At 47.7% G+C, this 249,195-nt stretch overlaps 8 protein-coding genes, 1 long non-coding RNA gene, 1 other non-coding gene and 1 pseudogene across 66 annotated transcripts; 6 read left to right on the top strand and 5 right to left on the bottom strand.

Annotated features, from left to right (window-relative positions):
- Window positions 1-50,364: 50,364 nt before the first annotated feature.
- On the bottom strand, window positions 50,365-63,969 carry Gm32908. 7 transcript variants are annotated; one of them, XR_868145.2, is made up of 5 exons: window positions 63,570-63,969; window positions 55,943-56,020; window positions 55,488-55,549; window positions 54,204-55,284; window positions 50,478-50,601 (listed from the first exon to the last, which is right to left on the bottom strand). It is a non-coding gene; the product is annotated as a predicted gene, 32908 (long non-coding RNA). The 7 variants fall into 7 exon arrangements; XR_868148.2 differs by having other exon boundaries at window positions 54,204-54,364; window positions 55,136-55,284; window positions 55,488-56,020; XR_003955278.1 differs by adding an exon at window positions 53,109-53,185 and having other exon boundaries at window positions 50,365-50,601; window positions 54,204-56,020.
- Csf3r (colony stimulating factor 3 receptor (granulocyte)) lies at window positions 62,756-84,290 on the top strand. Of its 25 annotated transcripts, none has more exons than XM_011240421.3 (17): window positions 63,962-64,281; window positions 65,396-65,494; window positions 66,504-66,715; window positions 69,078-69,377; window positions 71,113-71,236; window positions 71,427-71,614; window positions 73,485-73,654; window positions 73,737-73,890; window positions 74,614-74,693; window positions 75,081-75,294; window positions 76,835-77,023; window positions 77,343-77,444; window positions 78,821-78,967; window positions 79,077-79,211; window positions 81,975-82,065; window positions 82,219-82,300; window positions 82,680-83,752. In XM_011240421.3, exons 3-17 carry the CDS (start codon window positions 66,652-66,654, stop codon window positions 83,151-83,153), a joined length of 2,514 nt encoding a protein of 837 aa, XP_011238723.1. In that variant the 5' UTR covers window positions 63,962-64,281; window positions 65,396-65,494; window positions 66,504-66,651; the 3' UTR covers window positions 83,154-83,752. The 25 variants fall into 25 exon arrangements, 24 of the variants coding, with proteins under 24 accessions (XP_006502772.1, XP_006502777.1, XP_030109019.1 ...); XM_011240422.3 differs by having other exon boundaries at window positions 63,962-64,110; XM_030253157.1 differs by having other exon boundaries at window positions 63,963-64,281; window positions 66,632-66,715.
- Window positions 84,291-86,242: 1,952 nt separating this feature from the next.
- On the top strand, window positions 86,243-94,851 carry Mrps15 (mitochondrial ribosomal protein S15). The gene is made up of 8 exons (NM_025544.2): window positions 86,243-86,514; window positions 86,749-86,793; window positions 87,950-88,028; window positions 89,795-89,843; window positions 90,640-90,724; window positions 92,815-92,873; window positions 94,276-94,467; window positions 94,695-94,851. Exons 1-8 carry the CDS (start codon window positions 86,385-86,387, stop codon window positions 94,830-94,832), a joined length of 777 nt encoding a protein of 258 aa, NP_079820.2. The 5' UTR covers window positions 86,243-86,384; the 3' UTR covers window positions 94,833-94,851.
- A 106-nt stretch (window positions 94,852-94,957) lies between these two features.
- Oscp1 (organic solute carrier partner 1) lies at window positions 94,958-131,510 on the top strand. Of its 4 annotated transcripts, XM_006503034.3 has the most exons (12): window positions 94,958-98,107; window positions 102,467-102,688; window positions 104,265-104,294; window positions 113,120-113,274; window positions 116,032-116,199; window positions 116,651-116,731; window positions 122,197-122,300; window positions 122,911-123,039; window positions 123,708-123,777; window positions 125,858-125,997; window positions 127,021-127,084; window positions 127,637-131,408. In XM_006503034.3, the coding sequence occupies exons 2-12, from the start codon at window positions 102,565-102,567 to the stop codon at window positions 127,751-127,753; spliced, it is 1,182 nt and encodes a 393-aa protein (XP_006503097.1). In that variant the 5' UTR covers window positions 94,958-98,107; window positions 102,467-102,564; the 3' UTR covers window positions 127,754-131,408. The 4 variants fall into 4 exon arrangements, 3 of the variants coding, with proteins under 3 accessions (XP_006503097.1, NP_001343375.1, NP_766289.2); NM_001356446.1 differs by lacking the exon at window positions 102,467-102,688 and having other exon boundaries at window positions 97,880-98,107; window positions 127,637-131,510; XR_003954925.1 differs by lacking the exons at window positions 102,467-102,688; window positions 104,265-104,294 and having other exon boundaries at window positions 122,727-123,039; window positions 127,637-127,982.
- Rpl28-ps3 (ribosomal protein L28, pseudogene 3) lies at window positions 109,142-109,631 on the bottom strand (annotated as a pseudogene).
- A 4,366-nt stretch (window positions 131,511-135,876) lies between the features above and the next one.
- Lsm10 (U7 snRNP-specific Sm-like protein LSM10) lies at window positions 135,877-137,899 on the top strand. Of its 4 annotated transcripts, none has more exons than XM_006502686.3 (2): window positions 135,877-135,953; window positions 137,144-137,899. In XM_006502686.3, the coding sequence occupies exon 2, from the start codon at window positions 137,168-137,170 to the stop codon at window positions 137,534-137,536; it is 369 nt and encodes a 122-aa protein (XP_006502749.1). In that variant the 5' UTR covers window positions 135,877-135,953; window positions 137,144-137,167; the 3' UTR covers window positions 137,537-137,899. The 4 variants fall into 4 exon arrangements, with proteins under 4 accessions (XP_006502749.1, NP_620046.1, NP_001156738.1 ...); NM_138721.2 differs by lacking the exon at window positions 135,877-135,953 and adding an exon at window positions 135,968-136,124; NM_001163266.1 differs by lacking the exon at window positions 135,877-135,953 and adding an exon at window positions 135,968-136,022.
- Window positions 137,900-143,256: 5,357 nt separating this feature from the next.
- Stk40 (serine/threonine kinase 40) lies at window positions 143,257-180,344 on the top strand. 5 transcript variants are annotated; one of them, XM_017320414.2, is made up of 13 exons: window positions 143,257-143,461; window positions 156,779-157,065; window positions 157,589-157,777; window positions 163,031-163,150; window positions 164,398-164,483; window positions 164,990-165,133; window positions 168,134-168,361; window positions 169,013-169,065; window positions 174,327-174,442; window positions 176,085-176,229; window positions 176,392-176,511; window positions 177,076-177,160; window positions 178,125-180,342. In XM_017320414.2, exons 4-13 carry the CDS (start codon window positions 163,039-163,041, stop codon window positions 178,341-178,343), a joined length of 1,308 nt encoding a protein of 435 aa, XP_017175903.1. In that variant the 5' UTR covers window positions 143,257-143,461; window positions 156,779-157,065; window positions 157,589-157,777; window positions 163,031-163,038; the 3' UTR covers window positions 178,344-180,342. The 5 variants fall into 5 exon arrangements, with proteins under 5 accessions (XP_017175903.1, XP_006503505.1, XP_006503504.1 ...); NM_001145827.1 differs by having other exon boundaries at window positions 143,272-143,461; window positions 157,589-157,655; window positions 178,125-180,344; XM_006503442.2 differs by lacking the exon at window positions 156,779-157,065.
- A 4,679-nt stretch (window positions 180,345-185,023) lies between these two features.
- Eva1b (eva-1 homolog B (C. elegans)) lies at window positions 185,024-189,190 on the top strand. 5 transcript variants are annotated; one of them, XM_006503040.4, is made up of 4 exons: window positions 185,044-185,408; window positions 186,647-187,946; window positions 188,199-188,360; window positions 188,551-189,190. In XM_006503040.4, exons 3-4 carry the CDS (start codon window positions 188,294-188,296, stop codon window positions 188,976-188,978), a joined length of 495 nt encoding a protein of 164 aa, XP_006503103.1. In that variant the 5' UTR covers window positions 185,044-185,408; window positions 186,647-187,946; window positions 188,199-188,293; the 3' UTR covers window positions 188,979-189,190. The 5 variants fall into 5 exon arrangements, with proteins under 5 accessions (XP_006503100.1, XP_006503099.1, XP_006503103.1 ...); XM_006503038.4 differs by having other exon boundaries at window positions 185,175-185,408; window positions 188,266-188,360; XM_006503037.4 differs by having other exon boundaries at window positions 185,024-185,408; window positions 188,199-189,190.
- Window positions 189,191-189,916: 726 nt separating this feature from the next.
- Window positions 189,917-202,833, bottom strand: Sh3d21 (SH3 domain containing 21). Of its 7 annotated transcripts, none has more exons than XM_030253709.1 (16): window positions 202,540-202,833; window positions 202,362-202,438; window positions 202,117-202,177; window positions 201,768-201,886; window positions 201,491-201,581; window positions 201,283-201,338; window positions 201,050-201,095; window positions 200,838-200,938; window positions 200,650-200,736; window positions 199,783-199,825; window positions 191,656-191,749; window positions 191,521-191,573; window positions 191,339-191,433; window positions 190,332-191,188; window positions 190,192-190,249; window positions 189,917-190,111 (listed from the first exon to the last, which is right to left on the bottom strand). In XM_030253709.1, exons 1-16 carry the CDS (start codon window positions 202,541-202,543, stop codon window positions 190,040-190,042), a joined length of 1,914 nt encoding a protein of 637 aa, XP_030109569.1. In that variant the 5' UTR covers window positions 202,544-202,833; the 3' UTR covers window positions 189,917-190,039. The 7 variants fall into 7 exon arrangements, with proteins under 7 accessions (XP_030109569.1, XP_030109568.1, XP_030109567.1 ...); XM_030253708.1 differs by having other exon boundaries at window positions 202,117-202,180; XM_030253707.1 differs by having other exon boundaries at window positions 202,281-202,438.
- A 563-nt stretch (window positions 202,834-203,396) lies between these two features.
- On the bottom strand, window positions 203,397-242,070 carry Thrap3 (thyroid hormone receptor associated protein 3). Of its 7 annotated transcripts, XR_003954926.1 has the most exons (13): window positions 241,885-242,061; window positions 233,632-233,719; window positions 225,750-225,903; window positions 219,227-220,129; window positions 217,177-217,872; window positions 215,499-215,671; window positions 214,651-214,762; window positions 212,759-212,843; window positions 212,452-212,644; window positions 211,009-211,196; window positions 206,785-206,980; window positions 206,246-206,389; window positions 203,397-204,932 (listed from the first exon to the last, which is right to left on the bottom strand). XR_003954926.1 is itself a non-coding variant. In NM_001356455.1 (12 exons), exons 3-12 carry the CDS (start codon window positions 225,884-225,886, stop codon window positions 204,711-204,713), a joined length of 2,856 nt encoding a protein of 951 aa, NP_001343384.1. In that variant the 5' UTR covers window positions 225,887-225,903; window positions 233,632-233,719; window positions 241,885-242,025; the 3' UTR covers window positions 203,397-204,710. The 7 variants fall into 7 exon arrangements, 5 of the variants coding, with proteins under 5 accessions (NP_001343384.1, NP_001343385.1, XP_030109312.1 ...); XR_003954927.1 differs by lacking the exon at window positions 233,632-233,719 and having other exon boundaries at window positions 241,885-242,070; NM_001356455.1 differs by lacking the exon at window positions 212,452-212,644 and having other exon boundaries at window positions 241,885-242,025.
- On the bottom strand, window positions 240,490-240,592 carry Gm25323. Its single transcript, XR_003955446.1, has one exon. It is a non-coding gene; the product is annotated as a U6 spliceosomal RNA (small nuclear RNA).
- Window positions 242,071-249,195: the final 7,125 nt, after the last annotated feature.

Here is a 249,195-nt window from a genome sequence, read left to right on the forward strand (position 1 = left end):
TTAAAGAATCAGGTTCTTGTCATACCATTCTCAGCTCTCCTCTGATGGACCAAAGGGTCTTGGGGCCCGGGCTAGACGAGGGATGGAACTCACCTCTCTGGTGTGGCCCCACCTCCCAGAATAGGAACAGCTCTTCCTCCCTCCTAACAGTGCCAGGGAGCTGCAGATCCTGCTCTCTAATTAGACCTGTCGCCAGCCGGAATCACTCCCAGGCTGGGCTGGGGAGGTCATTAGCTGGAGATGGATAAGTGCTAAGCCAGCCCCACTCTGGAGATTTACAAGGCACGGGCGAGGGAGGATTTATAAGGTTTGTTAAATTTCTAATTGAGTTTAGAGTGCTATGCCACAGTCCCGGTGACCAAGCTGCACAGGCGAGAATTAAAACAAGTGCCCCTATCCCTCACACTGTAAGAGGACTGTGGCCTCTGCCTCACCTGGCTGCACAGACAGAGGCTGCCCAAAGATGGTGTGGTCCAGCAGGCAACCCCAAACCTGCCCCTCAACAAGTTCTGTCAGTTCCTAGGCCTGACCACAGTCTGCAGGGTCTGCCTGGGCAGACTGGCTTGATTTCTTAGATTTGTTGTTTGTTCATTGGGGGTCAGAGTGTAGGTGGGGGTATGTCCGTGTTGGTGCAGTAACATAGGGTTACATGTGCCTGTGACTGTATGAGGTAATGGTTCACCTCTGATCAGCTGAGGTAGCAGCCGCCCTGCAGGGGGTTTTGATGTTGTAGTTTGGAGGGGGAAGTGTATTTGTTCTGGTGTGTGTGTGTGTGTGTGTGTGTGTGTGTGTGTGTGTGGTGTGTGTGTGTGTGTGTGTGTGTGTGTGTGTGTGTTGAGATGGCACCCTCTCATTGGTTGATGTGAGGCTGGTCAGTTAAGCTAAGCCGCTGGCCAGTGAACCCCAGGGATCCCCATGTCTCCACCTCCCTGGTGCTGAGATTTAAAAAGCTTGCCAAAGCACCTGGCTTTTTACTCGGTGTCTGGGGCTCAAACTCTGGTCCTCGTGGCTGTATACAATTTGCCCACTGAGGCATCTCCCCAGCCTCTCACTCATCGTTTCCAATAGTCAATATAGGCGTGTAATTCATAATTCACACAAAAGCGTACCCAGAGAAAAATCTCTCTTCCCCCTGTGACTCTTAGCCACCACCCTGTCCCCCTCACTGGCAAACAAAACAAAACAGCAGCAACAACAACAACAAAAACCCAGAGTTTAAGCAGGAGGAACTAAAGTTCCACTTAGGTGTCTGAGGATGGGGGTGACAAGCAGCCCACCGCCCTATCACTCCCTCGCTCAGAAGTGCCCACATGGCTTCTCCCACTGCCAAGTGCAATACAGAGCCTTTCTGGAAACACGCTGGCCATGGGCCTTCCTTCTAATAACTGACAGCATTAGCCATCAGAAACCAGGAACACGGCTGACTTCAGAGGGGTTAAAAATGCTCTAGAACAGTGGTTCTCAACCTCCCTAACGCTGCAACCTTTCAATAGCTCCTGGTATTATGGTAACCCCCAACAAAATTGTTTTCATTGCTACTTCATAACGGCAATTCTTCTGCTGTTGTGAATAAATGTGAAATCTGAATAAATGTGAAAGGGTCTTTAGAAGGTCACGATTATAAATATCTGTGAAAGGGTCTTTAGAGCCCCAGGGGTCGTGACCCCTAGATTGAGAACCATTTCTAGAGGACGCAAAACAAGCGGGTGGTTGGATGGAGTCGGGTATCGACACTTAAGACTTCTCTGGGAGGGAGCACCTGACCTGCCGCCTGAATTGCCAACTGTATGAAGAACGGCAGGGACAGTGTTGTTGGAGGGAACAGCAAAGCAAAGGCTCTGGGGCTGCAGTTGGGTAAAAGAGCATAACTGGAAAGAGACCGGTTCCGAGGCCATGGGCACACTCAGAACAGGAGGTTCATTGGGACCAAACACACCCACAGCTGAGATGTGACCTTGGGTGAAGGGTTTTCCTGGGTCTAAGAGGACCCAGCTCTAGAACACTAGGAATGTCCTTATCTTGTCCAAGGTAAGGTTTGGAGTCTAGCACACAGAAGAAGTCATGGAACATTTAGAACAGTCCTCACCCTAATGGACCCGCACTTTCCTTTATGTGGGAAAACAACGGTGGGAAATCCCCCCAGGGCTGTCTCTAAGTGGGGAACCATGGAAAAGGAGCAACAGGAATTGAAACCTGTACCACCTGCATCCGACAGCTTCGGAAAGCCCCGATCCATAGTGTGGGCATCGGGCGCCCTCTGGTGGTGACAGTGCCAATCCAAAGCCTAGAGCTATCAATCATCCTTGTATCCAGACCTGGCCCTCTCCAGCATTATAAATGGGCAGAATGGACAGTACCCACTAAGGATGCCACCTGAGGGGTCACATGTCTGGTTCAGGGTCACACAAGAAGTGGATTTACCTAATGCCCAAAAATATCTATTCATATGTTTGCTCTGTTTCATTAAGCACCTACTGTATACCAACATTGTTCTAGAAACAAGCAACCCAACCCTAACCAAGTCTCTGCCCTCGAGGAAGTCCCCCTCTACTAACGGCAGAGCCTAGACAGTGGTTAATGGCTTCAGTCCCTCCATGGGCTCATATTTAGACCATTTGGTCCCCAGATGGAGGTACTATTATTCCGGAGGATTCTGTATACTTGGAAACTGGACCAAGCTGAAGTAGGTCATAGGAAGCAGGTCTTTGAAGATATCTTGTCCTTGGTCCTTTTGTGCCTCCTGCTCTAACTGTAAGTGTACAGAGTTCCCTATCAGGCATCCTCCAGAGAACCGGGCAGCATGTGTGTTCAGTAAAATGGCCAAGGCCAGGACATAACCACCCAAAAGAAAGGGGACAGTGTGAGCCATCATTTCCATCCCAGAATCACCCCTGCTTACTGCAACTAGAAAGCCTAATTCACACGCTATGGGCAGATCGCCTGGAGTCCTGCCTGAACAGCAAGAAATAAAAGGTCCTAAATGCCCATCTCTGGCCTCACCTAACAAGTCTTAGAAGTACAACCTAAAAGAACAACAAACAGATGAGACAATTATTACATAAATAACCAGGTAATCAATAATTATATTAAATGTAAATGACCCAACACCCACAGTTAAAAAGGCAGAGACAGTCAGGTGGGTTTTTAAAATAAAAATAGAAACACAAGACTTGAGATGAGGTTTACCAGTTATGAGTACTTTCTGCTCTTGCAGAGGACCAAGAATTGGTTCTCAGTACCCACATGGCTGCCCATGACCAGGTATAACTCCAGTTCCAGGGTACTGGACACTCTAATTGGATCTCAGAAGGCCCCTTCATGCACAGATGCATATAATAAACTCCGGCTGGCACACCCAAATATTCAAAATAAAAGTAAATAAATCTTTTTTTTTAAAGCAAGTCTCAACTACCTGTTGTTTCAAAAGAAATACTAAGCTATGCATGGTGGTGCTTACTCTTAATCCTAGCACTCAAGAGACAGAGGGGGAGGTTCTCTGTTGGTTTGAGGCCAGACTGGTCTACATAGCTAGTTCCAGGACAGCTGAGACTAAACAGAACCTGTCTCAAAAAATAAGTATATTAAATATAAAGATAAAGTAGGTTAAGAATAGAGGAATGTGAAGGATGTGGCAGCTCACACCTTTAATCCCAGCACTTCGGAGACAGAGGTAAGTGAGTTCAAAACCAACCTGGTCTACATAGAGAGCACAGGCCAGCCAGGGCTGCAGAGTAAGATCCTGGGCTCAAAAAAAAAAAACTTAAGAATAGAAGAATGTAAAAAGGCATATCTTCCTACCACTAAGTAAGCAAAAACTGAGCCAGGTATGAGCTTGGGTCGTGGAAGCGGGAGACTCTAAAGTTCAAGGTCAGCCTGAGAGACATGAGACCCTGTCTCAAAAAACAACTTTTTAATGAAAAGAGAAGCCTGAGTAACTACATTGACAACAGACAAAATATATTTCAGATCATACCAATATTGCTGATCATAATGACCATGGGCCAATTAATCAGGAAAACACAGCAATTCAAACTGCTTATGCATCTCATCACGAGTTTCAAAATACATGATGCAAAAAATAGAATAGCAACAACAACAACAAAAAAACCAGACAGATCCACAATTATAGCTGGCAATCTCAATATCCATCGCTCAATAACTGATAAAACAGGCAGGCAGAAAAATCACTAAAGAGTCAGAAGATTTAAGCAACACTATAAACAGCATGCTCTAATTGATGTTTTCAGAACACACCATTCAACATCAGAATGCATATTCTTTTCAAGTATGCATGGGAAATTTTAAAGGATCATGGGCTAGGAAGATGGTTTTGTCTGCAAAGTGCTTGCTGCATGAACATGAGGACCTGAGTTCAAATCCCTGGCACCTACATCAAAAGCCAAGCTGGGTAGTTCCCAACTATAATCTCAGCTGTTGGTGAATGGAAACAGGGGGATTCCTCGGCTTTAGTGGCCAGCCAATCTAGTCAAGTCAGTGAGCTTTAGGTTCAGTGCCAGACCCTGTAAGGAGGAAAGATGGCCTGGTAGGCAAAGCACTTGCAATGCAAGGCTGATGACCTGAGTTCCCCAGAACCCAGGTTAAAAACCAGACACAGTGGTGCATGCAGGTACAATTCTGCACACCCTATGAGGAGATAAGGGCAGAGACGGGAGAATCCGTGCAAGCTCCAAGGCCAGCCAGCCTGACATAGGCAGCAGGCAACAAGAGAGGTCATGTTCCAAAGTAGAAGGCAAGGATCAACAGACAAGGTTGTCCTCTGACATGGGTATATGCTGTATGACATGTGTGTGCCTACTCACAGAGAGAGACAGACACACAGAGAGACAGAGGGAGAGAGAGAGGCAGAGACAGAGAGAGACAGAGAATACCTTTAATAACCTGTAAGTCAGTAACTGAAAGGAGAAACCACAAAGTATTTTGAGGAGAATGAAAACTAGGAAACGAGGCTGGATCAATGCCTTAGCCACAAGACACCTCTTGATCCTGCAGAGGACCTGAGTTTGGGTCTCAGCCACTCACATCATAGCTCACAACTGACGGCAATTCCAGCTCCACGGGACCTATGATAGCTAAGCTTCGTCGTCTGCTACACCTGGAATCAACTAAACCCAAACTGCGGGGCACTCTAGAATGAGATTTTCTTAATCAGATTATTTGCAGAAAGAAGACCCACCCTAAATCTGCGTCACATCTCCTGGTGGCGGCCTTCGCGAAAGGACATGGGAGAAGGATGCGTCGCTTCCTGTCTGCTGCCCCCACTCTCACTGCCAAGTTTGTGTATCTTGTTGCTGTGGCTGGCGGGAAATCCAATTTCTTCAGGATTTCAGTGCACACTGAAGACCAGAAGCTCTCCAGGATTCCTCCCAGTCTCCAGCATGAGAAGGACTGCTGGGATACCCAGCCTCCTGGACAGAGCTAATACTGGATTCTCCGTCTTTCCATCATTGAGACACTCGTCGTTGGACAACCTTAAGTCAGTCTAATAAACCTCCTCTCAGTTAATATTTATGTTCATCCTATCGGTTGTTTCTTAAATTTGGTTCCCAGACTCCGAGACCACGCCCATCCAATACTCTAACAAGGCCACACCTCCTAACCCTTCCGTCTCCTTCAAACCGCCACACTTATGTGTGTGCAAGGTCAGAACCTTGAATGAAAGCACCTGAGACCCTCTCCTGGCCTTCAGAGGCACCACCACACATGGCCACATACACACACAGCAACACCCACGCATATACTTAACTTGAAAAACAAACCTTTTGTTTTGTTTGATTTTATGCATATGAGTGTTTTGCCTGCATGTATATATGTATACCACATGCTTGCCTGGTGTCTAAGGCAGTCAGAAGAAGGAATCAATTCCTTAAAAATGAGTTACAGACCGTTGTGAGCTGCCATATGGGTGCTAGGAATTGAACCCAGGTCCTCTGGAAGTAGCAGCAGGTACTCTTAACCACTGAGCCATCTCTCCAGCCCCCTTGTGGTTTTTTTTTTTTTTTTTTCTTGTAGCTCCTGGCTGTCCTGGAACTTGCTCTGTAGACCAGGCTGACCTCAAACTCACAGAAATCCAACTGCTTCTGCCTCCGGAGTGCTGGGATTAAAGGTGTGCACTACCATGCCAGGCTCAGAAAAATAAGTCTTTTTTTTTTTTTTTTTTTTTTTTTTTTTTTTGGTTTTTTGGTTTTTCGAGACAGGGTTTCTCTGTGTAGCCCTGGCTGTCCTGGAACTCACTCTGTAGACCAGGCTGGCCTCGAACTCAGAAATCCGCCGGCCTCTACCTCCCGAGTGCTGGGATTAAAGGCGTGTGCCACCACCGCCTGGCAAATAAGTCTTAAAAAAAGAAAGAAACCGCATTTAATTGGAGGCTGGTTTCACAGTTTCAGAAAGTTAGTCCGTCATCATCATGGTGGGGAACATGGTTGCGCTGAATGGACAGATGGATGAACAGACAGATGGACAGACAGACAGACTGGGCTGGCCTGGGCTTTTGAAACTTCAAAGCCCATTCTCTGTAATAATACCTCCTCTAAGACCACACCCCCTCCAATACTCCAACAAGACCACACCTCTTAATCTTTCCCAACCTTTGACTAGCTAAGCATTCAAATCTATGAGCCTATGGTGGCCAGTCTCATTCAAACCACCACGCATGCGCATGCTTGAGGTCAGAGGACAACTCTGAGGAGTCAGTTCTCTCCTTCCACCTTGGATGGCAGAATCTCTCTATTCTGCCCTTCACACTCCCGGCCGGCTAGCCGGCCCACCAGCTTCCAGGCCATTTTTCCTGCTCTCGCCTCCCATCTTACATTCTGCTCTTAAGGAGGAACTCAAGTTCAGTTCCCAGTATCCACATCAGGCAGCTCATGACTGCCTAGAACTCTGGTTCCAGGGAATCTGCTGCCTTCTGGATCGCACAGGGCCCAGCACTCACGAGCACAGACCCATACACAAACACACATACACACAGACATAATTAAAAAATAACTTTCAAAAAGAGCACTGGGGTTATAGAGTACTACATCCAACTTTACATGTGGATTCCAGGGACTCAAACCCAGGTCAGTAGAGGAAGCAGGAAGCACCTTTACCCACTGAGCCAATCCCCTGCCAAGAGTCCACAGACACTCAAGAAGAGTATCTATTTAGCCAGCTGAATCTGAGGTAACAACAACCTTCTCAAAAGATAACTCCAGAATCAGATGGCTTCCCTGGGGACTTTTAGCAAACACATAAGCAAAGTGTGCGATTGTGAAATCTATATTAGATTAGGCCTCGGATCCCATTTTCTGGCCCACGGTTCCTAAAGCATTTTGAACCTCTGGAATAACAAGTCTTTTTGTGTACTGTCTTAGTTCATTGGGATGGCTATAACAAAATACCTTAGACTGGGTAATTTATACATGAAAGAATTATATTTTGTGAAATTCTGGAGGCAGGCAGATTGGATGTCTGGAAGGGCTCCAGGGATGGTGGCTCGTGGCTATGCATCTTCATGTGACTGGAGGAACAGAAGGGACCAGGCAGCGCTGTCTGCTTCCTGTATACGGGTACTAACCTCAGGGGTGAGGGCAGAGCCCTCATGCTTATCACTGCCCTGGATGCCCCGCCTTTTAATACCATGTCTTAAGCTGTAGATCTCAACAGATGAACTGGAGTGGGGGTGGGGATCCCAGCATTTGGGCCATAACATATGCTGAGACGGCTGGCAGCTGATGACCCTACATAACTTCAGGAAGGAGGAAAGGCTGGCCTCTCTCCCCCACAGGAAAAAAAAACAAGATATGGCCTTCATCCTTGTCTCCCCAGAAAAAAATAGAGGGACTGAAAGTAAGAATTCAGTACAGAATGTCCAGCGATTTCCACAGTCACACCAGGGTAAGGGAGATTCCATTAAAACCTGAAGGGCAGGGTCTTGGGTGTTCTGGATTGCTGAACTCAGGGCAATGTCTGGAGGGGGACACTCCTAGGGAGGGTATGAAAGTCCCATGCTCCTTCCCCACAGTCATACCTGTCCCGACCTATCTGACTGTGTAACATACCTGAACAACTCAATAGCCACGAATCACGTTTCCCTGAGTTCTGTGATCCACATTCGCAAATTAATTAAACTGGAGGAAGGAATTTTGGTACACACAGCCAGCAAAGTTGGATCCAGAGGCCATAACCTAGGGTGCCAACCCAAAGGCTGGGCTGTCCTTTATGCACCCCTGTTCCTACTCTCAGGGACTTCTACCTCACCAGATCCTCCTAGGTCACTGCCATCCTGGATAGCCTTGTGGGTCACCTTGTGATCCTAGAGGTCTCTAGTTCTCACTTGCTTTTGTTCTAATGGGACAGTGTTCCATGGCAGGGCCACCAGGCCCTGGCAGCTGCAGACTCAATGACTACAAGTCTGAGCACGAAACCAGAAGTCAGTCTTCCAGGTCCCAGGGACCTCTAGGAGTCCCATGGGGATAAACTGGGGATAGGGATGCCCCCAAGGGATGTTAGTGGAGTGGTTAGAAGTCTATCTGAGGACACTACTCTGAACCTAGGCTTCCTCCTTCACAAGATGTAAGATGCTAAGTAAGTCACTTCACCTAAGACGTTTTAAAAAAAAAACAGGGTCTCACATTATAGCTAAGGATGGCTTTGAACTTCTGTTCTCCTGTCTCTGCCTCCCATGTGCTTAGATTACAGTTCTGCACCATCATCCCAAGTTTCCATGGTGCTAGAGATCAAACCCAGGGCTTCAGACTCTGTGCTTATAGGCACTCTACCAACTGAGCCGTATCCTCAGCCTCACTTTACCCCCCCACCCCTGCCAGCCTCAGTTTCTTACTCTGTGCGATAGTGTTTAATTCAGAGAATCGCCCTGGGATTGAATGACAGGAAGATGCTTCACCTAACACCTGGCCACAGTGAGCACGGTCCACAGGGGCCCCACCTCATCTATGAACTGAGCCAAGAGGAACCTAGGAATTCTCTGAGCCAGGCAGAACTGGACACTTGAGATCCAGGGCAAAACAGTCATCTCTCCAGCCTCTGCTCGGGTAAGGGCTTCCGCCTAAAACCTCTCTGCTGTCTGCTAACACCTCACTGATGCTTTGATTGCGCTGAGAGCTCCAGCCCAGCTGTTGAGCCTCTCTACCAGCTGGGGCTTAGCTCAGTTCCTCCAAGCTAAGAAATAAGCAAGGACCCGGGGGGGGGGGGGTGTGGAGCGGAGCCCGCCTTTATCTTCCTCCAGAGATGTATATAATTCAGCAGCAAAGAATGCTCAGCTCCCCCCCCCTCGCCCTCAGGCGGGTCACATGACCTCCTCCTAGTGACTTAAGGTGGGTCACCTGGCCTCTAGGCCTCAGTTTGAGGGTTTACAAAGCCAGGTCAGAAATGGTCATTTCTGCTACTTAGTTAATGGACATAAGGTGGGTGTGTTGCTCTCTGGTACGATAAGACATCAAAGTGTTTGCTCTTCTTATTCTCGTTGTTTCCATTTCCCCCAGTACATGGCCAAGTACACAGAAGGTCTCGGAACATATTTATTGAATGAGCAAATATACGGGCGGGTTCATTAATGAACACACCAGCCTTTAATGTGCCTAGTTCACTGGTCACAATGGCTTTGGGTTTGGTGTACCTGGTGGGTGCCAGGTGCACTGTGACATGTGATCTAACTTAGCAGGTTCACTTGTCCAAGATGGCAGCCATTTCTTTCCCTCCCGTTTCATTTTTAATTGTACACATCATATAAAAAAAAAAAGTCACTGAAGAAAAAAAATCAGTAGGAGGAGGCAAAATAAAAAACAATCGATGTAAAAATCACCTATAATTCCACACTCTGAAATTACCATTGTTAAGCATTTGCTGACAGTCAGCCAGACTGTCTTCATGCAAATTTTTTAACAAAGATGGGCTCACATTATGCATACATTGCACCGCAATGGAGTGTGACTCTCTCCATGTCAATAAATATGTATCACAGGCGGCGGCGACTATTCCATTGTAGAGCAGAATCACAATTTATTTAACCAATTTGCTGTTGGGGGCTATTTAGGCTGATCCAATTTCTCACCATTTTCTGTGATGAATATCCTCCTTATCCAGACAACTTCTTGAACTTGTCCAATTATTTCCCTAGGATAAATCTCTAGAAGTGGAATTTCTGAGTCAAAGACAATACACTTATTTAGGGCTTCTCATCTATGCATATGGCCATGTCGTCTCCCGGGATGGCTGTACCAATTTATACTCCCACTCTTGGCACAGGCGATGTGGACCACAAATACGGAAGGTATGGGAAATACATCAGGAAGATGACATTCATCAGGAAAGGCTAGGCCATGCCACAGTAACAAATTAACCCCCAAATCTCAGTGGCATAACACAGAGAAAATTTATGTCTGGTCCAAGTGGCAGATTCAGTCTGGCTCAGGAGAGTCCCTGCCTCGAAGAGTGAACTGAAGGACACAAGCTTCGGAGAGACCGGCCCAAGGACCCAAGGACGGCTGTCTTTTACAGAGCCTGGGAACCAAGGCTTCCCCAGAAGGATTTAAGGGGTTAGCACCCTGGATTTTTGTGTTTTTTGTTTTTTGTTTTTTGTTTTGTGTGTGTGTGTGTGTGTGTGTGTGTGTGTGTGTGTGTGTGTGCAGACCAGAGATGTCTTCCTAAATCATTGTACACTTTATTTATTTATTTATTTTTTTATAGATGAGGTCTTACTGTGCAGCCCTGGCTCGCCTAGCACTTGCTATGTAGACCAAGCTGGCCTTGAACCTGCCTCTGCCTCTAGGTTAAAAGTGTGTGCCATCATGATCAGTCACTTTATTTTTTTGAGATGAGATTGTTCTTTGGACCTAGAGCTTCCTGAGTCAGCTAGACTCTCTGTTCAGCAAGCTCCAGGGGTCCCCCTGCCTCTGTCCCCACAGTGCAGGGACCACAAGCACATATGTCCTCACCCACCTTTTTACATGGATTCTGGGGATTTAAACACCCAGGTCCTGGTGTTTATGTGGCAAGCTTTCTACTGATGAAGCCGTCTCCCTGGGCCACTGGCAGGTTCACGTTCAATGACTTGGTATAGAAGCAGTATTTCCTTGGCTGGAATGGTCAAGTAGCCTTTCTAGCTGCACATGAGATGGGTGGTGTGACCTTCCACATGTCCAGGGAGAAAGGAGACATCTGATACGAGTACACAGCAATGATGTCTGCTACAAATAGAAAGCATTAGAAAGCACAGAGAGTTGTCTTTGGGCAAGAGAAATGGGAACTGAACCCTGTTGAATGTGTGCCCGATTTCCCCCATCACTCACTCTGATTTTGTGAGAAAGAGTTATTTTGCCTCCACATACTGAAGATAGTCAGGGAGGCCAGACCATGGATGGGGAGGTAGACTAGAGACAGCTCTTCTCTGACGCACAAGGAAGCTCATCTCCATTGCTTACCTTGAGCCACAGGATCCCCAAAAGGCAGGGTGCCTAGTCACCTGAAAGGTTCTGAGTGGCCCAGAGATGGGGTCCACGAGAAATCCTGACCCCTGCTGCCCTCTCCGCTGTCTTTGCTTTGTCAGCACTCACGAAGTCAGCCCACCCCACTGGTCAGGGACATAGAGCAACCCATGGCCGCCTAGGCAGATGAGGCTGGTATTAAGGAGATGGCTGGGTTATTAAAGTGCCTGCTGAGCGGCCATGCAGGCCTGAGTTCAGGTCTGCAGCACTCACATACAAAGCCAGCTGGGGTGGCACCTGTCTCTAACCCCAGGCCAGAGGCTTACTGTCCTCAGTTCCAGCATCCTGGAGGCCAAGGAGACACACACTCCACCTTGTCAAATCCAGAACATGCTGGGGATAGAAGAGACCAAAGGTCCTCCACAGGGATACAGAGGCAGTTCAAGTGGCCCGTGTAGATCATCTCTTAAGACAAACCAATTCCAGCATGATCACAACTTATACTGCCCAGTGGGAAAAGCTTTCTAAATGAGGCGTTAATTTTTCCACAGCAGTGGGCTGGACCAGGGAGGAGGAGGGGCCTCCACTCCTGGGCAGGGACTAGAGGAAAGTGTCTGCCGACATCTAGGAGCCCCAACTAAAGGAGACAGTCATGCCTTCTTCATTCCTGCAGCTCAGAATCAGCACTGGGACTGGGTTGGTGGGAGGTCTGAAAATAAGGCACCAGATATTCCCGCAGAGGCCGTCGGTGCCCAGAGGAGGCCGTCACTAAGCATCCAAACTCCGGGGAGGGATAAGAAGTACACTCTGTGAGACCCAGACTGTAAGGCCTCTGAGAGGTGACCCCAGCTCTTGTTCTGACTCCTGTTTGCAATTTTCGAGTGATTCGGCCCCAGCAGGGCTAACTCTGAATACACAAATAACAGAGCTTCTAACACCAAACCCATAAAGTGTGGCATAAAGGAGAGGGCAAAGAAGAGCTTTAGCCACTATCTGGTGAAGTGTCCTGTGTATGGTCGGCTTGTGGGGTTGGCACAGGTGGCCACAGCAGGCCTATGGCCGGAAGAAAAATACCCTAGTTTTATCCCCCAGGGGAAGGTTAAATAAAATCCATAACAATGCAGGCTGCTGTGGTCGAGAAATCACGATTGATTTCAAGCACACTGTCCGGGTGGAGACCATTAGGAAGGGCCTCGCAGGAGTCCCAGAGGGCCACGGTCCTTGTGCTCCAAGGGCCTTCTGCCAGGGTCAGTCACTGGCTGCATTCAGTGTTTTTGACACCCCCATGGGTTTTCTGAGAGGATTATGGGGGAAATGGCCTATAAGGGCACCCTAGGGAGCTTTGTGGGGAGGCTTGCTACTGTTTGCTTTTTATTCCTATTGTTGTAATAACACCATGATCAAAAGCAACTCAAGGAGAAAAGGATTTATCTGACTTGCACTTCCATCATGGAGAAAAGTCAAGGCAAGAACCCGGAGCCAGAGACTGAAGTAGAGTCCGTGGAGGGGCACCGCACACTGGCTTGTTCCCTATGGCTTGCTTATTAGTCAAGAAAATGCCCCCCAAACTCTCGACTGCAGGCAATCTAAAGGAGCCATTTCTCAATTGAGGTTCTTTTTCTCCCAGAGGACTCCCAGCTTGTATCAAGTCGACAAAAACCTAACCAGCCCAAAAGGAAACCTAATCCACCATGATTTGGGAAGGAAAGGGGGTCACCTTGTCCCATGAATATACCACTCCCTGACAGTGCTCTGTGATGAAGGCCCGGAAGACAGCTCAGACCCTACAAGTTGGAAGTCCATCCCACAGAGCTGCCCCTCCCCCCACTTCAGATTCCTATTGCAGTCTCCTGGTTGTAGCCTCTGCCTCTGATCTGCCAGCTATAAATCAGGGTTTCCACGACCCCTTCCTAAGGTTTGATTAATTTACTAGACCAGCTCCCGGAACTCGGGGAAATACTTGATTTAGGTTTACCCATTTATCACCAAGGATATTACGGAAGTTACAGAGGAACAGCCAGACGGACGACATGCACGAAGTGGAGGATGGGGTGAAGAGCATCCAATCCCTCCCACCTGTACCCCACGCAGGGCCTCGGGGGCTTTGGGGTGCTACGGAGAATTCACCATATGGACATTATTGATTAACTCATTGGCCTGAGCGATTAGCTCACCCTTTGCCCTTCTCTTCTCCCCGAAGACCCTAGGCATGGCACCAACCCTCCAGTCACATCGTTGGTTGCCCTGGTAACCAATCACCACTCTGAAGCTGTCCAAGAGGGACACAGAGCACCGGGCATGTCATTACCACACAAATAGACATTTATCACTTAGGAGATACCAAGGAATCTAAGAACTCTCTCTCAGGAAATGAGGGGAAGACCAAATATATACTTCAGAGGGGGCACAACAAGAAAAACTCTGCCATCCCCAGGGTAGGGGAGCCACATCCAGTCAGAAGACCTAAGGGAAACAAAAGATGGCTCTGCAGGTAAAGGTTCTTTCCTGCCACCTTGACGACGTGAGTTCGATTCCCAGGACCAGCATAGTAGAAGGAAAAAGAAGTCTCCTGTACAATTTGTCCTCTGCCCACACTTGTGCCATAGCATGATCTACCTACACATGTGTGTAAACACACAAAAAGAAACAAATGGACGAGAGCTGCTTTCTCCCATGTTCTCCTTAGGGTTTTACTGCTGTGAGGAGACGCCATGGCCACAGCAACTCTTACTAAAGGAGAACCTGAATTGGGAGCTGGCTTACAGTTTGGAGGGTTTAGTCCATTATCATCATAGTGGGAAGCATGGTGGCATGTGGGCAACCATGGTACTAGAGGAGCCCAAGAGTTCTACATCTAGATCTGCAGGAGGCAGGACGGGAACTGGTTTAAGCTTCTCAGACCTCAAAGCCCCACCTCCTAGTGATGCACTGCCTCCAGTGAAGCCACACCTACTCCAAGGCCACACCTCCCAATAGTGCCACTCCCTATGAACTTCTGAATGACATTTTTATTCCACACATCCCATAAAGACAAGCCTCGGTCTGGGATATTGATTTTGGAGCCATCAGCTCTGATGGGAACATTGGCTTCTGGGTCTTAAACATACCAGATTTGGGATTAGCTGGTGATGAGATTTCTTAGTCTCTAGACCTATGAGAACCAAGTATTTATACTACATCACTATGCGTAGACACTCTGTCCTGATACAAAATGCAACAGCTACAGAACCAAAAAAAAAAAAAAAAAAATCAGAGAGGACATGATGGGGGAGAGTAATATATTGTGTGAAAATTTTTAAAAGAAAAAAATTAATGAAGATGCAAAGTTTTAAAAAAAATTCAGGGCTATACAGAGAAACCCTGTCTTGAAAAAACAAAAAACAAAAAACAAAAAAAACAAAAAAACAAAAAAAGCCGGGTATGGTGGTGCACGCCTTTAATCCCAGCACTTGGGAGGCAGAGGCAGGTGGAGGGCAGGCAGGCCTGGAATGTAGTAGGGTGAATAGGAGTTCTCCTCAGTCTAGGAGAACTAAGGGATAGCCTTAACCCTGAAGCCTGCAGGAACTGGGCCCTGGGCTATTTACCCCTTCTTACCCCTCTGATGGACCAGTTCCTTAGGTGTCAGGAGCCAACTTCACACCCTCTCTGGCCTTCTCCTCGCCACTCCCACCCACCCTGCCTTAATGAAGTTCCCAGCTGACACCTTCTAATTCCCCAGTGATTAACTTCTAGTGGATTAAGAACAGGACAGCTATTTAATTAACACACATGTCTGAAATTACTCAGGACTCATTACAGTTCTATGATTGACTTGTTAATGGGCAAGAATTCAATTATGTGCCTGGCTGTGAACTCCTGGCCAGGGTATGCCAGAGCAGCCTAAGAGACTAACACTCAATCCTGGAGGGGCCTGGTGGCTCCAGTTTGAGGAAGGACACAGCCTGGGATGAAGGGGGTGGGGTCTGGTGTGAGGGAGGAGACAATCCTATCCTTGAATATCCCTGCAGGAGACATGCCTTGACCCCAGGGGAACCCTAGTCAGAGGAGAAGAGGCCCAGGGCTGGATCTTGAGAGACACTGTTCTGGGGAAGAACAGGCTCTCTCACATGCCCTCTTGCTCTCTCTCTCGCTCTCTCTAGCTTGTTCTCTCTCTCTCTCTCTCTCTCTCTCTCTCTCTCTCTCTCTCTCTGTGTGTGTGTGTGTGTGTGTGCGCACGCACAATGCACACATGCATATATGTGTATGTGTCTCACTCTGTGTCTCTCAGTATCTGTCTTTGTGTCCCTGCCTCCCTCTCCCTCTCCCTCTCCCTCTCCCCCTCTCTCTTTCTCTCTCTGTGTATGTATGTGTGTGTTTCTCTGTCTCTCTGTCACTCTGGGAAGCTTCTGTCTGGGACAGACCCAGATCACCAGTCTCAAAGGGGGGAGTGGGGAGGGCTACCTCCAGACTGGGGCAATCTGGTCTGCAGCATCTTACCAGCAGATTCCCTGGGCCAGATGGGGCAAAAGGCCAGAACTGTCGGGTGGGGAGGAGCCTCTGTCAGTGGGGTCCTTGCTGTGTAAAGCATGACCTAGGTTCAGCTCTCCAGAGCCCATGGGAACCATGGAGGTATGTCGCTCCAGAGCGGAGGAAAGGAAGCCAGAATCAGGCAGGTCCTTGGAGCTCACTGGCCAGTCAGTCTGACTGAACCAGTGAGCTCCAGCTTCAGTAAGAGATCTCGTCTCAAAATACGCAGTGGACAACAATAGAGGAAGACACCAACAGCAAACACTGGCTGGGGGCTGGGGAAGCTGACTCTCTTACAGAGAACTAGAGAGACAGATCCATAGCAGGGCAGGGGCATGTCTGGGGACTATCTGACTCAGAAAACAGGGACAAACAGGAGAGAGAACAGAGTGGTCCCACCATCTCGCTCCTTCAGGCCTCTGCCCCCCACCTGCCATCTCCTAGGTCCCTGACTATACTCATTATGCTGGAGCCCCTGAGGCAGGCCTAGGATCTGCAGCTACCCATGACCCTCACCTCAACAGGGACTGGCATGCACTGGACACAGGAGACAAAGTGACTGGGGGAGTGGTGAGGAAAGATGGCCCGGAAGGAGCAGTCTCCATCCTCTGAAGTCACAGAAGTACCTCTCCAATATGCGGGGTCTCTCTCCCATCACCTCATGGATTCTTCTCACTTTAGAGAAATGGACAGGACATCCAGAGAGGCTAGGAAGCTAGCCCAAGAACACACAGCAGTAAGGGATAGAATGTGGTGGTCTGACCTCTGAGCCTGGACCCCTTCAATATGACCCTTTACCACATTGCCCCCCCTTGCCAACCACACCCCCCACCTCCACACCATGGCCCTGAAAGGCAGACACCACCCCAGGCCAAGGAAGTATTGGCATTAAAGGCTGCTGAGAAGAGCGAGTTAACTTTTTTCAGTGGTGTAGCTACTAGTAAGTTACCCATCCCTGCCGTAGTTAAACTCTGTGGGTAATTTTTTTCTGAAAAATCATGAATGTAGGAGAGGGTCATGTTAGGAGACGGGCTCCAGAGGGAGAAGACTGTGAGAAAGGACAACAAATGGCAAGTATGATGAACATATACTGTATGCGTGTATGAGACTGTCAATGAAGAGTCGTTAGAAATTAAATTTAAAAAAAAAAAAACTTTCCTCAAAAGTGTGCAAGGGAAATTCTGAAAGGAGGGGAGTGACAACAAATGGGACGACAGCCTTGGAGCCCAGCGAGGCAAACGCTCAATCATGAGGCCGGGAGCTCTGTGCCAACCAGGCTCAGCAGAAGGAAGAGTGGCTATGCAGGGGCGGAGCTAGGGGCGGAGCTAGGGGCGGAGCTGGCAGAACTCTGCAGGGAACCAATCCAGTGTCATAAAACCAGCAGCAGCTGGGGAAACTCAGAGGCTGCCCCCAGGCTGGGCTCAGCCTCCTACACCCGTGGGCTCGGCCTCAGGCATGGTACTTCACCCTTCCTGAAACCCTTTCCTCTGTGGATCTGAGCCTGCTACCAGTCCATTCCTTAGGAGGTTCCTGGGTGGCATAAACCCTGTCACAGGGTCTATCCCAGGCCAGGGCAAGAAGAGCACTGTTTCATGCTTGCTAGCATTGGCAGGAAAAAAGGAACCCCACCAGAGCAGCCAGTCATGGCTCAGAGTGGCTCAGCTCACATGGTGGTACACACCTGAAAAACTAGCAGGAGGCAGAGGCAGAGGGATAGATAGCCACAAGTTTGAATTAGACTAGTCTGGGCTACTATGACCCTATGTCACATATATATGTGTGTGTGTATACATAAATTCATATATATACACAAATATATATGTATATGTGTATACATAAATTCATATATACATATATACATATGCATATATACACACATATACGTGTATATATACATATATACACAAATATATATATATATATATATATATAATACATGCATACACAAAACATTTCACCTACTGCATCCACAGGCACAAGCTTCCTGAGAGAGTGAGCACCAAACCCTGCCTCACAGAGCCTCCCAGGTGCTTCCATTTCTGTGGGTGGGGCAAGACTCTCATAGCCCGTGGAAACTGTTGATTAAATGGTTCATGAGCACCACCATTGAAAATGTGGCAAATGTGTGTGAAGATGGTATTTGATGATGATGGGATGTCATACAGCTCAGTGGGCCCACAGAAGAGCGTCTGGTGACACCCAAAACTTCAGACAGTGGGCTTAGACCAAGAAGTTTGAGTAAACTAAAAGGGGTAGGTAAATGGCTGTACTTGAAAAGTGTGAGAAATGGAGTCTACACAGGCAGCTAAGCAAACAGCCTGAGAGAGAGACAGAGAACAAGACAGACAGACAGTCAAAAGAGCCCTATTGTATCTATTTTTTAATGATTTATTATTTTGTATTTCTGTGTGCATGCATGTGTGTGTGTGTGTGTGTGTGTGTGCGTGTGTGTGCGCGCGCGCATGTGTGTGTGCTCCTGTGCATGCATAAGTGCAGGAATATGAAGAGGCCAGAAGAGGGGGGTCAGGTCCCCTGAAGCTGGAGGGACAGGTGGTCGTGAGCCACCTGACATGGGTCCTGAGAGCCAAACTCCTCAAGAGGAGTCAGCAAGGCTCTCAACCCCTGAGCCACCTCCCCAGTCCCCAATCTAGCAATATCTTAAAATAACTTTATAAAACACAAACTATCTGCAGATAAACACATAGGGAATTAATGACTTTTTTTTTTCCTCTGTGGGGAGGGGAACTAGAAGACGGAGATGCGGGAAGGAAATTTCTCACTGAATAATACCTCTTTATGATTTTTTAATTTTGAACCCAGTGAATGCATTGCCTATTCAAAGATTAAATTAACGAATGCTGGTGCTGGTTGGCACTGGTTGCCGAGCGATGGCTTCTCTTCATTTCTCTGTTTTCCTGTGTTGCCTGAAGTTTTTAATGGGCATGTATTACATTTTCCAATCAAGAAAAATAATAACACTATTAACATTTTCTTTCAATGTCTGCCTTGTTTGTATAATGCCGAAGAGCTGGCCGGGCCCCTACCTATCACTGAGTTAAAGTCTCCGTGGCTTTGTAGACCAAGAGAAACCACTCTGAGATGAGAACAGGATTGTTTGGGGGTGGGGGGTACTGCAGAGGGTGCACAGGAGGATGGAGGGTAGAATGCACCTGCAGCTCAGAACAGCGGCCAGAGAGTGCTTCCTGCTCCGTGAGGGGTGAGCTTCCCATCGGGAGAGGTATGCAAGCACATTCTAGCTAATGCTTGCACTTGAGGAGTTCCGGCACTGTGACCAAGTTCATCACCTCCAGCACTGACCACAGCTTCCCAGTCCCATCAGTGTTAAAAATCCGCCCAGTTCCCTGGCTGGCTGGATCACTCTTCATACAGGTACAGCACAGGGGACTCGTCTTAAAGAAGCGACTCTTGCTAATATCAAATAACAGATGACCATCTAAAGAGTTTATTGAGCACTTAGTGTGTGCCGAGCTCTGGCTTGAGCATGGCCCATAGATTAATGGACTTAATTTCAGGCCCATTCTATAAGGCAGGTACAGTTAATTTTTTCTGTCTCGTTTTATACATAAGGAAACTGAGGCAGGGTAAAGGCATGGTGTGTCTTCCATGTTCAGCCTTCAGAACTTCAAGGGAAACAAGACTGGGTAGTTGAAGCTGCATGCCTGGGGCAGCCACAGGAAATGCAACTGGCCACCGGGGTTTGGTTCAGTACCTGTTATCCTCCATCAACTATAAAGGAGTGTGTGGGGACAGAACAGGACTTGTGCCAGAATGCACATGTGCACACATGGGCACTGTCTTAGTTAGGGCTTCACTGCTGTGAACAGATACAAGGCAACTCTTACTTTTTTTTTTTTTTTGAAGATTTTTTTTTTTTTTTTTTTTTTTTTTTGGTTTTTTGGTTTTTCGAGACAGGGTTTCTCTGTATAGCCCTGGCTGTCCTGGGACTCACTCTGTAGACCAGGCTGGCCTCGAACTCAGAAATCCACCTGCCTCTGCCTCCCAAGTGCTGGGATTAAAAGTGTGTGCCACCACGCCCGACTACAAGGCAACTCTTTTTTTTTTTTTTTTTTTTGATTTTTCGAGACAGGGTTTCTCTGTGTAGCCCTGGCTGTCCTGGCACTCACTTTGTAGACCAGGCTGGCTTCGAACTCAGAAATCTGCCTGCCTCTGCCTCCCGAGTGCTGGGATTAAAGGTGTGCGCCACCACGCCTGGCTTACAAGGCAACTCTTATAAAGGACAACATTTAATTGGGGCTGGCTTACAGGTTCAGAGATTCAGTCCATTTTCATCAATGATGAATGACAGGATGGCATCCAGGCAGACATGGTGCAGGAGAAACTGAGAATTCTTTTTTTTTTAAGGTTTTATTTATTTAATGTATATGAGTACATTATAGCTGTCTTCAGACACACCAGAAGGGGGCATCCGATCCCATAACAGATGGTTGTGAGCCACCATATGGTTGCTGGGAATTGAACCCCAAACCTCTGGAAGAGCAACCAATGCTCTTAACCACTGAGCCATCTCTCCAGCCCAGGAGCTGAGAGTTGTACATCTTGTTTCAAAGGCAAATAGGACAAGACTGGCTTCCAGACAGCTAGGACAAGGGTCTTAAAGGCCATACCCATAGCAACACACCTACTCCATCAAGGCCACACCTTGTCACTCACTGGGCCGAGCAATATTCAAACCACCACAGGCATTTCACACCCTCTTGGGTACCTGTTGGAAAGCATGAACTGGCTTGAGTTACATGTGTGAGCACAGATTTGGCAGTGTGGTGGTGCATATACACACTCAGGTGGGTGGGGCTGTCAATATACAGGAATGTGTCCCTTCATCCCAGCAGTGAAACAGAAAGAAACTGTGCACATGGGCTGGTGAGATGGCTCAGTGGGTAAGAGCACTGACTGCTCTTTCAAAGGTCCTGAGTTCAAATCCCAGCAACCACATGGTGGCTCACAACCACCTCTGACGCCCTCTTCTGGTGCTTCTGAAGTCAGGTACAGTGTACTTATATATAATAATAAATAAATCTTTGGGCCGGAGCAGTCAGGGGCTGAGAGAGCGAAGTTGACCGAAGCGAGCAGGGTTGACCAGATCCAGCAGAGGTTCTAAAAATTCAATTCTCAGTGTACTCACATACATAAAATAAATAAATAAATCTTAAAAAAAAATGACCATTTAGCCTTGTCAAGTTGCTGGTGGAGAGGTAAGAAAGAGAGAGAGAGAGAGAGAGAGAGAGAGAAAGAAAGAAAGAAAGAAGAGAGAGAGAAAGAGAGAGAGAGGGAGAGAGAGAGAAAGAAAGAAAGAAAGAAAGAAAGAAAGAAAGAAAGAAAGAAAGAAAGAAAAGAAGGAAGAAAGAAAGAGAGAAAATGTGTACACAGATACATCCTCAGTGGCCTCTCTCTCTCTCTCCCGGGCGACCAGACCAGCTCAGTGTGAAAAGCATGAAGGCAGCCCCTGTGAGGTGCCCAGGGTAAGCGTGCCTTTGTTAGCCTGGCACCTAGTAGACCACTCGTTAGATATTTCAATTCTGCAAATGAGAAAGCAGGCAAAAGGGATCTGTTCAGTGTCACATACAACAATAGAATCCGAGCTCAGAGGACGTGGCCAGGGCCAGCCCTCTGCCCTCTGCCATTGTCAAGTAAAATGTGTAGGAAGTTGACAGTTTGAGCTGTGCTAAGCCAAACAGACCAAATCAAACTGGAGTTCCCTGTGCTAATGTTTCAGCCACCAGGAGAGTGGGAGACACCCGCCAATCCTCCAAACAGGTCAAGAAGTGTGTTAGCGAGCACCTGTTCCTGCCTCTGTTGGGCCCTCTCTACGCAGAATGCACCCTCAGCCCTGACAAACGAGGGCTACCTGGCTCTGAAAGAGAAGCCAGCAAGTCCTTGCAGCAAGAACCACGTCCAGGGTTTCCAGGCTTGTAATCTCACGCAGCCCACCAAAGTTCAAGGCCAGCCTGGGCAAGTTATGGAGACCCTGTCTCAAAATACATCTTTAAGGGTAAAGAAGCCAGGAGACATAGCTCAGAGATAGAGTGCTTGCCTAGGCGCAGGGATGGGGTTCAATTCCCATATCAGGAGAGAGACAGACAGAGACAGACCAAAGAGAGGTATTAAAGTTGTGATTTTTGTCATTTGACAATATATAAATAACTTGATACACATAGGGTCCTTCATACACAATCACAACTGTCTACCATATAAATATTTATGGCATATAAATATTTCGCACACACACACAAAGAGGCACCCATAACACGTGTCCATTATACATAGACAGTCATCACATATATATGTACAGATATTGAGGACCACATATACATGACAATTACACATTGGCATCCACTGCATGCACACATACACGTGTGATATGCACTCACAGATGCACATATCCATAACATACATGGAGAGATTTCTGTCGTGTATATCACAGACACCTGCACATAACAACATGCCAAATCATTTTTAGGAAACAGTGGGACTTCCTACTTATGAAAACCCTGCAAAGCAGGTGCCCTTCTTACCCTAGAGTCATGGAAACCAAGGTGCAGAGGGGTGAAGTTCCCCTCTCTGTTAGAACAGAAGCCTGTGCTATGGGCCCTGAGCACCCGGCCTCTCTCATGTACCTTCATTCCAGCTATCATGTGTGCACCACTGAGGTGTGTAATTAGTCACCATACAATGGTCTGATACGAAAATGAAATTACCAGTGACCTGGGCGTGGGCAGCTGCTTTCCCGCAGGAATGGTTTTGAACAATTCAATGATCAGATGTCTGCTCTGCGTCTTTCCTTTGTTCTGATTAAATTGGCCTGAATATACGCTTTTGTTATGCTGAGCCTCTAGTCAGGAGCTAATTTTTATGCCTCATCTGTAAACAGGAATATGTCTGTGAAAGGTGAAAGAGCCAGGCCTCGTAGGATCCATCAAGAGGTAAGAGATTTTCAAATTGGCCTCAGGACTCCCAGGAGTCAACTGGTGGCCCACTTGGAAGATTCGAGGACGAGCTAAGAGTCTTCAGAAAGGAGACCGAAAAGCATAAGAGCAGTTGTTTCCCTGCAAGCCAGGACTCCATGCTGAGCTTGATGTCTGGTAGAGGTTGTCTACACATAACATAGCAGGCCTCCACCCCACCTCCACCCCAGAGCTTAGGAAGACAAGGGTCTCCCTGGCCTGTATCCCTGTCCATAGCCTTCCAGAACAATCTGCCGGCTGAGTAGCCTCTGCCCTTGCCTCTGCTGTGACCCACAGGATGCTAGAAGCCCTGGCTATGAACCAATAGATCCTGGGACTGTAATATGTTTACAGAACAGATTCCAGGCACTTGCTTGGTTGCTGGGTGCCGCTGAGAACCACCCACCGGGTTCATGGTCTTTCAGGCTCTGCAGAGGCTCTTCTTGGCCCGTGGCTGTAAGACTGGGCTTGGTCCTGACTCGGAGACACACACTAGCACTGGAAGCCCTCAGAAGTGTATCAGAGGATTGAGGAAACCCAGCCTGAGGGAAAGGAAGAAAAGAGAGGCTCTGCCCCCATCACCTCCCCTCCCAGACATCCTCTGTGATCTTTGAAGACCACCACTCCTCTGGATAAGGGAAAAAAAGAGATGAAACAAATAAACCAAAGCTTTCAAAATCCCAATCCATCCATGGCCTCACCTTGGATCAGGCCTTATTAGTCTGTCTAGTCTCTCTGTCCGAGGCACACACTCTGCCTTGGTCATGGCAGCCTGATCGACTGAAGGCAAACTTGAGAGAACAGGCCTCTTCAGGCTAAACGGGTTTGCAGAGGCTCCCAGCAAAGCCTCTTTGTGAGGTTAAATAAACAGGCATTCTCTTCCAGTTCCAGCATCGTGTGGCCAGAGCCTCAACAGCATTCTGGCTTCAGGATCCTCTGTGACTGAGGTCACAATTAGAAGGAAAACGAGTCCCTAAGGCCTCAGCTCACGTGTTCTCCACTGTACAGCCTCCACACACACCAGTAGCCATACAACCACAGAAAACTTCATGAGTGAACACCCACAACCCCATGCTGGGTTGTAGGGATGGAAGGAACTCAGGTTTGCCGGAGTTCCAGGGAACATTTGACAGTGCTCTGTGGGAATCCCATCTATGCATATAGGAAGCCCATTCAGAGAGGGGGGTACAGCTCAGGAACTGCAGTTAAAGGAGGACATGACCCTCTCCCTAGGAAGCCTGGTCTCAGGGAATCCTGATCTTTAGAGGCCCAGTCTAAGTTTATGAAGAGAAGCTAGGGACTCACCATGCAGAAGTGAGTAAATAAGACAACCCTGCAGGGAGGGGGACTGAGTGGTCATCTCTGCCCTTCACCTCTCAAACGAGCTATGGCTGGGCCTCCAGAGTCTCCCAGAATGAGCAGCATCAGCCCCAGGGCACTCACTAGGGAGTGCCAGGCAGAGCTGTCACTCAGCACGGCTGCTCCCCGGGGAACATTTTACAACTTCACCTATTCCGTGTCGCCTGCTTGATGGAGCATCCACAGCAATTCCAGGACTATATTTCATTGTCACATTTATTTGCAAGGGGTGTCAGTCAGGCCCCGGAAGTCAGCTGCCCTGCTGCTCCGTGCCTTTTGTCTCCCAAACAGGCACACACACACACACACACACACACACACACACACAGACACACACACACACAAGAACCCACATTCAGGTACACCTCAGTGTACATGGAAGACACCCAGAAACACATAATCATGTACATGCCAAACCTGTAGCCCGTGTTTGGGGGTCACCACATTGCTAACTCAAGAAGCGTTGCCCACTTACCGTTACATACACTTGCCATTTATAAGCAAAAGCCAATGTCTCTCATTCACACAGGCAGCAAGGCCGGATGATGCACACTTACAGAGTCAGAATCCTAAAGCAAGGATGCTGGAGACCCACCCTCCCTGCCTCTTGGTGCCCCTAAAGATCAGGAATAGGTGTGTTGAGATGCATGGGGTCCTCTCAAAAGCCTCACTATGAGCGCGCGCGCACATACACACACACACACACAGACACACACAGACACACACAGACACACACACAGACACACACACACAGACACACACACACAGACACACACAGACACACACACAGACACACACACACACAGACAGACACACACACACACAGACACACACAGACACACACAGACACACACACACACACCCCAGCAGGAGCTTCTCCAGCTGCCGAGCTGAAGCTAGCCCATTAGCACTAATTACCACACTTGTTGGGAAAGGAGTTTAATTAACTCTCTGCTGGGGCTCGATGGGGGAACCAGGGCCCTGGGCCTCTTCTTTTTTTTCCTTCCTTCATGTAGCTTTTTGGGTATGGGAGAAGGATCTCTGGAGACTCAGATCTGGAAGATATGGATACATGCTGTACACATTCAGATATGTACAGCATGTTCACAGACATGCTCAGAAACAGCCCAACAGACGTGTGATTCCATGCTCTAAAACAGATGAGAAATCACAGATATAGACAGCTAGGCAGATAGATGATGGATGGACAGACAGATAGAAAGGGATGGTGACAAATGGATGATGGGTGGGTGGATGTAAGCGGGTAGACATAGCTGATGGGTGAATGAGCAAACAGTCACAATGGCTCAGGGAACATGCCCACTGCATTCCTGCCAGCCCACACAGGGGCATGACTAGAACCATCCAAATCTCCCCCCCATCCCATGTGCATATTCTCTCTCCTCTCCCTCCCCTTCCTCTCTTGAAGATGAAGGAGGCCAGGCATGGTGGCGCACGCCTTTAATCCCAGCACTTGAAAGGCAGAGGCAGGTGGATTTCTGAGTTCAAGGCCAGCCTGGTCTACAGAGTGAGTTCCAGGACAACCAAGGCTACATACACAGAGAAACCCTGTCTTGAAAAACTAAAAAGAGAAGGAGGAGGAGGAGGAGGTGAAAAGCCCTTGGAGGGCATAGAAGACCTAATGATGAAGCCCCCACAGCCTTTGACTATTACCATATGTGGTGGTTTGAATGTGCTTGGCCGAGGGTTGGCACTATTAGGAGGTGTGACCTTATTGGAGTGGGTGTGGCTTTGTTGGGGGAAGTGTGTTACTGTGGGGGTAGGCTTTGAGTCCCTTCCCTGAGATGCCTGAAAGACAGTCTTCTCCTGGCTGTCTTTGGATCAAGATGTAGAACTCTTGGTTCTTCCAGCACCATGTCTGCCTGCATGCTGCCATGCTTCCTGCCATGATGATAATGGACAGAACCTCTGAAACTGTAAGCCAGCTCCAATTAAATGTTGTCCTTTATAAGAGTTGCCTTGGTCATGGTATCTCTTCACAGCAATGACAACCCTAACTAAGACACCATGATACCAAGGTGAGTACTGCTTCTTCTGGGGGACAATCTGGAGGTCCTGGAAATATGAGGAAAAGCTGTACCCCAGAAAGAAGTAGATTTCCCTTCCCCTTCCTAACGCCACCCTGTCTTTCATGGACACACACCATAACTCAACTCCACTTTCCCGTAGTGCAGTTGCTTACCTTTAAAAACATTTTTTTTTAAGAAGCAGAGCCCCAAGGCTGAGAGGAAAGTCCCCAGAGGGTGCCTGGAGGGCCACAACCTGGCAGGCAGCCAGCTGTGTGCCAAGAAGAGCTGGCCAGGCACCAAGCTGGAGTTTTAAAATGAGGAGAGCCACTTTCCTGGGACCCTGGGCCCCAAACAATGATATATATTTTCAATTTTCTCAAAGATTATATATTTTTTTCCTCCAGACGTTCATCCTGTGCTTTTTGCCCAGTATAAACTGAAAAATAATAGAATCCAGATGGGAACGAGATACTCATTCGTCCTGAACAGACGGTGGTGCCAGTGTGAGCCCCAGCTCCAGGGTGGGTAGCTGCAGAATGAGGGCTGAGTTGGAGCAGGGTTGGGGGTGGAAGCACAGGACATTGAAGCCCACTGTGGCTTCCTCACAGCCTGGTGGCATGGGGGAAGCCTGGTCAATGCAAAGGCACAGGGTCTCATCTCCCAAGGTGACCTTGACAGACACACTCCCCTCTTGCAGTGGTCACCTGGAAATTGAGGAGATTCACTGCAAGGGAGGATGAGAGTTAATTCAGAATAGTGAGGCAGGTGAGAGGGGCTGTCGGTCAAAACTGCCTCCTCAGCCTGACCTCAACCCTGAGCCGAGCCTAGCGATGGCTTTGGTAGCGTTAACCTCAGTGAGCCTCCTGGATCCCACCTACGCACCCAGCACACTCAGATTTCAGCACCAGAACCCTGCCTGACTTAGGAAGACGTCCAAGATAGTATTTTGATTTCAAAAGACCCTTAAGGAAGATAAACACAGGTTCTCAGTCCCCTCTTTTAGGACCCGCTCCTTTGGGAAGTGCTTTCAAATGTCTAACTCCACTCCACTTTCCTGTAATGTAGTTACATTTAAAAAAAAAAAAAAAGTTAACTTTGTGCATGCTGATGTATCTGAGTGTGGGTTTTTGCCCATGAGTGCAACATTCAAGAAGGCCAGAGAGTTTTGGATTCTCCTGGAGCCAGAGTTAAAGAGGCAGCTGAGAGCCACCTGATGTGAGTGCAGGGAACCAAACTCAGATCCTATGCGCCAGCAGTAGACAACGTGCTCTGAACCACTGAGCAGGTCTCCGCCCCTATAGTTCCTTGCTGTCATTGGTGCTCTGTAAAATTAAAGCACTAGCTGACAGTGCTGTCAATCAAGTTCTTGCCCCCCGAAGCACGATTCCCAGAACCCAACTGAAACAGCCAGCCAGGCACAGGGGTTCATGTTCGGACTCCCACGGCCAAGGAAAGCAGTTAGCCAGGAAAATTAGGCTGGTGGATGCTTTCAAGAGTGAAGGCTGATGCTGCCAAGCCTGCCTGATAAACCGAGTTCCATCTTCTGGATCCACATGGTGGAGGAAGAGTACCAACTATTACAAGCTATCTTCTTTCCTCCAGAGACCCTCAAAAAACAGGGTGATAGAGGAGAGGAAGGACAAGGGTGGGGGGGAACCCGGAGATGGGGACAGTGATCAGGATGTAAAGTGAATTAAAAAACTAAACCAAGGTGAGCAGGCACCTAAGACGTGACACCTAAGATCCACCTCTGCCTTCCACACCCATGGCAGCACAGACGTTCAAACACATGCACACACAAGCACACACATACACAACACTTGGTAGACCATAACTGTCATTTTCCAGAGCTCAAAAATCTTTCCCAATGTTCCTTTCATGGACAGAAAGGTCCCCAGGAAGTAAAAGGACACTGGAGTCTGGGGTTCAAGAACAATTTGTGTCAGTTCCTGGTTATGTGACCTTAAGCAACTTACCTAACTTCTCAAAGCCCCATCTCTCCAGAACTCATAACACAGCACTGCCTGCCTCTGGAGTCACTGTGTGGAAACAGAAGCCCTAGTTAAAATGAGATAATCCCCACAGATGCCAGGAGTGTCCGGACCTTCAGGACCACACAACAGCTCTGAGCATCCCCCACACCCCAGCTCCAGCATCCCTGCCAAAGGTTAGACTTTATCTGCCAGGAGCAGGAGAAGGATGATCTGGAGAGAGAGCAGAGTAATTGGTGGTAATCCCGCAGCCGCTCACAGCCTCACTCCCGCTGCGGGGACGCTGTGGCCTCATCATCCGTCATTAGCCAGAGCTCTTCTGGCCGCTCAATTGCAGAACATGATTTTAATAACCCTGGCAGGAGGGGACCAATTCTTCTTTTGTCACTTAACTCTGATTCTGTTAGAGAGAGACAAGGACGTGAAAGAGAGAAAGACGGGCTGACAGAGCGGCAGAGGCAGGTGTAGTAAAAGGGGTGTAGGTAGGGGCAGAGTTGGGAAGGCCAGGCACGGAGAAAGGAGAAGGCAGCAGGAAGAGGATTGGTGGAGCTTGGGAAAGGCAGGGCCAGGAAGAAGTAGGATGGGAACCAGAGGCCAAGATGGGCTCCAATCTCAGGGTGGAATGGGCACGGGTCCCGCTTTGGGTCCCACTTTATTTTTTCATACTGACCTTCCCTTGTAATGCACACATTCCCATCAGGTCAGCCCCAGTTGCCATCCGGGACTGTCATTTTTGACACAGGTGGACAATGTACCCCAAAAGCGTCTCAACCTTAAGATCGTTGGTCCCAGAGCAGCAATTTGTCCAGTATGTGATTCAGGCAGAGGCTAAGAACAAAGCTAGGTGTGTAGTTTTCCCGACCTTGGTAGTCACCCCACAAGATTTTACCCTGGCTTTGGCACACCACCTCCTGCCATGGGTCCCTATTTTGTAGGGTTCTTTGGTAGACAGGGGATCTGACTGCTGTATCCACCAACAGGCACAGTACATAGAAAGAGCTCGAGACTAAAGTGCCCAGGACACAGAGAACAGCCCAAGCAGCTAGCTGGGTGGTTTCTCAGGATAGCAAGCAGCTGAGACAAAAGGCATACTGTGAACTGGCCCTCAGTAAAGTCTCTCACACACAAACACACACACACACACACACACACACACGCGCACACACACACAAACACACACACACACACACACACACACACACACACACACACACACACACACACACACACACACACACACACGGAAAAGGATTCTCAATGACTACAGTTATTGGACCCACCCCAGACAGTAAGTAGACCAAGCCCCAAGCAAGAACAGAGCTAAGCCCTGCAAAACTGGGACTGCAGCGCCACCTGCTGGCCACCAGTGGAGAGCACCAAGAAACCGGCTTGGTAAGGAAGATGGGTCAACCCTCAAAAAGACCAGTTCGGAGGTCTCTCAAAGAAAGCATCAAATTAGGACTCAGGATGCTCTCTCTGCCTCAGGGGGCCAACGAGATCTCCTTCAAGTGACAAGTCACAGCAAAACAAAAATTATCTCCCTGCTTCAATTCAAGTCTCAGATGTTTTATGTAGATTTAGATAAGGAAGGGACCACCCAGTTCTTGACATAAGGGAGCCCCTATCTGACCAGACTCAGCGTTAGAGGCAGGATGGAAAATTGAGAGTGGTGTGAAGTGTGCATCTGGGATCAGGCAAACACAGATCTGCAGATGAGGGAGCCTGGGTGCTGATGGGCTGGCTATGCAGGAATGGGGACCTCATCATGACTGTCATGAACATAAGACTCTGCTCTCCCAAGGGCCAAACCCATGGCCGGATTTATATGACTATAAATATCATCATGTCTCTGTTTTCCCCATCTGTGCAATGGGTATGACAGATTGAGGGCTGTGCCTTGGGCTCAAGGCTTGTAGCCTACAGTGCTGTCCCTGGTTTTTGCTTGTTCATAGTCAGGAGGAAGCTAAGTTGCCCTGAGAACTTCTATAATTCCTCTTTCCCAGAAAGGACAAGCCAGCCCAGCAGTGAGCACAGATCCTGGGCTCAGAATGGAGGAGGCATGGGAAGTGTGTGTTATCCATCAGAGACAAGGCTTGAACATGGGTGGGAACATCTGACCAGCCTTGCCTGCCAAGGACCAGCCTCGGCTCGGTCGAGGTTCTGAGAGAAAGGGTGTCTGAGAGTGGCAAAAACAAGACTCAAAGTCAAATTGTGGGTCTAAGCCGGCAGCCTATGTTGTGCTAAGATGGCTTTCCAGGCTCTGTGTGTATGTGTGTGTGTGTGTGTGTGTGTGTGTGTCTGTCTGTCTGTCTGTCTGTCTGTCTGTCCTCAGTTCTGCTCTGCTCTTTTTCTTGTTATTCTAAAAGCTCTAACAGCTAGCTTTCTGTTCAAGACAGCTCTCTCTGCTAGTAAAAATTCTAAAAGCTCTCTGGATAGCTCATGAGTTTTCAGACCAATGTCAGAAAAGTGGCTATAAAAAAAATTCTTGCTCTTCTGACCAAGTCAGAAATCCTGTGTTAGAAAAATTCTAGAGTTAGTTCTTGGGTTTTCCAATTAAAATCAGAAAAATAAAAAATAAAAAATCCAACCTCTAAAGAGCTGTGTTCACTCTTCAGGTCGCCGTCTCTGGATTGCTCCTAGAAACATTCCAGAAGAGCTGTGCCTGCTCTCTAAGTAATTCTCAGGATTTCTGACCAAGAAATCCTGCTAGAAAAAAATTCTAAGCCGGGCAGTGGTGGCACACACCTTTAATTCCAGCACTTGGGAGGCAGAGGCAGGCAGATTTCTGAGTTTGAGGCCAGCCTGGTCTACAAAGTGAGTTCCAGGACAGCCAGGGCTGCACAGAGAAACCCTGTCTCGAAAAACAAAAAAACAAAATAAAACAAACAAACAAAAAAGAAAAAGAAAAAATTCTAAAAGAGTCATGTTTGCTCTCCATGGATTTTCTGACTAAAATCAGAAATCCTGTTAGAAAGTCTTGAAGAGCTGTGTTTAATCTCAAGAGCTCTCCAAACAGGTCAGCTCTCACTAGGGAAAAAAAAAAACTTTAAAAAATAACTGCTAGCTCATCTCCTGCAGACCAAAAGGCAAGGTTTTTTGTTTGGTTGGTTGGTTTTTTTGTTGTTGTTGTTGTTTTGGGTTTTTTTTTTTTTTTTGGTTTTTCAAGACAGGGTTTCTCTGTATAGCCCTGGCTGTCCTGGAACTCACTTTGTAGACCAGCTGGCCTCGAACTCAGAAATCCACCTGCCTCTGCCTCCCGAGTGCTGGGATTAAAGGTGTGTGCCACCACACCCGGCATCAGTCATTTATTTCAAGTTCCCTCTTGGCCATCCCCATGAATCAGCATTCCATGACCCTAAGAGAGCTGGGTGGGACTCCACCCTGGGGTTCTGCCCTGGCCAGAACCTAAGTTTGCACTGTCCTAGGCTGACCTTGAACTCAGGAATCTGCCTGCCTTTGTATCTGCCTGCCTTTGTATCTCTCTGACAAGCTGGCTCATAGTGCAGGTGCCTCTGTTCCTTTAGATCTGTGAAGCTTTATACAATTCATATTGCATCCTTATATTTTTGCATAGCCTTAAGGGCTGTCCTGAAGGTCCCAGTGTTTTACCATTGTGCTGAGACATTAGCCACACCTTCGCCTCCCAGACTCATTAATGTTAACAAGGAGGACAATCCTCAGGGGAAGACGAAAATATGTACATTATTATACAAACAAGCCTTATGCCCACACCTAATTTGTGTGCAGCACCAGGAGAAATGACCCAAGCCTTTAGGAGAAGCCCAGAGGTCATGAGTGCATCCCAGACATTAGATACTGAGTTTTTTACACAGCTGGAGTTTGGTTTTTGCTTTTGACTGTGACTGTGCCCTGGCTGGATATTTTAAAGGAACTGAAGTTTTAATGTGTTTGAATTTGTACAGACTATGAGAGTTTTTAAGTTATTTATGTTTTTAATGTGAGATCTTGGGGGTGAGTAAGAAAAGAAACATGTCATTCTGTCCCTACCAAGGCCATGCCAGGCTGGCACTAGCCTCTAGTCAGGAAGCTGAAGCTTATAGCTTCTGGATGAGTGAGTCCTGGCCTCTGGGAATGACCATGACCAAGGCACGTGAGGAAGGCTGTCCCAGGATTGCAAGTGCTGTCAGGAGCAGCCTGAAGCCAAGCACTTGGCCAGCTGTGACCTTTATCCTTAGACTCCCAATGCTAGCCAGACCTCACCATCACAGACTGGACCCGAGTGCCAAGGATAAGCCACCAGCTTCTTCCTTGAGACAGGCTCCACTAGGGTCTCCCCCTACACACTGCTTTGGAACTATGGCAGCTTAAAGGGGACATAAGGCATCCCACAGCCTGCTGACTCTTTCTCTGAGCTGGCCCTGTCCCTGCCTCTCCTTGTCAAACCTCTGAACCAAAGTACTCTACAGCAGGGGTGTTCCCTCGGAAAGTTCCCAGGGCAGGTGGCTAGGGAGGAGGCTCAGCTGATGAAGTACTTGCAATCATGACAACCTTAGTCCAACCCCTAGAAAGGACCTTAGTTCGAGCCTCAGAACCCACATATTAAAAAATAACTAGATAAATTGAATGGTTCTACTGATTCTGAAATATTAGTTTCTGTTACTGGAATATATTTGTTAACATTTTGTTTAAGCCCCGTCCCACAGTTACCTGGCAACACTGACTCCCTATAAAAGGGAGATGCTTGCCCCCTCCTCTCTCTCTCTTGCTCTCTTGCCTTCCTGCTTTGCTCTGTCCTCTCATCCCTTACCCCCTCTCTCCGCATGCTCATGACTTCTCTACTTTCCTCCTCCTCCTCCTCCTCCTCCCTCCTCCTCCTCCTCCTCCTCCTCCTCCTCCTTCTCCTCCTTCTCCTCCTCCTCCTCCTCCTCCTCCTCCTCCTCCTCCTCCTCCTCCTCTTCTTCTTCTTCTTCTTCTTCTTCTTCTTCTTCTTCTTCTTCTTCTTCTTCTTCTTCTTCTCTCTCTCTCTCTCTCTCTCTCTCTCTCTCTCTCTCTCTCTCTCCCTCCCCCCCTACCCTCTCAACTCCCCTCTCTACTATTCTGTGGCTGGTCCCTCAGGGGGAAGGGATGCCTCAGCATGGGCCCTCGGAGGCACCCCCTCGCCCCCACACACACACCTGATTACACATTCACCAAACATACTCTTCTCTCCATATCATTTTATCAACACAGCAATGTTCATATTTTTACATTGCACTGCTGATGCCTTGAATCATACAGGAGCTGTGTTCCAGAAGCAGTCACAGCTGTACTTCCTGTTGGCAGCTGAGCTTAGTTGTCTAAGAATCTCCCAGGTGGTACTGGTTTTGAAGGCATGAAGGAGTCATGGAGAGCAGCTGAGGCTTGGTGCTATGCCGCAGGGCTGGAGTCTCTGAAGAAATCCCAGGAGAGGCTTTTGGTAAAAGTTCAGTCCAGCTACAGCAGAAGACCCCAGCATTTTGGAGATGCCAGTATCATGGGATGACCACCAAGGACAGCAGCAGGTATAGCATGGAGCCAACCTAAGCCTAGGACACAATCTGTGTGCAGCACCAGGCGGCAAAGGAGAAATGACCCAAGCCTTTAGGAGAAGCCCAGAGGTCATGAGTGCATCCCAGACATTAGATACTGAGTTTTTTACACAGCTGGAGTTTGGTTTTTGCTTTTGACTGTGACTGTGCCCTGGCTGGATATTTTAAAGGAACTGAAGTTTTAATGTGTTTGAATTTGTACAGACTATGAGAGTTTTTAAGTTACTTATGTTTTTAATGTGAGATCTTGGGGGTGAATAAGAAAAGAAAGGTTGTGGCTTCTTAGTGATGTGTTTGTGTGCCAGGTTGACCAAGGGTCAGTTGTGCTATCTTAGTTTTATGTCAACTTGATGCAAGCTAGAGTCACAGGAGAAGAGGGAGCCACAAGTGAGAAAAGAATGCCTCCATAAGACTGGGCTGTAAGCCGGGCGTGGTGGCACACGCCTTTAATCCCAGCACTCGGGAGGCAGAGGCAGGTGGATCTCTGAGTTCGAGGCCAGCCTGGTCTACAAAGTGAGTTCCAGGACAGCCAGGGCTATACAGAGAAACCCTGTCTCGAAAAACCAAAAAAAAAAAAAAAAAAAAAAAAAAAAAAAAAAAAAAAGACTGGGCTGTAGACATTTTCTTAATCAGTGGTTAATTAATAAGTGATGTGAGAGAGCCCAGCCCATTGTGGGTGGGGCCACCCCTGGGCAGGTAGTACGGGGTTCTATTAAAAAAAAAAAAAAGCCAGCTGAGCAAGCTATGGGGAGCAAGCCAGCACCACTCCCTGCCCTCAACCTCCTGCTCCTGCCTCCAGGTTCCTGCCCTGTTTGAGTTCCTGTCCTGACTTCCTTCAGTGAACCGTGATGTGGAAGTATAAATCAAATAAACCCATCCCTCCCCAACTTGCTTTTGGTCAGGGTGTTTCATCACAGCAAAAGAAACCCTAATTAAGACAGAAATTGTTACCAACATAGTTGGCGTTAATGTGACAGACCTGACCATGTCTTTTCGTAGGGGGAGGATGTGGTAGGACTTTGGAAATTTGGACTAGAAAAGCCATTGATTGTCAAACACTCAGTAAGGATGTTCTGTAGAAGCCTGGAAGACAACAATGTTGAGAGCAGTGCAGACAATGGAGGTTTGGCTTGTGATGTTTCAGAGAGCAGCGAAAACTTCTCTCAGCCATCTGAGTTAAAAATCCATGGTTCTGAGCCAGGCGGTGGTGGCACACGCCTTTAATCCCAGCACTTGGTAGGCAGAGGTAGGCGGATTTCTGAGTTCGAGGCCAACCTGGTCTACAGAGTGAGTTCCAGGACAGTCAGGGCTACACGGAGAAACCCTGTCTCAAAAAACAAAACAAAACAGATAAAAACAACAACAACAACAACAACAACAACAAAGAAATCTCAAAAACACAAGGTGGACAGCTCCTAAGGAATGAAATCTGAGATTCTCCTTTGGCCTCCACATACATGTTCATCTTCACATACATAAATACACACACACACACGTACCTCCATGGAATGTGGTCACCAGTCTTACCCTTCCTTGGTGCCAGGGATCATGCTATTTCTTCTTCCCATGAGGCAGAATCTCTGTCCGAATGTCGCATCCAGTTGATTTCCAAGTATGTTTAACCTTGTCTTTTAATTTAAGTTCCTGAGTATCTAGGTATATACACCTCTCCATATCACATGTTTTTGATACAAGGTCTCATAGAACCCAGGCTGTCCTTAAACTCACTAGATAGTTGTCTTAGTCAGGGTTTCTATTCCTGCACAAACATCATGACCAAGAAGCAAGTTGGGGAGGAAAGGGTTTATTCAGCTTACACTTCCATGTTGCTGTTCATCACTAAAGGAAGTCAGGACTGGAACTCAAGCAGGTTAGGGAGCAGGAGCTGATGCAGAGGCCATGGAGGGATGTTCCTTACTGGCTTGCTCAGCCTGCTTTCTTATAGAACCCAAGACTACCAGCCCAGGGATGACACCACCCACAAGGAGTCTCCCCACTTGATCACTAATTGAGAAAATGCCCCACAGCTGGACCTCATGGAGGCATTTCCTCAACTAAAGTTCCTCTCTCTGTGATAACTGCAGCCTGTGTCAAGTTGACACAAAACCAGCCAGTACAGTAGTCAAGGGTGACCTTGAAGGGTTGAGCCTGCTTTGCACCTTCTCAGGGTTGGCACTATAGGCCTACAGCCCTTTCTTTCATTTTGGTGAGCCTGGCTGCTCTTCCAACAGATGCACCCCGCTCCAGCACCAGGGACAGCTCCGAGTCCTCCGAGGTCCCGGCACACACCACTTCCCCCTTAACCACCAGAACCCAGCAGCTCTGCTATGTTTTAAGTTCCCACAGAGAACCACACAGTTTTGGGGTGTAAGGACTTTGCTAAGTGGGGTGATCATCCCCTGCCAGAGAACAGAAAAAAATCCCAACAAGGCACTTGGGACCTGAGACTGGGTGGTTTTGTTTTGTTTTTGTTTTGTTTTGTTTTGTTTTGTTTTGTTTTTTTCTCATCTCGGGCACTGGTACGGTGCTCCACGTGGTAGGAATATCCCACTGCAAAATCACTCCAGTTCAGAACACCAGCCTCAGGACCTGACCCAGCCCCCTTCTCCTTACCAGCTTCTCTGAGTTTCTTTCTGTGCATATCAAAGCCCCCAGTCCCTGCAGATCCCCTCCTAGACTCTAAAGCCAGAGGCTGACCCCGAAGGCTACAGGTACCAAGTTCCTGGCCTTATAAGAAGCACTGGCAAGAGATTGGAAGATGGGAGGAAAAAATAAGCCACGGACATACTTGGCCTCGCTCCCACCTGGGCAGCACCTCTGATGACCATAGTGCCCAGTTCTCACTGCCAACCCTTGCTTGTCAGCACCCCAATGGGGCTGACACAGTCACAGGCCCCTGGAACCCCCTCCCTTGTCTTTCTTGCCTACAGGTACTGATTCCTGAGCTACTGGCTCCAGGCCTTGGGTTTGTCTCCTTGCTTCCTGATGGCTTCTCAGCCTGTGCCAAGGACCAACCTCGGCTTGGAGAGGGTTCTGAGAGAAGAGGTATCTGGGAGCGGTGAAAACAAACGACTCAAAGTCAAATCGTGTTTCCACGCTGCTGGCAGACTATGCTCTGCTCCAGACGGCCTTCCACCCTGCTTTCTCTCTCTTCTGCTTCCTTTTCCTCTGATACCCTTTCTCTGGAGATCTTCAAACCTCTCTCTCTCTCTCTCTCTCTCTCTCTCTCTCTCTCTCTCGATAGCTCATCTCCTGAAGCTCATGACCCCCCCCACCCCATCTTTTATTTTATATACCAATTCAGTCATTTTCTTCAAGTTTCCTTTTGATTATCCTATGAATCAGCATCTCATGACCCCAGCCCTTAATAATTAGGGAACCGCAAGCACACATTTTTCCTTTAACATTGCAAAAGAATTCAGAGATCTGCCAGCCTGAGTTAAGCACAGACAATAAACTAGCTGGGTGGGATCCTGCCCTGAAATTACCATTTCTACCACACCTGGACCTAAATTCGCTCTGTCCCAAGCTGACCTTGAACTCAGGAATCTGCCTGCATTTGTATCTGCCTGTCTTTGTATCTTCCTGACAAGCTGGCTCAGTGTAGCTGCCTCTGTTCTTTTAGATCTGTGAAGGCCCTTATGCAATTCATATTGCATCCTTATATTTTTGCATAGTTGAGAAGTTATATTTTTTCAAACTCATGTTTTTGGAGTTCTTTCCCACAGCCTTAAGGGCTATCCTGAAGGTTATCATTTTGCTGACACATAGCCATCCCTTGGCCTCCCGAACCCATGCAGTCTCTGATTGTCATGGAGTCATTAACATTAACAAGGACATTCCTTAAAGGAGGAATGTGAAAATATGTACATTATTATACAAACAAGCCTTATGCCCTCAGTAGCCATGGATCCTTGTGGAGGGCACACCTGCTGGCCCTGTCCCAGGGGCAGGAACCATGTCATTCGGTCCCCATCAAGGCCAGGCCAGACCCAGCAAGCCACAGAAGCCAATACTCTGCATCAAATTCGCTCTGTTAACACATTCTGGTTTGCATTTCCCTTCCGGTCCTTCCTTCTACAGGGCTGATCTACACAGAATCCTGACAATATGTCTCACAAAAGTGCTTAGGGGATAACTGAAAGGATCATCAGGAAAGCCCACCCGTCCCTTACATCATGCACACACACTTACTTGCATTGTGCAAGCACATCTTCCTTGATACCTAGAACCCCCGCCTTAGAAACAAACAGGGTCTTAGCCCCCTCGGTGGGAAAAGGATATGTTTTCACTTCTTCCTAAACACATGATGAGCACACACACACTTACGCACATGCATACACTCACGCATGCATGCACGGGCACACATGTGCACTCGGAAAATGCTCTCCCCCTTGGCACTAGAGGTGAAAGCCCAGCTCCCTGACCCCCTCCATAAACATTGCCTCTCCTGTCAGACTGAGTGGGCCAAAGAGAACTTGTCCAGTCCCTTAACAGGATTCTGTTCTCAGCTAAAGTCCCCCCAAGGTAATCACTGTCCCCTGAAAGAGAGCCGCTGAGCCCTTCACAGGCCTGGCTTGCTTCTTCTGGCCATCCTGCCTGGGCTGGAAGAAGTGGATCTTTTTTTGTTTGCTTTTTGTCTTGCTTGGCTTTTTGTTTTATGAGGCAGGGTTCCCCTGTGTAGCTCTGGTTGTCCTGGAACTCTTTCCGTAGACCAACCAGGCTGTCCTTGAACTCAGAAATCTGCCTGCTTCTGTCTCCTGAGTACTAGGACCAATGGTATATACCACCACATCTGGTTTATTTTTTAATTTTTTAATTACACTCCCTCATTTTTATGTGTACGTATGTCAGTACATGCACATATGTCAGGGGCATTCACCATGGCACATATGTGGCGCTCTAACTCAGTGGTCAGGCTCAGCAACAGAAGTTACCTGCTGTATTGCCACACTGGCCCCCTCCATGTGAGCTTTTTTGGTTTGCTGGTCTTTTTTTTTTTTTTTTTTTTTGTTTTGTTTTTTGGTTTTTGGTTTTTCAAGACAGGGTTTCTCTGTATAGCCCTGAGTGTCCTGGAACTCACTCTGTAGACCAGACTGGCCTCGAACTCAGAAATCCGCCTGCCTCTGCCTCTGCCTCTGGGATTAAAGGCGTGCACCACCACTTCCCGGCTTGGTCTTTTCTTATTCTAGGGTCTACTACTGGCCTGCAGAGCAAGCTACCAGGAGCGAGTACTATCTCTTCCAAGTTCCCTCTGTGGGAAATTCTACCCAGAGGTCTGAGGATGTGGCACAAGAAATCCTGAGGTGAGAAAGAGTGGCATTATCAAGTGGACCACAGCCAGCAGGCACGTATGTACCTTGTAACCTCTCTCTGGCTTGAGCTGTGATAAGCTGTGACTAGCTCTTTAGAACTCTCCAGGGATAGCACACTGTATCATGGAATGCCAGGCTGAAATAAACCCTTCCTCCCAGAAGTTGCTTTTTGTTAAGTCGTTTAATCACAGCGACAGAAATGAAAATGAAACAACCCAGCTGCTGTTCCTCCCTGCTGGTCGGTAAGGACCAGGTAACCCACCTCCACCCCACAAATACCCTCCCACTAAAGAGGCCCATTCACCCTGGGGGCCATTGCAGAGGCCCTGAGACAAGCCCAGCAGATCAGTGGCCACGGCCTCATTCCTGAACCACTGCTTTTTTTTTTTTAGTTTTTTTTTTTCTTCAGTTTCCTGTGGCCCATGCTGACCTCCAATTTACTCACTGCGTAGCTGCGGACAGCCTTAAACTTCTGAGCTCGCTGCCTCTCGTCCTGGGAGCTGGGACTACAAGCTTCCAGCACCACACCCAGCATTCCGGGCTTCTTTTGACAAATAGGAATGCCCCAAAATAACAGCATATAAGTCTAAAACAGCGGTTCTCAACCTGTGGGTCTCTACCCGCACAGGGGTCACATATCAGATATCCTGACCACCAGATATTTACATTGTGATTCAGAACAGTAGAAAATGTACAGTTATGAAGTAGCAACAAAATAATTTTATGGTGGGGAGGTCACCCCAACCATGAGGAGCTTAATTAAAGAGTGAGTAATAACATTAGGAAGGTTGAGACCCACTGGTCTAAACTAACTATACCCCCAGGCTGCCTTCTGTAAATGAAACCACTGAGACTCTAACCACTGCGGTTCTGGTCCTATCTGAGTGGAACCCATATGTAAAGGTCCCGTTTCTTTAGTAATCAGCCTCCCCAGGGGACCCTCCCTCCAGCTGTTCTCTTCCACCTTATACTCATGACTCAGCCATTGGCAGGGTGGCTGTGTGTGGAGATTCAGAGGCCATCTTCTGGTGCCATCTGTGCACTGTCACCACACAGCCAGTCCAGTGTGTATGTGTGTGGCGGGGGGGGGGGGTGTTAAACACCAGCCTGCCCCTATTTAAGCCAAATCCTGTAGCCTGAAGGGCTCGGGCACACACCCTGCAACCTCTGGAGCATAGTTAAGAAGAAACCATGCTGTAGCTAGCTAGCTCTTCCACGATCTTTGTTCTGTCCTTGGCTATGTTGACTAAATAACAGGTTCCCAGCAATTGGGAGGCAGAGGCCGGGGATTTCTGAGGTTGAGGCCAGCCTGGTCTACAGAGCTAGTTCCAGGACTGCCCAGGTTACACAAAGAAACCCCCTGTCTTGAGTGGGGGGGGGGGAGCAAACAAAAAAAACTTGATGTGAAATTTTATGCGAGCCCTAAGAACTCACGAAAGTCCCACACTTTGTCCCGAGAGGCGTCTCAGGTTCCCCCCACCCCCCATCATCCATCTCACAGGGGGGGGTCTCTTCCCCTCGCCCTCTCTTTCTCACTTCTTTTTTAGATGTATTCGTACTCTTTTTACTTATATGTATGTGTCTGCCCGTGTGAATGCCACATGTGTGCAGGGCCCACAGAGGCCAGAAGAGGGCACTGGGTCCAATCTATTTACAGACAGTTGCAGAGCTTTTCTCCACGTTACAATGGAAAGCCTCTCCTTCCCTTTGAGACCCCAGTGTGTTTGCACCTCACACACTGCACCACTTTCTGTCTGATGCTCTTCCTCCGTGGAGAGGGTCGATCAAGGCCTCGAGGCCCATTCTACAATAAGCCTTTCCCGAGAGGGGATTGTGTGGCAGCCTCCTTCTCCCTGCCTGGTCACTACTTTTTTATCATCCTTTCTGTTATGGTATTTGACAGGGAGGGGCTAGATGCCTGTTAGCCTGGCCCTACCCAGGAGCTTGTAGACCTTGCCACACCTCACCTCAGCATCCCTGCCCCCACACCCACTGCCACCCCACCCCCACCCTCCAGGCAGAACCAACCCCACCCACAGCTATCCCATCTGTTTTTGCCTCCATCAGGTTCCCCTCTGGGCACAGAAGCCTGGAAGCACCACCAATGGCTTGGGCTAGGAGAGGGTGGGGACAGTTCCCCTGTCTCTCACTAGCACAGCTGGTGGCTGGCAGGGCAGTACCCAAGTGACTCATGTGACTTTATGAGAAGTGCATTGGGCTGTTGGCTTCATAAACCAGCCCAGGACTCTGTCTCATGGCATGCCAGGAAAAACAAACAACAAACCGCCCGCAACGATGACACCCCTATAAAATGTCACTCATAAAGTTGCACCGTTCTTTCAGAGGGGCTGGTGAAGACACACATCAGAGACATCACTCCTCCAACTTTCTGCCATCCAGACCAGACAAGATCATTAAAGGTGGACTGATACAGATCCTCCCTTATCCCCCCCAACTGAGGCCCAGAACCCCTGAGCGGGGACCAGGCGCTCTTGTCTACCTGTCCCTTCCAATGCTTGTCCCTTGACTCCCTCAGTGGTGCCTTTCATCATGAAGGAGATTTTTAGTTCGGAGATCCAACCTAACTGATTTCCTTGACGGTCCTTGAGTTCTCAACCTTGTTCAGAAAGGATGTCCCTGTTCCTAAGGACATCTTCCTTTTGGGAAGTGTCACTTGGAGTGCAGAGAAGGGGCTGGAACTCTGCCTGGAGTGTGGAGGCCACCAAGGCATGGGTCTGGCAGCCGCTCTCCCAGGATTTTCTGGAGGCTGCCGGAACCTCTCAGGGACTAGAGATGATGTTTTCTTTCTTCTTTTAGAGATGAAGTCTTACTCCTTAGCCCTGCCTGGCCTGGAACTCACTATGTAGATCAGGCTGGCCTTGAATTCATACAGAACAGCCTGCCTCTGCCTCCCAAATGCTGGGATTAATGACAAGTGACAATTGTTGTTTTTTTTCTGCAGCAAAATGGCTGGGTGCTTTTCTTTTCTGGACCTACAGTTTCCTCAGTAAGCTTAGGGTCTCTAATTCTCCTGTGTTACATGCCCAGCTCACACACCCCACCCCACCCCACATCACAAGACCCTCTTCACTCAGGTCCACTCTTACACATAACTCTTTTTTTCATCTGTCCATGTCCCTTCTGGGAACACACAGCCTCACCCAGTGCCCAGTGAGGACTCCTATTATTTTGTTCCCCACATGTCACCTGTTGAAATTGTCTGCTTCCTCAGTACCTGGGCCCCATCCACAGGGACACCCAGTGGCCTGCTTCACTTCTCCAAGCAAGCCTTGCATGGGCCCACTAGCCTGAGCAGCAGTCAGCTGGTCTCCTGGACCCTCATCTGTCCTTACTTAGGCTCTTTTTTTTTTAATTGGGTATTTATTTCATTTACATTTCCAAGGCTATCCCAAAAGTCCCCCACACGCTCCCCCACCCACTCCCCTACCCACACACTCCCACTTCTTGGCCCTGGCATTTCCCTGTACTGAGGCATATAAAGTTTGCACGACCAATGGGCCTCTCTTTCCACTGATGGCTGACTAGGCCATCTTCTAATATATATGCAGCTAGAGACACGAGCTCCGGGGAGTACTGGTTAGTTAATATTGTTGTTCCACCTATAGGGTTGCAGATCCCTTCACCTCCTTGGGTGCTTTCTCTAGCTCCTCCATTGGGGGCCCTGTGATCCATCCAATAGCTGACTGTGAGCATCCACTTCTGTACTTAGGCTCTTGAGAACTGGCAACAGTACAGAGCCATTACAAAGCACTGGGAACGGCCAGCACTCAAATCTCTGCTCATTCCAACTGCCATCCCGTGAGCCCCAGCCAGGAGCCCCAGTGAGGGCATCTCCTTCAGAGTTCCAGCTCTCCCTCCCCTCTGTATGCCCCGTGCCAAGAGCTATGGACTCCTTTCTCCTTCCTGTAACACATTTCTGATTGACTCCCTGCCTCCCTGTCCCCAAAGCGGTGCTTTTAGGTCACTCCGCACAGAAGCCTTCTCCATCTCTGCCCTCCTTCAAGTTCCTGTGAACTTAATTTACATATGTACTAAGGGGGGCCCACAGCTGGGACCAGGGTCTTAACCCGTCAGCTCCCCAGTAGGGACATCACTATACCCTTGCTCAGGAGCCCTGAGGCAGTGACAGCAAAGCTGGGTTTGGGCTGAGGATGCTCGCCGCAGCACCCCTTGTGGCTTCCATGGACCACAAAGTTGTTACAGATTTAGAACTTGCAATCATTTAACTCCCGCCCTCCCCCCAACCCCCACAAAGGCCATGAGATGGCTTGACCACAAGACAGATTAATTCTGTCAGCAGATTCATGATACTGAAGAGAAAAAATGACACTCCTAAGTGTTCCCTGTAGATACTGTAGGGTTGGACATTCGGCTTTGAGCTTGCTGGAAGGCAGGATGAAAAGGAAAACAGTGAATTTCCCAGATTTCTTACTACCAGAAAGGGGAAGCTAATTAGTTCCTCCGAAGTGACAGATACTTCCAGGAACTTATTTGCATGGGTGACTTAATAAAGTCTTCTAAAGAACTGGATAGCAAGCCGGGGATGCAGTCAAGAATCAGCAAAGGGGATGGAGAGATGGCTCAGCGGTTAAGAGCACTAACTGCTCTTCCAAAGGTCCTGAGTTCAATTCCCAGCAACCACCTGGTGACTCACAACCATCTGTAATGAGATCTGATGCCCTCTTCTGGTGTGTCTGAAGACAGCTACAGTGTACTTACATATAATAAATAAATCTTAAAAAAAAAAAAAGAATCAGCAAAGACAGGAGGTTCTGGAGGGAGTATGTGTCTTGCCTGTGGCTCAAGAAACCTGAAATTCCAGATGTCTCAGTTCAGCTGGATCTTGTCTTTGTTTTTGTTCTGGTTTTTTTTTTTTTTTTCTTTTGAAAGGTCTTAGATTTGTGGCTCATGGGGACATCAAGGCAGATTGTCCTTTGGAGAAGAGATTAAGTCCCCATGGTTGGACGTTCTGAGGAGACCTCGGGTCACATGGCAGAGTGGGGCAAGACTCCAGGCCTTGTGGTTGATGAGTAGCAGGTAGTAGTTGTTTACAGGAAGGCTGTGTCTGATTCCCAGGTGACAGGGGGAGGGGAGAGAAGGTATGGGGAGGACTTCATGCGTTTTCAGGAAGAAGTGTGTGACCTTGAGTGTGGGAGAAGCAAGGGGCCCCTGTTTAGTCAATATCCATTCCAGAAAACCACTGACAGCTTAGATTCTGGTACCCAGAAGCCTTTGTGGAGAACCAGCTATGAGGAAGCTAAGAGACACAGGTGTGACAAACACAGTTGTTTATCTGGGGTTGGTTTGTTTGTTATATGTATGCTTTGGCTTGGATTTTCAGAAACTGGATCTCAATGGAATCCTCCTGCTTCAGTCTCCCTAATGCTGGTATTATAAGCTACCTAGCCTAGTCAGACTTCTGGTTCAGTGAAAGATTCTGCCTCATGGCAATGAGGCAGAGACAGAGGACACACCCAGAGTCCTGCCCTGGGCTCTGAAAACTCATTTGGAGGCTCATATCTACACACACAAACATACATACACATACACACACACACACACACACACACACACACACACACCATGCTGCAAACAAAGAAATAGGTCAAATGGCACATTTGGAACAACAGGTAAAGCAAAAGGAATGATGAAATGATCCAAGTCTGCGGTTATAGCTCAGCGGACTAATGCTTGCCTAGCATGTATGGGAGGCTCTGTATTAGATTCTCAATACAGAGAGAGAGAGAGAGAGAGAGAGAGAGAGAGAGAGAGAGGAAGGAACATAGGAAGGTAGAAAGTCCCAGAAAGAGACTAGAGAAAGAACGGGGGGGGGGGGGGTGATTTGAAGACACAACAGCTGAGAACTTTCCAGAACTAATACAAAGAAATACAAAGACATCTGGGAGTACCCAGCACCAACAAGGTCCATAAAGGAAACACACATGGTCACACTGGTGAGGCTGCACGGATCTCTGCAGCCCAGCAGCAGGGTGTCAACCTCCAGCCGCAGGCCTCCAGAAGAGCAGCAGAGGCAGCCAGAGTGCCCGTATTCCAGCCAGAGTAGCAATGTTTCTGGGTTAAAATCCCTCTTCAAAAGAAAGAAAAAGAAAAGAAAACCAAACAGCAAATCTTTATAAATGGAACCTTTGGAGAACATACCAGAAGAGAATGGAAAATCTTCCCAGAAGGAAGTAGTAGTGGTTCACGCCTTTAATCCCAGCACTTGGGAGGCAGAGGCAGGCAGATTTCTGAGTTTGAGGCCAGCCTGGTCTACAGAGTGAGTTCCAGGACATCCAGGACTACACAGAGGAACCCTGTCTCAAAAAACCAAAGAACCAAAACAAAACAAAAAAAGATATATCTAAACCTGTACAAATATACAAGGTTAGAGTAACTGTGGGGACAGAGAGAACTAGAATATTGAAAGAAATACAATCAGGACAATCTGCAGCAGAGTCAGGTGTAACTTCTAATCACCGAGGACCATATTTCCCAGGCAAATCCTGGGACCAGCAAGGTGGCTTGGCAGAAAAGCATTTGCCCCACCAGCCTGACACCCTGAGTTCTGCCTTCATGATGGAACCTAGAGTGGAAAGAGCCAGCTCCCCAAATGCTCCCTTAATACATACGCTGCAACGTGCACACACACATGCCTCATACACACATAATAAAAGTAAAAACCATTTTTAAATGCAATCACTAGAAGTACAGACTTCGGTACATGCATTCCTAACCAGCAAGGGGAGTAGGAGAGAGAAGCCAGAGAAAATTAACAAATGCAATAAATCCAGCCAGGGGAAGAACAAGAGAGGAGAGAGAGCACGCACGGGGGAGAGGAAAATGAGGTAATAAAAGCAAGTCAGAGTACATCAATAACCACACGCCACATAAAAATTCTAAACGTGCCCTTTAAAAGACGTGTTGTCGGATAGGATTTTAAAGTTCAGCTCTTCTCTGTGTTCTCCTAACACATAAAGAGACAGGTTGGAGACCATCCGAATACCAAGCAAAAGAGTGCTGGGACCAGGCCTGGCTACACAGGCCTATCATCCCAGCACTTGGGTGGCAGAGGCAGGAGAGTTCAAGGCCAGCCTGGTCTACATAGTGAGTTTCAGGCCAGCCAAGATTATATAGTAATCCTGTCTCAATAAATCTTAAAAATAAACATAAAGAAAGAAAAAAGAAAAGAAAAACAAAACAAAAAGGCAATGGTGGGTTTCCTCTTAGATGCTTACCTCTCTATGATTTTCCATGGCCAAGCAGCCAGCGTGTTAGTCAGGGGCATCCAACCACATACCTCTCAAAGCTTGATGGAAGCCTAGAGAATAGCATCACAGAGTAAACATTCCAGCAAGCACTGTGTTCCCCCCATCCCTCCCCACATCCCACTCCACCTCTTACTTGCCTTAGGGATGGAATCCAGGACAGCCCCGAATTCTTCTTAAATTAGTCAGTCACGTACTAGATAAGCTATCAAGCAAGGCTCACTCCACAGGCCCTGCTCCCTCAGCACAGGGCTTTTTAAATTAGGCCTCTCTAAGAGGAAGACCAATGTAAATCCACACACCTGTGGATGTTAAAGCGTTCCTCAAAGTAATTCATAAATCAAAGAAGAAATCATAATGGAAATCTTTACCTAAAGATGACAATGAGGGGTAAGCAAAATGGCCCAGGAGGTAAAGGCATTTGTCACCAGTTCTAAAGAGCTGTGCTTAATACCAGAGCCACCTGGTAGAAGAAGAGAACCAACTCCCTGTGTTGTCTTCAGACCTCTGTGCATGTGCCACACATGAACACAAACACACACACACCCCTAAATGTTTATGTAATTTAATTTTTTTCCATTTCCTCTTTAAATAAAAAAAAAATTTAATGACAATGAGAAAAGTGTCAAGTCAGCCCTTGTGGCACACACCTTTAATCCCAGCACTCAGAAGGCAGAGACAGGCAGATCTTTATGACTTCAAGGCCAGCTGAGTCTATATATCTCCAGTTTAAGGGCAGCCAAGACTACATAATAGAAATAACCTGTCTCAAAAATAAATAAATTAAATTTTAAAATGAAACAAAACAAAACAAAAAACTGCCCATAGGTGGAAATTTCAAAAGATGATCAGAGTTGGGGTAGCGCATAGCTGTAGCACTGTTGGGGTACGGTGTTTGCCGGGCATGCCCTGCATAAATCAGGTTTCATAGCACACACCAGTAATCCCAGCACTCAAGAGGTGGAGGCACAGAGCTGCAGGATTCAAAATGCAGGTCATCCTGAGCTACATGAAACCCAGTGTCCAGCAGCAACAAATGGATCACCTTGTATTAAGTAGACAGCCTGACAGTGGCCAGCATGGAGATAGACATCTGTCATCCCAGCCCTCAGGAGGACAGAGAGTTCGGGGCCAGCCTGGGTTATGTAGTGAGACGAGGTTGGGGGCAAGAGTCGCACTGGTTACCAGCAGAGTCTAAAGCGGGTAGGCAAGAAGAGAGTAGAGAAAAGCTTGGAGGTAAGACAAGAAGAGAACAGAGAGGGCAGGATTAAGCTCTGGTGCTCTGACATAGCAGGGTGACTGTAATTAACAATGATCTATAGTCTATTTTAAAATAGCTGGAAGGGAGGACTTTGAACTGCTCCCAACACAAAGAAACAACAAGCTCTAAAGAGATGGATATGCTAATTAGCCTGATATGGTCATTACACATTCTATACATGTATCAAAATATCACTCTCTACCCATAAATATGTAAAATTGTAGCCAATTAAAATTAAATTAAAAACAGAGAAAGCACCAAAGTAGTGCATTTAACAAAACACAGAGCCTTGAAAGTTCAACCAAAAAATTAATAAGCTAAGCCCTCAACTTAAGGAGTTTACGTTTCTTAAAAATAGAATAAGCCCAAAGGAAGTAATAAGCAAGCTAAGAAGAGAAAAATTATTAAATCAAAGCAAAAAAAAAAAGGCAATATGAAAAATAAAATCCACAAGGTCAAAAATTGGTCCCTCACAAAAGACGAACCTCTGGCAAAATTGATGAAAAACTAATGGGAAACTCTTATTAAAAATAAAGAGGGGACTTAAGATCAGAAGAGATGAGAAAGATGGAACGTGAGACAGTGACCAGCTCAGTCTAGCTCACACAGGCTCATCCAGGCCCAGCCCAGTGCCCCAGGACAGCGTAACTCTGACTCCATTAGGAAAGCGCAGACCATAAGAAGGAGAAATCTGAGCCACAGGGCCCAAACTGAGGAGCAGTTTGAAGCCAGTGCCCACGTGATGAACGTCCGAGAACAGGTGAGGTGTCTTCTCCTGCACCCCAACTACCCTAGATGCTGGGGGCTGAATCCAAGGTCTGGAGAATGTTAGACAAGGTTATGTTCAGCCCTGTTTGTCACTTTTTGAGACAGGGTCTCTCTAAGTTGTTCATGCTGGCCTTGAACTCACAATCTTAAAGTCTCAGTCTCCTGAGTAGTAAGGACTACAGCCTGGTTTCACAAGGCCTTACCAGAATGCTTTAATATTTTGAATCCGTAAATGAACTTGTCTCACTTACGGACTCAATGAGAAAGACTGCATACTCCTTCTCTTTTCTGGTTTTTTTATATTTTTTTCCTTATAACAAATTGACAATTTATAATCATAAGCGTTTATGGAGTGCAAAGCGATGTTATGTTTTGGGAACACAATCAAGCTAATTAGCATATTTGTCACTTCAAATTGTGGTGAGAGCATTTGAAATTTGCTCTCTTAGCTATTTTGAAATGTGCAATACACTATTATTAAGTGTCTTTTCAATAAATACAGAAATATTTGATATGATTTAACACTTGTGGTTTTTTTTAATCATGAATGGAAAATTAAGAGAAAAAACTTAACGATAAAAGATTATGTCTTCTCAAAACCTCTAGAAGATTTGGATTTTTTTTTTAATTTCGTTTATTTCTAATCTCTGTCTGTCTGTCTGTCCATCTGGCTGCATGTGTCTATGTCTGCTTGTCTCTGTTTGGGTACCAATGTATTACAATAAGCATGCAGGGGTAAAAGGATAGGTAGCTTGTGGAGTTGGTTCTCCTTCCATCACGTGGCTTGGACGGCAAGTCCCTTCACCTGCCTGAGCCATTTCTCCCGCCCTAGCTTTTTGCTTTTCCAGCTTGTTTTTACATGTCAGATGGGTAAGGTAGCAACATAGTGTCAAGGTGTAAAGAGACAGGGGTGTATGTCACACAATGCTGTGAACATGAAGCCTCTGATCTTTTCTAAGACGTAAGCTTATTGCTTTTAACTATATGTACATGTGTGCATCTGTGTGCACATGAGTCCAGGTGGCCACAGAAGCCAGAGCCTGTCAGATCTGGAGCTGGAGTTAGAGACTGGGAGCAGACAAACATGGGTGCTGGGAACCACATTCTGGCCCTCTGCGGGCAGCAAGGTCTTAGCCACTGACCCATCTCTCCTGCCCAAAGTCTTCAGTTCTTAGTGAGATCTCAGTATTCTCGTTATAGTGGTGAAAAGACAAAGATCTTCTCCACCATCGCTCCTCTCCAAAGCCAGATCCACAATCCCAGCCAGCAAAGATAGACGAGAGAAAGAAGGAAACATAAAGACGGAAAGATGATGATACTTACAGATTTTATGTTTGCATAGCACACCCAAGAGCTACGTGTAAAATAGGAGAAAAAGACATTTACTCAAGTTGCTACCTTTTAAGGAAACATTTAATTCTGGTATGATGGCTGTCTGCAATCCCAGAACTCAGAATGTTAAGGTAGAATTGCCATTGCCTAGAGGTTTTGGTTTTCTGGTTTGTTGTTGTTGTTGCTGCTGCTGCTGCTGTTGTTGTTTTTATTTTGTACACATGTGTGTTTTCCTTACATGTATGGCTGTGTACCACATCCATGAAGTGCTTCCAGAGGCTAGAAGAAGCTGTCAGAGCCCTGGGACTGGAGTTACAGATGGTTGTGAGGTACCATGTGGGTGCTGGGGGTGGAACTCAGATCCTCTGTAAGAGCAGTGAGTACTTCTAACCTCTGATCCATTGGTTCAGTCATGATTGCCAAGAGTTTAAGTCCAAGCCGGGATGAATCGTGAGTTCTAGGTCAGCCTCAAGTACAGAGTAAGATACTGCCTTGGGGGGAGGGTGTGATGAGGGGGCTCTAAGGGCTTCTATTGCTATGAGAAAGAAACATGACCAAAGCAGCTTGGGGAGGAAAGGGTTTATTCATCTTACACTTCCACATCATAGCCATTCACTGAAGAAAGTCAGGACAGAAACTCTCAAAAAGTCAGGTCGAGGCTGGGGTGATGGCTCAGCACTTGCAGTTATGAGCACTTGCTGCTCTTCCAGAGGATCTGGGTTCAATTCCCAGCACCCACATGGAAGTTCACAACTGGTTATAACTCCAGATCTCAGGGAACTGACGCCTTCTTCTGGCCTGCTCAAGGTACACAGACATACATGTAGACAAAATACTTATACCTGTAAAATAAAATAACTAAGAAATAAAAATAAATTTTAAAAATGTAGATGGCTCCTGAGAAATGACACCCCAGCTTGTCCTTCGGCACCCATATGCACACATGCACACCACACACACACACCACACACAGGAAACATACATAAATACTTGAATGAAATGGTAGGTTGAAGGCCTGGAGAGATGGCTCAGTGGTTAAGAGTACTGGCTGCTCTTCCAGAGGTCCTGAGTTCAATTCCCACCAACCACATGGTGGCTCACAACCATCTGTAATGGGATCTAATGCTCTCTTCTGGTGTGTCTGAAGATAGGGACAGTGTATACTCCCATACATAAAATAAATAAATAAATCTTTTAAAAATAAAGAAAATGTAGACTTGATAATTAGATATATTGAGCTTCTCTAAACTGATAGTCAATGAGACTCCAATCAAAATTGCAGCAGAATTTCTATGGGTCTTAGCAAGCAAACTCTAAAATACCTTGGAAGAGCAAAGACACATAAGTAGACACCACTGGAAAAGGGAGGAACGGAATCGGAGGGAATCTTCCCTACCAGATATCCCAACAGAGAAAAGTGAAGGCATTGGGGTGGATGGCACACATACGATGGTGTCATGGACCCCTGGAGCAGAATGGAGGTCTCAGAGCAACATGAAGACTTCTGGTCTCTGCAAGCATCCATGTGGTACACAGACATAAATGCTGGCAAAAACCCATGTTCATAAAATAAAATGGAGAAAGAGAGAGAGAGAGAGAGGGAGAGAGTTAGTTCAAGACCAGGCCGCCAGACCCTTCTGAACTGATAGCAAGACCCTTGAACCATCTGCTTCCACCAAAACAATAACAACAACAAATTGCAAAGGGCAATGACAAAAAAATTGGCTAAAACTAATAGATACACATTGGACTGTACAGAGGAGGGAGATGGGTAAGCTTTGTCAAGATGTTACAGATGGAATCATAACTTATAAATCAGGGCAGCCTCCAGTCTACAAATGGCATCACACTGACAGAGAGCAACAGGGAAGACATCAGTCTGTTAGTGTCGGGTTTCTTCACCCTACTTTACAAAGGTTAAAGAGACGTCCTTTTAAACGTTTTTTTTTTTTTCATAAAACAGTTGTGTTGCAGCCGGGCGTGGTGGCGCACGCCTTTAATCCCAGCACTTGGGAGGCAGGGGCAGGCGAATTTCTGAGTTTGAGGCAGCCTGGTCTACAAAGTGAGTTCCAGGACAGCCAGGGCTACACAGAGAAACCCTGTCTCGAAAAACCAAAAAAAAAAAAAAAAAAGAAAAGAAAAACAGTTGTGTTGCAATATAATTCACATATTATACAATTTATCCAACTAAAGCATTCCATGGGTGTCCACAGAGCTGTTCAAATATTTCAGTGCATTCTCGACTCCCCCAAAAGAGATTCCAGGGGGCAACAAGGTGACTCGGGGAGCAAAAGCACTTAGTGCACAAGCATGACAACCTAAGACTGTCCCAGAGGGCTGGTGAGATGGCTCAGTGGGTAAGAGCACCCGACTGCTCTTCCGAAGGTCCGGAGTTCAAATCCCAGCAACCACATAGAGGCTCACAACCATCTGTAACAAGATCTGACACCCTCTTCTGGAGTGTCTGAAGACAGCTACAGTATACTTACATATAATAAATAAATAAATCTTAAAAAAAAAAAAAAGACTGTCCCAGAGACAGAGGAGAGGAGGGAGGGGAGGGGACAGGGGAGAGGAGGGGAGAGGAAGGGACAGGGGAGAGGAGGGGAAGGGAGAGAGAGAGAGAGAGAGAGAGAGAGAGATCCCATTGATAATTGTTCCTATTTTCTTCTCAGTCCCTACACCCTAGCCAGACCCAATCATTTATCTATTATCTTCTTGCTTATTCTAGTCCCTCACCTCGTGTGTGTTTGTCTGTGTGTGTGTGTATGTTTGTGTGTGTGTGTGTGTGTGTGTGTGTGTGTGTGCTCGTGCCCCTGTATGTGTGCGTGCCTGTTAAGGATTAATCTCCCCCCCAACCTCTTGTACACTGGGCAAGCACTCACTGATTTAAACTACATCTCTAGCTCCATTCTGTATATTTTTAATGTTTTTTCTTCCATCCACCAACAGTGAGATCAGGTTCAGTGAGAGGCTCTGGCTCTAGGGAATACAGTAGAAAATGACAGAGGAGGATACCCAGCACCCAGGTCTGGCCTCCTCATGTGTGTACGTAAATGCGCAAATATACACCCATGTTTGCATGTGTATATATACACACACACACACACCACATAAAAAAATAGGTAAGTGCTGGAGATGACTCAGATGGTCTTGTAGAGAACCTGGGTTCAGTTCCCAGCGCCCACATCAGGTGGCTGACAATCACCTGTAACTCCAGTTCCAGAGAACCCAACACCACATCATCTCACCACGAAGCTGAGAATCAGGAGGAACACCAACCATATTTCTGATTCCTGTCATACCTTGAGCTTGGGAGACGGTTTCTGAGGGTAGCAGGGCAGTGGCAGAGTGTCCTTAGGGATGGGAGATACTTGGAGGTCTGAGGAAGAGACTGACAGTATAACACGGTTGCAGATGGGTGAAAGTTTGCTTGTCAGCCTGCAGTCTGAGTCACATATTAGACTTGAGCTCAGGAGCTGATGATAGTGTGGAAAAATACTGGGTGGAAGGGTGCATAGAAAATGAATGCATACAAGGGTGGATGGATGGGTGGATGGATGGATGGATGGATGGATGGATGGATGGATGGATGGATGGGTGGATGGGTGGATGGATGGATGGGTGGATGGGTGGATGGATGGACGGATGGGTGGGTGGGTGGATGGATGGATGGATGGATGGATGGATGGATGGATGGGTGGATGGATGGATGGATGGATGGATGGGTGGATGGGTGGATGGATGGATGGGTGGATGGATGAGAGGTTGAGTGGATGAATGAGCTAGCGGGTAGATGGGTGAAAGGTGAATAGATGAATATGTGGATAGATGTGATGGATAGACAGGTGGTGGATAGAAAAATAGATGGCTAAGACATGAATGGGAACAGGAGAAAGAAGTAAACCGTGAGTGTCATGAGGAAGTCAATGAATGGATTAAATAAACTGGGCATTCCAGAAAGCATGGGAAACAGCACAGACGGCCAGATGGCTACAGCTACTAGAGATCACAAACCCAGCCTTGGCCCAGCAGTCTGAGCAACTCCAAAGAAGAACACTACAACCACAAGATTCCAAGTCACAGACAGCCCTTCTGCCCTGTGCCTCCCAGCCTGTCCGTGGACAAGAGTCTGACCCTGTACTCCCTGGGTCCTGACTACAGGGGCAGAGGACCAAGAGCTAATGAACTAGCTGCTCCTAGGTACAGAAGCCCTCTTCCTTCAGGATCCTGTTCAGACAGGGAAGCAGGGAGTCTGCAGATCGAGACAATGACCCAGAAGCTCCATTCCACTTCACCTCTCTCTGCTCTTCAGCCCAGTTATTTGGCTTCTGGCCCCTCCTCCTGGTAAGATTTTTAGGAGAAGAGATAGACAGATACACCCATCTTCTCACTGTTACCTGAGCAGCTCAGAGCAGTGGAGCCTAGGATAGCTGCCTGGTTAGGAGGAGTTGGCAGTCTCTGGACAAATGGATCTCGATGCTTCCTCCAAAGAAGTTCATGATGGGCAGATGCAGCCTGGCCTGGGGGGTCATGTACCTTCACTTAAGGGACAGGATTCCTGCAAGTCAGATACAAATCTGAACAAGTATGTGTCTCAGCCTCTGATTTCCACACCAGTAGCCACCAACACAGCCTTCCCCAGCAAAACAATAGCAGCCAGGTCCTAAGATGCAGAGCTAAGTCCCCTATGGGCAGCAGACCACAGTCAGGGGACATGAGAAAGAGAGAAAGTTAGAATTCTACTTTCTTCCCCAAGGAAACCCAGGGACAGCTGGTAGAGCATCTTCTCAGCCTGTGATCCTATAATCGCCTCAACAACATTTAGAGGCAAATAAGTCCCGGTTCACTCATTGCTTGCCCCGGAGTGGCCATCAAAATCCTTGTCTATCTGAGTGCCAGGGAGACAGGAGAATATGGTGCTGACTACTGCAAAGGGAACAAGGCGACCCTACACCTCTGTAACTGGATGGCCGTTGGTACATCAGCCTCTTGTGGACACCTGCTCCATGCCAGGCTCCAAAGGGTGCAAGAGTCACAGGTCTATCCCTGCCTTCACAGGTACCTTGACAGCCCAGTGGAACAGCATCCAACCAAGCCATGAGAGCTGATGCTGATGCTGAGTTTGGAGACCTCGGTAGATGTAGAAATTAGAGGAAAGGTGTTCCAGGCAGAGGGAAGATACAGAAAAGACCTGGAGCTATAGAAAGGCCACATGAGACTCTAATGGGATGGTGAATGGCTCAAAGTGTTGGGCAAACTGACAGGAAGAACCCAGGGAAGAAGCTCCAGGGCTTAGAGGTGGGGTCCCAAAGGCCACTTGGAACTTTACCTGTGGGCAGTAATCCAGAGACAAGCAAGCCAGAAGCCATCACAGCCATCCAGATACCTGATGGACAGTGTCTGTTTTCCTTTCCTGCTGCTGTGATAAAGAACTCCAACCAAAGCAACTTGCGGGAAGTGGGGTCTACGCTTCCATCACTGAGGGAAGTTGAGGCAGGAACCATGGAAGAACTCTGTTGCTGACTCTTTCCCTGACTCGCCAACTTCCTCCCAGCTAGCTTCCTTAAACAGCCCAGGACCACCAGCCCAGGAAATGGTGCCAATCATAATGACCCTCCTACATCAATTAAGACAATTCCCACCCCCCACCCCCACACACACAGCCATGCTCATAGACCAACCTGATAGATTACTCAACTGAGACTCCTTTGGTGATGGAGGGGTGGGAGGGAGTGGTTTTTGTCTGTATGGAGTTGACAGTTAAAGTTAACTGGGACAGACTGAGCTCCTGAGGAACCTTGAGGCTGCAGAGAAGGAACCCACCAGCAGGTATGCCTGGCCAGATATGCAGGTGAGGGGCAGAGGGGCTTCAGATGCGCCACTCAACAGAACAGGAAGTAGATTTTCAAAAGAAAATGCAAAGGAACTCAGGTTGGGGTGGGGGGTTGGAGTGTCTGAGAAGCTAAAAGGCATGAATGGGAGCCCAGGAAGCAGGACCGCAAGTTCTGATTAAGGTTATACAGAGTCAAGGTTGTACCTAATCCAGGATGCAGGGCTTTACACACGCATGCGAGCGCAGGCCTTTGCTCCCGAGGTCCCTCCACTCCGCACACCCTTCTCTCCTTTCAAATCCTACCTGCCCCTCAGTTCCCAGCTAGAGTCCAATTCCACTCCAGAACCAGAGTCAAGTTCCAGCGTCAGGAGTCAGGTGGGTCTGGAAGAGAGGTGAGGGTGTGGCCTGATTAGAGCCCCAGCTTCTAGTTGTGTGACATAAGCAGGTCATTTGATCCCCTCTGGATCTGTTTCCTCCCCTCTCAGAGGCAAAGCAGGAAAGATTGTTGAACTTGGGAAATCCGCTATCTTGAAACAGCCTTAAGAGAACTTCAGAGATGGCTCAAGGCATTAAGATCATTTGCTGCAGGCTGGAGAGATGGCTCACTGGCTAAGGGTACTGACTGCTCTTCCAGAGGTCCTGAGTTCAATGCCCAGCAACCACATGGTGGCTCACAAACATCTGTAATGGGATTCAATGCCCTCTCGGGATTCAATGCCCTCTCCTGGTGTGTCAGAGGATGGTTACAGTGTACTCATATACATAAAATAAATAATTTTAAAAAAAAATCACTTGCTGCTCTTACAGAGGACAGAATTCCATCCCTTGTCTGTCGGTGGCTCACAACTGCCTGAACTCCAGCTCTCTAGGTCCTGAAGGCGTCCTCTGGCATATAGGACATTCACATGCAAGCTTTTTAAAAATTTTTTAAAAAAGAGGGTGGGGGGGGCTGGAGAAATGGCTCAGAGGTTAAGAGCACTGACTGCTCTTCCAGAGGTCCTGAGTTCAATTCCCAGCAACCACATAGTGGCTCATAACCATCTGTAGTAGAGATCTGATGCCCTCTTCTGGTGTGTCAGTGACAGTGTACTCACATACAGGAAATAAATAAATAAATCTTTAAAAATCCAAAAAAGATATAGATACAGATATTTTTTAAGAGCAATCCTGTGGATGCCTTGAGTATGTAAATGAGAGGAAGTTTACAATGAAATGCTGGAGGCATTGCCTCTGAGCCTGGAAATAAGAAAAGATAAACTATGGAGTTCTGCATAGAAAGATGCTGTTTGTTGGAGTGGTTGGTGGTGGTGGTGGTTTTCTGAGACAGTCTCCCTACACAGCCCAGGATGGCCTGGAACTCTGGAGCACTGAGAAGATAAACATGTCCAAAACACCCAGCTTAGATGCTGGTTCTGAGTTGACAACGCTGGCACTTTTGTAAACACACTGCCCACACAAGCTGGGTAGTCTCCAGTAAACACCTGTTTGCACAATCATGGTCACACACAGGGGATGTGCTTGCACAATGACCTGCTTGCACAATCTCAGCCGACTGCTATATTCTACCCCAAGCAAGCCCTGGGAGAGCAGCGTAGCCTCCACTTCTGCACACTCAAGCTGCCTGGCTGACCTGCAATGCCCGCCCAAGCCCCAGTGGACTCAGCAGCTCCCTGATCCACAAAGCAGTCCCCCTTGGTCCAGGTCTTGGTGTCCCAGGCTTTTGAGAGCAGGGCATTGCTGAGAAGGGGTGGAGGGGGTTCCAACCCACAGAGGCTTCCTTTGATGGAGGAAGAACAGGAACAAGAGGAGGAAGTACCTTACAGCAGATGCCTGATGCAGGTGAAGGAGCGATGTCTCACTGTTCCTCATAGTTAAATACTCCTTAAGCGTTTGCCTGGTACCTCACTCTGCTTCATGAGCCTTACTTCTAACATTTCACTCGAGGGTCTTGTGAGGCAGATACTGTGACTCCTATCTTTAAGATGTCAAAATAGCCTGGGAATGTGGCTCAGTGGCTGGAGCAGTTGCGCTAGGCAAAGTCCTGGGTTGGAGCCCAACACATGATAGACTGGGTATGGTGGCACATGTTTGCAATCTCAACACTTGGGAAGTGGAGGCACGAGGTCCAGGAGTTCAATACACTGATAAGATAGTTACTACATAAGAGAGTTAAATGTCAGCCTGGACCACAAGAGACATCAAAAACAAAAAAGCAGGAGCAGGAGGGAGAGATGTCTCAGCAGTTAAGAGCCCTGCTGATTTTCCTGAGAACACAGGTTTGGTTCCCAGCATCTATACAGTGGCTCAAAACTACCTGTAGCTCCAGTTCTATGGGATCTGACACTTCTCTGTCACCCAAGAGTACCAGACATGCACACATTACACACACACACACACACACACACACACACACACAGACACACAGACACACAGGCACACACACATATATATTCACCCAAATACATAAAACAAAACCAAAAGTTTCTTTAAAATGGGGGAAGGGCAAGAGAGGCAGTGTAGCAATTAAGAGCAGTCGCTTCTCCTGCAGAGGACCCAGATTCGATCCCAAGCACCCACATCAGATAGATCACATCTACCTGTAAGCCCCATTCCAGGAGATCTCTATGCTACCTGCTGGCCTCTACAGGCAGCTGTGTGCATGTGGTTGCACATGCACACACTCAGACACACACACAGATTTTTTTAAAAAAATCTTAAAAACAAAACAAAATATGACAAAACCGGGACTCAGAGACCTTAAATAACTTGCCTAGGTCACATGAGAAGTGACAAAAGCAAGAAGTGTGACTCCTTAGCCCGTGCTCTCAGCCTCTCTACTCTCTTAATTCTTGCCCAGAAAAGTGCTTCCGCAAACCCAACTTTCATTTCCTCACGGCTAATTTTCATTTCAGCCGAGACAGTTCCATCTTCTAGTCTAACCAATGAGATCACAGAAATGGTCCTCTAAACTATCAAAATGGGCAAGGGAGGGTGGGGGGAGAAAGCAGTGTTCCTGAATGCCTACTATGTGCTGGCAACCCTGCCGAACAGTGGTTAAATTTCTTTTTGTTGTTGTTCTGTGTTGTTCCCGGCGTGGGTGGGTGTGTTCGTGTTGACGTTTTTTTGTGTTTGTTTACTTTTGAGACAAGGTCTGGATTGGTAGCCCAGGCTGGCCTGGAACTTGAGGTTTAGTAAGACCTCGAGTCTCCTGAGTGTCAAGTCTGCACCATGGCAGGCTCCAACATTGCATTTCAGAGAGTTCTTATCATCTTCCCTTGGGGAGAGCCACTATGCCTGTGGCAGATGGGAAAGCAGCAGCTGGAGTTAGCCATGTCCCTAGGATTCTGCAGCCTGAAGGGAAAGAGTGATCTCTGGAGCTTCGCACTGTGCTGATCTGGGAGCAGAGGCCAGGGTGTAGTTTCTGTCCCCACAGACTTCAGAGTTTAGTGGAAGAAGCAGAGAGTACCTGTCCACTACTACAAGATGGATGAGGACACCCGATGCAGCTGGAAGCCTAGATCAGGAAGGGATGGCAGAGAGATGACAGGGGCTCACCTGTCTGGCAAGAACAGAAGCACAGAAGTGTCACAGAGCCTAGGCAGGCTGGAAAACACAGCCATTCATCATGGACAGAGCAGGAGGCAAGCAGAAATGGAGGCCTACACCGCGGTAGAGGAGGTGGGCATCTTGCTAGAACCCCTAAGGTAGGGAGGGGTTCTCAACCTGTGGGTCAAGAGCGCTTTGGCAAACCTCTGTCCCCAAAAATACTAACATTATGAGTTCATTACAGTAGCAAAATGACAGTTATGAAGTAGCAATGAAATAATTTTATGGTTGAGGGTCACCACAAGGTGAGGAACTGGATCAAAGGGCCGCAGCCTTGGGAAGGTTGAGAACCACTGTTTCAAGAGGTTGGGAGGCCAGACTTCTGAGGTTTGGCAAAGGGGAAGACACGAATCAGAATGGGAGTAGGGAGGAGACAGATTAAAAGTCTGTCAAGGTCAGAGGTGTAATCACCCCCCAGCCCCAGCCCCAAGAAGGAGAGGCTTGGAAGGCACGAGGGCCTTAGGCTCTCAGATAAGTACAGGGCATCCGGGAATGTTAGACAGGCAGGGTTGTATAACCTGTGTTCTACCCAGAAGGCTGGGAATGGAGGTGGTTTATGGGCTAGTGACCTTTGCATTATCTGTGTGACTGAGATCACACCAGACCCTCACACAGACCCTTAAGATGTCACATGGAATGAAATCTATAGAACTCATCTTTATGGACTGATGTTCTGTGCAAAAAACTTCAATGTAGCCATGCCTTAAGCTTTATTGGTGCACACAAGATAGAGATAGATATGACCTGGAAACTTTTTCCAAATTGTGCTGCCCTTAAAGATGCCTAAAATAATTTTAAACTCTTGAAGTTTGAACATACACCAGCTACTGGCTCTCAGTAATGTTGAGCCCGACTTCATTCTTGCCTCTTATGGAGAATCAACGCTATGCTGGTTGTGGTGTTTTGCAGAGACCCCACCTGGAGTGGGAGGGAATTGTGATCAAATTCCAAGACAAGCCTATGGGAATTGGGACAGTTTTGACAAGAGAGCCTGCCTTCATTCAGTCTTTCAAGAACTCAGTAAGCATGGGCTGTAGACTCACACCTGCAAGTGGCAGACACTGGGACTACAGTGGTGTGCTGACTTGGTTTTGGTTTGATTTGTATGTTTTTCTTTATGGTCTTTTAAGAATCATTTCTCTTATGAGTATATTTCACCTGCATGTATGTATACATACCACACACACGCTTGGTGCCCAAGGAGGCCAGAAAAGGACATCAGATCCCCTGGAACTGGAGTTACAGACAGTTGTGAGTTGCTATATGGGAAGTGTACCTGGGTTCTCTGAAAGAGTACTGAGTGCTCTTACCGGAGTCATCTCTGGAGCCCTGTGTATTTGTTTTAAGACATGGTCTCCATCTGTAACCCTGACGGAACTAGAACTCACTATGAATGAAACTCAGACTGGCCCCAGTCTCCTGGTTATTGTCCTGTTTCAGCCAGTGCTAGGATTACAGGGAGGGGCCACCACAATCTTCTGCTACCTTGAACAGAAGAGGCAAATGTTTTCCCCTGTAGAGGTTCAATTCCAGCAGAGGCAGGGAAAATAAACATTGGAGCGAGGAAGTGGATAGAAGAGACAAAATAGGGAGTGAAGGATAAGGTCTGGTACTCAGAAGATTTCAGTAAGAGGGTGATATCTGAGCAAAGACCTGCAAAGGGGAGGGAGTGACCCCACATTTCTCCCTCTTTTGCGGGGAGAGTCCAGGCCAAAGAAGCAGCAAGCACAAAGGCCCTGGGGTGGTAAAGAGTCTGGCCAACTCATCAAACAAGGAGAACAGAGAAGCTAGAAAAAAACAGTACAAGGCAGTAAGGGTGGCAGAAGAGGATCTCAGAAGGCCAAGGAAGGCAGCCAGATGATCAGCCTTTCACTTAGGCTCCAAGTGAGATGGGAGCCATCAGGGAGTATGGGGCAGAAGGCACCAGGACATTGATCATTCCAACATGTGATCGCAACAATACTCAGACAAGGAGGAGCCATGCTGAATTTTCCTGTGAACATCCATGTGCCCAGGATGCTGAGTATATTGTGAAGGAAGAGTCATGGGCTTAACATGGTGCAGGTATCCGTGTGCTGGTACCTAACCTTTATCAGGTGGTGAACTGTATATAACTGTGAGTAGTTGAATCCTCAGAAAAGTATCTGTAGGTAATTGCAAGAGAATCGTGGGCATGAACAATAAAAAAACCCTCCAACTGTAGAGAACATTCCATGTCTCTGAACCATTGTAATCCCTACTGTCTCAAAACACAAAGTAGAGGGGCCCAAGCATGGTAGCACCAGTCTTTAAACCTAGCACTTGGGAGGCAGAGGCAGGTAGACTTCCTATTACTTTGAGGCCAACCCGGTCTACATACATCGTGAGTTCCATAGAGAGACCCTGTCTAAAACACACACACACACTCAGACTCCCTGATACACACACAAGAAAGATATTTAGGGAAAGAAATGAGACACACCTTAGAGAATGGGTAGGAGTAGCAGCTCACTTAGCTGTCTCTAGCTGTACTACTTAGTGTCTACTTAACACAACCTACAGTAAAGCGAGGAAACCTCAATTAATGAATTACCCAAATCAGATCGTCTTGATTGATGTAGAAGTTTCCAGCAAAATGTAGACAGTTCAATCCTTGGGCAGGAGGTACCGTATTATATAAGAAAGCTAACTGAGCACGAGCCAGTGCGCAACCCAGTAAGCATTCCCCCATGGTTCCTGCCTCTGCTCCTACTTTGAGTTCCTGCCCTAACTTCTCTCAAAGCTGAACCGTGACCTGGAAGTGTGAGCTGAAAACCCTTTCCCCTCTCAAAAGGCTTTTGGTCATATCTTTTACTACAGCAACAGAAAGCTATCTAGAACAGATAATTATGTACTCGGTGCCATAATATGTTAAAAGTATTCATTTGCCTTTGATATTCATAGAAGTTTACAGTTAAGAGATTTGAGGTAGGGGAGCAGGGCGGGGGAGGGAGGGTATAGGGGACTTTTAGGATAACATTTGAAATGTAAATGAAGAAAATATCTAATAAAAACAAAGAGATTTGAGGTTGTTGTTGTTGTTTTGAGACAGGGTTTCTCTATATAGCCCTGGAACCTACTTTGTAGACCAGGCTGGCCTTGAACTCTTGAGATCCACCTGCCTCTGCCTCCCAAGGGCTGGGACTAAAGGCGTGTACCACCACACCTGGCTGACTTGTGAGCCTTTCAAAGGGTTAAAATTTTTTAAGCATTCAAGGACTTTTAAAAGCAGACCCAGTACACTGGGATATAACCGTGAGATTTGGGGCAAAGGGGTGGAAGGCTATATGGTCTTTAAAGTGACCTGTTTGTGTACCATTGACAAAGGATTGATCCTGGTGCTTGATTTTAAATGTCAACTTGCCACGATTTAGAATCGCCCAAGCAGCAATTCTCAGTTGAGGAATTATCTTGACTCCCTTAATGGATGTGGGAAGACCCACCCCAGAGATGGGCGGCGCCTTCTGGTGGCAGCCCAGATCAAAAGCAGGACATGGAAGAAGGAAGCCTTTTTCCCTGACCTTCCCCTCTGCTGCTAGTAGTCTACCCTGCTGCTGCCACCCCACTTGATTCCTTTGCTCAAGTCAAAATCAGCTTTCGACATGGACTGAGGACCAGATACCCTCCAGGTCTTCAGTACCACCTTGGGAGTGCCAAGGCACCAAAGGATTTCCCAGGTGGGTTCTCAGTGCTCCTACTTCCTCTGTATTGCATAAGCTAATTTGATAAATTCATGTGTGTGCGTATATGTGTTCGTATATATGTGTGTGTGTGCGCGCGCGCGCGCACGCGCGTGCGTGTGCACGCGTATACACTCATTAAGTGGACTCTGTTCCTCTAGAGCAGAGGTTCTCAACAGGGGTCACCTAAGATCATTAGAAAACACAGATATATATTATGATTCATACCAGGAAAAAATTACAGTTATGAATTAGCAAGGAAAATAATTTTACAGTTGGGGGGTCACCACAACATGAGGAATTGCATTACAGGGTCATAGCACTAGGAAGGTTGAGAACCGCTGCTCTAGAGAACCCTGACTAATATACCAATATATACTATTTTGATGATTTTCAAACTTAGAACAATTTTTCCCCTCTCTTTTGTGATAGATGAACTTACAGGGTGGGCCTTTTGAAAGGGGTTACAACCTGAGAAGATAAAACCAGGAACCCCTAGGATTGTACAAAGCGGTGAGGGCAGGGACCATGGACTAGGGAGGCCAGGGGTGGGAGGGTCTATTGAGAGTCCTGGAAAATGGCAGGTTTTCAGCTAACAAGGGAAGAAAACCTGAAGTAAACGTTACCTGTCCTGGAATCTTGATTCTTCCCGGGCAGAGGCTTCAGCCAGACTCAGTGAGAAGAGAGTCTCCTCCACCCCAGCCCTCATTAATTTTCCACGCTATTTTGTCCTGCTTCGTTTTGAAATAAACACTTGAAGACCCCAGCCCTCCCTTGGCCCTGTCTTGTCTCGGGTGCTCTGCTGAGCCTCAAAGCGAGGAGCTCAGGAAATCCGGAGAGAAGGGAGGGTGGCCACGGGCCAGGTTGCTACAATGCCCAGCCCTCTAAGACCCCTGAGGCAGGAAGGTCCCTAGCTCACCAGTTTCCCTCAACCTCCTTCCTGAGAGGAAGGGGCTGTCTATGTCCCCCACCCCAAGGGTGAAGGCTCAGCCAAACGCAGCAGGGAAGCCAGGAAGGTGTCGCAATTCTGGGTCCCCCCCACCCCCCGCCTGTCATTAACGACGGGGCTAGAAAGAGAAGTTTCGGGAACTTGCCCCAAGAGGAGAGGAGACGAGAGAGAAGAGAGAGCACAAGCGTGGGGGCTGGGCACAGCGCCCTAGCCCCAGTGTAAGTAGGGGGAGGGCGGGGAGCCCTGGAGACCTCAGACCATTCCCCAACCCTGCTAGGGCCACATCAGGGGGCCCAAGACAGGATCCTTGGGGAAATGGGAGTCTCTCTGTGTGTATAGCATCAGGGAGGTCAGACAGCTGGATCTCTGGGAACAGGAGCTGAGCTCAGGTATGAAGAATCCCACCCAGAGTCCCTATCCTTCAGACAGGCTTACTCCCTGCTTTCAGCCATTTGGCCTGCTTCTTCTCAGCAAGAACAGCTGTCTCAGAGTCTCTGGGCCTCTGTTTCCTCTCCCGGTTCCCTTAGCCTCTTAACTTTAAACAGTTGATGCAAGACTTGCCTGAGATAGCTTTCTCTGTCGGCCTCTCCACTTCTCTCTGCATCGCTCCAGCCTGCTCATCGTTGTTGTTGATGATGATGTTGTATGCAGCTCTCATGCAGACAAGGTTTATCATCTTGTCGGCAGATAAGAACCTTGAACTTCTTCTGATCCTCCTGTATCACAAATGCTGGTCTGTAGGCCTCCACCACCATGCCTGATACTTAATGTGGTACTGGGGATCAAGCCTTGGTCTTTGTGCCTGCTAGACAAGTGTTCAACCAACTAAGCTCTATCCCCAGCCCTGGTTGCTTTATATTTTTGAGATAGGTTTCGCTAAGTTGCCAAAATGAGATTTGAATGTCTTCTATAGCACAGGCTGGCCTTGATCTTGTAACACACTTGCCCCCACTTCCAGAATAACTGGTCTCAACCCCCTGCCACTGGGCTAGGCTCTACCTCTGTCTATTCTCTATGTATCTCTTTTCCCCAGCTTGTCTATTCACCCATCTATGATGCATTGATCCTTTATCTCTGCCACACCTGGGGATCTCGCTCCCATAGTTTATTCTCAACATCCTCTTCGTCCCCGTCTTCCCACAGACAGAATTTCAAAAGAATAGGACAGGAGAAGGGAGCCCAGAGGGAAGGTTGGCAACAATGAGCAAAAGGAAAAGGTAGAGAGGATGCTGTAGCAGCCTGACTTACGGCATCAGCTGTGTCCGTGGGCACAGTGGACACAGCGAGCAGCTGCAGAGCCCAGCACATGGCCAGAGTGGTGGGAAGAGCCTGAGAGGCTTGGAGCTAGAAGTAGACCTGGTGGCTATGCCAGGAGGCTATTGGTTCCTTTGGCTGATTTCCTGCTTTTAGGGCTCATACAGATAGCCCACTGCTTCTGAGAGCTTGTTCCTTGGGCACTGTGCCAAGAGCTTTCATCTTAACTGTCTCGCTTCATCGTTATAGCATTGCTGAGACATGAGTGGTATTGTTAAGCCCCTTTTTCCTAAATGGAGAAACTGAGACTCAGAATGGTGAAGTAACTCATCCAAGTTCACCAGGCAGGTGAGTGTTGGAACCAGAGTCAGAACTGGGCTCCCAGCCTCTTTGTACACTTCTTCCCTAGACAATGAGACATAGGCTCCAGCAGGCCCAAGCTCCTACTCAACTGGGGCCACCCTCAAGGCTTCCATAGGAAACTGTTCTGATGTTAAACATGCCAGCCCCATGCAATCTAGAGAGGAGGCCTGGTCTCCTCTGTTCTGTTTTCTGCTCTTGACATAAGCCTGTGGGAAGGATACAGTGGTACCAGGTATGAACTAGGCCTACTACAACCACAAATGAGTGGAGAACCAGCATCCTGAGCCCTGGGGGCTAAGTCTTTCCCACTCAGTGTGTACATATGTACATGTGTGTGTGCATGTGGATGCAGGAGATGATCAAACTGGTATGTTGATGTGAGGTTATTGTCTGAGGTTTCCATTGCTAGGATAGAACACCCTAGCCAAAAGCAACTTGGAAAAAGGGTTATTTCACCATACACTTCCAGGCAACAGTCCATCACTGAAGAAAGTCAGGGCAGGAATTTGAGACAGAAACTAATGCAGATGCCATTGAAGAGTGCTGCTACTGGCTTGGTCCCCATGGTTTGCTTAGCCTAACTTCTTGTAGCACTGGGACCACCCGTCCAGGGATGACACTACCCACAATGATCTGGCCCCTCCCACATCCAGCATTCATCAGGAAAATGTACCTACCACAGGCTTGCCCACAAGCAAATCTGGTAGAGGTATTTTCTCAACTGAAGTTTCCTCTTCCCAAATGATGCTAGCTTGTATTACGTTGACACACAACTAGCCAGCACAGTTACAAAACAAAGATTGGTAAACAGAGATATGGGGGGGGGGCGCAAGAGGGAAGAAAAGCTTGCGCCCCCTCCTAGCTCCATCCTATCCCTGCTCTTTCTAGGAGACAGATTTGACCTTGGCAGTGTGTTGCACACATGGACATTTCCTTGATACCCTGGTGAGGGGAAAGCCATTGATTTGAACCATTTCATGTCTTTCTCTTAAAGGCAGTACAGGCCAGTGTCACCCCATGTTGCAAGCACTGAGACTCAGGGGTCAGGTATCCTGCCCAGATACTGGCAGAGCAAGGCTCTGGCTGCAAATCCTGTTCTTAACCATCTCTCACTGCCTCCAGGTAAGCTTCAAGCTGGCAAAATGGTAGGGCTGGGAGCCTGCACCCTGACTGGAGTTACCCTGATCTTCTTGCTACTCCCCAGAAGTAAGTCAGGGGCCGGGGAGGACAATTATAAGGGAGGCATCGGTCCCCCCAAGCTGCTGTGTGCCAGACCCTGGGAGTGTGGCAGTGAACACAGCAGCCAAAGCCTCTCCATCACAGAGCTTCGAGGTAGCAGAGCAGTTATGACTCTCATTACAAAGGGATGTCAGAAATCCAGGAAACAGTCTGGTTCACTGGGATGCCCATATGCTAAGCTGGTGAGAGAGGGCCTAAAGGGCACCATGAAGAGGAGGCAGCAGGGCGAAGAGCCACAGATGGGAGAGAAGCATATTGTTTCTCCAGGAATAGACTAGGTGTCTGCAAGCAGAAACCATGGTCAGAGCTGAAACAGTGAGTGAGGCCAGGAGCTACACGAGGGGTCTGGAACTCTATCCTAACCTTGGCTGCCTGTACTGACCCGACAGCTACTGTTCTTCACAATTGTGTTAGAATGTCTGATTCTTTTAGCCAGGTGGAGGTGGGGCAAGCCTTTAGTCCCAACATTTGGGAAGCAAAGGCAGACGGATCTCTATGAGTTCTAGGCTAGCCTGACCTACAAAGTGTGTTCTAGGACAGCCAAAGAGTCAAAGAGAAAACCTGTCTTAAATAAATGAAACAAAATAAAAAAAATAAATAAGGAAAAGGAGCCTGATGCTGACTCGCCATAGACAAGCACCGAGAATTATTATCAGCAGTCAGGGCCTTGATAATGCCAGCCACCTAGCCAGGGGAGGCTGGAATATGGCGGAGATGTGACAACAGCCCACAGAACTGAGGAAGTTCCTTAGGGGGGGGGGGTGTCTGGGTTTAGCAGATTAGTGGTAGTTCTGGCTAGGAGATAAGGCTAAAAGTAGGAAGCTAACCTACTATCCTGCCCTATATTAGGGCCTCCTGTTACATGTTAGGATCCTTGCAGCTTTGTGGAGGTACTAGGTAGGATTAAGGCATGACTGGACCATCCCACAGGGACTTTGGGATCTAACTGGTAGGAACTGTTTTGTTTAGTTTCTTTCTTTCTTCTTCTCCTTTTCTTTTCTTTTTTCTTTGGTTTTTTGTTTGTTTGTGTGTTTGTTTGTTTTGTTTTTTGTTTGTTTGTTTGTTTGTTTTTTTGAGACAGGGTTTCTCTGTATAGCCCTGGCTGTCCTGGAACTCACTCTGTAGACCAGGCTGGCCTTGAACTCAGAAATCCATCTGCCTCTGCCTCCCAAGTGCTGGGATTAAAGGCGCGCGCCACCACGCCCGGCTTTTGTTTGGTTTCTTAATCTCCATTCACAGATGAAAGAAGAAAGGCACCTGGGGTCTCAGTTACCTATATCAGGATCACTAACAATGAGTAAGACGCAGTCTAGCCCATGTGTCCAGGCCTACCCACCACCCCAGCCTGCCTTTCTTTACAGATAGTCACCTTCAAAAATCACACAATAGAGGCACAATCACAAAGGGCATTTTTTTCCTTTAACATTTATTTATCCATTTAATGTATATGAATACACTATTGCTCTCTTCAGACACATCAGATCGCATTACAGATGGTTGTGGACCACCATGTGGTTGCTGGGAATTGAACTCAGGACTGCTGGGTAGTGGTGGTGCATGCCTTTAATCCCAGCACTTGGGAGGTAGAGGCAGGCAGATTTCTGAGTTCGAGGCCAGCCTGGTCTACAGAGTGAGTTCCAGGACAGCCAGGACTAAACAGAGAAATTCTGTCTTGAAAAAACAAAAAACAAAAAAAACCTCAGGACTTCTGGAAGAACAGTCAGTGCAACTAACCCAGCCCACACAGAGGGCTCTGACCAACAGATCTGAACCTGACAAAGATTGCTGTGGCCTTGGGGGTTCTTATCACTATGACTGTGGTTTTCGCTACCCAGTCCCTCTGTAGTGGGGAAGTGGAGCTGGCTAGGAGGGATAGACTATTCCTAACTGCATTCTGGGAGGGGATTGGATGCAAAGGTTCACACAGTGGGGAGTATTCACATCACAGGAAGGATGTTTACACGGTGGGGAGCATTTATACCACAGGGCATTCACACCATGGGGCACACTCACAGGATAGGAAATGTTCATATCCCGGGGAGTGTTCACACCTGGGGGTGGAAGGTGTTCACACCTTAGAGAGTGTTCACACTGTAGAAAGTGACAAAGTCGAAAGCTGCTTTGCTCTGCTGAGCCCATGGATAACCATTTATGGGCACAAGGTTGTCTTTGTCTCTCACTATAGTACATCTCACACAGCCCCCAGGTCCTGATGGGAGGGTAAACAGACATGGGAGGGTAAACAGACATAAGAGGGCTATGAGGCTGGGAATCCAAAGGTCTTGACCTGGCGAAAGAGTCCTCCAGGGCCCACCCTCTACCAATTCAGGTCTGGAGAGCTGTGGACACATCGAGATTTCACCCCCTGTTGTCCGCCTGGGGGACCCTGTCCTGGCCTCTTGCACCATCAGCCCAAACTGCAGCAAACTGGACCAACAGGCAAAGATCTTATGGAGACTGCAAGATGAGCCCATCCAACCTGGGGACAGACAGCATCATCTGCCTGATGGGACCCAAGAGTCCCTCATCACTCTGCCTCACTTGAACTACACCCAGGCCTTCCTCTTCTGCTTAGTGCCATGGGAAGACAGCGTCCAACTCCTGGATCAAGCTGAGCTTCACGCAGGCTGTAAGTCCCTCCAGCCATCTACCCATCTGCTTCCAATGCCCCTCTGCCAAAACCAGGGAGAGCTAAGACCTCGCTCAAGTAGCCCTTTGTGAGTACGACAGAAGGTGTGGTTCTTTCTATCATTCTATAATTCTCTAATAAAGAAGCTGACATCTGGCAAGGGCAAGTGACCTATTGAAGGCCATACCCACAGGGGTTCTTGTAGAGCCAACCACCTGTCTATTTGGCTGTTTAGCAAGCTCAGGTTCTTGGCCATAAGAGGGGCTTACTTCCAGCTCCTCCTCAGTCGGGTCCCAGCTTTCTTTCCAAATTGAGCAGGATGGAGTCTGTGCCAAGCTGAGATATAAAGAACAAATAATAACCAAGGCATGATACCACCTCTCTACTCCGAGCTGAGGTTTGCAAGCCGGGTTTCTCTAACAACCCTGGCTGGTCTTGATTCAGACTTCTGTCTGCCTCTGCCTCTCGAATGTTAGAATTAAAGGTGTGCAGGTGTGCACCACCACCGACTGTCAAATGCACACCCCCATCCTGCCGCCCAGGATCTCTATGATCTTTGAGAGTTCCAGCGCAGCTAGGACTACATAGTAAGACCTTGTCTACCCCATTCCCTCAAAAAGAAATGGGTGCCAGGGTTGAGGATGTAGCCCTGTAGTAAAACACATACTCATCAAGAGCAAGGTTCTGGGTTCTAATCCACACTAAGCAATGAGAGAGCCAGGCATGGAGTCACACTTCTGTGGTCTTGGTGCTACTTGGAAACTGAGACAGGAGGATGGTGAATTAGGAAGTAGCACAGACGGTATCACGAGTCCTGTCTCCAGCAGTGATGGGGAAGCTGCCACCTGCGTGAACACAGTTGGGAGCTGCCTATAGAGAGGAAGTCACTTAGCCCCTGTATGTGCTGCTTTTCTGTTGCTATGACACAACACCAGGACTAGGAAAACTTATAAAAAGACAGCCTTTAATTGGCCTTATGTTCCAGACAGTTCACAACGGTGGAGCAAAAGCTCGGTGACAGAAGCAGCTGAGAGTTTACATCTTGAAGAGCAAGCAGGAGACAGAGGACTAATTGGAGATAGGACAAATCTTTTGGAACCTCAAAGCTCACCCTCAGTGGCACAATACCTCCTCCAACAAGGCTTCCAAAACAGTTCCGCTATCTGGGAACTAAGTATTCAAACATGAGCCTTTGGGGGTCCATTCTCAATGAAACCACCACAGAAGTCTAGGAGAGCCATGTGGTATCACACATCTTTAATCCCAGCACTCAGGAGGCAGAGGCATGTGGATCTCTTAGTTTGAGGCTAGCAGGCTGGTCTTCAGAGATGAGTTTCAGATTAGTCAGGACCACAGAGAAACACTGTCTGGGAAGAAAAAGAAGGAGGAGGAGGAGGAGGAGGAGGAGGAGGAGGAGGAGGGAAAAACCTAGGAGAGAGAAATTTATTAGCATTACCTCCTCTTTACAGATAAAGAAACTGAGGCAGAGAGCAGTTCAGTCACTTAAGGATAAAATGGCTAATGAATGACTGACTAAACCATAATAAAACTCAGGCTGTACTGTCACCGACAAAGGGGCCACCAGGGTGCTAAGGGTCTGGGATGTCTGCTCCTCACAGGTCCACACTACAGAAGGAACAGTCCACCAAGGAAGTAAGGCCACAAGTACACACACACACACACACACTCACACACACCCCGAGAGGGCTCCTAACATTCTTTTCACCCTATCCAGATCCCCCTGCCAGCCCCTCAAACCTATCCTGCCTCATGCACCTCACCACCAACAGCCTGGTCTGCCAGTGGGAGCCAGGTCCTGAGACCCACCTGCCCACCAGCTTCATCCTAAAGAGCTTCAGGTATGTAGGATCTCCATGGCAGCCCCTTCCTCCAGGTCCCGGTTTGGGACACAAGTCCCTATAGGGGTGAGGAGATATGATGAGGTGTGGGGTGGGGCTGGGGAGGGTGGAGGGCAGAGAAAGAGAGAGAAGATAGAGAAGATCCTTGCCTTCTTCCTCTGCTTGGCACCAAAGCCCAGCCTGTTGGCAGGAGCCGCGCCGACTGTCAGTACCAAGGGGACACCATCCCGGATTGTGTGGCAAAGAAGAGGCAGAACAACTGCTCCATCCCCCGAAAAAACTTGCTCCTGTACCAGTATATGGCCATCTGGGTGCAAGCAGAGAATATGCTAGGGTCCAGCGAGTCCCCAAAGCTGTGCCTCGACCCCATGGATGTTGGTGAGTGACACTGGGTATGTGAAAATGGAGAAGTCCCCAAATTAGAAGACCCAGAGGTACATAAAGAGGAAATACAGACCTAGGCACAGACAGAGAGATTTTGGAAGACCTGGAGAGAGGCAGAAAAGAGAGAAATGAGGACCAGAGGCTATGGACATGTTCGTTCTTTTATCTTTTTTTTTTCCTTTTTTCTTTTTGGTTTTTCGAGACAGGGTTTCTCTTTTAGCTCTGGCTGTCCTGGAGCTCACTTTGTACACCAGGCTGGCCTCGAACTCAGAAATCCGCCTGCCTCTGCTTCCCGAGTGCTGGGATTAAAGGCATGCGCCACCATGCCCGGCTGTCTTTTATCTTATTTATTCATTGGCTTTTTTAAAGATTTATTTATTCATTTACATTATTTATTTATTTATTTATTTATTTATTTATTTATTTATTTATTCATGTACATGAGTACACTGTCCCTGTCTTCAGACACACCAGAAGAGGGCATCAGATCCTGTTACAGATGTTTGTGAGCCACCATGTGGTTGTTGGGAATTGAACTCAGGGCCTCTGGAAGAGCAAGCAGCCAGTGCTCTTAACCTCTGAGCCATCTCTCTAGCATGAGTTGCTGGGAATTGAACTCAAGACCTCTGGAAGAGCAATTTGTGCTCTTAACCACTGAGCCATCTCTCTAGCCCTATTCATTGGTTTTTCAAGACAAGGTTTCTCTGTGTAGCCCTGGCTGTCCTGGAAATTGCTGTGTAGACCTGGCTGACTTCAAAACGTGTCACCACCACCTGCCTCATCTTATTTATTTATTTATTTACTTACTTATAGGGTCAATGCACACATATATACACATATGGAGGCCAGAGGATCTTTCTGGAGCCATTCTCTCCCCTGCCTTGAAGGCAGTGTCTCTCTTGTCTCTGATGCTGCCCTTGGCTCCAGGCAATATGACCTGGAAGCCTCAGAGTGCTTTTCCTGTCTCCACCTCCCAGTTTGTTGCAATACTGATGGTATTACAGATAGACACAATTATATTGGGCTTTAAAAAAAAGATTTATTTATTTTATTTATGTGAGTACACTGTAGCTGTCTTCAGACACACCAGAAGAGGGCATCAGATCCCATTACAGATGGTTGTGAGCCACCATGTGGTTGGTGGGAATTGAACTCAGGACCTCTGGAAGAGCAAACAGCCAGTGCTCTTAACCACTAAGCCATCTCTCCAGTTTTTTCTTTTTTAAAATGTACATTAGTGTTTTGCCTGCATGTATGTCTGAGTAAGAGTGTCTGATCCCCTGGATCAGGAGTTACAGACGGCTGTGAACTGCCATGTGGTTGCTGGGAATTGAACCTAGGTCCTCCGGAAGAGCAGTGTTCTTAACCACTGAGTCATCTCTCCAACCCTGCATTGGGCTTTTTGGTGCTGTCAGGCTTGCATCACTAGCTAGCTCTTTTTACCCAATGATCCATCACCCCAGGTTTCAGCTTATTCCTTAACGTGCCCCCACCTCATGCAAAGCTGTGGAGGTCCTAAAGATAGACAGGGCATTGGAATAAGCCTCAAAGGCCCCACCCTCGGAATATTAAAACAATTTAGGTGGCAAAATAAATAAAATACAGTATCGGGTAATTTTAAGACATTGACAGCTAACTAGACGGTTGGGGGAGCTGAGGGAGCAAGATATCCCTGGATATCTGGAAAGAAAACAATGTAAGCAAATGTAACAACCAGTTAGAGGTAACAACCTAGTAAGAAATACTGACACTGGTACCCAAGCACAGCTAGAGATCATGGCAGCAGAGAAATGGAGACTGAAGGAAAGGGGAGCTAAGCCAGAGCCCTCTCCATCGGAAAGTTTGACAACCCCACCTCCTGCAGTGAAATTGGAGCCTCCCATGCTGCAGGCCCTGGACATTGGCCCTGATGTAGTCTCTCACCAGCCTGGCTGCCTGTGGCTGAGCTGGAAGCCATGGAAGCCCAGTGAGTACATGGAACAGGAGTGTGAACTTCGCTACCAGCCACAGCTCAAAGGAGCCAACTGGACTCTGGTGAGGCCGAGAACAACCTAGAGATGGAGGTGGGGGATGGAGAGAGGGCTAGTTGGATTTAGTGTCACCTCCCACACACCAGGTGTTCCACCTGCCTTCCAGCAAGGACCAGTTTGAGCTCTGCGGGCTCCATCAGGCCCCAGTCTACACCCTACAGATGCGATGCATTCGCTCATCTCTGCCTGGATTCTGGAGCCCCTGGAGCCCCGGCCTGCAGCTGAGGCCTACCATGAAGGGTGAGAAGCCAGGAGAAGCCTTCAGAGCTCAGTTCAGGACCCAACCCCTCTGCCCTCCATCAAAACCCTCTCATCTTGGGGCTGGAGAGATAGCTCATTGGTTAAGAGCACTGACTGCTCTTCTAGAGGTCCTGAGTTCAAGTCCCAGCAACCACATGATGGCTCACAACCATCTGTAATGGGATCCGATGACCTCTTCTGGTGTGTCTGAAGACAGCTACAGTGTATTCATAGAAATTTAAAACAAAAAAAAAAAAAGGCTCAAGAAAGTAAATGTCCTAATTTTTAAAAAGATTTATTCAGGGGCTGGTGAGATGGCTCAGCGATTAAGAGCACTGACTGATCTTCCAGAGGTCCTGAGTTCAATTCCCAGCAACCACATGGTGGCTCAAAACCATCTATAATGGGATCTGAAATGGTGTGTCTAAAGACAGCTACAGTGTACTCATATACATAAAATAAGTAAATCTTTGGGAAAAAAAGATTTATTTATTTATTTTGTGTATATGACACACTAAAAGAGGGCATCAGATCACATTGTAGATGGTTGTGAGCTACCATGTGGCTGCTGGGAATTGAACTCAGGACCTCTGGAAGATCAGTCAGTGCTCTTAACCATTGAGCCATCTTTCCAGCCCCAAATAGTCATACTTTAAAAAAAAAAAACCCACAAAACCCTCTCATCCTGTCTATCCATCTACATCCTCCCACATCCATCTACAGCCCCCACCATCAGACTGGACACGTGGTGTCAGAAGAAGCAACTAGATCCAGGGACAGTGAGTGTGCAGCTGTTCTGGAAGGTGACTCTCTGAAACCCTCTCCAACCCTCCTAACAGAGTCCCCAATATAGTGCTCAAAAACTGCAGTGTGCCTGGGAGGCAATTTGCAAGCCCTTTACACATACCACAGAAGCTGGGTAGTGGCCTTGGGGAGAGACTGCAATGCAGGGTTCTGGGGTCACCTGTACCCCAAAGGGTCCACTTAGAGAATAGTTCCGCAAGTGTCACGTGTGCTGTCTGGCTTCTTCCTTCTTTCTCTCCTAGTTCTTGCCACAGGGGAAGAGGGGGAGGGGAGGAAGGACTTAGGGCCCAGTTCTTATGGCTGGTCCATGCCTCTCAGGTACTGACTAATTCACACCACAGTGAACTAGACAACCCCCTCACCGTGTTCTTCCTCACCCACCGCAGCCAACGCCCCTGCAGGAAGACAGTGGACAGATCCAGGGCTACCTGCTGTCCTGGAGTTCCCCAGATCATCAAGGGCAGGACATACACCTTTGCAACACCACGCAGCTCAGCTGTATCTTCCTCCTGCCCTCAGAGGCCCAGAACGTGACCCTTGTGGCCTACAACAAAGCAGGGACCTCTTCACCTACTACAGTGGTTTTCCTGGAGAACGAAGGTAAAGGGGGCTGGCAGCTGAGCAGCAGAGAGCAGTGTGGGAATTTTGAGGTTGGACTGACTATGTGCCTACCTGTCTAGTCAACCACTTGTTAAGAGAGTGGCCTGGACAGGTGACTTTCTTTCCTGGCCCCTGTCACCTGCAGGTGTATGCACTGACATTGCCTCTGAGGGCAGTAAACTTTGAGCCAACTTTGTTTTGTTTTGGTTTGTTTTGTTTGTTTTGTTTTGTTTTGTTTTCGAGACAGGGTTTCTCTGAATAGCCCTGGCTGTCCTGGAACTCACTCTGTAGACCAGGCTGGCCTCGAACTCAGAAATCCGCCTGAATCTGCCTCCCAAGTGCTGGGATTAAAGGCGTGTGCCACCATGCCCGGCATTTGAGCCAACTTTTAAATTATTATTCTTGCTAGCCAGAACTAGGTTAATCTGGGAGAATATACATACCTGCATATACATGTTGTACATATGGATGGATGGATGGATGGATGGATGGATGGATGGATGGATGGATGATAAAGTATGATTCCCGCTTACAAGTTGTATGTATAAATATAGCAGCTGGCAGACAACCTCAAATGTCATTCTTAGGGTGCTGTGCACTTTTTTTGGAGACAGGATTTCCCATCAGTCTGAAATTCACTGATTAGAATCTCCGTCAGGGTTCTACCTGCCTCTACCTTCCCTGTGCTGGGGTTATAAATGCCACATGCCTGTTTCCTTTGCTGTTGTTTCCATATGGAAACTGGGGACCAAATTCACTGCTTGCCTTATAAGCACTTTACCAATTAAATGATCTCTCCAGCCCTGAGCTTTGAGCTTTGTTTAAAATTTGATCATGTATTTTATGTATATAAGTGCCCTGTCTTCTTGTAAGAAGGAGGAATCAGATCCCATTACAGATGGTTGTGAACCACCATGTGGTTGCTGGGACTTGAACTCAGGACCTCTGGAAGAGCAGCCAGTGTTCTTAACCTCTGAGCCATCTCTCCAGCCCCTGAGCTGTGTGATCTTAAGTAAGCCTCTCTTGTTTCCCATTTTTTACTCATTGATAAAATGGAGACAACTAGTCAGGCGTGGTGGTGCACGCCTTTAATCTCAGCACTCGGGAGGCAGAGGCAGGTGGATTTCTGAGTTCGAGGCCAGCCTGGTCTACAAAGTGAGTTCCAGGACAGCCAGGGCTACACAGAGAAACCCTGTCTCAAAAAAACCAAAAAAAAAAAAAAAAAAAAAAAAGGAGACAACTATAGAAGCTCCCTGGTATGACTGTTGAAGAACTCGGTGAATCACATATATTAAGCTAAATGGTGCCAGGCTCTGTGCTAGGCTTGTTCTGCGCACCTTCCTTTAACACACAAGCCTCTACAAAGCGGGAATTTTTTTGTTGTCACTTTCCCTTTACAGATGTGGAGCTTGGTGATCAGGTATTGACATACCCTGGATCACAGGTCTGTTGGCAGCAAAGGCAAGGTTTGGATCCAAGTGTCTGCTACTGAGGCCTGCGTACTTTTCGTCTTCACTCCTATTCCCTGCTTTACCTCCAGGTCCAGCTGTGACCGGACTCCATGCCATGGCCCAAGACCTTAACACCATCTGGGTAGACTGGGAAGCCCCCAGCCTTCTGCCTCAGGGCTATCTCATTGAGTGGGAAATGAGTTCTCCCAGCTACAATAACAGCTATAAGTCCTGGATGATAGAACCTAACGGGAACATCACTGGAATTCTGTTAAAGGGTGAGGTGGGCCTGGGGCAAAGGAATGGGCTGAGGGATAAGAAGAAGGAACAGAGGGAGGGGTGCATGTCTAGAGGTAGCTTGGAACCTCCCTATAGAGGCAGCCTCCCCAGCCTTTTCTGAAACCTTACCTGGGGAAAGTTCTTCCTCCCCTCTAGTTCTCTGTTCCACGTTCCCTGTGTGACTTCCATCAAATGCGCTAAAAGAGATCTCTGAGCTTAGCCCCAAGGTCAAAATCAGGCCTTGCAGAAATGGGAGTCTGAGGCTGGGTAGCAGAGGTTAGCTCCCACCCTTAGTGCTGTCCCATTTTCTCTCTGCAGACAACATAAATCCCTTTCAGCTCTACAGAATTACAGTGGCTCCCCTGTACCCAGGCATCGTGGGACCTCCTGTAAATGTCTACACCTTCGCTGGAGAGAGAGGTTTGTCTACCCACAGTGTTCCCAAAATCCTCTCCTCTCTCCCTATCTGGGCTCTAGCAATGGGGAGTATGGGAATAAACACACTCTTTTACTTCTGGCCTCTGAGTCGGGTGTTTTCCATCATGGCTCACAGTGGACTCCCCAAAGCTGGGCAGAAGGTGGGGTAGAAGACAGGGAGCTGTGAACTGGAGAAAATCGGGGTTGGAGTCAGTTTCACAGAATCAATCCATAGCCCCAACAGAAATCCAGGGTCACATCTGAAAGAATTGAACCAAGTATTCAGAGGGTGAGTGGCTGAAACCAGACACCAAGTCGGATAAAACCAGATGTGGCAAAAATCAGACAGCAGCTAGAACTGGATTCAAACCCAGGCTCTGCCTCTGGGAGCCATAAACTGAATTCACATGACATCCTGGTGGGGTCTACCTCTGACCCTAGCAACTCTGATGAGGTAGCATTGTGATTTGGGGAACAGCCTGAGCCATGTGAGATTCGCCCCCCCCCAAACAGAGTACCCTCTTAGAAGGGATATCTATCTATCTATCTATCTATCTATCTATCTATCTATCTATCTATCTATCTATCTATCTATCTATCTATCTATCGATACCTATCTCTTCCCCACTCACCCCCCATTTGCTTTTGGTTTGGGGTTTTGTGTTTGATTTTTGTTGGTTTTGCCGTTGCTTTAATTCAATTATTATTATGTGTGTGTGTGATGTGTGTGAATGGACACACACATGCCAGAGTGCCTGTGGAGGTCAGAGGACAGCTCTGTACACTCAGTTCTCTCAGTCCACCTTTGTGTGGTGTGCTAGTTTTCATTATCAGTGTGACAGAACCTCGAGTCACCTGGTCTAGGGAACCTCGTTTGAGCAATTGCCCACATCATATTTATTGGCCTGTGATTACTTTTATGAGAAATCATCATAATTGATTGATAGCTGATGTGGGAGGGCCCAACCCACTACAGGAAGTGCCACCTCCACTTAGGAGGCAGATATGGCTAGATGAGCGAGTCAAAGAGCTGGTCAGTGTTAGCAGCATTCCTCCTCCGTGGGTTCCACTTCCATTTCTCCTTGAATGTACTCTCTGACCTCCCTCAACAAGGAGTTAAGACTTTGGTCCTGGTCTAATCACAGCAACAGAGAAGCAAAGAGCATGGTTTTAGACCATAGCCCGGGCTGGCCTCAAGTACACAGCAATCCTCCTGCCTCAATCTTCAGCGTGCTAGGATTAAAGACATGTACAAGCACACTCATCTCCTTGAGTTCTTACCTCTCGTCCATCTAGAGAATGTCCCAGATCCTGAGTCCAGTCAGGCTCACTTGCCCTGATTATATCAGCCCTTTCACCTCCTCTCTCTCTCTCCACAGCTCCTCCTCATGCTCCAGCGCTGCATCTAAAGCATGTTGGCACAACCTGGGCACAGCTGGAGTGGGTACCTGAGGCCCCTAGGCTGGGGATGATACCCCTCACCCACTACACCATCTTCTGGGCCGATGCTGGGGACCACTCCTTCTGTGAGTCGATCCTTAGCTCCCCACAAGCCCAGGAATCCTAGAAGGGGTGTTCCTCGGCACATACAGAGGTGTGTTAGCATCCCAAGCTGACCATATGCTCCACCCACAGCCGTCACCCTGAACATCTCCCTCCATGACTTTGTCCTGAAGCACCTGGAGCCCGCCAGTTTGTATCATGTCTACCTCATGGCCACCAGTCGGGCAGGGTCCACCAACAGTACAGGCCTTACCCTGAGGACCCTAGGTAAGAGGCCGGGACAGTGTTCGCTGTTGGGAGGGTGCCCCACTTTGTCTCTCAAAAAGTCCCGACTTTAAGCTGGGCAGTGGTGGCAGAGACAGGCGAAGTTCTGAGTTCGAGGCCAGCCTGGTCTACAGAGTGAGTTCCAGGACAGCCAGGACTGATTTTGCCAGGTGTGGTGGCACACATCTTTAATCTCAACACTGAGGACACAGAGGCAGGTAGAGCTCTGTGAGTATACAGTTGTTCGGATCTACATAGTTTCAGGCCAACCAGGGCTCTCTCAAGGCGATAAGTAAATATTCCAGGACAGCTAGGGCTATACAGAGAAACTCTGTCTCGAAAAACCAAAAAAGAGCAAGAAGAAGAAGAAGAAGAAGAAGAAGAAGAAGAAGAAGAAGAAGAAGAAGAAGAAGAAGAAGAAAAGTAAATAAAAAGAAATCCCAATTTTTAAAGAGAGGAGAGATTATATATATATATATATATATATATGTTTGTTTGTTGATGTTGTTGTTGTTGTTGTTAATTTAAAAAGTTAAAAATCATGCAGGGCAGCAGTGACGCATGCCTCTGATCCCAGGCCTCAGGAGGCAGAGGCCCGAAGATCTCTGAGTTCAAGGCCAGCCTGGTCTACAGAGTGAGCTCCAGGACAGCCAGGGTTACACAGAGAAACCCTGTCTCAAAGAAAACAAAAAAAGAAGTCTTAATTTTGAGAACAATAGGAAGCTACCTTTGGACCTGCTAATCTGAGAGGAGACCAGGGCCTGTTCAAGAACACTCTTCTGTGAGAGGAGACCCAGCCCTACCCACCTGACTTACACACACTACTGCCCAGGGCTCTTTAACCCTTTTAAAATACATATATTTATTTATTTCATGTATGTGAGTACACTGTCACTGTCTTCAGGCACACTAGAAGGTAGCATCGGATGCCCATTACAGATGGTTGTGAGCCACCATGTGGTTGCTGGGAATTGAACTGATGACCTCTGGAAGAGCAGCCAGTGTTCCTCACCACTGAGCTCTCTCTCCCGCCCTAACCTCTCCACTTTTTTTGTTGTTGTTTTTTCCAGACAGGGTTTCTCTGTATAGCCCTGGCTGTCCTGAAACTCACTTTTAGACCAGGCTGGCCTCGAACTCAGAAATCTGCCTGCCTCCCGAGTGCTGGGATTAAAGGTGTGCGCCACCACGCCTGGCCAGTCCCTTTTTTTTTTACACAAGAAATTTTTACATAATTCTGGGCATGTATGCATGTAAAACATAACCAGATCAAACACTTAACTGATAACAAACCATGCATTTATTTTGAAACGATTCCTTGATCAGCATATAAATTATCTTTATTATAGACTAAGCAAGCCCACATACTAATCACATGGATGTTCTTGCTTCTTTTTACCCAGATAATTAACTGTTGGCTAAATGTTGGATACTGCAGGGCAAAGAGCATCTTAGCCACCTTCAGCATTTTTCAGAGCTAACCAATTTTTTGATCTTTGCAGTCATCAATGCTGAGGACACATTGCATAAAAAAGTAATCATTTTAACATGATTCAATCAGAAGATACACTAATTCAATGTCTGCATGCTGAGGATTGATGGCAGGAAAATGTTAAGTCTTTGGTTTAGCGGGAGGTAGTAGCGCACGCCTTTAATCCCAGCACTCAGGGGGCAGAGGCAGGCGGATCCAGTCAACCTGGTCTATAAACTGAGTTTCAGGACAGCCAGGGCTACACAGAGAAACCCTGTCTGGAAAAGCCAAACCAAACCAAACAAAAACAAAACAATAGTCTTAGCTTTGCTTTCCATGATTAAAACATACGTTCCTGCAATGGCAAGACCCTCTGAATTTACAGTAAACACACTGAGATTACAGTAGTCTTGAATCTGAGCCAAGGTGTTTCGGGCAGTGCTTGGTGATGTTGTGTGACGTGATGGTGTATGCACAGTGCAAGCAAAGTGTGTGTGTGCAAACCAAGTGCACACGGATTAGAACCAAGGCTGCAGTGAACTTGTGTGATGTAACACAGGTGAAGTATGTTGGAAGATTCATTATGTGTATGTGTTGGGGTTTTTAAAAAATTATCTAATATTTATATTTCATGTGTTTTGCCTGTATGTATGTCTGTGTGAGGGTGTTAGATCCTCTGGAGCCAGAGTCACAGACAGGTGTGAGCTGTCATGTGGGTGCTGGGAATTGAACCCGGGTCCTCTGGAAGAGCAGCCAGTGCTCTTAACCACTGAGCCATCTCTCCAGCCTCCAAACCTTCCATTCCCCCCCACCCCTATGGTTTTAAAGACAGGGTATCTCTGTGTAACAGTTCTAGCTGCCCTGGAACTCACTCTGTAGACAAGGCTGGCCTCGAACTCACAGAAATCTACCTGCTTCTGCCTCCCAAGTGCAAGTATGTGCCACGACTGCTTGGCTGTTTTGTTTTGTTTTTAATTACCTTTTAGATGTTATTCTTGTTTTTTTGTTTTGTTTTGTTTTTTGTTTTTTCGAGGCAGGGTTTCTCTGTATAGCCCTGGCTGTCCTGGAACTCACTCTGTAGACCAGGCTGGCCTCGAACTCAGAAATCCGCCTGCCTCTGCCTCCTGAGTGCTGGGACTAAAGGCGTGCGCCACCACGCCCGGCTTTAGATGTTATTCTTTAGGAACCTTTCAACCTGCCAACATTTGACTCTCTCCACATTCAGCACCACTGAGTTCATGACCCACAGTGGAAAAGCCACACCCTAAACTCTTCTTGCTTTCTGTCTCTCACCCCAGATCCATCTGACTTAAACATTTTCCTGGGCATACTTTGCTTAGTACTCTTGTCCACTACCTGTGTAGTGACCTGGCTCTGCTGCAAACGCAGGTGAGTGGCTTCCTTTTACCCATGGGTGCGGAAGTCCCTTCCTGCCTTCCCAGACTTCCGGGCCCCAATCTGGGAGGTCTGTCCTAACATCTCTTCCCCTCTTCAGCTGCCAGATGGCAAGCTGACCCAAACTTCACTTGTCTCCTTCTGCAGAGGAAAGACTTCCTTCTGGTCAGATGTGCCAGACCCAGCCCACAGTAGCCTGAGCTCCTGGTTGCCCACCATCATGACAGAGGTAATCATGAGGCAGAGAGGTGTATAAACTGTGACTGGCAGACAAGGCAGCGTCATTAAAGGAACACACACCTGAGCCCCACTTCCAACCAGACACACACACACATTCTGCTTTGGAGAGATGTAGGCCTGAGTTTGACTCTCCAAGATTGGTCACCTCACTACACAATGGATGCGTGGGTGGCAGAGGGTGGGTTGGGCTGGGGGTCATGTGTCAGGGACATGGTAGGAATGGACAGCTGCCAGGCAAGTATGTCCCTTTGTGCTCTGCCACATAGCAACAAGGGAGATGCCATAACTACCTCATCTCTGGAAGGAACGATGTGTGGAGCAGACATGTGAGACAAACCATGCCGTATTGTGTATATCCCTGTGTTCAGGAAACCTTCCAGTTACCCAGCTTCTGGGACTCCAGCGTGCCATCAATCACCAAGATCACTGAACTGGAGGAAGACAAGAAACCGACCCACTGGGATTCCGAAAGCTCTGGGAATGGTAGCCTTCCAGCCCTGGTTCAGGCCTATGTGCTCCAAGGAGATCCAAGAGAAATTTCCAACCAGTCCCAGCCTCCCTCTCGCACTGGTGACCAGGTCCTCTATGGTCAGGTGCTTGAGAGCCCCACCAGCCCAGGAGTAATGCAGTACATTCGCTCTGACTCCACTCAGCCCCTCTTGGGGGGCCCCACCCCTAGCCCTAAATCTTATGAAAACATCTGGTTCCATTCAAGACCCCAGGAGACCTTTGTGCCCCAACCTCCAAACCAGGAAGATGACTGTGTCTTTGGGCCTCCATTTGATTTTCCCCTCTTTCAGGGGCTCCAGGTCCATGGAGTTGAAGAACAAGGGGGTTTCTAGAACTTTGGGGGTCCTTGTATCTTGAAGACCCTGCCCTATTCAGAGGAGAAGAGCCCTCCGCTGAAATCTACTGGCCCTGAGAGAAGCAGAAAGGCCCAGTGTGTCTCTGTCTCTGGCCCCTAGCACCTCTCCTCTACTCTGAGCTTCTCAGGCTATACCCTGAGGTCACCCACTCTCACACTCTAAGGTTCAGATAGATACTGCTTACAGCCCAATGGTCACCATTCGTCTTTCATATAATTTCAGTCCATTGAACTGATTGTAGGTTTTGAGTTGGGGCTGGTATTTTCAGAAATTCTGGCTGGACGTGGTGGTACATGCCTAGCATCCCAACATCTGGGAGGAAGATGCAGGAAGATTGCAAGTTCCAGGCCAGCCTGGGCTAGCCTACATAGTGAGATCCAATCTCAAAAATTATGCTGGGTGTGGTGGTGCATGCCTTTAATCCCAGCACTCGGGAGGCAGAGGCAGGTAGATTTCTGAGTTCGAGGCCAGCCTGGTCTACAAAGTGAGTTCCAGGACAGCCAGGGCTATACAGAGAAACCCTGTCTTGAAAAAAAAAATTAAGCAAAAGCTGAATAAATAAAGTTTTTTTTATGACATGTACTTGTTTTGTGGGGAGTGGGGATTCAGAGGCAGAGGTCAGAAGACACCTACCTTGTGGGAATTAACTCTGGTCTCCAGCATGTGGATCTTGAGAAGTGGACTCAAAGCTTAGTGACAAGCACCGCGTTACCCATGGAGGCATCTTATTGGTCCCAGAAAAGAATCTCTTGAGCATAGCTTAAGTGTCTTCTACCCTTGTTTGTTTTTTGTCTCTGCTTGCTTGTTTTTCTTTTTATGTATTATAAATAAGTACAATGTTGCTGTCTTCAGACACACCAGAAGAGGGCATCAGATCTCAATACTGGTGGTTGTGAACCACCATGTGGTTGCTGGGATTTGAATTTAGGACCTTTGGAAGAGCAGTCAGTGCTCCTACCCGCTGAGCCATCTCTTCAGTCCAGTTTATTTGTTTTTCAAGACAGGGTTTCTCTGTGTAACAGCCCAACCTATCCTGGAACTTACTCTATAGATCAGGCTGGCCTCAAGATCCACCTGCCTCTGCCTTAAATGCTGGGAATAAAGGTGTGCACCACCACCAGGAAGTGGCTTTCACTTTCAGGGCCCAACAGTCAAGAAGGTATTTCTCAGAATCATTTATCTCCTCCCTTCCTTCCTTCCTTCCTTCCTTCCTTCCTTCCTTCCTTCATCGGTCAGATTTTATTTTATTTTACATGTCTGAGTGTTTTGCTTGCGTGCATATCTGTGCCTCACCTGTATGTCTGTTATCACGGAGGCTGGAAGAGGGCTATCCTGGAACTCACTTTGTAGACCAGGCTGGCCTCGAACTCAGAAATCTGCCTGCCTCTGCTTCCCGAGTACTGGGACTAAAGGCGTGCGCCACCACCACCTGGCTAACCTGGAGCTCCTGGATTCAGCTATCCAAGGAGCCAATGAGCTCCAGGGATCACCTACTCAACTTCCCCGAGCCCCTGTACTGTACACGCAGCTGCTGGGATCTGAACTTGGATGTTTATGCTTACACAGTGGGCACTCTACCAACTGAACCATCTCCCCTGCCCCTCCCCTTTTTGAGACAGGGTCTTATGTAGCCCAGTCTGGGCTCAAACCAGCTATGCAACCAAGGATGACCTCGAACAACTTTTAATCCTCTTGCCTTCCATTCCAAAGTCCTGGGGTCACAGGCATATGCCACTACACCCAGTTTTTACGTACCACTGGGAATCCAACCCAGGACTGTGCATTCTAGGCAGGGACTCTGCTAACCAAACCACATCTTCAGTTGCCTAATGTCATTTGAGTTTCATGTAACCACATTTGTCAGGATTATTCCCTGTGCTAATGGAGACCTTTCCACAAAAGCCTTGCCTGTCTTGGGTCTACTTTCCCCGGCCCTGATCTCAGGCTTGGGATGGTGTGTTCTTTCCTTGCCCCTCTCTTTACCCTCCCCACTACTTTTCCTTTATATTTGCCCTTGCATCCCTCATTTCAGTTTTACCACAGCTGAGTACCGAATACTGACTATTTAAACATGTGTTTTGTATACAGCTGCTTCGGTCTATAGGCTGAACAATGTAAAAGACATTGCTACCAATCTCATTTGATGTTTTGAGAACACTGCAGCCCATAAAGGTAGACTTTGCCCACAGGGTCTCATAGTAATGGCTCAGTACCCTACCAAAAACTCTATCCTTAGTCACTGAGATACAAGCCAACGAAAGAAGGCTAGAACCTGAGGGTTCTTACAGGGCCCCGGTGTCTGGAGGAGGGCCAAGAAAGAATATTAGCCTCTGGAGAAGGTAAGGAGAGTCCCACAGAAGCCCTAAAATAACTAGGACCTAAGACAATGGTTCTCTTTTTTTTTTTTAATTAAAGATTTATTTTATTTTATGTATATGAGTACACTGTAGCTGAACAGATGGTTGTGAGTCTTTTTTTTTTTTTAGATTTATTTATTGTTATATGTAAGTACACTGTAGCTGTCTTCAGACACTCCAGAACAGGGCATCAGATCCCATTACAGGTGGTTATGAGCCACCATGTGGTTGCTGGGATTTGAACTCAGGACCTTAGGAAGAGCAGTCAGTGCTCTTAACCGCTGAGCCATTTCTCCAGCCCCAGGCAATGGTTCTCAACCTTCCTAATGCAGAGATACTTTAATACAGTTCTTCATGTTGTGAAGACCTCTAATAAAATTATTTCCGTTGCTAGTTCATAACTGCAATTTTGCTACTATTATGAATTGTGATATAAATATCTGATATGCAAGATATCTGATGTGTGACCCCTATGAATAGGTCGCTCAACAACCTTCACCCCCCATGTGTCTTGACCAACAGGTTGAGAACTGAGGACCAGGTCAGGAACATAAGGAATTTAGAAAGTGATTAGGCCGGATGCAAGGTCAATAGGTGACATTATAGCGTTCACACAGTGCTCCGGGCCTGTAAGCGTAGAAACAGGCCCGCCCACCAGGCCAAATTCCTGGGCTCCGCCCCAGCTCCCTGACAATCCGGAACCGATCCATTCGCTCAGCCCTCGGCAGCTCTTGTCGCGCTCTCACCTCGATTGGTCGAGCCCGAACCGTCATGGCTGCGCCCATGTAACCTGGATCCACCGCGGAGCGGGCAGTGGCGGTGCGGGCCCCCCGTCGAGTCGGGAGTCAACATGCTGCGGGCCGCGTGGCGTGCGCTGAGCTCTGTTCGTGCCCAGGCGGTGACACGGGCCCCAGTCCCTGCGCTGAGGGGCGGAAGTAGCGCCAGTCTGCTCTCTGCGCGCTGTGGCCTGCAGCCTCCGAGTGAGCCGCCGAGCTGGGTCCCAAGGGACTGGGCGAAGATGGAGGAGACCAGGCACCCGGAGACCCGAGAAAGGCAGTGACAGGATGAGAAAGAGGGTGATGGCTAGGGAAGGGGTGATGAGGAGGGAGATAGGGAAGTGAGGCGGTAGTTAGGTGCAGGTGCCTACAGTTCGTGGGAGAAGGGACATGAGGGGCTGTGTATGGCAGAGTCTCAGCCCTTTCTATTCTGCGTAGGTCTACTGCGCGCCGCGCGAGCATACGCCGCCGTCCAGAAACCAGGTACGAGGACTTGGGTTGTTGAGACTTGAGGCCGCCTGGAAGGCTTGGGGTGGACAAGGGAACAGAGGTGGCGCGCAAAGGGACAGGCCAAGACCCCCCCACATTCATTGTTTAGGGGTGCACGAGAAGGTAGAAGTAAGAGCTTTCGCGTGAAAGCACTCACTCATTTGACAATACAGATCACCAAAAGCTCCGCCTCGTTGTGTGCATCCCTACTGTGTCAGATGAGAGTGAGGTCGAAGCCCGAGGTCCAACCCAGTCCAGCTTGGCTGGACCCAATGAGTGTGTGGCTGGCAACACTAGCAAGAGTTACAATTCTAGGAATGTAACACTTTTTATCTGCTATTCTGAGAGGAAGGATGAAGTTTCCCATCCTAAGTTAGCATGCCTTAGGGCCCTCTAACAAACACATACTATTTGAGGCAAGTTTGCTTTTTTTGTGAACCAGCGCTGAAATGAGTGTCAAAGGATCCATTGGAACACAGTTAATAGGATTCAATCATGGCAGCGGTATGAAAAGCACCCTTAACCCCGTGCACAATAAACTGTGATATCATAGTCTTTATTGCTTCTAGTGTCCTTTGCATAGTGGCAGGACAGAGTCTGGCTTGAGAGGATAGATTATCTTGGTTGCGCTGGACTGGGTTGGACTACAGGCTTCAACCTCACTTCCAGTGACATAGTAGGAATGCACACACAGAAGCCGAGCTTTTAGTGATGCGAACTGGCTATTGACATTCCCTTAAAGCTAGCAGCACTTCCTCTCACCCTGTACTTCATTCATGTGGTCAACCAGCAAGCTTTGTTAAAGTGCTACTTCTAGACTAGACTATGGACTAGGCTGGGGAATCGAGGAGTTAAAGAGAAGCCAAACTCACTCCTGTCCACGGGAGAACCGATCCCAGTGAGGAATCTGATAACTGTAGAGCCAAGTCGGTTTGTGTTGCAGGCACAGTGGATGTCTTGAGAAAGGCCCCTTGTTTGCAGCATGCAACATGCAGGTGCCCACAAGGCTTGCAAAAGAGAAACTGAGCTAACCTAGTTTGAGACCCTTAAACCCTTAGGTACTTGCCACAGATTCGGGGAGTGAGTGAGAGGGATGGAGCCTGGGAGGATGGGAGTTCACGCTGAGTATTTTCTATCCTGTATTTGACAGTCCAACCCAAGCAGGACGATGAACCACCCTCCTCTGCGTTCATCAAAGAATACAAGGACATCATCCCCAACATAGAGAAGTAAGTGGAAAGCAACGTGCTTGTGGGTACAGGCGTTCCTGGGAGGATAGACAGGGAGTAGAAAAGGGGTGACCTAAAGACTTGGCCTGTTGTACTTGAAACTGGATTCTGTGGAGCCCTGGATGTGAGCACTGATGAGGGCCGCAGGTCTGATGGGCTCAGGTGGCCAGCTGGGCACCCGCTGCTCACAGAGCTCAGCTCGCCTTTTGTTTCTGGTACTCTGAGTGAAGACCTCACACTAACAGAGGCCAAAGAACTAACATGCTCTGCTGGTCTTGGTAGAAATCTCTCTTCTCAGGCTGGAGAGATGGCTCAGCAGTTAAGAGCACTGACTGCTCTTCCAGAGGTCCCGAGTTCAATTCCCAGCAACCACATGGTGGCTCACAAACATCTGTAATGGGATCCGATGCCCTCTTCTGGAGTGTCTGAAGACAGTGACAGTGTACTTATATACATAAAATAAATAAAATTAAAAAAAAAAGAAATCTCTCTTCTCTTGACTTCACAAAAGCTTTGTAAGAGAAGAAATTGTGTCCTGTTTGTATAAATGCTTTGTGTTATACAACTAAAAGACAGAGCTAGGACTAGAATCCAGAACTGACAGACACCAAAACCAGAGTCCCTCTGCTTAGCCCCTCTACAGTGGACTGGCTCCATCCTTCCTTACTGTGCAATCTGGCTGTGTCTATCTGAGGTGGAAATCCTTCCTTTGCCTTCCCTGAGACGAAACCAGGACATTCGAGCCAACAACCCCAGTTGTCTGGCTGTCTTCAACCCAACAGACCAGAGCTGCATTTCTTGTAGAAGTCACTGTCATTTGTTCTTGCACCTCAAATGTTCTTTACAATTTATTTTTACTTATGTTCATGTGTGTATCAGCGTGTGTATATGTGCCCATATGTGTGAGTGCCCACAGGGGTCAGAATAAGGCATTGGAGTCCCTGGCACTGGAATCACAGGATATAGGCCAACTGCTATGGGTGCTGGGAGCCAAACTCTGGCCCTCTGCAAGAACAAGTGTGCTGAACCACTGAACTATTTTTGCAGTCCCTACCTTTTCTTTAATTTGTATTTATTACAATGCATGTGTGCATGACTGGGGGAGGCGGGTGCCTAAGAAGCCCACATGTGTAATGTCAGTTCTCCTTTACAGCTTTATGGTTCCCATGGTCAGACTCACACAGAAAGCACCTTTATATATCTGACCACCATCCTTCTTCATTTTCTGGCTTTTGTTTCAATTTCTTTTTAGATCTATTTATGTGTATGTTTGGCTCACGTATATGTCTGTGCACAACGTAAAGGCCTGGTGCTTATAGTGGTCTGGGGAGGTCATTGGGTACCCAGGAACTGGAGTTCTGGATGGTTATAAGCCACTTGTGGGGGCTGGAAACTTGGGTCCTCTGCAAGAACAGTGCTCTTAACTTCTGAGCCTCTCTCCAGCAGCCGCAGCACCCCCCTTAAGATAAGTCTCAGTCTGCCATTTTTCCCTTTGAAACTGCTGTGAAACAGCATAGACAGGCTAGATGGCTCAGTAGTTACGAGTGTTGCTGCTCATCTGGAGAACACAGTTTTGTTCCCATACCAGACAGCTCAAAAATCACCTATAACCCAGAGCTCCAAAGGGTCGTAACCCTCTTCTGGCCTTCACAGGCACCTTCGTGCCCATGAATATAATCTAACACACATACAAACACACAAACTCTCATAGAAAAAACCATGGCTCCCCCTTCCCATACTCGTCTCATTACTCTGGTTTTTTGCAGGGTTGATGATGTTGTGAAAAGAATCTTGTCTTTGGAAATGGCCAGCAGGGTGAGTGAGAACCCGTACCACCCTAAGTCTTCTCCCTGGGAACTCCATCCCTATATCCCTCCATCTCTCCATCCCTCCATCCCAGGCTTCCCCAGTCACAGCATTTATCCCACAGCCATTCTCTATCCAAACCAAGCACCACGAAGAGAGTTGTGTTCCTCCCTTGTGCCTCTGACATCTGATAAACGGTTGGTGCACGGTAAAGATGGTGTCTTAGGTTTTTTTTGGTTTTGTTTTGCTGTGAAGAGGCAAACCAAGGAAACTCTTAGGAAAGAAAGCATTTACTTTGGAGGCTTATTTCCAATTTCAGAGGTTTAGTCCAGTGCAGGTCTATGGCATGGTGCAGGCATGGCAGCATGCAGGCAGACACTGGAGCAGTAGCTGAGAACTACACCATGACCCATAGGCAGAGAGACACTAGGACTGGCTTGGGCTTTTGAAAGTTCAAAGCCCACCCTAGTGATATATGTCCTCCAACAAGGCCATGCCTTCTAACCCTGATGGTCAGGCATTCAAATATTAAGAACCTGTAAGGGGCCATTCTCATTCAATCCACCACAGATGCATACATGGATGAGTGAGCGAGCACATCTTCAGGACATTCAACCAACAAACTAGTTACTTAACCTTAGTTCTAGCCTTGGGCTCATGAGGCTACGGAGGGCCATGTGGTTGGCCAAGGCTCTAGTGAATACAGTAAGCCCTGGCCTAGATGCTGTAACTGTAGCCTCCCAGTCAGGTTAGTCTTTAGAGGTTTTTCCCCATTCAGATTTCCCCCAATTTCTGTCTCCAACAGAAAGAGAAGTTAAAAATCAAGCAAGAACAATTGATGAACAAGATTGTGGAAAACCCTGAGGATTCCAGAACCTTGGAAGCTCAAAGTTGGTCCAGGGGCCCTTGGTAGTGGGGGTGCACAGGAGTCTGCTAGCTGGTACCTAGCCTAGGCTCTTGATGTGGCTTGGGAAGGGGAGAAGCATGCTGGGACTCTGGATCCCAAGTCCAGTGATGCTAGAGTTAACAGCTGAGTCCTGCCCATTGCTCTGTGTGAGGGCAAACAGGTCATCTGTCTTCTCTGGAGTCTCTGCTTCCAGAGCAGAGTCTAAAGATGGAGCTGTCTGGGGACAGGGCTGAAGTTCTGTGTTCTACTTTGTGGTGAGATTGAGACGTTAGAGAATGCATACATACTTTGGAAACAAAGATTAGGCTACTAGCAGCGAGACTCACGTCTGTGGAGGCTGTCACGCCCACGAGCAGGGACCATTTCCAGGTTCCTGTTTTGGTTTCCAGCTGGAGTTGGCAGTAGCCCTCATTAGATGTGAGTGACAGCCTGCAGCCTGCCTCTTGAGTAGAACCAAGAAGTTGCAGGGGAGTGACTTGGTGGCCTATGCGGTGTCTGCAGGGTTTCTTCCCAGCTGCCTTCGGCCTGCATTACAGCTGGTATTACCTCCTGTCTTGGAGCCTCAGTCCCTTTTTTTTACAACTTTGCTAATGTGTGAGTGTTTTGCCTGCGGGTATGTCTGTACACTATGCCTAGTGCCAGCAGAAGTCAGAAAAGGGCTTCGGATCCCGTGAACTGGAATTACAGACAGTTGTGAGCCACCATCTGCTTGGACTGGAACTTGGGACCTCCTGAAGAGCATCTTAATTCTGTGGCATCTCTCCAGTCATATAAATGAGACGTTTTAATTCTGAAACCTTAATGGAAACACAGAGAAAAAAAAAAGAGTAAAATTTTGAGAGTTGGCTTTTATTATTATTACTGTGTGTGGAAGGATATGACCTGTGAGTGCATGTATACGTGTGCCACACAGGACAATTTTAGATGTCCTTCTGTCCTTCCACCATGGATTCCAGGGATTGTACTCAGGTGTCACATTTGTGCCACAGTACCTGTACCCACTGAGCACCCCTGAGTCCTCTTGACAGTTTTAGGTTTTATTTCAATGATTAGCTGGGACCTCTAGTACAACAGTGACTATTAACCATGACAGCATGCTAGTGTTCCTGAATTTAATACTCCTGCAAGTGTGTTCAACCTGAGGCCTGCAGGCTGCATGTGCCCCAGGGAAGCCATGAATGCAGCCCAGCTCAACACAAAATCATAAGCTTAGTTAAAACAGGAGGAGGTGTTTTGTTTTGTTTTGTTTGGTTGGTTGGTTGGTTGGCTTTGTTGTTTTTAGGGTGTTTGTTTCCTTTTAGACCAGTGGTTCTCAACCTTCCTAATACTGCAACCCTTTAATACGGTTCTTCATATTGTAGTGACCCCCAACCATACAATTATTTTGTTGCTACTTCATAGGTGTAATTTTGCTACTGTTATGAATTTTAATGCAAATATGATATGAGACCTCCAAAAGGATTTCGACCCACAGAGTTGAGAGCCACTGTTTTAGATACTGTGTCACTATGTAACTCCAGCTGGCCTGAAAACTTGCCATGTCAACACCACACAAAGATATACCTGCCTGGGTCTCCATTATTTTTGTAACTGAAGTGCATGGCTCTCAGACATGAGCTTTGTAGATGAAAGCATTGTATCGCAAGGTCAAAAAACAGAACTACAGTGGTGGCCATTGAGGGTGCTGCTCCACAGCCAAGCCCAGGTCACACACCCATAATTCTAGTAAAGGAAGAAAGGCAAGCTGGTTACAAGTCTGGGCTACATAGCACGTTTAAGGTCAACCACCTTCTCCCCCCCCCCCCCCCCCAACGCACATTCACACACAATGCTATTTGCTATGGTAGATAATGGCCTTTATGGATTCAACTATTTCCTTTTCTTGAGCTTGCTTTTCTAGTAGAAAGATGATCCACAGATTTTCTTTGAGAATTTGCAATTCAGAGTGCTGTAGGATTAGAGCTATACAAAAGCATCGCTGATTGTTACTCCTTTGGTTCTGAAATACGAGGTGGGTCTGGGCCCTCCCTTCCTCTATGCCCAGCTCTCATCCTCTGCGGTTTGTGGTTTCAGTCATTGCCTTGACTGTCAGGATCCGCAATTATGAAGAACACATGCAGAAACATCGAAAGGTAAGCCCCGGGCTTCGCTCAAAGCTAAACCACATAGCAAGGATGGAGGCAGGGAGTAAAGGACTCCTGGTCCTAAGAAGCTAGTGACTGTGACACCAGAGAGGTCACACCCTCAACCCTAGTAAGGAAAACACTCCCCTCCTGCCTCTAGAGAGACAAAAGGAGCCTTACAGACTCCGCTGGGAGTTTTCTGTGGTCAAGAAAAAAAAACTGTAGAGCATGGTCACTGCCTGGGACATAGTGGGTGCTTAGTAAACAGTTTTTAAATGCATGGATAATAGCTCTGCCACTTCTACCTAAAGTCATGGTGACTTTGGGAAGCCTATTGGTCTGAGCCCATGTTTTTCAACATCTGTAGAGTGGGACTTCTGCCACAGAAGTGCAAGGATTACAAGAATTGATACTAGCAGTCAGTGTGGTACACAGCCCATCTCTAGGCTCTTAGCCGGTGTCTCTCATAACCTTTAGAACCGCTTCTTTCGAATCTTTCAGAGCAGCAATCTCACCATGGAGTGTCCTCAAGGACACTGTTAGGGAGTGACGCCTGACACATCTTGGCAGTCTTGCCCAGGGCCCGTATACCATTGTGTCATTGCTCAGCTGAGCATCACAGAGCTGCTAGAAATAGGAAATTGCTGGTGTTTTGGTCCCTGTGCCGAGAAGGCTGGTTTTGAACTCTCCATCCTTTCGCTTCAGCTGACTGAAGCTAAATTATAGGGTATGTGCCATCAGACCCAACCACTAGTGGGGTGGTTGTTGTTGTTGTTTCAATAAGTATGCAGTTGTGAAGACAGACTGATGTAGCCTTGAGTGCTTCCATGAGCTGGTTGAACATGCTCTTTTTGAAATTAGTTTTGGTCATTTGAGATGTAGAATCCCAGCTCCATTGCAGAGCCCCTCAGGGAGCAGGACCTGGAACAGAGGATAGGGTTCTCTTTCTTCCTACTCAAGCTGAGTCTCCTGAGTGCTGGAGAAGCTCAGTGGATGCATGCTACAGGGAGACTGAGATTTGGAGTCAGAGCAGGCCGTAGACGCAGATTTAAGGCGTGCCCTCAGGGTCCACAGTCTAAAGACCTGTGGCAGGCAAATAAGTTCTCTAAACCTGTTTTCCTGTCTGTAAACTGTGAACAATGACAATAGCTCCTGCAGAATTGTAGTAATGTTTACATCAGATTGTAGGGGCATTTCAATTAATTGATGAGATGACCATATTTTCATTAATGGGAAGAAATGCTAATACTTAAATACTGAAATTAGGAGTAAGTATAATGGCTTAAGCCTGTCATCCCAGCAAGCAGGAAGCTAAGACAGGAGAATTGCCATGTGTTTGAGGCCAGCCTGGGTTACAAAGTGAGTCCTTGTCTCAAAACAATGACTGATACTAATACAGCCTCTCCTATAGGACAAAGCCCACAAACGCCATCTGCTGATGAGCATCGACCGGAGGAAAAAGTTGCTCAAAATCCTCCGTCAGACCAACTATGATGTCTTCGAAAAGACATGCAAGGAGCTAGGGGTGGAATATACCTTACCCCCTCTGCATTTCCAAAAGGTTCACCGCCGCTTCCTGGCCAAGAAGGCTCTGTGCATTCGGGTACGAAGTCATACAGTTGGTTGCTTTGATCAGCCTCCCTGAACTGAGGTACAAAGAGTAGGAGAGAGAAGCAGTCTGCTTCTGACCAAGGCCTAGAACTGGCTCAGGTCACCAACACATGCAGAAAAAAATAGGGTTTCCACTGAGATAGTTCCCACCGACCTGCTCCAGATCCAAGGTCTTACATAAAATTACAAAGTCTTTTCTTACCCCCTTTCAACCACCAGGTTTACCAGGAGGTGCAAAAGCTGAAGAAGCAAAAAAGGGCCTTAAAAGCTGCTGCAGCTGCTGCCAAAAAAGAAAAAAATGAGGGGGTGCCAGAGAACCCTTCAAATGCCGTACCAGAGAAGACCCAAGTGAACTAATAAAGTCTGTTCCCGTGAAGAATGATGGAAGATGGCCTTCTTTTTAACCTGAGCAAGAGGAGTTTATTTTTAATTTTGCTCTGGGATCTTGGAGGCAGAGTCCCTGCCATCACCCCAGAGGACGCAGTCATAGAAACAAATACATGGTGTTTCAGAGTGGTAATGCCGGTGGCCGTAGCTGTCTACTGGACGGTCCTAAAGGATGAGGAGTTCACTGGCCAAGAGAAACGGCATTTAGGCAGAAGAACTGCAAGTTAAAAGGGAAAGAAATCTAAAGGCTGACAGGAACAGTGAGACTCAAACACTGTAACTTTGGAGTTAGGGCTTCAGTCTGTGAATGGGACTCAGGTATAAAAACATTCAGTTTGCCGGGCAGTGGTGGCGCACGCCTTTAATCCCAACACTTGGGAAGCAGAGGCAGGCGAATTTCTGAGTTCAAGGCCAGCCTGGTCTACAAAGTGAGTTCCAGGACAGCCAGGACTATACAGAGAAACCCTGTCTGGAAAAACAAAACAAAACAAAAAAACATTCAGCTTGCCAGCCAGTGGTGATGCACGCCTTTAAACCCAGCACTCAGGAAGCAGAGGCAGGCAGATCTCTTGAGTTTGAACCCAGCCTAGTATACAGAGTGAATTCCAGGACAACCAAGGTTACACAGAGAAACCCTGTCTTGAAAAACCAAAAAAAGAAAAAAAGAAGGGAATGCCACCAAGAGAAAGATGTGTTAATGTGCTACCTAAGAGCAGTTGAGAGATGAGGGATGAGGGCTGAACCAGCGCAGTTTGGGAGCTGTTGAGGTACCTGAGGCCCTGGGTGTGTGGTTGCCTATGGATACTGAGCCCTGGTGTTTGAATGACTAGTTCCAGTACTTGGGAGAGACATTATCATTTCAAGGCTATCTTGAGTTGCATGGCTACTTTGAGGCCAGTCTAGACTACATGAAACCCTTTCTCCAAAAGTTTAATCGCCAAGAGAAGATATGTAATAAAAAAAAAAAAAAAAAATGGGCCATGTGAGGATGGGAAAATTGAGATCATCTCTGAGATGGAGGAGGAGGTGAGTGGATAGAATCAGAAGTGAAGCTGGACTGTTTGGTTATCACCTCCAGGAACACTGAGGGAGGCCTTAATGAGATGGAGACCTGTGTAGAGGTCCTGTGCTACAGGACCAGGCACCAGCCTTGGGAGAGAACGCCACAGCAGTGGATCAGGCCTGCAGGGAAGGCACTCTTAAATGCAGCCATGGGCACTTCAATATTGCCTGATACTTAAATCCTTTATTCCTCAAGCCGGCTGCCTTTCTATTTTTTTGTAGGGGAGGAGGGGAAGGTAAGGGGGTTCCAGACTGTCCTGGAACTCTGTAGACCAGACTGGCCTTGAGTTTAAAAATCCACCTGCCTCTGCCTTCCAAGTGCTGAGATTAAAGGTTTTTGCGGCCACTGTCCTATTTTCTATTGAAAACAGGCTTACGAAACATAGACAACTTGTCCAATTTTGAAAGCTGACTAGTGTTCAAACCTAGCTCTCTCTGGTTTTGGATTTTTGTTTTTAAAGATTTATTCATTTATTATATGTAAGTACACTGTAGCTGTCTTCAGACACTCCAGAAGAGGGCGCCAGATCTCGTTACGGATGGGTGTGAGCTACCATGTGGTTGCTGGGAATTGAACTCAGGACCTTCGGAAGAGCAGTCAGTGATCTTAACCGCTGAGCCATCTCTCCAGCCTGATTTTTGTTGGTTTTAAAGACAGGGACCCAGTCCTGACTGTCCTAGAACTTGCTATGTAGACCAGGCTGGACTCTGCTTACAAAGTGCTGGGATCAAAGGCAAGTGCAGCCACACCTTGCTGCTCTGTCTTGACCCTATCCAGTCTGACAGTACACAGAGGCAAACTCTGAAAGGGACCGTGTTCTGCCAAAACTTGAGATAGTGTTGGAAGCTGGGCAGATAACAAAATGCATAAGGCCCACCAGAAGATAAAGATGTTTATTACAGGTGGGGCTGAGGTGTTAAGCTCATGTGCCGGGTCACAGCACTCCCAGAGCCTGAAGCAGGTGGATCTCCGAGTTTGAAGCCAGCCTGGTCTACAGAGCAAGTTCCAGGACAGCCAGGACAACACAGAGAAACCCTGTTTCAAAACAAAACAAAAAGGTTCAAGTTGTACTAGACAATTTTAAAAAGTTTGGCTCTTGGGAGGAAAGAAAAACGACTAGAAGGTGTGACGTGGAGGATGCCACAAGCAGGAAGGAAGACATTGAAGGAATGAGCTGTGTTTTGTAAGCGGCGCCTTTTGAAATTTAGTCCAACAGCATCAGAGCAGTGACACAGAGGAACGTAGGAATGCAGAAAGGGGAATTAAGGAATGCGAGGATTCTACAAGGAAAAGGAGGAAGTGGCTGATTATTAAAGGAGGTGGATGTAGGTTCCAAAGCTCAAGTCTCAAGATTGCTGTGGCTGGAGAGAGAAGTGCTTAGCAGAAACACTGATGACGAATCGTCTGAAAAGGTCCAGCCGTAGGTGAAGAAACGCGAGGGTGCTACTTAAGTTGCTAGGAGGGCCGGGCTGGGTTGCCTCACTGAGTAGTAAATCCGGCGTAACATCGCTTCCAGGAGGGGTTAGAAAGGAGACAAATGATATAACTAATCGAGATGAGGGATTATAATAACTCAGAATGCCTTCGTGGCGCTTGCCATGACCTCACTGGTTCCTCTGCACGTCCCTGGGAGATAGTTCACAAATCTGCCCGCAGCACAGCAGGCCATGGCGGACCGGGACGCTAGACGACTCTAGGCGAACGACTCCGAAGACGCTGGGGTTGATTTTCCTAGTTTCCGGTGCGATGGCTGGGCCACGGCAGATACGCGCGGCTGGCTGGAACGCTCCCGGCGACACCAAAGCTAAACTGGAAAACTCAAAACCAGCGCTCCCGGGAGGCCAAAGGTGCGCGCCTCCGTTTGAACCAATCCCCTGAAGCGATCTTTGTCACTTAACCCAATAAGCGCCGGTCTTCGGCCACCTCCTATCAATCCACCATGTGATTGGTTCGCCTTTCTGTTCCCGGCGTTGCCCCAGCAACCGGGCTATGGACGCGTAGGGGCCTCCAGGCTGCTAAATCACAAACCCTGGGGTTCTTCCTTCATCTACCCTGCGGGTTTCCGGCACTATGTCGGTTCGGACTCTGCCGCTGCTCTTTTTGAACTTGGGCGGGGAGATGCTTTACGTCCTAGACCAGCGACTGAGGGCCCAGAACATCCCCGGAGACAAGGCCCGCAAAGGTAAGTAACGCCCCCGCAGCCTTGATCTGTTCCCTTCCTCACCGCACTAAATGTCCCTATACAGAACCGCAGCCTAGCACCAGCCCCCCTCCAACCTCCGTCCTGATACCCAGGCCGACCGGCACCTGACCCCCTTCCCCTCATCCCAATAGCCAAACCGATGCCTCTGCGCACTTCTCTTTGACAGCCGGGTATCTTTCTCAAAAGACGCAGAGCCCATGCAGTTGGAAGCCCTCCGGAGTCAAATTAATTCTCCAAAAGAGCATTTCCCCACAGAGAAGCCTAATACATTGGACATACTTACAGTGCCTGAGCCCTCGATTTCCCAGTCTCTGGAAATCTGTCTATTTCCAAAAGTAGTTACAGTTGACAAGATACTTTTGGCAGGTATAACCATCCGTTAACCCCCACAAAACAGATGGGGACGCCCGCGTCTCTGTCCTCCTACGTAAGCAGAAGCCTGGTCATGCTCATTTCAGAAGCCATTTCTAGAAATGTAGGGCCCCAAAATAATATAGATAAGAACGAAAACATGCTTCTTGATTTTGCAAGTGTTGGAAGGGGTTGCAATTGTGAAAATACTTTTGGAAGGCTTATAAAATGCAAAATTATGCCATGTGTAGTGCAGAGAGAAACGACCACCCAAAACACGCTGCCAGTCTATCTTACTTCTCAGCAAACAACTTTGTTCACCAAATTTGCTGGGCTATTGTATTTGTAGGCAGAGGAGTAAACATTTATCTAAAGGACAACTGAACACTAATGAAAGCTCGATTTCCTCCCAACAGCTTATGTCCCCTCCATTGATGTTAAACAGGCACATTCAGATGGTGTGTCTGATTTTGTGTAAGTGCATACGTAAACAGACAAGAGAACCCTCTGGACCACTCCCTTCCATTCATTCCCAGCCTTGCTACCAGGGGCTTTACAAAATGCAAATATGTCTAGTGGGGCTTTATAAAATGCAAATATGTCTAGTATGTCTCTCCTCAAAATTGCCGACAACCTTCCACTCCTGTCTAAATGGAGACCAAGTCCTAGGCAGAACACGTTGGGGCCCTCCGATTAGGACACTGTCTTAGTCAGGGTTTCTATTCCTGCACAAACATCATGACCAAGAAGCAAGTTGGGGAGGAAAGGGTTTATTCGGCTTACACTTCCATGCTGCTGTTCATCACCAAAGGAAGTCAGGACTGGAACTCAAGCAGGTCAGGAAGCAGGAGCTGATGCAGAGGTCATGGAGGGATGTTCTTTACTGGCTTGCCTTCCCTGGCTTGCTCAGCCTGCTCTCTTATAGAACTCAAGACTACCAGCCCAGAGATGGTCCCACCCACAAGGGGCCTTTCCCCTTGATCACTAATTGAGAAAATGCCTTAGAGTTGGATCTCATGGAGGCATTTCCTCAACTGAAGCTCCTTTCTCTGTGATAACTCCAGCTGTGTCAAGTTGACACAAAACTAGCCAGTACAGACACTTTGAGTCCCAATCACACCAAAGTGTGTGTAGATCTTTAACCTGTGTCCTTCATGACTCCGTCCTTTCCCCGACCTCCTGAAGAGTCTCGTCCCTCAGGAGCCTCCCTCCTTCCTCAGAAGGACCTGCTTCTGTTCTCACTGTGTCCTCCCGTGCTTCTCTTACCTTACCACATGGCTGGCAGATCGATGCTCAACTGTTTGCCTGTGTCTCCCCACTTGTTTGTCTTACACATGTTTGTACTTCAGCATCTAGCACTCGACTCGCAGATGAGAATAAATCAGTGCTCACTACAGGGTTGAGGAGCAACCTGCCGGTGTTGTTATACGCCATTGTGTTCCTTCCTCGGGAGGCTTGTTTCTTGCTGCCTGTGTGATGCGATTTCACTCAGGCTAATAGCCCTAGTGGAGGGGCAGGCTCGATTTCTCTAGATAGTCCGCATCTTGGAGGACAGTGTAAATTAGCAATTTACATTATTAACGTGGCCTTTGAAGGCATACAAGTCTAGATCCCACATGTAGCTAGCTGCGGGATCTTCAAGTGTGATGACCTCTGTAAGCTTGTTTCTCTATAAAATGATGATAATAATACACACCTGAGAGCGAAGCTATAATGTGCATTTCATGTTCACACAATTAGTAGTTGGTGTTGCCTTTCAAGAGGAGGTCTGAGCCAGGCGTGGTGGCGCACGCCTTTAATCCCAGCACTCGGGAGGCAGAAGCAGACGGATTTCTGAGTTCGAGGCCAGCCTGGTCTACAGAGTGAGTTCCAGGACAGCCAGCGCTATACAGAGAAGCCCTGTCTCAAAAAAAAAATAATAATACAACATATACATGCTATCTTTTCTTACATAAAACCCACTATTGTAGCAAAGGCTGGCCTTGAACTCTGATCCCCCTGTTCCCATCCCCTCAGCGTTGGTACCCCAGTTGTGTTAAGAGTGATGGTCTTTTCTGGTTTATTTATGGAGTCTCAGCCATCTTTAGTGATTCATTTTCATCCACTCACTCATTCCGCAGTGTATGGCCGATGTCACACCATGTGAGATTCTGGGGAGAACCAGGTTGAGCCTGTCTGTCCCTGGAAGTGGGTTACTGATGAGTGCGATCCATAACTGATTCTAAAACTCAAGACCCATCACCATAATGACAACAATACAATACTTGTTTTTGCTTTATTGAAACAAGGCTCACACTGTAGCTGTTCCAACAGTCCTCTCGCCTCAGCCTCCCAAGTGCTGAGGTTGTAGGCACGAGCCACCACTCTATGGAAACAGTTTTTCAATTGTATCAATACTTCATTTAAATGCCTTAATGGCTGGGCAGTGGTGACGCAAGCCTTTAATCCCAACACTCAAGAGGCAGAGGCAGGTGGATCTCTGTGAGTTCGAGGCCAGCCTGGTCTACAGAGTGAGTTCCAGGACAGCCAGGGCTACACAGAGAAACCCTGTCTTGAAAAAAACAAAACGAACAAAAACAAAAAGAAAAGGGAAAAAAAAAACCAACCATGATGCCTAGGGCTTTTCTTCCATATAGATAACACCACCATCCAGTTTTACAAGAAAAACCAAAGTCGCTTTGCTCAGCTTTGCAGAGCTGGTTGGAGGAGCAAGTGACTTGACACTCCTGGCCTTGAGACCCCAGAGCTCCCATTCCTAATCGGCATGTCCGTTAAGTGCTGCTGCACAGGGCTGCCTCATCTGCAGGGGCTGTATGGGAATCTTGTGGGGGTTGTTAGGAAAGGGGAAGCTTTCAAATACACGCGCGCGCGCACACACACACGCACACGCACACGCACATGTACATGCATGTGTGTATATCCACCTAGCTTCTAAAAGAAATGAAATGGGCTGGAGAGATGGCTCAGTGGTTAAGAGCACTGACTGCTCTTCCAGAGGTCCTGAGTTCAAATCCCAGCAACCACATGGTGGCTCACAACCATCTGTAATGAGATCTGATGCCCTCTTCTGGTGTGTCTAAAGACAGCTAAGGTACTCATATATAATAAATAAATAAATCTTAAAAAAAAAAAAAGAAATTAAATAGTTGGCCAGTGGAGCCTTGTAGAAGAGAAAGAAAGCAAGACAGCATAAAATTTAAAAGTTAAGCGCTTGTCTATTCTGGTATTTGGTCTGGCTGCAGGAGCTGGAGCCAATACCATTAGGTCAGATGTCTGTACACAGGCCTGTAAAAGCCCAGACATGGTAAATTAGTCCTCGTGGATGCTCTGGAGGAAACCGTATTTCTTGGAGCCGTTTTCATTATCTTAGACAACTAATTGGTCTCCCAGAGGCCATCCCTGTTCCCAAAAGTCCAGCTCAGACATTGCCGTTTCTCCCACAATGCAGCCAGAGTTTAGTGTTGAACCCTTAATGGGGCGGCTTGTGAGAGTTGCATACTAAACGTTGTCCCACATTTTAAGCAATAGGATGGGCCATAGAAGCCACCTCTGCCTCACTTCTGTCCTCATAAAACCCTGTTACATTTGTTCCTCATTACGGGAGAGGAACCTGAGACACACAGCACGTGACTGTGAAGTGACCTTTCTGGGTTTTGTTTGTTTTGTTTGTTCACTTGTTTTTTGTTTTATTTTGTTTTCCTGAAATGTGTAGTGCTGAAGGACTAAACAGCAGTGGAGTTCTGTTCTGGTTCAAATGGAACAGCCTGCCCTAGAACCCCTGGGCCTACATCCCATGCAAAGTATAACAAGCTAGATTGTCACAAACAAGTCATCTGGAGAATAATAAGTTGGGGCTGGGGATACCTAGCCTGGCATTTTAAAGAGGAAAGTAGGGGAGGAACCTGCAGCTCGCTAGAGCTCTCTGCTGGCACTGGGTACCATTGCTGACTGAGTGACCTGCTGTTTTCCATTCTGTTTTATCCACAGCAGACCAAGGAGGGTCAGACACACCTTCAAGAGGATAAAAACTCCCCATCTCTAAATAACTGCAAGCCTGTAATGCTAATACCACAGAGAAACAGCAGATGTTGATACAGCCACCCCCCTCCAAAAAAAAAAAAAAAAAAAACCAAATAACTGCTTTAGAAAGGCCAGCCAAGACCTGCTTCTCCATTTACTTCCTCTCCAAAAGCGTACGACTTGTCCACGGTACCCCCCAGTCCTGGGGACTGGATTTTAAAAGCCTCATGCACAGGAGGCAAGAGCTCTGCCTTTGGGTTACCTCCTCATCCGGCCAGATTTAGAGCTAGCATCTCACTAGGTTGCCTTGAATTCACTCTGTAGGCCCAGTTAGATCTGAAACTTTTAACCCTGCCTGAGCGTTCTGTGTAGCTAGAATTACAGTCCTGTGCCACAAGGCCCAGATATCCCTGTGAGGAGAGAGACAGAGACAGAGAGAGGCAGAGAGACAGAGAGACAGAGGGAGATGGCTTCCAGGGGAATTTGACCTTGCAGTGGTACCCACTAGACTCAAAAGAGCTGGGTGTTGTTGTTGTTGTTGTTGTTGTTTTGGTTTTTTGAGACAGGGTTTCTCTGTGTAGCCCTGGCTGTCCTGGAACTCACTCTGTAGACCAGGCTGGCCTCGAACTCAGAAATCCACCTGCCTCTGCCTCCCGAGTGCTGGGATTAAAGGCATTCGCCACCACGCCTGGCTAAAAGAGCTGTTTTTATTGTATGTTGAGGCTATGCCAGTGTTTGGTGAAGACATGCATAATTTCAGTGTACTTCAGAGATCATTTCCAGATAATATAGTGCCAAGTGTTGCCCCAAATGCCATCGGTTGCGAGATGTTTTCCACATGCAGATATGTATAGCACTCTCCATTGGCAGAGCTAGGAGAGAGGAAGTGGAGGGAGCCGGTACTGAATCACTGAAGGGAAGAAATTGGTCTTCAGGGCTCAGGAGAGAGATCAGTGGTACAACACTTGCCTGCCAAAAAGCATAGGGCCCAGTTTTGGGGCTGGGGCAGGCGGGGAGTCAGACTGTACAAAAGAAAACTCCTTTTTTTCTCTGTTCTTGGAAAGCTAATGTTAAAAGCGTGCACAATATGCATATATATATATATATGTGTGTGTGTGTGTGTGTTTATATACATATATTTTTTTGAGACAGTGTCTGACTGTGTAGACTAGGCTGGCCTGGAACTCACAGAGATCTGCCTATCTCTGCCACCCAAGTAATGGGATTAAAGATATGTGCCAGCACACCTGGCATAATATATGTTCTTTTTTTTTAAGATTTATTTATTTATTATATGTAAGTCTCTGTAGCTGTCTTCAGACTCACCAAAAGAGGGCATCAGATCCCATTACAGATGGTTGTGAGCCACCATGTGGTTGCTGAAATTTGAACTCAGGACCTTCGGAAGAGCAGTCAGTGCTCTTAACCACTGAGCCATCTCTCCAGCCCCCATAATGAATGCCCTTATGGTGTGGGAGAACATAACTTGTGGAGCCTTCTAAGAGGAGCCACAGGTAGCTAGTTCTCCCAAGCTTCCTCCCTCATTTGCTAATTTTTTTCATTAGTCATTTATCTAGTTTTTACCACTCTTAGATTTTTTTTAAGCTTCCTGTTGAAGGTGGAGTGTGCACATAAGCCATTTATTTCAAATATAAAAGAGAAAATTCGATAGGCCAGTTAACTGGATGTAGTGTGTGTAAAGCCTCCATGCGACTAATGCTCTTGCTTCATGAACTGGTGTTTTCTTTTTGTATGCTTCATATAGATGAATGGACAGAGGTGGACAGAAAACGAGGTACGCCATTTCTGGGCTGCATGCGTTCAGTCTGCATTCACAGGTTCACTCGGTCGGTTGTCAGTGGGTTTTTAAGCAGGACCACTTTAAGTATCGCTAGTAAGAAATAGGTGTGAGGTTCTTTAGCTAAGGCATTGAGTTTACTTTGGAATCCTTTCTCCAAAGGAATAAACACATTGTGTAAGATGAAAACCTAGCAGGCTCTGGCCAAGGGGCCACACTGCATGTGAAAGGCTCCCCACAACTCCCACCCTGGGCCCAGCACCATCCTTTTTGATGGTGTGTTCCAAGCTTTCAGGGACAGCTGGGGCAGAAGCTCCCATCCTCAGTACTGTGGCAGTCCTAAAACACCATGTATACTGTGATGTAACAGAGGAGCCTGCTGCGGTCTGCGTGGCCCTCCAGAGCTGTTCCCCTTCGCACACAGTTACTGTTGAGCAACTGAGCAGGATGGAAGCATGTGGCTGCATGGCTGCCAGGAGCGTGGGCAGAAGGCATGGGCCATGCATGCACTGTTGCCTCATGTCAAGTCTGGTTTCCCCCTCACCCACAGCCAGCTGCAGACCCGGAAAGGTTGAGGCTTGCTCAGAACAAGACCTCAGCTTCTCCTGCTCGCAGTATGTCCTGGGTGCCTGGGAATGGTTTCCACCCGTCATTGCCAACCTGAGTATTTTCAATTCTCTTATCACACAAGATATGCCAGTTATGTATATCTATTATACATAAAGCATAATGAGGCCAGATATGATCATGGCGCATTATGTACATGTGTGAAAACGTCATAACAAAATTAATTATTGTCAGAATTAATATATGCTATTAATTTTGGGGGGTTTTGTGCATAAAATATGTGTATATTTAAAATATGAGGGCTGGAGAGATGGCTCAGCGGTTAAGAGCACTGACTGCTCTTCCAGAGGTCCTGAGTTCAATTCCCAGTAACCACATGGTGGCTCACAACCATCTGTAATGGGATCTGATGCCCTCTTCCAGTGTGTCTGAAGATAGCTATAGTGTATTCATATAAATAAGTAAAATAAATAAATCTTTAAAAGATAAATAAATAAAATAAAATGTGAAAGGCCCACTAAAAGCGTTTCAGTGTCTCTGATTTTGAATTTAAAGGTCTAGGCTTGTTTTCTTTTATTATTGAAAGAGAGTTCATAGTATAATTACATAAACTTGACATTATTATGGCAGATAATGTTTTTGACTTTGTAAATACTTCCATAATTGTAATGACATTTACTTAGAATGTGATATTATAGAAAACAAAACAGCTATAAAATCAATTTAAAACAAATAACACCAGGATAAGGAGAGAAGAAGAATTTGGAACAGGATAAGCAGAGCCAAATAGGGTCAAGTATCTATGTAGCAAATTTTGATAAATGGATCTAAATATGACGTGTTAATGGATTATAATACTCAGAATTCATATGTGTATATCATATTCATGTATATATGTGTACACACACACACACATACATGTGGTAGCACACATCTTTATCTTACCACTTAGGAGGCAGGGGCAGACAGACCTATAGGTTTGAAGCCAGTCTGGCCTACATAGTTTCAGGCTAGTCACGGCTACATAGTGAGATGCTATCCTGCTATCCCTGAAGAAAAACAAAGCCACTGATAGGTCGAATAGGTAAAGGCACTTGCTACCAAACCTGGCAAGCTGTGTTTGATCTCTGGGACCCACGTGGTGGGAGAGAACTGATCCTAGCAAGTTGTCCTCTGATCTCTGTACACACAGACACACACACACACACACACACACACACACACACACACACTAAATAATTAAACATAATTAGACTGGCTGTGGTGGTGCACTTTATAGATTTATTTTTATCTGTATGAGTGTTTTCCCTGGGTGACTATGTGTGTACCATATTCATGCTGGTGCTGCTAGAGGTCAAAAGAGGGCATTTGGTCCTCAGGAGCTTAAGTACCAGATGGCTGTGAGCCACCAAGTAAGTGCTGAGAACTGAACCCTCATCCTCGGCAAGAACAGCCAGTGCTCTTACCCTCTGAAGCATCTCTCCAGCCTCTAGGGCATACTTTTAACACTAAAACTAGAGAGGCAGAGCCAGGCAGATGTCTAAGGGTTCAAAACCAACCTGGTCTACATAGTGAGTTCCAGATTAGCCAGGGCTACATACTCTGTCTCAAATAAATAATGCTTTAAAAAATAATAATAATAAAATGAGTCAGGGCCCTTTCTAATTTCAGCCCCATCATTAGCAGCTTGGATTTTAAACTCTCTGAGATTAATTCTCCCTCTTCAGTGGGATGTGGGGATGAGGATAATTCAGAGTTGTCTTGGACCTTAAATGAGGCAATTCACGTAGAGTCCTAAGCCCAGTGTCTTGGAATAGGGTAGAGATTCAAAGCATTGTAATTGCAGAACACTCCCTGACTTCTCTCGTGTAACCCTGGCTCCATCGTGTGTGATTCCACAAACAAGTGGTTTTGGAGCAGGGGTAATTGATAGAAACTGAATTGCTTTCATCAAGATAATTATTTCATCAGCCTAGGTTCAGAGAAGCCCAACTGACGTGCCGGGCTGCCTTTATGGTATTTCACAACCATCTTTTGACACTTCTCTTGAGCAATTTTTGGCCCATCCTTTGACGCCTGGCAGAGTTTCAGGTGTGAAGTGTGGATCTCGAGGGCTCTTCATGTGTGTAATTAGATCTCTGGAGCTTATTTTCACATAAGTATTCAAAAATAATCAAAGACGCTGACTTTGTCGTCTGTCTGATGATTACCCAGTTACCAGCCCTTCTGATGTCCCCATGAAAGACCCCTCCCCTCCTGTCTTCGTCCTCCTCGTGACCAGTCCCACTCCATGCTGCCTCGTGGAAAGAAGGCAAAGCTCGTCTGAGTGCCAAAAACGAATGCCAAGGTGGAAGCCTGGTCCTGGCAGGGAAGGGAGATTCTAGCTGGAGACGCGTGGGCCCCTCCCTTCAGCTGTCAGAGTGTTGACACTGACAGTGGGCTCCAGAGCACTCAGATTTCCCAAAGTCCTGATCTGTGCAGAGGAGAAAGACTAAACAGCCCTGGCATCAGCTGAAGGAGGAACTTACCTTAGAGGAGATCTCATACAGTTCTGGCCATTTACCTCACAGCTAAATTAGCATATGAACATGATGGCCTTTGTTTCTTCTCAACTATAAAATTGTGATGTTGCAGAGGAGACAAGGGAAAATAGACCTTTTCTCCCCAGTGTAGGCAAACTATAAATAAATTCATTTTCTGTTACCAAGTCAAATTTCCTCATTTTTGTATTTTAAAAAGATGGGGAAATCCAAGTGCCTGGTAACAAAGGCAGCCCAGGGGTCTGACCAACCCTAGTGCACAAATGTGACCGTGTGCAGTGCGCATCTCAGGACGTGGCTCCTTCCTCTGTGTCCCTGAGGCGTTCATCTTGGTGTCTGGTATACTGCACACCTGCCTGTGCCAAGAGCTACACAGAGAGAACTGAGAAGGGAAAGATGTCTGTCTCCACACGCTCATGGAGAGTGAATGGGGACAAGGTGTAGGGCCCAGCCATGAAACTTCCATTTCTTCTCTGAGGGCTCATGTGTGCCCTGCTGTGCCCACTGGGACAGACCTCACTACCCTCGGTTCTCAGAAGGTGAACATCGCTTAGGTCTGATGTAGGAGCCATGGTGATGCATAGCTGTGGCAAATCCCTGGGGAAAAGCTTCATTTTTTGTTTTGTTTGGTTTTGTTTTTCCTTTGCCCAAGTCAGTAACAATTGCCTTGGGGTTTTCTCACCAATTTATTTGAGGCTAAGCTATTCTCCTGGATCCTGAGTGAGCTCCAAGACCCTAGAGAAATGACTCTGCTCTTTGTAAGCTTTAACCCAGTCGCAGCACACAAGGAATGGTTTAACGTGATTCCTTCCTCCCTGGCCTACATCAACTCTTCCCTTTTTCTTTTCTGAGGACCCTGTGGCTTTTCATTCGTATCTGTTCCTTGCAGATTCTGTACTTTATATAAAGGCTGTGGTGAGGAAAAAAAAGTTAGAAAACTCAATCTATTGCAGATCCTTGCTTTATCTGTCCGAAGCAAACCCAGGAGGATTCCTGTATCTCTGAGCATCCCCTGTGAAGGGAGGGTTATCTGGCCATGCTGAGCTGGAGCTCTCAGATTCGAGGGCACCTGCATTGGCTGTGAGTCTAATTCCCCCTGTCTGTGGAGCAGGAGAGAGTCGATCCAGGGTAAAAGCCAAAGGTCAAGCATGAATTTAGTGATTCTACAGGAGTCTGGCTATGTGTGTTTGTGGCTTACTTTTCCATTGCTGTGGTAAGGCACCATGACCAAGGCAGCTTATAAAAGAGAGTGTTAAATTGGGCTTATGGCTTCAGAGGGTCAGAGGCCATGATGGCCAATGAAGAAACAGCTGGGGCTACATCCTGCTCAAGAAGGACAAGGCTCGATGGGGGATGGGGACAGAATAGCGTGAGCCTCTGAAATTTCAAAGCCTGAACTGGGTGGCACAGCTCCTCCAGTAAGGCCACGCCCGTTCAGCTTTCCCAAACAGTTCCACCTGGAGACCAAGTATTCAAACATGTGAGCCTTGGGGCCATTCTCATTCAAACCACCACAGTCACCCCTCTCCTCAATCCTATATCAAGTACCAGCTAAGTGTAGTTGTATTTGCCTCCAGTCCAACACTCTGAAGGTTGGACTGGAGTATTAGAAGGCAAGGAATATTAGAAGTTCAAGGCCAGAGGGGCAGTGATGGCGCACACCTTTAATCCCAGCACTTGGGAGGCAGAGGCAGGCAGATTTCTTTTTTTTTTTTTTTTTTTTTTTTTTTTTTTTTTGGAAGTCAGTGGACTCTTTATTGCTTCCGGGGTGTGGGGCTCAGGAGCTCTTGGTGGGGCGGGTCCGTTTCCTCTTCACCACCACAGGCTTCTGGCTTCGAAGGATGGCACTGGCCCTGCGGATGGCCGCCATACGCAGATCAGGGCAGTACTTGTTCTTTCGGATCATGTGTCTGATGCTGCTGAGGGTAGCCCGAGCATTTTTGTTGATGGTGGTCCTCACATAAGAAGTGGCAGGTTTTCGCTGACCGGATCTGCGTTTCATAACTACCACGACCCCTTTGCCATCGGCCGCCGGCTCCACTCCGACGGTCTTGCGGTGAATTAGCCCGTTGTAGCGGAAGGAGTTTCGGGCTTTCAGATTATTTGGCTCCGTGCTGTACGTCTGCTTATTCCTCTTGATCAAGAAACTGGAGCAGTTCCGGACGACCATCCACTGCAGATGCGCGGACATGGCGGCGGCTCCTCTCCCTATGGCGGCCGGAGACGGGGACAGGCAGATTTCTGAGTCTGGCCATCCTGATCTACAGAGTGAGTTCCAGAACAGCCAGGGCTACACAGAGAAACCCTGCCTCGAAAAAAACACAAACAAACAAAACAAAACAAAAAACAAAAAGGAGAAGAAGGAGGAGGAGGAGGAAAGAAGAAGAAGAGGAGGAGGAGGAGGAAGTTGTTGTTGTTCAAGGCCATCCTTGGCTAAAGGCCTTAATCCTAGACCAGCATGGACTAAATGGGGCTCTGCCTTTTAAAAATAAATAAGATTTAAGTACAGCCCTCAGCTTTCCTTTCCTCTATAAAATGTTTTTTTAAATACTACTAATAAATATTCCCTCTCTTTGTTACCTTCTTTCTTTAAAAGTTTACTCAGAGCTAGACACCCAGCACCTCCATGGCATTTAGCAAAGGGAGGTGGAGTTTCCAGATGGAAATATTCTGAAATAATCACTTGTGCCAGACAGTAATGGTGCACACATTTAGTCCCAGCACCCGGGCAGATCAGAGGCAGGCAGATCTCTGAGTTCAAGGCCAGCCTGGTCTTCAGAGCAAGTTCCAGAATGGCCAAGGCTACACAGAGAAACCTGGTCCCTAAAAACAACAAAATGAAGCAAAATATGAAGAAAAAGAAGAGAAGGAAGAGGAGGAAGAGGAGAAGAAGAAATAAACACTTGTATTAAGAATTCATTTTAAGGGCTGGCAAGATGGCTCAGCAGGTAAAAGCACTGCCTGCTCTTCCAGAGGTCCTGAGTTAAATCCCAGCAACCACATGGTGGCTCACAACCATCTGTAATGAGATCTGACTCCCTCTTCTGGAGTGTCTGAAGTCAGTTACAGTGCACTTATGTATAATAATAAATAAATCTTTGGGCCAGAGCAAGCAAGTGAGCAGAGGTGACCTGAGCAAGCAGAGATCCTAAAAAATTCAATTCCCAACAACCACATGGTGGCTCACAACCATCTGTAATGAGATCTGATGCTCTCTTCTGGAGTGTCTAAAGAGAGCTACAGTGTACTCATAAATAAAATAAGTAAATATTTTTTAAAAGTAAAAAAAAAAAATTAAAAAGGAGAAGAATCTGGAGGGCTAGAGCTATGGCTCGGCGTTTAGAGCATGCACTGCTGTCACAGAGGACTCAACTTCAGTCCCCAGCACCCATGTCAGGTGGCTTACAAACACCTTTAACTCCATCTCCAGGCAGGTGGATCCCTCTGACCTCTGACCCCTCTGGCCTCTAGCCTCTGAAGGCACCTGTTCATACACACACACAGACACACACATGTATATTTTTTTTTTAAAACCATTTTAAAGAAGACTCTTGGCCAGCAGATAGCTCAGCAGGTAAAGGCACCCCTGCCAGCAAACCTGTCAACCCGAGTTCAGTCCCTACAACAATAGGCATGAGGTGGCAGGAGAGAAGCAATGTCCCCAACTTGTCCTCCGACCTCCACACATGCACCTTCCCACCCCACCCCACCCCTCCCCACAACAACAATGTAAAAACCATGCAGAAAAGTCTGTGTATATCTGTACCCACAGGTGTTCTAATACCAACGCCCCCCCCCCCCACCATGCCTTCACTCGTGTACTTAGCTGAGTCATTGCAACTCTCTGTGAGAGCAAAGCTGAGGCCGCCGCGGTGGTCTGTGCAAGTCCTACACTCTCAACAGGCAGGAGTTTCACTGTCCCACAAGATGGGGTCCTCTGCTGTGAAATCAATAGCATAGGTCAAAGAGCGGTTAGCGCACGCTGACAGGGAGCAAAGTGAACGGCGTGTTTTGTAGAAGCATTCGGGACGCTGTCGTTGCTAACCAGTGGGCAGCGTGTCCATTTCTACAAAATGTGTGTTACGAAAATAAATCACCATTGTTTGTCTGACGTGTGAAGTTTAATTTGAAGTGAAAATGTTTAGACTGCTTAAAAGAGAAATAGCACCCACCGCGCACACGTATGCGCACGCACACACATACACATGCACAAATAATGAGGTAGAGTGTATGTTGTAAAAGGGCCAGTGAGATGGTTCAGTGGATGAAAGGCTTGTTATGCCGCCTGCCAACCCGAGTTTGATGCCCACGAGCCATGGAAAGGTTGGAAGGAAAGAAACAGCACCACGAAGACTTCCTCTCCCGTCCACACACCACACGGCACCTCACGCACACTCCTACTCAAACTAATAATGAAATTCATCTATTTATTTTATCTTTACTTTTATTTTTATTTCTGGTTTTTTTTTTTTTTTTTTGGTTTTTTTTTTCAGACAGGGTCTCATCATATAACACTGACTGGCCTGAAAGTCACTCTACAGACCAGGCTGGCCTCAACCTTAAAGAGACCTGCCTCTGCCTCTTAAGTACTGGGATTAAAAGCCAGCCTTGAATATTTTTCTAACAATGTGTGTGCTGTTTTTCTTTTCTTTTCTTTTCTTTTTTAAGGATGTGCTCTAACTTATAATCTTTATAGGTTGGTAACCGTCTTTTTATTTATTTATTTTTATTTAATTTTTTATTTTATTTTATTTTATTTTATTTTTGTTTTTCAAGACAGGGTTTCTCTGTGTAGCCCTGGCTGTCCTGGAACTCACTCTGTAGACCAGGCTGGCCTCGAACTCAGAAATCTGCCTGCCTCTGCCTCCCGGGTGCTGGGATTAAAGGTGTGCACCACCACTGCCCAGCATTTTTATTTATTTTTTAATAGAAAAATTTTAAATATCTTTATTTTGTACTTCTGAGTGTTTCGCCTGCATATATGTCTGTGCGTATATCACATGCATGCCTGGCACCCTCGGAGATCAGAAGAGAGCTGCAGATACCGTAGAACTGGAGTGAGCCACCATGCAGTTGCTGGGAACTGCAAAAGCAGTAAATGCTCCTGACAGCTGAGCCATCTCGCCACCCCACAGTCTTTTTCTTCTGTTGTTTTTGCTTTGCCTTGCTTTGCTTTGCTTTGCTTTGCTTTGCTTTGCTTTGCTTTGCTTTGCTTTGCTTTGCTTTGCTTTGCGACAGGGTTTCTTGGTAGTCTTGGCTGGCATCTGTAGACCAGGCTGGCCTCAAACTCAAGAAGAGATCTGTCTGCCTTTGCCTCTGCCTCTGCCTCCTGAGTGCTGGGATTAATTTAAAGGTGTGCGCCACCACTGCCCGGCAAAGCAGTACTTTTTTTTTTTTTTAAGATTTTTCTTTGTGAAGGCGATGGGTGCTATTTCTCTTTTACGCTGACTGTAAAGTGGTGTGTAACATGGAAAGCATAGCCTTCTTGAATGTTGTCGCTGTGGACACTGCCCTGAGCGTCATACAGCACTCCTGAGCCCTGTTTCCTGCTGGGCACCTGGGCTTCTTTCTAAGGGGCTGATTTCAGCAAGCACTCCATATCTCAGCCCTGTGTACGCCTAGCTCCCATTCATGAGGACAGACATCACCCCAGACAAGGCTCTTCCGGCCCCTTCCTCACTCATCTGCATTCTGCATTCTCCCCTGTCTCTGCAGTTCTGAACGACATCATTTCAACCATGTTCAACAGGAAGTTCATGGACGAACTGTTCAAACCCCAGGAGCTGTACTCCAAGAAGGCCTTGCGGACTGTGTATGACCGCCTGGCTCATGCCTCCATCATGCGACTGAACCAGGCCAGCATGGATAAGGTGAGCAGGCCGCCACCTGGTCAGCTCGGCTGCTGCTGGAGCACCTGTCGTGGATGCCCCTAGATGGGATCAAACTGGGTGCCGTATGCAATGGTGTCTTGGGGAAAGAAGCAAGAGTAAATACGAGCTGCAGTCAGGTGGCGAGGAGCTCAGGAGGCGTCCGTACCCAACCTCTCTGTTGTGTCTCACCTGCCCAAAGGCAACCCTGCTGCTGTTCATATCCTATTTACAGCCCTGAACATGTGCCACCCGGGTTCAAGTACTCAACCCCCACCCCAGACTTTACCTCTTGGGGGGACGGTAAGAGAAGGCAGTTAGGAAAACCAGTATGACCCGAGCACAGTGCACATGTATGCAAATGTCACAGTGAAACCCTTTAATATAAGCAATAAATATACCTTAATACTTAGGTTTTAGCTATGCCATGGTAGCCCACACCCTTGATGCACTTAGGAGGCAGAGGCAGAGGCAGATGAATCTCTGGGAGTCTGAGGCCAGCCTGGTTTACAGAGTGAGTTCCAGGACAGCCAAGACTACACAGAGAAACTTTGTCTCAAAAAACACATCATCATCTTCATCATCATAATGTTATAAAAGGAAAAACTTTAAACTACCTCATTACAATAAATCTCAGTTCTGCCATGAGAAAACCAGGCATTTTAAGGCATATTTTTATATATTCAGCCTTTCCTTATATGAACATATCTATGTCTTTGGAAAACAAATTATTAGAGCACTCTTCTGTTTTTGTATGAGTGTTTTGCGTATATGTTTGTGCGTCATGTGTGCAGTGGCTGTAGAGGCCAGAAGAGGGCATCTCAACCCTTGAAGCAGGACTTAGAGATGGTTGTGGGTGCTGGGGACCAAACCTAGGTCCTCTGCAAGAGCGGCAAGTGTTCCTAACCACTGAGGCGGCCCCCGCAGCACTCTGATTTTTTTTTAAAAGAATCATTCCACATAACTGAACAGAAGAGGACGTACAAAACTATTCAGAGGAATTATGAACCATTTACGTAGCTACCTGCCCCCCAGGAGGGAGACGCTGAGGGCAGAAGGAGATGCCCTCCTGCCAGAGTGTGCCATGGGAGTGAAGGAGACGACATTAGCTTCTGGTGCAGATACTTCTCAGCAGGTGGCCAGGAGTCCCGGGGGATGCTGACATTTCATTTCCTGCATGCTGTGAAGAAAATGGCACATCACCTGTGGTCTTCCTCCCCAAAGCCCATAGTCCCAGTCTAACCACAAGAAAAATGTGAGACACATAGGATTGGCGTGCTGCAGAATGCAAACCAGAGCACCAGTATTTGGAACCATCAAGGTGGGGCTCAGCGGCTCAGCGCACTTTTTGCTTTTTCAGAGGTCTAGAGCTCTGTTTTTCAGTACTGGGTGGGTTAGCTCATGATGGCTGTAGCTCCAGCTCGTGGATATCAGACACCCTCTTCAGCTTCCACTTTATCTGCACACACACACACTCATGCATACACATGAACACACATAAATGAAACTCAGTGTAAAATCAAATGTCAGTGTGACCCACCGAGGAGAGTCAGCTAAACCATCACAGCCAAGAGGAACCCAGAAGAGCCTGGCAGTCCAGCATCCTGTTTGTTCTGGAGGGGATCCTGCAGCACAGTGGGGCCTTAGGGTTGGGGGAAAGGCTTAGTCACCATGCTTGACTTGCAGACACAAGAGCATGAGTTCGATCCTCAGAACCAAATGCTGGTCATGGCGCCACACATTCACAAGCCTGGCACTGGGAGACAGAGGCAGGAAGATGTCTGGTGCTTGCTAGGTAGCCAGCCGAGCCCAACTGGTGAGGTCCAGGCCAATGAAAGACCCTGTCTCAAAAGAGGTAGATGGCAGTCCTAAGGATGACACTGGGGGCTGACCTCTTGCCTCCGCAAGCACACACCTACACATAAAAATCTAGGGGATTGGGGAGAGACTAAACTAATGAGATTGCTCTTTTAGATGGGGTCTTATATAGCTCAGGCTGGTCTCCAGCTCACTGTGAAGCTAAAGATGATCTTGAACTTGTGATCCTCCTGTCTCCACTTCCCAAATGGTGACCTGCACAACCACACCTGGGCCTGTGCTAGGAATCCAACTCAGAGAGCTTCCTGCTTGCTAGGAAAGTTCCAACTGAGCCGACCCCAGGCCCCAAGTTCATGGACACTCCAGAAAATTATTAAGTTAGACTTGAATAATGATAATGACTTTTCCACTTGCTCCACTATGTGAACTTTGTTTTAAAAGTCATGAAGACTTAATACTAGATAGTGAGTACACAGTATCAGCACATATGTGTTGCTAGTACTAGAGGCCTGTGGGAGACACACCAGCTTTCACCGAGCCCTTACCGTAGCCTGTTGTTTCCTTTGGAAGTTATCTTATCCCCGAGTCCATCTTCTCACTACCAAGTGGGCAGGCTGAGGAAGGGGATCAGGATTCCAGATCCTCCCAGGTCCCGTACTTAGTCTAGACTGCACAGCAGCCAACTCGGTTTCATGTGTGTCCCCTCAGGAAGACAGGATGACCAGAGACCACCGTTGGCCCAGGGACCTCCTGACTACCCCTGTGGTCTTAGATGAGTTACCAGCATCGCCCCTCGAATCCTCAAAAATGCTCTGGCTTTAGGGACAACGCATGTGGCCACCTGAGCTGGGTGACAAGCCCGTGGCTGCTTTTCCTGCAATGGCTCTGCTCAGCTTCTGGTCTGCTTTTATGACCCCATCTATTCTGTGTGTGGGTTGACAGCTCTACGACCTGATGACCATGGCTTTCAAATATCAAGTGCTGCTGTGTCCACGCCCCAAGGACGTGTTGCTGGTCACTTTCAACCACTTAGACGCCATCAAGGGTTTTGTCCAAGACTCTCCCACCGTCATACATCAGGTGGACGAGACCTTCCGGCAGCTGTCAGAAGTAAGTCCCCCTCCATCTCCCAGCCACAACCCTTGTTCTCCGGCAGATTCAACTAAGACCCAGCAGATTCTATGCTTGCAAGGACAGGGTCAAAACTTGCCACTCTTCTAGAACATTCTAAAATCCCACAGCTGCCTATTTTGTAGTTACCATGGCGGTTATCACCTTATGCTCTCTGCTGTAGCCTTTGTGGGGGGAAAACACCAACAAAGAGCTCTCTTTCCTCACGTCTGAAAGGGTGTTGGGGGTGCATGTCTGCTCAGTTGTGGAGAATAGGACCCCCCCTCCGGCCTGTGGGGAAGGTGGCATCCCAGAGTCTGTCTCACTTGGGAGGGAGGGTACTGACACTCTTGCTGCCAAGGTCCCTGCACCCCTGAGCACTCCACCCCTGCCTGTCCCCACATCTCAGCCCATGGTGGAAGCACAATGCTCCCTTCTCTCTGCTTTGCAGGTGTATGGGAAGCTCTCTGAAGGGGAGTTCCAGCTGATCCGGCAGACACTGCTCAACTTCTTCCAAGACCTGCATATCCGAGTAAGTGCCTGGAACCCCCACCCCTAGCCCCACCCCCGACCCCGGTGACTGATGCCCTGACCATCAGTCAGTCATCTGAGCAGACCAGGAACAAGATTTTGCCCAGCGGTGATGCTCGCCATACTTGGAACCTGTGACTGTGAGAGGTCACATGATCGATTTAAGCCATCCCCACCCCCACCCCCAGCTCCATTGAGCTTCTTTGAAATGTGGGCTCATCCTTTGCTTCTACAGAAGAGCTGTGTTGTCAGGGCACTGTGTGGCTATGAAGTTTTTCTCAAGCTTACATCCTCAGTGTCCCAGCATCAGACACTGCCACATGGCTGCCCTCCTGCTCCATGTGACACTCCCCTAACCTGGCTTTCCCACTTTCCTGTCAACCTTTCCTCCACCTATCTCTGAGCCTTCCTGCCCCTCGCCTTCACCCACCCACCTGCTTGCTGAAATGCATATGACTAGGCCCATTGAGCCTATTATTCCATGTCTGCCACTAGACTATTGCCGGAGAGCCAAGTTTCCCTACTGGTTTCTGTTGAAGACACTTCCTTTCCACCGCTCACTTGGCTCAGAACCTATGTTGATCGCAGTGATTCTCCAGTCTTGATCTGTCCAGCTGTTTCTAAAGTGCACGTAGAGTTTGGATCTTCTTTTCTCTCTCAGCTGCTGACACATTAGCTCTTCCAGTTTCTGGGACCCTGACCAAGTCCCTATGTATGCTAAGCAAGTTCCCTGCCCCTGAGCTAATCCTTACCCTGCATGCAGTTCTCACTGGCTGTTGTCCCATAAATACCCCTCTCTCATTGTGTCGTGCCCATGCCTAACAGTTCTACACCCTAACTTTAAAAAATATACTTCCAAAGCCGGGCAGTGGTGGCACAAACCTTTAATCCCAGTACTTGGGAGGCAGAGGCAGGTGGATTTCTGAGTTCAAGGCCAGCCTGGTTTACAGAGTTAGTTCCAGGACAGCCAAAGTCATATAGAGAAACTCTGTCTCAAAAAACAAAAACAAAAACAAACAAGCAAACAAAAAAACACTTCCAAATTTGTGTGGGTCTGGGCAACTCTCCCAGATGGGTCTTTGTCCTGTCCTAAAGCTGGGTCACCAGAGGTGGAAGGATGGTGCGCTACCACAGACCAGCTGTATCCCCAGTGCTAGACAGTTCAGCTGCACACTGAGCCTGTGCTCTTGACTCTGACCTCCTTCACCTGGGAAGTGGAAATGGCAGTCTGTAGTTTGGAGTTCACTGGAAGAACCCAGTGAACAAACATATGTAATGTATGTGTGTGCTCATATATGATTGGTATAGAACACTTCTACAAAGTATATGCAAGAAAGTGGTCATGGGGCTACCTCCTGGGAGTCAGGATTATGGGGGAGAAGCAGGGCAGAGGGACACAGCCCCAGCTCCGAGTCAAGAAGAGGACCAGAACCTCACTAGGTGTGGTTTGTGCCTGAGTGTATTTCCCTTCCAAGGGCAGGAGCGACAAATAGATTTCAGCTCTAATGCCAATTTTATTTTTAATGCTAATAAATAATTTCATTGTATTTGCTGTGGATGGAGCAAGAACAATATGAATATAGACAAAGATCTCTAATGTTCATGCTTGAAAATATAAAATTATGAAAGTAAAAGCAAGATTAAGTTGTGCAGCCGATTTAAAAATCAATTTGAACATAATGAAAATTCCACTCAGTGGTATTACCAGGAAGGTGCATATTTAGGCATATTTTATAGATTATTGTAATATTAGCAGCCATATTGATCTCTCAGTTTTGAGGAGATAAAATTCATTGTAGTGAAAAGGCATGCTAATGATAATTCTGTAGTAAAATCACTGAAATGTATTATGCCACTAAATATATTGGGCTCTCGTTGCTAAATGGGCAGACAAGGAAACATCAAGATCATGGCTAGTCCTGGTAGTACATGCCGTACCCTTCCTCCCAGGAGGTAGAGGCAAGAGGGATGGGAGTTCAAGGTCATCCTTAGCTATAGCCCCCCCACCCCCACCCCGGGAGGGGAGGGGAGGGCTGCAGAGGGTGGTGGTGATGAATCACACAGCTTAGCATTGCTTTGCCAGGGATCTGCACAGCTGGGCTGGCTTCCATGTCTGGTCGGCAGTGTTGTGATTGCCTAGACAAATTTTCTGTTTTCAAAATAGTCTTGATAGTTGTTAGATTTGTTAGCAAAACCAACTAAATCAAGAAAACACAGATCTGCATCAAGGACTCTTGCTTTTTTCTTTCTTTTTTTTTTTTAACCAAAGGAAATACAAAACTGCATGCATGTCCAGTACCAAGCTTGCTTGCTTTCTCCTTCTCCTTCTCCTTCTCCTTCTCCTTCTCCTTCTCCTTCTCCTTCTCCTTCTCCTTCTCCTTCTCCTTCTCCTTCTCCTTCTCCTTCTCCTTCTCCTTCTCCTCCTCCTCCTCCTCCTCCTCCTCCTCCTCCTCCTCCTTCTTCTTCTTCTTTTAAGATTTATTTATTAGATATAAGTACACTGTAGCTGTCTTCATTCAGACACACCACAAGAGGGCATCAGATCTCATTATGGATGGTTGTAAGCCATCATGTGGTTGCTGGGATTTGAACTCACAACCTTCAAAAGAGCAGTCGGCGCTCTTAACCACTGAGCCACCTCTCCATGCCCCCCAAGCTTTCTTTCTTTTTTTTTTTTTTAAAGATTTATTTATTTATTATATGTCAGTACACTGTAGCTGTCTTCAGGCACTCCAGAAGAGGGCATCAGATCTTGTTACAGATGGTTGTGAGCCACCATGTGGTTGCTGGGATTTGAACTCTGGACCTTTGGAAGAGCAGTCGGGTGCTCTTACCCACTGAGCCATCTCACCAGCCCCCCAAGCTTTCTTTATTATGAAACTGCATGGGGCACCATGACCTGCTCCTGGGGCCCTGGACAGAGGCTACACTAAAACCAGTTCCATTTAGGTTCCTCGGGAGTCAGTTACAACCATCTCGGCCCACCATCCTCTTCAGCTACATATCAAACTCAAGACTTGACTTCCCAGAGATTTACCCACCTCTGCCTTCTAAACACTATGATTAAAGGCTGCACCACCGCGGCCAGCCTTCCATCTTGTTTTCTGAGATAGGGATTCCCGCTGGGACCTGGGGCTTGCCAATTAGACTAAACTGGGCTGCTAGCAAGCCCTAGGGAGCTGCTTGTCTTCATCTGGGGTTAAAGGCATGTATAAATTTAGGCCATTGGTCAGCATCTGTTTGTCCTGAGTATCTCCTTGAAGGGACAGGGCCCTGTGGCAGCAGTTGCAGGTGGGACTCTGAGCACCCTCCTCTCACAGTGACACCAACCACATCTGCTTCTCTCTCTCTCTCTCTCTCTCTCTCTCTCTCTCTCTCTCTGCCCTTCACCCCAAGACAGATTTTCAGCAGACCCATGAAGAAAAGGGGGTGGGGGCAAAGGACACTGGCTCCGTGGCTGCCAGGTCTGGTGGGAGGTTTCAGCACTTGCATGTTGGAAACGCAGGAGTCAGAAATGCGCCTGCAGCTGGATGTGATCTGGTAGGCAGCAGGGCCACAAGGATTTCAAGGAAGGCTCATGGTTGCTGAAGAGCCCAGGAGTCTTTACCACTGGGATGGAGAGTGGGCTCAGAACAGATAAGGAAAGCAAGAGATAGCGGTTAGCAGTGAGGGGAAGCAGGCAGGGTGGAGAGGACGGCCAGGTACAAAGAGCTCAGTACACTGGCACCACCTGGCACTCAAAGAGATAAAGGAAGGTGACTGATGGTGACTCAGATTGGTGGCCTGGTAGTGGTGCTCACTGAAACTGCAGATTATGAAGGACGAGGGAGTCAGGGCAAGGCAAAGGCAGACATTTTTCTGAGTGGGGTGAGTTAGAGGAGCATTCAGTGGGCCAGCTTTTTCCTTTCTGCTAAATTCCTATTCCTTCATCATAGAATCTGAAAGTGAAGAATTCCTTAAAGGTCATTTACCCACCTCTGACCAAGCCAGTTTACCCGTTCCCCTCAGAACATGACTTGTGCCTGCGCATCGCCACTGCTGAAGTGTCATACCCAACAACCGGCTCGGACAGCAGTCCAGCCCCCACGTTTCCTCCTGACCCGTCATTGTTCTCTTTTGTGAGCCGCTGTCCTCAAGAATACTATGTGGAATGTCTTGCTTTGTAATGTATCTTAGTGATTTTTCTGTTGCTGGCAACAGAAAAGGCAACTTATAAAAGAAAGCCTTTAATTGGGCTTACTTATGGCAGAGTAAAGGAACAGCTGGAAGCTCACATCTTGATCCATGATCACAAGGTCCAGTGTGAGTGAATGAATGAACTCTGGGAATCACACTAGTCTTTTGAAACCTCAAAGCTTCCCCCAAGGACACAGCTTCACCAACAAGGCCACACCTCAACTAACAAGGCCACACCTCCTCTAACAAGGCCACACCTCCTCTAGCAAGACCACACCTCCTCTAACAAGGCCACACCTCCTAATTCTTTCCAAACAGTTCCTCCAACTGGGAACCAAATATTCAAACATGAGACTAGGTGCATTCTCATTCAGACCACCACCATGTGGTGCTTTCACACGAATGCTTAGGTTCTGTGTCCAAATAGGCCCCCCTTTTTATTTTCTAACTCTAGAGTGTGGACTCAGGGCTCAGGCATGTTCAGTAAGCCTCTAAACTAAGCTGTTGCCCCAGTCCTCCAAGTAGTCTAGCAAAGAGTATTAGCAACCATTTATTGAGCACATACTATGTGGAGACTCTGCCTGTCCCCATCCTTGATGCCAGGGCCTTACACACGCTCAGTTGTGTTCCAGTGATGACTTGGCTTCCCAGTTCTTGTTTTTGTAAAAATTCCTCATCTTTAAAATAGGGAAACATTGTTTTCTTGGAGAGTCAGGGATGGAGTTTGAAAGTGATTCAAGCCGGGCGTGGTGGCACACGCCTTTAATCCCAGCACTTGGGAGGCAGAGGCAGGCAGATTTCTGAGTTCGAGGCCAGCCTGTCTACAGAGCGAGTTCCAGGACAGCCAGGACTACACAGAGAAACCCTGTCTCGAAAAAACAAACAAAAAAAAACAAACAAAAAAAAAAGATTCTATTGTATAGAGCTGAAGAAGTGGCTTAGCAGTCAGGAGCACCTAGTTTGGGTAGCTCAGCTCCAGGGACCCAGTGCCTCCTTCTGGCCTCCACAAGCACCCACATAAATATGTGTGTGCGCACGCACGCGCACACACACACACACACACACACACACACACAAAGTCATCATGTGGATGAAGCCACCCTAACTCTGCCAGTCTCTTGTGGTGTGTCCCTCTCTGTGGGTTGTGCACACACTGTGTTCCTGGTACCTGAGCTTCACTAAGTAGCATTCACAAATACACTGCTTACTAGTTCATCCTCAGAAGATTTGTGGCCATGAAAATGTACCAGAAACATGACACCAAATATATATATATATTTTTTTTTCTAGGTGTCCACATTTCTAAAGGACAAAGTTCAGAACTCTAATGGTCGCTTTGTGTTGCCAGTGTCGGGGCCTGTTCCCTGGGGAACTGAAGTTCCTGGAGTCATTAGGTAAGTCCTCTGTGATAACTGGCCAGCAGTTTTTGAGGTGCTAAGAACAGTGTGTGCCCACCCCACAGAGGTACCAGGAACACAAGCGTGTGCCCACCCCGCAGACCGCAGCACCGCCGAGCCTCTCTCGGGCCCTGATTATCTGTCCCTTCTTCTGTAAGGCTCAGCTGTATGGAGGTCAAAGATCTAATCACCACTTTGCCACTTGGCGGGAGGATACTGGGGCAAGCCAGCCAGTTTCCAGGTTCATTTCCTCATCAGTTAAGAGACCACCGTGAGAACACATGACCGCACTCTGCTGTGCTTACATGGCTCTGTGACTGCCCAACAGACAAGCCTGTCTTTATCTTTGTGGTTGTGAGCCTAGCCTTTAATGGCTGAGCCACCTCTCCAGCCCTGTCATATCTTTTGTTTGGTTGGTTTCAGGGGCCCTGGGACCCATGGTCTTGCGCATGCTGAGCAGGTGTGCTGAGCTTCACTTCCAACCTAGGGCCTTTCTCTCAAAAGAGGGACTAAATTCCTTTTTGTCCTGCTGTGGGCAAATGATAAGTTGGCCTGGAGACTGCCCCAACCTAGAGAAGACCCCATCATGTCACACTGTGCATTTCAGAGTGTTCAGTGTCAAAGGCAAAGAGGTGAAGAAGATGAAATTCCGGCATGGCGGAGACTATGTTGCTGCCCAGAAGGAAGGTTCTTTTGAGCTTTATGGAGACCGAGTCTTGAAACTGGGAACTAACATGTAAGCAAACCCTCCACAGAGTGAACTTGAGTACACAGAGGTCACTCCATTTTTAAAAAGTTCTCTGAGAAACCCCCACTGACTCTACTGAGGATGTGACTCGACTAAGAGGGCGCTTGCCTAGCAGGCACGAAGCCCTGGGTCCCTAGCCTTTCATGGTGCAAGCCTACACTCCCAGCATCAGGGATGTGGAGGCAGGAGGATGAACAGTTCATCAAGGTCTTCCTGGGCTTCATGGTGAGTTTGAGGCCAGCCTAGAGTACAAGAGAGCCTGCCGGGGAGGAAACAAAACCCGTGGATCACTGGAGTCATTTCCCCAGACAGAATGCACGTCGGAGCCGTGACGTGACATTCAAGCGCTAAGGCTCCCTGGCAAAAGATACAGAATCTTAAGTAACCGTGGAGGAGAAGTAGCCAGTGTCCCTTTGCTGCGGAGGGCCACACCACCTCCCTGTGATACTTTCTGTGTCCGCAGTGCTGTTCCTTCTGGGGCCTTTTCTCAGGGAAGAAGCAAACTGGGAGCTTCTTTTCCCAACTCAGTTGTGTTCTGAACTCACAGCATCTTTCTGGCTGCCTTTTACTATCTGAGAATAATAGCAGTGTGCCCACCAATTAGGAGGGAGTCAGCGACCTGGCTGGGTCACAGCACTGTTTTCTGTTGGTGCCAGGTACAGTGCGAGTCGTCCTGTGGAAACCCACATGTCTGCAACATCCAAGAACGCAGCCTCCAGGGCACAGGTGAGCTGCTGCTCTCTCCCTCTCCTCCTTGATTCTTTCCCCACACTGCCCCGGGGCGGGGCGGGGCGGGGCTTTGGCTTTCAAAGCTAGTTAACTTTCCCCTCAGCCTTACATGTACCCAGATTTCTAACTGTGGCTTTGCTCAGAGCTTTCCAGTGATCTGACTAATTAGGTAATATGGGGACTGGTTCATTACAATTAAATAGGAGCCAAATACCAGGACATGGCAAATAGCTTTGTAACAGAGCCGAGAGGCCTGTGGCTGCTGGATCCAACATGCATGCAGATACATGCATGCAGATGAAAATGTCAAAGCATCCCTTGTCAAAAGTGCTTCCTGGTCGTCAGGACCTTCTACCTTCCTTTAAAATGAGGTTTTCATCCCTCTGAGTTCCGTATGCGCAAACTCTGGGACAAACCATGGACTGTTCAGTTATTGAGTGTTCATGGAACCAAGTCCCAAGGTGTTGGGTACCAGCTTGGCGTCGATGTGGTCCCACCCCGAAGAGGCTTTTGGTTCTCTGGGAAGGACAATGGTAGAAACGAACAGCGAGATGGAAAGACACTGACAGCTTACGCCAGAAGACCGTGCGCTCTGTCCTCTGGGGTGGGAGCAGGGGGCAAGGGAACACAATGGTTTTCAGGGGCAGCGGCACGGAAATAGGGCTCCGGAGTAAGCAAGACACCGCATAGCAGGGGAGGAGAAGTGGGTGCCAGCCGTGGTGGTGGGATGAGCACAGGCAAAACAAGGAAAACAGTATCCTTTCTGGAGCGGCAGCGAGTCTCCACATAGCTCCATCTTCTCGCCGCAGAAGCAGGCGGCAGAGGCTTTACTGGACAGGACGACACCGGGGCCTGATTAGAGAAGGTTGTAACTCCTTTTTTGTTTGTTTGGTTGGTTGGTTGGTTTGGTTTGGTTTGGTTTAATTTGGGTTGGGTTTTTTGGTTTTTCAAGACAGAATTTCTCTGAGTAACTCCTGGAACTCTCTCTGTAGACCAGACTAGCCTCAAACTCACAGAGATCCACCTGCCTCTGCACCCCACCCCACCTCCAGCGCTGGGATTGAAGGCATGCGCCACCATTGAGCTCCATTTTCTCCTTTTTCATTTTTTTAAGATTTATTTATTTTATAAATGTGAATACACTGTAGCTGTCTTCAGCCACACCAGAAGAGGGCATCGGATCCCATTACAGATGGTTGTGAGCCACCATGTGGTTGGTGGGAATTGAACTCAGGACCTCTGGAAGAGGTCCTCTTAAACACTGAGCCATCTCTTCAGGCCTCCATTTTGTTTTTTGGGGTTTGTTGTTGTTTTTTTTTTTTTTTTAGTTTTGGTTTTTGGTTTTTGGTTTTTCGAGACAGGGTTTCTCTGTATAGCCCTGGCTGTCCTGGAACTCACTTTGTAGACCAGGCTGGCCTTGAACTCAGAAATTCACCTGCCTCTGCCTCCTGAGTGCTGGGATTAAAGGCATGCCCCACCACGCCCGGCTTCCATTTTGTTCTTTATGCGGTAGTCAGGGGACTTTGTTTCAAGCAAGACAGAAATAAGAGAGTGTGTTTTCAGTAACTGACAGTAGTGAATTGACAGTAGTGAAGAGTAGAGCCCAGATCCACGTAAGAAGGTAAAGTCTAGAAAGGGTGGTGAGAGAGGAACGGCCTACTGTGTTCCTGGATGTCACCACCAGAGGGCAGTATGGGAGTTCCTCCAGAATGGTACCCACTGAGCTGCAGGCCTGACAGGAGCCGCCTGGCAGAGGGAACTGGACCTGACTGAAGAGGAAGCAGGGCCCTTCTCTCCTCCCGAGGAGGAAGATAGTCTGAGAAGTGTGGTCCCTGGGGCATTCCACTAAGCTTCAGAGTTGAAAGTCTGTGGTTTGCTTCTTTGCTGGAGTCCCACTGCTGCTGAGCTTGCTTTATTATTCCGGCTAAGCTTGCTTTCTGTGCATTAGTTGTACCCAGAAATAATTTAAGCTGTTATTATTTTTGCTTTGTTGTATAATTCTTCCCTGCGTCTCTGGGGTCTTGGCAGGAAATGTGTTTGCCCTGTGTGGCTACAAATCACACCGTTGTTTCTACAGGAAAACATTGTTCCAAACCCTCTTGCCAAAGAAGAGCTGAATTTCTTGGCCAGGCTAATGGGAGGGATGGAGATCAAGAAGCCGAGTGGCCCTGAACCAGGATTCCGACTGAATCTGTTTACGACCGATGAGGAAGAGGAGTATGCGTTAAGCCTGCTTGTCTGTCTGTCTGTCTTTCTTTTCTCTTTTTTCCTTTGTCTTTTTTTTTTTTTTTTTTTTTTTGGACAGGGTTTCATATAACCCAGATGGCCTCAAATTCACTATGTAGCCTTAAAGTCCTGATCCTCCTGCCTCTGCTTCCGAGGTGCTGGGATTACAGGTGTGTGCCTCCGCACTCCATTTATATGAGATCAAATCCAGGGCTTTTGTGTATGTTGGGTCTAGTACCCCACAAACCAAGACAGTTCCCCAGTCCTAAACCCGTTCTTTAAAGATATATAATGCATTCTTGTCCCTGTGGCTTAGATGGAGTGTAAATACACATATAAACCCCTACGTGGGATAAGAACACAGACACGACAACTGCAGACCAATACACACAAGCACAGATGCAAAAGTCACCAGTGACCAGCAATCCATGCTGCCCTGAATACAGACTCCCTGGGGCTTCCTGAAGTCACTCCCCCAAAAGCTCTAAAAGGAAGCTAAACAAGAAGTGTTAGGATGTGTTAGGAGATGACTGGACTGAGCTGGCAAGATGGCTCATCAGTTAAAGGCCCTAAGACCAGGACCTGCATTCCAGCTCCGGGACAGAGGGAGAACCGACGCTCACAGGTCATCCCCGACTCCCACGTGCCTGCCATGGCACGCGGGCACACACTCATGAACACACACAGATATGGAGTGTAGGACCCCCAGCTGTCCCCAAGTCATTTAAACTGACGGACCACAGATGTCTTAGTGGAGGCTGATTTGCACTCTGGATTGGAGGGGCCTCCATGTGACCTGGGCCTCAGAACTTGCTGAGAGAAGAGAGGGAGAGTGTTGGCAGATAAGCAAAAACATGTGACTTTCTGAAATATAAGGATGGGGGGGGGGTGTGAAAGGGCAGAAGGAGACACAGAGAAAACAGGTGTCCATGTTCTCATGAGGTGGCTCACCGTACTAGGAAGAGGAATCATGAACCGTGTAACCTTAGGCCTGTCTCTTCCTGCCTCCTGTAGACACGCAGCACTGTCCAGGCCGGAGGAGTTGTCCTATGAAGTCATCAGCATACAGGCTACACAGGTATGTGAGGGGCCTCACGGGCTCTGGACCTATCCTCCTCAGCACTATCCTCCTTGGAAAACTTTTGCTCTTCAAGCATGGAGATGGCTCAGTGGTTAAGAGCAGTGCTCAGCACCCATATGGTGGCTCACAACCATCTGTAACTGCAGTTACAGGGGATCTGTGGGCACTAGACATACAGATGATGCACACACATACATGAAGATAAAACACTCATACACAGAAAATAAAAAGAAACCTTCATGAAAATTGGGCAGTGGTGGTGCACGCCTTTACTTCTATTTTACTTGGGAAGCAGAAGCAGGCAGCTATTTGAGTTCAAGGCCAGCCTGATCTACAGAGCAAGTTCCAGAACAGCCAGGGCTACACTGAGAAACCTGTCTCAAAAAACAAACAAACAAACAAAACAAGCCAAAAGATCATCAAAAGCACCCTATTCTGTTTTTCCCAAAGCTGAACCCTTGATGGCATGATAATTTAAGTACTTCCTGCCCCAGAAAGGACACGCCCCTGCAGACGTCTCCTTTTCTCCTCTCTCCACACTTCCCACAGGACCAGCAACGGAATGAGGAGTTGGCCCGGATCATGGGTGAGTTTGAGATCACAGAGCAGCTGGAGCAGAACACCAGTAAGGGAGACGACTTGCTGGCCATGATGGACAGGTTATAGATGCAGATGGGCACGCCCTAGCCCTCCCTCAAGAGACTGCCTTAGACCACCCTGGACACGGATGGCTGGGGATCTCATGTGCCCCTGCTGGATTCCAACCAAGGCCTGCACCTTCTAGTCCATTTTTAAGTCAGAAAAAAACTGTGACGACCTCTCGGAGAGCATCCATTTCTGAAGCCACACACATTTCTGTATTTTCAGCAAAATATATTCTTGCTCTTAACCCAGACCTTCCCCATTATTCTCAACTCAATGATGACTATGGGCGCCTCCTGGGCCATTGCGGGTTTTCCACAGCGTCTTTCCTGCAGGGACCAGCGTCCTATGCGTGCCTGTAAGGACAAAAGAGCAACACCTGAAAACACAGGAGGGGGATCCAGGCCATTCTGGCTGCATAACAAGATAGATCTTTTAAAAAACCAAAACCAAAACAAAACAAAAAAAAGTTTGGGGACTCGGGGAGTAAATGCACTAGCCATGTACACTTGGTGACAGAAATTCGATTCCTAGAACCTACATGTCAAAAACCTGCTTTGGGGACTAAAGAAATGGCTCAGTGGTTAAGAGCACTGGCTGTTCTATCAGAGGACCTGGGTTCAATTCCTGGCACCCACATGGTGGCTCACAACCATCTTTAATGGGTTCTTTTATTGTTGTCATTGTTTTGTTTGTTTTGTTTTTCAAGACAGGGTTTCTCTGTGTAACTCAGGCTAGCCTCAAACTCAGAGATCCACCTGCTTCTGCCTCCCAAAGGGCTAGGATTAAGGCGTGCGCCGCCACCGCCTGGCTGTAACGGGTTCTGATGCTCTCCCCCGGCATTCAGGCATACATTCAGACAGTGGATTCATACATAAAATGCATAGATACATACATGAATAAAGTGTTGTGGCAAAGTGATGAGCACACATCCGTAATCTTAGCACTTCTACTGAAAGGAAAACTGTCTGGAACCTTGCAGGCCAGCTCACCTGAGGATTGCAGTATAGCCACAGAAACCAGAGCCTCAGGAACCAACTCAAGTTTGAGATCAGCCTAAGCTATAGGAGACCCTCTCTCTCAAAAGAACAAAGAAAGAAAGGAAGGAAGGAAGGAAGGAAGGAAGGAAGGAAGGAAAGAAAGAAAGAAAGAAAGAAAGAAAGAAAGAAAGAAAGAAAGAAAGAAAACAAATAAACAAACCTGGGGCTATGGCTCAGTGAACAATGTCCAGCAGAGGAATGAAGACCCAAGTTCAGGTCCCAGAACATACAAGAAGCCAGATGCTATGGCACATGTTTGTAACCTCAGGATCCTACAGGGAGATTTGAAACAGAGATAAGAGAATCCCTAGAAGCTCCCAGGCCAGCTAGCCAGGCATCGTTCACACCAGCAAACCAGTGATCCTGTCTCCTGTCTCAAGAACACCTTCCACATATGTGCTATGGCACACACGTATCCACACTTACTACACACACACACACACGAGAGAGAGAGAGAGAGAGAGAGAGAGATTCAAAGATTAAATTTAATCTAAGAAAATTAGTAAAAATTCTGAGGAGAGTTCTGTTCAGCTTGCTTTACAGGTAAGTTTGAAATCAGAGTAAAGGGCAGTCACTTCAGTGTGTAACTAGTGTCAACTTGATGCTAGCTTGAGTCACTTAGAGACCAGAGCCTCAGTTGAGAAAGTGCCTCCTTAAAATCAGGCTGTAGGCAAGCCTGTAGGGCATTTTCTTAATTAGTGATTGATGGGGAGGGCCCAGCCCATTGTGGGTGGGGCCATCCCTGGGCTGGTGGTCTTGGGTTTTATAAGAGCAGGACAGGAAGCAGCACCCCACCACAGCCTCTGCATCAGCTTCTGCCTCCAGGTTCTCTGGCTCTGTTTGAGTTCCTGTCTTTTGATGATGAACAGTGACAATAAGCCAAACGAACCGTTTCCTCCCCAACTTGTTTCAGTCATGGTGTTTCCTCACAGTAGAAACCCTAAGACAGTTTGTCATGGCTCAGTTTAGAAGGCCTCCAACCCTCTCCCCTAACACATTGGGCGTCGTCACCTCCGAGAGGCAGGGTAACCCAGGCAAGGACAAGACAGGCTTGAGAGGCCCAGGGAGAGCACCTGGGGGTCAGATGTTTGTTCTTCCAAGCATGTTCTCCTCCGAGTCTACCTTTATCACCAAAGGCATCCGTTTGCTGTTACATCTGTATCCTGTACCATCAAACACCAGGCAGGGCCTTAGGCTGGGTGCCTAGGAGGTGTATGTGATGTGCCTCCCCCAGGGACTCACATGAACTGCCTCAGGTCAGGGCTGCCTGAGATAGTTCAGAAAAGGCCAGGAGGCCTGTCCTACATGCTCCCTCCTGGGACCAGTAACCTTGTGTACCCTCAGGGCCAGCCAACTGTCAGAGGTCAGAGTCCATTCCTATGAGAGAAATATCTGAATGGCACAGGTGGCAGAGAACCACAACTGATTAAGGCCACTGTGTGAAACGGGGTCAGCTTGAAGGACCACTGAGGTCACACCCCATAGGAAGTGTGAAGATATGGTTTTGGAATTCGAGATCAGGGAACCTGCCCTTTGGCCTTTGACACAAGGCATAGTTTCAATCCTGAAAGGTAAGTCATCAGATAAATTCGCTATCTCTCACCCATCGAAGAAATCCCTTAACCACCAGGTATGTCCAACCTTTTGAAATTGCCACAAAGTTCAACAACTGCACAATTGAGGGTTTGTTTGTTTTTTGGTTTTTTTTTTTTTTAATCATGATTTAGCTGGGCAGAGGGCCATACACCTTTAATCCCAGTACTCAGGATGCAGAGGCCATGAGGCCTGAGGCCTGAGGATCTCTGAGTTCGAGGCCAACCTGGTCTACAGAGTGAGTTCTAGGATAGCCAGGGCCACACAGAGAAACCCTGTCTTGAAAATAAATAAATAAATAAATCCAACAACATCCTCCCCCCAACCAAAACAACAAAAAATATGCTCTTGTTTGTTTTGAGGCAATTCATTAAGACAGGAAATGGGGCATACACTGGCTGGGCCTCTGGAAGAGCAATCAGTGCTCTTAACCACTGAGCCATCTCTCTAGCCCTTTGCTTTTGTTTTTGTGTTTGTTTGTTTGTTTGGGTTTTTTTGTTTGTTTGTTTTTTTGAGACAGGGTCTCACTATGTAGCTCTGACTGTCCTGGTACTTACTATGTGACCATGCTGGCCTGGAACTCACAGTGATCCGCCTGCTTCTGCCTCTCAAGTACTAGGAATAAAGGTGTGTGCTACCGAGAGCAGCTAAATTTACAACTCTGTGTTGGGCTGCATTTATGGCTATTCTGAGTCACAAGTATCCCCTGGGCTGCAGGCTAGACCCACCTGTTTCTGCTGGAAAAGAAACTTCAACTGCCTTAAATTGCCTGCTACAAATATACCACGTGAACTCTGTTTAGCCTCCAAGCTATCTGGCCCACAGCTGGGGACTGACTGGGGAAAGGGAGGGGAAGGTTCTGTGATGCTCCATACTGTCACAGACGTAGACTTCACTGTCATCTGGGACTGGATCTAGGAGATGGGCCACCCTTGCCCAGAAACCACGGCCTCCTCCCTCCACTCGCCCTGCAGAGATGCGAACTATCTGAAACATACCTGTCCTCCTCTGTAAATAAACAAGAGATACACATCTGTGCTGATGAAGCAATCTCTGAGTTTCATGCTTCTAGGCCTGCACAAATATTGAGAAAAACAAGTTTATTTGCATGGGAGTCAGAAAGGGAATAATAAAAAAGAAAATAGCAACCAGTGTGTGAGTCGGTGATCTGTCAAAGTGCGTGAGTCGGTGATCTGTCAAAGTGCGTGAATCCCCAGGCTCTGCTCTCAACCCTGTGGAAAGAAAACAAACAAACAAACAAAAAAACTCTACCTAAAATTTTGACTAAGTAATATCTGAGTTTCCATTTAGAATCAAACCAAAGGGTTTGTAATATAGTTTAGCAGGTAAAGGTGACACACACATACACACATACAGGACCTAAATTGAATCTATAGAATGTATGTAAAAGTGGAAGGAGATAACCCACTCCACAAAGTTATCCTCTGCCTTCTACACGTGCATATAAATAAATAAAGACACAAGGGTCTCATACAATGCCCAGCATGGTTGGAACTGGGATGCTGTGCTCTGGTCCCATCTCTGCCCCAAATTCACCATATTATCTCCGGCCAGCTACCCACATCAAGCACCGGTACCCTTGATTGTAAGAAACAGGGAGACCTAGTTCACTGGTTCCAACTCAGCTGGCCCAAGTGAATGTGCTAAATCTCTGGGTTCCAGGCATTGCCCCAGGCAAGACACGGGGAACTAGGGTGTCCTCCCCACAGCCCTGTATCCTGCTTCTCCTGTCCTTCCAGGTCTTTTATGACCATGGCCTCCTCTGAATTAAACTACACAGGTTGAAGAGAGGACTCGGTAGTTTAGAATACGGCTGCTTCCAGAGTATCCAGGTCCGATTCCCAGAACCTACATGTTGCTTTACAACTGTTTGTAACATCTGTAACTCCAGAGTCATTCAGGGCTTGCTTCTGGCCTTCACAGGCACCAGGCACACAGACAAACAAACATGTAGGCAAAACACCTATGTACATTAAATAAAAAGTAAATAAAACTGCTCATCTCTTATTTTTAGAGTTAGAGGCACTAGAGGTAAATAAGGAAACAGCAAACAAACAAAAAAGCACTTCAATAGTTGCTCAAAGACTGCTGGAGTAAGAACCGGGCAGTGATGGCGCATGCCCTTAATCCCAGCACTTGGGAGGCAGAGGCAGGTGGATTTCTGAGTTCGAGGCCAGCCTGGTCTACAGAGGGAGTTCCAGGACAGCCAGGGCCATGCAGAGAAACCCTGTCCCGAAAAGGTGAAATCAGGAGGGTCAGAAATTCAAGACTAGGTTCTAGAGAGATGGCTCAACTGGTAAGAGAACATCCTACTCTTGCAAGAGACCAGTTCCCAGTACCCATGTCGGGCAGCTCACAATCACCTCTAACTCCAGCTCTAAGGGATCCAACGCCCTCTTCTGGCCTCCAAGGGCACCTGCACTTAAATGTGCAGCCCCCTCCCCTTCCCCCCAGCACACAAGTTTTTAAAAATGGGGGTACTGGAAGCAGGGTCTTATTTTATTACCCTTGAATGGCCTAGAACTCAGACAACTATTTTTTCACCTGTTCTTCATGCAACTGTGGTTTGCAGAATGACACAACAGCACTAAAAACAAAAGAGCCAACAGGCAAGGTATAGGGACAGGGACGCAGACCTATAATCCCAGTACTTGGGGTCAGAAACAAAAGGATCTAGAACTTAGAGACTGCCTGGGTTACATGAGACCCTGTCTCAAAAGAGAAATGGCAGGGAGCAGGGTAGCAAGGGTTGGGGCAAGACAGTTCAGCACTGGATGGATGCTCTCCCAGACGACAGAGGTTTGGTTCCCAGCATCCACATAGTGGCTTATAACCATCTGTAACTCCAGTTTCAGGGGACCTGACACCTCTGGCCTCCTCAGGTACTCTACAAGCATGGTGCACTACACTTACTCAGGTACACACACACACACACACACACACACACACACTTAAAGGAATTAATATAAAAGGGAGATAAGAGGGGGAAGGAGGTACAAATGGGAAGGAGAAAAGAACTTCGTGATTACTGAAGGTACCCAACTTAAGGAGTAAAAAATCAGGGCAGCAAGCACAAAAATGAGAAAATCTACTTTTGGTAAGGTCTAGGTGAATGTGTCTCCTGGTGACCTCTGAGTACCAATTGGACATGAAGATATGCCACAGAGATACATAGAGAAAGGGCAGTGTGAGATGTGTGCCAGGCATGGGACAAAGTGGCAGAGCAGGCTACAGGCAGGCAGGCACTATGGCCAGGGAAACCTGGTGAGGTTCTGTCACCAAAGGTGACTCAGCTTAGCGGTCTACTCCCAGGAAGTTTGGGGTGGACAACACTGACCTAGATTCTGATGGAAATAGTTGTCTGTGGTTAGTTGTTGTTTTGTTTTGTTTTGTTTTTAAACTAAAACTTGGAATCCAAACTGGTTGAAATCACTAGTCCTTCCCCTGGGCCTGTGCAAGTGTCTAGTGGGTGACCTTTGGATTAGGACCAAACTTAAAACAAGAAAACTCTGGAATGTTCTAAGCAAATGTCCTGTGATGATCTGTGAAGTTTGATTACCCTGTACATATCACAAATCATCTCACTTCTTTTTTTCCCCAGTTGCCTTCCCTACAGGGCAAGCCATCCTGTGTGGAGAAGGCAGGTTTGATAGTGGGGGAGGGGATCTGTCTTATATTTGGGAACCCCATGAATAAGCTTTATCCTCCTCTCAAAACTCATTAAGTTGGGCAGTAGTGGTACATGCCTTTAATCCCATCACTTGGGAGGCAGAGGCAGGTGGATTTCTGAGTTTGAGGCCAGCCTGGTCTACAGAGTGAGTTCCAGGACAGCCAAGGCTACACAGAGAAACCTTGTCTTGAAAAACCAAAAACCAACCAACCAAACAAACAAACAAAAAACTCATTATTTTGGTGGTTGGCTTAACGAACAGTGAGCAAAGCAGGCTTTAGTAACAATCTGACCAGATAGAAGTATGACCTATGCACAGCGTCTCAGTATTTGGAAGGCAGAAGGCAGAGGATCAGGCTCAAGGTCCTTCAGGGCATAGTGAATTCAAAACAGAATGGGCTACAGGAGACCCAACTACAAAACAAAAATCAAACATAAGCATTTTAAAAAGTGTTACGCCGGGCATGGCACGCCTTTAATCCCAGCACTCGGGAGGCAGAGGCAGGTGGATTTCTGAGACAGGGTTTCTCTGTATAGCCCTGGCTGTCCTGGAACTCACTTTGTAGACCAGGCTGGCCTCGAACTCAGAAATCCACCTGCCTCTGCCTCCCAAGTGCTGGGATTAAAGGCGTGGGCCACCATGCACTGCTTGATTTTTTTTGTTTGTTTGTTTGTTTCTTTTGGTTTTGGTTTTTCGAGACAGGGTTTCTCTGTGTAGTCCTGACTGTCCTGGAACTCACTCTGTAGACCAGGCTGGCCTTGAACTCAGAAATCTGCCTGTCACTGCCTCCCACGTGCTGGGGTTAAAGGCATGTGCCACCACTGCCCGGCTCGATTTTATTTATTTATTTATTTATTTATTTATTTTTGTTTTTTTGAGGCAGAGTTTCTCTGTGTAGCCCTGGCTGTCCTGGAACTCACTGTGTAGAACAGGCTGGCCTCAAACTCAGAAATCCGCCTGCCTCTGCCTCCCGAGTGCTGGGATTAAAGGCGTGGGCCACCATGCCCTGCTCAATTTTATTTTTAATTGTTAATTAGTTACAAGCAGTTGTGAGCTGGGAACCAAATGTAGGTCTTCTGCAATAGTATGCGGACTTAATTGCTAAAGTTTAGCAGTTAAATCTTCTCTCCATAGCCCTGTGTTTTCCTCTTTGAGACAAGGTAGCTATGTAGGCCTTGCTGTCCTTGAACTCTCTCCATAGACCAGGCTGTCCTCCAACTGAGATCCACCTGCCTCTGTCTCTGGAGTTGCTGGAATTAAGGAGTTTGCCACCACGTTTGGGCCACATTTCCGTAATTTTTTTTTTTTTTTAAAGATTTATTTATTTATTACATGTAAGTACACTGTAGCTGTCTTCAGACACACCAGAAGAGGGCGTCAGATCTCGTTACAGATGGTTGTGAGCCACCATGTGGTTGCTGGGATTTGAACTCTGGACCTTCCGAAGAGCAGTCGGGTGCTCTTACCCACTGAGCCATCTAACCAGCCCCTCATTTCCGTAATTTTAATCAGATGAAGGAATTAAGGAGTTTGCCACCACGTTTGGGCCACATTTCCGTAATTTTAATCAGATGAAGGACGTTGTGTTTTTCTTTCTTTCTTTCTTTCTTTCTTTCTTTCTTTCTTTCTTTCTTTCTTTCTTTCTTTCTTTCTTTCTTTCTTTCTTTATTTATTTATTTATTTATTTAACAGAAGCTCTCTCCCACTTAACGCCATGAGCTCAGCAGGACATTAGGGAGACACAGCTCCAAGCCGGAGCCTACAAAGGTGGGAAACTAGACAGAGAAGAGAATTGGGCGTGTGGCGCGCGGCCTCCTGGGACTTGTAGTCCGCATCCTGCGAGGCGCATGCTCTGATGCTCTGGGTCTTCCGCGGTTGCCATGGCTTCTCTGAGCCTCGGTGGGTGGTGCCCCTAGACACGGGCGGGTTTTGGAGGCGTAGCGCGCGGAAGGCGGAAGGCATCACGCGGTGGGTAGGGCAGTCGAGAGTGGGGACTAGGGCGCGCTGGGACCCGTCCTCTTCCCCTGGCGCACTGGCTGCGGACTTTTCTTCCCAAACCCCTTACGCGCGGTGAGGAGAGGGGCGCACTCGGCACCCGGCTTTCCCGGGTGGGACTAATGAGCTTGACCGCTAGTGGCAAATCCCAGGCCTCCGGTCCTGGAAGCAGCAGAGTCTGGGCCTGCCTGAAGGTCTCAAAGACTATCCTTTTGGATTTTGTTTTAAGACAGAGTGTAGTTCTGTATGCCAGACTGGTCTGTAACTCGGAGATCCACCTGCCTCGGCCTCCTGAGTGCTGGGTTTAAATGCATGCATCTTGGCTAGGTTTGGCTTGTTTTGTCTTGAAACATTCCACTATCCAGGTTGACTTGGAGCTCACGATGTAGTTTAGGCCGGTTTGGCATTTGAGGTGCTCCTACTGCTTCAGACTTTAAAGTGATGGTATTATAAGTGTGCGCCATCATGCTTGGCTAGATTACATAGTAACAAGCGCCTGGCAGAAGGACATACATAAACTACAATTTGCAGTAGTCGTTCTCAAACTGACTGGCACATTAAAATTCTGGGGGGCTTTTTGTTTAAAAAAAAAGTATAAACTGAGCATAGTGGCACACACCTTTAATCCCAACACTGGAGAGGCAGAGGCAGGAGGATCTCGATGAGTTTAAGGCCAGCCTGGTCTACATAGAGAGTTCAGGACAGCCAGGGCTACATAGAGAAACCCTGTCTCAAAATAATGTAAAAATAGGATACCTTGCAGGATGTGGTAACACACATCCTGAATCCCCAGCACTTGTGAGGAAGAGACAGGTGGATCTCTGTGAGTTCCAGGCCACACTTGTTTACATTTTAAGTTCCAGGCTACTCAGGAAGATATAGGAAGACCCTGTCTTTAAAAACAACAACAACAAAACAATCTGGGCCTGTCCTCTCCAGGCAAATGAATCTAGATCTCTGGGATGTGTGGGACGTGAAAGCCAGGCAAAGGTTTCCCCGGGTGTATCCAGTGCAGGGAGGCATCTGGACCACTAGTGTGGAGTTTCAGGGCTTGGTAAAGGTGAGTGACTCTATCTGTGTGCTCCTGCCCACAGTGAGCAGCCAGCCAATGTGGAACAATGGCACTGAGCCACTCGGTGAAGGAGCGAACTATTTCTGAGAACAGCCTGATCATCCTGTTGCAGGGCCTCCAAGGCCAAATAACCACTGTGGACCTTCGGGATGAGAGTGTGGCCCGAGGACGCATTGACAACGTGGATGCTTTCATGAATATCCGCCTGGCCAATGTCACCTATACCGACCGCTGGGGACATCAGGTTGAGTTGGATGACCTTTTTGTGACCGGTCGTAACGTCCGATACGTCCATATCCCAGATGGTGTGGACATCACTGCTACTATTGAGCAGCAGCTGCAGATCATCCACCGTGTGCGCAACTTTGGTGGCAAGGGTCAAGGTCGTCGAGAGTTCCCCTCCAAAAGGCCATGAGACTGTGTCCTCGTTAAAGTTCCAGCACCACCTCAGGGACCTCCGGTGTTCTGAGCCAACTCCCGGCCATCCTTCCCCACCAGTAACAGACATGTCACAGCGGCCTTTCGTAGGGTTCCAGTTTTCAGACACACCCTGGGACCCAGAATTCCTTCTGCTGGTGGCCTTGGGGTAGGTGACAATCCCTCTTTTGGATCATTTGTATCTCAAATCTCCATTCACTGATTGGACCCCGTCCATCAAGGAGTCGTCAACTCTGGCTGTGAGGAGTACTGCGAGTGTTTGGAGTGAATCACCTCTAACGTCCCGTTTCTTTTTGGCATTTGTTTCTTTTTCTCATAAAACCAAACTTGGATACACACACGTCTGTGCCTGATGCCCTGCCTGGTATATACTGGGCTTTTGGCTCCTGTGTAGGAGCAGAGTGCAGGTCTCAAGTTGCGGGGGTTACACCAGGATTTACTTGGTCTAGAATGTGGCCCTGTTTCCCAGATTATCATGAGGAAATCTAATGGAAAGTGGTCTTTCCGTTGAGAGTCCTTGAGACTCTCTTCTTACTACTGTGTACTAAAGCTAAGAGTCTGGAGACCCCCGTCCCTTCCCTCAGGCTGGAGAGTTCAGCTAACAGGATATCAATCTCAGCCAGCCCTCGTGCTTCACATGGATAATCCTGGCTTCCAGGAGGCACAGGTACAGGGATCAGCCTCTGCTACGGGTGAAACCCTTCGTCAAAAAACCAAAACAGAGCAGTTGCAGTGGTGCACACAGTAGGATTTACTGAAGGAGGCGGAGGCAGGAGGATCATGAGTTTGAGGCCAGTCTGCGTTACGTGCTTTAGTCAAACGGTGGTGGAGAACATCTCTGATCTCTGCGCTCAGGAGGCAGAGGCAAGTGGGATCTATATGGGATTGAGGCCAGGCAGGTTTACAGAGTGAGTTCCAGGACAGAGGAACTCTGTCTCCAAAACAGAGGAAATAAAATGGTCTGAGGAAGTCCAGCGAAGATGCTGCACCTCACTGTGCTCAATTCTTTTCCGTGCGTATGAGTGTTCTGCCTACATGTGTGTGCAGGCACCATCTGTATACATGGTATCTTCAGAGGTCAGAAGAATGCATTGGTTCCTCTGGAACTGGAATTACAGAGAGTAGTGATCCAGCATGTAGGGGCTTGGAATTGAGTCTGGGTCCTGTGCAAGTACAACCAATGCTCTTCATGCAGAGCTGTCTCTCCAGCCCAGGGTTGGATTTGATTTTGTTTTGCTTTCTTTCCCTTTAAAGACAGTTTCACTGTGTAGCCCTGACTGCCTAGGAATCCATGTGGACCAGACTGGTCTCACTGCTTCTGCCTCTGAAGTGCTGGGCTTAAAGATAAGCTCCACCACACCCAGCAGTGTTAGGGTTTTGTTTGTTAGTTGGTTTTTTTTTTTTTAATATTTTTTTTATTACGTATTTTCCTCAATTACATTTCTGTTTGTTAGTTTTTGAGACAAGGCCTCCTGCGTCCCAGCCTGGCCTTGAACTCATGATCTTCCTACTTCCGCCTCCCAAGTGCTGGTATTGCAGGAGTGTGCCACTGCAGCCCACTTAGGTTTATCAGGTTCTTTTCTGCTCTTTAGGTCCTCCTAGGACCAGGTAGTTCTTGGATCTTAGATTAATTAGGCCAAATCTACCCACAGCTCCAGAGCTCTCGATCTCTGGAGGGTCTTGTTGCCTCGGAGAGGGAAGTGTGCTAGCTCCTGTCTCCTGGCAGTCCCTGCGTCCCAGCTGGAACACACATACATACAAACACACACACACACACACACACACACACACACACACACACACACACGCATGCACTCACGCACTCGAGTGCGTCTCATGCTCCCACATCCAGCTTTTCCATGGTTTTCTAAATTTGTTTCTACATAGGCATTCTTTCCATTTCTTCCTGAAGGTTGGGCTTTTGGAATTCAGAAACTAAAAATAGTCTCTGCATGCTGTTGTGTCTTCTGTTCCCTGAGGTAACAAATGGAGGGTGACTTAGCTGTGAACAAGAGGGGCCCAGGAGCTCCGGGGATAAGATGGCAGTGTGTTTCAAGATGGTACTGGAGTCTAGACTGTCATGGCATTTGCCCAAGCTTTCACATCCACCCTCCTTGTCGCTCCAGCCAAAGTGTCCGGGGGGGAGGGTCCCATTGATGGTAGAACCCCCAAGAGCTGAGTGCTCGAGCAGCGCTATCCATACCCATCTCTCATTCCTGGAGAGAAGAGGTTTTTTTTTTGGGGGGGGGGGGTGCAATCAATGTTTGAAGGAAGGAGACCACTGAAGTTTAGAATGCTGAATGGACATAAATATGTTGACTCATGCCAGAAACATGCAAGGGACAAGAGTATGCCCTCGTCTCAGCATGGCTGAGCAGGTGGGACTTAAACAGTCCAGTGAACTCTAGTCTGGCATCCCTGGCCAAAGGGTAGGCAGAGGTAACAAGGGTCCTCGACGTTCTCATTAGCATTCCAGGAAGACCCAGAGATAGTACATTTTGGATGAGAGCAGCTTAGATTCTGCAAGGGCATAGAAGTATACCAACAGCAAGGTAAGCATTCTAGGTCGCTAGTTCTGGTCATAAGCTTAATGGCTGTTAGCTAAGGTTGGAAGTAATCAGCTGGGCATGGTGGCCCATGCCTTTGGTCCTCAGAGGCAGGGGCAGGTGGATCTTCTTGAGTTCCAAGGCCAGCCTGCAGAATTGTAGGTCTGCCTATAGAGTGAGTTCTAGGCCAGGGATACATAGCAAGACCCAGTCTCCAAAGGTGGGAGGGCATGGCATGACGTTTGTTGGGAAAATGGTATTTAAAGGAAAACAAAACAAACAGTTTTTAAATGTCTCTCCAGAAAGGGAGGGGACTCCTCCCCAGCCAGTGGTTGAGTTAAATGGGAACTGCTGGGCAGCGTAATGGTGGTCAGAAGTCAACGATTGCTGTTGTGCCCTGTGTTGGGAGCTTGGTAAACCCCACGAAGGGGCAGAGCTGCAGGCTTATCCTATGTATGTGTATTAACAGCTTCATCAGACAGAGTTTGTAAACGTGATGGGCTCAAGGTGAACAACTGGGAATCTGAAGTTAGGCTTCCCTGCTACCAGAGCCCATCTCAACCCTGGCACTTTTATTTTGTTTCTTTGGTTTGTTTGTTTGTTTGTTTGTTTGGAGACAGGGTTTCTCTGTGTAGCCCTGGCTGTCCTGAAACTCAGTTTGTAGACCAGGCTGGCCTCGAACTCAGAAATCTGCTTGCCTCTGCCTCCCAAGGGTTGGGATTAAAGGTGCGTGCCACCACTACCCGGCTTGTGTTTGTTTTTTAACATGTGGTCTCATGCAGTCCAAGCTGGCCTTCAATTTGCTGTGAAAGAAGGAAGGAAGAGTGCCTTCACCTCCCAAGATACTGGGATTACATGTCGGGTTTATTGTAATACTAGGGTTGGGACTCAGTGAGTCACACACGCTAAGGCCAGCATTGTACCATCTGGGCTACTTCTCTAGCCACTGGGACTCTCTTCTGTTTCCCAGTACTCCTGGCATCCATTCTATTGCTCACCCCCAGTGTGAGTTGGACACTCAGAACCTGATACACCGCTGGATGTGGTGGTGCAGTCTATAATCCAGGCTGCTGGGGAAGTGGAGGTAGGTTACAGGTTCAAATCCAGATAGTACTATAGAGACTAGAGAGCCAGCCTGAGCAACTTATTGAAACTCTGTCTCAAAAACAAAAGCAGTGGAGATACAGCTCAGTGGTGAAATACCTTCTACCACAGAAGAGGCCATAGGTTCAGTCCCAGGTACCAAAAAAAAAAAAAAGCAAAACCAACACCAAACCTTGCCATACTCAGGCCTTGAAGCTTGGACGCAAAGAAGCCAAAACCCAGCTGCTAAGTAGGGTTGGGGTTCTGTAGTCTGAAGAAGCTCCTGGGGGTGAGGTCTCCCCTCCTTCTGTGATAGTCCAATCTGCCTATCTCTTTTCAAGAAGCCATCTTGAGCTGTTGTGACAGGTGTCATTTTGTTATGGCAGCACCATCTGCCAGTGAGCCAGAGTTGGAGAGCCAGCAGGAGACTGTCACCACCCATGTATGTCCCAGAGATCCATGAGTTGGTGTCCTGATGACAGTTTTTTTTTTTTTTTAATCTCCTCTGGCTGGCACTTTCTCCTCCTCTGCTTTGTTAAAACTTCTATATTTTGAGTCAGCTGAGAGCCTACCAGGAGTTGGAATGGTGGTGTCAGCGCCCAGTGATTCATCTTACTGGTAATTAGTGAACTGGAAAACCCAAGATTCATCCCTGTCAAAGGCAGGGCTTCCGGAATCCTTTTTCTCCTCACTTTGTCAGAGAGAGGAGCAAAGTGGGCCGGCCTTCTGGATGCCTGCCTTTGAGTCACGTGCCTCCTAGAGGTTCCCCGACTGAGACCAGTGGGCATCTATAGGGTGTGGTTAGCTGGATGTGAAACTCCTTGGGTCCTCCCATGGTTGGTGTAATGTGTTATCCCCACTTGGGCAGCCAGGATTTACACTGAATTACCTAGTTTGTAAGTGATACAATGGGGATTCAAGCTCTAGCCTTTTTGGAACCCACGAAACTTTCTTCAAACCACAGCCCAGCCATTATTAGCTGGGTGTCACGGCAGAGGTTACCCTCTCTCTCTGAGTGCTACCTTCTGCATTTGTTAACAGGTCTCTAAAAGTGCCTCATTTTGCATAAGACAGGGCCTTAGGAGCTGGTATCATTACTAGTTATTCAGCATTATCTGCAGCTGAATGGCCACCAAGCCAATCAAAGACATTAAGAAAGGATTCAGGCTGGGACTTCATTATGAAGACCAGCCTTCGGTGTCCTAGCAGGGCTTAGTCGTGTCCACGTGTGTCTACACGTGGATCCAGAATGACCCAGGGGAGGGAAGAGTGTCATCAAGTACACTTGTTAACTCTGAGACAAAGGAGTGGGACTATGGCCGCTGGTACTGCTGCCACCGAGCCCTTCTGGCCGCTTCTACACGGCAGTGGACGGAAGCCAGGATTTTCGAGGGCCCCCAGTGAGTCACCAGACTGATGCAATCCCTTTAAAGGGCTCATCTGCTGGTGCAAGAAGCTGATTCATGGAGGGCGTGGCTGCTGAAGGAGGAGAAAGGACGGAAACTGGCAGGAGGGAGTGAGGTAGACAGCCGGCTGAAGTCGTTCATTGGAACTCTTCACTGCAATCTCCCTGGACAAGACTCTAGGGATGTCCAAGATGAACTTGGCCATCTTTGGGGTTTCTGAAGGGCCTAAAGTGAAATGAATTGTGACAGTAGCGACAGCCAATTCTTGACTTCTCTTGTACCCAACTTCAGCACTTTCCCACACAAATTTCCAGAAGCCGAGAAATGGGGAGCAAAGAAAGACTACTTTTCTAAAGAATGCAGTGCAGTTGGCGGGTTTTGCAACCACTTAGAGACGTCCCCAACCCCAGCAAGGAGAGCATAAGTCGGTGAGGTTCTGCAGAGCCAAGGCGGACCGGCGCCTCTGTCCCAGTCCCACTGTAGATGTAGATTAGCGGTAAGTACCGCCCCCTGACTGTCCAATCACTTTACAGATTTCGACCCAGACTCCACCCAGAACCAATTGGCGATCTTATCTGGGCTTCCTGCCTGAAGGCTTCCGCCCATCCTGAAGATGGCGCACCAACCCCAAACTCAGGCGAGGGGGCGGGAGGCGGGGCCGAGAGCCTATGCGTCACTTCCGTTGTCAGGTGGCGGCGCCGCAGCCATGGAGGGAGGCGGCGGCGGCAGCTCTGGCGGCTGCGCTGGGAGGCGGCGGTGAGCGGCTCCCACGCCCCCGGCCCGGCCCCGGCCCCCGGGACGGAGCGCCGAGCAGCCCCGACTCTGGGCTGCGGACTATGGGCAAGGAGCGCTGATTCCCCGGGAAAGGTGAGTTCGGGGTCCCGGGACGCGGAGCCGGGTGGGGGCTGCGTGCTGGCGGGGCGGGCCACCGTGGCGGAGGGACCCCGGTGACAGCCCGAAGCTGACCGGCGCGACCAGAACGGCTATAGTGAATTCCCCCTCCGCCACTGGAGGTCTGTCCTTCCCGGCAGCGGGGGCGTCGGCTGCCGGGAGCCTCGGTCTTTTGCCGCAGCCCTGGGAAATGGGCACTGCTCGCCTTGCCCAGACCCACTCAACCAGTCATCGAAGCAGCCGGCGTTTGGCCCGCTCTAGTTTTTCTCCCAGAGAGACCCGCTCCTCCTCTCCATGCTTCTCTCCTGACCTAGAGAGTGACTTGAAAGTTAGAACGAGTCCCCAAGGAGAGCCAGCCAAGGTTTTCCTCCTGGAGCCCTCACCCGTTGGCACCAACACCATCGCTGCTGGGGAATTTTCACATCCTGGGCGGCGTTCAGGTGCGAGTCACAGCAACCTGCTTGCCAGATCCACGTTGGGCCGGTCTTCACCGTGGGAGAGCTTGCTGTGGTCAGTGTTTCACCTGCCATCCTGGTCAGGCCCGCCCATTCCTACGATGCTTGGCCCCACCTTTCAATCTTGGGTAGGAGCTTTCGGATTCCCGGTGGCTTCTCCGTCCACCCCCACTCCCCCAGGTTGTTGGCAGAAGGAAGAGCTGACAGCCACCTTCGGTGGCAGGATAGACTTTGCTCTGTTTTAAGTCACTGGAGGAAACCGGTTGGCTTTGCTGGTTTTGAGAATCATTGAGGAAGAGGGTAGTCACGCTGGGCTGGGCGCCTTTCCCTCTCGGCTGAGTAGTTTTGCATGAGATAAGGAAGAGCAAAATCCTATAGCCCTTATTTATAAACAACGTTGTGAGTTCCTCCTTAAAGGCCCTGTTATTTGATTGTGGATTAGACTATCTCTGCCAGAGATAGTCCCCATTCATTCATTCATTCATTCATTCATTTTTCTCATAACAAAAGGGCCCTGCCTGTAGAGCCTAGTGCTGTGTAGTATTCGTAGGCTTTGGAGGCTCACTCCTTAAAGCCTGGGATTAAAAGTGTGTGTCAACCTTGCTCTGGACTCCTTAAATTCAGATTCTGGTGCCGCTGCTTTCTGGTTGCCCGACCTTGGGTCATTTGTATTCGTCCTCATTTGCAAACCACTGGCCATGGTAAAAAGAGTCATTATGGAGAGTTGCGCTAACACCTAATAAAGAGGTTCTTATCCGAACTAGTTCACTGTCCAGCTAGAGGAAACTGACCTGCAAGCAGATAGGTGAAATGTGATCTACAAAAGCAACAGAAACTGAATGCTGAGGGAGCCCAGTGGGGAAGCTGCTAGCTCAGTCTGGGAAGCCTGAGCAGTAGTGACAGGAGGATAGTGACTGGAAGGACAGAAAGGGGGAGGGAGGCTTAGTCATGTAAAATGGGAGATGCTATTTGGAGAGAAGTACAGAGAGTCAGAGAGAGACAACCTTAGCTGTGTCAGTAGAGTGGTATGGAAGCCGACAGGGCACAAAGTAAAGCAATATAAGTTAATAAAAAAAAATGAACATCTCATGGATCATTTGGAACTTTGTGTCTAGTGCACAAGAGGCCAGTAAGCTTTTAGCTGAGGAGTGACAGGACTAGATCTGTATCTTAGATCGCATTCTCTGTGAGGAGTTGAGGAGGGTGAGAGAGCTAGACACTTCGTCAGAGACCATCACATGCTTCCAAGAAGAGAGTATAGACCTACTGGACCTGTGCTGAGAAGGCACCGTGTGGTCAGTGCTAGGTGGACAACCCCTTCAAGTGCTCCCCAAAGTGCTCTTCTCTCTCTGAGATCTCAGGTTGTTTAAGCTGCTGGCAATGGCAAGGTAGGACTTTCCTCCCAGATGTAAGGGGGGTTTCATTTTCTCTCCTGTGCCTTTAACGGAGAAGACAGTAGTTTGAAGCGGTTAAGAGCTTTTTTGGCTCAAACAGGTCTACTTCTAATCCCTGCTCAGCTAGCCAGATTTCTCACTGTAAAAAGACACAGTAGGACTTCTTCCGCAATAGGGCTGTCGTGAGGATCAAGACAGATGTTACAGAGTTAGGACTCAGCGTTCAGTGTGCAGTAGACGCTTGGTGAATGGTAGTTTTCGTGGCAAATGGCTAGAGAGCTTCTGGGACCCACTTGAAGCAATTGACAGGAGCTAGTAGAGCTGTGTCCCACGGAGCTGTTTGTTCTGAGGGGTCCCGAGAGCACGCTGCAGTTTATGTATTCTATCTGAAAAGAGAATGGGGCTTCCCCAGGCTGGACAGCGTCACTGCAGATGTGTCTCTCCCCTAAAGCCTTCTCTAGGAGCAGAAGCAGAGCTAGCCCTGGTAGTGTCGGGAGGCAGAGCAGACAGACCTCCATGAGTTCTAGTTCATGCTGGTCTATGTAGTGAGTTCTAGAACAGCTAAGGCTACATAAAGAGACCCTGTCTTAACCCTGCCCCAGCCCCCAGAAAAGCAGAACTACTGAGAAATAATATTGTTCGGCCTTGTGAGACAGGGTCTCTCTTTGTAGACCAGGGTGATTTCAAATTTGTGTCTGGGCTTACAGATTTGTGCCTCCACACTGGGCTGAGAAGTAGCATTTAAAGCATGAACTGGAGGGAATGTATGTCGTGTTCTCTGGAGTCCCCACTGATGAGCCTGCTCTGGAACCTGAGTTAGCCTCAGCAGGGAGGGTCACGCTGATGAACGTGTGCTCCACCATGCTTATGTGTGTGGTGGCTCAAGGTAGAGACTCTCTGCAGTACACCTGTGAATTTCCACGTGGGACTGCCACATGCTAGGGGCAGGGGCAAGGAAGAGGAGAGAGGGACAGGCACCCCAATCCATTAGCACGTGCACAGGTATTGGGGAGTCTTTCCCAGAAGTCTGTGCAGCATGAAGTACAGATCAAGGGAACAGAAGAAATGACCTTCCCGGGGATGAGGAATGGAGAGGGTTAGAGCGCTCTTAAGACTTTGAGGAGTTCTGGGGTTTTGTGAAGCACTCTAGGCCCCTAGGTAGAAGTGGTGGTGGGGGTGTGTGTGCACGCGCTCTCTCTCATGGTTTTGGTGCCACAGGGGTTCCATCACAGAATATAACAGGACTTGGCTGCAGGATATGCGGGAGAGAGAAACTAGAGAGAGAAGCGGGCACTCAGTGAAGATGTTTGAGCGTTGGTACTCTGTGGTGATGGATGCCTGCGTGCTGGAAATACCTGCATCTTCCAAAGAGCAGTCGGTGCTCTTAACCACTGAGCCATCTCTCCAGCCCCCTTTTTTTTTTCTTACTTATTTTTTGTTTGTGTATGCGTGAGGCTGCGTGAGTTTATGTGCCCTAGAGCTTGAGTTACAGGTGGTTACGAGCTTTCTGATGCGGGTTCTGTGAACTGAACCCAGGTTCTCCAAGGGCAGTAAGTGTTCTTAGCCACTAGGCCATTTCTCCAAACCCTGATTTTCCTCATACATAGAGTTTAGACCACCCCTAAGTACCTGAGGGAACAAATGCCTAGAAGAGAGCTATTGCCTCAAAGCTGGTTCTTTGACGAAGTCCTGCCCTAATAGCCCAGGTTGTCCTCAGAGTTCCTGCATAGACCAGGCTGACCTTGAACTCACCACCCTCCTTTCTCAGCCTCCTGAAGGCCAAGCCTTCATAGCTACCCCCAGCAAATAGCTACTCATGAGAGAACAGGGAGAGCAGCCCATCTTTCTTGCTCTCCGACCTGAGGCAGATAAGGGGATAAGTGGGTGGGTGGGAATGTGGACTCTAGGGGCTTAGCTCTATATTGGTCTGATGTTTTCAAGAAAACCCCACTGTCAGGAAACAGTGCCCCCTCTAAATATGCATGCGGACTGCCACCTACCCTACAGGAGGGCGTTTGCTGCCCAAGGGTCCAGAATGAAGGGAGTGGGCTGTCACAGGAGTGGGGACTGGAGAGAACAGGATTGACCTGCTAGTTATCTGCCTGTACGACTGGGCACAGTTGGTATTGGTCTGATGAGGTGTGTTAGAGGGATAGCAGTGCTTTTAGGGAGAGGATTTCCGACCTTTGAGTGACTTGGACCAACATACCCTGGGACTTTGGACCCCATGGCTGGCACTTTCCAGGTCTGGCCAGAAAAGCCCTGCTACTTTTGCAGTAAGTTTGGTGCTGGCAGCATCCCAGGCTACGGGTGCATCATGGGCAAGGGGCGTGTTTTCTCCTGGAAAAAATAGGAAGGAAATTAAGAACAACAAAAGGTTTCAAACCAGCAGAGGTTCCCTGTTGATTACCATGGACACTGCACTGGATGGCCCTCTGTGGGGTAGGGCTTACTCTGCTTTACAGGACAGCTTGTCGGGGATCAGAGGGATTAAGGAGCCTGCTCTGTTAAACAGCCAGTGATGATGGGACTGGGACTTTCCACATCCGGCTCTCTGTGACTCTGGAGCCCATGCTACCCCTTCCTCCATCCGGGCCAGGCGCTGGCCCCAGGGAGCCCAGTCCCCAGAATCTTGGAGTCAAGAGCTATAGGGCTGGAAGGGACCTTGATGAGGCAGAAGCAATCCTTCCCTTGGCTGAGGAATAGAACTGCCACTGCCTGGAGGCAAGGTCTTCTCTTCTCCCCGTGGGGAGTACATAGAAACATTTTAAACCATGTTAGCCACAGTCAGACCTGGCTTCAGAAGCCAGTTCTGTCACATGCTGGCCAGATGACCTTGAACAAAATCATTCTGACCCCAGTGTCCTCTGCTGTTAAAGGAGGATAACTGTTCCTGCACTGAGGCTGAAATAGGTTACTGTGATACCAAGTGTCGCTTAGTGCCTGTCATAGTCAGGTTCCAGTGCTGTCTCATTAGTGATCTGTGAATATCCCTAAAGTGACAGCTCATGCCTGCCTTCAGTCCAATGGATACCAGGTGGCAAACAGGAAGCTCTTTATAGACTTGTTTGCAAGCTGTCTGAGGGAGATTGTACTTCCCAGGACTATTGACCTTGACCCTTCCTTCCTTAGCTCCTGGGACCCCCTTGCCTTAGCAGACAGCGCCATAAGACTGGGGCAGTAAGCTTCCACCTGCCACCAGAGTACACCTTCTCAAGAAGCAAAATTATCATTATAATAACTATAGGGAATAACCAAAGAATGCAAAAGAATATGAATAAGAAATACAAGAGCCCTCCCTCTCTCTGGATTCTTCTCAAAACTCCCTGTGCACATTGAAGGGTGTTAATTTCTTTAACCAAAATAGGTTCATATGCACATGCAGTATTGCAGGGTGCTTGTTTTTCTCAAGATGGGATTTCTTTGTGTAGCCCTGGCTGTCCTGGAACTTTCTCTGTAGACCTGGCTAGCCTTGAACTCAGAGATCTGCCTGCCACTGCCTTCCAAGTGCTGGAACTAAAGATATGCAGGCTTGGTGGTGGTGGTGGTGTTTTTGATAGGGTCTCATCAAGTCCAAACCAGTCTGGAAATCAATGAAGTTGACCTAGAACTTGTGAATCTCCTACCTCAGCCTCTAAGTACCGGGATTACAGGAATATGCCTCGATGCCCAGTTTCTGTGGTGTTGGGAGGTAGGCAAGTGCTCTCCCAGCTGAGCTACATCTTAAGCCCAAAGTTGTGAAATTTAACTTTGTATGGCTCTGATCCAAATGGCCTTGCGTGTAGGATGACGCAGTGCTTCTTTTTAAAGCCGTTGCAGACAATGTAAGGGAAAGTTGCATGTCTGTGTGCTCAGCTTGAGCTTTCCCGTGCCACTCTGAAAACCTGGGCTAGACACTGGCCTGGTTCCTCTCATGCATGTTGGTTCTGAGGACAGTCCCTCGGGGTGCACCATACTTGGGGGCAGTGCCACCACCACCCCCATCTCCAGGTGAGGAAGCTATGAGCCCAGAAACAGGTGTCCAGGTCACAAAGTAGACAGAAAGGTGGCTCTTAGGCACAGCCAGCCCTTCTTTGATCTCTTGTTGCTTTCTCTTTGCCTGATTTCAGCTATTTTGGGTGACAGTACTTGAACTCCATATGGGACCCTGTGGCAGCCGTGTCATTGGGCTGAGTCAACCCCACAGAGCAGTAACTGATATTTTGAGCTGAAGGGCCCCTGAGTCACATGCTAGGATCTTCCTTGCTGTGAGTTTCTTTTCTAGCCAGTGAGCTAGAGCGGACTGGTATGACAAGGGAGAGCTGTCAGTAACTTGCGCCAATATCCCTTCTTCACAAGGCCCCTTGCAGATCCAAGACCCATCACAAATGTCAACCAAGCCAGTGTGCTTGGCTGCTTTTCTGGATGGGAGATACCAGGCCAGCACAGCTCGAGAAAGAGCTATTAAGATTGTCCCCTCCTCTGACACCCACACGGCCTGACAGATTATTGTTGTCACGTCAGCTGCTTCCGGAGGCAGGGAGGAGGGGGTCAGCTGGTGACAGGACTGTCGACAATACCCTAGATCCCATTCTGGTGGCTTCTAAGAGTGACTGCTGGGGAAATGCCCTCAGGAGCAGCCAGCCCACTTGAGCACTCCCAGGGACTGGTGATGCTCTGGCTTTTTTCTAAAACTGCTCCGAGCCTACCCCGACCAGCACTTCAGTCTTCTAGTGGAGCCCATGGGGGAACTCCTGAAGGCTGTAAGTGGTGATTACACAATCTCCTCATATGGGGCTAATTTGTAAAGCCTGCCTCCTGGAGGAGACAAGAGCTGGATCCCCAGGCTGCAGAGTGGGCTTTTAGGTCCCTTCTGCGTCCAGCTGCAGTGCTCAGCATGACCAAGTGCTGCTGGGGACAGGCTGCCTAATGGCAGTGGATGTACTTTGGGGGAGCTGTGTAGGCCCTTTGCCAGCACCCCTCCCACTTCCCCCTGGCTGAGTCACTTCCTTTCTGGCTGCCGCAGGTATTCTCCCACAGGCCCAGAGCAGAGCCGCCTCAGTGGGTGAGGCTCGCTCTGTGTAGCCCTCACTAGTAACCCCCAGGCAGTACAGTGCAGCCAGCGTGGGGAGAATGAGGCAGTGGTATATTTTCCTAACAAACTGGAGCTGTGTGTATCCTCTTGCATTTACAGAGTGAGCAGAAGCGGCACTGTTGGGGAATAGTGAAGATGACAGCACAGGCATGAGTCTTTGTCACCAGGGAATCCTGGCTGGAGTCAAAGGATTACTAATCCATCTCCCCAGCCCCCCAGCCTCCATCCGGAGCACAAAGCAAGGGCTTCCGGTCGGTCGGTCGTTCCTTTGAGAGCAGGGGAGGACTCACTCCCCTTTCAGCCACACCTGTCATGCCATTCAGGTTTAAAGGGATAGCCCTGATGTCTGTCTCAGTCCAGTCAGGAGAAGAGAGCTGCCAGCTCCAAGTTCTGGTTTCTCTGTCCTGAAACAGACATTGGCTCTGCAGGTATAGTTTCTTGATAGGGCGCTTGTCTCTATGCTTAAGGCCCTGGGTTCTATCGCCAGCATTCTAACAAACAAAAATAGACGAATGAGAAAGTTATTAAAAAGAGGGGGCTGGAGAGATGGCTCAGTGGTTAAGAGCCCTGACTGCTCTTCCAGAGGTCCTGAGTTCAAATACCAGCAACCACATGATAGCTCACAACCATCTGCAATGGGATCTGATGCCCTCTTCTGGTGTGTCTGAAAACAGTTACAGCGTACTCATATACATAAAATAAGTAAATAAATTAAAAAAGAAAAATTAAAAAGAACCCAGGCAGGGCATGGTATTGAATCACTGTAATCCTAGCACTTGAAAGGCAGAGGCACAGGAGACTCACACATTCAAGGTCAGCATGGTCTGCATTCTGAATAAGACCCTGCATTTAGGGGGAGGAGGAAAAAGCCCTAAAAATGGATCCTAGTAATTAGCCCTTCAGGTACAAGCTGAAAATTCACGTGTCTGGAGAGATTATCTACCAGGTCACCTATACACACAACAGGGGCATTTGTCTTTCTTCTGCTAGCCCCAGGATAACAAGCTGATCTTTTGGACATCCTATGAAGGAAATGTTACCACTCCCCTTTTCAAAATGAGGAAACTGAGGCCCACAAAGGATTGACTGGGTTAACAGAGCAAGAGAAAGATGGAAGCTAAGGCCTGAACCCTGGTTTGCACAACCCCATGTTGGTCCTGCTCTCCTGTCTGATATTTGGGTGACTGCCCGTGGTTTGAAACCCTTGTTCCTGGGCTGTGAGTTCCTCTTGCTTTCTTGAGTATAGAGAGCAGATCTGTAGGGAGGCTGGCTATCTCAGGTGTGTGGAGACAGTTACAGAAACAACAAGCTTATGCAGATTTAGCATGAGAAAACATGTATTCCTGCCTCAACGTTTGAGTTAGTGACTTTAGGAGTCTCACTAATTTTTTCTAGGAAATATGCATGCTCCTATGTGTGTCAGGGAAGATCAGTTAGAATTATGTATTTGCAGCTGTTTTGTAAACTATAAAGCTGTAAGCAGGGCTGGAGAGATGGCTCAGTGGTTAAGAGCACCGACTGCTCTTGCAAAGGTCCTGAGTTCAAATCCCAGCAATTACATGGTGGCTCACAACCAAGCAACAATAATGAGATCTGACTCCCTCTTCTGGTGCATCTGAAGACAGCTACAGTGTACTTAGATATAATAATAATAAAGAAAAATTTTTAAAAAGCTGTAAGCAAAAGTCACTTAGAGATAATGTAAGAATGTAGAGCTCGCATGTGGATTCTGAGAGGTCTTGCATCTCTTACACAGGTTAGTCTGTCCCTTCCTCATTGTGGGGTTCTATACAGAAATGGGTTTGGTTCCATGATTGGGATGTCTTTCTGCTATTTAAACAACCCAGTGTAGACCATGTCCTGCCTCATGCATTTCTGACATGGGCCTTTGTTTCTTTTAGAGTAGCCCAGCTAGCTTTGACCCACAGTGATCCTCTTGTCTCAGCCTCACTAGTACTGAGGCATTTCTTTTTGTGTCTTTTCCTTTGGTGGGGGAAGGAGTAGGGGATTGTGGGGCAGCTCTCACGATGTAACCCAGGCTGGGCTCAGACTGCCTTCCTGACTCTACTTCCTGATGCTGGGATTATAGGCATGTGCCACTGCACAGTATGCCAGGGGATTTTTTTTTTTTCTGGTTAACCTGCCCAATACCAGCAGAGTTTTTGTGTCTGTTGCCCTGAGCTAGTAGACACTTCCTAGTCTGTCTGGCTCTGTTCTCATCTCAGTCCATTTCAGTCCCAGCCTGGCAGAGGGCACGATTCACCCGTGAAGAATAACACTTGTGCCTCCATACCCAGCTGTCTATCCCCTGCCCTGACACTGGCCTCCGTGCCTCGTAGATGCATGGCCTATTTTCTCTTGGCTTTTTGGCAGGCACAGGCTAGGCTCAGCTAGCAGAGTCAGACTTGCTCTCTGGGAGCCCACAGCCTGGGCTGGGGTGATGGTAAACAAACCAATAGTCACAGCCCAGTGGGAGGGTGCAGAGGTATGCTCTGGTGTTCTGGGTGGTAGAGAAGGCCACCTAGCCCTGGTAAATGGCTGGGAGTATCTGTTTTTTAGGTTTTTTTTTTTTTCGAGACAGGGTTTCTCTGTGTATCCCTGGCTGTCCTGGAACTCACTCTGTAGACCAGGCTGGCCTCAAATTCAGAAATCCACCTGCCTCTGCCTCCCGAGTGCTGGGATTAAAGGTGTGCACCACCACTGCCCCGCTTCGAGTATCTGTTGTAAGTGACAAGACACTTCAATGAGGACGGTGAGACGACAGGGAGGCCAGAGAGAAGAAGGGTAAGGTGAGACTGTTCATGGCACATACAGCTGCCATGACTCATGGGCTACATTTAGTGTCATATAAGGGCAGTAAGGTGGAGGAGGTAGCAGGTCTGGCAGCCTTACTGGAGAGCTTGGGTTTCTTCCTGAAAACTGGGAGACTTGCAGGACCTCTGCAGTAGATAGCTGCTGCTGCCGCCGCCCAATGGACTGTGTCTGTCCAGCCTGTTACCCAGTTAGCAGAGGCAGTGGCTTGTGTTTGATGGAGTGGTTCCTGCATCCTTTTTATCAGCCCGAAGGAGAGCAGTGGCTCACTGCTCTGCCCTTGGTGCAGAGAAGTGCCTAGGATGCGTTGCAGAAAGGCGCCACCAGGTGGTGGACCTGAAGATTACAGAACCCTCACCCCACCCCCCTCCTCCCACCCCCCCTCATTTCTTAGCCATATAAGACTAAATCAGTTCGTGACAAGCTGACTCTGCCCAGCAAGAATGAGGCTTCAGGTTCCCCTGCTGCAGTTATATACTCAAATCGGCCCCTTTAAACTTGTGAACTGAACCTTTAGGAGTTAGTCCAGCAGGTAGGACTTTGTCCTGTGTCTCTGAGAATACAATGCCAAACATCATGGTTGTTGTTCACTCCTAAACACTTGTATAACCCATATACTTTTCACTCCAGGAAGTGTAACTGAGGCTGGAGAGACGCTCAGTGGTTAAGAGCACTGGCTGCTCTTCCAGAGGACCTGAGCTTGGGTCCCAGCTCCCACATCACAACTGCCTAAAGTTCACTTCTAGGGTATCCAGTGCCCTCACACTCATGCATATGAGTAAAAAATGTAAATAAACATTAGGGAGAAAGTGTAGATGACACTACCATTGTCATATATTTATACATGCATACACATGCGCAAGCACACACACAGTGCGGGTATCTTTCTTCTTTGCTGGCTGCCTCTGTCCTTCATTGCCCCTTGCTGGTGCCTTCATTGCCTTTACTTGCTTTTACCTTGCTGTTTGTTGAGACTAGGTCTCACTGTGTAGACTTACCTAGGCCAGAAGTCAATCATGTAGACCACACTGACCACAAACTCACAGAGATCCACCTGCTTCTGTCTCCTGAGTGCTGGGATTAAAGGTGTGGGCCACCACCAAAGACTCACTTTGTGGCACATATTGGTCCAGAACTCACTTGTTAGCTGCAAACTCAGAACAGTCCTCCTGCCCCAGCCGTCCCTGTCATGCTGAGACTGCAGTCATGAACTACCATACCTAGTCAGTGTAGCCCCTTCTCTCTCTCTCTCTCTCTCTCTCTCTCTCTCTGTCTCTCTCTCTCTGACTCTCTCGCTCTCTTGCTTTCTCGCTCTCTCTCGCTCTCTCTTATCACCAGTCTGTCTTTGAACCTACTGTGTAGCCAAGGATGAGCTAGGATTGCTGATCTTGAAGTGCTTGTCTTTCCCTCCCAACCCCCTAGGTCCTGTGGTCACAGTTCTGTGCCTCCTCACCCAGTCTCAGCTTTTCTGTAACTCACACTGATGCTTTTGAAGCATACAGATCCATTTTGTTGAAAGGACCTCACCCCAGGGTTGTCCCAGTTTGGATTCACTTTGCACATTTTAGCTAAGGAAAAGTATCCTCTTTAATGCATCTTTGCAAAATGTGCCACACAGGGAAGCCCACGGCGCTCGCTCGCTCTGTTGTCAGCAACAGTAACGCCTGCCCTTTGGGTCAGACAGTAGCCTGCTCTTCTCCAGTTGGGGTGAATTTCACTGACCTTTGGATTGCTGCGTTGTTTTGAGGAAAGCGTGTGTCCAGAACTAGCCCCGCAGAGGCTTTCAGTGGAAAGGAAGGTTCAGAGCCCAGCGTGCATGCTTCCCCAGCCCTGCCCCAAAGGGCCTTAGGCTGGAGGTGCCACATCTTCAATTCTGGCTCTCCCCTAACCCCCACACTACCCCAACTGGAATGGCATGGTAGAACTGTCAGAGATGGCTTCATCACCTTGGTCAGCCCTTACTGTGTGCACCTCAAGCAGAGTAGTGCCAGCTAGTGTGCCAGTCCTAGTCTGCAGAATATAGTGTCTGCTCTCTGAAGGACCAGCACGCACAATTATGTGATGATGTTCTGTGCCTCCGCTCAAAAAAACAGGTGTTCCCGTTGACCCCCCTTCCCCCCAACAGCTGTGCCCAGCCTTCTCCAGCACACACCTGGCTCTCCTTTGTTCTGCCCAGCTGCCCAGGCTCTGCCCTTCTCCTGCTGAGCTAGAGGGCTACGCTCAGGCTAGCCACCAGTCCTCAGACCTATATATAATCTTAAGGCAGTGGATTGGACATCCCTCGAGCCTAGGTACCCTCCCACTTCTTCCTGTTCTCTCTAGCTCTCAGTCCAGTGACTGTCCCTTTTCCCTTGGACAGGAGAAAAATCTATGCTCAAGCTTTTGTTTGTCCTCACCCTGTGGCCCTGGCTGGCTGAGAACTTACTGTGTAGACGGGGCTGAACTCAATCTCACAGAGGTCCCTTTGTTGGGACTCTGTTGTAACTATGCACACACCCAACTGTAGGCAGGTTTCTAAGCACAATTTATCAAATGCTTGTACTATCTCAACAAGTTCTCTGCTAAACCTTTTGTGTGAGTTATCCCTCATAACTCATAGACAGCTATGGAAATGTGGAAGGTGTTATTCTCTGTAGATGTAGATGGAAAAAGAACCTTGCCCACAGCTTGTCACCAGTGACAGTGCTGGGATCACGTCTGCATTTGACCTACTCCAAACTCTTTGGTTGCCAACATATGGGACTGGGCTGGGCATGAGACAGCTGAAACTAGAGTCCTTTTGACCGAGATACATTATTATATCCAAGATGCTCTTGGTACCCTTGGGCAGTGATTCTTTTTTTTTTTTTCTCTCCCTTGGAGAATCCAGAGCAGGTCCAGACTCCTAACCGATGCATGGCAAATGAGATGCAGGGTGGGGGCAGGTTGGTCTTCTGCCCTCATTTCCAGGGCCAGGTGAGGAAGGTAGAGGTATAGCATCCCTGCCTTCAGTAGAAAATGCCAAAGGTGAAGACTGGAAGATACTAGGCTGCACGAATCAGGAGCATATATTCTTACTGCTTTTTTTGTTTGTTTGTTTTGGTTTGTTTTGGTTTCTGGAGACAGGGTTTCTTTGTGTAGCCTTGGCTGTCCTGGAACTCACTTTGTAGACCAGGCTGGCCTTGAACTCAGAAATCCACCTGTCCCTGCCTCCCAAGTGCTGGGATTAAAGGCTTCGGCCACCACGTCCGGCTTTTTTTTTTTTTTTTTTTAAACGCCCGGCTTTCTTACTGCTTTTTGACAGCCAGGAACCTAAGGGTTAAGAGTGGACCTGCTGACAGGGACAGCTTGCATATGAAATTGTTGGCTGATGTGACTTGGCAGAATGAACATAGTTGTTTGGCTACTAGTGGGCACTGGCAGCTGCTGACAAACATGGCTCCCAGCTGCTATGTTCACAGGCACACATACAAACATGTATGTATTCCCACAGTAAGTCATCCACTGCCCGGGACTATGGTTTGTTTCCCCGCCAGGAGGATTGGCCTTGTATTCTTTTACTCACTGTGTTGGTTTGCAGCATCATCCAACTCTTCAGACACCCAGAAGCCGCTTCAAGAAGCCTTGGCCCAGGCTGGGAGGTCTCTGTAATCCTGGTACCCCAGAGGCTGGGACAAGGAGATTGTTTTAATTCGGGAGTTCAAGACCAGCCTGGGCAACATGGAAAGATTCCCATCTCAAACAAGAAAAGTTGAGGAACTTGCGTGTGGATGTCTTCTGTCCATATGCAGGCCCGTGGCTGCACTTCAGACTCACTGAGGCAGGGAATGCCCTTGCCCTGAACTCTCATTGCCTGGTAGCGTTCAGGTGAGCTGATGCTTTAGCATGGGCAGCCCCTGTCCCAGTGGTTCTCAGCCCGTGGGGTTCAGACAGCCTTCCACAGGGGTCACATGAGACCATCTGCATATCAGTTATTCACATTCCAATTCATAACGGTAGCAAAATTGCAGTTATGACATAGAAACACAATAATTTTATGGTTGGGGCCGCCACAATAGGAGGAACTGTATTAAAGGGGCGAGCACAGCATCTGGCCTGCTGGTAGCTGCCTCAGACCTCATGATGCCTTCTCACGCTGAGGCCCCTAGGCCCAGCAAAGCCCACAGAGCCCCTGCTTTCAGAATTCCCATTCTGGTTAGAGTCTTCGATTGGTGGGCTGCTTGGCTGTGTTCTTTTCCAGTGCCATCCTCTCAGGCATCCCACAACCCCATTTCGTCACACCGAACTTTTGTTGAGATCTAAGTCAGTGTGGCGCCAACTTGCAAGGACAGAACATGGGGAAAGTTGAAAAATTCAAAGCTCTACAGACTTCAAAGCTGACATTGTTTAGTTCCAGAGCCGCTGAGACTTCAGCCTGGGAGACATGAAGCCGTATCTGAGAGGAGCCTCGACCCAGGGTGAGGACAGCTGTTTGGGAGGGCTTTGCCCGAGTCCTTTTGGAGCCATGGCAGCCAGTACTGTTCTGCAGCACCACAGGTGCAGGGTCCCTCAGACAGGCCTCTCTGTGGACCATTTAGAGGTGTGTTTGGAGCATCCCTGTCAGGATACTTGAGGGCAGGGTGGAGCCACTCTATGCGTCTACCATCTGCAGGAACAGGGGCAGGGGGGGTGTCTGTCTCTGAAAACCTCATCCTCCAGTTTTTCCTGTCTGTCTCTTCACTGTGATTTCCTTTGCTTCAGTCAACTCTGGGTTAGGAAGGAAGGCAGTCAGGGTACCTCTTCCCCTCCAGCATCTTTTCCTATCCCTGCCCATCTGCTTCCATCCTTCTGTCTGCGGTGTCTTGGAGCTGTTCCCATGACATTTGCTTGAGTAGAATCCTGAGTGGGGTAGGAGGGGTCAGGCTGAGCCCACTCATTTTCTGGGTCCCAGCTGCTCCCGCAAACAGGCGTCTAGACTGTGTAGGCGAAGAAGCAGCACCTACACAGATGTGATTTGCCTGCCTGGTTGCTGCTCTCCAGGGAACTGTGGAGAAAAGAAGAGGCTCAGCACTCCAGAGGAGGAGACCAGGATTAGAGTGAAGTGACAGCAGCTACTGCCAGACTGCTGGCCCTGGCAAGAAAACCAACTGGAGAGAATGTGTCTGTTGGTACTATGTGTTGGGCCAGGCACCAAGGTGCAGTAGTTCATATGTGTATATAAGATTCTTTTTCTAGTGGTGGAGACTGTCATTAAACAGAGACACACAAACAAATACATTATTACAAAATGTGGGAAGTACATGGAGGAAACCACAGGACACAATGTGAGACTAGGTGAGAGCCATTGGCAGGAGCTGCCAAGCTTGGCTTCTTTCTCTGAGGAAATTTGTGTACAGTAGAGGTACCCAGGAGTTAGCCAGGCTGGCGTGGTGCTGCTGTCTGACTCTTTGGGGTGTATCTAAAGCTATTCCATTCCTCTCTGCTGTGACTCTGCCTCCAAATCTAACCATGGCTGCCTCTGCATCTGGGGACTGTTGGTTGTTAAGAGAAGCCCCTAGTGACAGGACTGTGACCCTGTTACAGCATGAGAAAGCTTTCCAGGATAGCGGCAGAGGCGAAAGGAAAAGACACATATTTTACTAGATAACAATTTAAGCAGAAACACTTTTATTTGGGTTTTTTTTTCGGGTTTTTTTTTTTTTTTTTTTTTGGTTTTTCGAGACAGGGTTTCTCTGTGTAGCCCTGGCTGTCCTGGAACTCACTTTGTAGACCAGGCTGGCCTCGAACTCAGAAATCCGCCTGCCTCTGCCTCCCGAGTGCTGGGATTAAAGGTGTGTACCACCATGCCTGGCACAGTAACACTTTTATAACCATAGAAAGAAAAAAAATGGAGGACCCGGGTGAGCGGAGTTTAGTTCCCAAGACTCATATGCTGGAAGGAGAAATGCCGCATGTCTACTAAGATGTGTCTATACTTACACACACACACACACACACACAAATATGAATGTAATAATATTTTAAAATAGAGAACAAAATAAATTAAATTTAAAAAGGAACAATTCATACAACTAGTAAGCGTGTGGAACAGGTTCAGCCTCAGACGTGATGAATTGTGACTTGGAGTGGGCTGTCATGAAGAAGATTTGGAGAGAGGAAAGGAAAGGGGAAATGTAATTATCCCCAAAATACAGATTAGAAAGAAAAAGACTTATGACTTTAAAAAGTAATGCTGTCCCTTTTATTACTCATGAAATGGGTCATTTGCGAGAGTAGGGAACCAGTCCTGGCTCAGGTGCAGGACCTGTGACTCCCTTCCCCCACATTGCTGATGGGACTGTCAGTTATGGCAGGCTTCCTGGGAACAGCTTGCCACTGTGTGTCAAATGCCTTAGGAAAAAAAGAAATATTCACCCTGCCAGGCACAGTGGCTCGTACCTGTAAGCTAACCAATGGCCTGAGAAAGGATCCCCATCGGTTTGAGACTGTCCTGGCTGTCTAATGAGCTTAGTCACCATGGGCTAGATGCAGTGATCCTCAACCTGGGGCTCAAACGACCCTTTCACAGGGGTTCCGAAGACCTCCTGAAAACACAGATACTTACGTTACCATGTACAACAATAGCAAAAATAATTTTATGGCTGGGGATTGCCACAGCATGAAGAGCTGTGTGAAGGGTCACAGCACAAGGAAGGCTGAGAACCACTGGGCTAGAGAGTGAGACCATCTGAAAAAAAATTAATAAAAATAAAGTCCTTTTGTCCATTTGACTTTGCAGTCTTGCTTCTTGGCATTTATCCTGAGAGGACCTGAGCGCCAGGAGCAGTCCCTGTGAGCCACCGTGAGGCTCTGCTGGCCCTGCCTACCTTTCTGAGCCTTGACTCAAAGTCAGAATAACTGTCTCTTTGTTTCTTTCTTTCTGGTGTTGGCCAGAGCCTAAGTTTGCTTCTTCTGGTACTTTGGGCTCCTTACTCTTTCTCTTAAGTCCCCCTCCCCCACCAGGTGACTGCTTGCTGCTGGTTGACATCTATTTGGGTTGAAATAGCATGGTATTTCCTTCTCTTTTCTATTTCCTTTCCCTGCATAGCTGCTGTGTTTGCAGGTTGCCTGCCCTGGGGTTTAAATTTTAAAGAGGAGGGGCTGCCCATAAAGTGGAGGAACAACATGTGCCTTCTGGGATGCTCCAGGAGGAGAGCGAAAGGCGCTTGTATCCTGTGCCACTGTATTTGACATTTGCCATGGTGAGGACGGACACATGGCCTCGGACACACAAGGCAGTGCTGTGCCACGCCGCTCCATCCCAGCCCCTGGTTTTGGTTTGTTTGTTTTTGTTGTTATTTTTGTTTGTTCGGTTTTTCGAGATGAGGTCTGGCTGTCCTGGAACTCACTTCTATAGACCAGGCTGAACTCAGCTTAGTCCACTTGCCTCTGCCTCCCAAGTTCTGGGATTAAAGGTGTGCACCAAGCCTTGGGTTGTTTGCTTGCTTACTTGTTTTTACAATTTTAATAGGATATACTTCACATACCATAAACTTCTACCTAAGGAAAAGGGAAACTTGCAAAATGGCATCAGAGTGTGGTCCATATTTCTACAGTGATTTATATTACTTCTTATGAGAGTGAAAACCTATGAGACACAGAAGCCTGACTGGAGAGCAGCTGTCTAGGTGGTGAGGTTAGGTTCCTTGGTGTCTGTGTTGGCCCTCTTTTAAGTGTTGGTACAGAGGAACCCTGTCTCAGGAAAAAAAAATTATTTCTATATGAAAATGAAATTACAAGAGAAGTTGAAGCTCCTTGTCTCTGAGCCAGCCCCTTGGGTAATGGCCACGGCTACAGTCCTAACATTGCATGTTGCTGGACGTCTCGCCTGGCTTCTGTCTCACCTCCGACTCAGCAACATTTACTCTCCTGGGCTCTCCCAGGTCATGCTGCTTTCTCTGCCCACCCCTGTTAACTTTTCTCTGAGCTTCAGCTTGTACTGGGGCACCTTTGTGAGCTGTGTCTTCCTCCTCCGCCAGGGCTCTGTCTCCCCCAGAGGCTGGACTTGGAGAATAAGATGTGTTTCTGTCGTAAGACTGCTCCAAACCCCGGCTCCCTGTATTTGCTTGTTCTGAAGCTTAGAGGGAATGGATCTTCAGGAACGTCACAGCCCCACTGACGGGCAGACAGTGGCCCTCTCTCCCTTCTTATCACCCCAGTCTGTCTATCCATCCATCATTTCCTCCTTCCTTCCTTCCTTCCTTCCTTCCTTCCTTCCTTCCTTCCTTCCTTCCTTCCTTTCTTCCTTCCTAACCTCCCTCCCTCCCTCCCTCCATTCATTCAAGAAATAGTATCTTGGAACTAGAGAGATTGCTCAGTGGGTGAGAGCACTTGCTACTGACTCAGTTCTCAATACCACATAGTGGCCCACAACTAAGCTGTAGTTCCAGGGATCCAGTGCCCTCTTCCAGCCTCCACAGGTACCAGACACGCAGGCAAAATACCCATACTATTTAAAAATTTATATTCATTAAGCCAGGCAATGGTGGTACATACCTGTAATCCCAGCACTTGAGAGGAAAAAGCAGGTGGATCTCTGAGTTCAAGGCCAGCCTGATCAATAGAACAAGTTCCAGGACAGCCGTGACTACACAGAGAAATCCTGTATTAAAAAAACAAAGAAGAGGTCTAGAGAGATGGCTCAGCAGTCTGACTACACTTCAGAGGACCTGGACTTAAGTCCTAGCACCCACACGGCAGCTCACAACTGTCTATATTTCCAAGGTCTGACACCCTCACATAGACATACACGCAGGCAAAACATCAGTGCACATAAACAAACAAACAAGTAGAAAAAACAAAAAGTATTCATTTTAAAAAAACATTATTTCGCATTCAATACTTTCAAATGGTTTATTTTTAATTAAAAATAAACAAATTTGAGTTTGAGAGATGGCTCAGCAGTTAAGAGCACTGACTGCTCTTCCAGAGGTCCTGAGTTCAATTCCTAGCAACCACATGGTGGCTCACAACCATCTGTAATGAGATTGCATGCCCTCTTCTGGTGTGTCTGAAGATAGCTATAGTGTATTTATATATAATTAATAAATAAATCTTTTAAAAATAATAAACAAGCCGGGCGGTAGTGGCGCACGCCTTTAATCCCAGCACTTGGGAGACAGAGGCAGGCAAATTTCTGAGTTCGAGGCCAGCCTGGTCTACAAAGTGAATTCCAGGACAGCCAGGACTATACAGAGAAACCCTGTCTCGAAAAACAAAACAAAACAAAACAAAACAAAAATAAATAAAATAATAATAATAAAACAAATTCAAGGTCATCGTTGGCTGCATAGCAAACCTCAGGCCAGTGCTCCTCAGACTCCATGGGCAGGAAGGAAGTCCTAAGCATCATGTCTAAGGGGCCACTTCCCAGGGTCCACAGCCCATCACTTCTTGGAGATGGCCTAGGAGGAAGCACCTCCTCCTCACAGTCTGAGTATTGGGGGTGGGGGCCACTTTGAGAACAGCTACTCAGGGCTGGGGATGGATTGCCTACCCTGTTTTTGTAGAGGTTCTTCTTCAGCACCCACACAGAGTCCGTTGCCTCCCTCTGACACCTTTCAGCAGATTCCCCTCCCCTCCCTTCCTTGGCAACCAACTGTGTCTACTGCCTTCAAGGACATCTGCTGTTGGTGTGTGGTGACTCTCAAGTCAAGGAGTTGTGATTCTTTTGTCTTCGGGAGCCTTGGCTGCTCCTTCTGGTGGGGAGGTGGTGGCTGCAGCAGCCATGTGATGTATCCATAAGTTAGTCTGGGCTCGAGTCAGGAACACTGTTGATTTACTCAACAGAAAGGTTCTTTTCTGTCTTGTTTAGAACTGAGAATGAAGCGGAGAGCATCAGACAGAGGAGCTGGGGAGACGTCCGCCAACGCCAAGGCTCTAGGAACTGGCATTGCTGGAAATAACGCAAAGAGAGCAGGACCGTTCGTCCTGGGTAAGCTCTAGCCTTGGATTGTGGCCAGGGAACAGCAGCCAAGTCTCTGACCTACACACAACAGAGTGAGGTGCCCACCAGGGCTGTGGTCACTCCATGGCAAAAGTTGTCAATTTTTTGTCAGTACACCAGCTTTATAAGAGCCAGATTCTGACTTCCCTTCCCTGAGAATATGAACCTCAGAACATGGACAAGCTCACAGAAGCACATGGCTACATTAGAACACATGACTCGCCATGTAAGGCACTATTTGACTTTCTCGAATGAAATGACTGATTTCAGTGTTTTTGTATAGTATTTCCCTGAGCCTCCTGTATTTATTTCGTTTTAGAGAAGGGTATTTTAAGACAGGATCTATGTTGACCAGGCTGGCCTTGAAGTCACAGAGTTCTGCCTGCCTCTGCCTCTACCTCCCAAGTGCTAGGATTAGAGGCATACCCTGGACTTTTTGTTTGTTTGTTTGTTTTTTGTTTTTTGAGACAGGGTTTCTCTGTATAGCCCTGGCTGTCCTGGAACTCACTCTATAGACCAGGCTGACCTCGTACCCTGGGCTTCTTATAGAATAGTATAGAAATTGGTTGGATTGAATGTTTCTAGGAGGCCTAAGAGCAGCAGGGTATTCTTGATGGTATCTGAGGCCCAGCCAGTCCAGGCTGTTGATGGCCAAAGCTGCAGATAGTATGGGCTCTGGCACCAGGGCCTTAGTAGGACTTTTGTTTTAGGGCAGCCTTTGTTTAGAGGCACAGCCTAGTTCCAACTTCAGACACCCAGAAAATAGCTCGTAATGGTGCCTGCTACTAGCAGATAGCCCTGTGCTGATTGTGGGGGTGTGGAGGTGAACAGTGACAAGGGTGGACCGCTTCCGCCCTCGCAGGACTTAGCCCATCTGTTGGGAAACAAGACTGTAGCTGAGTCCTCGAAGGAGATGAACAGGGGGGACACAAATGAGAAGCTATGGGTTAGTGAGGCCAGGAAAGCCTTACTGTCTAGCCCAGGCTGGCCTCGAGCTGGCCATTTTCCTGCGTGAGCTTCCTGAGTGCCAGGGTCATAGGCGTGCATCATCACACTAGACACTGGAAACTCTTTTTGAGGACTGTGCCAGCAAAAGCTAGGTATGTATCCAGCAGATGCACACACGTTCACCTCCACTTTTGGAAGAGACTTTTGGGGGGCAGCCCAGTAGCTATGAAGAGAAGACCTAGCCAGAAGGCCTCTGGAAAGTGAGCCCATGGTTCTGTGTGCCGTAGGTCCCCGCCTGGGCAACTCACCGGTACCGAGCATTGTGCAGTGTTTGGCAAGAAAAGATGGCACAGATGACTTCTATCAGTTGAAGGTAAGAAGCACAGGCCAGGACTCTCAGGACCAGGGCTGTCCTAGCCGCCCATCCTCTCTCCTCAGCGCCTTCACACCTGCATCACCTACCAGTAGCCCCACTTCTTCCTGAGAATTAAGTTCACAGTCTCACTCAGCAACTCATTTAGGAGCTCTGTGTGACTTACAGGCTGTCATGTATGCTTGTGTGAGATCAGGCTGGGCATAGCAGCAGTGAGCTTGCTTCCCTTGGGGAAGTGAGCTCTTCTCCTGGGAAAAGAAAGAAAGCTTTGTTCTTTTTCTTTTCTTTTTTTAAGATTAATTTTATTTATTTCATTTATATGAGTACACTGTCGTGCCTTCAGACACATCAGAAGAAGGCATCAGATCCCATTACAGACGGTTGTGAGTCACCATATGATTGCTGGGAATTGAACTCAGGACCTCTGGAAGAACAGTCAGTGCTCTTCACTGCTGAGCCATCTCTCCAGCCCGCATTGTTCTTTTTCTTCATATGCTTTTCTACAGATCCTCACCCTTGAGGAGAGGGGTGAGCAAGGAATAGAGAGCCAAGAGGAGAGGCAGGGCAAGATGCTGCTGCATACCGAGTACTCTCTGCTCTCGCTGCTGCACACACAGGATGGCGTGGTCCACCACCATGGGCTCTTCCAGGTAAGTGGCCCCCACACCCCTTGCCCTGCCTGGCATCTATTAAAGGCACCTCTACTCTATGAGCAGCTCCCAGCTTCTTAGCACGGGACTCCTGTGTTCCTTCTCTGCTCACTGTCAAGGCCTGGGCAGAGGGATTTGCAATCAGGCTAGGGTCATGATGGTGCTACAGTGCCCGTGATGATCCCATCCTGAAGAATGGCTCACAGATGACAACCTAGAGCAGCCAGGGTCACTTGGAAGAGCTGCCTTTCTGAGAGAGAACAGGAAGTCATTTAATGTCCCCCATGCTCTTTCCAACCATGTTGTCTGGATTGGCCAGGCTCGAGTGGAAGACAGAGCAAGAGCTAGGGTCACCTGTGGTCTGCTCTCACAGTGTGACTGGACCATAGTCCTTTTGCCTGCCCAGGTATTTCAGGTTCTTCTGCAGATGACCTTGAACATCTTTTGTGTGACCTCAGGCAAATCATTTTCAGGTCTCTGAGCCCCAGAGCATAGGAACAATGGGAGAGTCACAGTGTCACCTGCCTTAAGGAGTGCAGCCAGCCCTGGCTACTGTGACACCTAGTCATCACACTGTCTCCCTGTCAGTGTGATCACTGACAGAAAGCAGGTGGAAAACACTAAGGAGGCTGAAGTGTCGCTTCCCAGCCTGGGCTAACAGTAAGCTACCCCCTCACACCCACACCTGTCACTGCCTTATTCTTAGACTTGCCATAGAAGCAGTTCCCAACAGTAGAGCGTTTCCCTGAAACGGAAATGAAGTTGGTTTTAGTATCTCAATTCTGATATCATTATATGCAATTCTGGTATCTTCACATGCTTGTCCTTCATTTGCATTCTTCTGGCTGACAGAATAGAAGTGACCAAAAGTACCTTGAGCAAGTCATCTGTGTATATTGGACACTGGGCCTAAACCCTGCAACAAGTGAAGCCCAGATCTGAGCCTGCATTTAAGGAGTAATCTGGCTATTTGTTGCTTCCTCCAGGAGTTCCCCAGGGGGCTCTGCCTGTGTGCAGTCACATAACTGGTCTCTTGTGGCCAGCAAGGTCCCAGCATTCATGTTGCACTTGTTTTTGTCGCACTTGGACTCCCTTGCAGTAAATAGTGACTAGGACAGCAGACCCAGCCTTAGTAACTGACCTGTTGACCCCTGACTGCAGCAGGCCACAGTTAGCTTACTTAATCCTTGACATCAGGGAGGGAAAGCTTGTTAGCTCCCCTTTATGCATGAGGAACTAGACTCATGCAGTGGAGCTATTTGAGGCCAGTATGGTATTCCTTGCCAGTTATGTGACTGCCCAGCAGTCCTTAGCCACAAGGAAAGCCACTGGACAGTCAGGGTTTTCTAAATATTTATTTAGTTAGTTATTTTATGTATATGAGTGCACTGTAGCTGTATAGATGGTTGTGAACCATCATGTGGTAGAATTGAACTCAGGACCTCTGCTCTCTCCAGCCCCACTCATCCCAGCCCAAAGATTTATTTATTTATTATTATATGTAAGTACACTGTAGCTATCTTTAGATACCCCCAGGAGAGGGTGTCATCTCATTACTGATGGTTGTGAGCCACCATGTGGTTGCTGGGACCTCTAAAAGAGCAGTCAGTGCTCTTAATCGTTGAACCATCTCTCCAGCCCCAGTCAGGGTTGGTTTGTTTGTTTCCTTCCTTCCTTCCTTCCTTCCTTCCTTCCTTCCTTCCTTCCTTCCTTCCTTCCTTCCTTCCTTCCTTTCTTTTTTAAAGATTTATTTGTTTGTTTATTTTGTTTGTTTGTTTGTTTGTTTTGTGTAAGCACACTGTAGCTGTCTTCAGACACTCCAGAAGAGGGCGTCAGATTTTTGATACAGATGGCTGTGAGCCACCGTGTGGTTGCTGGGATTTGAACTCGGAACCTTTGGAAGAGCAGTTGGTGCTCTTAACCACTGAGCCATCTCACTAGCCCCGGGAGTTTTCTAAAGGAACAGAACATACCGGAATTTGTTGACTGGCTCGGGGCTATGATCCAGGTGGTGCAAAAATTGCCTGAGGACAGGAAGGCTGAGAATCCAGTGGCTTTTCCATCTGCAGGGCTGGACACTTCCAGCCATCTCAGTCTGCTGCTGAAGGCCTAAAGGAAAGGGTTCCTGAAGAGCTGCTCTTCAGTCTGTGTTGGACAGTCTCTGTAGTCTTGACTGGCCTAGAATTCAGTATGCTGACCAGGCCGGCCTCAGACTCAGAGATCTGCCTGCTCCTGCCTTCTAAGTGCTGGCATGATTCCCTCAAGCCCAGCACTCAGTTTCTTTCTTCTATATCTTTTTATGTGGGTTACCATGTAAAATATGGCACACGGAGAGATGATCTTTCTGATTTAAATAATGGATTAAGATGATCCATCATGGGTGCACCAGACCACTTGGCATTTAGTTGATTCCAGATGCAGTCAAGTTGGCAGCCAAAATCATCCATCATACACAGAAGGCTGTGTGACCCTGAAATCTTGGAGGAGTCACCACTCTTAACTTCTAGAGTCTTCTGCCTAGAGTGGTAGCAATGACTTTAATCCCAACAGACAGATCTCTGAGTCTGGGGCCAGCCTGGTCTACTTGCTAAGTTCCAGGTCAGTCAAGATTACATAGTGAGACGACTCTGTCTCAAAAAACAAACAAACAAACAAACAAACAAACAAACCGTCTAAGTCTTGGAGGACGTGGATGGAGGAGGCTGTTGGTGTTAGCTGGCCTCTGGAAGTACAGTAGGAGGAAGACACCCCAGGGCCTAGTTTCACTGCTTGTGACATGGTGCTGAGGGGCCAGTTGGCTTTAACCGCCCAGAGCTGACCCTGTGTCCCGAGGTATTGATGATGCCCGGTCAGGCTGTCTGTGTCTCCACCTGACTCCTGTAGAGGTTTGAGTGACCACCTACGTGTGCCTCGCTCAAGGCAACAGAGCAGACATTCAGCCACGCACCTCTGAAGGAGAGCCTTAACGCCCTGGCCTTGGCCTGTCTCCCTGCCTCCCAGGACCGCACCTGTGAAGCGGTCGAGGACACAGAGTCTGGTCGGATGGTAAAGAAGATGAAGAAACGCATTTGCCTCGTCCTTGACTGCCTCTGTGCACACGACTTCAGTGACAAGACGGCTGACCTCATCAACCTGCAGCACTATGTCATCAAGGAGAAGAGGCTCAGTGAGCGCGAGACTGTGGTCATTTTCTACGACGTGGTCCGGGTGGTGGAAGCCCTGCACCAGGTGAGGCCCAGGACCCACATGCCCCAGGAAAAGCATCTTTCTTGGCTTCTGCTCAGCAGAAAGCTGCTTGGTCCTGACCTCACCCAGGTGTGCTTTCAGCTGGGAGTGTGTCCAGAGGGAAGTGATGGAATGCCTACTGCCCTGGGTGAGACACATTGCTGGCCACAGCCAGCCATAGTCCCTGTGAAGGCCGACAGACAGCAGCCCGTCAGAGTTCCATGTAGTAATTCCCAGTCAGTGGAGCAGCTAAATTATAGCCCCAGGGCATCTGAACTTTGATAGGATTGGGGTGCCCGGTACCCCAAGGTGAAGGACAAGTGCTTGAGCCTCATCCAAGGCTCCGTGGGCCGAGCCTGGAGTAATTAGCTCCAGAAGTGCCGTGGCACTTGCTCCGTGCCCTCACCTCCAGACTGAAGCTTGTTTTCATCATGGAATAGTGATGGAGTAAAGAGAAAGAATTCCCATAAGCTGCTGGTCTGCGGTGAAAGCAGCAGAGGCAGATGCCAGGCCACTCTGATGCATGCTTGATGAGACCTAAGAGACAGACCCTAGGGGTTAACTGCCTTCCCAGAACCCTGAGGAGCCTCCATCTTCCAAGGTGGACCCCACTTCTCACTTTCTCATGCAAACCATCCCTTCACTGGTTTTCAGAAAAACATCGTGCACCGAGACCTGAAACTTGGGAACATGGTGCTCAACAAAAGGTAAGCACCCATTCATTCCGCCGCCACTTAACCTCAGCGTTGGCTACATGCAGCAGCTACCTGTGGGAGGTGACTCACAACAGTCCAGCATCCCAGAATCCTAGGGTTGGGAATACCATCTTGCTGAAACTGGGTGTTCAGAGTCACAGAAAGAAAGCAGCACTTGACATTTCCAGTATCAGACAGAGTTGCCTGGGTCTTGGTGGGGGAGGAGCAGCAGATTGCTCTCTTGGGCGCTGGCCCCTTCAACCATGACTAGGGCAATGGTGCAAGGGCAGCAACTAAGCAAGGTTTCAGGACCCTGTGGAAGGAAAAACTGCCCTGCGGACTCCACAGTCCTGGAATGACAGTACTCGGGAGGTACCCTCACCTGCTTCTCTGAGCCTCTCTCCTTCCCTTTCTCTTCTGGGTAGGTTAGAAGGCAAAATGGCAGCAGCATATGCTTATAGCACAAGTCATAGTGGGGATTTGTTCCATGATGTGGTCAGCCCAGGAGAGGTCCCACTGTCCTTGTCTAATAGCTGAAGCCTCAGTGGTCATGGGAAAAGAAGCTGTAGGAAGGTGGACCACTCAGGAGGGTGAGAACCACAGGTTTCAAAGCTCCAGCTGATACAACATAGTACCATACAGAGCCAGCTAAGCGACCCTGCTCTCTCCCAGCTCCCTGAGGTTGAAACTACAGACTTATTTCTGGCCTACCCCATGTAGCTTGCCGTCTGATGACCAGAAAGCACACATCACATACCGAGGACGGTGTCGGGGAGCTAGCTGCATGCTGGCTGGTTAGGAAGGATGAGCAAAGGTTTGCCAGCCTGAGAACGTGAAAGGACACAATCCTTAGTGTCACACATTGCAGAGGGGAGGGAAGGAAACAGGAAATTCCAGGACTGCTTTCACCCCATCTGGCTAAGTGAGGAGTTAGGGAAGATGAAGGGGCAGGATGTGGGGGTCGGACCTGGCTCAGAGCCCGCCCTGCACCGCCGACTGCGCCTCTTGTATGTTTATTTACTTGTTCAGTGAATTCGTTCACGTCTCTAGTTACCAGAACTCTGCGCTTGCTTCTCATCTGTAGAAGTGGAGTGATTCCACCTTCCTACAAAGAGCAGCCTGAGATACATACAGATGTAAAATTGCCAGGTTGGGGTTGGCCCTTCCTAAGAACACACGAATGTCAATTCTATCAGAACCTGAGGTTCCTGTGAGTGAGAAACAGAAGAATGGGCCGGGAGCTCCTACCTCTCGGATGAGACCAAGGGCCCTCCAATCCTGGCTGGGACTCGAAGAGGAAGGCAGGTGTTAGAGGGTGCTGGCCACCTTGGCAAGTTGTGGAGAGGGTATTGCCTTAGAGAGAATGAGTTTATCATCTGAATGCGAGAGCTTAGGCCTGGTTTCTAACACTTGGAAGCCAGAGGCAAGGGGCATCACAAGCTTGAGTCAGCTTGAGCTATATAAGCAAGAAAGACCCTGTCTTAAAAAAAAGTATTTATGTATATGTGTGTGTGTGTGTGTGTGTGTATACATATATGTATACACACACATAATATATACATATATACATACGTATGTATGTACGTATGAATATGAGTGAGAAAAAGGAAAGCTTGGGTCCTGCCTGTCCTAGGCCTTCTGTGGACATTGCAAAACCCATGTCCCAACCAGCTGGACTAGAGAGCTCAGGCTCTTCATAACAGCTGCTTGTTGGCTTGCCGGCTCTCTAAATGAGCATCCCAGGGGTTGTCATGGAAACACACGGTTGGGTTCCTGGCTGTTAACTACACTAGTGTGCTAGGCTTCTTTCTTCCACTGGTGGTTTTGCTTTCTCCCATCTCCCAGCCCCTGGTTCTACACCTCTGGAGCCCTCAGTATAGCTGTAGCAGGTCTCAAGTATCTTCAGCTTGCAGAGTGCTCACTGCACCTCACTTAGGACAGACAGGCTCCAGCTACCTTCCACTTAAGTACCCAGGCATGCCAGCCCTCTCTCCCCCACCCTGCCAGGTTCTTGTGCTAGCCAGTGGAATGCAGACAAATGGGACGAGAGCCCCAGGGAAGGGAACGGGGAAGCAAGGGCTGAAATGTCTAAAGTCCTCCTTGGGGTTATGTGAGGCTGACTGTGGGTTCCTTCTCCTCCTTCCTCTTGGGTAGGCAAGCTGCATACCAATTCCTAGAAAAGCAGAACACTGTGGTAGCCCAGGGGCCATAGCTGAAGTGTGACTCACCCAAAGCAGGCCTTGCTGACGCACATTGCCCCGCCACCCCTCGATGCTCTTGCTCTCCTTTCAGGACCAACTAACTGGGGGGTCTGGGGCTCCTGGGGAGCTCTTTGCCACTCTCCCAGCGTGGGTGGTGGTAGTGGCAAGGCAGGCCACTATTGCTAAGCTTTAGGAGGTCTCTGGGCTGACCATGGCATTTCCTGTGGGAGAGCCTCCAGAGCCTGTTGTCACTCATGTCAGAGTCGGTCTCCTGTGGGCTCTCCTGGGCATGCTGGCTGGCAGAGAGTGAGAGGCTATTGACAGCTTCCTCTGTCAACCCCATGGAGGGCCATCTTACCTGTTCAGAGCCTGCCCAGTCCTGAGAGTCAGGCTCTGCCATAGTCCCCTTCACAGAAAAGGGCATTGAGTTTCCCAAGACCTTCACCCAGCAAGGAAATGCAGAGACAGGATCAGGCCCGGGCATCTGAGTCTCAGACTCTCTGCCTCTGCTTTGAGCTATCCTCCCAGCACCCTAAGCCTCCTCTGAGGATCCTCTGAGAGACCACAGGATCCATTCGTGGCTACAGTGGCCAGTTCAGACACACAGGGCTGTTCTGTAAAGCTGTGCAGTCCTGTGTGGAGCAGTGGCATAGGAGGCTCAGAGCTGGGGCATTTTGCATCTAGATGTGCAGATGACCCTTGCTGAGACCCTTTGTTTACATTCTAGCCTGCAGGCCACCAACCAGGCTTCTGTAGGACTTCCTGGATAAGAGCTGGTGCCCACACTTCAATGGGAAATGTGGAGGACAGACTGGCTTTTGTTTGCACCAAGCCCTTTGCCAGCAGAATTCCCTGAAGTAGCTGAAGGGCTCTTAGAGCCTCTTGGATGCAGCTCCTGGGGAAATCCATTTGCAGCCATATACCCTGTTCTTGAGCCCACCCTCCACCCTCCCTGGAGACTGTTCTAGAAAGAGGTGCTCAAGGCCCCTCACTGAGTGCCTCACTGCTGATTCTCAGCAGTGGCACTGCAGCTAGGAAGAGACACCCCTCTTCACCGGTGCTCCCACAGGCCTCTTGGCGAGGGCTGTCTTCACCCCCAGCTGCGAGGACCACACCATGAGCTTCCTAGAAAGGTTCCGAGCCAAAAGCCGCCTGCCTGGAGACTTTGGGGGTGAGGGAGGAATTGGTCTTTTTTATTTTTTATTTTTTTAAGGCCAAGGCAGTCTGAAACTCAAGAGATGAGTCGGCCTGGCTAGAACAGAAGGAAAAGTCATTTGGGGGCTGGGCACTTCCTAGGGGGTCTGGGGCCTAACAGGCCTGGGCTTAGTCCTACCTGCCAGTGCTACAATCTGTGTGATCTCGGGCAGGTCCCTTTCCTTCTGGGTCTTAGCTGTCCTATCTGAAAAGTTTTCTTCAGAGGTGGAAACAAACAAACAGTAAGTGGGCATACATGGAAAGCGTGCGCCTGAGTCTCCGCAGAGGGAGTTAGGCTCCCCCAGGCCAGCCCAGAGCCGCCTCCACAGTCACTGGGAGGCACCTCTTGCCTCTGCTCAGCCTCCCTTCTTACACTAAGCGTCCTCCTGGGACACTGGCCCCTGCTTACTAAATGAGTGTTACCCACTCTCCGAGAGCCACATTCCTCCTCTGGTGTTAGTGTCAACCTCCCAGCAGGACCTCTGTTCCAAATGAGGGCCATCAGGAAGCTATATAGTCAGTGACAGGGCAAGGGCTGGTAGTTGTTGGAGATAGGGCTGGGGACATAGTCAGTGAAAGAGCTCTAGTGTGTACAAGTCCTGGCTTTGGCCCCTAGCACTACAGGAAACAAACGAATAGCCACAAAGGTTGTTGGGAATAGATATCACATTGTCTTGTGGTGCCTTTGAAATATGCCTTTTGTACATGATGTGGTGTGGTTGTTAGCCCACAGTGCTCTGTTAAATCTCAGGGTGGTGTGTCATGAACCCTCCTTTACTACACAGTGTGGGTTCTATGTGCTGAGCCTCCACAAGTCCATGCAGCAGGAGCCCAGAATTCTTCTAAAGGCTTCCTGTTCAAAACGATGAGCCAAGGGGATCCCAGCCTAGCAGCATCACCAGTTCACAGTGCATGCCCTCCGTTTCTGAGTACACCTTCTCTCTTGGAGGCCTTGAACCAGTGAAGATGCAGACCTGCATTGCTGACCATCTCTAGCTCATGGGTATCCCACCACGCTATATCAACAGCGGTGTGTGCATGCCCTATCATGAAGCAGGAAGGAGACCAAGGTTGGAGTTGTTCCTAAACAAGGGCTCTTGTGCCGTCTCCTGGTTCTACCTGCCCATGGAGGTTACGCTACCCTGAAAATGCCAGAAAAGTTCTCCACCCTTCCAGTGCTGAGTGTCCTGGGGGGCTTTGGCCTACAGTGGGGTTTTAGAAAGACAGACTGGTGGCAATTGGTTAGCTGTGTGGTTGCTCTGTGCTGAGCTGTGACAACTGTGCTGGCATCTTCCATTCCCATTGTGTTAGCTCGGAGGACTGTGGGGACTGGGGAGAGTTGGATGACGCTTTGACCTAATTGGATGCCAGGGCTCCATAGAGGGACCAGAATTCCCCAGAAAGGAGAGGCTGGGGCAGGAGAGATGGGTCATTTGGTTAAGTGCTCACTAGGCAAGTATGGAGGAGTTGAGTTCAGATCCCTAGCATAAAAGGCATAAAACCTAAAGTAGAGAACAATAGGGAAAGAGAACAGATCTGGGCATCTGGCCTTTCTAATATGGACAGACAGACAGACTCACACACACACATCTGTCAGCTGGAGGGTATGGCATAGGATCAGCTTCCACACTCCACCAGGGCACGTGGAAACTTCACGTGGGACCAGAATCCCCACGTGAGGCCTGGGCATGGTATGCTGGGCTTCCTGCCCAGAGGATGCACAGGCTGTCTCTGCTGTGTGAGGCAAGGAGGCTGCTGCTCTCCTAAACAGAGGCCTGTTTACAAGAATAGGAGGCTGCCCCAGCAGGGTCCTGGCTCCATTGCCTCTGCATTTCCTCTGCATTTCCTCTGCATTTCCTCTCTGCCTCCCATTCTTAGGACCCATCGGATAACTATCACCAACTTCTGCCTTGGGAAGCACCTTGTGAGTGAAGGGGACCTGCTGAAGGACCAGAGGGGCAGCCCCGCCTACATCAGTCCTGATGTGCTCAGCGGTATGTGTGATCCCATGTGGTGTGGCAGTGCACTCCTTGAACAGATGGTGATCATGGGGCAGGACCTGGACTAGGTGTTGGGCTTTCCTGACCCACCCTGAACAAGATCTCTGGTCTAGTGGAGGAGGAAGACAGACTGGTCACATGCCCACATCAGGTTAGAGCTAGGAGGGAGGGGGATGAGTGTGCTAAAAGAGCATAGAAAGGGCACATAAGAAACTTCCCAGCCAGGCATGGTGGCGCACACCTTTAATCCCAGCACTTGGGAGGCAGAGGCAGGTGGATTTCTGAGTTCGAGGCCAGCCTGGTCTACAGAGTGAGTTCCAGGACAGCCAAAGCTACACAGGGAAACTCTTGTCTCAGGGATCAGGGGTGGGGAGAGACTCCCTGGGATGTGGCATCTAAGCTGCAGTGTTTACTAGAAGCCCAGCTCTAAGCAAGGTTTAGCACATGCTGCACCCAACAGAGGACGGAGGGGCTCTAGGTTAGCCTCAACACCCTTCCCTCAAGTAACGCCATACTCCTATCCCAAGGACAATCTCACAAAACCCCTTTCTACAAATAAGGAAATAAAGGTAAGGTGACCTTTTCATTTGGCACCTTCAAAAATTAGTAATAGGCTTCCCTGTGACTTTTTGTTTTGTTTTGTTTTTCGAGACGGTTTCTCTGTATAGCCCTGGCTGTCCTGGAACTCACTTTGTAGACCAGGCTGGCCTTGAACTCAGAAATCCACCTGCCTCTGCCTCCCAAGTGCTGGGATTAAAGGTGTGTGCCACCACCACCTGAAGGACCAAAGGGGCAGCCCCGCCTACATTTTTTTAAAAATGTATTTATTTTATATACAGCATCCTGCCTGCATGTATGCCTGCAGGCCAGAAGAGGGCACCAGACCCTATTACAGATTGTTGTGAGCCACCATGTGGTTGCTGGGAATTGAACTCAGGACCTCTGGAAAAGTAGACAGTGTTTGTAACCACTGGGCCATCTCTCCAACCTGGCATTTTGTTTTTCTGCATATACGCATATACTTTGTTCCTGTTTGCCCTCTTTCACATCCCTCTGGTCCCTCTTCCTAGTCCCTTTTCTCCCTCAAATAGTCCCTCCTGATTTTATGTCCCACTACAGTCTGCTCTTCCATTCCCCCTCCCTGAGGTGGGGACATTCAGACCATAGAACTGACGAGGAAGCTGACAGAGAGGTAATGAAGTGAGAGAGAGACAGACAGAGACACACACACACACACACACACACACACACATACTGCCTGGCCGTGGAAGAACCAAGTGAGATGAGGATGCTGGGTAGGGTGTGAGTGGCTGCCAGCTGTGTGCACAGATGGACTGACCACCGGCTCTGAGCTGCTGTCTGGTATGGGAGGAGTAGACGCAGGCCTAGCTCCCAGAGGATGCTGCTGGAGAGGATGACACAGAACCCCACAGAGCAGGGCACAACAGGTGGGCTGCACACAGCCCCGCATCTACAGGGAGTTGGGGACTAGTAAGTGTTCAGGATCTCTGAGGACATTACCATTTGTGAGAAAGAGCATTGACAGGGCTGGAAGCAAAGGTGGGATTTAGAGAGAGGAGATGCCCGGTCCATGCTTGCCCCTGAGTGTGCATGTTCTCTGTCCCCATGTCCCCAGGCCGGCCGTACCGGGGCAAGCCGAGTGACATGTGGGCCTTGGGCGTGGTGCTCTTCACTATGCTCTATGGCCAGTTCCCCTTCTACGACAGCATCCCACAGGAGCTCTTCCGCAAGATCAAGGCTGCTGAGTACACCATCCCTGAGTGAGTCCTGCCTCCTGGGAGGGCTTGGGAAGGGATCAGCCGGCCCTCTGGGATGTCAGTGAATAGACAGAAACACCACTGGGGTCCTGGAGTCGTGGGTCAGAGCCCCCCCAACCCTACTCCTCATCACGCGGCTGAGACTTCTTCTTCCTCTCTGTCTAGGGATGGGAGAGTCTCTGAGAACACAGTGTGTCTTATCCGGAAACTGCTGGTCCTTGACCCCCAGCAACGCCTGGCTGCTGCCGATGTCCTGGAGGCTCTCAGTGCCATCATTGCATCTTGGTAAGTGGCATCTTGGTACAAGGCTGGAGCGCACATGCTCTGCTGCCCTACCCCAGGAGAGCAGCCCGTCATTTGCTGTGCCATCAGCCTCAGATCCCTAAAGGCAGGGCTAAGAGAGAGAGAGTGGGCAGAGTGAACATCTCTGAGATGCCTGCTAGGCATGCCAGCTGTGAGGTGGGCATTGCCTTGCTTCTGAGTTCTTTTATATCTTTTTATTTATTTATTTATTTATTTATTTATTTATTTATTTATTTATTTATTTAGTTTTTCGAGACAGGGTTTCTCTGTGTAGCCCTGGCTGTCTTGGAACTCACTCTGTAGACCAGGCTGGCCTCGAACTCAGAAATCCGCCTGCCTCTGCTTCCCAAGTGCTGGGATTAAAGGCGTGAGCCACCACTACCCGCATACTGCTGAGTTCTTAACACTGCCCTCAGCAGGAGACGTCTCTTTTATTGGATGAGCAGATAGAGGCCCAGACCAGTCAGCCTTGTTAGCTGGTCTGACTGGAGGCAAGTCGGGAGCAGTAGGGACCTGTCTAATCTGATGTGGCCACTTTCCCTGCAGGCAGTCCCTGTCCTCTCTGAGTGGCCCTTTGCAAGTGGTTCCGGACATTGATGACCAAATGAGCAGCTCTGACAGCTCCCAGGAGGTGAGTGGGGAGCAGGGGGAATTCCTGGGTTTTCCCTCCCCGGCCCTTGCAATAGAAAGGCACCCCTGGCCTGCCTTGTGACCTGCCGTGGGAGCTCCCAGTGCCAGGCAACCATCTGGGCCTCTGGGGTGGCCTCTTCCTGCCCCAGTCACAGTTCTCTCCCTCTCTGACTCACTGGGTTCTCTCTCACCCTTCCTGCTTTTCAGTTTTTACATGATTCATTTATCCCTCTTCTCTCTCCTCCCTGTTCCACAGTAGAGAAAGTGCTGGGCGAGGGGTGGGCACAGAGACATGAGTGCTTAGGCAGCAGCTGTGACAGGTTTCAGGGTGCCCCGAGAGGGAAGCTGGGCCTTCCCTGGGAGCACTGGCCGAGTAGGACCAGGAAGAGCTGTGAGTGGAAGCCCACCCGGTTCCCATTCAGTCCACCCTAGGGCACGTGGGTCCTATTTTTACCTGAGGATCGGAGAAGTACACTGATGTGTCCACGGTCACACAGTGTGGCAGCAGGGGAATTGTGCCTTGATTCCAAAATCCTGCCTTCCCACTAGTCAGGACCTGCCGCTGGAGTCTTCCATCGCCTGCCTAACCCCCACACGTGTCAGCCCCTCAGAGTTCCAGAGACCCTTTGTGAGGAGACACCCTTCACTGCCACTCTACTCACATGCACACACCGCTGCACCCTCCCCCTCGTACACACGTGCTCTACCCTTACCTCATACGCCCCACCACCACACACACGCACCCCACTATGGGGAGGATGCTATGCAGCCTAGAAGGCCAGAGGAAAGGGTTGTGTGTAGCTAGAGCTTCCGGCAGCCACTCACATCAGCCAGCAGGGCCCCCCACTCAGCCTGTAGGAAGATGGCGCTTGAACTGTGGTACCCGGGAAACATGACCTCAGCAGCCACACTGTGCTGGGCTCCCCGAGTGCTTGCTGTCTTCACCTTGCTCTCTCCCCTCACAGGCAAAGGTGACAGAGGAGTGCTCCCAATACGAGTTTGAGAACTACATGCGACAGCAACTGCTGCTGGCTGAAGAGAAGAGTTCCATCCATGAGGCCCGGGCCTGGGTGCCCAAGCGGCAATTCGGTAGCATGCCACCGGTCCGACGGCTAGGCCACGACGCACAGCCAATGACCTCCTTGGACACAGCCATCCTGGCACAACGCTATCTGCGGAAATAGTGCCCTCAGCTAGGGCACTAGCCCAGCACACCTCTTCTCGGCCCACCTGAGGCCCAGCCATCGGGCCTGCCTGGGCCCGGGCCCAGCAGTGCTGGACTGATTCTCCCAGGCTGCAGTAGGGATAGGGCAGGGATAGGGACAGCCCAGGTCACAGCCAGGGTCAACAGAGGTACCACAGAGCTACCTTTTGGGATGATTGCTTGATTGTTTTTTTATCTGAGAATTCTAGATAGATAGCTAATCTGCTTTTAATCATGACATTTTAATCTACCTCTGTCTCTTTAACCACGCTGTCTCTGGACTGAGTGTCAGGAGGGAAGAGGGGAGTCTACGCTCACAACCCAGGCACTGGACAGCTGCAGCCTGGCTAGGCCACTGACCCCACAGTCCATATAAGCTGACCATGCAGCTCGCTGCTGGCCCCCAGTAAGCACCCCTTCCCACCGTCCACTCCCCGTCCCCGGGGGCCTGCCCTCAGTCTAAGCTTTGGAACACTCTCACCTCACCTGCCGCCCAAGTCAAATCTATTTATTTTTTTACTGAACCCAACTTGTATCTCTAGGTTCAGCCCTTGGCCACTCTGGCCCTGAGCCTGGCTGAATAGCAGGGCCCGTGTGTGTAGGCTCCCTTCTCACCCCAGGCACCTAGGAGCCCTCTTGCCAGTTCCTCTCTCGCTCTGTTTCCAGACCTGTCTCTCTCTCTGTCCTGGCAGCTTCTCTGAGGTGCTGCTCGTTTGCATTAGTCCCGCCTCCTCCATCTTTCATGTGGTACCCAGGTAAATGTGGACATAGTGTGAAGGGACCTGTGGCCACCAGAGGATGCTCTGGGCCTACTGAGGACAGGCCACTTGTGCTCAGAGAACCTCACCTCACCGCAGAAGTGGTGCCTCTTCCAGAAGACTCTGGAAGATTACCTACTTGGGGGTAGGCCTTGGAGGGAAATCTGTAGGGGTGGGGACCTTCCTACCTTCCTGGCTTGAGAACAGCCCTGCTACCCTTTTTGAGCCGAAATTTTGAAGTGGATGCCCGTCTTGCCAGAAACGCTGTTCTCTCCAGAATGCCCCTCCCTGCACTGGACTTGGCACACCCAAAACCAAGCAAAGACCCAACTCCGGAGGCCTACCTCCTGTGTACCCTCAGAGAGGGCAATGTCACCCTCCTGGTAGGTAGTCCTAGACCCCTCCTGCCTCTTGCTCTCCAATGGGGAGACCATGTTTCCTAGAGTGTGAGCTGCCCCTCACCCCCTGAAAAGCTGACTCACTGTGAGTGACCTTGGGCAAGTCCCCAAACCTCCTTGTGCCTCAGTTTCCCCATCTGGAAAAAATGGGGCCACCTCTTGCCAGCAGTAGCAGGGCTGCCCATGCCCCTTCCTCCCCATGCCCCATATCCAGCCCTGGGCTCCTGTGCCTCTGTTTTGCTGGGTCTGTGGAGCCCACTTGAGCCCAGCAGTTAACTCCCCTGGCACTCAGCTCTGCCTCTAGTTCAGCCGCCCAGCCACTGAGAGTCAGGGCATGGTGCTGCGGGGGAGGGCTCTTTTCTATATTTATTTGATAGCGATAAGTCTCCGAAGGGAGTGGAAATGCAGTCAGCCTGGGCCCTTAGCCCATGACTACCCTCCAGTGAGGCTCTGAGGCCTGGCTAGGGCCCTCCTGGGCAGAGCCCCTGCCTAGCCCTTCAGGCCTGATGCCTCAGGCCTGATTCCCTCCTTTTAAAGCAATACCTTCAGGTCTGCCATGCCATCAGCCAGCCTGGTTCCTTCTGAGGGCAACCTGGGTCTGGTGGTATTTCTGGTGGTGCAGATGAGGGGAGGGTGGGGCCCTCGCTGCTGTCAGGCACTGAGAAGTCCTGTTGTAAAGAAAAACAAAAACAAAAAAACAAAAACAAAAACAAAAAAAACAAAATGGAAAAAGTCACAAAAAAGTTTGTATAAAGACGTATTTTTGTACTACATGGGGACTCTTCCTGCATGTCAGCAATAAAACTTCCTGATCTGGAGCCACCATGGTCTGTAGCCTGCCTCTGTGCTTGTCCGTGCGCTCTCTAGCCCTCCCTCCATCCCTGCTCACAGCCTGGGCATCTGCATTTCAGCAAGCAAAGCAGCTAAGCCCTACTGTCTGAAGTGGAAGTAGGAGGGGACCCAGGATGTCATTCCCCCTGTCAGGGCCTAGACAACTCAGGAGCTGGGAAAAGGAGCTGCCCTCCCCTTTTCCTGTGCTGCCCTCCCCTCCTTGGGAAGCCCAGGGGTGCCCGCCTTCCTTCCCACCTCCTTCCCTTGCCTAAGTTTAGACTGTACATTGTATTTCCCAACGAAACCAAGAAACGGAGAGCTTCCTGCTGAAGGGAGAGAGGTAGGCTAGGCCATCCCACAGATGAAGCCCCCCAGAGGTGGGCCTCATTCCCAGGACAGCGCTGCTCTGCCCCTTCCCACAGCCCACACACTCTACCATTCACAGACCCCCTACTCCGTGTGGCCCTGACTGCACTACCATGAAGGGCTCTTTCTCTCAGCCCAGTACTGCCAGCTGCCCTAGACCAGATACAAATAACCTCTGGGGCTGTCTAGGTCTCTCTGTGTCCTCAGCCCGCAGAATTGGTATGGCTCTAGTTTATTTTGGTTTTTGCCTTTAGAGGTTAGACAAAACAGCCCCATTTCCTTAGACGTTAATTTTTTTCCTTCCTTTTAAGACAGGGTTTCTCTGTGTATCCCTGGAGCTGTCCTGGAACTCACTCTGTAGACCAGGCTGGCCTTGAACTCAGAGATCCACCTGCCTCTGCCTCCTGAGTGCTGGGTTTAAAAATCTATATTTAATCCTTTATGCCTATGGCTGTTTTGCCTGCATGGATGCCTCTGTACCAAAGGGTAGAAGAGGGCATCAGGTTTCTGGGTTAAAAGTTAAAACTGAAACCCGGTCCTCAACAGCACCTCTCCAGCCCCTGGCTTACTGATCACTACCGGCGCTACATATCCTTTATGAGATAGCTCATTTGGTTTTGTTTAACTCTATAATAAGCAAGCTGAAGTTTTTCCATCCAAGAGCTCAGACCACCTGATCCCAGCTTTCTGTCCATCTGTCTGTCTTTTCTTCATTCTCTTGCTGCCCAGTCAGGTCTAGGTCTACCCCTGGCGCTGTTTTCTCTCTTCCTCCTCTCCTCTCCCCTCTCCCTCTCCTCTTCTCCCCCCCCCCCCACTTCTCTCTTCTCTTCCCCAGCTCTCCCTTGAATCTGACTGCTTTTCAGCTCCCCCATGACTGGCTATGCTCTTGTCGCCAGCCCTTTCTCCTACCCCTGACAGTCCAGATGCCCCAGGGACCAGGAGCTGTCTAAAATTTAGCTATAGCAGGTGTGGTGGCATGTGCCTGTAATCTCAACTCTCAGCTCTCCAATCTGCAATTGTGAGACTAGCCTGGTCTACATGGTGAGTTCAGGCCAGTAAGGCCTAGGGGCTGTAGCTTGCCTAGCACATAGGAAAGCCTGGGTTCAGCCCCCAGAACTACATAAACAGCACATGCCTCTAATGGCGGCGTTGGAAGTGGAGGCCAGAGGAACAGAAGTTCAAGGTCACCCCCAGAGGCCATGGGACTGTCTCAGAAACAAAAGTTTTAGCTGCTTTTGATCACTTATAATGCACTGCATTAACATGCATAAAGTGTCAGAGAAGGGGCTGGAGAGAGGACCCAGTTTGATTCCCAGCTTCCACATCGGGTGGCTCATGGCTGCAGAGGAAGGAGTACCCTCTAGTCTGGCCTTTGTGAGCAATTTCCACGCAGCAAACATAGATACAGACATAAAGTTGTTGTTCATAAAATACAGGGCTGGAGAGATGGCTCAGCAGTTAAGAGCACTTGTTCTTGCTGAGGACTGGAGTTCTAGCACCCACATGGTGGCTCATAGTTGTCAAACTCCAGTTCCAGACACACCCCCTTCTTCTGACCTCTTCAGACACCAGACAGGCACACGAAACCAAATACACACAAATAAACCTCAGGTACAGGGCCTGCCAGAGTGAATTTTTTTAAAGATCTATTCATGTTTAGAGAGAGAGAGAGAGAGAGAGAGAGAATACTGTCGCTGTCTTCAGACACACCAGAAGAGGGCATCACATTCCATTACAGATGGTTGTGAGCCACCATGTGGTTGCTGGGAATTGAACTCAGGACCTCTGGAAGAGCAGTCAGTGTGCTTAAAAGCTGAGCCAGCCCCAGTGAAGACAGCTACAGTGTACTCATACACATTAAATAAATAAATAAATCTTTAAAATAAACAAACAAACAAAAAACAAGGAGAGGGCAGTGAGATCGTGCCAGGTAAAGGTACACATGAGAGAAAGGGAAGACCACACTCACAAAAGGCCTCTGACTTCACACAAGCTCCACTGCATGTGTGCATGCACACATACCAATATGTAATTTAAATAACAGAAACAGCAGGCCCGGTGGAACAGGTTTGAGGTCTCAGCTGTGTAGGGTGCTGAGGCAGAAGGAGCTCAAGTTTGAGGCTAAGCCTGGGGCACCTAGTGAAAGTGTCTCAAAGTAAGAGTAAAGAGTGGGGCTGGAGAGATGGCTCAAAGGCTAAGTGCACTGACTGCTCTTCTAGAGGTCCTGAGTTCAATTCCCAGCAACCACATGGTGGCTCACAACCAGCTATAATAAAATCTGGTGCCCTCTTCTGGCTTGCAGGAATACAAGGGTGGCCTGCGGCTATACTCAGTTGTGGAATGCCTGCCTAACTGAGAGGCCCCAGTACTGAAAAAAATAACAGAACTCAAATGTGTTCTTTCCTGATCAGAACCATGAATGGCTCCAGTCCCTGTCTTAGTTAGGGTTCCCATTTGCCGAGAAGAGACACCATGACTAAGGCAACTCTTTTTTTTTCCTCCAAGGCAACTCTTATAAAGGACAACATTTAATTGGGGGTTCCAGGCAGCTAGGAGGAGGGTCTCAAAGCCCACCCCCATAGTGACACACTTTCTTCAACAAGGACACCCCTGGGCCAAGCATATTCAAACCACCACAATCCTGTACTTGAAGTGCAGAGGCCTAAGTTCTCCTTTGCTTACCCTCACCCACTCCCCTCTGCTGCAGCCTCCCCTAACACTTTTCCTGTTATGTTCTCCCCTCAAAGCCTTCACTCCATGTCCACTGCTCTTCTGGAACTCTTCCTGGCTCCTGCTCACCATCTACCCATATGTTCAATCAGTGACTGTCCTTCTCCTACTCAAATGTCAAAAGGGTGTTGGTCAGATCCCTTTTCTGTTGTGGCCACTGTGGAGTAGCAGGTGGTGTTTGTCCCAATTGGGTGTTGCCGTTAGCATTTAGAGAGTAGGGGCCAGGAACCCCAGACAACCCATAAGCAGGCACATTCTACATCATGCACAACAAAAATTAGAAAGGATTTATCAGAGTCTGGAATCTAACTCCATTTCATAGGCAAACTGAAGGGATTTAGGTCTACATGGTGAATGGTGAATTTTCTGAGATTTGTTTGTTTGTTTTCTGTTTTTGTTTGTTTGTTTGTTTTTGAGACAGGGTTTCTTTGTGTAGCCCTGGCTGTCCTGGAACTCACTCAGTAGACCAGGCTGGCCTCGAACTCAGAAATCCACCTGCCTCTGCCTCCCAAGTACTGAGATTAAAGGCATGCGCCACCACCGCCCAGCTTGTTTTGTTTTTTGAGACAGGCTTTTTCTCTGTATAACAATCCTTGCTGTCCTGGAACTCATTTTGTAGACCAGGTTGTCATCAAACTCACAGAGATCCACCTGCTTCTGCCTCCTAAGAGCTGGGACGGTGTGCCACCAGGCCCAGCTGTTTCCTGGGACTGTTCACTGCTGTGTTACATGGATGGAATTTGTACTTCATGTTGTTCTGAGCTTTACCAATCACAACACACATCACCCTTACTGTGATGTTCTAGCATCAGTCACACACGACTCTCACCTTCCTAGCAGTAAACCACAGATACATGCCATTTCTATATCACAGGACAAAATGACACATTTTACTTAGATGTGAAAGTTGGTACTGGCTAAGTTTCATTTCCAGAGCATGAATAGCAAGCACAGTGGGACACACCAAGAAAGGCAGCTGAGTGTTTTTTTTTTTTTTTCATAACAAACTCCTCTATGGGACTCTGACTCTACAGAAGTTCAAATCCGGGCTCTACTACTTGTACCTCTGTGAGCCTAAAGGCAAAATGCTAAGCCTCATTCTCCTCTGTCAAATGGGAGCCACATTACAAACTACACAGGGAATGCCTGGAACAGAAGGCAGTTCATATTTGTTATAATTACACTTACCCGAGCAAATTTTACCCGGGACCCCCTTCTTAGCCAGTGTACTAGTGCTGGGGTCATGGGGACACTGAGAGACTTGACAAGCCATAGGAGGCCCTGAGTGAGTCCCCTTTTCCCTTCTGGCTAAGCCAGGGCCCCGAGGCCTCTTCCAGTCTGGATCTCTCAACACCCCCCCCCCGCCCCCATCCCACCCACCCCCCTCCCGCTGTGACCTGCCAAGACCTGCCTTTCCTGTTTCCTCCCTGGGCCTTTCCAAGATGACCAATTCCTGATCTCACACATAGGAGGACAGAGATGGGCCAGCCAAAGGACAAGTGGCCAGGCAAGCAGAGGAGCCCTGGTAGAACAAGCAGAGATCTGCAGGTGGATGCAGGATGCAGACAGTGGATGAGAGTCCAGCCACCAGCAAGAAACAAGAGGCTGGACAGAACTACGTCTGGCAGGTGCAGGAAGCTGGCCACTGTGGACAGCCATCTCAGCCGAAGAAGGCTTTAGGTACCTTCTCCAGAACTCTGCTTCTGAGTCATCAGGGCCACGGAGTCACTTCTCATGCTTAGCTACGAGCAGCCTGCTGAAGAAGGTAACACTCTATTAGGACGCACCTGTCTGCAGAGTCCAGTACTCTCAATACTCCCCTTGTCTCAGCCTGTCTTCCCGAGGACGGATCACATCTGATCCAGAGGTGGACACAGAGATGTTAGCTCGGCGATGCAGACTGCGTCGTGGAAGCCCATGTCAAACCCCACAGGATAGCCATGCGGATGTCACAGAGAACAGGTATGTGCCACACAAAGTCAGGTCCAGTCTCCTCACTACATACAGTTGTACAAGCTAAACCGCAGCACACACTAATATGTAAGTGGCTGGCAGGCCATGTTTGTCAACACATTCCCAGTACTAGTTATTCTGTATGTGTTTAAGCCACACATGCCTTGGAGGGACAGGGCTGGCCATGTTCACCCACAGGCATCACTGATGATGTTGAAATGTTGCCTGCTAGAACCCAGAGGGTCCCATCCTTGCTCCTGCCTGGTTTTCCTCTCATCTTGCTGGTCTGCTGTAGAGGAGACCCCTTAATGTATGGGTTCAGGGGCTGAGGCTTTAGACAGACTCCCTTCTCCCTGTTCTCTGGAACTGGGTGACCCACCTATTTCCAGGATGCTAATCTCATCTTGTCTTGCCTGCCTCGAAAACTATCTTCACTCAAAACTATGTCCACACAGCAACTCCCTTCAGACTACCAACTCCTCCTCCTCCTTCTTCACCACCATCACCACCACCCAGACCACTCCTTTCCTGAATATTTGCAACACTGTTCTCTCTGCTTCTACTGTTTGTTCGTTTTGTTTTTTTGTTTTGTTTTTTGGAGACAGGAAGGGATTTGGGTCTACATGGTACATGGTGAATTTTCTGAGATTTTTTTGTAGACCAGGCTGGCCTCCAACTCAGAAATCCGCCTGCCTCTGCCTCCCAAGTTCTGGGATTCAAAGGCGTGCGCCACCACGCCCTGCCCTCTGCTTCCACTCTTGCCCTGCTGTGGCCAAGCCTATCTTGAGCAGCTTCAGGAGTCTTTCCAATGTGTGGCGTGGGGACTGACACTCTCTAACTTAAGCCTCCAGGGGTTATCACTTCACTTCCAATGAAATCCAAGCTCCTGAGTGATCTGCAAATCCTGTGTGGTCTCCGATCAGTTACTTTCCCCTCGAACCTCTCATGCTAGCTCCGTCTCTGCATGCCAGAAACTCCACTCATGCTCCCATCCTACCCTTTGATCCTGCCTTAGACAGGCTCCCCGAGATCCTGGCATGGCTGCCCTCTCCTCAGGACTGAGCTCTTACCTGGGGCGTCTCTGTGAGAGTTACTCAAGATGTTCTCCATCACATTAATGCATTCCACTACCTTCATGACACCTCACAGCCCCTTTGAAGATGCCTGCCTCCTGAGGGCTTGTAACCTCTGACCTCTGCAATTCCTTTTTTTTTTTTTTTTTTTTTTTTTTTGGGTTTTCGAGACAGGGTTTCTCTGTATAGCCCTGGCTGTCCTGGAACTTATGCCACACTAAAATGCTGAGGCAGCATTATATGCAAATAGGTAAGTACGCATGGGCCAACGCATGCTTACAAAGCAGACTAAACACAAAAATACCCAGGTCTGAGCCAGCTTGGTCCTTTCTCCATCTCCTCTTGACCCCTACTTGAACCCAGGCGGGCTTGGAGGAGTCGGGGTCTGCAGCTTGAACAGGGAAGGGGTTAATGGCCTCCAGGCTTCAGGCAGCGCCTACAGCTATGCCTGCAATTTCCTCTGGCCATTCTTTCCCTCCTCCTTCCCAAGATTCCCGCCAAGAAGGCCTCCCCCTCACCCCAGCTCCAGCGTAGGGAGGGGAAGGGGGTTGGCCAGGAGAGTAAGCAGAAAGAAGAGGCCAGCTGCAGATCCCCCCCAGCGCACTTCGGTCCCAGCCTTGAGCCCAGGTGGAAGCACACGTGTGACTCTGGGCAGGTCCGGCTAGCAAAGCAAGCGAGGCTGTTCCCTAGCGCCGAGGCCCCCGCTGGGGTCTGCAATATGCTGGGACCTGGCTCACCGCCGAGTCCGACAATCATTAACCTTGGGTGACCACAGCAGCTGGACACACTCAGCCAGGGCACTGGGAGGAGGGGCTGAGAGATCCCTTCTCCGAGGAAAACCAATAAGGACGCGGGGGTGCCGGCTGCCTCTACTAGGTCTAGGAAGGTCTGGAAGGATGAAGGGGTTTGGACCCGCCTCATCCCAGGAGGAGCCAGGCACAGGAAAGTAGTTTGGAGCCTGCGCGCTAGAGTAAGAGCGTTGTGGGTTCAAATCCTGACCGTGTGGCAAAGGTCTTCAAGATCTTTGACTCAGTTTACTTCATTTGCAAATTGGAGATTTAATGGTAGCCACATTCCAGGGTTGGCTGGCTTAAATGAAGGGATGTCTACGGGAAGCGGGAGGGGAGGTAACCTGCCGCCAGGGGCTCCAGGCCTTAGGGATGTTTAGTAACTAATGTTGTTGTTAGTACTGGCGGGGGCGGACCCTGTGAGCGCCCTCCCCAGCGGCTTCCTGTAGGGGAGCAGGGGCCGCCCCCTCTCCCCTTCCTCCAGGCGCTCTTCCTCCCCGCCTCTCCTCCCCGCCCCGCCCCGTCCCTCCTCTTTCCTCGGAGGAAACTTTCCGCCGGCTGGTCCGTCGCGGTGTCCGGCCGCACCGCCGTGCGAACCTGGTAAGGCGGACGGGGCGGCCCGGCCTGGGTGTATGCGGCCACCGGGGAGACGCCACTGCCGGGGCGAGGCTGCGGGACGCTGACGGGTGAGCGAGCCGGGCCGGCCGAGGCCCCGCGGGTGGAGGGGTGCAGGAGGGAGGTGGAAGGGGAGCCCGAGGCACCGCCTCGCCCTTCCGTGCGCTGGGCCTCGCCTGGGGACCCCACGAGGGGGCGGAGCGTGTGCGCCCTCTCCGCCGCTCCCGGGGATGGAGAGGCGTCTGCGGGGGAACAAGGACTAGCAGAGTCCAGATCTGCGATCCAGTGAGGCGAACCGCTCCCTCGCCCCACCACCACCCCAGGGTGGAGGAGCTACGCGAGGAGCGAGCGCCTTGGGCTCTGGAAGACCTGACCTGGGTGACCTCGCAGGCTGACAGGCGAGCTGCATCCCAGCAGCATGGATGCCCCAAGAAGGGACATGGAGCTACTCAGCAACAGCCTGGCAGCCTATGCGCACATCAGAGGTGAGGGCCAGGCCTGGGGGCACGGAGCCCGTCCATCATAACCCAGGCAGCCCTCCACTCCTAGCTGCTCACCCTGTCCTTGCAGCCCTTCCGTTCCTTGCCCCAAGCCTAGCTAGACCCTGGATCTCTCCCAGATGGGACGACTCCAGCCTGTCAGGGCCCCCTGTGACCTCCGCTCCCTGCTCCCTAGCTAACCCCGAGAGCTTCGGCCTCTACTTCGTGCTTGGCGTCTGCTTCGGCCTGCTGCTGACCCTATGCCTGCTGGTCATCAGCATCTCCTGCGCGCCTCGCTCGCGACCCCGGACCCCTGCTCCGCGCCGGGACCCCCGGAGCAGCACCCTAGAGCCGGAAGACGAGGACGATGAGGAAGATGAGGACACCATGACGAGGCTGGGTCCCGATGACACGCTGCAGGGCCAGGAGCTGTCCACAGAGCCCGACGGGCCCCTTAGTGTCAATGTCTTCACGTCAGCAGAGGAGCTAGAGCGGGCACAGCGGCTGGAGGAGCGTGAACGAATCCTGCGGGAGATCTGGCGCACTGGGCAGCCAGACCTGCTGGGCAGTGGCACGCTCGGGCCCGGAGCCACGGCCACGCTGGGACGAATGCACTATTACTGACACCCGGCCCCTCAGCGTGGGGCCAGAGTACTGGATATGGGACTGCCTCAGGGCCTTCAAAAAACTGCCTCTGCCCCCAAATCTCTTTGGTGCTATTGGGCGTCACATCGCCGCCTGCTAAGCACTCTTCATAGGGCAGGTGTGGGTGGGAAAAGAATGCCAGCTCCCACCTTCTCCCGATAATAATGACCAATGAAAGGTAGTCTTGGCGACTCAGTCTCTCACTGGTTACTACTGCTTTCAGCAGGCCTCCAGGCTCCAGCCCTGCTGCAGGGGAGTTCCAGAGCTGTGGGAGTAACTTATTCCTTTTGCGGGTTGCACCCCCTCTGGGGGTCCAACCAGTGCATGCTTGTGATCACTTCACAGATCAAAGGAACAGACCCAGACACGCCTCTTGCACACAGGGCGGATACTATGAGCATTCCTCACAAATACGGTAGCCGGTGGCCGGAACTAGCCGGTGTTTGGACAAATGTCACCTAGTCCCCAGCACCTATGACCTGCCATAGGATGCCGTCATTGCAATCACAGGGAGGCCTAAGGCTCCAACTTTGATGCAAATTCTATTAGACTTAGTGACTGAGCAGATACTTCTAGGCCAAAAATCATTCCAAGTGACTGGGCACAGGAGTCCCTTTGCGCAGAGGCTAATTGGGAGGAGCTGGGCCCAGAGACGGCTGGCTCCACCCCTTTAGCACACAGCTGGCTCCCTGAATCCAGCCCAGAGTCCAGGCCCCTCCACCCTGCCTCTAGCATAGGGCTGGTCTCCGAAGGAGACTACCCCCACCCCCAACCATCCGGTGGATAAAAATAGCCTTGCACAGGCCTTGAGAATGGTAATGGGAGCCACATGTTGGCCAGATGTGCCCAAGAGAGACTGCCAGGAATGCAGAAGGCAGTGTGCTGGCTGGCCCCGCCCCACAAGGACCAGACTGGCCTGAGTGTTCAGAGTTTTTTTTTTACTTCCATGGAGTTTGTCAAAGTTGTGTGCAAGGACCGGGGTGGCCCAAGCAGGATAGATGTCCCTCCAGGTTGGGTTGAGGTTCGGCCTGAACCTGCTCTCATTCTGTCTGTGTTTCCGTCTGTGTCTCTGCGTGTTTGAAGGATTTCCGGTTCCTCTGCATCATCTGAACCTAGGTGGGAGAGCGTCATCATGGACCAGGGCCTCCAGCTACTTCCCTCCTCCCTCCTGCGTCCGTCCTGTTCCACCCACCTCCGGCGACAGGAGCGTCTCAGTCTTCAGCTCCTCCCAGACATCCCCCATCTTCTGTCTGTGTACAGGGGGTTCAGGGTGAAACGCCGGACCCTTCCCTCCCTTCCCGCCCCACTCCACATTAGTTACTGCCCACTTACTCCAGCTTCAACTCCAGAAGCTCCAGCCGGCTTCTTAGCAACCCCACCTCTTCCTTTAAGGATTCCAACACATCCATGCGGTCATTCTTGCTCTTGGGAGAGGTTAGTGGGGTCAAGGGATGAAGTGTGGGAGCTTCTTCAGGGACTGGCATCTGCTGGATAGTGTGTGGCACTTGGGGGGTGGGGGCTGACTCTTGGGGAAGCACCTGCTTTTGGGGACCCGCCCTTTCAGAAGGCAGCTTTTTGGGGAGTGCCTTGTTTAGGGTCCTCTCATCTTTGGCTAGTGGCTCCTCTAAAAAATTGGCCTCCTCCATGGCAGACACATCCTCAGCCTTGGACTGGGCTGGGAAGGAGCCGTTCACCTGTCTCACGCGACAGCAGGACCTCTCTGAGGAGTCAGGCGGTGGGGAGTACTCTCCTGGCACCTGGATGTTATTTGAGGGTGCAGGAGACTCAGGCCTCTGTGTGGATCCCCCCTGAGGCAAGTGCTGGCATTGATCGTTGTCTCTAGAAGGCTCCTTTTTAAAAATCATGTGCTCTGGAGTCAAGATCTTTACTAATGCAGGGGCAGTGTCCTCATGGAGGGCCATCTTCAGGTCAAGGGCTTCATCCTTAGCTGGCTTATTCCCAGAAAGGGTGCTCTCTGGAGTGCCAGCCTTGTCCAGAGTGGTATCCTCTGTAGCAGGAATTTTGTCAGAATCTGGGGCTTTCTTTGGAACGGGGTCCTTTGGAATGGAGACTTTGTCAGGAGCCGGGATCGTCTCTGGGGCAAGGACCTTATCTGGAAGTCGAGTCTTCTCTGGAGTCGGGGTTTTACTCCTGGAGGGGCCCTTTCCTGGGCTTTTCTGTTCATCCTCCTGTGGTGATGGTGGGATGGGGTCTCGGTTGGAAGCTGGGTCCCCCAGAGGAGCTTCCTTGTTCCCTTGGGGTCTTTCACCCTTCCACAACACACCTGTGGGAGCCATCTCCTCCCAGGAATGCCCTCTCCCACGTAGCTGGCCCCTCACCTGACTGGATGCAGAGTGCTGTTGGGAAGCCTGGGTTCTGGATCCCTTTCTCCCAGGCTGCCTGGGTCCCCCATTGAGGCAGCTGCCATTGAAGCCTATGAGAGAAGAGCTTCGGGTACCCACGCTCATCTCTATCCCTCAACACAACCACCCAACCTTCCACTTGTCTAGGAAGCCCTTACCAGAGTTCCGGGAGGGGCGTTTCTGGCTGTCTCCACTGGGTGTTGAAAGTGTCCTGGAACACACGAGCAACTTGTGAGTCGGGCAGGAGGAGTCTCTCTGCACCTCCTCCAGCCTCAATGCCCCGTCCTCCTTACTTGGCTCTGCCCGGTGCAGAGGCCGCTGCTGCCAGCTTCTTTACAGTAGGTAGAGATGATTTAGGCATCAGTTTCTTTGTTTCCTTAATAGGAGCTGAGAAGAGAAAGATGAGTTGTGTCCATCTGTCCAAGTCCTTGCCTCTGTGTGTCTTGTGCTGTGCACAGAAGACTCAACAGGTGGTGATTTCTACCTGACTTGGGAGATCACCTTTAGGGAACTGCGAAGCACCCCATCCGGACACAGCAGGCAGCAGGAGAGGCTGTGTGTGCAGGGGAGAGCACTCTCCTGACAGGCTTTGATTCGATGTTTGAAGTTTAGTCCTTATTTTTTTTTATGGATCACCAACAACCCCCCCCCCCCATATCTGCAACAAAGCTGTTTTTCCCTAAGGCAGGGTCTCACAATGTAGCTCTGCCATCCTGGAACTCACTATGTAGACCAGGGTGGCCTCTCCGCCTGCCTCTGTCTCCCAAGTGCCCCTTAGGAGTAAAGCCTGCGCCACTGCACTCAGCCTGAATCCCCACTTTCTGATCGCACTTCAGCCTCTCTTGCCGTCTCACGCCTTTTTAAACGATCTCACCCAGTCTTAAAGAGTTAAATCATCATCAGTAAACCAACAACGATGCCCAGTCGCTGTGGCCACCGAGACCTCAGTCATGTCCAGCTGCCCTCTCGCCAGTCATTTCAAAGGATGACGAGACTACAGACACTCAGTCTCAAGGACAGAAACCAAGTTCCTCCTGGAGAGCCACCAGCAGCTACACCGCGGCATCCAGATGACCGCCTCCCCCACCCCCGTGCCGCAGCCTTCCCCATTTCTATTGTTCTCAAGTCCCACTTTACAAGGATAAGTCTCACTTTTCTCAATCCTTGTACTTCTAAACAATTCAGCAAGAGGGCTAGGTAGATGGCTCAGGGGATAAGGGTACCACTTACAATTCTAGAGGACCTGGATTCAAGTCTCATCACCCATGTGGCAGCTAGCCACTGTGGGTTTGCCACTGAACTCTGAGGATTGCTCTTGCAGAGGACACAAGTTCAGTACCCAGCACAGACCTAAGGGGAGGGGCATCTCCTAACCTCTAGCACTCTAGCTCTAGGGTGATCCAAGGCCTCATGGGTACCAGTATCACACAAAATACACCAAGAAAACGTGTGTGTGCGCACATGCATGCGCATATATGTATAGGAATGGTTGCTTTTTAGCTTCCACACTCCCCCAGAGAGGGTCTCTACATAGCCCTGGCTGTTATATAACTGTGTAGATGAGGCTGGCTTCAAAGTCACAGAGATCCACCTTCTTATGCTTCTTAAGTGCTGGGATTAAAGGTGTGTATACCACACCCACATACACACACACACATATATATGTATATATGTGTATATACATATGTATATATATATATATACACACACACACACAGATATACGTATATGTACACATATACACACACAGATATAGATATCAAAAAGGGTCTCATTATAGTTACCCAGGTTGGGCTCAGGTGACCCTCCCTATTAAAGTAGCAACTATAGGTGTAACCGCTACGGTCATTTCTTTTTAAGACAGGGTTTTTCTGTGTATCCCTGGCTGTCCTGGAACTCACTCTGTAGACCAGGCTGGCCCTCAAACTCAAAAGAGATCCATCTGCCTCTACCTCCTGAGTGCTGGGATTAAAAGTGTGTGCCACCACTCAGCAATTTTAAAGTAACGTGCTAAATATCTGTGTGTATGCTGATGTGCATACATGGGAATTTATTTGCCTAGGTGTGGAGGGCAGAGGACAACTCGGGGAAGTCATTTCTCTCCTTCCACCGTGTGAGTAATGGAGATTAAAGCCAAGGCCATCAGCCTATTAAGCCATCTTCCCAGCCCTACAGTGTACAGTCCTAAGTGAGATGATCTGGATGCGGTTACCCTAGCCCCTGGAGGTAGAGCTAGTTATAATGTTGGGAGTTCAAGGCCAGCCGGGCTATGCTGTAACACCTTGTCTCAAAATAAGTATTCAAAAAATCCCAAACAAAATGGTCAGCAGGCCACATAAAGGTGACAACGACATTAGCAGGAGCTCTGAAGGCAGCCACACACACAGTGGCATCCGCATCGGCAGACAAAGTCATTTCATACATGCATACACACTGATATAAGTCCACTGACAGCAAGCTCTTATAAGTACAGGCTCCGATCACCAGCTTCGTTTCTTGCTAGTAGCGTAAGAACTCGGGCAGGGGAACCCTGTACCACAGTGCCTTCATCTGCGAGACCTGGAGACCTGCATACATGCAGTATACAGCGGTGTGCTGAGGCCTGAGTGACCCAACACCTATGTGCCCAGCTGCCTGCCATGCAGAACTCAATATAGTTAACCCTGAATGCTGCTGCTTATTATTTGGCTAAGGGCTCTATAGGGCCGTCCCACTAGGCAGCAATCATATACTCCTTAGGATGGTTTTCCTAAAGAGGAAAAGAGGTTAGGAGAGGGTCTGGAGACATGGCTCAGGAGTTAAGAGCACTGGCTGCTCTTCCAAAGGATCTGGGTTTGATTCCCAGCAACCACATGACAGCTCACAACCATCTGTAATTCCACTTCTAAGGGATCCAACACCCTCTTCTGGCCTCATGTACCAGACACAAACCTGGTGCAAAGATATGCACGCAAAGAAAACACTTGCAAAATAAAATCATCAAAGCAATTAAAAAAGAGGACAGTAGACATGCACAGATAGAGCTGGGTGCCTTTAACTCCAGCACTCAGGAGACAGAGGCAGGGGGATCTCGGAGGTTGAGGTCACCCTGGTCTACAGAGCAAGTCCCAGAACAACCAGAGCTACATATTGAGACCCTGTCATGAAAAAAAAAAAGTCCATAAATAGAGGAGGAAGGCCAGAGTGGCATCCTGCTTTCGTTTCTGTCACTGTGACAAATGCCTTGATAAAGAACACAAGCAACGGGGGAAGGGCTTGTTCAGTTTCCCATTCCAGGTTACAGTTTATTACTGCGAGGAAGTTAAAGCAGGAAATGTCAATCTGCAGACAAGAGCAGAGAGAAAATAAACACACAGATCCTTCTTGCTGTCAGCCAGCTCTGTTCTTAGGCTGTTCCCAGCTCCCATGCCTAGGAACAGCGTTACCCACAATGCACTGGGTCTTTCTATGTCAATTAACAATGAAGACCCAGCACAGGTAGGAAAATGGGTAACTCTGCTCAGGTTCCTGAGCTTGGGGCCAGTGATGTGGGGCAGGGTCCCAGGTTCTGCTCCCTCCGCTTAACAACACAGGCTGCAAGCTCAGTCACCCCGTGTCACCTTTCCTTGAGATGGCCAGGTGGCTGGGAGGAGTTGGTGTCCACTGGCTGCTGGCAGAAACGAAATCAAATCCTACTGGAAGTCTTTCTTTCCTAAGGCCTACAAGGTTCCCACAGCTAAGCTGAAGTCATAAGCTCATAAAGGAAGGAGACACACACACAGAGGCAGCCCACCGTGAGCAGAGGCACACACACAGAGCAGAGCACACACACAGAACAGAGCACACACACAGAGGAAGCCCACTGTGAGCAGAGGCACACACACAGAGCAGAGCACACACACAGAGTAGAGCACACACACAGAGCAGAGCACACACACAGAGGCAGCCCACTGTGAGCAGAGACACACACACAAAGCAGAGCACACACATAGAGCAGAGCACACACACAGAGGCAGACTACCATGAGCAGAGTCCACAGGCCCAGCCCAACACACACTGAAATCATCGGAGGGGCTGTCAGGAAGAACCATCAAAGCAAAGCAAACAAAGAGACTGACTACAGAAGACAGCATTCCTGGAAAAATACACAGTGCAAGCCCATGACCTGCTTGTGTATAGACAGATTTATGCACACATCATACGCATTAAACAGCAGAGTAAACATTACAGCTAGAAGCTAGAGAGAGAATTACTAAATGAGAAGTCAGGGAGCAGGAAGGCTGGGGGGCGGGGGCAGGGAAGGGGAAGATGGCAGACATTCGAACCAATATTCTCAGTGAAGTAGTACCTAAGTCCTCTCCCAGAAAGGCAGCTATGAGGAAAAGACAAGAACATATCCGTGTTCCAGACACCATCCAGGGCATAACTGGAGAAGAGTCTGAGCTTGATGTTCCTCCCTATGAGTGCATCCCTTCCCCTGGCTTGGTCCACAGAATGGATATGCAGTGCAAGGTTGGGGGGGGGGGCGTGAGAAACAGCAACTTCACAGCAGCGAAAGCAGCCGCTCATGTGACACCCCAAACACAGCCAACACAAGAGTAGAAATATGGTACACTTCACTGGAACACAAAACTCTATGCATCAAAGGACAATTTTAACAAAGGATGACTGGGGGCTGGAGAGATGGCTCTGCAGTTACAAGCACCAGCAGCGGCTGCTCTGCCAGAGGACAAGGCTTCAATTCCCAGCATCTCCGTGGTGGCTCACAATCACCTGTAACTCCAGTTGTAGGGGAGATCCAACGCCCTCTTGTGGCCTCCAGAGGTACTGCATGCATGTGCTGCGCAGACATACAGATACAAATACCAGCACGCTGGGAAGCAGAGGCAGGAGGATCTCTGTGAATTCCAGGCCAGCCTGGTCTACAGAGCAAGTTCCAGGACAGCCAGGGCTACATAGTGAGGCCCTGTCTCAGAAGAAGAATGACAATAAAATGAAAAGACATTTCACTGGCTAGGAAAGTTTTACACGATGATCGATGTATTTATCACAGTCACCATCACATCACCACCATTATCATCACCATCATCACCTTTGGTGTTCTGGGGGTTTGAAGCTAAGGCCTGCCTCATGCTTGCCAGGCATGGGCTCTATCACACGGCTATAGCCCCAGCTACCGTCTCATCTAGAACATAAAGAACTCCTGTAACTCAGTAGTAAAGAACACAGTCCAACTGGACAGAGGCAGAAAACACGGAAAACTTTCTGACACTCTTAAGCTCCAAAGGAACACAAAGCAAAACCACAAGATGCCCTCCCATCTGCCTGCATGGTTCTAATGAAGGCATTAACAAGTACGGGTAGACTGTGGGGAATCTAAGATCTTCATGCACTGCTGGGGGAAGGCAAGGAGGACCATGAGTTCAAGGCTATCCTGGCCTTTAATCCCAGCACTCGGGAGGCAGAGGTTGGATCTCTACAAATTGAGTTCCAGGACAGCCAGGGCTACATAAAGAAATCCTGTGTCCAGAGGGAAAAAAAGTTGAACATTCTATCACCTCTCTGTTTTCTGGCTACGATCAGGTGCGACACTGAACATTCAGGGCTGGGGAGCTAGGACACTGGTTAAGAGCACTGGCTGTCCTAGAGGACCAGGCACAGTTTCTAGTATACACACAGTGGTTCACAACCATCCGTAACTACAGTAGCAGGGGATCCTGATGCCCTCTTATGGCCTCTGTGGGCACTGCACAAAGCAAAACCACAAGATGCCCGCCCTCCCATCTGCCTGCGTCACACAGACATACATTTGGTGTAAATAAAACTAAGTATTGAGTCATGTTTTCAAATACTAGATATGGCCATTTAGGGTAATCGTCCCAACTTATAAAATCTTACCTTATCAATTTTTTTCTATCCAAGAATTCTATTTTACTTGATATCCTTTGGTTTTGCTTATTAAACAATAGCTTTGTATTGCTAATATTTGAGATAAACATTCAAAGTTTATTATATGTGGAAGCAAAGAATATCAAGTAGATACTCTGTTCAGAGTCCTTGGATGTGGACTTTGACATCTTTTACAAAGCTTCTAGGCGCTTGTCCTTTATCCAGGAGTCTGACAGAACAAACGGCCAACTAACTATAGTGGCCTTATCAAGTTCTACAGAGCTCTGGCTGATACGTGGTCCAGCCAGTTGTACAGCTGCATGTAGCTCATGTTCATACCGATGGAAACATCACATAAATGTCCTTGCAGAGGACCCAGGCTTGGGTCCCAGCACCAACATGCTGTCTTAAGCTATCTCTAAGTTCCAGTGGGTCTAGTACCCTTTTTGGCTACCAAAAGGACCAGGTACACAGGTGACACAGACATACATGAGGTAAGACATTCATACACATAAAATAAAAACAGGTAAGCCTACAAAAAAAAGTTTCTGTCATGTAACTGTCTCTTAATGTTTCCCACAAAGTTGCACAGTTATTACCCCCTGTGTTCTAGATCTTTGCCAACCCCTTTACCATGACCCCTTAGATGAATCCTCTTCTGAGACAATCTAACTGCTGCTCACCCTTCGGTCAGCCTTGAAGCAGTAACGGAGGCCGACTCCCAAACTCTCACATGCCATTTGAGTGACCTCTAAAAGGGGGCTGGGCATTGTTTTGGGGCCTAGAACTGAAACAGCTGGACAGCCTTGTAGACATCAGTTAACAGAGCAACATGTCTGCAAAGAGCCTCAGAGGGTGTTCCACTCAGCCTCAGCTCCCTGGCTGCTACAGTGCGACATCTGGGCCCTCCTCCCGCACCAGCAAACCCTAACTGGTATAAGATGGAGCCCAGAGACAGGGACCAGGACAAATCCAACCACAAGCCTCCTCCTCCTGATTTCTCCCCTCCTTCACCTCTCCCTTTGAATTCCTCGTTATTCTCATCCCGGGCTTTACCCTATCTTTTTAAAGATTTATTTATTTATTTATTTATTTATTTATTATATGTAAGTACACTGTAGCTGTCTTCAGACACTCCAGAAGAGGGCATCAGATTTCATTATGGATGGTTGTGAGCCTCCATGTGGTTTCTGGGATTTGAACTCAGGACCCTCAGAAGAGCAGTCAGCGCTCTTAACCACTGAGCCATATCACCAGCCCTACCCTATCTTTTAAAGGTTTTTTTACTCACTGGCTTTTACCCTATGCCCAAACTTCTATGTGAACTCCCCAAAGAGCTCTCTGCAACAGCTCCATTTGTTCCCAACACAGCTGCAAAAAATATACAGCATCTAAAAATCTGTACAGAAACTGGCTGAAAGGGACCTTCATCCCTTCCCCCTCAGGCCAGATACAGGTCTTTCCATTTTCCTCCTGTTCCCTTCCTCTGATGCTGGGAAGCTCTCTGCTACCCGTGAGAGCCCATTTGGGTGCAGCAGTCCTGGCGATGGGACCTGCCCCGCACCCCCCCCCCCGCCACCCCATCACTCTGAATCTATTCCATGCCCACTTCCTCTCTAAGAATTGCTCTGTCTCTCCCACCTCAGCTCCTCCCTTCCTCAACAGTGTCAGAAAATCTCTCAGTCCCACTCTGTAACCAACCGCGCTGCTTCTGGCTCCCTGAGAATCATTTTCCAAGTCTCTTCAGAAATACAGGCTGGCAGTTGCCCAATTCGTCAAAGCTGATGAGCAAGCTAAGATTCTCCTGCTGCTATGAGACCAGAGGACGTCCCTCTTCAGTGGACCCAGACTACCCCCTCCGACAAAGACCCTTGCTGTGGATAAACATGGTCCTGGGGGCTGGAGAAATGGCTCATTGGTTAAGAGCACAGATCCAGAGGACCTGGGTTCAATTCCTAGTACCTACATGGCAGCTTACAACTGTCTGTAAACCCTGTTCCAGGGGTCCCAACACCCTTATACAGACGCACATATAGTCAAAACCACCAATGCACATAAAACTAAAAATAAATGATGAAATATGTGGTCCTGCATAATCTCTTTCTCTCTACCTTCCGTCTTTCTACAGCTGCCTTTAATCTAACAACAGCAAGCGGCTTCCTCACCTAGCCATCTCTTCACCCCAGAATTTATCCTTAGGGACTTCAAAGTTTAAATCTAGAGCTACAGTATGGCTCAGTGGTAGAGCAATTGCCTTCTTTGTGCAAAGCTCTGGGTTTGATCATTAACGTCACCACTACCACCACCAGGCATACCCCCAGGACTCTGTGACAGTCACAATCCCAAGAGCCCTACGGCATATGAACTTGATCTGACTCACACAGGACTCACACAGTTCTTACAAGGGCCTTTGCCTTGACCCTTCCCTCCCCCAGAGGAGGAAGGTCCTATGGTGTACTGGACCACTGGGGGACTACAAGTGTTTATGTTCAACTAGAAACGATGGATCGCCCATAGAACAGCCCCTCCACCCCATGCTCCCAGGCACCCACCTGATTCCCGAGAAATAATTTTCCGAGGGATCAGCTTCCTGATCTACACAAAAAAGAAATATTAGACTCCAAGGACAAGTCCCAACAATTCTAAGTCCAGTCTCATCTTAGGGGTGACCCTCTAGCTGGGAGTCCCGGTTGTTTTGGTGTGTGTGTGTGTGTGTGTGTGTGTGTGTGTGTGTAAAATGGGTATACTCATGTGTCAACAGGAGGTTGATATAGGAAATCTTTTTTGATCCCTCTTCTAATTCTTTTTTGTTTGTTTCTTTGTTTTTCATGACATGGTTTCTCTGTGTAGCCCTGGTGGTTCTGGTACTCACTGTAGACCAGGTTGATCTTGAACTCAGATATTCACCGGCCTCTGCCTCCCGAGTGCTGGGATTAAAGGCCACCACACCCCACTTTCTATCAATCTCCCAATCAAACACAGCTCACCGCTATGGTCTGTTTTGCCCTGAGACACAGAGGAGCTGTCACACCCATTTGCCATTTTTATGGGCTCTAGGGCCCTGTCTGAAGAAGCATTGTAACCCAGAGCCGTATGTCCTCCGCTTATCCCTAGATGTTTTGAGAGTATTTTGTGTCCTAGCAAATCCATGATCCCCGATTTTTCTTTTTCCTACTCTTCTGAGACAGGGCTTCGCTGTGTAACTCTGGTTCTCCTGAACGTGCTCTATAGACCAGGCTGGCCTCACACTCAGGGATCCATGCTCTATAGACCAGGCTGGCCTCACACTCAGGGATCCACTGGTCTCTGTGTCCCAAATGCTGGGTCTAAAGGCATGTACCACCATACTCGGTTTCCCGGTTTTTTTTTTTTTTAAATTGCCTTTCCTTTCTCCTCCCCATACCTGACTCCATACTCACTGGGGGCGGTGGGATGACAAAGTTGTCAGGAAAAACTCCTCTTCTGCCTTGGCATTCTCCTTCCCACCAGCCCTTATCCTCAGTTGTCTGGTTAGGAAACAAGCCAGTGGGGGGAGGTGAGCATCGCTCAAGTTCTTCTTGCCTGGGCCCCACTCCTTACTCTTCTGTAACTCCTAATCCTCTCATACCTTTCTCAGAACTTTCACCAGGTCCCCCTTCTGCAGTGCCAGCTCATCTGGGGCCTCGGGTTGGTAGTCAAATAGGACCCTGCAGGTCTCAGGGCAGGAGACTAAAAGAAGGTCACTCTAGTGTGTAGCCCTTCCCTCCGCAGCCAGTGACTCCCTCCAACAACCTAGCCAGTTCACCTCCCACATAGATCTGGTACCGAGGGAGGGCTCACCTGTCCGCAGGTAGTCTGGAGGGCTGTCATATGTCAAGTTGCTCAACTATTGGGGGCAGAGAAAGGGGGGAATGAGACAAGTGTCAAGCCATTTTAAGAATTCGCTGGGAGTTGGAGATTTAGCTCAGTGGTAGAGCGCTTGCCTAGCAAGCCCAAGGCCCTGGGTTCAATCCTCAGCTCTGGGGGCAGGGGGGAAAGAATTCGCTGGCTGTGCCCACCATGACCCAATTTACCTTAGGAGGCCTCTGTGAATTTGGGGTAATTGGCGGTATGTCTGTATTTCCAAGGCCTGCAGAAGAAGAATCGATGGTGTTAGGGAGGTGCTAATTTAGCTAGGTCAAGGGAGGGGGCCAAAGGGGTCACGAGGTCAGGAGGGTCACTGGGAAGATCGCTGAAGATTGCTGAGTCTGGTCCCAGGGGATCACAGGGTCACGGTCTCACTTGGGGGCCCACTGTCCAGCAATTCCACAAAGTTGGATGGGAAGGCTCCCAACTGCCCGTTCTTCTCTCCCAGCCACCAGCCGTCCTCAATCTGGGGAAGGGGAAGGATGCGGGAGCATCTGGTTCTGTCCAAGAGTAACTGAGGTGTCCATCCTTGGTTCTACCCAAGGACTACATCCTCCCCAGCTGCCTCCCTTCCCATCGCCCCCACCCTTACTTCACTTTCTTCTGTGTGAATAGCTGCAGCATCTCCCCAAGTGCCCCCAGGACCCCTCACCTCCTTTATCACTTCCAAAATCTCCCCAGTTTGAAGCGTCAGCTCGTCTGCCTGCTCTGGGCTGTAGTTGAAGTTCACTCTGCACCATCTTTGGGGGTCCCGAGAGTTGATGGGGTGACCTAGGCCAGACAAGCAGGGAAGCAGCTCTGAGCAGGGAGCCCCGTCTGCAGCACTGGGGAAGAGTTGGACCCCAGAACTCCCTTTAGTAGCTTCAGGCCCCGCCCTCGAGCGGAGCATTGTACTTCAAGCCAATCAGGGGGCTGCAAAATAGCCGCGGGTGCCCCACCCACAGCCGTCATGTTCCACGCGGGCAGTGAGGCCCCACCCGCCGGCCCAGCGCCCGACTCACGGCGACTACGGCGCGGAAAGCGCGGTCTGGACTCGGTGACGCCCCGCAGGGCCTCCGGAATCTCCTGGGAAAATCACATAGGGGCGGCACTAGGCACAAGGCCCGAGGCTGAGGCCAGGGCCGCTCCTGCTCCCCCGCGCAGCCATACCCGTACCAGGCCTCACCTGCACCAGGCGCTTGGGGAAGCGACCGCGGCGGCCCCGCAACTCCCCAAGCAGCCAGCCCCGAGCGGGCCCCGCGCACACCTGCCGGATCACGTCCCCCGGAGCCAGACTCAGCTCGTCCTCCGTCTGCGCTCGGTATCTGGCCAGGACCAGGACCTCTACGGGCGGAAGCGAGCTAAGAAAGGCTGTGGGGACGTCCGTGGACTTTGCCCTTCGGAAAGTGTTTAGAAGAACCCACCCCGAACCCCCACACACATACCCATGACTTCTGGGGCTCCCTGCGCAGCCTGACCGTCAGGCTGGGCATTGGGTGCTCGGAGGGCGGGCGAAGCCGCCAGGCGGTAGACTGGATGTGGATGAGGCGGAGACTCGAGTCATAGGTCAGGATCCAGGTAGTAGGAGTGGGCGGCCTGGCTCAGCAGGTTGGGCCCCAATTCTTGAAGGAGGAGTCCAGGGTCTCAGCCCAGGGCTGGGGTAACAGCTTCCCCAAGAGCTCTACTTTAGCCAAGTCTCCCAACCTAGGCCAGACTCTATGTCTTTTATAACATTTCCTGGCCCACCCTCTTCTGGCTTGCAAGTTCTTAGCTGCAGGGGAAGGTGGAAGAGGTACATACCAGGGTGGGGCCATTCCTGGGAAAGTGGCCCCAGATAGAGATACTAGCTCCTGTCTCTGAAAAGCTATGGCGGGTATATTCCAAACTTCAACCCCCCCTGAAGCTTCGACTCACTTGGGGGCCTAGTTGGATTTCTGATAACTACTGCAGATTCTCCTTGGGGAAAGGCAGCAAGAATCAACTTTTAATAAGGGCTGGCAAGAGTCTGAAGGTTAGGGTCCACCCAGTTTACCAGTTGGGCTAGGCTCACCTCTTCCTTGTGGGTTAACATATAAAGGCCGAGCCAGCTCACTGCAGCCTTGACCCCTGCCCCAGCACCAAGGAAGCCAAAGTCCTGACTTCTGGCATGGTAGCTAGGTTTGGTTCTTGGAGGAGTCAAAAACACAGAATGCACAGCCTCCACTGAGAACAAGAAGTCCTTCTTCCCAGAGACGAAAACTATGGTATATTCTATGGGACCTATTAACCCAGGGTCACTCACACAAGCAACAAACACAGTCCGTTTACATCTGCCACTTCATTTATTGTTTTTATTTGCAGGAGGAGTTGAAACAAAAATTTAAGGGTGTTTTTTTGTTCTCCCCTAAACATGAATCATTCAAGTAAAACCAACATAACTATTGAAATTAGCAAAGTAAAGGGAAGTATGCACAACAACCCAAGAGCGAAGGCTGGGGAGGGAGGAGGGTGCAGTCGGCGTCCAACAGATGCGCGCAGGCAGCGGTTCACCTGCTGGGGACCGCTGCCCCGGAAGGCAAGCACAAGGACCCTTTAATGAGGATGCCCCCCAACATCTGAAAATGTTTCAACCCAAAACGTAAGGTTAAAGAGAAAAAAAAAAGGAAAAACCCAAAAACACACAACCCCACAGACCACCCAGCCATAACCACCATCCTTAATCATAGGCGTTTCTTTTCATTTTATAAAAAGATTAATAAAAAATATTGAAAAAATTATTTTCTCATCTTGTATTTGTAAAGATAATAGAATTCAGAAGTTTCTTAGAAAACCGTCCAGAAACTGCCCTCCAGTTTCCACTCCTCTTGCTGAAGACCAGCAGGACTACAAAGGTTGGGACACTGGAGCTGCTGGTGGAGAATGGGAAGCCCAGCCCAGGAGAAATGAGACAGAGCAGGGTGCATGGGGAGGCTGGGAGCAACTCCACGGGATACATGGCTGTGTAGAAAGGGGAACACGAGGTGGTCAGAAAGGCCTTAAACTCCTCCTCAACATACAAAACCGGTTTGTACAAGATCCAAGCAGTTTGGTCCCAAACTGAGGTGAACACTTCAATTTTTATTCACATGCTTTGTTTTCTCTTAAGAGTCAAAGTTGCCCAAATTAAAATCTTTACACTAATATTACTATATATCCCCTAAAAAGAAGAAAAAGAAAAAAGGATTTCTTAATAAAACTCAGGACAGGAAGAGACTGAAAACCAAATTCCCATTTAGTTCCAAATGAAATGCAATGAAGAAAACTTGGTTTCTAATTGGGGTGGGAGTGGGGGTGGGACAACAAAACCAAAACAAAGTCCAAGCATCAGCATCCTTCTCCCTACCCTGCCCACCCCCCACACCACCAGCAGCAGCAGGAGCCCAGTGTGTGGTCTCATCTAGGCTCGGTGGCAACGTCCTGTCCTCTGTCCAGTGAGACGGATGGCACCAGGGACACTCTGCTGTCGTGGGATGGATTCTGTGTGGCAAGTGGGTTGTGGGGTGGCGTTTTCAGGATCTTCTTGAGGCTCCTTGTTTAGCTCCACCAGCCTCTCCCAGCGCCTTTCTTCCCCGGGCAAGGGCTCCATCAAGAGCGGCCCCTACTCAGCTGAGGGCTGTAAACTGTCCTTCTCTTCTCTGTTCTCTGTCCCACTCTCGTCGTCTTCTATCTCTCCCTCCTCCCCACTGAACTTGTCATGGGCCCACTTGGGGCTGGTACTGGACTTCCGGAACATGAACCGGCCCCGCCCCCGGGGAAAGGCTCCTCGGCCTCGGCCTCGGCCCATCCACTTGTCGCTGCCCTCGCCTTCCCGGTCGTCATGCTGCAAGGGAAGAAGACTGGCATCAGTGCTAGCACTCTACCCATCCACAGGCCAGAGCGCCTATGCCTCCCGCAGCCTTCTTTTCTGCCCTTCTCCCACTCAAAGCTCCCACAGGCTCAGACCGAGGAACATCCCTGCTGTAACTAAGGAACTCCAAGAACTAATGCAACAGAACAAACACTGCACAGTGACACCTTCAAAACGCAGACCGACCAAGAGGCATCATCTCATTTAACCCCACCTACCCCACCACTACCATTATGTAAATACTATTAGTATTTACAATACCATTGTTCAAAAGAATTTTGAAAGTTATACTAACATATGAGATGGAACTGGGCCATTAGAGAAAGAAGAGCTGGCAGAGACATACATGAGGGGAAGCACTTCCAAACCTCCCACCCCAGGCTGCCCTTTTGTTGTGCCTCTCTCTTCAGCTGTATTAAGGAGGCAATGTGTTCACAGGAGGAAAAGCAGCCTACACCTTGAACAGCCCCAGTTCTGACGTCTCCTCAGCAGAGAGAACAAAAAGGAGAGTGAATGTATCATTTTGAAAGCCTGTACTTAACAACCTCACCTAATGACTAGAAACATACTTCACAGTACAAGTACCACACTCAAAAGCCAAAGTCTTAGCTCCTGAAGGTCAGCCAAGCTGCCAGCTGCTTCTGTCCAAGGTCGCAATGTGCCACAACAACCAGACCAGATCAGATGGGCAATGCTCCCTCAGGTGAAAAACAGAAGCAGGGAAGGGCCTTTATAGGGCCCTCCTTTCACAACAACCCCACACCTATGTCTTCTAGAAGCTTCAAACTGGCTCGGAGCAACTGGACACAACCCTCAAGAGTCACACAGGCTTGGATCTAGGCCTGCTGAATCACAACAAGGTCAAGAGTTCCTGACTAGGTAACAGTCAGAGGAGAGAGAAGGACCCACAACTGAGGTGAGACAAACTCTCAGCTGCATTTCATTACCGTAACCTCCTTTTCTCCTCAAACATGTCTAGAACTGCCTTTCTTATCAATCCAGTAGCAGAGGGTGACAGAGATTGTGGGTGAGGGAGGAGTCAGAGATCACAGGATAGGAAGGGCAACAGTAACATTTCTTTCTTGTTTTGGAATCCATAACCACCTAGAAGAACCAAAACTGACTTAGCCCCCGGGAGAAGAGGCTGCACTATACTAACATAGCCACAGTGCTCTGAGCCTGCATGCACATTTAGGCACAAGGTCAAACAGACCAATTAAGGCCTTCAAATGAGCACCATGTACAAAAAGGCTTCCTGCCCTTCTTGGTTAGTCCCAGACACCTACCAAGTAATACTTCTTGCTCTTGGGCGTGTACTCTGGATCCCACTCTTCTTCCCGGCTTCTCTTTTGAAAATCATTGTTGCTGTTGTTGTTATTGTTACCAGAATAGTTTCCTCTGCCCCATCCTCTCCCTCTTGCACGAAATTGCTGTAGGAATAAAAGCAGCAACAGGAACAGAGACTCATATGAGCAGTAGAATGTCCCTTGCATTCTGTTAGAACATTTTGTGACAAGGAATGGGAAGCTGGTTTCGAGTCACTAGTACTTAAACTAGTTTCTACCCAATCCTTTCTCCACCCCTCCCAAGTAGACAGTCCAGGGGGTGTACATAGTCAGAGGCCTTCCTTCAATCAGGATCTAAGGTGCAGGGGAAAAGTCTGGGAGGGGAAGCTATAAAAGGCTTTGGAAGTGATTAGAATCAGAGAAACAAGTGAATGTAGAAGCTTAGGAAGCCAAACAATCTACAACTAGCTAGCTCAGACCAGAGGCAAAAGAACTGGTATCCTACTGAGATTTCACTAGGATTAGGAGGAGGCCCTTACAAAGGTTCCCCGAGCTCTGCCGCCTCTTTCATTCGGACCCACGAAGTCTTTGGTCCCCAATCTGGATTTGTCGAAACCTGAGGTGCTCTCCTCCCTCTCTTCTGCCTCCTCAGGGTACTCCTCTGCTTTGTAGGAATGGGAGGACTGGGAGGAGGAGGAGGAGGACCTGGACCGGTCTCTTGCTCTGCGGTGCTTCCTACATTAAAAAAAAGAAAGAAAGCCGGGTGTGGTGGCGCACGCCTTTAATCCCGGCACTCGGGAGGCAGAGGCAGGCGGAGTTCGAGGCCAGCCTGGTCCACAGAGTGAGTTCCAGGACAGCCAGGGCTGCACAGAGAAACCCTGTCTTGAAAAAGAAAGAAAGCAAGAAAGCAAGAAAGAGAGAGAGAGGGAAGGGAGGGAGGGAGGGAGGGAGAGAGAGAGAGAAACAAAAGAGAGAGAAACAAAAAAACAAAATCAAGACTGGTCTGTCAGCCAGCCAAACTACCAAACAACCAAGTCAACACCAACCTGTTCACCCCTTTCACCCCTGCCCACCAGTAGACCTGGGGTTTCCTCTCTGTTCCCCAGTCATTTTCAGTGACACAACAGTTTCTAGGCCCGTGGTGAGTATGCATCACACATGAAGAACACAAAACAACCATGGCCTCCATTATCAGTCTAACACGTGAATCAATAGAGAAGCCAAGTAAGCCTGTGAGTCACACTGGCTGGCTCAGGTATTGCAGCAAAGCCCCTTTGTTAGTGTGTTGTCACTACTAATACTCAAAAGAAAAGCTGTGCTGTGGGTGGGCGCAGGTGGTGGGTGGCACACCAAGGATGAAACTCCTTAGTGATAAAACAAGTATTCAGCAAAGTGACCAGAGAATTCCAAATTTCTCAATGTATAGGTGACAGAGCTGAGCAGAGCCTTGATTCAAACTGTTTTGTTTGTTTGTTTTTGGGTTTTTTTGGTTTTTCGAGGCAGGGTTTCTCTGTGTCGCCCTGGCTGTCCTGGAACTCACTTTGTAGACCAGGCTGGCCTTGAACTCAGAGATCCGCCTGCCTCTGCCTTCAAACTGATTTCTAATTAGCCCACCCCTGTTCTAACCACCTCAGACTGAGCTCAAACAGGCTGCGCTGTTAAGCCCAGAATAGGCAGCGACTCTTTCTGGAGTGATTTCTCTTCCTTTCCCTTCATCTGGGAAATTATAGACTAGACAAACGAGATGATGATTGTGACTCATTGTCTATACACTACAAGATGGTGCCAACCCTGCCAAAGGTAACAGAGGACTCTACTAAATGACTCTAAGGTATCAGAAGGACCAAGCTCCCACAAACTATTTCTCAGTTCTTCATTTATGTAAAGCACTTTGGGGTGGAGAGTTGGCCCATCTATTAAGGGTACTTGCTTGACTCCTGGCACCCATGTGACAGCTCAAAACCACCGATAGTTCCAGTCCCGGGGAGCCAACACCCTTTCTTGGCTTCCTTCAGCACCAGACAAACGCATGGTACATAGACATTTGAGGAAAAAACAACATTCATACACACTAAAAAAAAAAAAAAAAAAAAAAGCACTTTGCCCTCTGCCCTGGCTGGTTGTGTGCCAACCTGACACAAACTACAGTCATCACAGAAAGAAGGCTCAGATGCGATCCAAATATAAGGCATTTTCTCAACTAGTGATCAGTGGGGAAAAGGCCCAGCCCACTGTGGAACCCAGGACCACTGGGCTGGTGGTCGTGGGTTCTATAAAAGGCAGGCTGAGTAAGCCGGGGAAGCAAGTCAGTAAGCAGCACCCTCCATGGCCTCTGCATCAGCTCTGCCTCCAGGTTCCTGTCCTGCTTGAGTTCCTGTCCCGACTTCCTCTAGCGACGGACTATAGATCTGGAAGAATAAGCCAAATAAACCTTCTCCTCTCCAACTTGCTTTTTGTGGTGTTTCATACAAAAATAGAGACCTTTGACTAAGACGTCCTCCTACTTCCTTCAGCTCCCCCTCATTTTAATAACTACTTATGAAAAGGAGAGACTTACAGTTGTTCTTCTCATGACCAGGATGTAAAAACCCAACCGCTCCAAAACTCAGTGCAAGACTTTTGAGAAGTTAAGACTCTCAAGAGGTCCCAATTTGAGCCAGGCAGTGGTGGTGCATACCTTTCATCCCAGCACTCAAGAGGCAAGAGGCAGTAAGTTCAAGACCAGTCTATCAAGAGAAACCCTATCCTTGAAAAACCAAACCCAAAACAAAACAAACAAGTTTTTGCCACCTGTACAGAGACAGAGTAATAAGAATAGTCATAAAATCTAATCATTGTCCTTGACTCTGGCACTAAAGCATGCAGTGTCCAACAGTGTCCAAAGGAAGCCAAAAGGTGTTCATTAATTGCCAGGGCTGGATGGTTCCAGCTTGTCATATGGATGCTGGGAATCAAACAACTGCTTTTAATTGCTGGCCCAACGGGGCAGGTGCGAGCTCGGGGGTTGGAGAGTGGCTTAGTGGTTTAAGAGCACAGCACTGGCTGCTCTTCCAGAGGTTCTGGGTTCAATTTCCAGCACCCAAATGGCAGTTCACACATGTCCTCAGCTCGAGTTCCAGGGGATTTGACACCCTCACACAAACACAGGCAGGCAAAATACAAAGGCATATTAGATAGATAGATAGATAGATAGATAGATAGATAGATAGATAGACAGACAGACAGACAGATAGATAGATAGATAGAGCTGGGCAGTGGTGGCGCACGCCTTTAATCCTAGCATTTGGGAGGCAGAGGCAGAAGGATTTCTGAGTTTGAGGCCAGCCTGGTCTACAGAGTGAGTTCCAGGGCAGCCAGGGCTACATAGAAAAACCCTGTCTTAAAACCCACCCACTCCCCCAAAATTAAGAAAGACTACAGAATATCTTGAGGTGTCTACTTCTGCGAGCTTGGTTCTTCTGACACCTTAGAGTGATTTGGTAGCCCCGTTACCGTTCTTTGGTAGGGCTGGCACTGCCCTATAGAAACCTGCTCAAGCAACTTATTAAAAGTTACACTGCAACTCAGGGGTAGGCGTATTTCAGAAAGAACCAGCAGAATTACCTTTTTACACTCACTCCTAAGGTTCCTGTGGGAATCCCCCCTCTTCAGCAGTAACAATGCAGTGCACAGTTATCAACCCACCCTTGGGAGGTAAATAAGGATCAGGCGTTTAAGCCACTCTTAGCTGCTAAACAGAGAATGAAGCCAGCCTGAGACACCTGTGAGAAAAGCCTGCCAGTTCAAGTTCAGAACAGCAGAGATGCAGCTTTTTGAGAAGGTAAAGGCTACGACTCTGCTCCACTGAATGAAAGGTGACCAACACTGTAGAACCTTCAACGGTGCACTGAAGGTGGATGCTATGTAGTTCAGCTGGAATATACTTGCCAGAGTATGTGGAGGGCGCAGGGCTCACTCTCTAGCACCATCAAAAAAAGGTAAACAGAAATTCCATGGCACTGACATGCTATGTTGTCCTACATAATTCAACAATGACTACTTTAAGAAATATTTGGGCTGGGCAGTGGTGGCGCATGCCTTTAATCCCAGTACTTGGGAGGCAGAGGCAGGTGGATTTCTGAGTTCGAGGCCAGCCTGGTCTACAGAGTGAGTTCCAGGACAGCCAGGGCTATACAGAGAAACCCTGTCTTGAAAAACCAAAACCCAAAACAAAAAAAGAAAAAAATATTTGGAACACTTCTTTTGAACTGTCTGTGAAACTAGTTTAAAAGACATTTAACACCAACAATTCTCTCCTATCTAGTTCTAGCTGGTTAGTATTTTTATTCAACAACAATGACTTTCTAAACTGTAAGTACATTGAGAAAATGTTCAATGAGAAAGACCACATCCATCAACTAACCTTTCCAATGAATCTCCATACCATCCTTACCAGCATTAATTTCTTGCACAAACCTTTCTTTGGACAAAGATAACATTACCTAGATATAGAAATTCTATTTGTAAGTTAGAGATCTTCTCTTTATTACATGGTATTTAAGACAAGGCTGCAAATACTTGAATTCCTAACCAGTGTACAAGAGCCCAAAGGAACATGTGCTCTCTCTGTAATCTCAATACAGAGGAGGGGCAGTGTGAGCAGTCTGTTCTACACAGTAACTTCTAAGCCAGCCAGGGTTTTGTGTTCAGACCTACAGCCACCCAGTGTGCTGTGGAGAGACTTTACTCCAGAATCTAGGGTAACAAGCCCGGGCATCACGTACTTCTGCTTCTTTGATCCTTTGTGGGTTTTCTCTGTCTTTTCAGTTGATCTTTCTCTTGAGTGGCTAGAGTCTCTGGAATCCACTGACTCTCTTGATTTACCTCGCTTAAGATCTCTCTCCTTATGTTTTTTACGACGTTCAATATCAAGGCGAAGATCAACAGGATCATCTTTGTATTTTCCCTCAGCCTGCCAAAAAGATGTCAAAATTACGGTTTTGGGATCCAGAACTGCTGACTCACTCATTCTCACTGTGGTCTCTACTAAAGGAGCCCTGGGGGTCTAAGAGCCGCCCCTCAGCCTTGGTTTGTTGTTGTTGTTTTGTTTCATTTTCCAAAAGAACAATCAAGGTGCTATCTCTTGAAAATGCTGTATATGAATTTTACTTTGTTTCCCGTGTCCCAGTAATGACTGGCTAGGTGTTCATGCCAAGATGTCCAAAATCAGCTCTGGAAGGTGTTTTTATTAAGTTTATATATAGGAAATGCTTACTTCTCTCTACCTAAAGCAGCTACCCATTCCTGTGTGGAACTACCTTAAGGTATTTTAAGAATAAGAAAAGAAAAGCATCATTGGCCAGATCAACTCTGCAATGGCCTTTAGTAACACCTGGGGAAATTCATGAGGGCAGATGCCTAAGACGGCCTTAGAGACAGCACGCACTGGGACTGATCTAATGGAAACAAGCCCTCCCTAACTGGAAGTTGTCTGCTCTGTATTAACATCTTACATACATGAACCATAGACTTCTCAATGCAATAATATTGACATTAATAGCAAGACTGATAGGAAGGTTTATTATCAATCCGTTTCTGAGAGGGTCTAAGCCAATAAATAGACAAATGACAACAAAGAACAAATGCAGCCATCGCTCCTTGGGCCACTAGACAGCATCACTGAGAAACTGGCTGTTGGAGGCATGGAGCACAGACTTCTGCTGCTTCACTAGGGCCAGGCATGTGGAGACAGGGGAAAGGGGTAGAAGACCAGAGATTGCACAAGGTGTCTCTCGACACTTTCAACCAAAAAGACAAATTTGTTTGGAAATTTTTAAAATAGCATTAAAAAAAAAAAAGGTTTCAGCAGCACAGAACAGCCATCTTTCATTCCAAATTTCAACTGTATATATGAATGATGGTCAATAAATATTAAGATCTTAAAAACTCCATCTATTTATTTTACAGTAAGAGACTGCATGAGTTTAAACCTCTTAATAACAGTGTTATGTGCACATCATTGCAAATATAGCCAGGCCATTTTAAAGTAACAGTAACCGACAGATGATATGGTACAATGTTAGGAAAAAACAAAAAAAAGCGCACCAGCTGTTCAACACAGTCTACTGAGTTAAGATATGAATATTTCACTCTGCTCTGACATGCATGTCTTTCTGAAATCATGGTTGGAAATAGTGCATGTAGACAGTTGATTTGATAATACTTACAAGCAGAAAAATATCACAAAAAGTTTCTTCTCTCATCATGGGCACTTGTTCCAAAACGCCTCTCTTTTTTTTCTCAAGCTCACCTCAATAGACTCTGGGGTCATTTACCATATTCTAACCACTTCACAAAGGTTGTTGATACATTTTAATAAAAATTAACCCTTTGTAGTTCATTTTTAGAATTATGCCCATCCTTAAAAGAAAAACACAAACTTAAGTAGAGAGTAATTTAAACAAACACATTTCTGTCAAGTTCATGCCCAACGCACTCATTTTGTTGAAATTACTGATCAAAGCAACAGTTCACCTTGTAGCCAGGTTCCCGTGGACTTTTCAATTCCTCATGAGTCAAACCATGCTTTCTGAATGTACTGGGGGAAATGTCTATCCTCCTAAAATTAAAAATAAAGAAATTGTATACAATTCTACAGAATACTGGTTAACAAGGTAGATCCTAAGGTAGGTAAAGGAGTCATAGATAGACACAAGTGCTTTTATAGCTTATCTGTTACTATGTATATATTCTCATTAACTCTCTCTCTCCGTCCCCCCCCCTTTTCTGGTGTTAAGATTAAGTGTGTAGCCTAGCATGCACTTTATCCCTGAATTAGACCTGTAATGAAAACACGCCCTTTACCCCACACAAAATAAGTAATTTAAAAGGCAGATAATCTCGGAGTTCCAAGTCACCCTGATCTACAGAGGGATTTCCAAGATAACCAGGGATATACAGAGAAATTGTTTCGAAAAACAAACAAAAAAGTCTTCGTTTATTTGTATTTGTGTGTGCCTGTGCATTCACATGCTCATCTTTATTGCACAATTCACAGCAAGTGAGGGGGTCAGAGGATAACTTATGCAAATAAATTGGCAACATGCAGTTTTACTGGCTGAGCCAAGTTCCGTTATTTTATTTAGGGGTGGGGTGGGAGAATACTAACCTCAGAGCTTTGCACAGACCAGGCAAGCACTCCACTGCTAAGCTATGATCCCCAGCACACCATTCTTGTTTTGTTTTTGAAACAATCTATGAAGTCATACACAGCTCTCTTGTAACTCGCTATGTAGACCAGGCTGATCAGAGATCTGCCTACCTCTGCCTCCCAGTGCTGGGATTAAAAATGTGTATTGCTATGGCCAGCCTCAGTTCCTTCCCAATAGTGCTACTAGCTTGCAAGATAGATTCAATCTTAGATTTGCTTATAATCACATCTACTGCCCTGACTACATATTTATGTTCTGCTAAACTCAAAGAGCAATTCCCTTCTTGAGAATCTGATTATTTCCATTATTTCTCTGTAAGACTGGTTCTAGGTAAGAAACTGCCCTAAGCTGACAGACCTCACCAGATGCTGTACCTAAGGATGTCTTTACAAACTTGGTCTTCCCCAGTACTAAGCTGATTGACTACTAAGGACTTACAGGTATGATCAACTTTGTTTCCTTCCAAAATCTCCACGTGCCTAACAAATTCCCTAATTACCAGTTTTTAAAAAAAAGACTTATTTTATGTATAGGAATGCATACACTGTAGCTGTCTTCAGACACACCAGAAGACAGCATCAGATCCCATTATAGATGGCTGTGAGCCACCATATAGTTGCCGGGAATTGAACTTAGGACCTCTGGAAGAGCAGTGCTCTTAACTGCTGAGCCATCTCTCCAGCCCATTAATTACAAGTTTTAAACCTGCTGGACCTTACTTAAACCTCGAGATAAGTCAATTTTAAGCTTCTCCCTCAACCATCTTCTCCAGCAAATCCTCCTAAGTAAAATATATGAAATATGTAAGGTTGCTTAAAGAAGTCCGTATTTGGCCGGGCAGTGGTAGCACATGCCTTTAATCCCATCACTTGGGAGGCAGAGGCAGGCGGATTTCTGAGTTCGAGGCAGCCTGGACTACAAAGTGAATTCCAGGACAGCCAGGGCTACACAGAGAAACCCTGTCTCGAAAAACCAAAAAAAAAAAAAAAAAGTCAGTATTTATTCTTACTACAGGAACTTCAGGTTTACTGGGCCCAATGTGATAAGAGTACAGCCTTCAAAGCATCCTTTTCACCCTCAAATACAAATGTCCAAGATATTCAAGAACCCTAGAGAATATTAGCCTAAATTTAGGATCCAAAGTGCGTTAGAGAACTCATCAAGGCGAGTTTAGTATCAGATGACAAGAGTTTTATCACAGGCTGAGGACCCCACCTGTGTATCTCTGGGCTTTTCTTATTTTTAGCTGCTTCTTGTTCATTTCCTCTCTTTAGGTATTTAGTAAAGCGTTCATGCAATGTCATTCCAGAGGATCCAAAGTGATGCTCTGTTAAGAATCAAAGAAATGCATTAATAGACTACCAAAGGCAGGTACAAGGTTCAACTCTCCCAAGAACCTGTAGCCACACAGATACAACAAGTATTCAAACCCAAGTAATACACTGAAAAAGAAAGAAAAGTGGCTGGTTCAGAAACAATCCAATGCTGGGTTTCTAGTTTGCTCCCGTATCTTAGGAACATGATACCAGGACAAAGACCCTGGTGCTCACCTCGGTTTGGGGTATAGGACCAATTATTACTTGACTTTCACTCTAGACTGAGCCTGTAACCAGCCAAGTTCAGCTTTCTGAATCATTGCTCTTGGCAATTTCTAAACCTGCCCACCTCCATTTTCTCAGGGGAACAATAGAACTTGGGAAAGAAAGGTTACAGTCCTCCCAGAGGACACACGCTTGCTTTCCAGCACCCTTCTCAGATAGCTCAAAACCTAATGTAACGCTCACCTTCTTCTGGCCTCCACGGGAACCTCCCATTCCAGACACATACATATAAAAAAGTATAAAACAAACCTTTAAAAAGTTACTCTCCATACTTTGTGTTGAGAATTTTGTTATCATGATTACAGATTGCTAGCATTTCAAAACACTCATCTCTATTAAAACATGGAAATTTCTTACAGAAGTCTGTTCCTTTACCTAGCCTGTAGCTTTAACGGTCCTAGAGGTTTCATCATTCCCTAGCCATCCTGTTTTAGAAAGACAAACAGGCAGACGTCAACTCACCTTTAACATGATGAACAATGGTCACTATGTGCTGAGCAAACAGTTCTGAGGGGCTACGCTGAGACTGAGCCGACTGTATGTGCTGGAAAATGGAACGGAACTCCTGCTCCTTTTTGTTGCTATGGACTAGATCCCGACAGAGCTTTCGCTCCTGAGCCAATAAACCACTAGGTCTGAAAAACAAATACATGGAGATTCAGTGTAACAAGAGATACAGAAAGTCAGAATTCTTTAACCATAAAAATAGAAGTTCTAACTTTCAAGATAGCTTTTTCCCCCAATGTAAATCAAGGCTGGCTGTGAACTTGTGATTTGTTCTGCCTCAGCCTCCTGAGTGCTGGGACTGCATGAATGGGTCAGCCTTTACAGGCTCGGGTGAGGGTGTAGAATGCTGGGCATCAAAGCCAGGGCCTGGTATATACTAAGTATCTGAGTCTTCCAACACTGAACCATAGCTTCCTCTTATTTTGTGCCAGGGAGGGGAGGATGAAAATGTGTGGAATACACAAGTAAAAGTCAGAAGACAACTTGTAGGAGTCATTTCTGTCCTTCCAGATCACCAGGGTTAGCCATCTTGCCAGCCCCTCCTTCCTTTTTTTCTTTCTGAGACAGTTCCAAGGTTTGTTTGTTTTTTTTTCCTTTGTTTTTTGAGAGAGGGTTTCTGTGTAGCCTTGACTGTCCTGGAACTAGCTCTGTAGATCAAGGTGGCCTCAGACTCAAAGATCCACCTGCCTCTTCCTCCTGAGTGCTGGGATTAAAGGTGTGCAGCACCAACTGCCTGGCATTTCCAAGGAGTTTTAAGCCCACAAATGTTCCTTTTGTTCTCTATCACATTACAACTAAGGAAAGGTTGGTCCAAAATTCACTGAGAATCTTCAAGTGGGGAAGTGTTAAACCTTGGTGACTGTAGTTGTTTTAACACACAAAAAAGATACTGTAAAAGATCAACTAACTTGCCTAGGAAGGTCATTCAATGAGGCAACAAAAAGCAGCAAACAGTGGGCTGGTGAGATAGTTCAGTGGGTATAGGCAATGGCCACCAAGCCAGAGCCCATATGGCAAAAAGAAAAAACTCATTCCCACAAGATGTCCTCTGACCTTCATGTGCATGCTGTGGCATGTCTGCCCCCTCCTTGCTTCTTAAGCAGAAAGGGCAAGAGTGGAACATGTGGCTAGGACACCATTCAGGCAGAGTTCCAACTGACTGGGTAGATTAGACTATGTCAAAAAGCAGCCAGTCTGGGCTCCACCATACTTTCCTGAAGTTAGAGGAAGAACGGAAGAGGCCGAGTCCATCAATTTGAAGTTTTCTGCTATTTAATGGTGGCAAAAATAATCGGATTCTGGTGACCCACGTCAATGGAGACACGGTTCTCAAGTGTCTTCATAGGTAAAACAATGTGGGTGGAGTCGGCTTGGAGGGAAAACAGACCAGAATGGCCGCTCCAAGTTCCCAGACACAAAGAGAGGCAGCCAGCAAGGGCTGAAAGATTCTTTAGGCCAACAATGCTCAGGGGCCACCATCACTGTAAGCCATAATCATCTGCACTCCAGGGACAGACATAAAGGTACTGGCACCGACGGTGGCAGCAAAGCAACACTTCCATCCTCAGGAAGGCTGGGTAAGGAAACTATTTAGGCCTGAGAGCCCTGAGGGTCAACAAGGAGCGCTCCTCACCGTGCAAGGTCCTCATCGAAGGAGTCCATCCGGACATTGACTTGGGCCTCCCGGGTAATGGAAAAGGAAGACTTCCCTGAGGAAAAGTCTCCTTTGCTTCCCAGCTTGTCACGGCTCTCAGAGGTCTTCCTTGGGGGCGGCGATGAACTTTTCTCCTGGACCGCCTTGTACGCAGTCACCCGGAAATTCTTTTCTGGCACAAAGCCCCTGTGCCCACTTTCACTCCTCTTGGACCCTCCACGCTCCTCCTTTCGGGATCTCTCTGTGAAAGGCTCATCCTCCATTTCCTCTGCCTTCCTCTGCTTTTCCTTCCCTGTGTGCAGGCTCTCCCACTTGCCTGACTTCTCTTCCTCCTGGTTTTTGCTTGCACCGGCTATGACTTTCGACATAAATTTGGGCTCATCATCAAACTCGGGTTCCTTCCTTCCCTTACTTTTGTCCTTATCGTGCTCATCCAGCTCCTCCTTGTGGAAGTCAGCCATCTTTTTCTCAAAGTCATCCCGAAGCTTATACCTTTTGGGCGACTGGCTGCCTCGGAAGGGCTTCTCAGAGTCCGTCTTGGGAGCAAATGGATCAGATTTCATTTTGACATCAGCATCAGAGAAGCCCCCTTTCTCCTTCAGCTTCTCCTTATCGGCATTTGTTTGTTTCTGCTCCTTATCCTTCCCATTCTCAGTCTTCTGCTCCTCCAGATACCTAGTTATAAAGACACAAGGGAGACACACAGGAGGCCTCCTAAGCGTCCTGCTCCATCACAGCACCTGTTCCTGCTCTGGTTTCATAGCTATATTCCAGTTTTATCAGACCTGTCTACCTGTTCTAACAATTTATGAACTCAGCATTTAAGAGTCAGTAGAACTGTGCCTTATAAAGACCAAAAAACCAGACGAGCAAGTTATTTAGGATACTGAATTTTTTTTTTTTTTACTTACCTGCATGCAATGTGGTCTAAGGGGAAAACAACTAAAGTCTTACCCCAACTTTCACTCATTCATTTAAAATCTGCTTTCAGCAAAGCAAACAGAATGTTCAACCTTGGACTGTTTTGATTTTATACAACTCACATTTGGAAATACAAGTCTCAAAAAGAGACTTCAAATTTGCTTCAAGTCACCTAGAAGATCTACATAATGAAACATACTGTGAACACATAAAAACAAAATAATTATTAATGGGGGAAAGAGTACAAAGGAAGGTGGCAAAATCATTATTCTCCTAATGGAGAAAGCAGGGACTAGACTCAAACACACTCAGTTCTGGAAGGACTAAAACATACACTACAAAGCAACCTAACTGCAGATTTTGAACATATGTAATTATGGGCAATTAATGAGCAACACTAATAAACAAAGAGCCATGGGACAGCAGCACCTGAGAATGTCCCAGTGAGAGCAAAGAATAGAAGAATAGAAGAACCTCTTGCTGAGTCTCTCTTGACTAAAACAGTTCCGACACCTTTCCTGCAATTTCTGACTTCATCCAATCTACAAACAATTCTTTATTGAATTCACTATGCTCCCTCCAGGACAACAGGACCCTCTCTCCCATCACAAAGCGTGGAACTTCTGCTAGGGCATACACCCACCTTGCGTTTGTAAATAATGGCTCTCCTGGACTAAACCTCAGCCTTTCCTATTTTGCTCATTCTCTTCAGTGTGACTCTTCTTCAGATGGACTAATATATATCAAACATAGCAAGATGGTGGATCCTAGAAGCTTATAGCTCCAATGACCATGATGTTAGCAAAGAAATGTTTTTTTTGGTAGCTGACCCTCAAACCTCTACTATTTTCTAGCTTAGATTGGGAGAATCCAAGGCAAGTTTTTAAATGAATAAACATCACTGAAGACTAATCGGAAGAAACTTGTATTACAATAAGTATTCAGGAAAGCTGGAGTTAAGCTAAGGCTTCCTCGGGTGATGCCTTTAATGAACTCAGGGAACAGGTGCTACTCTATTACTGTTAAGCAGAGCACTAACTCAGGCGCTATCATTACAACTAAGCTGCTGGCTAGGGACCACTTGGGGATGGGGACACGAGATACTTACCTTTTTGAATATGCTGCCCCTCCCGAAGCAGCACTCTCCTCTTTCTGAGATGAGCCATATGCAGAGCCAGTAGCTGGTGGACTCTTACCCACAGGGCTCTTTTTGGATGGACTCAAAGACCCAGAGCCATGGTCGAACTGGCCTTGGTGTGCTCCAGACTGATACCCAGCACCCCCTGACATAGACGAGCCCATCTGGGACGCATTAGAAAGTGGAGGACTGGGTTTTGGCACAGGGCTAGGGCGTGGTGACCTGCGCCTAACCACCACAGACTGGAGGGGGCTTTTGAGAGCTGGGCTTCTCTCCCGGGGACTCAGATCAGAAACCGAGGCCCGTGATGCAGAACCGGCGCCATAGGTGGTGGCATCTGGCCATGGCTTTGAGCTCTCAGACCCTTTTATATCTTGAGAGGTGCCTCCAGAGAATGTCTGCTCCTTAGCCTCATCTCCCTGGTTATCACCAGCTGCCTGAGATGGCCGGCTATCCTTGGAAGAGGACTTTTTCTCTTTTGTAGACTTTCGCTTAGACGACTCAACTCTGCTGTGGTTGGAGGACGACCGGGAGGATGAGGAGCGTCTTGACCTGTCAGAGGATGACTTGTCAGAGTTCCTAGAATGGCTCCTGGACCGTGGTGAAGGGGACCTTCTCTTTGGGGACCGGGATCGAGAACGGCCCCGACGAGGGCTGTATGCTTGCCGGTAGTTCTGCCAATTGGAACGGTAGTTTCCATAGCCACCTCGGTTATACTGGCCCCATGGATAAAAGCCTCGGTTTCGCCCACGGAAGTAATAGGGCCTCCTGTAGCCTCTGTTATGACCTCGGAAATCTCGATTCTGATACACTCTGGGGTGATTCCTTTCTCTGTTATGAGCTGGAGAATATGATCTGGAACGAGACCTAGAACTGCAGAGGAAGGGAATGGGGAATGTTTTTTTACACAGCATTCTCGTTAAAAAAAAAAAAACAAACAAACAACTGCCAACAAAAGTTAACACTGCAATTTGTACTGTTCTGTATATTTATTTTCAATTTTGTTGTGAAAGCAAGGGTATAAACTTCCCCTCACTTTTGTAAACTAACAATACACAGGCACAGGACACTTAGCAGGTGGCTACTGTGTGCAGGTGGGTGCAGGTAACTGAGAGAGTCTCTGGTTCCAATACTCTATCCTAGTCTCCTGGAAGTCTCACATATAAGACCTGTTTGAGTTGGTAAAGGCACAATTTTTAACAGCTTGCCATCAAAGAAAGATCACAGCTATTAAAAAGCTCAAAAGAATCTGCCAAAATCAGATCAGAAAAACATGAAACACTACTTTTGTGCTAAAGACTGGAAATGGTTTAACTTAGGTCAGGTTTCTGTGACTCAGCTTTATGATCTCACTGAAGTGCCACAAGGTGGTGCTATCTGACCATGAGGCACCCAAGCCTAGCGACAGTCACTTTCCCACAGTGTGAACGAACACCTTTCAACTCAACCGCAAGGCTGGAATTTCAATACAGAACTGTAATAGAGCCAAGGTCCACTGACAAAAACCATGAGGACTCAAAAACACAATGCTGTGGACAACCAGGAGCCAGCCATGAAAAAGGCCAAAGCCAGGGCCAGTGTACTGGCTGGTTCATGTCCACTTGACAAAAGCTACAATCAGAGAGGAAAAGAGCCTCAATTGCGGAAAATACCTAAGATTAGGCTGTAGGCAAGTTTGTACTATGTAACACATTTTCTCAATTAGTGATTGATGGAGAAGGACCTAGCCTGTTGTGGGTGGTCCCATCCCAGAGCTAGCGGTCCTGGGTTCTATAAGAAAACAGGCTGATCAAACCATGTAGGCAGCACCCCTCCTCCATGGCCTCTGCATCAGTTCCTGCCTCCAGGTCCCTGCCCCGTGTGAGTTTCTGTCCTGATTTCTTTCAATGATGAATAGCAATGGAAGTATAAACCTTTTTGCTTCTCAACTCGCTTTTGGTCAAGATGTTTCATCATAGCAATAATAACCCTAACTAAGACAGTGAAGAAGTCAAAGGTCAGGGTAGTCAGAGATAAGGACCCACATGCTGGAGAGAACCAACTCTCACAAGTTGTTCTCTGGTTTCCAGATACGTGCTGTAACACACACATACACAACAATAAATATAGTAATCTTAAAAAGTGGTTTGTACAAATTCACTGAGTTCTCGCTCTTCTATCTTCCTTTTTCTTGAGGGGTGGAGGGTGCAGCAGGGTCTCAGGGTAGCTCTGGCTCCCCGAGAATTTGCTATGCAGAATAGGCTGGCCTCACACTTCCAGAGAACTGCCTGTCTCTGCCCAGAGTGCTAGGATTAAGGACACTTGATGAGGTTCTTAAATACCACTTATTCTGCCAATCATAATATTAATATTACTAGGGGATACTAAAAAATATCTCAGGATATAAAATACCTTCAGGAACAATAGCATAATCAAAGTATATGGTACTCATGTATGGAAACCAATAATGAAATTCACTATTTTGCATTAATTAAAAGTCTAGCCAGGCACGGTAGTGCACACCTATTAATCCCAGCACTTGCAAGGTAAGGAAGTAGCATCAGAAGGCAATAATATCCCAAAGCTACACAGCAAGTTTGAAGCTCCTCTGGTACATGAGATATTGTCTCAATAAACAACAAAAACAACTAGGGAATAGAGAGCAGGTTCAGTGGTTAAAAGAACTTCCTGCGGCCGGGCGTGGTGGCGCAAGCCTTTAATCCCAGCACTTGGGAGGTAGAGCCAGGCGGGTTTCTGAGTTCGAGGCCAGCCTGGTCTACAGAGTGAGTTCCAGGACAGCCGGGTCTACACAGAGAAACCCTGTCTCGAAAAACGAAAAAAACCAAAAAAAAAAAAAAAAGGGCCTTCCTGCTCCTCAGGGGACCAGAATTTGATTCCCCATCCACAAGCTGTCTGTCACAGCTGTGACTCCAGCTCCAGAGGATTTGATGTCTTCTAGGCTCTACAGGAGCTTTCAGGAAAGCATGTTAGTACACACATGCGATCGGACGTTATCTGGGAGGCCTGGGCAGGGAACTAAGCTACAGGATGTCTAGGTGACTTAGCAAGACCCAGTTTGAAAACAAAATTTAGATGGGACTAGGAATATAGCTCACTGGTACATCACTTCAGTTAAAAACATGTTCTAGCTAGTAAACCTGAGAGGTTTTTGGATTGGGGGGGGGGGCGCTCATAACAAAACATAGAACCTTACGTACACTCAGCAAGCACTCTCTCTCCCATGGAGCAACATTGAGCCATGTTTGCTTTAGTTTTGTTGTTGAAACAGGGTCTGACTATGCAGTCTGACTGGCTTCAAACTCAAGAGCTCTACCTAACTATGCCTCCCAAATGCTGGGACTAAAAGGACATGTGCCAGAATTTTACACTGAGTTCCCGAGGCTTGCCCGATAGCTCATGAGGTATCCAGGCCTGTCACTAAACATTTCAACCCAGAGTTCAATCCTGGGACACACGTGAAAGGAGACTATTTTCTGACCTCACATTAACTGTGGCACTGCCTGCCTATATACATATACACAAATGAAATTAATAAGGAGGTGGAGATGACGGCAGTTAAGAGCATTTGCTCTTGCAGCAGATCTGGGTCAAAGCACTCACATGCTAGCTCACAGCTATAGCATGTGGTGCACAAATACACACATTCATACGCATAAAATAAAAACAAACCTTTTAAAAAGTAGTAAAATGATAGTTACCCCCCTTACCTTATTCAAAGTCTTGCTTTGCTTATGACAATTCAGAGTCAAAAATATTAAGTGGTAAATTCCAAAAATAAGCAATTCTTTATTGTCCCATTTATTTGTGTGTATACTGGGTGTATTATGCATAAGAGGTCAGAAGACAACTTGAAATCAGTTCTCTTCTACCTTGAGGATCCCAATGACCAAACTCATGTCTTCAGGCTGGGCACAAAATTCCTTTATCCACTAAGCCACCTTGCCAGCCTAATTCTTTAGTATTTACCACATTTTACCAGTTTTTATTATAGCAAAATTTTATTAATACTTTGCTTATTCACTGCTGTTAATCTCTTTCTGTAGTTAATGTAAATTAAACTTTATCATAGATGTGTATACAGGAAGAAACGTAAAACTATGTATTAGGGATCAGGCCTAGCTGGGACACCAGATACAAAGAATCTTGGAGGCAGTAGCTGCCTTTAGGAAGTGCTGTTTTAAGGGTCTGATAACTAAGCAGACAGCACCTTTAAGGAGAAGCTTAACTTCAGTTTAATCTAAAGATAAACAGAATTGGTTTTCTAGCATTGCACTGCCCACTGTTCTTAGACCTATCTGCACCATAAACAACAACAACTAGCAAAGAATTGCTGAATAACTAAGCAAAATTTAAAATGTAAAAGTCAACTTACCTTCTATAATTTTCATTCAGAAACAGTAATAATTAAAAAAGGAGAGGCAGAGGCAGAGGCAGGCTATGAAAGGGAATCTGACCCCAGTGAAGGAAGAGCTCCATCACCAGCACTAAGGAGGATGTACATATAATTCATGTTCCCATCCTTAGGCCTACTGCTGCTTCTGTTTACCAATTACTAGAGTAAGGGAAGACCCTGTGGCCCCCTGCAACCAAAGCTGCAGTCACTAAGATGCAGAAACATGAGGCTCTGCAGACTGCAAAAGAAGTTATTTAAGGTCACTGAAAAGGATACAGCCTGAAATAAAGGGGAAAAAAAATGAACTTTCTCCAATTCTGTAGAACTCAAGTTAATTTAAAGGCATGGTTTCTCAAACTCTCAGGATACTTTCCTTATAGGAGAGGAAAAACAAAAACAACAAAAGCAAAACCATGAAACAGATATAAGCCAGAAGTAAAAAGCTGAGCATACAGTGGCAAACTTAATCTGCTTCTTAAAAACAGAAGTCAGGCAACAGTCAAGTCAAAAAGCATGTTTTCTAGGGGAAAAAATCTTCCAGAGTTTACAATCTCCTAGGTAACAAGATAGCACACTTAAATTGGCTCTAGACCTACCCAACAAATTGCCTGTTTACGACAATGCTCCTTCATTTCTCAAGTCAATCGCCACGCCAAATGTGTAGACCAGGAGACAAGATCTGCCCAGAATTCTCGCTGTTTCAGAGTTGGTTGGCATATTTCGATTTGGTCTGTATCAGTTCAACTGTTGTTTAGCTTTGGCTGTTCAGTCATGCTTGGCTTTGAACCACTTATTTAGCTTCCATTTACTGAATTAAATTTTAAAATGGTATCTTTCAGAACAAAATGAGCTGAAAATGAAATTTAAGTCACCTAAATCAAGACCGGCTGCAAGGCAGGACTCTGTTCCAGCCCATGGCTTCACATTAATCTCTTGAGGGATAAATATAAAATCAGTAGTTTTCCCTTCAGGATTCACACATCCCCTTTGTCTAATCTCTGGTCTAAAATTAATTTTGAGGCTGACTTTTCACAGATTTAACTAAGATTCAACTTAATTTTTTGTTAGGAAAAGGAAGATTTTTTTTTAACCAATTACACATTTAATGTTTAAGTACTATAGAACTACAGAAGTCATAAGAATAAGGATTATCTAGAAAAGGTTTAGGTTCATAAATTGTCAAGAAAAAGATTCTAGGTACTACTTATTAGAATATCTAAGAGGATAAACAATACAGTAATACCTTGCTAGTTCAACTTGGGGGAAAAAGGAACATTACAAAGATCCCCTTGAATATTTACACTAGTGGTTCCCAAAATTCACAAGAAGAAAATTATAAGCATTAAAAGCTTTAAAAATCAATCCTTAGGAAAAAAATTGAAACCTTTTAACCCAGAATTCAAGAGGCTAAACATAAGGATCTCAAATTCAGTGCCACCCTGGACTACAGGGTCTGTCATGAAAAGAACAAAACCACCATGCTTTCAATGCATGAGAAACCTGCCCTGACAAACCACCCAAAGAAGATGCTGGGCATCTATTGGAAACATAACTGAAATGGAGAGGTTTACTGAAGGTTTGAAAACTAAATTTAAAGTATTTGTAAAAACTGAAGAAAAAAACCAATCATTTTCACATTTAGCAAAAGAAAACTTTTGATATTTATAACTGCCTTTCAGTTAAGATCTGTTTTGTTAAATTTAATCAACTTGTTAGTGACCAGCACATTAGATACATACCCATGAGACCTGGTAAACCTCTAAACGTTAACAGAGTTTAGTGGATTATGGTTTCTCCCCAATGCAATGCTGTTAACACTATTAATCCTTAGTTGTCCTTCCATTGATGATAAATACGTTTGGCATAGGCCTTTAAAATCACGTTAGTAAAAGGTAATTGGCTGTATAATTTCAACCAAGGAATTTAGACACAAATAAAATGCTCTCTTCTAAAGTGAGTGGAAGTATGGTACTGTCAAACAGAAATAAAGCAAACAGCCTCGAAATCAAAGCCCATCCTACCTGCTACGTGACAGGAATCCTTCAATACCCAACCAACACAATCACCATCTCAATGTACAAAACCATACCGTACCCTTACCTCAGCCTGCGCTTCCTTGAACGAGAGACAGATCGGCTTCGGGACCGAGACTTTGAAAACGAACGAGACCGAGATCTGGATGCAGATCTTGAGCGAGAAGAGCGAGACCCAGACTTGGATTTGTTTGTTTTTGACATCTTGGAAGAGTTTACACCTAATGTAAGAGGATACAGTCAAACAAATTCACAAGTTCTGCAAATCCCAACTTCTCTAAGCATTGGGGGCAGTAGGGGAAGACACACAATTATTAAAAGCTAAAAAACCCACAAAAAATCCAAAATAGCCAGGCGGTGGTGGCACAATTCAAGGCCAGCCTGGTCTAACAAAAGTGAGTTCCAGGACAGCCAGAGCTATACAGAGAAACCCTGTCTCGAAAAACCACCAAAAAAAAAAAAAAATACTGCTGCTGCTCTAACAGAGGACCTTAGTTCAGTTCTACCACATCTAGACCAGCCATGGCTACAAAATGAGACCCTATGTCCCCACCCACTACAAAAATGAAAAAGACAAAGTGTCAAAAAATAAAAAAATAACTTGCATATTGTGTCTGGATTACATATGTGGATTTCTAAGTAGCCAATCTTAGGTTGGTAGGCCTGCACTTTTCATAATCAGCATCCTCCTGGCCTCCAATATATTTTTATGATTTATTGAATGTGCTGGAGTGCATGTCTATATGTGTGCAGTGTACATTCCTGGATGTCAAGTGCCTTTGAAACTCATGATCTGGGAGTTATGAATATTGTGAGGGACCACAGGCTTCAGGAAACCGAACCGGAATCCTTTGCAAAAACAGTAAGTGCTCCTAACCACTCAGCATCTCTTCAACTCCTCCCTGAGATATTTATTAACAGAATCAGAGCATAGGTGGGTCATGTGATGGCACTCTTTCACTTAGCACAGCCTTTAAGATTTAGTTGTGATCTGGCATAGCACAAAAAAGGAGGGAGGGAAGATGGGAACTTTCAATAGCCACACTAATGGCAATACACAGAAATTCTTATATAACAGCAAGGTAACTGGGACATGCCTGCGGTTTTATCTAAGTCAGTTGGTAGAGTGGCTGCCTAACACATGGGAGGTCCTGGGCTCAATCTTCACCAAATAAAACAGAGTATGGTAATGTATGCTTGTCACCCAGCACTGAGAAGATCAGACAGGCAAGAGGATCAGAAATCAAGTAAAGGTCACAAGTCTTGGTTTGTTCCAGAACAAGAATATAAAACAAGAACCCTATCTCCAAAAACTGAAGGGAAGAAATGGAAATAAAAAAGGGAAAAACCCACCAGCCATAGAGTTAAAACAACACATCCTATTTGTGTTATTTGCCTCAGGCAGGAAAGCAGAGCTCAGGTGAAATTTAAACATGTTTACTATTTTCTGTTTCTCCCAAGACTGTACTCTTACTCTCCAGGGTAAAAGGAAGAGGGGAAAGGGGAAACAAAAGGAGAAACAGCTGCGGCACCTCTAGGGAACACTTCAAAGACTTGAGATACACTTCTACTCAAGACTCAAGTTACAGACCTCTTTCTGAAACATCTGTGATTAAATGGATGCTATTCTGTATTATAAATCATGTACAAACGTTCAATTCTAGATCTTACAATTTATAATATACACACCTGCATTAAAGACTTTCCTTAAGGCATCATTGTTATGGTAATTTTACTGCTTCAATAAAATAAAAAAAACCCTACATGTTATAAAAACAAAATCAGAATCTATACCATGGTGGTGCATGACTTTAGCCCCAGCACTTGTGAAGCAGAAGCAGGTAGATCTCTGTATTCTGAGTGAGGAATGTGAGCTTAAGCCAAGTACCAGCCATCCACTAAGCATCTTGTTTAGCTACAAACAAACAAACTTTCCTTCTTTTCTTCTCCCTGAAAAATATCAACACTCATATGGGCAGGTGAAAAAAGTCTTTCTCATTGCTACAAAAGGGCAACTAAAGGCTGAAATCCCTAACTGGTACCAGGGAAGGATCTTGGCTCCCCAGATGAGAGCAATTTTCAGAAACAACTGCTTTGAAATAAGCCAAAACCTTTATTTATAGCCATTCATCTTGTTTGCATTCATCTCTCTGCTTCTGAACTACCTACTATAAACAGACCCAGAGCTCCTGCTGCCACACCTTCCCTGTTTCTGATGGTCTGTATCCCTGAGAACCATGAGCCAAAATAAAACCATCTGCTTTCTGCAGTTGGTATTCCTTCATATTATTAAAAGTTATTCAAAAATTAAACTAGCCGGGCATGGTGGCGCATGCCTTTAATCCCAGCACTCAGGAGGTAGAGGCAGGCGGATTTCTGAGTTCGAGGCCAGCCTGGTCTACAGAGTGAGTTCCAGGACAGCCAGGGCGATACAGAGAAACCCTGCCTCGAAAAACAAAAAATAAACAAACAAACAAACAACTGGAAATGGGCTGGAGGCTGACTGCTCTTCCAGAGGTCCTGAATTTGACTTCCAGCAACCACATGGTGGCTCACAACCATCTGTAATAGGATCTGATGCCCTCTTCTGTACAGTACCCATACAAAAATAAATAAATCTTAAAAAAAAAAAAAAAAACCACAAAACAAAACAAAAAACCCTTGGAAATATATTGTTCAATAAGAGTTCTTGTCTAGTATACTTAGGTCCAATGCCCAGTACTACCAAAAATAATAGTATAGCAAGGTATGGTATATTTATAGAGGCCCAGCCTTATTATCTCAACATTCCCAAGACCAAGGCAAGAGGACTGGGCAAGTTTGAGACCAGTCTGAATACAGAGATTATTTTAAACATGAAAAACAAGTCAGGTAGTAGTGGAAGAACCCTTTAGTCTAGCATTTGGGAAGCAGAGGCAGGCAGATCCTGAGTTCAACGCCAGCTTGTCCACATATCTAGTTCCAGACCAGCCAAGAATAGAAATCTCCAAAACAAACCGACAAAACCTAAATTACAGGTAGGAAAGAGCGCTCAACCACTGACAGCATATTGCTCTTGCAGAGGACCTGGGTTCACTTTCCAGTACCCACACTAGACATCTCAACTTTACAGCTCAGGGGGATCCAATGCTCTCTGATCGCCAACGACCTGTACTCCAGTATATACCCACACACAGGACACACACGTAATTAAAAATAAAATACATCTAAGCATTCTTCTCATTAATTTATCCAGACTCACTGAACACTTCCTATCCTATGCATGCCTTATGTTTACAATAAAACTGGCAAGCTCCCTGTCCCACTGTAATTACAGGTAGAAAATTGGTTTTGGAAATTTATGACTTGTTTTGGTGAACTGTGATAAAAACACCAGAGATCTTTTCCAAATTGCATCACTTCTTTGGAGTTTTGTTTTTGTTTTTTCGAGACAGGGTTTCTCTGTGTTGCCCTACCTGTCCTGGAACTCACTCTATAGGCCGCCTGCCTCTGCCTCTTCTTGCTGTTAATAAGGATAATACTAATCGGTTCATTGTGACACAGAATACTAATTTATTACTTTCCCAATTACAAAGATGTTTTTAGTTTCCAGCACCCTATAATGTTATCTTCACTGGGGTATAAAGATATTACTAAGGAATATCTCTAAAAACAGAATTTTGGAGACAGATATATGCAAAAGGAGAATGAATAGGGGCAAGACTGACCATCCATAAAGCAAGAAAAGAGCAGATAATTCACTTGCAGCTCTCAGAATGAACCAACAACCTGCCAATACCATGACTTTTACAGAAGCCACAGAAAATTCACTATCTCTGTACCACTTCCACAACTTTCTGGGATTTTTTTGTTTGTTTGTTTGTTTTTTTCTTTTCTTTTTTCTTTTTTTGGTTTTTCAAGACAGGTTCTTTGTTTTTTTTACATTAACTTTTCTGCCTACGTATGTCTGTGCACCATGTGCATGCCTAGTGCCTGTGGAGGCCAAGATCAGAAGACGGCATTGGGTTTCCTGAACTAGAATTACAGATGGCAGTGAGCCACCAAGTGGGTGCTAGGAATCAAACCCAGGTTACCTGCAAGAGCAACAGAAGCTCTAAACCATAGTAACCTCTCCAGTCCCTGGCACCCAGTACATCTTAAATTATGTTGTGCTCTGGGGTGGCAAGAGGGCATACTTAGAAACTTCTTTGAATTTCAGAGATCTTACTTTTAATGTGATTTACTTGTTTAAGTAATAAGTGATCATATATCTTCTTATACAAAGTAAACTGCTATGTTCTTTACTGGCTAGACTGACTAGTATTACACTGAAGAAATATACTAAAAGAAAAGACCCGTATTACTAAGACAGGCCAAAAACACTGATGGCAGCAGTAACCCACACTGTGAAACCCAGCACTTGGGAGGCAGATGAATCACTGTGAGTTCAAGGTTATCCTAGCCTACAAAGAAATTTCCAGGACAGCCAGTGCCACACAGAGAAACCCTGTCTCAAAAAGCCAAAAGCCGCTGGGCAGTGGTTTAATCCCAACACCTGGGAGGCATAAGCAGGCAATTTCTGAGTTCCAGGCCAGCCTGGTCTACAGAGTGAGTTCCAGAACAGTCAGGGCTACACAGAGAAACCCTGTCTCAAAAAAATAAAAGGGGGTGGGGGTGGGGAGGTGGGAAGCAAAAGCAAGAAAAAAAGACATTCATTTACAACTTCCCTTATAATATCCCCAGTGTAAGCAACTTGTGATAGCTTCTCTGGAGAATTTACTCAAAATAAAGGGTGGACTACGATATATGATCATCTATGCAATTAATTTTTCATCAGTAGGGAAAGAGAATAACTACTGAGCTGGTAGTGACTCACCCCAGAGGCTCCTCTGTCCCTCAGAGAGTGATGGTAATTTCAGTATGCATTTTAAGTGAGTATGCATTTCCATGGGGAGTGTTTCCTCACTTCTAAAAAAACTGAGCTTTTCTGACTTAACTAATGGTCTATGGTATCCTTCCAATTTTCATTATTAAACTAACTTGGCAGACAATTGTTATATGAACCATTTTAAAAAATTCCCTGTGTATATGCATACATGCACTTATTGCATGGGTGCCTACAATTGTTTTCTTTTTTTTTATTTTGGTTTTTCGAGACAGGGTTTCTCTGTATAGCCCTGGCTGTCCTGGAACTCACCCTGTAGACCAGGCTGGCCTCGAAATCAGAAATCCACCTGCCTCTGCCTCCCAAGTGCTGGGATTAAAGGCGTGCGCCACAACTGCCCGGCTCTCCATGTTTTCTTAAATAAAACTAGTACTAGATTCAGGCTCAGTGGTGCAAACCCAGAAACCCAGCCTTTGGGGAGGCTGAAGTGAAATATTCCAAAGGCTGGCTAGGTCATGCTGTCTACAGTATATAATCATTCCCTGAACACTGATGTACATAGCCACTCACTCCAGTGGGTTTTATACAAAGCCTATTCACAACTGTATCAGGAAAGGTATTATGGTAGCTTGAATGAGAATGGGCACCATAGGCAATTTGAACATTTGGTCCCCACCTGGTGGAACTATGTGGGAAAGATTAGGAATGTATGGCCTTGTTGGAGGAAGTGTCAGCCGGACTGGACTTTAAAGTTGTAAAAGCCTGAGTCCTGCCCAGTGTTTGTGTCCCTCTGCTTACTGTTTGTGGATCTGGGTATGAGCTCTCAGCTACTGTCCCAGTGCCATACCTGTCCGCTTGCTTGCTACAATGTTCCCCACCATGATAATCATGGGATATACTCTAAATCCTGTGGAACCTGTGAATCCCAAACTTGTTTTTTTAAGTTGCAATTGTCATGGTGACTTGTCATGGCAATAGAAAAGACAATTTTACATCTTTTATTTTTGTGTTTGTTTTTCCAGACAGGGTTTTTTCTGTGTAGCCCTGGCTGTGGCTGTCCTGGAACTTTGTAGACCTGTTGGCCCTGATCCTGCTGCCTCCACCTCCCAAGCACTGGGATTAAAGGCATGCGTCTCCATATCCAGCACTCACGATTTGTTTTTAGGACTTTCAGGGTACTGGGATTAGAGGCATACGCCACCACACCTGATTACACATTTTAAATTATCAAAAGTTCACCACAGCAATTTAGAACAAGAAAAACATATTTATATTTATTTTTATTTTGGTTCTCTGACACTGGGTCTAATCTATCTAGCTGAAGCTAGCCTTGAAGATCTTGATCCTGCTTACTCCCACCTCCCAAATGCTTGGATTAACAGGCATGTGCTACTCTATCTGGTATGAATGTACTTTTGTTACATTAATTTTTTATCACTTTGTGTATTGTTTGTAACATCTCAATCATACTATTATCTGGCCCAATTATATTTTGTCCTTATCCAATTTCTGTACCTCTGTACTGGACTCCCCTTCCTTCCCAAGCAGGTCTTGCTTTTGTTGTAACCCTGGGGATGAAGGATCTGTATGTGCTAGATATGTGCTCTAAGATACAGGCTTAATTCCAGCAGTTTGAGTTTGTAAAGTCTTTTTCTAAGATGCATTTTGTGGGGCTTTATTTTATTTTTGTCTGCATGTATGTATATGCACCACATGCATCTCAAATTGGAGTTACAAATAATTATGAGACCCCATATGGGTACTGGAAACCAAACCCTAGTTATCTAAAGAACAGTAAGTGCTCTTAACCACTGAGCCATCCATCTCTCCAGCCCCAAAGCAACAGTATAATCTCTTGGAGCTTACTTGCTACCCAACTTTCCTGTGCTTTCTTTGCTCAAGAAACCAACACAAAAAGGTTTCTAAAATCAAAACAAACAAATGAAAAAAAAAAAAAAAAAAAAGAGGGAGAGAAAACAAACAAAAATACCCAGGATAACCAGGAATTGGCAAGGCATGTGGTAAAATTCTATACTCAAAACAGATTGAAGCAGAAAGATAGAGTTCAAGGACAGCTTGAACTATGAAAGATCCCTTCTCAAAGAAATCAGGAGAGAAAAACAAAACAAAAACAAAACAAAAATGAATCTGGACTTATAGATTTAGTTTCCTAGTTCTGGTTGACAAAACAAAGTCTCCCCTGCTGCCTTTCTTTCGGGGGTGGTGGTGGTGAGTGGTTATAGTCTGTAACCCAAACTGACCCCAGACTTTAGTCAATTCTGCCTCAGCCTTCTGGGTGCTAGAATTACAGGTATATATAAACCCCACCTCACTTCAATTTTTCTTTTTCTTATTTTGGGGGAAGAGGAGATTGGGTTCCCAAACCAAACTGTCCTAAAACTCACTATGTAATTCTCCTACTTTCATTTCCCAAGAACTCAGATTATCATTATAAACCTAATCAAAGACTTTTTAAATTACAGGGGTAGGCGTGGTGGTTGATGCCTTTAATTCCAGCACCCAGGAAGCAAAGGTAGACATATCTGAGTTTGAGGACAGACTGGTCTACAAAGAAATTCTAAGCAAACCAGGGCTTCACAGTGTGACACCGTCTCAAAACAAGCAATAGCTATATAACCTGGGGGCTAGAGAGATGATTTAGTGGTTAAGAGTACTTACACAAATCATGAGGGTCAGAGTTCAGATCCCAGCACCAGTATTAAGCTGAACATCCTACCTGTGATGTCATTGTGGGGAGAAGGTGACAAAAGAATCTTTGGGGCCTAGTGGGAAAATAAGAGCTCCACATTCAGAGACTGCGTCACAGGGACAGATCAGAGTAAGAGAGGAGGAGACACAATGCCTTCTCCTGGCCTCTGCAGACACATGTGTACACACATATACACATTACAACATAAAATTGAGACAGAAATCCTATGGATTTAACTCCAGATAATAAATTCAACATAACTGGTGTGTGTGTGTTTTGAGACAGGGCTCACTATAAAGCCCTGGCTGGGTTGAACATAAATGCTTCTTAAAATTAGTGTAGTCATTAAGATTTTTTTTACCACCAAGCATTTACCTCAGTAGAATCAATGATTCAACTTGAACTGCCTCTGAAAAACACCAGCAGCACCACTGGCTTCTTCAATTACAGTCAGGGTATAACTCTGCAATGAGAGGAAGTGGTAAAATGGCTACTATAGCTTAAAGATTCTATTATTGTTTAAAACCCACAACAAAAGTTCTACTTTAGAGGCTGGAAAGATGGTTCATTTATTAAGAGTGCTTGCTGTAGTCAGTCATGGTATGTCACAGAACTCTAGGTTTTAGGTTAGCCTGGTCTACATAGTGAGTATCAGGATAGCCAAGGCTATAAATTGAAACTGTCTTTAAAAAAAAAAAAAATTAAATCCCTATCCCAACCGTTTAACTGTTTGCCATTCAATGGTGAGAACCTGAATTTGAATCTCCAGTATGAACATAAGATCTGGGTGTGTGGAGCCGGGCGTGGTGGCGCAAGCCTTTAATCCCAGCACTCCGGAGGCAGAGGCAGGCGGATTTCTGAGTTCGAGGCCAGCCTGGTCTACAAAGTGAGTTCCAGGACAGCCAGAGCTACAGAGGAACCCTGTCTCGAGGAAAAAAAAAAAAAAGAAGAGTGGGAATGCAGCTCAGTAGCCAAGGATGCAAGCAACAGCAGATCCAATTTCCAACAGTTTAATAAGCAAGGTAGATATGCGTACATGCATGGCAGTAATTCCATCACTATGGAAACAGAGTCATAAGAGATCAAAAGTTCCAGGTCTAGGCTGGTGAGATGGCTCAGAGGTTAAGAGCAAGCACTTGCTGCTCTTCCTGAAAACCCAAATTTGGTGCCCAGTTATGACACACACACACATTATGTGGTCTGAAACAAGAAAAGTGGTTAAAAAAAAAAAAAAGGGGCTGGGCAGTAGTGGTTTGCGCAGGCCTGTAATCCCAGCACTTGGGAGGCAGAGGCAGGCGGATTTGAGTTCGAGGCTAGCCTGGTCTACAGAGTGAGTTCCAGGACAGCCAGGGCTACACAGAGAAACCCTATTATCACACACACTCCTTACCCAGAAAAATCAAAAGCCCATGTGTTGATGCTATTCCTGGCTATCAACTTGACTACACATTTAATTAACTAAAGCACAACAGCTGAGCATACCTGTGAGGGACTTTTTTTTTTAATTATATTTTGGTTTTTTTTTTTTGGTTTTTCGAGACAGGGTTTCTCTGTATAGCCCTGGCTGTCCTGGAGCTCACTTTGTAGACCAGGCTGGCCTCGAAATCAGAAATCCGCCTGCCTCTGCCTCCGAGTGCTGGGATTAAAGGAGTGCGCCACCACGCCCGGCTTAATTATATTTTGTATTTAGAGTATGTTGTGGCTCCAGTCACAAACAATAGTAGCAAGTTACCAACCATGTATGTAGGTGTGGGGAATTGAACCTGGGTCCCTCTGAAAGAGCAGTCATTGTTCTTAACTAATGAGCCATCTCTCCAACCCAGAATTTTTAAAAACAATTAAGTCACTTAAGTCATTTAAGTGGGAAGACCCTCTTCTGATCTGATACACTTAATACACTTTTAATCCAGATCTTTTTTCTAACCCCACTCACCCCCCCCCCCTCCAAGACAGTCTCTCACTTGTAGCTGGCTATTCTGGAACCTGATCTATATATCAGATTGGCCTTGAACTCACAGAGATCAACTTGTCTGTCTCCCTAGTGCTGGGAATAAGGGCCTGCACCTCCACTGCTCAGCCCTGGCTGAAAATTATTCACTGTAATAACTAAAAATCTAAATATAGCACAGCACTAATGCATTTGAGAAGTTTTAGTGTGGCCCACTAGCACTATTTAGTCCTCTATCAAAGTAGTAAAAGTCCTTACTTCCATTATTATTAAAGACCCAGAATGACTAATAAATGAAATGAATTGTGTGTGGCTGTTTCAATTTTTTATAGTAAAGTTTCTTTGAAATATTGGTTTTTACAATATTTCATCCTTTATTTCTATAATTGTCAAATGAATACTGTTATTATTCTCAAAATAGACAAGGAATGAAAAAATTTTCTTCTAGAAGTTCCAAGTAATCTGTATTCAAAAGCTTATTAAAAGCCAATGAAGATCGGTCAGTTTAATCCCAGCACAGAAGAAGACACAGGAGGATCTGTTCCAGAACAGTCAAGGCTACACTGAGAAATCTCTCTCTAAAATGATGGTAAAGTGCTTGCCCTGTAAGAAGAGGAAAACCCTTAGAAGCAGTTGTAAGCAGTTGTGAGCAACCAAACACTGGTACTGAGAATCTAACCTGAGCCTTCTGCAATAATAGTGCCTGCTCTTAACCCGAGTCATCTCTCTGGTTCCTTCTTTTAGATACAGGCTTTCATGGCTTAGCTTTGACTAGCCTGGGACTCACTGTATGGACTAAAATGGCACTGAACTCTAGAAATCCACTTACTTCTCTACCTGCAGAATGATGGAACCAAAGGCACGGACGGACCTCTCTGATCAGCAGAATCTCATTTGTTCTCAAAGTTTTGTTTCTCAAACACCCACACACATCAGAGAACAACTTTCACCATCTGGGACTTGGATCAAACTGATCATTAGGTTCACTGGCAATAATACTGGTTAAGACTCCAAGATAGCCAGGCGGTGATGGCTCACACCTTTAATCCCAGCACTTGGGAGGCAGAGGCAGGCGGATTTCTGAGTTCGAGGCCAGCCTGGTCTACAGAGTTCCAAGACAGCCAGGGCTACACAGAGAAACCCTGTCTCGAAAAACCAAAAAAGAAAACCAAAAGAGGTTCCAAAATACTCGTTTTATTATCTTTGCTGCTGTAGGCTGAAAGCCAAGCCCAGGTAACGCTGACTTTCTCACAATGAAATTTCCTGAATGACTTTACTAACACCCTCATCTCAGTGAACTACTCTATCAACTCTCCATAACTCAACCTTCCTACTTAAAGGAAGCCAGTTACTAATCATTAGCCTCAAAAAAATTTACTAAAAGCAAAGCAATGGCTTTCACAGATGTGTATTAATTTTTAAAAAAAGATTTACTTATTTATTATATGTAAGTACACTGTAGCTTTCTTCAGACACTCCAGAAGAGAGCATCAGATCTCGTTACAGATGGTTGTGAGCCACCATGTGGTTGCTGGGATTTGAACTCAGGACCTGTGGAAGAGCGGCCAGTGCTCTTAACCGCTGAGCAATCTCTCCAGCCCCCATGTGTATTAATTTTAAAAATAAAAATTCTCAGCATCACTTACGGAGTTACCACCACTCTTGAGTTTGCCCACTTTTCTTTCATAGAAGCTAACCACTCCTTCTCCGTGTGGTCACTCACAAATGACACCGTGTGACTTTCCATTCACCACCCCCTTCCTCTGGATAGTTGCCAAGTCTATAGCCTTCCTGCCCAGTCATTTCTCTCATATTAATAAAGAGCAGTGTAGCTGGGTAGTAGGGACTCACACCTTAACCCCAGGGCTCAGAAGGGTGGCAGATCTCTGAATTTGAGGCCAGCCTGGTTTGTCTACAGAGCCAGAGCTACACAGAGAAACTTTCTCAAACAAAACAACAACAAAATTCAATTAATTCCTGGGTTTTTGTTTTGTCTTTTCTTTAAACAGTACTGGAAACTGACGAGAGCCTCTAAATGCTAAGTAGGCTCCCTACATCCCAGAGCCCCTCATATTTTTTGTTTTTTAAGACAGTCTTGCTATGCTTGGCTACCAGGACTTAACTTCGGATTTATCCAAGGAGAGGCCTTAAAAGTGACCATGACCCTCAGCTTCAGAAGCCACCGGAACTAAAGACAATACCACACAGGGCAAACTCTGGTAAATCTCAGACAACCAGTCCTCAAACTCTTGGACTTTTCCTTGTTTGGCCTTCTGTCTTCTGAGACAGACTGAGCTTGTAGTTACCACATTTCAGATGCTACAAAGAAAAAAAAAAGCAAAAAAAAATGGAGACTTTGAACATAAGTCAGCTAAAAAAAGGCAAGGGCAGATGATTATCTTTTTAAAGGTACTGCCTCCCCAAAACTCCTACTTCAGTTCCAAAACAAAGTATTTCCGTGTTTTAGAGGACCCTCCCTTAAAAAAACCAAAACAAAACACTTTCTAAAAAATGTTATCAGGCCAGCCTTTGACCCAGCACTTAGGAAGAGCAGGCCAGTCTGTTCTACAAAGTGAGCTCTAGGAGACCCAGGCTTTGGAGAGACCCGGTCTCAAAGGGCTCAAGATATAGTGAAAAAAATTTTTTTCAATAAAAGAAAAAAAATTCAGAAAACAAAAATAAGGTAAATAAATAAAGCCCAAATAAATAAATAAAAGCCAAGAAAATAAGGCACCAGGATTGCTTTTTTTCTGAAGTGAAGAGGTGGCTGCAGAAAGCAAAATGGTAGGTAAGTCTCTAGTAGGCCAGGCTCTCTGAACTCCTCCTGATCATGCCGGCACTTCTGCCAGGATCCAAAGCCAGCCCCATCATGCCCAGTTACAGAACATTCAGAGACCCGCATCACAAACGCAGAATGGAACAGCAAATTAAAATGCCTGCAATAAACAGACAAGCAGGATCCTGCTCCATGTCAGGGATACCCATCAGGCTATGGTGAGGGTTGAGGTCTGTAGCAACCAGGAAAAGACACGTCTCTCACATAGCTAAACTTTTTGATATTTATAACTATAATGGAGACATTTCTAAAAATGCGCACATTGCATAAAAATTATACAGAGATCCTGACCATCTTGAACTGAGCCATACAGTAATACTGTCTTGACTCTGGAGAACATAAAACTAGTCCCTGAAGTCTATGCTACAAGTCTAACTTATACCTCTATCCATTATTCTACACCAGGCAAGTGCTATCTCCAGCCTCTTCATTACCCCCTATAGTGTTTCATTACACCAAGAGTGATCTAATATATGAATCACTTCCCACAACCTAAGTCACAAATCTTTCCTCTCTTCACCTGTACTAGTGAAAAAAACCCTTCACTAACCTACTGTACCCTCTTATACCTGTCCGCCATACTTGGCTTTCTTTAAAAAAAGAAAAAGTGAACGACCAAATCTAGCCGGGCAGTGGTGGTGCACGCCTTTAATCCCAGCACTCAGGAGGCAGAGGCAGGTGGATTTCTGGCCAGCCTGGTCTACAAAGTGAGTTCCAGGACAACCAGGGCTATACAGAGAAACCCTGTCTAGAAAAACCAAAAAAAAAAAAAAAAAGAAGGAAATCTATCCATTCCTGTCTGAACACCTACTATTCCTTCCACCTGAGTATTCTCTCTCTAATACCCCACAAAACGGGTTCCTCACTTTCCTCCAAAAGAACTCTGGCTAGGTATGGTAACACTCTCTAGCCCAAGCACTCAGGAAGAAGAGGCAGAGGGCAACGTGGTGTACATATCAGCTGCCAGGCAGTACTTCAACTGGTAATCGTACTGGCCTTGGCTTCCTGCACTGTATTCACGGGCCTCAACACATGCTGGGAATACGTAGGCTACCAGGCACTACTGAACCATTCACCCACTCACAGTCACATCAGTCAGTTCACTGACCCTGATAAGTATGAAGCAATCCACCAAAATCTAGTATTTGACCGATAGCATAATTACATTTCCTTCAATTCAGGATCTCATAATTCTCCAAAGAAGCAAGGTAGCATTTTAAAAATCTGTCCAATATAAACTATATAAAAGCATGGTGACTGATGTCTTGGAGATAGCATTAGGACAGACTAGTCTCAGAGATCCTGTCTCAAGGGGGGAGAGGGAGACGACTAAAATAAACTTAAGTTTGTGCTCCTCAGGCAGCCTAATACCTCTTCTGTGCAAATCTTGGACACACTCCAAGAGTTTTTTCCAAAAAATAACCAATACAAAGCAGGTCACTTTTCATTTTCTATAGTTTTGGATTTTTGAAGGGAGGATCTTTACACAGGCCCAGCTGCCTAGACCAGGCTGACCTTGAACTCAGAGATCCACCTGTTTCTGTCTCTCAAGTCCTGGGTAGAGCACACAGGTCTATCTGGCCCAGCTCACCATAGTTTTTCTTTCTTACTTTTGCACTAAGGAAAACCAGTATTCTAAAAAGCTCTCTATCACTGAACTACACCCCAAGAATGTGACCCATAATCTCACTAAACAATCCAAACTCCAAAGTAACCACACTTGGTAGCAAAGATACATGCTGCATACTGGAGCACTAACAATTACTAGCACCCCTTTCTAACAGGGCTGTATTTAGTCTGCAGACTAAAATACCAATCCTACTAAGTGTGACTGTTCACCTCAGCAATCACCAACACTCAAGAGACAGAGGCAGGAGAGGCCCTACCTAGAGACTAAATCAATCTCTAAAACTAGAGATCCTACATGGGTACTAAAAGAACTGAAAAACAAATGATATTTGTATTAAGTGTGTTCTGTGTGTGTCTCTCTGTCTCTGTATCTGTCTGTGCCTCTCTCTCTCCCCTCCTCCCACCACCCCACTCCTGAGACAAGTTCTCACTATGTAGTTCTAGCTGGCCTGGAACTCAGAAACCTGCCTACCATTGCCTCGGAGTGTTATGATTAAAGACAAGAACCACCACACCCAGCCATCCAGACATGTAGTAACCTTCAACCAGTTCTTTTTACAAAATGTAATCAAACCAGAGTGGTGGGCTCACCTTTGCGAGGCAGTGGGAGGCTGGAATCTTGGGTCAACCAGAGATACACAGTAAGACCCTGTCTTCAAAAAACAAAACAACACACACAAAAACAAGTTGGGTGTAGGGGCAAAAGCCGCTCTAAGGTAGAGGTAGGAGGCTCAAGAGTTCAAGGCCAGTATCAGCTACATACAGAGTTCAGAGGCCAGCCTGGACCTTGTCTTAGGCAAAACAAAAATTAAAAAAAAAAAAAAAAAAAAAAGCAATCATGCCAAAATAGCTGCATTTGCGCAGGGGCCATTGCTAATCTTCTCTGTATCGTTCCAATTTTAGTATGTGTGCTGCCAAAGCAAGCTCGCTGCATTACTTTTTGATTCACTAAGTACTAATATTAATTCAAGATACACATCTGCAAATTAACTAAAAACTACAAAGACCAACTTTTCTCCACAAGTTTCAAGGCACCAGCCGTCTTTAACATTTATACAGAATAATATATACACCTAAGCTGTCTAAATAATAGGATTGACTACACACGGACAGTATTTCCACAAACAAAACTAGGAAAGATCTGAAAAAAGACAGTTGGATACATGCCTTTCGACTTAGGACCCACAATCGAAAACTCCCATACCCGGTAACAAGGGGTTAACCGTCAGTGAATTTCGTTGAATATTTACACTAAAGGTAGCCAGGGTTGTGCACTGCCATTTTAGAAAAAGAAAAAAAAAAACAAAAAAACTTAAGTACGTTAAAGTAAAAACTGAAATTTAAACGCAAAAGCTGATAAAGCCGTCTTTCTTGGCTCTGTCCTATAACGTCCTTGCCATATTGTTTCTATCCAATTAGCAAGCTCCTCGTTAACATAGGACTCTCACCGATGGCTTCCAACTTCTGGGCCACCAATGTTGCCGCCAACTACCGCCGCCACGCTCCACCCATTAAGAATCACAAGAGCAAAGAAAATAAGAGAAAAGTTGTTTAAGTGTGGGACACAACTGCTTCTCACCAGCAGGGCACACGCCAATCACCGAAGGAACGCAAGTCGGCCTCACTTGCAACCAAAGGAAGAAAGTGGGAACTATTTTTCCGATAGGAAATAAACTTGGAATAGGCCTCTTTTGGCCAAGAGAGGAAGAAAACAAAACAAAAGAACAAACAAGTTTAAAAAAAAAACAAACACAGAAGAAGTACTAACATTTAGTGTGCTAGCAGCCACATGGGCCCTAGAAGACAGAACCAGGCCAATGGAGACTGGTGGGGGAAGGGCGTGCAAGAGTTCCCGGAAAAAAAAAATTCAAATAACGAGGTTCGTAAAACAGGATTTGGGGGGCGGGGGGGAGATGGAGTTGGTGGAAGCCGTCGTTCCCGCACAGTGCACAGAAGTGTGCAAGCTGTTTCAGAGAGAAGGCGGCCGGAGCCCGGAGAACTAGGCCGGAGCGGAGGGAAGCGGAGAAGGGCGGGGAGGGGGAGGAGCCGATGGAGCAGGGCCCGCTCGGAGCAGGCCCGGGCCGAGCGTGGAGGAAGCCGCCGCACGCTAGGCCTAACCCTCGCCGGGGCCCAGCCGGCGCCCAGAAAAGAGGAAAACCCCAACACACAGAGATTAGCTGAGCTGTCCTCACTCCCATCAACTGCGTCCACTCACCTTGACCGGCCGGAGCGACTACAGCTGCAATCTCGCAACGGCACAACCGGCCCGAAGCTCGCCCCCGCCCGCTAGCGCGCCCCGCGTCCCCGCTCTCCGACGACGGCGGCTACCGCCTCGCTCCGCTACCTCCTGGGAAATGTAGTCCTAGGTTTCTCTCTCCTGACTCACCGGACGTCCTCTCGAACTCTATTTCCCACAAGGCAGAGCGAGCGTTGGGCCCGCCGCTTTGCGTCACGCGCCCGAAGATCGGCGGTCACGTGGGCGACTGCGTTGCGCCTCCGTTCCCCCCTCCCCCCGCTCCCGCCTGGGTGGCCTGAGGAAGAGGGAGGGAGGTGGACGGAAGGGGCCCGGGCGTTGCTGACGCCACTGCCCCCACCATTTTGGAGAGGCCTCTCCGGGGGACTGAGGGAGGGCCCGAGCCCCACCCACTCGTCTTCTGCTTACGTCCCCGGAAAGTCTCTAGTTTGGTGGCCATCAGGCCTCTTGGCATTCGTTCTGTGCCTTACCCTTCCCCTGCTTTCTGACCTTGAACAGATCGTTGTATAAAGTGAGGCTCATAATTTGTACCTCACAGAGTTGTTGGGAGGTCCCCGACAAAGGAAGGCACTTGATCACCCGGAACCCAGAAAACGCAACGCAAAATGGAGAAGAGTTGTTTTGATAGTGTGATCTCAGGGGACCCAGAAGTCCGTTGGATCTCGGTCTCTCCTACAGCCACCTCCTGTCCCATTTAATGGCAATAAGAGCCCAAAGAGGTTTTTAGTTTGGGGATTTTTTTCATGGGGAGCGGGGATTCTAGACAGGGTTCTCGGTATACTGAAATACTCTAGGTAGAGCAGGCTGGCCTCAAACTTGGCCCAGAGAAGTTTTTTAAGAACATGGGCCCAGGAAGTATATTAGTACCTGTGGAACCACAAATGTCCTGGAAAGTGAAACCCTGGGATTTGTGTTTTCTCCTTGGTTTTTGTTTTTTGTTTTTTTTTGTTTTTTGTTAACTTTAATTTTTAGAACAGAATCTCCCGTTGTATGCCAAGCTGTCCTGGAAATCACCGGGTAGCACAGGCCGTCCCCTAAACTCAAGGCAGCCTTTTCGTCTCAGCCTCATTCATGACTGCTGAGCTTACAGATGTTAAGTCACTACGAGGCTGTTTCTCACATGGTCACTAAGGTTTTTTAGAGCAGTTTGGTTTTCTCTGCACTTGCTTGCCTTAGTGAATCCTGCACATGTAAGCGTTCAAACGTCACCTTTTCTGTCATGCATTTACGAGCTACTGTACTGCTGTAGCTATTGAAACTGTTCCTGTTCAGATGGAAGGAAGGGTATCCAGGGATTCGGAAGGCCCAGGAACCGCTACGCTCTGAGAGGAAGCCTCTTCAGCAGAGGCATTGCAGCTCGGGAGCCTCAGCCCTGATCTTTCTTCTCTTCTTCTCTTCATGGCTTCTTTTCTTCTTAGCTTCTTCCAATGAGAAAGCCATACCAGGCAGCAAATCTCATAAAGCAGATTTATTGGGAGGGTTTGGGGTACAGAACAAAGACTCGAAGAGTAGTGGCTGTTTCTGCTCCTGGCAAGTGAACGAAGGACAGGGGTTATATATATAGGATTTATTCGGAGGCGGGGCTTTTCAGGGCATGCAGAGATTTCCGGAGTAAGGATTGGTGGGATCTCAAGTCCTGAACTTGGGGAGCTCAGGGATTGGTGGCTTTCCCCCACCCTCTTTCCTGTATTGAGCCCATGGATTAGAACAGGAAGACCTTCCCAGCTGCAGGCGGCTTTGACCTGACGGACACTGGAGACTTGATGCCCCAGCTGTGGTGGTACTTCGTGATGGCTGAGGTGGGAAAGCAGTTGCCGCCATTTAGACAGTTCCTTAGGTGTGCTGCCCAGGGACTACACCTATAATTACTAAAGCACCTGTTTTGTCACCAGCAGACTGTGAGCTCTTTGAGAACAGATGTTAGGGTCGGTCTGGTTTGGTATTAAATGCTAAATTCTGTACCCCAAGATCTGGTTGTCCCAAGACGAGCCAGTTCTCATGTGCATCAGCTTTTGTCATGCATACCAACACCAACAGCAGCACCAGAGCAGCCCCAGCAGGGATGATGAGTGTTGATGAATTTCTCCACATACCAGGCCAAAGCAGACAAAACACACATCGATCGGTAAACTTTTCTCACGAGAGAAAAGTCGCCAAGCTCAACTCAATCTGTAAGCTCTCTGGCCTCAGTAGTATTCTACGTAATTCATACTTCCCCACTTGTGAAGCATTTCCTGTGAGCTGCATACTCTGTAATTCCTCTTGAGACGTTCGGTTTCGATTTAAACTTCAGTTTGCAGGTTTTCTGGATGTCTACTACATGCCATGCCTAGTGCAAAATACTGCAAACACACTGATAAGCTAGACGAGTACCATCTGCCTCTTCACTGGCCCAGAAACTGTCGCAGGGGTCTGGTCCTCACCCTCTCTTCTCATCCAGTCTCGTCAAGTCCCCTACTCTCCTCCACTGATCCCCTGTGTTCACAGCGCCTTTACATCCATTGATGTGATTAGCTGCTTAACTCTCATTTCTAAATGTCTGGGAGCTACCATGCTTCCTGACTTCCCACAGGAGTGTCAAGCTTAGCCTGTCTATAACTAAATTTTCCTTCCCTTCTCTAGAGCACTTTCTAATTAATTTGATGTGATGTGTGTGTCTCCATCCTATGGTTGGTTGACTGATTGTTTTTTGTTTGCTTGGTTGTTTGGTTGGTTGGTTGAATAGTTTGGGTTTTTCAAGACAGGGTTTCTCAGGTAGCCCTGGTGTCCTGGAACTCACTCTGTAGCCCAGGCTGGCCTCAGACTTAGCTATCCACCTGCCTCTACCTCACAAGTTCTTACCATACCCGGCCCTGAGCATCCTTTACTAGACTTTGAGCTCATCTCAGAGAACAATTTATCACTCCTTTTAAACAGACATTTATTTACAGATGCACTGATGCCACAGCACACACTGGAGGTCAGAGAACAACCTGCCAGAGTCAGAGTCATGTGTCTCTTTCTGTCCTGGGGTTCCAGGGATCAAACTCAGGTCACCAAGCTTGGCAGCAAGCACCTTTACTCATTAAGCCATCTCACAGCTCCTATTCCTCTTTTCCAAAATTTTAAAATCCTGTTTACTTTGTGTGTGTGGGTATTTTGCCTCCTCCATATCTGTCTGTCTGTGAGCCATGGGCATGCAGCACCTGAGGATGCTGGAGAGGCAGTGGGATCCCCTGGTCTGGGAGTTGAAGCTGGGTTCTCTGGAAGTATAGCCAGTGATCTTAACCACTGAGCTATCTCGCCAGCCCCACCTCTCTTTTAAAGGCAGGGTCTCAAGGATAGGGATGTAACTCAATTGGTACAGAGCCTATCATACATAAAGCTGATTTCAATCTCTAGTACCTAAGAATCCTGAGTGTGGCTGTTCATACTCTGGAGGTAGATATAGTGACAATTTTGGAATATTTTGGTCTCCTTAAAAACACAGAAATAAGCTGGGCAGTGGTGGTGCACTCCTATAATCCCAGCACTTGGGAGGCAGAGGCAGGTGGATTTCTGAGTTCCAGGACAGCCTGGTCTAAAAAGTGAGTTCCAGGACAGCCAGGACTACACAGAACTACACAGAGAAACCCTGTCTTGAAAAACTAAAAACTAAATAAATAAATTATAAGAACGTGGGTTTTTTAATCCCAGGTGTGGAGATCTGGGGCCACTTTGACCTGTCTGCAGCAGCTGACCCCGATTTGCCTCATTCTCTATTCTCTAGTGGAAGCATGGTTTCGCAAGCTGCAGATAATTTCTGCAAATATTTGTTGTTTGGAATTCTGGGAACTTTTCAGAGGATATATATAAATCCTACCCTGGTAGTCGGGCTCGGTGGTTGCTGGTCGTTTAGGTCATTGGTTGCAATTTGTTAGTAGCCATGGTCAAAGAAGAAACAAAAAGAAAGAAATTAGATTCAGCCATTCCTCTAAATCCTCTCTCCCTCATCCTTGTTTCTCTTTTATCTATGATAGGGGATGAAACTGGGGCAGGGGGTAAAAGCTGAGGCAGTAAAAGAACCCACAAAGTAGAAGAACCAGCTACAGGCAGAGTTAGAGGCAGGAAAACCAGAAGAAAGTCAAGGTCAACCCGTCACAAGGTCAAGGTCATCCTGGAGTCACAAGAGACCCTATCGCAAAATAAAAAAATAAAATAAAATGAAAAGTTTTCCCATGTAGTCTAGGCTGAGCTGTATCTCAGAATTCACCTGAATGCTGGGATTACAGGGTTGCACTGGGGCATCCAATTCTATTAATTTCTTCAACAAGTATCATATCATAGGGTTTCTATTGCTGTAATAAAACGCCATGACCAGCTGGGCAGTGGTGGCGCATGCCTTTAATCCCAGCACTTGGGAGGCAGAGGCAGGGGGACTTCTGAGTTCGAGGCCAGCCTGGTCTACAGAGTGAGTTCCAGGACAGCCAGGGCTACACAAAGAAACCCTGTCTTGAAAAACAAAAAACAAAACAACCCCACCCCACGCCATAACCAAAACAACCTAAGGAGGAAAGGGTTTCTTTCATCTTACCACCTTACACCTCCTGTCACACTCTTATCAGTGAGGGAAGTCAGCATAGGGCCTCAAGCAGTACTGAGATCAGGAGGTCAGGAGGCCTGAAGCTCAGGGCGACTGCTGCTTACTGACTTGCTCCCAGTGACTCACACGCCCTCGCTTTCTGACAGCCCTGGGACAGGGATTACCCAGAGGGTAGCATTGTCCTCAGTGAGCTGGGTCCTTTCCCATCAATCACCAACAAGATGAGCTAAAGGTTTCCTCCTCCCGATTGACTCCGGCTTATTTAACATAAGGGGACAAACATGGTCAGGTTTTATGCTGACCTTGAGTACAAAGGCCACGCCTCTGTTTTAAATGATTTTTTAAAAAGAATTTTTGATTTTATGCATATGAGTACATTGTCGCTGTCTTCAGACACCCCAGAAGAGGGCATCAGATCTCATTACAGATGGTTGTGAGCCACCATGTGGTTGCTGGGAATTGAACTCAGGAGCAGTCAGTGCTCCTAACCTCTAAGCCATCTCTCCTGCCCTTTTAAATGAATTGTTTTTGTTGTTTTGTTTGTTTGTTTGTTTTTGTTTTTTTGACACAGGGTTTCTCTGTGTAGCCCTGGCTGTTCTGGAACTCACTCTGTAGACCAGCCTGGCCTGGAACTCAGAAATCTGCCTGCCTCTGCCTCCCAAGTGCTGGGATTAAAGGCATGCGTTACCACGCCCAGCTTAAATGATTTTTTTAAAGAAAGGTTTTCCAAGTCACTGTGTGAATATAAAACACATTTCTGTCTCTTGGAAGTATCTGCAATTTGATAATAAAATCCTGCAGATTAAATCTTTTTCTTTTTTTAGATTCATTTATTTATTATATGTAAGTACACTGTAGCTGTCTTCAGACATTCCAGAAGAGGGCGTCAGATCTCATTATGGATGGTTGTGAGCCACCATGTGGTTGCTGGGATTTGAACTCGGGACCTTCGGAAGAACAGTCAGTGCTGTTAACCGCTGAGCCATCTCTCCAGCCCCTAAATCATTTTTATTATTTATATATTTTATTGCTCAGATGAACATTCTTAGGATTCGTGTAATAGAGAAATTGATGTTTTAATAAGAAATTGTGCTAAACTTTGAAAAAAAAATGAAACAAAAAAATCCTGTCCCTTTTCTCTAAAAGCTGACTTCCAACCTGGCAGAGAATATTAAGAATCCTGTCAAGGGCTGGAGAGATGGTTCAGCGAGTAAGAGCACTGACTGCTCTTCCAGAGGTTCTGAGGTCAAGTCCCAGCAACCACATGGTGGCTCACAACCATCTGTGATGGGATCTGATGCCCTCTTCTGGTGTGTCTGAAGACAACTATAATGTACTCATAAGTAAAATAAATAAATCTTAAAAAAAAGAAAAAAGAAAAGAAACCTATCACAGCTTGGCAGTGGTAGCACACATCTTTTTTTTTCCTTTCTTTCTTCCTTCCTTCCTTTCTTTCTTTCTTTCTTTTTCTTTTTTTGGTCTTTTCGAGACAGGGTTTCTCTGTGTAGCCCTGGCTGTCCTGGAACTCACTTTGTAGACCAGGCTGGCCTTGAACTCAGAAATCCACCTGCCTCTGCCTCCGGAGTGCTGGGATTAAAGGTGTGCGCCACCAAGTCTGGCGGTAGCACACATCTTTAATCTCAGCACTCGGGAGGCAGAGGCAGGCAGGTCCCTGTGAGTTCAAGGCCAGCCTGGTCTACAGAGCAAGTTTCAGCACAGCCAGAGCTACACAGAATAACCATGTCTCAAAATCTAATAGTTGAGTTCGAGGCCAGCCTGGTCTACAGAGTGAGTTCCAGGACAGCCAGGGCTATACAGAGGAACCCTGTCTCGAAAGAACAAAAAAACAAAAACAAAACAAAACCCTAATAGTAGTAGTAGTAGTAGTAGTAGTAGTAGTAGTAATGATAATAATAATAATAGTAGTAATGGAATCCTATCACAAGTATAACTGCTACTCTGTAAGTGAAATATGGGAAATGATATGCCTTGGTAGCATAGAACAGTGACCACATGCAGGCTACAAGGCAACTCTAGCCCATCTTCTGTTTCATTCAGCAATAACTTAAGATGGCTTTTACGTTTTTAAGTACCTTGAGAAAACTCAAAAGAACATGTCATGCAGGCTGGGGAGGTGGCTCAGTGGTTAAAAGAGCTAGCCATCCAAGCATGAGACCTGAGTTTCAATCTCATAACCCACCTACATGCCAAGTGAGCGTAGCACTCACCTGTAATTCCTTGGAACAAGCTGGCTAGGCAAACTAGCTTTTTCTTTAACCTCTGGGGTCAGTTGAGAGGCTCTGCCTCAATAAATCAAAGGGACTATACATCAAGGGGACTATAAATCACTCTGACAGTGAAATACCAAACCTGACAACCTGAGTTAATCCCCAAAACCTACAATGTAGAAGGAGAAATGCTGGTGTAACACTTTTGTACAGTGTGTGGAGGTGTCTTTCTGTCCTTCCTCACTGCCTAGGTCATTCTCTGATTGGCGCTTTTTTTTTTAATTATTTATTTTATGTATGTGAGTACACTGTCCCTCTCTTCAGACACTCCAGAAGAGGGCATTGAACACCATTACAGATGATTGTGAGCCACCATGTAGTTGCTGAGAATTAAACTCAGGACCTCTGGAAGAACAGCCAATGTTTTTTTGTTTGTTTGTTTGGTTGGTTGATTTGGTTTGTTTTGGTTTTGGTTTGGTTTTT

This window comes from Mus musculus, chromosome 4 (genome assembly GCF_000001635.26).
Source record: "Mus musculus strain C57BL/6J chromosome 4, GRCm38.p6 C57BL/6J".
Lineage (NCBI taxonomy): Eukaryota > Metazoa > Chordata > Mammalia > Rodentia > Muridae > Mus > Mus musculus.

Coding starts and splice junctions, on each gene's coding strand:
- Oscp1 (XM_006503034.3), top strand. CDS start 102,565: ATGTTGATACAGCCACCCCCCTCCAAAAAAAAAAAAAAAAAAAACCAA. Junction 102,689..104,264: donor AAGCGTACGACTTGTCCACG/GTACCCCCCAGT, acceptor TGCTTCATATAG/ATGAATGGACAGAGGTGGAC. Junction 113,275..116,031: donor ACCAGGCCAGCATGGATAAG/GTGAGCAGGCCG, acceptor GTGGGTTGACAG/CTCTACGACCTGATGACCAT.
- Csf3r (XM_006502709.2), top strand. CDS start 66,652: ATGGTAGGGCTGGGAGCCTGCACCCTGACTGGAGTTACCCTGATCTTC. Junction 77,024..77,342: donor CACTGGAATTCTGTTAAAGG/GTGAGGTGGGCC, acceptor TTCTCTCTGCAG/ACAACATAAATCCCTTTCAG. Junction 82,066..82,218: donor TGGCTCTGCTGCAAACGCAG/GTGAGTGGCTTC, acceptor CTCCTTCTGCAG/AGGAAAGACTTCCTTCTGGT.
- Eva1b (XM_006503037.4), top strand. CDS start 188,298: ATGCCCCAAGAAGGGACATGGAGCTACTCAGCAACAGCCTGGCAGCCT.
- Sh3d21 (NM_001162533.1), bottom strand. Junction 201,887..202,116: donor CTTTCCGCGCCGTAGTCGCC/GTGAGTCGGGCG, acceptor TGTCTGGCCTAG/GTCACCCCATCAACTCTCGG. Junction 200,737..200,837: donor TGGTGAAAGTTCTGAGAAAG/GTATGAGAGGAT, acceptor TTTCCTAACCAG/ACAACTGAGGATAAGGGCTG.
- Stk40 (XM_006503441.4), top strand. CDS start 157,622: ATGAAGCCGTATCTGAGAGGAGCCTCGACCCAGG. Junction 157,656..163,030: donor GAGAGGAGCCTCGACCCAGG/GTGAGGACAGCT, acceptor TGTCTTGTTTAG/AACTGAGAATGAAGCGGAGA. Junction 164,484..164,989: donor ATGACTTCTATCAGTTGAAG/GTAAGAAGCACA, acceptor GCTTTTCTACAG/ATCCTCACCCTTGAGGAGAG.
- Lsm10 (XM_006502686.3), top strand. CDS start 137,168: ATGGCACTGAGCCACTCGGTGAAGGAGCGAACTATTTCTGAGAACAGC.
- Mrps15 (NM_025544.2), top strand. CDS start 86,385: ATGCTGCGGGCCGCGTGGCGTGCGCTGAGCTCTGTTCGTGCCCAGGCG. Junction 86,515..86,748: donor CTGTGGCCTGCAGCCTCCGA/GTGAGCCGCCGA, acceptor TATTCTGCGTAG/GTCTACTGCGCGCCGCGCGA. Junction 86,794..87,949: donor CGCCGCCGTCCAGAAACCAG/GTACGAGGACTT, acceptor TGTATTTGACAG/TCCAACCCAAGCAGGACGAT.
- Thrap3 (NM_146153.3), bottom strand. CDS start 225,886: ATGTCAAAAACAAACAAATCCAAGTCTGGGTCTCGCTCTTCTCGCTCA. Junction 220,130..225,749: donor TCAAGGAAGCGCAGGCTGAG/GTAAGGGTACGG, acceptor CTTCCTCTGCAG/TTCTAGGTCTCGTTCCAGAT. Junction 206,390..206,784: donor GCAGAGCTCGGGGAACCTTT/GTAAGGGCCTCC, acceptor TTATTCCTACAG/CAATTTCGTGCAAGAGGGAG.